Source organism: Eucyclogobius newberryi, unplaced genomic scaffold, assembly GCF_026437365.1.
Source record: "Eucyclogobius newberryi isolate DKJ021-1_F unplaced genomic scaffold, fEucNew1.0.hap1 SCAF_7, whole genome shotgun sequence".
Taxonomy (NCBI): Eukaryota; Metazoa; Chordata; class Actinopteri; order Gobiiformes; family Gobiidae; genus Eucyclogobius; species Eucyclogobius newberryi.
The window spans coordinates 35,330,047-35,597,370 of record NW_027316389.1 but is presented as its reverse complement, the minus strand read 5'-3'; the positions used below and the strand labels follow the sequence as shown (position 1 = coordinate 35,597,370).

The 267,324-nt window shown below is 42.5% G+C and overlaps 7 protein-coding genes and 1 non-coding gene across 10 annotated transcripts; 4 read left to right on the top strand and 4 right to left on the bottom strand.

The window, feature by feature from the left end:
* Window positions 1–5,195: 5,195 nt before the first annotated feature.
* Window positions 5,196–11,467, top strand: dnaja2b (DnaJ heat shock protein family (Hsp40) member A2b). The gene is made up of 9 exons (XM_072434685.1): window positions 5,196–5,422; window positions 6,572–6,631; window positions 7,039–7,262; window positions 7,332–7,412; window positions 8,205–8,338; window positions 8,414–8,610; window positions 9,060–9,204; window positions 9,288–9,415; window positions 9,502–11,467. The coding sequence occupies exons 1-9, from the start codon at window positions 5,345–5,347 to the stop codon at window positions 9,685–9,687; spliced, it is 1,233 nt and encodes a 410-aa protein (XP_072290786.1). The 5' UTR covers window positions 5,196–5,344; the 3' UTR covers window positions 9,688–11,467.
* A 1,251-nt stretch (window positions 11,468–12,718) lies between these two features.
* On the bottom strand, window positions 12,719–19,203 carry LOC140349318 (uncharacterized). The gene is made up of 6 exons (XM_072435602.1): window positions 18,929–19,203; window positions 18,155–18,373; window positions 15,038–15,169; window positions 13,522–13,620; window positions 12,983–13,074; window positions 12,719–12,895 (listed from the first exon to the last, which is right to left on the bottom strand). Exons 1-6 carry the CDS (start codon window positions 19,196–19,198, stop codon window positions 12,820–12,822), a joined length of 888 nt encoding a protein of 295 aa, XP_072291703.1. The 5' UTR covers window positions 19,199–19,203; the 3' UTR covers window positions 12,719–12,819.
* A 10,708-nt stretch (window positions 19,204–29,911) lies between these two features.
* kcp (kielin cysteine rich BMP regulator) lies at window positions 29,912–80,914 on the bottom strand. Its single transcript, XM_072434633.1, has 46 exons — window positions 80,493–80,914; window positions 79,070–79,596; window positions 78,907–78,976; window positions 76,422–76,696; window positions 75,131–75,305; window positions 71,227–71,303; window positions 71,074–71,167; window positions 68,141–68,223; window positions 67,965–68,058; window positions 65,056–65,135; window positions 64,897–64,982; window positions 64,727–64,817; window positions 63,191–63,290; window positions 63,017–63,102; window positions 62,095–62,188; window positions 61,172–61,321; window positions 60,982–61,088; window positions 60,330–60,423; window positions 59,947–60,120; window positions 59,788–59,870; window positions 59,605–59,698; window positions 58,572–58,754; window positions 58,333–58,503; window positions 56,776–56,949; window positions 56,610–56,692; window positions 56,444–56,534; window positions 54,774–54,856; window positions 54,495–54,668; window positions 53,754–53,933; window positions 52,073–52,334; window positions 51,898–51,980; window positions 49,838–49,931; window positions 46,533–46,706; window positions 45,977–46,059; window positions 45,551–45,671; window positions 45,367–45,449; window positions 45,201–45,300; window positions 45,033–45,121; window positions 44,288–44,390; window positions 44,070–44,212; window positions 43,820–43,992; window positions 32,015–32,126; window positions 31,847–31,948; window positions 31,602–31,766; window positions 31,158–31,458; window positions 29,912–30,792 (listed from the first exon to the last, which is right to left on the bottom strand). Exons 1-46 carry the CDS (start codon window positions 80,590–80,592, stop codon window positions 30,572–30,574), a joined length of 6,282 nt encoding a protein of 2,093 aa, XP_072290734.1. The 5' UTR covers window positions 80,593–80,914; the 3' UTR covers window positions 29,912–30,571.
* On the bottom strand, window positions 30,275–30,347 carry trnak-cuu (transfer RNA lysine (anticodon CUU)). The gene has a single exon. It is a non-coding gene; the product is annotated as a tRNA-Lys (tRNA).
* A 3,274-nt stretch (window positions 80,915–84,188) lies between the features above and the next one.
* Window positions 84,189–98,761, top strand: LOC140348632 (cadherin-99C). Of its 2 annotated transcripts, XM_072434626.1 has the most exons (17): window positions 84,189–84,337; window positions 85,590–85,712; window positions 85,790–86,004; window positions 88,049–88,105; window positions 88,190–88,282; window positions 88,402–88,488; window positions 88,556–88,666; window positions 88,743–88,913; window positions 89,268–89,358; window positions 89,442–89,548; window positions 90,236–90,436; window positions 90,516–90,647; window positions 92,617–92,695; window positions 95,614–95,804; window positions 95,894–95,914; window positions 97,837–98,210; window positions 98,244–98,761. In XM_072434626.1, exons 2-17 carry the CDS (start codon window positions 85,592–85,594, stop codon window positions 98,521–98,523), a joined length of 2,331 nt encoding a protein of 776 aa, XP_072290727.1. In that variant the 5' UTR covers window positions 84,189–84,337; window positions 85,590–85,591; the 3' UTR covers window positions 98,524–98,761. The 2 variants fall into 2 exon arrangements, with proteins under 2 accessions (XP_072290727.1, XP_072290726.1); XM_072434625.1 differs by having other exon boundaries at window positions 97,837–98,761.
* A 32,591-nt stretch (window positions 98,762–131,352) lies between these two features.
* Window positions 131,353–147,057, top strand: bbs10 (Bardet-Biedl syndrome 10). The gene is made up of 3 exons (XM_072434629.1): window positions 131,353–131,563; window positions 144,050–144,964; window positions 146,397–147,057. Exons 1-3 carry the CDS (start codon window positions 131,382–131,384, stop codon window positions 147,016–147,018), a joined length of 1,719 nt encoding a protein of 572 aa, XP_072290730.1. The 5' UTR covers window positions 131,353–131,381; the 3' UTR covers window positions 147,019–147,057.
* A 767-nt stretch (window positions 147,058–147,824) lies between these two features.
* On the bottom strand, window positions 147,825–158,584 carry cd9a (CD9 molecule a). 2 transcript variants are annotated; one of them, XM_072434631.1, is made up of 8 exons: window positions 158,470–158,584; window positions 154,434–154,536; window positions 153,990–154,087; window positions 152,778–152,852; window positions 152,578–152,679; window positions 152,382–152,471; window positions 150,995–151,078; window positions 147,825–149,175 (listed from the first exon to the last, which is right to left on the bottom strand). In XM_072434631.1, the coding sequence occupies exons 1-8, from the start codon at window positions 158,536–158,538 to the stop codon at window positions 149,110–149,112; spliced, it is 687 nt and encodes a 228-aa protein (XP_072290732.1). In that variant the 5' UTR covers window positions 158,539–158,584; the 3' UTR covers window positions 147,825–149,109. The 2 variants fall into 2 exon arrangements, with proteins under 2 accessions (XP_072290732.1, XP_072290733.1); XM_072434632.1 differs by lacking the exon at window positions 158,470–158,584 and adding an exon at window positions 156,122–156,257.
* Window positions 158,585–161,456: 2,872 nt separating this feature from the next.
* On the top strand, window positions 161,457–262,047 carry vwf (von Willebrand factor). The gene is made up of 53 exons (XM_072434453.1): window positions 161,457–161,462; window positions 161,520–161,568; window positions 161,651–161,794; window positions 162,694–162,796; window positions 162,868–163,076; window positions 164,385–164,506; window positions 168,437–168,653; window positions 169,310–169,432; window positions 177,904–178,015; window positions 178,847–178,893; window positions 178,985–179,121; window positions 179,714–179,852; window positions 185,387–185,487; window positions 188,049–188,244; window positions 189,868–190,083; window positions 191,339–191,585; window positions 193,238–193,332; window positions 194,045–194,196; window positions 194,633–194,736; window positions 195,581–195,719; window positions 196,890–197,024; window positions 197,219–197,365; window positions 197,434–197,574; window positions 198,467–198,565; window positions 201,450–201,606; window positions 202,854–203,021; window positions 206,324–206,459; window positions 206,853–207,159; window positions 209,250–210,381; window positions 210,471–210,575; window positions 211,104–211,247; window positions 211,714–211,857; window positions 211,934–212,098; window positions 213,673–213,719; window positions 214,046–214,223; window positions 219,872–220,113; window positions 222,694–222,883; window positions 225,363–225,716; window positions 229,935–230,158; window positions 231,702–231,804; window positions 231,902–231,973; window positions 232,062–232,166; window positions 233,648–233,853; window positions 246,858–247,007; window positions 247,448–247,564; window positions 254,193–254,373; window positions 255,223–255,263; window positions 255,339–255,455; window positions 257,373–257,471; window positions 259,454–259,582; window positions 259,890–259,929; window positions 260,004–260,101; window positions 261,565–262,047. The coding sequence occupies exons 1-53, from the start codon at window positions 161,457–161,459 to the stop codon at window positions 261,748–261,750; spliced, it is 8,517 nt and encodes a 2,838-aa protein (XP_072290554.1). The 3' UTR covers window positions 261,751–262,047.
* Window positions 262,048–267,324: the final 5,277 nt, after the last annotated feature.

Sequence of the window (267,324 nt, the reverse complement as noted above, 5' to 3'; positions counted from 1 at the left end):
CCTTCTTTGACGTTCGGTGCTTCCACCGTACAGCTTTATTCTTTAGGCTTCATTCTATAGGCTTTAATATGTCCACTGATGTCGCTGCTTGGTAGCCGTGCGTCTACGAGACTGGACGAGGACAGGAGACCACCCCCACCCCCATCTCGTCACTCTGATCACTCTGACTCCCCACAAGCAGACCCCCATCACTCCGACTCCCATTTAGCGCCTTTAGCCTGTTTTCTATATCTGCCCAATCAAGCTCCTTTGTTCCAAGGAATCTCCCTGCAGCTTTAGCAATGATCCTGATCCTTTCAGTTCTGCTTTGAGTCTGAGCAGCACAGTTTACAACATCCACCATAAAGAGTACAAAATCCTCTCTATCCACAACCAGGGTATTCTCATTAATTCTGGAACCTGCACACTTGGGACCTCCACTCTTGAAACCTTCTCACTTCTTGGGAGCCACGCTGGCCTTTCTCATTTCGCCCTGGCTGGGAGCAGCGCTGGCTCCTCTCTCTGTATTTACTCTAAACTCGTTACTTGAAACTTTCTTGACTGCATCTGCATAGGATATACCTTGAGAGACCTTTATTTTCTGCACCTCAGCAGCTCTTTTGCTAAACCTGCATCCCCCGTAGGCAGAGCTATGTTCTTCCCCACAGTTACAGCACTTCAGTTTTGCTCCCACGTCACACTTCCCATACTCATGATCTCCTGCACATTTACCACATCTTTGCCTCCCTCTACAGACCGCTGCAATATGCCCAAAGCGCTGGCACTTAAAGCAACGCAGGGGCGGCGGAACATATGGCCTGACGCTATAGCACATGTACCCAATGAACACCTTACTAGGCAGGCACCTCCCTTCAAGTGTTACCATTACCGACAAGCTGTCACATCTTACCCCAAACCGGGTCACCTTCAAACGCCTAGCGTCCACCACCGTAACTCCAGTCAAATTCTCCTTAACTTCGGTATCTAAGTTGTTGTTGTTGTTGTTGTTGTTGTTTTATGGCGGTTGGCATCCAAGTGTTGCATTACCGCCAGACTTTATTCCTCAGACTTTGTCGTAGTCCTCAGACTCTGTCGTAGTCCGTAAAAGTACTCCTTCCATTGCTTTGGTGTTACAAAGCCCATGAGGTCATGATATGTCTTTGTGACTAGTTGTTGTTGTTTCAGAGACCAACCGGCTTTATTCCAGGGAGACTCTTCTTCATCTTCCTCTCCTTCTTTGACGTTCGGTGCTTCCACCGTACAGCTTTATTCTTCAGGCTTCATTCTATAGGCTTTAATATTTCCACTGATGTCGCTGCTTGGTAGCCGTGCGTCTACGAGACTGGACGAGGACAGGAGACCACCCCCACCCCCATCTCGTCATTCTGATCACTCTGACTCCCCACAAGCAGACCCCCATCACTCCGACTCCCATTTAGTGCCTTTAGCCTGTTTTCTATATCTGCCCAATCAAGCTCCTTTGTTCCAAGGAATCTCCCTGCAGCTTTAGCAATGATCCTGATCCTTTCAGTTCTGCTTTGAGTCTGAGCAGCACAGTTTACAACATCCACCATAAAGAGTACAAAATCCTCTCTATCCACAACCAGGGTATTCTCATTAATTCTGGAACCTGCACACTTGGGACCTCCACTCTTGAAACCTTCACACTTCTTGGGAGCCACGCTGGCCTTTCTCATTTCGTCCTGGCTGGGAGCAGCGCTGGCTCCCCTCTCTGTATTTACTCTAAACTCGTTACTTGAAACTTTCTTGACTGCATCTGCATAGGATATACCTTGAGAGACCTTTATTTTCTGCACCTCAGCAGCTCTTTTGCTAAACCTGCATCCCCCGAAGGCAGAGCTATGTTCTTCCCCACAGTTACAGCACTTCAGTTTTGCACCCACGTCACACTTCCCATACTCGTGGTCTCCTGCACATTTACCACATCTTTGCTTCCCTCTACAGACCGCTGCAATATGCCCAAAGCGCTGGCACTTAAAGCAACGCAGGGGCGGCGGAACATATGGCCTGACGCTATAGCACATGTACCCAATGAACACCTTACTAGGCAGGCACCTCCCTTCAAGTGTTACCATTACCGACAAGCTGTCACATCTTACCCCAAACCGGGTCACCTTCAAACGCCTAGCGTCCACCACCGTAACTCCAGTCAAATCCTCCTTAACTTCATCCACAGACGTCGCCGTAGGGACACCTACGATAACCCCTCTGACCGTGTTTCTTTCAGCATCAGACACAAGAATGTCCTTTCCACCCAGACGTTTAGTTCCAATCGCCTTCCGTTGCTGAGCCGCGTCCTTGCACACGACCAGCAGCGAGCCATCTCTAAGGACACTCGCACTCTTGATCACTCCCACAGCTACAGTTAGGCTCTTTGACAATGCCACTGAATTCCACTCCTTAAAGGATGCACTATCCTGTGCAAGCTTTATGATCACCTTACAGTCTCTGCTCTCACCCCGGATATCAATAGCTTCAACCTCATCCTGCTGCTCATTCCCAGAACCCTCGGACGAGCTAAGGGACTTTTTACGTTTCCGGGCACGTGCAGGCAGAAAAGGCTGCTCCTCCACGCCGTCCAGAACGTCTTCCATCCCCGATCCACTCTCCTCCGCCATCTCCCGTCTCTCCAGACCGGGTGTTGAGCAAGGTCTCCTCACAGTTTTAGTCCAGAGCTTGCAGCGGTATCTAAGTGTTACAGTCATGTGATGATATATAGCATATGCGAAAAGAATGCATGTGCTTTCAATTCCTTTCTGCTTTGAGTGCATGGCTTTGAAGACAATGAAACAAATGCAGTGTTACAAAAATTGAACTCGTGGGCTTTGAAACACCAAAGTAGTAGAAGAAGAACTGAAGAATGGAGTCTATAGGGTAAAGTCTAAAGAATACAGTCTGGCGTGGAAGAAGGCCAGCTGGAATAAAGTCTAAGGAATAAAGTCTGGCGGTAATGTAACACTTGGAAACCAACCGCCATAAAACAACAACAGAAGACGTACAGAAGACATAAAACTACAGAAGACGTTGCAAAAGAATAGTCTAAAGCAGGGGTCCCCAACCTTTTATGCACCACGGACCGGAACAATGTAGGTTTTATTTTCACGGACCGGCCAGACAAATACGGCAAAAATAAGTTCATAAAAATCACAACTCGCCAAACCGCTGAATCTGAATGGGAGCCCTGTGCTTGTTTCTGTGCAATGAGATGGCCCCATCTAGAGGTGCGTGTTTCTTAAGTCCAGTCTGCTCCGTAATTTTGTCTTGGTTGAAAAACTGCAGAAAAGCCCGCTTCACACAGATAGGATTTTGGAAATGGTATTAAGGTTGTTGCCTCAAACATACGTTTAAGACCACCGTCATTTGCAATCTCCAACAGCTGATCTTCTTGTTGCACAGGAATGCTCGATTCGCAGTTTGCAGATTTTTTATGCATGGGAAGTAGTGCTCAAACTCTTGTAAAAGCAAAAGCACGTCGTCACGTAGCAGTTGGGAGAATGCTGGCTCAAGTGACGTGTCCTCCAAAATCCCAGCTAATGTTTGGAACATGTCATATATCCCTCGAGCCACTCGCCGTCGCAGTTTTGAAGGTTTCATTGCCTCGTTAGCTACCTTTTCCCCACATTATATTATGCAGAGCGGACTTGGTGCGTGAGTGTCACCTGTAGCGACAAACCTGTATTTTAAGTAGGACTCCTGGCATTGTCTACTAAATTTAGCTTTTTTTTTTCTTGGAGGTTATAGGCTCCTCGTCTGGCTCCTCAGTTGGCCCCTCCCTTAGCAAAAAATCTCTCCAAAGATTTTAGTTTTTTACTCATTTTCGCTAGCTTGTGGGTCTACTTTTGGGCAACGTATTTGATCCGACGCATCTGTGATGACGTATCACATATAATGCACGTATCAAAAATGTTATCCCGCAGGACAAGAGCATAGATATAATATACTTGCTATTATATCGAATGGATCAGGCTTTTAAGCTAATAAGTGTGCCATTGAGGTACAGGCTAAAGTTACGTCAGAGAAGATGCTGTCGCTGATAAATTATTTACTGTTTTTGCGCGGCCCTAGAGCAAACGCCTTACGGACTGGTACCGGTCCCCGGCCCGGTGGTTGGGGACCCGTGGTCTAAATAATGAAATCTAAAGTCTAAGCCATACAGTAATGTATGTATGTAACGGCAGTAATGTTTCACTTTGATACCAACTGCCATAAAACACCAAAGAAGAAGACGGTCATCGACCTGCAGTGGTAAAAGAGATCCACAGTGACTTGAAACGTTGTATTTACCACAGTGAAGCGCAAATTCTGCGCTGTCCCAGAGGCTGTGGGGGGGCATGGATACTTTTTTTTTCTCCCTAGGGGGGAGCGCCAGGAAAAGTTTGAGAAGCTCTGTCTTTATCCGTTTTGTGATTTTAGTAAACGTGCCTTGCCTCCTTGTATGGTTCCTCAAGCAGCTCTTTTATGGCTCCTGGGGTGACTCCCATGGTGGCTCTCAGGCGGGATCTTGGGGAGCTCCTGTGGTGGCTCTTGGGGTGAGGGACTCTCAGGGTTGATTTTGTGTTGGCTCTTGGGAGGTTCTTGGGGGACTCTCTGTGTGGTTCTTGTGGTGGCTCTCGGAGTGGCTCTTGAGGAACTCTCAGGGTTACTTTTGTGTTGGCTCTTGGGAGGTTCTTGGGGGACTCTGTGTGGTTCTTGTGGTGGCTCTCGGAGTGGCTCTTGAGGAACTCTCAGGGTTGCTTTTGTGTTGGCTCTTGAGAGGTTCTTGGGGGACTCTCTGGGTGGTTCCTGCGGTGACTCTCGGAGTGGCTCTTGGGGAGCTCCTGTGGTGGCTCTTGGGGTGGTTCTTGGGGGACTCTCAGGATGGCTCCTGAGGTAGCTCTTTGGGAGCTCCTGTGGTGCCTCTTGGCGGACTCTGGGGGCAGCTCCTGTGGTGGCTCTTTCGTGGCTCTTGGGGAGCTCCTGTGGTGCCTCTTGGCGGACTCTGGGGGCAGCTCCTGTGGTGGCTCTTTCGTGGCTCTTGGGGAGCTCCTGTGGTGCCTCTTGGCGGACTCTGGGGGCAGCTCCTGTGGTGGCTCTTGGGGAGCTCCTGTGGTGGCTCTTGGGGAGCTCATGTGGTGGCTCTTGCGTGGATCTTGGTGAGCTCCTTTGGTGGCTCTCGGGGTGGCTCTTGGGGTGGCTCTTGGGGTGGCTCTTGGGGGCCTCTCGGGTGGCTGCTGTATTTCCTTCCTTACTTACGGTCTGTCCATTGGCTGTGCAGCGGCGCTCAGCTGACTCCGGGCTGACTCTCTCTCTCTCTCTCTCTCTCCGCAGAGGCTAGTTCACTGTTAGCCTTTAGCCTGTTAGCATCATGGCGAGTGTCGCGGATACCAGGCTCTACGATATCCTTGGAGTTTCACCCTCGGTTTCAGAAAATGAACTGAAAAAGGTACGTGCTCAAAACTAGGCTAATATATGGAAAGAGAATAAACAGACGAGAACACCGAGACCGGTCTTCAGTGAGCAGTAGCCTGTTATATTCTGGAGTTGACAACATGAGCTAACGTTAGTCCGTTTAGCTTTAGCGGAAAATGCAAAAGCAATTGGCAGAGCGCTAGTCGTGCCAAGCTCGTTGGCCACTGAATGCGCTAGAACTCGAAGTACTGGGTCCCTGACAGCCTGTGGTTATAACACACTTACCATTTTCAACCATTTATATACAAGTCAAGTAGAACATATGATAAAAGCTTAAGGTTTTAGCCCCTGAAACACATATGTCAAGAGTAAGAGCTAGCAAACAGGCTACTTGACGGAAAAAACAAGTAAATAACCTCGTGAGATTAGTGTCCACTTTATATTTGGTTTGACACATTACAAAGCTGCCCATTACAAAGCTGTTTGACAGAAGAACAGCTGCTCGGGTTAAACAGTTATAGTTACTGACCCTTATAGTGACTCTTATGAAAGCGGCCAATTCTACGATATGAGTGTGTCAGTAACAATACAGATGAATTTACTCAGATACTGCCAGCCAATACTAAAGACCCCTTCCTTGGCTACACAGTTTAGAGGAGAATGCACAGGAGTTATTATCATCAAATCTATCTCTCACAGGTGGAAAATGTACTCTTTAGTGCGTCAGGATGAGTTGTCATATATTGGTTTTCTCGATAATGAATTGCCCCCCTTGCAATGTTAGTCCCAATGTCATAAACATTTAAAGGTAACTATATTTAAAATGTAATGAGGCCCTTTGTGAGCAACTGAGACCATAAGTGACATTCATTCTCAATTAATAAAATAATAAAATATGGATCATTGTGCCATAGTGCCATTGTGAAAACGCCATAGTGAAACGCAATTTACATTTGGTTCTGCGTAAAAAAAATAGTTGATATTACTATTTCAGCATTTCTGTAAAGAATTATTTGTTTCCGAAGTCCATGTAACAAACAACTCAGAGTGGCTTCCTAGGAGATGTCAACCACAGTGAGTCCTGAGAGCGGCTGGTGTTTTTGACAGGAACAACAAGAAGAGGGAGAGGTGGAAATACTTTCAACTGTCTCTTAACGTTTAACTCATTCTTTATTTTCTCTAGGCCTACCGCAAATTAGCCAAAGAGTACCATCCGGACAAGAACCCTGATGCTGGAGATAAGGTAAGACTGAAGAAAACAACACTAGCAACATATAGACCCTTTAAAGGTTTGTAAAGAAAAACATCTACATTCTGCAATAAAGGCAAAAGTGAAGTGGAACAGAATGTGATTTCACTGAAGAAACTGGGATTCACCTCAGAATGTCAGAAAAATAGAAAAGACACTTAGCATTTGATGAAGGCAAAATCCAGAACACCTAAATGTTGAGCCCACAATAGTTTTCTTCTTTTTCATTTTTTACAACAACGTATACTATTTGTGAGGCTGGAAGTTGTTTCCTCCATCTTTTGTAATCGATTTTTTTTTTTAGCATTTCCACATGGCTCCTCAGGCTCAGATTCAGGTGGTCTCCCCCTGAGTATCTATACATTGTAAATTATATTAACTGTGTGCATTTGTGTTTTCAGTTTAAAGAGATCAGTTTTGCCTATGAAGTCCTGTCCAACCCAGAGAAGAAGGAGCTGTATGACCGCTATGGAGAGCAGGGGCTCAGAGAGGGCGGGGGTCCTGGGCCTGGCATGGATGACATCTTCTCCCATATTTTTGGAGGAGGGCTGTTTGGGTTCATGGACGGAGGACGGAGGCGTAACGGCGGGCGGAGGAGAGGCGAGGACATGGTGCACCCTCTTAAGTATGTTTGTGTTTTTGAGTCACACGTCTTGATGTTTGCGTTTACATGATGTTGATTTTGATGTTGCAGAGTTTCCCTTGAGGACCTCTACAATGGCAAAACCACAAAGTTACAGCTCAGTAAGAACGTGCTGTGTGGTGTGTGCAATGGGTGAGTTTTCTTGGTCATTTTCTTTCCTTGACTGGAATGGCAGCAATATTATGCAATCAAATCAACTGGAATGGGTTTTTTGCTCCCTCAAGCCAAACTCAAAGAGAACCGTGCAATCAGATTAGTTCATTTCAGTGACACAACAGAGGAAACATGAGAAACATTGGTCAGCTGTCATTTATAACGATTAATAGCGTTTTATACTTGGCTCATTGATTCTGCAGAAATACGTTTCTTTCCTGTTTTAATTCTTCGTAAGCAGCCATGTTTGTTTTCATACGGACGGATCGTGCATATCCCTGATTTGCTAATCAACCTGTCAAGCACGGCCATCTGAATTTGCAGAGATGAGATCAGTGACCAGACTGATATCGATCTGTTAAAAATATAGAGATGTATATCTCTATATTTAGATATATTTATCTCAAGAGCTAAAAAGAAAAATCCTTTTTTCACTTACCACATATCCCTGCCCACATTCCTGTACTTCTGATAAAAAATAAAAAAAAAGATTCTGAGTGAGTACTAGAGTACTAAAATGTCATGTAGCCGCTTTTCAAAAATAAAAACATGTAAATGACTATCTGCTGCTTGTCACAGTGAAATGTCACTTATCTCCAGTTTTGAACAGGAAGTCAATGGACCTGTTTCTAATAGTGAGCAATTTTAGATCAAATAGGGCAGTTTACAACAAATGAAATGTGAAATGTTCAATATTAAGTATCTGTAAAAAGGTTAATGTGTCTGTGAAGATGTTTGAGTTGTATGTCTGCTGTGTCTATCCACTTGTAGTCAGGGGGGCAAGGCCGGGGCCGTTCAGAAGTGCACAGTCTGCAGAGGGCGAGGGATGAGGGTCATGATCAGACAGCTGGCTCCTGGGATGGTCCAACAGATGCAGTCCGTCTGTACAGACTGTAACGGAGAAGGTAAAGTCCGTCCTCAGTGTTCTCGGTCCATGTTTCATAAACTGCTGTGAATAATTCCCTGAGCCCTGTGTGCAGGTGAGGTGATCAATGAGAAGGATCGCTGTAAGAAGTGTGAAGGCCACAAGGTCAGTAAGGAAACCAAACTCCTGGAAGTGCATGTGGACAAAGGCATGAAACATGGACAGAAGATCACGTTCACTGGAGAAGCTGACCAAGCTCCTGGGGTTGAACCAGGAGACATCGTCCTGGTGCTGCAGGAGAAGGATCATGAGGTACCACCTGCTATACTCAATGTGTGATCAAAACTTTTAAAGGACTTCAGTATGTCAAGTATAGTTCCTGACAACCTCAGTTTGACAAGCCATTGGGTTAGGGTCTTTGCTGGCACTACCTGAATATAGTCAATGATCAGGTTAGTCCATCATTATATACTTTAAGATTGCACTTTCTAACGTTCACTGGAGCTGCCTCTACCGTCATCAGAAGTGCAATATGGAGATATTAAAATATTAGCTCCATTAAATATATATATGATGTTTTTATGGGGTAGTAAAAACAAAGCTGCTGTTTGTTGAACAAAAGTTAGAAGGATTCCAAATAAATAGATTAATAACAAATTGTCACTGAAATGGATTTCAAATCCATTTCTGACATAATGTTGAATGTTTGAAATCTGTTTGATAAACCGAACCCAACTGAAAGTAGTTCTGTTCTTGAACAGGACTTTCGTCGTGATGGGAGCGACCTCCACATGGTGCAGCACATTGGTCTGGTGGAGGCTCTGTGTGGTTTCCAGATGACCATCACACATCTAGATGAACGGCAGCTGCTGGTCAAATATCCAAGTGGAAAAGTGATTGAGCCAGGTAAATGTGATACTTAAGCTATGATTTGATCATGTAGAATTTGTAGCTCTTTTCTGAACATTTGATGTCACGTTTGTCTACAGGTTCTATACGAGTTGTGAAAGGAGAGGGAATGCCTCAGTACAGAAACCCATTTGAGAAGGGAGACCTTTACATTAAGTTTGATGTCAAATTTCCTGAGAACAACTGGATTAGCCCGGAAAAACTCAATGTGAGTTTAAATTGGTTATGTTTGAATTGTAAACCTTGGTTTTGACCCTTGACCCTGGTTTGTTGTTGTGCTGCCTGTGTTTGCAGGAGCTGGAGTGCTTGCTGCCTGCTCGCTCTGAGACACCTGTCATCGCTCCAGATGCAGAAGAAGTCGACCTGACAGAATTTGACAAGAGTCAAGCTGGGGGCGGAGCCAGGAGGGAGGCTTATAACGATAGTTCAGATGAGGAAGGGGGCCACCATGGTCCAGGGGTGCAGTGTGCACACCAGTAGAGACTCCTCTAATCAATACACACACACGCACCACACAGATGTTAGCTGACCAATCCCTCTCAATTCTCAAGAGGGAAGTCTCTGAATACATACTCAGCCCCACATCTCCACCTCATGGTGCCCACTACATGTAATCTGCTGGATGAATGATTCTTTTGTTTATGGACAGTACTGCAACATGGTCCATAATCTAAGGTTCACTGGCTCAACTTGACCTGTTTTCCTCAAAGGCTTTAACCTTCAAATGGGGCACAGTAGATCATCATAAACACTTACCAGTGGCTCTAGTTTACCAGCACATGCTGCTTTCCGCACAGATTTTGCACGTACAAGTTGAAGTATTGGCAGTTGTGATAATGTAGAGAAAATTTCAATTGTAGTCATCTGGACACTGTTTTTAGAAAAACAAGTATTGACTCATTCAATAGTCATTCGCAATCTGTGGGTCGAGTCTGGGAACTCAAGATATTTATTCTATTCTGAGTAAGCCCCTCCACCAGGGGGAACCTCATGATGGCTGTCACAATGCAATCACTGAGCGCCTTGCATCTTCGTCTTAAAACCACAAACCACTCATTTGAGAACAGTGAGGTGGAGCTTCTAAGAAGAACATAATATGGTTAAAGAAGCCATTTTTGTTAAAAAAAAAAAAAAAAAAAAAAGAGAACCCCTCTTTAAACAGAAATGGAGGTTTAAGTTTAAATTTTTCCGTCCGTTTTGAAGCCATGGGGCGCGAGAAGCCCTGGTCATCCTGAGGCTTATCAGGTAATAAAGTGATGAGGGAGCAACAGTCAATCTACAATAGGACTTTGATAGCCCATTACAGGGCTGTTAGAATACAAGAGAAGTCTCAAGTGAAACTGGGCCTACTCAGAATAGAATAAATATCTGAGTTCCCAGTCTCGATCTGCAGATTGACAATGACTTTTGGATGAGAGTCGAATCGTCTTGTGGATGAATGAAGGATTACACCGACTGGTTGTGATAATGAAGGTCAGTTCATCATGCTCCTAATTTCAGTGTGCCCTGTCTTTGTGTAAAAGCTGTCCCATACCACCCAGGGCATGTTAGGCTTCTTACCTGTGAAATATTTGGAAAATGGGGTTTGCAAGCTACCTTCCATCTGCTCCACACACATCGTAGAGCACCAGTCAGCTGCACAACGTCTCCTTAGTTTGAAATCCAGCTTTGGTCTTCATAGTTTGATTGTTGTAGGGCTGCACAACTTGAACCTTTCTGTTGTAAACTCATGATCACTGAGGACACTTGTGTACTTTGTGTGTGCTACAGGAGCCACTGAACGTTTGTTTGGCATTAGTATTTCTGCTTTGTGTTGGACTGCAGTGCGCTTGTATATAATATACAGTCATTTAAACGAAAAATGAATTCTCATCCGCTTCACTTAAGCCCCGCCCCCTCCCCATCCTGCAGGAGCGCCTCTGGACTCAATTGCTCTGTATAAAACAATTTATTGTTTGCCAAAATGTCATTGGACATGTTCCTTCAATTCCCGTAAACTTGTAAATACATCCTTCTTAGGTGCAGTGGGCCTCTACAGCAGCGTCCTGTGTGTTATGTAAGCAATGAGCAGAAATCCAAATTAAATCGGACTAATCTTATAAGAAAATGGGCGCTATGTGGATGGTTGACCTGCACCTTCAGGACTCATGGTGTATGTAATTTAGTCCACAGGGTTTGATGTGTGCACACCTGAGGGGCTCAGTCATACATTAATGTTAATGCCTATGTTTGTCAAATTATTAAAATGTATAAGAAACCAGCTGTGTCCAGTGTGCTTCCCTTTGCACAGCCATAGGTTTATGACGAGAGCATCACTTTTGAACTCTGTAATACAGGTAAGGCCTTAGTTATTTTATTACTTGGTTTACGGATCCGCCGCACTTAATTTATTTATATTGTAGAAATCAATAATCTCTTTTCTTTTTTTTATAAAGTACCGCTGACAACGCAAAATAGCATTTAAATTAAATGTAAAAAGCAGCATTAAGTCAGAAGATTAGAGTGCGTGAAGCAATTTCTCGCCAAACTCCAGCGGAAGTCTGACCAAGCTGCTCCGAGCTGTTCTGTCTGCCTGCGGTCCCGGGGAAACTGCGTCCGCCCGTTTGCCTGCTGATACACGCCGTGCCCCTTTATCGCAAATACACATTTTAAACCCGTTTACCACATTTTCTTCAGCGCGTTTTGTCGTGACTTAAGGGTGCACACATAAGCGTCAGTTCTGTCTGTCTAAAACAGGCTAAATCTACTGTTTCTATGGATCTATTATATTATCGACTGTTACACTCACCTGCGCTGCGTCTACAAAGATATTTATTACTGATGAACTTGAATGCGTTTGGTGATTCATATATTGTAATTACACAGGGAATTTGAAATACAATCAGACTACCATTGTTGGAACCTTTTTCAGTTCCTGGTAGTTTTTGTTCCCCATTTGATGCACGGACTGGGGCCACACTTTTTGTTTAGCTTCTGCTCAGGGACAGGTACTTTTCAGTCAGACCAGGTACCTTTTTGGAAAAACAAGTACATTTACAACATCTTTATTGGGAATATGTTTTATTCACACTGTTTTCATGCAAAGGAGAAATAAATGGCATACAAAACACAAAAGTACAATACTTAATTACTACAGTAGTAACTGAAACTCTGAACTTAATTGGATATTTAATTGTTCTAATGTTATCCTCAGGTAGACCCACTCAGCCACTGATACTATATGAATGTGCGCATGAGGGATTGGGTGGTTCTTTTGACTAAATAGGGACTGGGGATAATGGGGGCTTAGTTCTTGGTACTCTTGTATGTGAAAACGCCTTATAACTGAAAAAAACAAAAACAGTTTGAATGTGAGGGTGAGCAGGTGTCTGCGTCATATCTAGCAGGAATGTCTTCCTGTCCGGGATGTGCCTAAGGCCTGGGGCCTCAGGAACTGGGACAGACTAGTCACCCTGAACTGGTGTTGAAAATGAGCCTGGGCTTTAAACACTGTGGCATTGACATTGGATTACTCTGAGAAAATAATACATTTATTGTACCTGTCCCTAACCAATAAATCGAATAAATAAATAGTGAAGTAAATGCAAAGAAACGTACAATAACAGTCATGTCTCAGTCAGCATCTTCCTTAATTTTGGTGTGATGCAGTCCTGCCGGGCCCAGGAGCTCTTTAAACCCTGCTGTGTTTCTGGAGAAGAAGAATAAAAAGAAGAAAAAAAACAAAATAAGGAAAGTTAAAAGCCAGCGTTACATGGAGGACTATGAAGTGACCGACTTGTCTCGCTTGGACTGCAGGATGTAGGAGCGCTCACGTCTCAGCTGCTCCAGTCTCTCCTTCACCACCGCCTTCTGCTGCTGGATGTCCTCCTGCAAATCAACCAAAGTATTAGGAAATACATTTTTCTTCTGTCAACCAATCTCTGCCTGCTAAATTTAATGCTCAACCAATCACCAAGCGATCCCCCCTTCCTGCAATACTTCACAGTGTCTGATGGAGAGGCCACCTGAACCTGTGGGGGAGGCCATCCGAGCCTGAGGGGGAGACTAATAATTCACTGTAAAATTTAGGGGGCGGTAGAGCAACCAAATTTGTTTTGCTCAAATGCAATGTGCTTAAAATTTTTATTTAAGTAGAGTACTTTTATACTTGGTTACTTTCCATCACTGCAATTCAGCTAACACCCCCCTCCGCCTATTCTTCTCCAGGGCAGCAGCACCATCAGCCTCCTCAGCCTCCTGAGTACTTGCCTGCCAAGGTCTCTGTTCCACAGTTTTTCTCCAGTTATAATCAGCATACAGCCCTCTAGTGTTCACCTGTGGGAGGTCGTGTGTGAGCAACTTGAGTCTGTCCTTCAAGCCGAGCTGGTCCTCTTCAGCCTTTCTGCTCTGGATGAGGGAGAGCCGCTCCTGGACCTGACAGAGATGTTGGAATCAGAATCAGAAAAGGTTTATTGCCATTGTCAGTGAACTGAATTCACAGGGAACTTGCTTTGGTGATTCGGTGCAACATACAACAATGAACAATAATAAAAGCAAGATATATCAAATCAAATAAGGCATGCAAGAAAAACAATTTAAATGTACTATATGATAGAGAAAACATCCCTATTTAAACAATGGATACGTTAAAGGGGATATTATAAAAACTACTTTAATGAGCATTTAACCATGTCACAACAGCGTTTTCTCATTAGTTTACACAATGTTGTATTTTGGCTCATTGGTGCATGTTTGAATTAATCCTGTGTTGTCCTATAAATGAATGAATAAATAAAATGATGATGTCTCCTTTAATGACCCCTCTTAAAACTATTAAAGGTGTAATGGAAGATTTTTCGCCGATTTGAGAACTCGGGCGGAAGTGCGTATGCGCACTCCCCCCGTGCGGATTGATACAACACACACGTGCGTTTGTTTATTAGTGCGACGGATCCTAATATAATACATCCATGGACGAATCGCATCGCATCTCTCGTCTCCCTTAGATTTCCGTCTCTTCTGAGTCAGCTCGAACAGTCTTTCTCTGTCTTAATTTTGTCCTGTACACTTAGGGAACTATATTATGATAGATCCATGCGCTTAGACGCGGAAACGTGCTGCTCTCCTGGGCACAAGCCGACGACGCTGCAGGTGAGCAGTAGGTGCGTTCTGTGATTGATACATGGCAGGACTAATTGGCAGTCCACGCCACGAGGAAATGAGACTTAGATTTGGGCCAAAAAATCTTCCATTACGCCTTTAATTGAACTTGGCAATATATCTAATTATATAATAATAATAATATAATATTGTGAACGTTGTTTTGAAGTTATGCAAACATTCATTATTGGGTATTGTTTATAATCTATATATTTATCTATGTATTAAGTATTACATTTATTGCAAAGAGCTGCTCGAATATAACTAACTTTAAAACAATTATATGAAGTGATAATCCTGCTCGTTTGTAAGTCATTTTACAGTCCTCACATTTGCCTGATACTTAAACCTCAAATAATACATTAAAAAACATATTTTAGCACATTTCTGTTAGTTTGCCAAAATTTGAATATTGTTATCGAGATACGTTAAAAAATATCAAGATCAATTTAGATTGTACAATCCAAAGTGAAGTTGTATACAGTGAGCATATTGTCCTATGTTCTTAACTGCACTGAAACTATATTTTTATTTTAAGACAGTGCCCATAAATATAAAAACAAATTGAAATCTGCAGACCACGAAAGCAACCATTTCGGGTGACCTTTGTGTCAGCCATGTTTTGCTTACATTTCACTTATAATATAATATAACATGAACTTTATCACATACACATAAGTCAAGCCTGCACCTTGAGGAGCTGCCTCTCCCTGGCCCTCTCCTTGGCCCTATGCTGCCTCTGCTCCACTCTCCTCTGCAGCTCCACCAGACTGCGCATGGTCTGCTCTCTCTCCACAGCACACACCCTCTGTGGCCTCGTCTTCTGCAAAAGTTACACAGGGCAAAGATGAAGGTCAAATGAGTTACAGGTTTATTAGATGTAGCCAATGATTTAATGCAGAAGATTTTAATATTTGCTAATCATCATTCAGTTTATTTTGAAATATTCAGTTTTGTGGTTAGAATTTTAAGATGTACCTTCTTTATGTCAGACTATTATCTGTTGGTAAGATGAATACCAACCTTACTGAACCTTTAAAAGGTGCTGTACCTGATTTTTACAGTCTTAAAATGTGAACAACTAGTTAATTTTGCAGCACACATAGTCCACATGTATTGCTCACTTACCAGTGAGCAATACATCGCATTCCCAGCATCCTAAATATTCACCATCAGTTTATAGGGTTCAATAGTCCCGCCCACACATTCATCATAAATGCAAATATTAAGACCTAAAATGCATGCTGGACGCTAACCAGCTACAGTGAGAGAAACAAGTATTTGAACACCCTGCAATTTTGCAAGTTTTCTCACTTAGAAATTATGGATGGGTCTGAAATTTTCATTATAAGTGCATTTCCACTGTCAAAAATAAATAAATCCAGAAATCACATTGTATGGTTTTAAAATAATTTATTTGTAGGTTATTGCTGCAAATAAGTATTTTAACACCTGCCAATCAGCAAGAATTGTGGTTCTCAAAGACCTGTTCGTCTGCCCTTAAAAAGTCCACCTTTACTCCACATATTAATCTAAATTAGTAGCAACTGTTTAAGCTCGTTAGCTGCATAAATACACCTGTCCACCCCCAAATCCGTCAGACTCCAACTACTACCATGGGCAAGCTGACAAAAGACACCAGAGACTAAATTGTAGACCTCCACAAGGCTGGAAAGGCTGCAGGCAATTGGCAAGCAGCTTGGTGAGAAAAGATCAACTGTTAGAAAAGGGAAGAGACTAAAGTCCAATCTCCCTCGGACTGGGGTTCCATGCAAGATCTCACATCATGGGGTATCAATGATAAGAAAGGTGAGGAATCAGCCCAGAACTACACGGGAGGAGCTGGTCAATGACCTGAAAGTGCTGGGACCACAGTTTCAAAGGTTACTAATGGTAATACACTACAACCTCATGTTTTAAAATCACGCATCGAACAGAAGGTTCCCCTGCTTAAAGGTTGAATAGAGCATTTTTGGCTACCAATCAGAGTCTCATTTACTCATGGCGTAGACAGCTGAGCAGTTACCCCACATGTCAATAATTTCCTGCATGTTAGTGTGGCTCCACACTTTGTAAAAATGGCTGAGGGACAACAGAGAAAGACTGTGTTCAAGCTGGCTCAGAAGAGAAATCTCCGGTCGCACGAATAGCAGCGGAGCTGTAGCGTGCTCGTGCACAAGGTTTGATGGCAGGTGAGTGTGGGCATGCCATGACAGGACGACTGCACTGTATTAAGGAGATAATGAATGGAGCCATGTGTTGTGAGATTTTGAGCAACAACCTCCTTCCCTCAGTCAGAACTTGAAGATGGGTCGTGGCTGGGTCTTCCAACATGACAATGACCCGAAGCACACAGCCAGGAGAACCAAGGAGTGGCTCTGTAAGAAGCATATCAAGGTTCTGGAGAGGCCTAGCCAGTCTCCAAACCTAAATCCAATAGAAAATCTTTGGAGGGACCTGACAGCTCTAGAGAAGATCTGCATGGAGGAGTGGGCGGAATCCCTGTGCAAACCTGGTCAAGAACTACAGGAAACATTAGACCTCTGTAATTGTAAACCAAGGCTTCTGTACCAAATATTAAAGGAATAATATAGGATTTTTGAGAACAAAGCGACTGTTAGTCCCTTTTTGAAAAGTGTGCTCACGCGTGAGCACGCAACAGCCCAGCTGCTACACGTGCGCTTGTTTTTTAGGGCAACGGATCGCATCTCTCTCTCCGCAGATTTCTCTTCTGAGCCAGCTCGAACTCAGTCTTTCTCTGAACGAGGCTGCAGGTGTGCAGTAGGACGAAAGGGAAGATTGATTTGTGGGAGGACTAATTGGCTGTCCACGCCACGAGGAAAATGAGACTCAGATTTGGCGCCAAAAAATCCTCTATACTGTATTTTCCGGACTTTAAGCCGCACCGGAGTATAAATCGCCAAGTATAAGCCAAAAAGGGCATAATAGAGAAGGAAAAAACATATATAACTTGCACTGGAGTATGAAATAGGGTTGCAAGTGTGAAAAGAACAAATAATATCACATATACCGTAAGTCGCTCCAGAGTATAAGTATAATTATAAGTATAAGTCGCACCCCGGCCAAAATTATGAAAAAAGGTGCGAAAATACAGAAATTCCTTTAACATTGGGTTCCACAGGTGTTCAAATACTTATCTGCAGCAATAACATATAACATATATATATATATATATATATATATATATTTTATATTTATATTTTTAAATCAGACAATGTTATTTCCGGATTTCAAACCCCTCCAATTTTACAGTAAAAAGTACTACTTTTTTGTGTTGTTTGTGTCAAGTCTGAGGGCCAACAAAAATTGGTCTGAGGGCAACATTTGGCCCCTGGGTCACAGTTTGGACACTCCTGGGTTCATATTTTCGCCAGGCTGGATTCAAACGTTGAAAGGGCTGCAGGCCGCATGTTTGACACTTAATTATTGTGTACTGAAATTGGTATCGAGTTTAGATCCTTTTCTTTTAGTACCAAAATGAAGTTTGAAATGTTAGTATCGTAAGAAAAGGAAAGGATAAGGCGTTAGATGTAAAAAGTCATAGATAATCCTTCCGTCCAAACACAAAGGAGGTTGAACGGTCATTTTCAGTCAACAATTGAAGACTTTAAACAGGACATAGTTTTGTCAGAAAGGCAAAAATACAAGAGCAACTCCTGACTGAGTGACACTCAGATATTGTTCTTCCAATTGGAACAACAAGTTATAGCAAAAGGATAGCACAGTACACAATCACATCTTCACTCATCATCACATCTACAATGCTTGTAAAGTGACCGTACTGTACCTGTAACACTGCACTTTCTCTGCTCTCGTCTGCATTCGGTTCCGTCTCTTTAAGTTCCAACTTCACTGCCACATCATTAGATTGTTTATGTTCAGAAACCTGTTCTTCAGAGCTGGAGGAGTTTGTGGATGATGTTAGAAGGTCCTCTGCCACCAAAACTTGTACTCTGTTTTCATCTTCACTTAGAGAAGTGTTGACTGCAACTCCATTTGAGACCATCTACACAACATAATACATGTCTGTTATTTTACAGGGCTTCGTAATTAACTTGACTTATGTGGCTATGGGTCGTTAATTTGAATATTGATAGCTTAAGACAAATATTGAACTTTCCTGAATAGTTTTAGATGGTAAGTATGAGTATCAAGCTGCCCACTTTAAAGACTGCTGTGAGTCCAGAAGTAAATTTCCCAGTCAATTTTTCCCATAGAGTTTGCACATTTTTGCGATGGACGATGGAGGTGGTCCAGCTATGTGGTAATTTATGTTCATAACATGGTTGTTTTCAGTCCAAAAACAAGCAAGCTGTTTCGTAATTAGAGGTCAGATTATTAAAATAAATATATAGGTCTTGTGATCATTAGTTACTATAACGCTGATTAGTCCCAAGTTTCAAACTTTAGATACCGGTATATACATATATGGGGAAAATGAATGGGAAAACGTGGGAACCAAGCAGTGGGCGCTCACTTTCTCTTTTTAAAATAAACTATGTTTGAAGCCAAAGCTCAGTTCGCCCCATACTTGGCTAAGTCCTGGCTGTTACAGAATCACCTGCTTTGTGTTGCCGTACTGTAACTCATCTCCAGCATTGCTTTCACATATTGTCTGCTGTAGATTGGTCCCGTTTGGCTGTACTCTTCCTCCTGCCTCTTCCCTCTCTGTGAGACAGCCAGGATTGGGTGTTTTGCCCCAGGCCAGTGTGATCAGAGAGGCCCGGAGCTGCCCTCGACTCCTCTCTGGTTCTTTCAGGTGTCCATCACTTGGATCATGACTTGCTGTGTCGGACACACCCAGAACCTCCAGGTTGGGCAGATCAGCCATGACTGCCCCACAGCCTGCAGCACAAGTGAAGCTTTTAGGTGGAGTATCCAAAGCCTTCTATTTTCCATGGAGATGTTGTTGTTTAGCCTAGAATGTTCTAAAATCTAACAAAACAATAACATCTTCATGAGAAGCAGGTGGTAGAGCCTCCACCACAAAAAACACACATAGTGCACGTTTAAGCATTAATTGTTGTCGGTGTAATCCCTCATTCCTCCAGGAGTGTTCCATTGTAGAAAAAAAGCTGAGAGTGATAAGAACATTACAACACAGACCACAAGAAGTGCTCACTAACTCAGAGGGCAAGAGGAAAGAGGAAAAACACACCTGAAATGCTGTCTCAGCCTGTGGGTACCTTGCCTGCTTGGGCTCTTAACAAAGTGAAGAGAACCAAAAAGCAGGGCAAAAAAGGGACAAAAGGGAAACAAAACCAAGAAGAAATTGTGTATCTGTGTCTGGAGACTGTTGGAAAACTGCAAAGATTTTTTAGGCAGCACAAAATCCCTTTTTATTTTAAACCACGCAACTCTTTAAGACAAAAACAGGTTCACCTTAAGGATAAGATGCAGACACAAAAACAAAGCAATGCAATGTATTCTATCCAATGCAAGAAAGGTGTAAAGAGCAGTACATAATGAGACTAAACAGCCACTGCACAAGAGGCTTTATCAGCACAGAAGACATGCAAGTTCAGGACCACAGAGCGCCGTGCATCTTCATCTTAAAGCCACAAACCACTCTTTTGAAGACAGCGAGGTGAAGATTCTAAGCGGGAGAAGAGATGGTTAAGGAGACAACTTTGTTTAAAAAAAAAAGAATCCTTTTTTAAATCGATAAATCGAATTGGAGGTTTAAGATTCAACCTTCCAGTTGTATATAATAGTGTTTTGAAACCCTGGAACGGGAGACGCCTGGGGCATTCTGATGCTGAACAGGTACTCAGTGAGGAGGGAATACAAGTCAGGATATAATAGGATGTTGATAACCCATTGCAGGGCTGTTAGAAAACAAAGAAGAGTAATCTCAAGTGAAACCAAAAACTCCCTTTTAGGAGGTTCCGTCCGGTGGGCAAGGCTTACACAGAGTAGGATATAAAACCTGAGTTCCCAGACTCAATTTGCCGATTGAGAATGACTCTTTGATGAGAGTCGAAATGTTTTGTTTTTCCAAAAACAGAATCCAGATGATACAACTGAACTTTTCTACATGAATTGTTGCATGTTTTTTTGTTCACTTATTTAAATAGTAATGTCAGAATAATTTAAAAAATGTGTCATTGTGATCCTTATTCATCCAGGAGTGATGTAACGTAGTAGTCTTGATTTTTAAATATTGTTGTCCAGATTACTTCCACGAGCTTGAGAACAGGGAGCCTAAGATCACGCAGAGTCCCAGGGAAAGGATAGATCTTGTGTTTCTTTGAAGTGTTGCACTGAATTAAACTTTATCAAACTTTATCAGTGCATCTCTGTTTCCTTCACACACCACCTCACTAGAACAAAGAATAAACAGCTGATGGAGAAAATAACTTTAAATCTCATCCAGATTGTATAGTATTTTCTGTCTCATGTGGACCATCTATGATGATATAAAAGTAGATAGATGAGCTGAGGAGAGAAGAGGAGGTGCAGAATGACAGGGGAGGTCACATTTCTGGTCAAAACAGATCCGGCCCAACCAGCGGTCTCCTCATGTGTTACACAGTACTGCATTTCCCATCATGCATTTAGATTTAGTAGTCCATGAAGGCAGGTCAAGGCAGCAGGAGTTTTTCGCCTGCGGATGCTTTACTTTCTCCAGATTACCAGGACATATGTACCAGTGTCTGAACATCCGCCCCCAAACACCAGCAGCCGCCTTCACTGCTCATCTTGAACACACCTACTAGAAACAGGTCCACTGATTTCTTGATCAGGGATGTGGGCAGGGATAGGTGGTAGGTGATAACAGGATTTTTCTGAGCATTCAAGCCTCAGTTGCAGGACAATACAGGATTACTCAAACATACAACACTGACTAAACTAATGATGAGGAAACACTGTTGTAACAAGAGTAAACGCTCATTAAACTGATTTGACAGAATGTCTCCTTTAAATATGATGATTCTGTTATTACGGGGTGGTACTTTCTGACAAACTTCGACAAATTTGTACATCAAATTAAACAATTAAATAGTCCTCACCTGTACATACGTCTGGTTGCACTGGAGAGTCTGGATTCTCTGTGTGTGTCTGCGTGCAGAATTGCTCCTCTGCTGATGTGCTTTGAGGAAGGTCACTGTTGTCTGCAGATGTTGAACAGGACTGAGGCTGATCTGAGGACAGCAGCTGGATCAGGTTGGATAGACACTGAAGCTGTAGAGCAGATCTGAAGTCTTCTTGGAGAGACAGGAGAGTGAGTGGACTCTAAAAATAATAACATGTTTTTAACATTTTATCAGCTTGAATGCAAAGTTGTGTGCTCCTTTTTGCTGGACTCTAATGTTATGGTCACATTTAAAATGTAGATATCACAAGCTGCAAGGCTACTGCAGTGAACATAGACAAGAGAGACAAGCCTGAACACTTTACACCAAAACTGTATTTAATGAGACAACTTTCCATCTTAATGGATCTTCCTCAGGTCATTGTTACGAATTGTGTGCTACTCCCATATATATATAGCTACTGCCCACTGATAGGTTGGACAATCCAAGAGTGCAACACTGGAGTCATACACACAATACAATACAGGAAAAAAATCATGATACAGCCATTACCTAGACCAATCAATACATTTTTGTCCTCATCTTGATTCAAATACATAGTTCATCATCATTATCATAAGTTCATCAACAAAGTCCACAAGAAATGTTTCAGCTTGTATTCTTCATTTAAGCCACTAGAGGCCAGCATTTGTGGTGTAAAGTATACATTTAAAAACATTCTCTCTGTGTAGCAACAGCCTGTTGATGTGTTCTCCTCTTCTTAGGAGTTTAACTTGCTCTATCCTAATATATTTAATGGTTAAGACACTAAAATATTAGGTTCGCTTGGGAATCTCCTCAGCATCAGTGGGTGCCACAGTGCAGCGCCCAGGGACCCATCTCCAGATTTTTGCAGCTGGAGGATTTTTACCTATTGTACATGCTTGCGTTGATGGGGGAAACCCACCTAGACACGGGAAGAAACATGCAAACTCCACACAGGAGTTTTGAAAGCTTTGAACCCATGACCTTCTTGCTGTGAGGTGAGTCCTAGTCACTCTGCCACTGTGCCGCCATCTTGTTTTAGGGTGAAGAAAAAATGCTGTGCTTGTTTGAAATGAGTCTTCTGCATTGCTCCTGCATTGAAGTTGCATGGTGTACATGACCAGCCGCACCTGTAGTTTCCTGGTGGAGGGTCAGTGGAATCAGATCAGGCCTAATTAGCATTTGCCTAGTTAGGAGGACGTTAGTTAAATACATGTTATAATGATGGATTAACAATGTACCAGTTCTTTCTCAAAATATTTTCAATGTCTCTTTCTTGTGCTCAATACTTTAGGTAGCATCTTCGTACATTTTTGTTTCTCTTTTTACTTTTGGAAATGCTCCTCTTACGCGGTACAATCAAAGCTGTTTTTGGCTTCTCCTTATAACTTATCATTCTGAACTGATTCTCTAGGTCATCCGCTTGTTAAATTACTGAATGTCTGACTGTTTTGTACAAATTCAAGAAGGAGCATTTGTCGGATTATTTTGATGCAGCTCTGTCACTGTTTAATTCTTGTCTGATCAAAATATCTAGGAAGCTTATTTCTGTAATAATTCAAATGTTGATGGCTAGAATTTGTAGGAGTGCAATTAGTTTTCTCTGGGACCCTGAGTGTTTTCCTGACCTTGTCCAGCAGAGTGGCCAGCAGTGCAGATGCCTGGACCTCCTGCAGCCTCAGTAAGTCCACGAGCAGCTGAAGCCCACAGTCTTGTATCTTGGGCTCACTCTGTGTTTGGGTGTTCAGACATATGTAGATTTGCTGGAGTTTTCTTACACAGCCAGCCCTAAGCTCTGTAACATGAAACAACCAGAGTTCACCCTGGAGGGACTCAGACCCGAAACAAATAGAAGAATTAGAAGAGTTTTATTCAACGAGCAAATCTTAGCTGCAAGAAAGTGGGTTTGCCGATCTGGATGGTGAGTTTATTATGGAGAAGACTGGGCAGTAATATGATGCAAAGGAGGAAAAGAAAGGAGTAACTGTAAAGTGGTGCTGATGATGATGAAGACTGAGGAGCAGGTGAGCTCTGGAGAAGGGAGGTTGGGTCTTACAGGCTGAATTTAATTTAAACTCCATATGCAATCATTCCAGCTAAAGTTGCACTAAAGTAAAAGTACTCACTTGTCTCTCTGGTGTTTCTTAACTAATAAACACACATAACATCACAGCCTGCTCTGATTGGCCAGAGCTAAGAATATGCAGCTTGTGGTTTAGTTAAAGTTAATTCAGTTAAAACAATTACATTTTCAATGTTATAATCTAGGCTCAAACAGCTTATGACTGTATACATTTTATGAATAAACATACCTTTAGAATTTGAACGTATTAATTAAATTCCAGCTTGAGAGATTCATCTTGATGTAACAACCCACTTCACTTACCTTCTTTTGGAGCATCTTCTGTGCACGCTGGCCCCTGTAATTCCTCTTGGGAGACGTCTTGCAGCAGTTTAATGAGCTGTCTTCGCTCCTGCTCTTGACTCAGCACTAGCAGCTGCAGGAGAGCCTGCGTGGACATACATATTACATCTCTAATTATGGCAAAAATTCTTCCCATCTTTGTACCTGCTGAGGGATTTGTGAGACTGGCTCCACTTTGTGCTCACGGTCCTCAGACTGGAGGAGGAGGGCCGCGTGCTCCGCTCTCTGTGGACTGCACACATCTGGCCTGGGGAAAGAGAGCAGCAAAACTTACTTTTGTATTATTTTAACAAGTGGTGGAGTGGTTAAGGTGGTAGCACACATGTCAGGCTCCATGCGCAGCCGGCCACAGTGTTGTGAGTTTGAGTCTGACAATTTACTGCATGTCCTCCCTTCTCTTTCATCCCCATTTCATACTCAGCTTTCCCGTATAATAAAGCCAACAGGCCAAAAAATCCTAAAAAGGAAAAAAAGACTGGAACTCTTCCATTTATAATAATAACAAGCGAGAAAAAAGATAAATCAAAGAGGTTTACTTTCATAGATGTGTGTGTATAAATTGCTGCAGTTTGTTTAGTTTTAACATGGCAAAACTTTTTTTTTTGCTATCTTGCAAAATTATTCCACCTGATATCCTTACAGATTACATTAGGTGAATCTATGACTAACTCTACTATTCAAGTTTGAGATTAGTTCAAAAAGGTTCTGACATGACCAAAATATAAGGAAAAGAACAAAACAGGGAAGGGGAAGGGAATCTTGGTTAAATCATATTGTACCTTAACCTAGCATTGAACTGAAGCTTCATACACATTTCTCACCAGTTTTCCCAGGACTGCTGAGCTGCTAGAACAGCATTGTACGCCTGCTTTTCCCTCTGAGCTCTGAGAGTGGCCAGTCTGATGTAGAGACACACAAGCCTCAGACTGTCTGGAGTCAACCTGGAGGAGGAAAATAGACTCAAACGTAAAATGACCACATATAGAAACACTGTGTGGTGTAGAGTAGGTTAGCACCTGTGAGCCAGTCCTTCCAGCGCACTCTTTTCCTGTTGACAACGTGTGCTTAACTCACACAGAAAGGAGACAGCCGAGCAGCACTGGCCCTGGAATCTGTATACATTAAGTTAAGTTACACAACTTACGTGCAATTTTGTACTTGTGCTTAAACCTGTACATTTTTGCCAATGTAACAGCACTTTTACGTGAGTACACATTTTTTGTAGTCTTTCCACCACTGTCAAGTAAAATACCTGTACATGTTGAACGCTCCGGGCAGCTGGGCCAGGTGAAGCAGGTCATGTGATGCTAAAGCTTGGTCTGCTCCACCTCCCAGCCCCTCCTCAGCCTCACGTTGTTCCCATGGCGACAGACTATCCCACACGTCAGCAGCTATCAAATAAAAATGAGACGTCACCATCTGTTTTTAATCATAGAGGGTATGCAGATGACAAACACAACATTTAGAATTTTAGCAGTGATGGCAAAAGTTTCAAAGTTGAGTTATGACATTTTCCTTTAAAAGCTTAAACACATCTAAAATGCAAAAGAGCTGCTAGAGTCTAGCTTAGTTTGTCCCTGACATCTAAAAAAGTACATTGACTAAAAGTCTAGAAAACACTGCAGCTACACTCACATTTATCACTGATACAGACTTTGGGATTGAACTGACTTTTCTGTCCTTTAATAAGATGTAAGATGTTTTTGAGTAAGTGTGTGCAGAAAACTCTTGTTGTGGGGTGAGTTGAAGTCTCCTTTATCTAGCAAACAAGCTAGACTCTTCTACGGGAAACTACTTTCAGTTTTCATTATACAGTATAAAGTTAATTTGACCTAAACAAAAGCTCCATGGACCAAAACAAGGCAAATGGGGGACATCTTTGAATAGAAATTATGTCATTGTACAACTATTGTAGATGTGCTTACAATAGTGCTCCCTCAGCATCTCTGTGTAAAGGAGGCTGCACACTTCATCATACTTGACTTCTACCAACAGCAGGATGTCAGATACAGTGACGTAGCCCCATGCCTGACTTGTGGCCTGTAGCGTTGGTCCTGGAAGAGGAGTGGGCTGCAGACTTGGTAAGCCTTCCACCATGAGCCTGCCAAAAAGAAAAACTAAACTATTACATGTGTTGTTAAGTCTAAGCATGGCCTTTGTTGATGAAAAAGATGAGTAGAGGAAGCTTATGGATCTGCCACTGTAGTGGACACGGATGGAGATGGAGCAGGGTGAGTGTATACATTTTTACAGTTACAAATTATTCCCTAAAGCTGCACCCCAACACAATTGTAAAAACTCATACCAATTATTTGCCTGTTATTGATAAAACACAACTGCACGATGGACAAAAATAACTTAACTGTATGTATACATCTAATATGTCAACAAAATGGCAATATTGGCAATTTTATAAAAAATAAAATGCCTTATTCACATATGAAAACATTACATGATGGAAAAATTTGTGCATTTTGGATATTTTCTTATATTTTACGTTTAAAGATTGACAAACAGAAATCTCAAAAATTAAGAGTTTTACTGCAGTGTCTCAATTCTTGGTAAGACACCACTTTTTCATCTCTCCTGTTGAGTTACTGAAATCCCCTTTAGATACAGTGACCAACTCAAATAAGTAAATGTTGAGCAATTTGGTGGTATGTCTACATGGTGGAGTGTAATCATTGTTTACATTTGTCATTAGTGAGTTTTCACATTTGTCTAAAACTCTTTCATGCACACTTGCCGTTTGACTTGCAAAAATTAAAAACACACTTACCTTGTGAAAATATTAGAATGAACAAAAGTGGGAAAGTAATATTAATATTGTTTTGACTGTGTAGATATGAGGTTAACATGTTCAAATCAAATATAGTAACTTTTACTAATAACAATTGCCACGTTGATTTAGTCTTCATTACAAAAACATTGGACATGATGAACAAGTTGTTGATATTCTAATGGTGATATTCTATTCTTGGTATTTTGGTTCTCCAATCAGAAAGCAGAATGAGCCTTATTTGAGTCTCTTATTTGTGTTACAAATGTGAAATCCAATGTGCTTAAACCTCTGCTTTGTCCTTTGTGATCTGAAAAGTCACCACATAAAGCACTGCACTGACACAATCATAAACTGAGAAGAACAAACACTTGTGTGTGTCTCTATCTGCAGGTTAAGGATCTGGCAACACAATGCTTAAAAATTACGGAATGGAGGCAAAATGAAGTAAACGGTAACACATTTAAGTGTACACTGTATTTCACTAGCGTAAAAATGTGTGGTAGTTTGCTTTTCTATTACAAAGGATAGAAATAATACTAATTCCTCGTCTCAATATTGTGTTTAAGCCTCACAAAAAGTATAATTTGTGGGAAAGTTTGTAATAAAATCAAAAACTATATTGGCTTACATTTCTTGTAATTGATCCAGTAAAACCTAAAAACCGGCATCCGCCTATTAAAAAACAAATAACATAACAGACAAAAAAAAAGTTCTACTTTTGATTTTTAATTTGTTGTCATATTATAAGGTCCTAGATGTTCCTCTGAAAAAAATGTTCCACTTCATTTTTGCCTGCATTTAGGAATTTAGACATTTTAAGGCTCTATAATATACACTGGCAACTCATGTTCAGTTCATGCTTCTTACCTGGTCCAGCTCTGTCTATGAGCTTTCCTCAGTCTCCTCATGTTCCAGTCAGTCTTCTTTACGCCCATATTTAGTGATGGTACATGTTTCTGATAACTAATCTGAAAGCAATCTCCCTGCTTGTCCTCATGGTGCAGAGTGTAGAGATCAGATATTACAGGTGCGTTGTGGTAGTTCACTGCATTTAACAGCTGTTGTTCCCAGTACAGCTGCAGACAGGACATCGTGTGATCAGAATCCAGAACCACAATCTTTTTATGTTAGTCTACCTTTTCACTTTTGACTATCTGTTGTTCCACTTCATGGAGAACATACAGAACATTCTGAGAAGCACAAGTCCAACCTCTGTCACCATTTGATATCTGGAGAGCACATTGAGACGAATATTAATGAAATAAAAGTGAATAGATTTTTTTTTTGTTACCTCAAATAATAAGTTAGGAGTCACGAGTTAGGAGTTGCATGGAAAAATGTTTCCTGATCCTTTATGCCAATTTAATGCAGCTACCACAAAGAAAATGCTGTTATTTAACACAATCTATTTTAAAGGGGACATATTCTGCAAAATCTACTATAACGAGTCTTTAACCTTGTTACAATGATTTTTCCTCATCATTAGTTTCCTCAAAGTTGAATTTTGATGGATTTCGGCATGTTCCTGTATCCTGTATTGTTCTGCAACTGAGGCTCAAATTCTCAGATTATTCCTGTTTTCACCTACCCCGTATCCCCGGCCACACCCCAGACCTTAGCTGTGATTCTTTTAAATATTAAGACTCTGAGTGACACATGTAGCGTCTAAAATGTCACATAGCCACTATTCACAAATGAGAACCTCCTCCTTGTTGCAACAAAATGTAAAAGGATGATCTAATTATGTCACAGTTCATTATTAAGTACCTGAAAGAAAGTAGTACAATATGTCCCCTTTAATATTTGGAAATATTACTATAATAAAAAGCAATTCATAATGTCAAGGCTGCAATTATCTTGGAATCCAGAATGCACACTTCTTTCATATTTTCTGAAGAGTGAGTCTGGTTGAGGTTTATTTATTTCAGTGACGTACATGAAACAAAGGAGCTCATTGGTCATCTGTAATTTAGAACAAATCAAACTTCTCTCACCTCAGACAAAGCGTTCAAGCATCAAAAGCGTTTTGTACTTCCTTCTTTGATGGAATAGATAGCAGAAATACCCAAATTCCTTTATTTTTTCCTTGTAAGCAGCCATGTTTGTTTTGATACAACTGACCTTGCTTGTCCCTGATTGGCAAATCTACCTGTCCATCCCACTCATATGAACTCGAGGAGATCAACGCTGCGACCAGACTAAATGCATGGGATACTTCTTTAAGTTTACCAGTTCATGTCAACTCTTGCCGCACCGGTCTGAACGCGCCATCAGACTTTTTCCATTCTGAACTGAATTAAGGATGTTAACACAAATTTGTCAAGGGAAATTTTAAGTAGATTTTTTTTAAGAATATGAATTGAAACTTTTCCTAAAGTAGAAGAAGTAAAAAGCAGTGACTCAAATAATTACTCAAGTGAGAGTAGAAAAACCATTGGAGAAACTACTACTTGAGTACTGACTGACTTTAAAATCAAGTTTTTATTTAAAATCTGATTTGTAATCTGAGTTAAATGTAATCAGACAAACAAAACATTAAATGTTAATCAGATGGTGTAATTTTTAAAGACTAGATCTTAATAATTTCTGATATTTATCATGTTTTCACAATAACCACAGAAAGTGGTGCCATTATTCAACCTCAAAGATGTGATCGTTGTCATTTGAAAGGACATAAGATTAATATGGCAATCCCAAACAAATTACACTGTGGTTCAATGTTTGTGGATTTTTATTTTGTACATTTCTTTCAAAAACAGCGAATCTCTCATGGAGTTGTATAAACCCTTGCCCATCTGAGATTATGAATCAATGAATATCAAATTGTAGAACACAAACACAACCTATTCTTTTTGTCTTATCGCTTTCTTTTCTTTTTCTTTTGTTTTCTGTTTTACCTTAGTGATAGCCGCATGCACCTCCTCAGAATTTGACGGCACATGGAAGACTCTCCCAAAAAGCTGGCTCAGGTCTTGTGTAGAGAGCGGCTCCCCCACGGCTCTGCCCATAGACTGGTACAGGCCAAGCACACAGTCCTGAGGACAGTCGAGCAGATGCAGAGAAATACATCCACAAAACCAAACATATCACAGATAAACTCACCTGCTCCATGTTTTCACCACTGCGTGATGATGAATTATATATGTGGTCACTATAGCAACGGCAAGCATTCAGGACAACTGTTGGATACGATTACCAGACTACAAAAGTGATCAGTGAAATAGACACGCTAAGTTACACCAATGCTGAATGGATTGAGTGAAAGTTATACAAGCATTTTTAGTTTACATTGATTTAGTGTTTATTTAATCACAGAACAATTAAGTGTAAGAGGAATCCTGTTGACAGTCTTTCATTTACCGGTATATAAAATATTGACAGACAAGAACCTGAGATGAATAGCATAATGAACATATAGAAAACAACGTAAAATAGTGCTGTCTTAAAAATAAAACAGATTACCTTGGCTTCATGTAAGACACAGTTTTAGTGCTTAAAATGTATCCATAATAATGCAGGCTTTTCTGTATAATTCCTTAACAGTATGTATGAGGTGAGAGTTGATGATTCAGAATGCCCTTAAGAGTGTGAAATGTTGGCGGTCTATGGCAATCAATCCATAAATCTTATTGTCAACTGCGCCCAACATGGGGCTCGAACCCACGACCCTGAGATTAAGAGTCTCATGCTCTACCGACTGAGCAAGCCGGGCTATGGCAGTCTATCCATAGTGTGTATGTCCTCAGGAGCATTCTGGGATAGGCTACTCCTACCTGTGATCCATCCTAGTGATAATATTGCTTTTTGTTTAATCATCTTCAAGAAAACAACATCAGTGTTTGAATTAAAAAAGCAAAAACATTCTGCCCTAACACCAAAATAGAATACATTATTGATTTGCTAATATATAAATAAGTGCACCAAAATCCTCTGATATCAGTTGTCCTTTTCATGAATGATCTTGGGGCACTTGTCTGGATCTATACAGTAGTTGTTGTGCAGGACCAGCCCAGCAGGACACTGGCACCCGGGGACACAGGGTTTGAAGCAGTGGCTCTCTATCACGCCCAGTGGTACGTCTTTGTTAAAGCAGGTTACTGGACACAGAGGGCCACACTCATCGAACACAAAGCCCCTCTCCACAGGACAGCCCACAGCTGGAGCAGGAAACAAGAGACGACTTTCAATATGAACTGTATTAATCATTCAATCAACAAAAAAATACTGTTTTCAATAGCCACAGTTAGCTCCTCAATGCATGTTTGAAGGAGTAGCCCTATAAGAGACACTCAAGTCAATAAAAAAACAAATGTGTGTAAACTGTAGTTGAAAATAAAAGCAAAGGTTAGTGTTATAGTGACAATATATTACAACATTACCACTACTCTGTAATGATCGGACACTTGATTAGCTAGACAATATAGATTAGCTAAGCTATTAGGTAAGCACTCCATCAATACATTACAATACAATCGCTGGACTGAGGCTGCATTGAAACAGATAAGATTTTCTCAGCACTGACCACAGAGTGAGGGGTTCCTCCACTGAAGCACCACCCCGGCCTCTCTGCACTGACTGGCATAGGCCTCCAGTGTGTCACACAGGCACTCGTCTGCATTGGCTCCACAGGCACACAGATCGTACACACAGGCCCCATACCAGGGCTCCGGAGGGACCACACGGTGACACGCCTTAAATATTGATGACTTCAGGACCTTACAGCGAGCATTAGCAGACTTCTTAGCCTGGAAACCTGCGTCTTTACAAGGATCCACATCCTTGCCCGGTCTGCAGGATGCCAGGGCATGGGCTCCTTTAGTCACCTGAGAAACAACAACACACAGCATGTCACATCAACAATGCCGGAAAATAATACTTTTCAGACAAATTTATGTTTTTAATTTACTTCAGAAACTCCATATTTAATCCAAACAGAAGTACAAAGTAGAAGACATGTAGGACATACTCTCCAGCTGTTTCCAAATTCAGACTCTGAGAGGCTTATTTTCCCACTGGGCATCTTCAGGTCGTCTTGGTAATAGTTATTAAAGTTTCCACAAAGGCCACAAGTCTGACTCTTGTACGTCCCAGGAACGCTCACTTCCAAGTGTGAGCGTCCACTCCATAACACCTGCAGGTCAAAAACATGAAGTTCAATGTATAACACTTAAATGTACCCAGTATTTGTAGTAAAGAATACAAAAAGTGTACCTTTAGACCAATGTTTGTATTAAGTAAGACGGTGTTAGTTTGCCGTTCTACGTAGATATAGGGCTCAAGAAGAAAAGGCAGGCTCACAGGCTCATCGTTCACCTGCAGAGTAAAGATAACAACATTCAAGCTGTGTATAATACAGTTTATATTATAGGTCAGACCAACCTTTACGACCCAGTCCTGTAACAGCTGCACTGACACGTTCCCGATGAACACAGTCACTTCTTTGGTCCAGGACACGCCTTTTCGCCCTCGCTCATCGTTAGTGGCATGAACACTATAACAGCACAAAGTTTCAACAGTGGAAACACATGTTTAATTACTCTGAAAGTACTGTCCTTGCTGAGACTTTAGCAGCCCCAGCTTTACAGTGCACTAAACTCTGAATCTATGATGAAACACTCATCAATAAAAACAATACAATGGTACCATTAGTAATTTCTTCACATTACAGATGTAACCTTTGCAACCTTAGTAGCTGTTAATGTATATCACATATTACAAATAACACATTGCCAGTAAAAGTAAAAATAAGTAAGTAAAAATTGCTTATTTCCACGTGACAACAAGATAGTAATAATTATAGACCAAATTAACAATTTGGCATTGTACATTTGTATGACAGTGTGAAAATGAATAGAGCCAATATTCAGTGACATGTCATGTGATCCTGCTGAGAACAGCTTTAGTCCCAGTTTAAGTGATCAATTTGTCGACTTGACCATGAATTCTCTGGAGTCTGCTCTTGACGTTGTCGCGCCGTTAAAACAGAAGGTCATTAGGCCAAAGCGCGCCTCCCCCTGGTACAACCAAGAACTGCGTTCACTTATACAAAGTTAGAAAGCTAGAAGGATCATTTCGTCGCACCCACATGGAAGAATCCCTAAAAGCATGGAAAAGCTGCCTGCTGTCCTATAAGCAGGCTCTGCGTAAGGCCCAAACCAGATACTATTCAAATCTAATAGAAGTCAACAAAATTTCTTCTCAGCACTGTAGCTAGGCTAACAAACTGTCACAGCGCAGTAGAGCCCTCAATCCCAGCTTCTCTCAGCTCTGATTATTTCCTCCTATTTTTTAACAATAAAATAAAAACAATCAGAGATAAATTAGATGACGGTCTGGACGGTTAGTTTTAACCAATGACAAAAAAAATTCCCGAATTAATTCGGCCAAACCCGAGAACGCGCCATAGCAACCGCCTTGGTAACCGCCTTGGTAACCAAATTCTTTAACCGCTGTCGCAAAATCAGTGACGTAACACCGGTAACATGCTGTAGCCGACCCTCATTTTTCTTGTCTGAAATCTACTAAACAGAGCGGAATTTTACCTTCTACATGACGAATCTTGCAATAATACGGAGATGTGAAGCACTGCACTGCTCTCAAGAGGGAAACGGGCCCAAACGGAAGAGTAGAGGACGTCTTTGGACACGATTTGACCCGGACTAAGAATGTTTTGGAATCCCAGCTCGGTGATATGTGGCAAGTCTGGTCCAGTGCTATGCTACCGACATTTCACAGATGACAGTTTCCAAAATCTTGCAACGTATCGACTTGGATATGCGAAAAAGATATTTTCTAGGGCTGGGCAAGTTAACGCGTTATTATCGCATTAACTCACCGCGGTGAAGTTAGTTTCACGTTGGACGTTGGACGTTGGACATTCGCCTCCGCAAGTAGAGCGGGAGCTTCCTCTGAGTGTGCCCCGCCTGCAGTAGCTCGACGCGGGGAGCTGCGCGCTGAAGTGCCGCTTGGTACGCCAGTTAGGGACCAACTCTAAAGTACCGTTTGTTTAAAAATGTGTTGTCTTAAAAAATATCAAACGTATTTATATTTAAAAAAAACAACAATATTGAGCATGAATCCAAGTTGCTAATATTAGATGCAATAGTCCTTTTGGGCTGAAAAATTAACCCTTTGTAGATTTTTAAAGAATATTTTTCGTCAAAAGTCAAGGATTCTTATCAATAGCTCCTAAGTCAGCTAGCCTAGATAGTAAACGCGAAGTGATTATAATAGTTTGAGTCTCCAGGTATCACGCACACGTTTTACTTTTTCAAATTAACCCTTTATAGATTTTTAAAGATTTTTTTTCCGTCAAAAATCAAGGATTCTTTTCAATAGCTCCTAAGTTAGCAAACCTAGATACTAAACGCTAAGTGATTATAGTAGTTGTGGTCTCCAGGTATCACGCACACCTTTAACTTTTTCAATTTAACCCTTTGTTGATTTTTAAGGAATATTTTTCGTCAAAAAACAAGGATTCTTTTCAATTGCTCCTAAGTCAGCTGACCTAGAAAGTCAAACCCAAGTGATTATAGTAGTTGTGGTCTCCAGGTATCACGCACACCTTTTACTTTTTCAAATTAACCCTTTGTAGATTTTTAAGGAATATTTTTCGTCAAAAAACAAGGATTCTTTTCAATAGCTTCTAAATCAGCTGACCTAGAAAGTCAAACCCAAGTTATTATAATAGTAGGCGAAATAAGAACAAAATAGGGACAAAACAGGAACAAAACGGGACGGCAACATAGGCACAATACAGGATCAGAACAGAGCAGGAACAAAACAAAAAGAAGCCAAGAAGGAACTAAACAGCAGAGGGGGGCGTGCCCAAGCCGCTGCGGACCACCACAGGAGACCTGCAATATTACCAGTGGAATTACTACATTCAATCGAAACTGATCAAAATAAATTCTCGGCACATACCGGGTATGGTTGACAGAGTAGCACACGATACTTCCTTAGCTGCTCAATGGGATCGCTCCACACCACAGGCTGCATCCAAACAGAGTGGACCAGCGCACGCAACATTGGCCAGCTGTTGCCGCACAACAGCGCCTTCGCCGCAATCTGCGGCACGTGGTCATGGACAAGGCGTTAAAAGCCAAACGGGTGTACTTGACCGGTGTATCTGGGGCAAACCGGGATTTAGGAGCGTTGAAACTGAATGACTGAGGAGAATTGGGAGTTCATTACCTGCTAGGTGATTTGCCAGAGCCCCGGACTGGATTATGGGTGCCTGTGGCACTGCAGCGGCACTACCGGAGGAATTTAATTCAATAATTTGTGAAATGAATGAATCGAAGCCGCGGGATTGTCATTACCTGGAATGGAGGACGGAGTGGCCAACAACCAAGACCCGGAAGAGCGTGTGGGTGAAACGAGAGGCGGATGAGGAGGGCGCGCTTAAAGTGTCTGCCAGCTGAGCGCCACTGAGCGGCAGGTAAGTGTACCCTCAGCACAGGCCTCTACAGCCCATATTGCCACATTCCACCCCCCCCGAAATGCATCGTCGCCCCACAACTTAACACCAAGGCCTAAAAACTGCTTGTGTCAGCCTTGAGGATGACACAGGAGCACCTTGGCCGGATGGTTGTTCAACTAGGGACCTTGGAATACGGTGGGGATTTAGGTATTGGCCAGCGGTCGTGCGAGTGGACCGGCGTACAGATGCCTCGCTGAAGCCAGGATTGGCCACAGCGTCAATTGCTGGCGGAGCCTGGTCAGTGACCACGGTGGGGAGAGCAACTAATGGTTCTTGAGCACTCGGCACGTGTAATGGGACGTGGGAGGAGTTTTGGGGCACAACTGTTGGCTGCCGCACCGGCGGCTGTAAAAACAAATCATCCTCAAATGACTGTTCATCTTCTACGATTGGTGCTACAGGTGCATCCGGAGGATTCACACCAGGGACAGTGGCAGGGGAGTCACTGCAAAGCAGGGCCTTCAACGGGGATCGGTGGACCCTTTTTACCTTGGTTTGTTGATCCACAGGAGTCACCGTGTACACCACACCATCTTCCCTTGGGGCTTGCAGGACAACATGGGTTGAGGACCCCACAGGTCTTGGGTCTTCCGACAACCCCTAGCACTGTAATCGCGAAGTAGCACCAGCTGGCCTTCCTTAAATGGCACATCTATGACCCGTTGGTTATGATTTGCCTTTCTGCGTGAGGCCGCCAGACGCAATCTTTCTCTTGCCCCGTTGAAAGCCACCTGAAGACGCGTCTGGTGCTCTTTTCACCCACTGTTACGAACCTAGGGATTCTGAAGGGGTGTCAGCTCCCTGGGCAGTGGGAGTCAGCACCCTCTCCTGGTTGCCAGGTGATTCTCTCCACTGCAGATCCCTCCTAACACACCTTAGGATCGTTTGGCTTGAGTGGAGCCAGCCTGGATATAAGGGAGGCTGGTGAGAGCAGTCTCTCTCTCTCTCGCCACGCCCCAAGACTGGTTGCTGTACTGTGTGGCAGCACAGTTTAATTCTGTTTATTTTTGCACATTTTCATTGCAACGATACATATCACACTACACTTAGTTAGTTACCATCTACACAGATACATTAGTTTCTTTTGCAGGGCCTGATTATTTATAATAAAAATATACTATTAATTATTGTGAGTGCTGTGTGGACTCTTTGTTTGGCTCTTTGTTTGGCTGCCGTTGAGCCGGGTGGTCGTAACACCCACTCATGCACACTTCCCCCCCCCCACGGGGTCTTGCACCCTACCCAACAAGCAATCAATAGGCAGACGTGGTTCTTGCCCAAACATCAGGAAGAATGGAGACTCACCAGTGGACTGGTGGAGAGTGGTGTTATATGCGTAGAGCACCTAGGGTAAGCAACCACTCCTGTCCCTCTTACGGGATGCAGGAAGAGCACGCAACATATTGTGAAGTGTTCGATTGAACCGCTCACACTGCCCATTTCCTGCTGGGTGGTACGGAGTAAGATAAGATAAGATATTCCTTTATTGTCCCACATGGGGAAATGTCATTGATGCAACGCAGGTAGATACAGAGGTAGATACAGAAGAAAAGAACAGATCACTTATAGAAAGTTTGAAAAACACTTTCAGTAGAAGATCTCTTATAAACAAAAACTCCCATTACCCAACAAGGGATGGAGGGGAAAAATAATAAAGATAAAAATAAATACATAAATACCATTGCATGTGATCACGACAGTAATTGCACATGAATATGTGTCACGACGGCACATATTGCACATATGACGGAATTGCACATTGTTAAGTCAGTATTGCGAGTGTTCAGGACTAACAGTGTTTGTTATAAAGTCTGATAGCAGCAGGAAGGAAAGACCTGCGAAACCTCTCCTTCACACAGCGAGGGTGGATCAGTCTCTCACTGAAGCTGCTCTCCAGAGCGGACTGCAGGGGGTGGCACTCATGGTCAAGCATAGATGTGAATCCAGCCACGACCCTTCTGTCCCCCACCTCCTGCACCGAGTCCAGAGCGCAGCCCAGGACGGAGCTGGACTTCTTGATGACTTTGTCCAGCCTCCTCCTCTCCCTCTCTGCGATGCTGCTGCTCCAGCAGGCCACACCGTACAGGAGGGCTGATGCCACCACAGAGTCGTAGAAGGTCTTCAGGAGTGGCCCTGTCACTCCAAAAGACCTGAGTCTCCTCAGGAGGTAGAGCCGACTCTGGCTCTTCCTGTACAGTGCGTCTGTGTTATGAGTCCAGTCCAGTTTGTGGTTCAGATGAACACCCAGATACTTGTATGAGTCCACTCTCTCAATGTCCCTTCCCTGGATGTTCACTGGTAAGGGGGCAGTGGGGTGGCGTCTGCGGAAATCCACCACCATCTCCTTGGTCTTCCCCGCGTTGATGAGGAGGTGGTTCAGCTAACACCAGTCCACAAAGTACTGCGCCAGTCCCCTGTACTCTGCATCATCGTCGTCTGTGATGAGTCCGATGATGGCAGAGTCATCAGAGAACTTCTGCAGTGTCGTGTCTGAAGTCTGCAGTGTAAAGGGTGAAGAGAAAGGGTGCGAGGACAGTGCCCTGGGGCGCCCCCACACTGCAGGTCCGAGTGTCAGACACACAGTCCCGTGCTCTCACAAACTGGGGTTGGTCCGTGAGGTAGTCCAGGATCCACTCTGCCAGGTCATACTCCACACCAGCAGTCTCCAGCTTGTCCCTCAGGAGCTGATGGTGTTGAAGGGGCTGGAAAGATCGAAGAACAGGAACCTCACAGAGCTGCCAGGCTTTTCCAGGTGAGAGAGAGAGCGGTGCAGCAGGGAGATGATGGCGACCTCCACTCCAATGCCAGGCCGGTATGCAAACTGCAGCGGGTCCATGACTGAGCTCACGGTGGAGCGGAGGTGGTCCAGGACCAGCCGCTCCAGTGTCTTCATCAGATGGGACGTGAGAGCCACCGGCCTGAAGCTGTTGAGGTCTTTGGCGCGCGGTGTCTTGGGCACAGGTACCAGACAGGAGGTCTTCCAGACCTGTGTTACCACCCTCAGCTTCAGGCTCATGTTGAAGACATGCTCCATAACTCCACACAGTTCATCTGCGCAGGACTTAAGGAGCCTGGGGCTGATGCGTCAGGTCCTGCTGCCTTCCTCACTTTAATCCTCTTCCGCTCACTCCTCACCTGTGCTGCTGTGCCAGTCAGTGGTTGGCAGGGGGACTGTGTGCTGGGGGGATGGGTGAGTCCAGGCGAAGTGGGGAGCTGATGGTCCGGGGCAGATAAGCGAAGAGGAACAGATGCAGGGCATTGTCCAGCTGTGGAAGAGGGAATATGCAGCTGTGCAGGGGGAGGGGCGGGTGACCAATCAAATCTCAAGAAGTGAGCATTTAAATCATTCACCCACTATAGATCCCCCTCTGTCTGGGCAGGGGAGATTTTGAAGCCCAAGATGGTTTTCAGGCTTCTCCACACTCCCTGAATGTTCTTCTGCTGCAGCTGCTCCTCCATCCTCCTCTTGTAGCCGGCTTCAGCCTGCCTGATCTTCCTCCTCAGCTTTTTCTGCACAGTCCTCAGCTCCTCCTTGTTCCCTGACCTGAAGGCTCTCTTCTTCTCCTTCAGCAGAGCCTTCAGTTCACGGGTAATCCATGGCTTGTTGTTTGGAAAACACCGCACCGTCCGGGAGGGAACAATGTTCTCAAAACAGAAGTTGATGTAGTCCGTGATGCACTCTGTGATGGTGTTGATGTCCTCCCCATGTGGGACATAAAGCTCAGTCCAGACAGTGGTGCTGAAGCAGTCCCTCAGAGCCTCCTCGCTCTCAGCAGACCACATCCTCACCACACGGGACACCACAGGCTGCCTGCGCATGATGGGTTCATACACAGGCCTCAGATGTACAAGGTTGTGGTCCGAGCTGCCCAGGGGAGGGAGGGGGGAAGAAGAATAAGCCTCTTTGGTGTTGGCAAAAAACAAGTCCAATGTTCTATTGTTTCTGGTGGGGCAGGTGACATACTGGGTGTATGTTGGTAGAACAGAAGAGGGAGAAGCGTGGTTAAAGTCACCAGAGATGAGGAAGAGAGCCTGTGGATGCTGTGTTTGCAGCCTACAAGTGCAGGAGAGCAGTGCTTCACAAGCATATTCAGCATTGGCAGACGGGGCCACATAGACTATGATCAAAATCACATGCGAGAACTCCCGGGGCAGATAATATGGCCTCATGCCAATAGCCAATAGTTCAATATCCGAGACTTTGTAATCTCATACAGCTTACACAACTGCTGGATGAGAGTGCTCTCAAAGTTTCGTCCCTGGTCCGAGTGTATGCGTGCCGGCACACCAAACTTTGCAAACCACTCTGTGACCAGGACTTGCGCCACAGTGGAAGCGTGCTTGTTGCGGGTTGGAACTACAAGTGTGTATTTGCCAAAAACGTCAGTCATGACCAGCACGTTTTCCAGACCAGTGGAGGTCTGCTCTAACAGGGTAAAGTCGATAGCAAGGATCTCGTTTGGCTGTGAAGCCAGTAAGTGGCCCATAAAGGCGTGAGGAACCGATTGGTTGTCCTTTGCATGCTGACATCTCTCGCAAGCCTGGCACCATTGGGCTACCTCCCGTGACATACCTGGCCAATAGCACCGGGAACACAGCAAGGCCAGAGTCCTCTCTATTCCTTGGTGTCCATGCTCCTGATGGACCTGGGTGAGGACATTCTGGACCAAGGCTTTAGGCAGAAGGAGTTGATACACAGCCCCACCACCGTCAGGACGAAACACCTGCCGATACAGCAGCCCCTCTAACTCTACCAGGCGGTCCCACTGGGCCAGAACTAAGAGGGCAGTCGAAGAGAGGGCTCGTTGATCTTCACGAGTGGGCTGTCGATTTTGTTGCCAAAAGGTCAGGATCTCCTGTATGGCGGGGTCAGACTGCTGAAGCTCGCGGCGGTCAGCAGGGGCAACTTGCGGTAGAAAAGTCACAAGGGACTGTGTTGCCTGTGTAACCATTTCTTGTAGGGCTTGTTTTAACTGCCCAGGCAGACATGTGCCCCAAGTTTCCGGTGCCACTTCCTGTAAGGAAGTGCCAGGCTGGCGAGACAGTGTCAGCATTTTGGTTACCTGAACGATATTTTAATTTAAAATCAAAAGAGGCCAACTGGGCGGCCCAGCGCTGCTCAACAGCTCCCAGTGTGTCTGAGGAGGGATGACTCAGGGGATTGTTGTCCATATAGATCACGCATTTGTGTCCTAGCAGTTACTCCCTGAATTTCTCAGTCAGGGCCCACTTAAGGGCCAACAACTCTAGCTTCATGGAGCTGTAGTTGGACATGTTGTGCTCAGTCGGGCGCAGGCCTCGACTGGCGTACGCAAGAGGTCACACCTTCCCTTCCTGGTCCTGGGAGAGCACTGCCCCCAATCCAGCATGACTTGCACCAGGCAGACATGTGCCCCAAGTTTCCGGTGCCACTTCCTGTAAGGAAGTGCCAGGCTGGCGAGACAGTGTCAGCATTTTGGTTGCCTGAACGATATTTTAATTCAAAATCAAAAGAGGCCAACTGGGCGGCCCAGCGCTGCTCAACAGCTCCCAGTGTGTCTGAGGAGGGATGACTCAGGGGATTGTTGTCCATATAGATCACGCATTTGTGTCCTAGCAGTTACTCCCTGAATTTCTCAGTCAGGGCCCACTTAAGGGCCAACAACTCTAGCTTCATGGAGCTGTAGTTGGACATGTTGCGCTCAGTCGGGCGCAGGCCTCGACTGGCGTACGCAAGAGGTCGCACCTTCCCTTCCTGGTCCTGGGAGAGCACTGCCCCCAATCCAGCATGACTTGCACCAACCTCCAGAATGAATGGGAGGGAGAAGTCAGCGTAGGCAAAGTACCGGGGCCGTGGTGAGCTTGGCTTTTAAGGCCTCAAAGCTCTGCTGACATTCTGTGGTCCAGGGTCCAGTAGCACAGGCCGTTTCCTTGACCGTTTATCAGTCAGTTCAGCAACTCTACGGTGTTTGCTAACTGCTAAAATAATCCTTGATTTTTGGCGGAAAACATTCCTTAAAATTCAAAAAGGGTTAAATTGAAAAAGTAAAAGGTTGTTACCTGGAGACCACAACTACTATAATCACTTGGGTTTGACTTTCTAGGTCAGCTGACTTAGGAGCTCTTGAAAAGAATCCTTGTTTTTTGACAAAAAATATTCCTTAAAAATCAACAAAGGGTTAATTTGAAAAAGTAAAAGGTGTGCGTGATACCTGGAGACCACAACTACTATAATCACTTAGCATTTACTATTTAGGTTTGCTAACTTAGCAGCTATTGAAAAGAATCCTTGTTTTTTGACGAAAAATATTCCTTAAAAATCTACAAAGGGTTAATTTGAAAAAGTAAAAGGTGTGCGTTGTACCTGGAGACTCAAACTACTATAATCACTTAGCGTTTACTATCTAGGTTCGCTCATTTAGGAGCTATTGAAAATAATCCTTGTTTTTTGACGAAAAATATTCTTTAAAAATCTACAAAGGGTAAATTTTTTAGCCCAAAAGGACTATGACATCTAGGATTAGCAACTTGGACTCATGCTCAATGTTGTTTTTTTTTGTTTTTTTTTATTTTATGTTTTATGTTTTTTTATATTTTATGTTTTTTATTTTATGTTTATATTTTTTTAAGATAACAAACGGTACTTTAGAGACGGTCCCTAACTGGCGTACCAAGTGGCACTCCAGCGCGCAGCTCCCCGCGTCGAGCTACTGCAGGCGGGGCACACTCAGAGGAAGCTCCCGCTCTAGTTGCGGAGGCGAATATCCAACGTCCAACGTGAAACTAACTTCACCGCGGTCATTAACTCATCATTTATTTAACGCGATCAATTATTTAACCGCAGGTCGGATTCCCCTGGTCCGCACCAGTTCTAAAGCCTCGTACAAACCGCTGCGGACGAATCGCGCCCGACGCAGAATTTGAGCGTGTGTACTTTAGAAAGACAAACGCACCGGACGCGCGTTCTCGACGCGCTGGACTCATGCAGCAGACGTGCGTCCGACTCGTCCTGCACATGCGCAGTGGAGGAATTGTGCTGTGCTGCTTTTCTCGTGGTGTAAATGGATTTTAATGTTGGACCATGGCTTTGGTTTATTAACTTTACAAAGTCAGCGGCTACAGGCGCCAGCCGAGGCAACCCGCCGGGGTCCCGCGTGAGCAGGTCCCGCCGGGGGCCCGCGTGAGCAGGTCCCGCCGGGGGCCCGGGTGAGCAGGTCCCGACGGGCGCCGTAGCTGGGGAGATCCGCAAGAAGGGCCCGGCGCGCGTCTTCAGCTGAAAACGTGAATAATCTGGTGCCTTAGCAACTGTCTTAGTGCAGAGGAGTAAAAAAAACATCTTTTCTGGTTCTTTTCAATGCCCTGGCAGTGGCAATAAGCTTTAGTCTTATGTTTGATAACATTGTTTAAGTTAAAATGTACACAATGTATTTATTTTTATTTAACTGGTTAAGTGTTTGTTTGCACAACTAATGTTATGGCGCTTTAGTGTCAAGTTCTAAGAATTTGCAAACTGTACTGAAGTGTTTTCTGGTTTAGGGACATTTGGTACTAGACTGGTTATGCTGCTCCTAAAATGTGTTTTGAGTGTCTAATGTTTAATGAGATTACAATTTTTCTTTAATGAGTGTGGCTCAGGATTTTGTGGCAAGTGAATACTTAATATTTTATTTAACTGCTACTGAATAAAAATGCTGATGCACTTTACACTTCTTTTGAATTCATTTTGAATTTTGCACGTAAAAATGCGATTAATCGTGATTAATCAGGGAAATAATGCGATTCATCGCCATTAAAAATTTTAATCGTTGCCCAGCCCTAGTAATTTTATGTCAAATGTATTTTCTCACAAATGGAATCTGCCTCTAAGTCATTGTATTATCACTAACAAAAGTGGAAATAAAGTGTGTTTACGTAATTAATTCAGTTGTAAATGTGTATTTAAAATATGTATCCATACAGTAAATGTTAAAATTTCAATTTTGGACATTTAAAAAAAAAAGAAATCACAGTCATGTCAAATAGCCCCACCTATAATTTGTACCACCAGCCGCCACTGCACTTCATTGGCTTTACTGGGCCGTAGAACCGCCAAAAAACGCCCTGATTGGCTGATCTTGGTGTCAATCAAAAGTTGACACTTCATGATAGCCTCTGTAGCATTGCGGTGAAAATGTTATTCTCTTTGATATGGGCAAAAAAAAATTATAATTCTGCAACATGGAGGCCTTCATGGATCCAACATATGTATTGCACCTAATTGTTTGACTGGATTTTATTTGTTGGACCATTACAAATGGATTGAGACCAATCTTGTGGGGAAATATGGAATTTGGACAGAGCCTTGAATGTAAGGAAAGTCGAAACTTTTACTTTGTGCTTTTCTGTACAAAGACCGTGTGTGTTTGGGCTGTGATTGTTGTACATGAAAATGGCGAGACATTAAGGTTTAATTTTATGTGTAGATTGTCAGGTTTTGTGACTGAGGAGTAGAAGTAGAAGTCCACCATGGGATGCCAAAAGGATAAGAGCTCACACAGCCTAGCATTGGCTCTCAATTTGTCAGTAATCTGCAAATTAATCTCTAATTTAAAGCCCCACAAGGGTTGATTTTCAAGCTTTTTAAAGAGCTGTGATATTCAGTGTGTGCTTGATTTGTATGTTATGGTGTGTTAATAGGGTGGTCTTGCCAATGAGAGCTAGCTGTCACACATTCAGAAGCCTACCTAAAGTCTCCTCCATTGCAGTCTTGTGCCAGTACGTATGTGCACGCTCCCTGGAAGTGCAACATGCGCCCATCAAAAGTGCGGTAGTGTGGGTCCCCAAAGGCAATACATGTGGCCGGTCTGGGGATGCAGTGAGGGCAGCAGAGGCCAGGCACCACCGCGGGCATCTCATCCTGGGCACAGTCACACATTCAGATCTGACATGCACCTACAGTATATGTGAGTGTGTAATAGGCGGCCTGGTACTGACGGGGTCACAGGTGAGGGGAGGACAACGCTCTGTGTGGCAGTGCACCTCTCCGAACACACAGGTACAGTCTGTGCACTCATCCACAGCCCAGCGCTCGCTCCATTGGTACTCCACCCCCTGGTACACACATGGTACTGCTGCGGCTGAAAGGACTAATCACAACATGAACACTACACATTAAAGTAGATGTGCGTGGGCTGGTTTGTGCTGGTTCTTACCTTGACAGACAAGACAGCATTTTCCTGGAATCTTAACTGTTTTTTGACCTCCCGGGCAAATGACTGATACACACTCTTCAATGCTGCACTCAATAAAACCCAACTGTGGGGGGAAAGAAGGGAAAATGGCTTCATAGATGTATTTTAATTTTACATTATTTATTCAAAAACACAATGGAGAAGTGCAAATGACAAGCTCTCTCTGTTTTTCAAATAATTACTTTGTTTGTTGGGATAGAACGTGTGGTAAAGGTTTATCATTGTTTTACATTGGTCAAGATAGGTAGGTAGTTTGGCAATTTTTTTTTTTACATTATAGCAAGTAGAGCTAAGCTCTCTAAGAACAGAATTTCTCTGTCTATGCCATTAAAAAAGCAGTGACAATTTATATTCAACAGATAATTGCTAGGTAACAGTTGTAGAATTACTTCTACCTATGTCACATATGCTGTCCAACAGGAAATACAACTATGTTTCAATAAAATTGTCAATGTGCACATAAACACTTTTAATGCAAACTTAAACTGGAAATTCCTCATTTGATCAATTAGTTTAATGGAGAAATGAGCAAGATCCTGATCAAATGTACATAAGAATGATAATAAAAGAAGTAACATTTAAAAAAGTAGGTGAGTGATAACTGAGTAATATTAACCAGTTTGGGTTTATTCTCAGGTGCTCCACTACAAAATCAACCCAGGGATATATTAACTGCCCACTTTTCTTTAATATGAATAATTCTCACATTACAGGTGCAAGTGACACAGTGGTCATCACTGTCGGTCCAGCTGCTGCCGTTGGCCACTTGTCTACCCTGGCCCTCAATCACACAGTCTGCATGAAACACAACAGCCTGCTTTAACACAGATACACTCCTATACAAAGCAAATACAAGAATGATATCTCACTGTACCTTTACACACAGGGCAGCAGGAGTCTGGGGGCGTGACCTGCTCAGAGGGAGGGCAAGTGAGGGAGGGGCAGAATTGGTGAAGGCACGTCCATGTCAGGTCCTACAACACAATGTACAAATTTTTTTTAGGTCGAATTTTAAAAGTACTGGAATGACTTTGCGTTACCTGGCACTGGCAGATAAAGCAGGGGTCATCTGTGGCCAAAACTTCATTCCCAATCAGAGCCGAGGTGCAGTTACTAAGAGGTTCTGCAGTGTAAAGATAAAAATACACATATATTCTGTAGTAATTTATCATTTTAGAAACAACTGTAATAGCAGTGAAAAGCAGATAAAACTGTGGTTCTGACGTGCACAGACGGGGCAGCAGGAGTCTGGACCAGAGAAGTGGATGTTGCTCTTGGGACAGTCCACCAGGCTGGGACACTGCTTCTGGTAACACTTCAAATGTTGTTCTCCATCAGGCATCACCTGGAGGACAGCATGTAAAGACTGGCTGTGTTTTGACATGGGTCTTGTGATCTACAGCAGCGGTCCCCAACCGTTTTTCTTGTAAGGACCGGTGCAATCAGAATATTGGGGCAGGGCCAGTAACAACAGCGTAAAATGTGTACAAACCCTTGATCTAAATATTTTGTAATTGTCTTACATTCCTTTGGGACAAAGCAATAGACTAGAAAACAAAAAAAAGTACATTTTAATATTTGTGTGCCACAGTAGCAGATGGCCCACGGCCCGGTGGTTGGGGACCCCTGTTCTACAGTAAATATATCTACCTCACAAGTGCAGATCTGACAGGGGTCATCTGCCGGATGGAAGCTCTCTCCAGGACCATATACTCTGCCCTCAAATATACAATCTGGTTAAAACAATAGGAGTTTATTAACAAAGAGAGCATGTTTCAAGGAGATAAAAGCTGTCTTTTCCACCAATCCATCCGATTGTGTTAATTTAAACAAAGAAGAGACAAAATGAAAACAGAAAATTATGCATGTTAAGTAGAGCACACATCAATATCAGCTGTCACAAGGGTCTACCCTTCATCTCCAGAAGTGCTGTTTTTAGGTTCACTCATCAGCATCTAAATCACCTTCATAGTAGACTGAATATGCTGATCCTTAAAAGCTAAAATTCAGCTATATTAATGACTATTTAGCAAGAAACCATTAAACAGGTGTACAAAAGCACATTGCATAGTATATGACTTATAAGAATAAGTTCTAATATATTTTAACTTGTAAATCAAGCCAAAGGACAAGAGAATTCAATACAGATGCAAAGTGCAATATTAACTATACCTAAGGATTTAAATATAGGTCAGTGAGATGTTACCTGCGCAGACAGGGCAGCACTCCCCAGGCACACTGATGAAGTTATTACAGGGGGAGAGGCAGCGGACCTCAGAGCAGGTGGTGACCCCGTCCACACACATGCAGGTCACACAGGGAGTGGAGTCTGCAAACCAGCTGCTGCCTTCAGGGTGTTCCGAGCCCATATACATACAACCTATCAACGTCATTTAAGTCAGGATCGGAAGTATTGTGATTGTGATTAGATGTTTAAAGTAGGATTCTGTTCACAATGCCCATTGTAAATGACTCCAGGAGCATTGACTTCCTATAAGTGATCTGTTCTTCTGTATCTACCTACCTGCGTTGCACCAATGCAATTTCCCCATGTGGGACAATAAAGGAATATCTTATCTTATATGAGAGACTGAAATATGGAATCATAAATACGGCTGCAACTAACATGATTTTAGCTGACACATCAATTTATATTGTAAATTATGTGAAAATGCATTTCAAACAAATATTACAAATTATAGAGACTATGAGTTAAAGGTGGTATGGACGATTTTTTCCAGCAAATCATATTTCCTCGTGGCGTGGATAAATCATTTGTCCTGCCACGTATCAATCATAAAACGCACCTACCGCTCACCTGCAGCCGCGTGCGGTTCGTGCCCACGTTTCCGCGTGCCTAAGCGCATGGATCTATCATAATATAGTTCCCTCAGTGTACGGGGAAAAATGAAGACGGAGAAAGACAGTTCGAGCTGACGCAGAAGTGGACAGAAATCTACGGGAGACGAGCGATGCGATGCGCTCCGTTGCGCTAATAAACAAACGCACGTATGTGTTTTATAGTAGAAAAAGCTTCAGTTGTAGTCATCTGGACTCAGTTTGAAAAAATAGACGTTTCGACTCTCATCCAAGAGTCATTGTCAATAAAAGAATTTAGCTCGAGAACTCCGATATTTATACTCTTCTGTGGTAAGTCCAGCCCATTGGGCGGAGCCTTCCTGAAGTAGAAAGAGTTGTTTGTTTCAACAGAAACTCCCCCCTTGTATCTACCGAGCAAGCCTATTCAGAATCTTAATGGGCTATTAGAATCCTCTTTGTCTTTGTGAGACCCTGGCTCAACCACCCTGAGTACCTGATTAGCATCTAAATGTCCTTGTCCTGGTCCTCTACCTTTCCAGGGGTTCAGTATTCCATTATAGATACCAGGAAGATTGAATCTGAGCCCTCCATTTCTGTTTAAAGAAGGTCTTTCTTTTTTAACAAAAATAGCTTCCTTGACTCCTCTTTCAAACCATCTTTTCTCCCTGCTTAAAACCTTCACCTCACCGTCTTGAAACGAGTGATTAGAGGCTTCAAGATGGAGATGCACGGCACTCTGAGGTCCTGAACTTGTATTTCTTCTGTGCTGATAGAGCCTCTTGTGTAGAGGCTGTTTCGTCTCACCTATGTAACGTTCTTTACAGCTTTCTTCACTGCATTGGATCGAATAAACTACATTGCTCTGTTTTTGAGTCGGCAACTTGTCCTTAGGGTGAACCAGTTTTTGTCTTAAAGTGTTTCCTGGTTTAAAATAAACAGGCCCACCAGCTCAGAGGGCAAGAAGAAAGAGGAAAAACATGTCCGAAATGCCCTCTCAGCCTGTGGTTACCCGGCTTGGGCTCTCAACAGAGTGAAGAGAACCAAGAAGCAGGACAAAAGGGAAACTGAACAGAGAAGGAAGGGTGTTTCTATCCCTTATGTGTCTGGCCTGTCGGAAAAACTGCAGAGAATTTTTAGACAGCACGAAGTCCCTGTTTATTTTAAACCAGGAAACACTTTAAGACAAAAACTGGTTCATCCTAAGGACAAGTTGCCGACTCAAAAACAGAGCAATGTAGTTTATTCGATCCAATGCAGTGAAGAAAGCTGTAAAGAACGTTACATAGCTGAGACAAAACAGCCTCTACACAAGAGGCTCTATCAGCACAGAAGAAATACAAGTTCAGGACCTCAGAGCGCCGTGCATCTCCATCTTGAAGCCTCTAATCACTCGTTTGAAGACGGTGAGGTGAAGGTTTTAAGCAGGAGAAAAGATGGTTTGAAAGAGGAGTCAAGGAAGCTATTTTTGTTAAAAAAGAAAGACCTTCTTTAAACAGAAATGGAGGGCTCAGATTCAATCTTCCTGGTATCTATAATGGTATACTGAACCCCTGGAAAGGTAGAGGACGAGGACCAGGACATTTAGATGCTAATCAGGTACTCAGGGTGGTTGAGCCAGGGTCTCACAAAGACAAAGAGGTTTCTAATAGCCCATTAAGATTCTGAATAGGCTAGCTCGGTAGATACAAGGGGGGAGTTTCTGTTGAAACAAACAACTCTTTCTACTTCAGGAAGGCTCCTCCCAATGGGCGGGTCTTACCACAGAACAGCATTAATATCGGAGTTCTCGATCTAAATTCTTTTATTGACAATGACTCTTGGATGAGAGTCGAAACGTCTATTTTTTCAAACTGAGTCCAGATGACTACAACTGAAGCTTTTTCTACTATGGAACACGCCTGGACGAATGAGGGATTACACCGACACACGTGTGGTATCAGTCCGCACGGGGGAGTGCGCATGCGCACTTCCGCCTGCGTTCTCAAATCGCCGAAAAATCGTCCATTGTGCCTTTAAATTGATGAAAACATAAGAAAATGTTCAGACATTCTTTTTAGACATTCTGATTAAATAATTCCACTTCCTTTAAAATGAAACATCTTCTTGCATGTGTTTTAGTGTTTCGAGCCCATATAGTCTAGATAACGAATAACAGTGATTAAAACAGTCAATAATGACTTTATTGGTTGATTGATTCGACCAATCATTGCAGCCTTACTGATAAACTAATCCAAGAACCAATGTTTGTAGTGGTAGAAACAGCAAGATTATTTTTAAATAGTAGTAGCCTATGCTGCAATTAGATAACTGCACTAACTCAAATCTTGATCCGATCACAATATATTGTGCAACCTCCCCAACAGCAGACTTTAGCAAAATCTGCTTTCCAAAATGTGATCTGTTTTGAGGTTGACCTGTCCTTAAAACATGTTGTGTCAGTAAAAAGTTGCCAAAATCTCAAAGGCAGTGCAGGGCTGATTTAATTATAGTGCATAGGATCTTACAACTATTATGTCCTTACTTTCAGTATCGCTACTTGTACAAATGAGTGGATAGGAAAAAACTATGATGAAACTGCATTATTGTAACATCTGTTCTCAATCTCAAATATTTTGCTATGACATCACAGGACACAATTTACTGCAATCCTATCACATTTAAGCAGAATAATTCCATTGTTTTACAGCTCACCTTTGCAGCGGGGGCAGCAGGATCCTGGGTCAGTCAGCTGATGCAGACAGAGGAGTTTGGGACACTCAAGAGACACGCAGTTGATTTCACCGGCCTACATATATGAGAAATTTAGGGAAAGGACAAAATGCAAAAAAAGACCCTATAAAAGTACGTTTTTGTAACCAAAATCATTCTAAATTCTGGAATGGAGGCAAAAGTGAAAGGAAACATAATGTGTTTCCAAAGGAGAAATTGGAACTAACCTCAGAATATATAAGAGAATATATATAAGAGAATATATATATCAAAAAAGGTGGGTTTGGCAAACAAAAACCCTCCAGATACACTACTACTACTATTACTACTACTACTACTACTACTACTACTACTACTACTACTATTACTACTACTACTACTACTACTTCTTCTACTACTACTACTACTACTACTACTACTATTACTACTACTACTACTACTACTACTACTACTACTACTACTATTACTACTACTACTACTACTACTTCTTCTACTACTACTACTACTACTACTACTACTACTACTACTACTACTACTTCTTCTACTACTACTACTACTACTATTACTACTACTACTACTACTACTTCTACTACTACTACTACTACTACTACTACTACTACTACTACTTCTTCTACTACTACTACTACTACTACTACTACTACTACTATTACTACTACTACTACTACTACTTCTTCTACTACTACTACTACTATTACTACTACTACTACTACTACTTCTACTACTACTACTACTACTACTACTACTACTACTACTACTACTACTACTACTACTACTACTACTTCTTCTACTACTACTACTACTATTACTACTACTACTATTACTACTACTACTACTACTACTTCTTCTACTACTACTACTACTATTACTACTACTACTACTACTACTTCTACTACTACTACTACTACTTCTACTACTACTACTACTACTACTACTATTACTAATACTACTACTACTACTTCTTCTACTACTACTACTACTATTACTACTACTACTACTACTACTTCTTCTTCTACTACTACTACTACTACTACTACTACTACTACTACTACTACTACTACTACTATTACTACTACTACTACTACTACTACTACTATTACTACTACTACTACTACTACTACTACTACTACTATTACTACTACTACTTCTTCTACTACTACTACTACTACTACTACTACTACTACTACTACTACTACTACTACTACTACTACTACTACTACTACTACTACTACTACTACTACTATTACTACTACTACTACTACTACTACTACTACTACTACTACTACTACTACTACTACTACTACTACTACTTCTTCTACTACTACTACTTCTTCTACTACTACTACTACTACTACTACTACTACTACTACTTCTTCTACTACTACTACTATTACTACTACTACTACTACTACTATTACTACTACTACTACTACTACTACTTCTTCTACTACTACTACTACTACTTCTTCTTCTACTACTACTACTACCACTACTACTACTACTACTACTTCTTCTACTACTACTACTACTACTACTACTACTACTACTACTTCTTCTACTACTACTACTTCTTCTACTACTACTACTACTACTTCTTCTACTACTACTACTACTACTACTTCTTCTACTACTACTATTACTACTACTACTACTACTACTACTTCTTCTACTACTACTACTACTACTTCTTCTTCTACTACTACTACTACCACTACTACTACTACTACTACTACTACTACTACTACTGCTAATAATAATTTAAAAAGATAATAATAATAATCAGAACAATAGGTCCTCATGGTCTATAGATTATATAGATTATAATCCTTGTATTTATAGTGGTCACTGCAGGGTACTTAAACGTTAGTTATGTCATGTCAAGTCTAAGTCTTTAAGAAAGTTTATATATTTTCAAATATGTGTTGTTTTGTTCTATGCATATATTTAATTATCTCAAGGCAGGCTAGACAGCATTTGGCTGATCCACAAGGAGGCACTGGGTCTATACATCATATTATTCAGACCGTGCAGGTGCAGCTGGAGCATGGGTTTGAGCTGGGCGTCCATGTCTGTCCTTCCCTGTATTTCTGCTGCTCTGATATGCAAACTAAAAGGAAAATATTAGACAAATGTATGTGAATTTGTTCTCAGACATTTGCACAAAACAAATAAAATACGTGGAAAGGAACATGTATTTACCTGGGCATTCTGGGCAGCACTGTCCAGGCTTGAAGACTGATTTAGAGCAGGCCAGTTTGGGGCAGAGTACGGGTGAACAGGTGACTGAACCCCGGACACAGGTGCAGCGCTGGCAGGGCTCAGACGAGTTGAAGCTGACCCCCTGAGGATGGATCGCTCCCTTGTACAGACAGGAATCACACACAAGGCAGCAGCTGTCTGAGGGTACTGGGTGGGAGCACTGAACAGGACAGGGCCTCTTCTCACAGCTCACCACCTCATTCTGAAAGTCATGAAGTAATGAGGCTTAACATGTATAAACATGTATAATATACCATGCTGGTATATTTTTCATTCTGGCTATTCATATATTTTGCTCAACAACTCACTTTGGAGTGGTATGCCAAATATATGCTGTAATTAGATCCCTGTACATAAAACCATTTAAAAATAATACAAATGATAGGCACTGGCTTTTTCTAGAAAAAAATAGACAAGTCTATAATCAATCATTACTTAGTAAGAGTTGGTGTAAGCCTTCATTTGTCCAGGAGTGGTCCATGGTTCATGGCAGAAAATATTTCAATGTTTCAATTTCCATTTAGTAATTTTAGATAGATAACTGCCTGAAAATCTAGAGTTTAATCTACTTCAGAGCAGTATAAATTATTGCCTCTCAGACCAGTACCTTCAGATTGAAAATTACTTCCAAATGGCAGTCGAAACATCTTGATGTCAAAAACAGTGTCCAGCTAAGGGATCATCTCAAAATAGGTTGAAGCTTAAAAGACAATTTTTTTTCCGTCTCTCTCTGGAGAGAAACGTTTTTTACGCGTTGCTAAAACTATAGTAGCTTGATAGATAGACCCTGCTCACCTCTAGTCCCTGAACATGCTTTGGTATGTTTATCAGTAGAAGTTATGAACTCTCCAAATAATGTCACCTGTCGCTTATGTTTGTTTACTCAATCCACATGGTCCACGGGCCCTACGACCATCCCATTCAACCGAAATTGTGAGATGACCACATTGAGATAGTCTCAAGATGAGAGTGAGAAACTCATGTTTCTTGTCAAAACCTGTAATTGTCAATTGCCTGAGTTTAGACCTTAGACGTGCTGTCAGAATGACAGAAGCAGTTCACGTGCTTTCGTCTCGGTTTGTGTTGGTCCTTCTTCCGGGCAGTGCGTAGGCACGTTACTAGAGCAAAATCTCTTGATCATTTGCTGCGCTGCGTCTTGCCACAAAAAAGCTTTTCCAACTTTTCTGCACCAGCCGCGTTGGCAACGGCGACACCCGCCCCGCTCCCCCGCGCGGGCCACGGCTTGCCGTGCTTCCCGTACGCACCCGCAGTGCTCCCCGTACGCACCCGCCACGCTCCGCCCGCACCCGCCCCCTAATCTTGGCCTAATGCTCGTTGCTGATAGAGTTTTTTTAGCATTTCAAAACAGTTACTGCCACAACGATGTATTGAAGCTTCAAAGCAACAAAAAGACGAAATGGAGAAATGGAGGTCCCCCCCCGACGAAAAATATTACGTCTTTTCAGCTTCAACCCATTTTGAGATGATCCCTAACAACATTTGAAATCTTTTCTAAAATACTCAAGTAAGAGTGGATACAATAAAATAAAATCATATGTAATGGTGTGTTTCCAACTAAGACATCAATGTTTAAAGTCACAATAATGGGTGTGGTGCTGACCAAACAGGAGCAGGTAGAGCAAGGGTCAGAGGACAAGCTGAACCTGGATCCATGCAGGTGTTCTCTGCCCTCATGCACACAGTCTCCTGAGCAGAGGTGACAGCATTCTCCGGGAGGGGTCACTGGACGCTTGCAGGCCACTGTGGGACAGGATACATGGGCACAGGCCACTGCACCACTCTGGAAAGAAAACAAGCTTATGTTAGTGATGTTAATGAGTAGTAGTAAGTTCTAAGATCAGGCAGACATACAAGACTTACTCTTGTCAAAACTATCTGTCCCCAAGAGGTTTAATATTTCACTGAGTTTCAATTCAAATCTAAAGTATCTTTTGAATACAGAAAAACCTCAGAAAATCCTTAAAATCATATTTGATATTTTTGACGCTTTCCACCCATTTTCTCATAGGTTCTCTTGAGAGCAATAATTTTACTGCAGGGCTGAATGATCGCCAAACGTTTGGTCTTTCCTAAACAGATTATACATGTTTTCCAGATCAGAAGTAAACATCAGCATTTTGATTTTTCGAGAGCGTGAAATGAGGTAAGGAGTGGGGTGAGACATTCTGCTAATTGTGCTGTCCAGCACCATTTAGATATTTGTAAAAAAAAAAAAAAAAAAAAAAAAAAAGTTAATCAACAGTTGGCCAAGACTCAATTTAATTAACTACAGGTTGATGAAGTCAACTTCCTAAGTCCTCCCTTTGAACTAGTAGAAAAACGAAATAAGGCAGTGAGATACCAGACAAGAGCAAAGCTGGCAGCGGTCAGTAGGATGGGGAAACCTCTCTCCACTGTAACAGTCGCGTCCATAGTAGTTACAGCCCTCACATTCCCCACAGCCACAGGAGTCCAAAGCAGGGTGAGGGCAGGACACTGCCGGACACCTCCTCTCAGCACACTCTACCTCTCCTTTCTGTGAAACACAATACTACATCCATCAAGTCGCACACACCACCTCTCCTCTGTGTGAAACTTTCTGAAACTAAGAATAAGAATAGCATGCTTGTGCACTCCTTACCCTGCATGTACACTCTTGGCAGTCTTCATTTCCCCTTGTCACAGTCTGGCCATCAAAATAGGTCAACCCTTGGTACAAGCATCCTTTGAAACAGAACACATTAAATAATTTATTTAGTTACACATTTATTATGATTCAATGCCAGGGAAAAGCAAATGTGATGCTATTCATTTTTAAGCACTAAGGTGCATGTTAAGCTTTGTATTAATCACTGTAATCATCATTTCATTCCTACTGCCCACCAGAAGTGGTTCTTGACGCACCGCCTCTGGCAGTCAGTAGACATGAAATAGAATAGACTTGTGGGTGATCCATTTTGGGTCAGTTTCTCTAGATTTAATTAAATTCACAGTCAAATTATCTCATTCATCAACTCATCTGTCACAGCCATCCCTGCTCAGCTTGGCTAATCATCTCTTAGCAAGCACATCCTGCTTCCTCCAGCCTATGGGCAGCTGGCGCCAAATCTAAAAGGACAGCTCTGAGTCGCCAGTTTGCTTTCAGCTTGTGCAACCCTACTCCACCCCATCACCACCTCTCCAGAGCGCTCACTAGTCCGCAAATTTCCGCATGTTCATTTATTCTTGCCTGCCTAAGTGCTAGTTGTATGAATGAATCATTAATTATTTGGATAATTCACTGGATCTGTCAGTCCAGGTTGAATAAACATCAGAAAGCTCCTTATAACTGCTTGTATTAGTATGATATCAGCACATTATTACATGAATAAGCATAAATCAGTCAAATCAGTTTCTTGTGCTATTAGCCCTTAGCCATACCCAATAAATACTAAATAAAACTGAATTACCTATAAATCTATACCACCAACATGTGTGCAAATTAGCACCTAATTTGATTGTAGCTGTAGTGATTTTGGACATTACAAAAATACATTTAAGTGAACTGAATTAATAAGTGTACCCTATAATAAAGTGTTGCCATAACCTTTCAGGTGGAGGGTTTTCCACCTGCTTATCTCCATGACATGTTATTGTTTTACCAGGTATGTTCCACAGTAAGATATTAAACATCTCGTTGCAGGTTAGATCTGTGAAACTGTAAGAATGCATGTTTTAAGATAAGGTTTTTTTCACAATTAAAAAAACATGCAAGCAATAAGTTAATATGCCATAATGAAGAAAATTCCTGATAAAACATAACATCGCCATGAAGACAAGCAAGTGATGGACCTTCAATATCAGAAAAGTTAAAGGACACATTATAGACAATATCTGTATTGTTAATGGCCTTTAAACATGCTCTTAAAACGTAGTTTGAATTTGCCCTCTCATGTTTTAGATTCGAACTTCAAATAATTGATCTTCAAAAAGCACACATTATTTCAGACATTTCCCACATCAAGAATTGAGTCAGAGCGCCATCTACTGGCTGCAGAGGGAAGTACATTAGGGGCATAAACAAACTAAGCTTGCCCTAGACATGTTTATGTACACACACAGTTGTAATGAATGTTATTTGATGATAGAATGACTCAAGACTTAAAATTGTGTCTCCAGGGTTCTTTGTGGTTAGAGGGGGGAGGATTAATCAAATAAGCATGATAATACAGCTCCAGGTATGTTTTTGATTGGGGAGAAATGTTACAACATGGTTGAAAGCTAAAAAAAAATTCTGCATAATATGTGAGTTCATAATTTGTTGCCTTTTACCATCGCACACAGGGCATCTACATAGGTCAGGAGCAGGATGAGGACAGTACGCAGGAGGACAGGTTTTCCGTTCACATCGCATTGACCCACTCTGTAAGAAGCATGATACAGATTCTTAATTAGACCCTCTTTTCTTCAAATATAGAACAAAAGTAAAAGTCTTTACCTGGCAGGTGCACTGGGAGCAGGGGTTCTCTCGATCTGGAACAGTCTGGCGGTTGCTCAGCACTGCACCATTGTAGGAGCAACCTAAGAAGTGTCAATTCCATTCATTGTAAACGGTATTATGTTAATTAATAGAGATAATGAAAGATGCTTTAGTTTGTGCTTACGATCACATGCTGCACAACACTGTCCTGGGTCTTTGTACGGGTGGCTGCATTCTTCATAACAAGGAATTCTGGTGCAGGCGACCTCGCCTCTATAGCAGTGACACACACTGCAGGGGTCATGGTCATCAACAAGTTCAAAGCTGTCGGGGTATTCTCTTCCTTTGTACAGGCATCCTAGAAGAGAAAAAAAAGTCTCTTTCCTACTTGATTCAATCTTTTTTCATCTTTAATTCAGCTTTGAATGCATTTGAGAGATGAAACTACTTGCAACAGCCAAATAAAAAAAGCTGGAACATGTTTATCGATTAATGGAAACTAATTTATTATTGAGATATGAGCTGCAAGATTAATTGCAATTGAATCAAAATTTCAATGGATGCAATTAGCCAAAAAGGCTGCAATTTTGAGTATCATAAAATCCACCACTAAGAATCCTGTAGAACTTGTAGTTTAGAACAGTACAAGGTTGGAAATACAGTGTGTCAGTTCATGTTTTAGTTTTCTTGTCAATTCTCCTGGATTTGTTTAAATAGTTTTTAAACAAAACATTCTACAACTAAAACATGTAATGCAAATCTAATCGCAATTTTTATATTCAATATTTTTCCCGAATTGTGAAACCGTATGTAAACTGAATGTAGTAATCAAATATTTGCTTTCTGGACTATTCACAAGCTCCCTGCCATGTGCTGATAAAAGAGGGTTTATGACTTGGACAAAGCAAGAATTACATCAAAATGACAAAGGAACATGTACATTGAGTATTTTTGTTTAAAAAAAAAAACATTTTCTGTTAATGTACTCCTGTAATGTACTTCATCAGGGTCAAATTTAGTAAAAATACGATATGTATGTACATTTCGTTTTGTAAACAACGAATCGATTAATTGAAAGAATTATTTCTAGTTTGACTAACTAACAAACTTCAACGCCCTGTACCAGATTTGAACCATGAGTGAGTCCGTTTGAACCACATGACAGGAAAACAACTGTCAGAATAGCCACAGGCCGTGTTTCCAAATATTTCTCATCCAACAACTAACTTGATTGGCTGATCTTGATCTTTGCTTCCATTAGGGTTTTTACAAAATAAATATGGCCCTATATTGTTCAGTCTAATTTTCTTTTACAAATATCTGCCTCTTCAACACCCTTTATAATGTAATAGGCATTTTCTTTAACCAGAAAATATAAGTAGTATTAGTCAGGCACAGGCCCTTTAATACTTACTTGCACTTCATTTGGTGATGAAACCTTGCCACAGCTCAGGTTTAGTTCTGGCTTAATCCATTTATTAAATCTATCCATCTGATGAAAATTGTACTAAACCTGAACTAGATCAGGTGTCAGGACTAAACAGGACAAAAACAGGACCAATTAGGTCCATAATTTATGACCAAATAACAAATAATAGAAGTACGAAGTTTAAGGTTCAGATGATGTGGTGGCAGGACTTATAATATATTTACTTACCAAGATAATTCAGTTAAACTGCACAGTAATAATTTCTTAGTCACAGAATTAGATATGTATCTGAAAGCCTGTGTCAATAATCACCATCACAGGACATGCAGCAGCCTCTCTGCACGGGCTGTTTACAGTTGGATGGGGGACAGCGCTTCTTCTCACAGAGCACAGAGCCGTGACGACACGTGCACTCGGCACAGGGATCTGACGTGTCATCCCACGTCTCACCATTAGCTCGCTCTGCTGCATTAAACCAACAACCTAAAGAGATATATTATTTTCTAGTTTAGAGTGGACAGGTTTTCAAAAAGTTGGCGCAGTGAATGTACCGTCACAGCTTCGGCAGCAGTCTTGTGTGATTGGATGAGAGCAGGAAGCAAAGGGGCAGGGTCTGCGCTGACACTGGATGGTTCCGTTGGTGCAGAGACATGATTGACAACTGTCCGTTGGGTGGTAGAAGCGCTCAGAGTGTCGGTATGGGCGATCTTCATATGTGCAGTGAGAAGGAGGAGCTGGATAAACAAAGTCCTTCATAAATATTACACCAATATTTATATTCACATGGCATTGCATAATTATAAAATATAGTTGATTAGAGGTGCTCTGATCAATCGGCCAATCATGATCTGCTAAATGGTCTGATCCAACGTACTGATCACCCTTTGCACCGAGGCCCTAATATTTACTTGTTTATGTAGATTACTGCGCAAGTACAAACAGCAGTGTTGTTTAAGTTCCTTATGAAATCCTCCTGGTTTAAGCGCTCTCTGATGTCTGCGTTTTATCACAACTGCTCTCACGTGCTCCAGGAGCAGACCATGACATGGAGCAGCCACGTCGTGTTCCTGTTACACCCACGGACCTATGGGCTCACCTGCATAACAAAAGTTAAGAGTCTCATATGTTGGTGTATTAGACATCTAAAGTATAAACGAAGTGACGCATGCTCAGCATCTACAGGAGCACAGGCTTCACTTGTCCACAGGTACGAACACACTGGTGATTTAACTCATCAAAAAGCCCCGATTTAATGTGTGCCTTAAATGTAAATAGAACAAAGGGTTTGTGAAACCTTATCTTTTGGAGAAATATGCTCTTTTATACTAGGGCTGTGTTCTGCAATTGGAAAGTTAAAATAAATATCACATGACTTTGACAAAGTTGCGTTTTAGAGTGGCCCCTCCCGCTGCTCTTCTGCATCTTTAAGCCTAGATCATTTTTTTCTTTTCGCCTTACTTGATCATTTGAACCACTTTGCAACAAAGCTTGGTCACAGTTTTGACACTCCCACTGTAGACTGACTATATGTTTCTTTTCCACGCCTAAAATTGACAAATCGTAACTCACAAAAGTTTCTCTTACCTGGACACACTGGGCAGCACTCTCCAGGTTGAAGACCAGGGTTGGAGCAGTGGAGTGGAGGACATCGCTTCTTCAGACACTGCACATTTCCATTCTGTTACAACAAAATAAAAGGGTCAACAAAACTGTTTATTCTACAAATATGTAGAATGATTGAATATGATTTCTTCCGCCAACGCTCACAGTGCAGAGACAAGTGCGACACTTGTCTGTTGGGTGAGGAAACTCCTGGCCATTACTGTACTCCTTCCCAGCATAGCTACAGCCTAAAACAGGACAGAGCTTTTATTCTGAATGTGCAGTGCGTTTAATGCATGTCAGTATATCTGACCAGTGTCTCACCATTGCAGATGTTGTTGCAGCACTGTCCCGGCACAGGTGCGTTACAGTGAGAAGCTGGACATTCTCTTTTGTAGCAGTCTGTTTGACCGTTCTCGCACTTACACTCCTCGCAAATGTTAACTGGGTTTGAGAAGGTTTCTCCATCCACAAACACATGGTTCTCAAAGGAGCAGTCTGTCGCAATCATAATCAACTCAAATTATTTTTCTCTAGGTTTAATGTAAGCCACCTCTCCCATTAATGGTTTATAGGCCTATGTTGCAACTGATATTTTTTAAACATACTCTCAAAACATACACCAAAAAAATATATAAGAAGTGTTTCATTGTGAGTTAATCTGCTAAGATATCTGGGAGGGCCCAGACATGATTCACATGATTTACCTGGACACTTTGAGCAGCACTCCCCTGGTGGTATGGATGGGTTAATGCAGGTGACTGGAGGACAAGCTCTCCTCTCACACTCCACAGTTCCACGCTGAGAGAAGAACATTTCATAATACTACAGTATATAAGAGAATCCTACCTTGATGCCCAAAAATACATAACCAATAATAAGCCTATCCCAACAACAATCGACAATATCAGGTACTCTTTATACTAGGGTTTTTCAATATTCTTTGGGTGGTGGCACACTTCCTTTTAAAGATGACTTACTCCATCCACTAAAATGTTTTCAATAAATAACGTCAATGCCACTGTGCACAATGTATTTTTCATTGGTGGTTGTTTTGGTGTCTTCTCTGGTTCAGAGGTTGGCTCAGGCCATTCGAAAATGGCAAATAAATAACATAAATAACACAAAAGAATCCTTCATTTGTCCATGAGTGATCCGCAGTGAAATGCGTTTCAAAGAAATCTGTACAAAGTTTTTAAAATCAAGATGGATAGAAGTTTCTTATAAGCTAAGTCTTGGCCGTATAGAAAAGCAGGAGTGGCTCACATGTGTTTGTGATTTTTGCTGAATACATACACTGTTTGACATATTTGTATACGCAGAGAAATATAGAGAAGAGTGTAGTGATGATAGACTCACCAGACAAGTGCAGATTTGGCAGGGTTGTTCCGGGCTTGTAAACCTCTGCTCGTTGTTATAGATACGATGGTTGTAAGTGCAACTGTCGCAAACTGGACAACAGGTGCCTTAAAGCCGAGATGCAGAGGGGTTCTAATCAAAACCTAGCTGTGACTAATAAAAGGTTATTGTGTAGGACCAGTATTGTTACCAGTGAGCTTTGTGGGATGCAAGCAGTCAGTGGGAGGGCAGCGGGTGTGAGTGCAGCGGGTTTCACCGTTCACACAAGTGCAGGAGGAGCAGGGGCCCACGGGATGCCACTCAGATCCCTCCTCAAACTCCACTCCCTCAACAACGCACACTGGTATGAGAAAGTAGAAAATACTGTAGACACATACTTTATGTAACACTCCACTAATGCATGTAACAGAGATAAATGTGTGCCAAGAAGGAGGAAAGACAAATATTTCAAAAGGTGCACTTTGCAAAAGTATTATTGCTTTGCCAAGAATGTTTGATAGTATGTGGTTGAAAAAGATTCTACATTCTACAATAAGCAGTTTTGATCGGTAATTTGGTTGTGTCACCTACTCGCAACCTACTCCATGGTTGGCCAGAAATGTTACATAGTGCAGTTGAATTTACAAAATACTGAGAGACTCAATAAGATCATGAACAAGGCTGGACATGTTGTGGGGGAAAGTGTTGTGTCGCAGAGGAGGATGTTCAAAGGACATCAAGGACTATTCAAGACACAGTGTGCTGGTCAGCTGCCAGAGCTCGTTCAGCATCAGACTGTTACTGCCACGCTGCTCCATTGAGAGAAATCATGCTCAACTCTGTGCTATCAAATCCTATTTGCAAAGTCATTTCACTTATAGAAACATGTAAATGTTGAAAGGTACTATTTTTTTATAGGTTGTATATTTAGTTTTTACTGAGATTTATTGCTGTTATATTCATACTGATATTTAAGTTTGGTTTATTTATTTTTGATTCTGATTAAGTAATTCTGATTCTGATAACTGAGGTCTAGAATGTTTCTAAGGGTGCGTTCACACGTTTCCATTTAATCTGCACTACAGTCCAACGTTACCTACTTAACAATAGGTGCATTTTCAAAATGTGTAATACCTTTGCAGATGGGACAGCAGTGTTGTGGGTCAATTATGGGATTGGAGCAAGACAATGGAGGGCATTTCTCTTGATGACAGTTGACATTTCCGTTCTAATGCAATAGGAAGTAAATCGGTTAATTCCATTTAATCAAGGTAATTACCAATGACACTCACAATATCAAATGTTTGTGTTATGACTATTGTGAGAAAAAACATAACAATTTAACAATTATTCATGACTACTGATACAATGACCAAAGAACAGTGAAATAATTCACCTTATTAATATAGTAGATTACAATTCCTCTAGTCTGTGACCAACTTTATGAGTAAAGTAAAGTTAATCATTCACTTTATTATTATTATTTGTTTAGTTGGTGGGGACAGTGCATGTTGATGAACATACATGACACCCATGCTGTAAACACGCTGGATTTCCATCCGTTGTCCCACATTCACTCTCACAAACACTCTCATTCATACACCAGCATACATGGCACTGAAGGAAATATGGGTGAAGTGTCTTTCCCAAGGACACATGGACAGTATGCACTACCGCCCCCTGGCACCTGGCATTCCAGCAGCCTCCCATCCAACTACTAACCAGGCCATCCCTGCTTAATGTCAGAGATCTGACGAGTTAGTATAACCGCGTAATAATATGTAAATTAACATAAACAACCATATAAAAAAGCTTTACACATTTAAGTTTACTTTTAAGTTTAAGTTGAATTAAAATAACATACTGCCACTTTAGAAATGGTACAGGATTATCGATTAACTGAATAATGTTGACATCCCTACACAAAAGTATTCTCTTTGGAGCATGTTTCACAAATGACGCCCTTTGTACTGCACACACTCGGGTGACTTTGATAGCCTTCTCTGTGGTCTTCGAAATGAAAGAACATTCCTTCCAAACTAAAGTGTGGACTTGCCTTACAGGTGCACTGCAGACAGGGCCCATTGCCGGCTGGGGTGAACACGTTGCCGTTAGCATACACTCTCCTCTCATACTCACACTCTGCACAGCAGGCATGGGAAGAGATACTGTTGGTAATGATTACTGTATATAGGTTTTTCTGTTAGGATTTGACATGAGCAGCACTGACCCTTACACAAGGGACAACACTGTCCGGCAGAACGGGCAGGATTGCTACAGCGCAGAGGGGGACACGATGAGGCCATGTGCTCACACGAAACCTGCCCTGCCTGACACGAGAGCAGAGAGAACAGGTCACTCAGGCATCAAAGCTTATTACAGGGACAGAGACCAACTGTAGATACTGCAATGTAACTGTATTGTATGTATTGCATATGAGTCAGCAAAGAGTCAGTCATCTTCAATCCCTTATAATTATTAAGAGAAAATATAGACCTATAAATGTACATTACAAATCAAGTCAAATTAGTTGACTAGTCAGCGATTATCTTTTTCAATTAGTCAACTAGGTCTGCTATTGGCAGGGAACACGCACGTTATTGTAATTGAATAGATGTTTTTCGGTAATTGTACTTTTTTGAGTAGATTTATAAATGTGTACTTGTATTTGTAAATTAATATAATTTTAGTCATTTAATTGTATTAGTTACAATAAAAATCACTATCTAAGTCCCAATCGACCCAAAGTACAGCTGCCAAAACGCACAAAACATTGCTGCAAAGCCACTAACTACTCTATTGAATACAGTGAGGTGAAATTCTAAGCAGGGAGAAAAGATGATTTGAAAGAGGAGTTAAAGAGGCAATCTTTGTATAAAAAGAAATTCCGTCCTTAAACAGAAACCAGGGTTTAAGATTCAAACTTCCGGTTGTTTATAATGGAGTTTTGAATCCCTGGAGAGGTTAGACACACAGGACATTCGGATGCTAATCAGGTACTCAGTGAGGTGGGAGTGAAAGCCAGTTCACAATAGGAGGCTGATAGCCCATTAAATGGCTGATAAATAAAGAGGGTTAGTTTCAAATGAAACCAAAAACACCCTTTATCAGGTGGGTACTCAGAGTAGGATAAATATCTGAGTTCCCGGTCTTGATTCGCAGATTGAGAATGACTCTCGGACGAGTGTCGAAACATTTTGTTTTTCCTAAAAACAGAGTCCAGGTGACTACAAATGAATCTTTTTCTACAATAGTCTGAGAACTTTTTTCGTTCTGTTCTTTTCACTTTTACTTCCCAGTCCCAGTATAATTGAGTACATTTTTCATGTCATGTAACTGTATTTTTACTTACAAACATTCAGTTCTCTCTCCACCACTGATTGGTGAAAATCTGAAATTGTTTATTCTTTTTTAACTTTTTGACTCAATAATGCCACTGTCTTTATTAGAGTCTGTATAGTCCAGATAACGATTATAATTATCAAAATACAGTAAAAACAAGCCATGCACATATACTGGATAGAATTGCGCTTGCATGTCAGTGTACCATGATTAGGAAAAAACATGGAAAGTTGAGATAAAAATTATATTTCAACATTTCTTGGAGGTAATACTAAACTAAACTAAAGCTTTAGTTCTGGTTAATGTAATGCCGAATTAAACTAAGATAATTTGACTAATTTCATATTTTTTTCCATTAAAATCACTTGAGTCGTTTTCAAATACAGCTCAAACTTCAACTTCTAAACATAGCCCCTGTACGCACAGAGCAGTGGCACTGGAGGCAGGCGTCTCTGGTGGAGCTGAACTTCTGTCCTTCTGTGTACAGTTGAGCCTCATACTCACACTGATCACAACTGTAAACAAGTATAACAAGTATGTTTAACTTAAGTGTGAAATAATGAGCTCCAGACTCCAGACACAGCGCAGACGCACCTCTGGCAGCAGTCTCCCACTCGATGCACTGGGCTGGGACACGACAGCACAGGGCAGGGGAGAGGGGAGCACCGCACGTCTCCATTCTGAAAGCAGTAACACTTTTATAGAGCTTTTGTATTGGGAATAATACGGTGATGGAATTTAATGCAGGCCTACCAGACAAGTACATTCCTGACATCTATCACCAGTAGGAATTGAAGCACCATTGGGGAAGTCGTGGCCATTCACACCACAATCTACGATAAAACAGGGTAGTGGGTTATTGTTATTGTTTCTAGGCCAGTCACAATAATTACTATATCCACTTATCACTCAATAAATTAAAGCTGGAAGTACATTTTTTGGGGCTCAGTATTTATTGTTGGTATATTTTCTTTGTCTCCTCCTTGAACCGACACCTTAACGTGGTGGAGGGGTTTGAGTGCCCGAATGATCCCAGGAGCTATGTTGTCGGGGGCTTTAAGCCCCTGGTAGAGTCTACCAAGGCAAACAGGTCCTAGGTGACGGATCAGACAAATATCGGTTCAGAAGCCCATTATGATGCATACAACAGCAAGGCCAGTTACGTCGCCCGGATTTGCGTTACCGGGGCCCCATCCTGGAGCCAGGCCTGGGACGGGTGCTCGACAGCGAGCGCCTGGTGGCTGGGTCTATCCCCACGGGGCCCGTCCTCCCGTGGGCCCACCACCCGTAGGAGGATCCATAAGGGGCCGGTGCAGAGTGATTTGGGCGGCAGTCGACGGCAGGGGCCTCGACGACCAGATCTCCAGACACATAAGCTAGCTCTGGGGACATGGAATCTCACCTCGCTGGGGGGGAAAGAGCCTGAGCTTGTGCAGGAGGTTGAGCAATATCGACTAGATATAGTCGGCCTCACCTCCACGCACAGTTTGGGCTCTGGAACCCATCTCCTCGAGAGGGGCTGGATGCTCCACTTCTCTGGTGTTGCCCGCAGGGAGAGGCGGCGGGCTGGTGTGGGCTTGCTTATAGCCCCTCAGCTCAGCCGTCACGTGTTGGAAGTCACCCCGGTGGATGAGAGGGTCCCTACGCCTTCGAGTGGGGGTCAGGTCTCCCACTGTTGTGGTGGCCTACGGGCCGAACAGCAGTGCAGAGTACCCGGCCTTCTTGGAGTCCTTGGGAGGGGTACTGGACAGTGCACCAACCGGGGACTCCGTTGTTCTACTGGGGGACTTCAACGCCCACGTAGGCATTGACAGTGACACCTGGAGAGGGGTGGTTGGAACGGCTTCCCCGATCTGAACCCGAGCGGTGTTCAGTTATTGGATTTCTGTGCTAGCCACGGATTGTCCATAACGAACACCATGTTCAAGCACAAGGGTGTCCATCAGTGCACATGGCACCAGGACACCCTAGGCAGGAGGTCAATGATCGACTTTGTTGTCGTGCCATCTGACCTCCGGCCGCATATCTTGGGGCAGAGAGGGGCAGAGCTGTCAACTGATCACCACCTGATGGTGAGTTGGATCGGCGGAGGATGACGCCGGACAGACTCGGCAGACCCAAGCGCATTGTGAGGGTCTGTTGGGAACGTCTGTCAGTGGGGTATTCAACTCACACCTCCGGGAGAGCTTCTCCCAAATCCTGGCGGAGGCTGGGGATATTGAGTCCGAGTGGACCATGTTCTCCACCTCCATTGTCGACGGGACTGCTCAGAGCTGTGGTCGCAAAGTCTCCGGTGCCTGTCGTGGAGGCAACCCCCGAACCCGGTGGTGGACACCGGAAGTAAGGGATGTCATCAGGCTGAAGAAGGAGGCCTATTGGGTCACTCTGGCTTGTAGGTCTCCTGAGGTCATTGACGGGTATTGGCAGGCCAAGCGGGCCGCAGCTTGTGCTATCGCAGAGTCAAAAACTCGGGGCTAGGAGGAATTCGGGGACGCCATGGAGGAGGACTATCGGTCGGCCCCAAAGAAATTCTGGCAAACCGTCCGGCACCTCAGGAGGGGAAGCAGTGCTTCACCAACACCGTTTACGGTGCGGGTGGAGAAATGCTGACCTCAAATGGGAATCTCGTCGGTCGGTGGAAGGAATACTTTGAGGACCTCCTTAATCCCATCGTCTAGGGGTCTTGTTTACGAGTGAGGGAAGGATGGAACGTGAGATTTACAGATAGATCGGTGCAAGGCAAAGCTCTCGATTTACCGGTCAATCTATGTTCCTACCCTCACCTATGGTCATGAGCTTTGGGTAATGACCGAAAGGACAAGATCGCGGATACAAGCGGTCGAAATGAGTTTCCTCCGCCGGGCGGCTAGGCGCTCCCTTAGAGGTAGGGTGAGGAGCTCAGTCACACGAGGGCAGCTCGGAGTAGAGCCTCTGCTCCTCCACGTCGAGAGAAGCCAGCTGAGGTGGCTCGGGCATTCTAGGGAGGTGTTTCGGCATGTCCCACCGGGAAGAGGAAGACCCAGGACACGTTGGTGGGACTATGTCTCTCGGCTGGCCTGTGAACGCCTCGGGATCTCCCCGGAGGAGTTGGATGAAGTGTCTGGGGAGAAGGAAGTCTGGGAGTCCCTGCTTAGACTGCTGCTCCCACGACCCGGCCCCGGATAAGCGGAAGAAGATTGATGGATGGGTATTTTCTTCGTACTAAAACTAAACTTTTTGTAATTTTTTGGTAATTTTTTAAACGTTTCAGATCCATAATAAAAATATACAACTCATAAATCTCATCACTTTAAATAACAAGCTAAAAGTGTATAAACATTGCTGAAGACACATTGCACTAAAACATAGTGAACGGAAACTTGTTTTATTCTCAAGTTTATAACATTACTTACTGGTTGGACATGAGCAGCAGAAGTGACATACATAGAGGTAATTCCATAATTGTAAAGAAGTTTCAAAATCCATATAATTACCCAGTCATTTTGATTGACAAATAATAATTTATTGCAGCTCATGATTTTCATGATATGATTTATTTGAAATAGGTTTTACTGGGAGTTACAAGTTACTGTGTGTGGAAATATTATAATTTATCATGATATTTTCAGCAACAATACTCATCAAAATTGGTTATTGTGACAGGTCTAATTATTTCTACTCACCTTGGCAAACTGGGCAGCAGCTGTTAGGAGCAGGAGCAGCTGGGTTTTTACATGGAGTGTCGCATTGCTCTGTCTCACAGCGAACATTTCCCTCCTGAGAACATGAAACAAAACCCAACAGAACAATAAATGTACTTTATGAATCCAAAAGATTTACAGGGCAATATCACTCTTACCAAACAGTAGCAGAGTTCACAGGCGTTTTCCCCAGACCTCCACTTGGCTTTGTGATCATAGAGGATCCCATCATGGACACAGCCTGGTGGTCAACAATTGGGTATGGATGTAACAATAACCCATACATCCTTATGTTGTATCGTAAAAATAAGTCTTGTTTCCAGCACATTATATTTGCAACTTTTTTGTACAGCACTTTATATTATTGTTAATTGTTCACAGTAAATTACAGGGTTAGGGTTAATATTATTTATTACTTAATTTGCTGAAATTCTAACATTATTCACTTTTTAACATTTAATAGCTATTCTCCTCTAAAACGAAGTATACGGGCCATTAAAAAAAAAACAATAAAGTAGGCTCTATGGGAATAAAGTTGGAACCTTTCGACATTAATGTCGCAATTTTATCAGAATAGCCGAAGGCTAAAAAAGTTGTTATTTTATTACAGTAAAGTTGTAATGTTATTAGAATAAAGTAGCTGTACTAAAATAATTCAGTTGTAATATTACGAGAATCAAGTCATAGTGCTTGTGTACGAATTGTGCTCTACAAATAAACTTGCCTTGCCTGGAAGTAGGAGAAAAAAAATTTAATAATATGAAAACAAATAAATTTGACATTCTCAAGATTTAGGGACTGACATCAATGTTCCCAGTAGAAGAAAACGTAGAAGTTAAGTTTACATAAAAGACTAGGATATAATGTCAGAGTTTATAATGCTGGCCGTTTAAGTGTCACAAACTGTTGAATCATTCCGTCCGTGGAGTGACCCTATGACCTGGAGCTTAGCAGTCCTGGGTAGGACACCGACTGTACTCAGAGCCACACCTGCAGACAGGTGAAGGAGTGTGATTTTAACAAATAACCCGCTCAGTGTGTAGGGCTACTTGTTCACTGACTTGTGGAGCTATGTGCAACCAGAGCAGTGGTAGCTCCTGTTTAACGCATGTGTGGTGGCCACAGGGCCACTTTCTGCAGAAAGAATTTGGGGTCAGTGATTAAGTTTTTTAGCTCTACGTTTTGGACTAAATTAGAACAAACAGGTCAGCACTTTAGGGGTGCACGGTGGCAAAGGCGGTTAGCGCTCTTGCCTCCCAAGAAGGAGATCATGGGTTCGATTCCCGGACCAGACCAAGACCAGACCAACATAACATGATCTCTCTGGGTGGAGTCTGCATGTTCTCCCCGTGTTACCGTGGGTTCTCTCCGGGTTCTCCGGCTTCCTCCCACCATCCAAAGACATGCATGTGTTAGGTAAAAATTGGTAACTCTAAATTGGCCCTAGTGAATGAATGTGAGCGTGAACTGTCTGTCTGTCTGTCTGTCTGTCTGGTCTATGTCTCTGTGTTGGCCCTGCGACAAGTTGGCCACTGTCCAGGGTGTACCCTGCCTAAGGCCCGAAGTCACTGGGATAGGCTCCAGTCACCCGCGACCCCGAAAGGGAACAAGCGGTAGAAGATGGATGAAGGTCAGCTACATTTAGAATAATAGAGCAAGCTCAGGACGTATGGACTCCTCCACCTCTCTGTGGCTGTAGAACGACTGGTAACCCTCTATGGTTACTCAACAGGGAAAGTTTGTCAACAACTTAATAGTCATAATATTACACATTTATTATTGTAAAATGACAACTCTTTCTGGCTTCAACTTTATTCTCATAATATTACGATGGGAAAATCTTGCCGCTAAAACATGCTATAAATGCCATCACAGAGAGGGAGAGGAGGAGGCTGGACAAAGTCATCAAGAAGTCCAGCTCCGTCCTGGGCTGTGCTCTGGACTCGGTGTAGGAGGTGGGGGACAGAAGGGTCCTGGCTAGATTCATATCTACGCTGGACCATGAGTGTCGCCCCCTGCAGGACACTCTGTCCACTCTGGAGAGCAGCTTCAGTGAGAGACTGATCCACCCTCGCTGTGTGAAGGAAAGGTTTCGCAGGTCTTTCCTTGCTGCTGCTGCTGTCAGCAGCACTGTTAGTCCTGAACACTCGCAATACTGACCTAACCATGTGCAATTCCGTCATTATGTGCAATTACTGTCGTGATTCATGTGCAATTACTGTGAAATTCATGTGCAATCCATGTGCCGTCGTGACACATATTCATGTGCAATTACTGTCGTGATCACATGCAATGGTTTTTATGTATTTATTTATTTTTATCTTTATTATTTTCCCCCTCCATCCCTTGTTGGGTAATGGGAGGTTTTGTCTAAGGGAGTTTTTGTTTATAGGAGATCTTCTACTGAAAGTGTTTTTCAGACTTCCTATAAGTGATCTGTTCTTCTGTATCTACCTCTGTATCTACCTGCGTTGCATCAATGAAATTTCCCCATGTGGGACAATAAAGGAATATCTTATCTTATCTTATGGTAGATTGATTTGTGTAAAATATACAAAGTTCATGTGACCAGCAAGTCAACAATGCGCCAATTCCCTGGGCGGCCCGAAGAAGACTTTTTAGTCTGTGAAGAACTTATTTTCTCTGGAAGTTGGCAGGCCGAGGTTTACTAATACAACCAGAAGAAGGATTATGTCATATGGCGGCACCCAGACAAACTTCCGTAATAAGGTGAATACCTGACCTGGCCCGTAAACCCTAGCAAATTCCAATTCTATACAAAGATGTCTGCTTTTATATAATATGTAACCCTTTATAACTTGAAATGTACATGTAAAATGTGAGGCTTTTCCAGCACCCAGGCTTTCCTATATTTCACAGAGAATCTCATTAGGAAGTTGAAATGAAAATAAAATATTACACACTATGTTTTTGAGCTGCAGGAAATATATTTTTTTAGAGATAAGATAATATACCCTACAAAGATAAAGTAATGTTTTGGGAAAGATAATGGAGAAAAAGGTTGATGATGGCTGTGACATGGCTCCTGGTTGACCTCCTTAATACAGTGATTGATGCTGTGAGCTCTGACCTCTACATTTCTGGCAGCATTCTCCAGGGACAGTCTCTGTGTGCACACAGTCCAGAGGAAGACAGGGCAGGGACCTGCACTCTCTTTTACCTCCCTAAGGCAAGTCACTAACAGTGACTCAAAAAAGATAAGTGAAATTAAATGAAAGCTTACGATACATGTACAGGTTTGACAGCCCTCTATTGTGGTGGAGATGGATATGTTCTGAATGGTTCCATCCAGATCACAACCTGCAGATGAAAGAGTTCTACATGACTTTACACAAATCCAGCTCCTATCAGTGGAGCACACTTGACTTTACTCAGGTCAGTGTCCAAACATGTGGCTGTGCTCTGGAGATCTCCATGCACTGACAGCCTGGCGTGGTGTTAACGTTCTGTGCATGTGGTTTCTCTCTTACACAAAGTGCTTTATGGGCCATGACCATAAGCAGGGTCTACAGAAACCAGCATTTATTCTATTACTAACACTATGAGCAGAGATAGGAAACGTATAGGGCTGGAGAGTGATCTAACCTTTGTGCATGGCAAGAATCAGGAAACTTGATTTACCAAAAGATGTTTCCTTGAATCTGTTTGCTCAATCGTCACATGCAGCATGCATGAATGAGATATTTGAGTTTTTGAAAGCATTTAACTATTGTAAAAACTTCACCACAGGTTGAAAAAAGATATTTTTAAAGTAAAGATGTCCACCTGCAGTAACATATTGTACGGAGAACCCCACTTTCTATAACTATCAGAAAAGAAGTACTTCACTCTCAAAATGCTGGACTTCTGGTAGGCCCTTGAGTCTCTTGATTCTGAAAAGACTGCACAGTTGACTGGGCGACAGGCGCGTAGGAGAAAAGGCACTTAGATAAGACTTGCTGTGGCATAGTTTCAGTAAGCGTCTGCAATACTAAAATATTTATTTCCATCTAGTCTAGCATTATTTTACACCAACTGATTGTGTAGTGATGATGGGCGAGAGTGACCATTGCACAAAGCCTTCTCCAGCTCATTCCAAAGATTCTCACTGAGGTTCAAATCTGTAGTAGATTTGTTTCTACATCTTCTTAGATGTTTTCTCAGCTTGATGCCAGTGATTTGACCTTCTCAAACATATTGACATCTTATCCATGACCATCGGATTTGTCTTTCCACATGGTTGTTTCAGAAATGAGAAGCCGCTCACTGCATCAGTTGGGTTGCACCCATTCAGCAGTTATCCAGTAGGAGGGAGTACTGAGCTGTCTGTGGTAATTTTCTCCATAGCAACGGCGTGGAAACAGTCATGGGGGCGGGGTCTTGAGGAGTTTGGCTGCGATGCTTCTGTTGAAGTATGGATGCCACAGCAAAAAACAACTTTGTTCTTGTTCTCGCAGCCCTGAGTAAACAAACAAACTTCTTGCTTCTTATGAAGTATAAATTGGCCTTTAGTCCTGGGGGCCCAGCCTATGAGGCCCCAGTGACAACAAGGACTGCATGAGTCGCGTGCAGCACCGCACCGTTACACACACACAGCTGGACCAGGATTTTGGGTGAATGTGATGTGACGGTGGGGATTTGTCCGGTTTCACAGATAAGACGTTTCTCTCTATGCTGAGCACATGAGTCTGTATGGTCCAGTCTGGCCCAGACCGCGCAGTAACAGGTGTCCAATGCCAGGGGTGGAGGTGTCCAGCAAAAAGCTTTAAGAGCTGAGTGCGTAACAGCACTGTGCTGTTTACGTGAGGGGGGGGGGGGGAAATAACCACATAAAATTTTGTTGTATTAATTATTCTTATAATTTGTGTTATTTATGCCCATGAAGGTTGCCCATACCCTCAAGCTGCTTCACTCCATCTCATTTGGCATAATCATGCCTCTTGTTTAGAATTCCACACCCTGCGCTGTCATCGATTCCGCCGACTGCAAGATGTCAGGAAAAAAGCTCTGCTGCGTCTACGTTAACGCTACCTCCGGGGGCAAAATACAGCCCACGTTTGGTACAACCATATTAATGAAGCTGCACAATGGTACGCACCTTCAAACAAGAAAGTACTATACCCAGACCCTGTCAGGTCAGTGCATGTCAGGGGGGGTGGTTTCCCTTATAAACCTAGGCTACCAGTAATCCTCCAGCTAATTACTCTACTTTCTAATCACGCTTCCAACAAAAAATGCATTAATAGAGAGCCAATCACAATGTTGGTTAGAAATGAGCCCAGGACAACCAAGTTCTTGTGTTTGCTAGTTTTAGTGTGTGGGATGGGAAAAGTGGTGAGAACGGCCTGCTGCTGTGTCAGGGACAGAGGCATTTCCCTCAGGAATCCAAGCCAGCACAGGATCAAAGGCTGCTCCATGACAACATACACAAACTATGGAGATGGATGTATGGACTGAACCGAGTGCCATGTTAGGATAAGTAGCAGGATTATTGTGAAGATGGTCACAGTGACCAACAATAAAGAGAATTTGGTCAAAGTGTAAACTGTTGCTGAATGGAAGAAGACACAGGAAATGCTTAATGAACAGTTCAGGATCATTAGTTTCACATGTTTGCCTCAGGATACACGCACATATTGTAAATGTTTGAATTCTGTCTAATTTATAAAGTTGCACTTCATTCATGCTCGGCAGACAGTCTCACAATAACTCACAATACATTCAGTGGTTTCCCGTTGCTTTGTCCCCAATACAGGAAGTGAAGTTGTGTTTATGGCACTGATCCATTCCTGATACAAGAAGTCAGTCCAGTACAGAGCCAAAAAACAGGCACTGTACTACTGAGTCCCTTCAGTAGTAACATGCAGACGAAGCATTGGGGAGCACTAAATATACTACCCTACACAAATAAATCTATTTGATGGGTACTGCTCGTCTCAAAATGTTATAGATAAAACAAGAAGGTCATAGTTGCACCTACTCACAATTCTAACTTGATAAATAGACTCTGTGTCTGTAACCATAACACGCCTACACAACAACACCAGAAAACAGCTGAGCCTGCAACAGCCAGGACGGATATGTGACATCTATCTTCTCAAAGGCATCATGGTCAGAACCAATGCATTTAGTCAGAGCAATAAACAATATATTAACGAAATAATCAGAAGACAAATGCCACACTGTCAATATCAAAATCCATAGAAAATGTATCACAAAGCACATCCAAAACACCGCTGTTAGATTGTAAATGGAAACATAAAAAATTATATATTACAGACTGCGAGCAACCATTCATTTTAGGCATTATTCAGCAAAGGTCAACAAAGGAAGTAAGATACATCCAAGGACCTCATCATACGTGTGCCAGCCAAGACTAGATGCTTTTTATATACTTTACGAAGATGTATAGTCTGAACCCCAGTCCAAAGTTCAGATTAGCCAAGAAAAACACTTGTGCTGTTTGCAATTCTAAATCATAAATGATGAATAACCAACAAGCTCATCTGTTTCCAATGTGTGTTTGAGATAAACGGACCTGATTGCACAGCTGAGTTTGGCCGGAGAGTTGGCCAAACTCTCTGAAGATGGAGAGATCTTCTATTGAATCTACAGAAAGAACTAGTCTGAAGAGTAAGATAGCGATCAGAGCCTTTCATCAGAGCATGTTGTTTATATGTGTTAGGGTTAGTGCAATTAGGTTTATAGGAACATGTTTTCCTGTGAGGCGTGGGAACCCTAAATCAGATGCTTAGCCTCTCTGTTTGTAATTAAGCTTTATGGAGAGTGCACCAAAGGTGAAGTAACTGGAATTTCTCACAAATGTGATAATTGCATGAATGTTTACAGTGGCTACAGTTATACAGTATGCAGAAAATCTGATTATTATCCAATTTCTGGACAAAAGATTATTTAAATGGCATGCAAACTGCAAAATGTATGGCATACAAACTGCAAAAAATATTTTTGCACAAAAAACTGTTACCATAAACTCTGATTAATATTCTGCTTCTGTCTACTCCTTTTGAGAATTGCTGTGTAACTAACAAGTAATATGTCCCTTTTCATGTAGTTCTTGCGTGGGAAATGACAAAATTAGACACTCTACAAATGGACTACAAGCCAAACTACATCTTGACAGATATTACCTCTGCTGTTAGCCTGACACCTAACCTCGCCAGCTGTACATGTGCACAGAGTGTCGATGTCCGTAAGCCAGCGATGTCCCTCCTCCACCTCCTTGCCCTCCCACTCACAACTCTGCCTCAGCCTCACACACTCGCAGCCCTCCAGGTACTGCACACGTGTCTGCAGCTCCACATTCTGTTCAAGAGATAGAAAACATACGATTAAACACAAGAAATCATACATTCCATTCAAACTGTTTGTGAATGTATGGCCACATCTTAGTTAGAGATTGAAGTTTCGATGACTAATGTAGCTTGCATTTGTCATTAGGAGTGGAAAAAATTAGAAGCTTGATTTATTTTTATTTTTTGGAAGGACAACCAAAAATGCTTATAAATTGAAACAGATTTTTCAAAATGCATTTACAATCGGGAAGTACAATCGAGGTGTTTTGATTTGAAGATCCCAATAACATATGTGGAAAAGTCTGTGTGTAGTCGTCTTGCTGCATGTGCAACTAACAGACGAGACAATCAACAGCACCAGGTAAGAAACAGACAGAACATAAGACATATGTTGGACGTTTACTCACTTGTTTTAGATCAGCAGATATGACAAACTCTCTCTAATCCTGAATAGCACGTGGGTTATTTTTTTTATCTGCTGTGTTAAAATTAACATAAAAACTATCCGAACTATCTCTCTGCAGAGAGAGAATAATTTTTAAGTAACACAGTTACTCGTATCTGTAAATTAGATGTCACTTATCTATTCTTATCCACTCCCTCATTTATCCAGGAGTGAGCCATCGTAAAAAAGGTTTCAGTGGTAGTAATCTGGACAATGTTTTAGGATGCTACGTCTTGATTCAATCAGAGTTTCAGATTGAAAACTACTTTTCTATGCAGAGTCACATATCTATGTGTAGTGGTGTATAATGTTAATAAATGTACTTGTCATGCAAAACTATTTATGCCTCTGTCTCATTCCAGTCCATGAACCTGCGTGGCCTATCAGTGTTGGGAAAGGTTATTAGATTTTGTTTCCTTGATCCAAATTAAATCCAAGGTGGCATTGTTGACACTGTTTAGAACCGAGTAATAAAAGTAGAACTAAATACTGTCGTGGACGCTCCTGACCATCCACGTAATTCCACAGATGTTTGCTGAAATTATGGTTATATGTATGATTTATAAACTTTTTTATTAGCAATTATAGCTACAAAGTTTCCGCGCTAATGCCAAATTATTAGAACCTGAACAGCCACCGCTTGCACCTAATTTCAATCTAGTTCACATATAGTTGGACTACCTGAGCTTTCATCATGTCCACCATTTGAGTGAGCTGACTGAGCTTGACCTCCAGACTCTTGAGTCTGTCTTCTCCCTGGGCTGAATCGGTCTTTGAACCCTGTGGAGGTGATGGAGGCCCCAGCACCACTCCTCTGTGCTGCTGTTCCCGCTGCTCCTCCTGGACATTATTGGATTTGATGTTTTTCTGAAGTTTGCTAGAAGGAGCATTTTGGTGGCTAGTAGTCCCATTGGCCGACTTCAGGCTGAATATTGGCTGATCAGTGTCATCAGAATCTATGAGATAAAAACATTTTTAGTTTAGAGTTAATGCTAAATATATTTAGTGCTATTGTCTTCAATATAATTCAAGTTCATTTGACAAGTTTTCATGTTTTTCTAACAATGACTTTGTATGGTGGGATACTATGCATTGCATTGTATTATTACCATCCAGTGTATGAGCTGGCTCCTCTGAGGTTTGAACAAGCAATCTACTATTCAAGGGGCAGATACACTACCACCAGCCAATCCAAGCTCCTGCCAGAGTTTAAGCAGCCAACATTTCTCCCTGGATTGTGGACGGAGAAACAGCCTGGAGGCACCTTGAACACTCCAAGAGCCCAAGAACAGTCTGACGGACTCATCATGCAGCATCACAGGAAACAGAGAAATCTCACGTTTCTTTGAAGTATGGCACAGAAAAACTAAATAAAACTTTATGAATGCTGTGTCCCTCAGAAACTATGGACTGACACGCAAATCATCAGAGCACACAATAAAGTTTAAGCTTGATCTTTAGCTTGTGAAAATGACTTTAAGCACATCAATATCATATAAAATTTAAGTTGTCTGTATTGTACAACAGCCTGGGCCTTTTCTGTCTCATTTGGACCATCTGCGATGATATAAAAGTAGACAGATGAGATGAGGAGAGAGGAGAAGGAATGGTGCAGAACTGCGGGATGTTAAGTTTCTGATCAAAACAGATCTGGCCCAATCAGGTGTCATTTGGACTCTGTAGTCTATGAAGGCGGTGCAGTTGTTTGACACTGGCTGCACCACTTTGATCTCGTCTTGATCTCATGATATTACAGGGGCTGGTGCACAAGTGTCTTGGCTGGCACACTGGTGTTGAAGAGCCGTCTGCCTTCATCCGTCCTCACCGCCTTGCTCTACCAAAACAAGCCTATTATATGGCTGCGTGGGTATGAGTGAATCCCTCATTATCATTCAAGGGGGACCTGGACACACCATTCAAAGGTAAATAGAACAGTGGCCCCAAATGGTTGCCTGACCCTTCAGCCCCGCCCACATTCTGTTCGAATACGTAAGGGTCTGGATTCGGACCATTGGGGGCGTAAAAAAACTCTCCAGCATTAACCGGTCCAACCACTGCCGCTAATTTGAGTCACGTGTCTCTCAAATGCGGAAGACTTTGTGTCACATGTCTCTCAAATGCGGAAGACATCTCTCAAATATTTTTGGAACATTCAGAACAAAAAATATAACTTAATTCACCTGAGATTTACAGAGTTTAGTGCGTCGCTTGTTGACTCAGCAGAAGTCAACGTTTCTCAGTCTGTGTTCTTTTTATTCTTTCCACGTAATCCACCATGTGTGTTTAGACGCGAACAGACAATGCGTTTGTCTGATTGGCTAATCCGCCTGTCTCAATCACTCCCTTTGGAAATTGGAGCGACTGGGTTGGATCCCAGACAAAGTAGTCGTTGTAAAGTAGTCTGTTAAAACGTCTTGGGAATGGCTGGTCAGGCAACCCAAATGGTGCACAAAAAGGTGGAGTTGTTATTGTTTTGATAAAAACAATTTTTTAATGATGTCTTCCTTACCAAGAAAAATGTTTAAGGACATGGGATGCTCTGGGACAGTTATCCATTGTTTGATTTATTTTTACTTTGGTTAAATCAACAATTAAATGCGGTATGGACGATTTTTCGGCGATTTGAGACCTCAGGTGGAAGTGCGCATGTGCACTCCCCCGTGCGGACTGATACAACACACACATGCGTTTGTTTATTAGCGCAACGGAGCGCATCGCATCTCTCGTCTCCCGTAGATTTCTGTCCACTTCTGCGTCAGCTCAAACTGTCTTTCTCCGTGTTCATTTTGCCCCGTACACTGAGGGAACTATATTATGATAGATCCATGCGCTTAGGCACGCAGAAACGTGGGGACGAGCCTGACGCGGCTGCAGGTGAGCGGTAGGTGCGTTTTATGATTGATACGTGGCAGGACAAATGATATATCCACGCCACGAGGAAATAATGATAAAAAAATTGCTGAAAAAAATCGTCCATTCCACCTTTAAGTTTTAAAATCATTTAACATATTGTATCATGCCAAAATCCCTAATGTTATGGCAAAGCATTATGATTATCAGTAAATACAGTGAAAAGACCCAAAAATATATAATAATAGTCAAACAATCCCCATTTGTGCAAAACTTTTTTGTCAAATTTGAATCAGCAGATTTTCCTGTGACTTACCTGAACTGTTACAGTCCCATTCTCTCTTCTCATAAGCCTCTAAAGAGAGTTCTGCAGCTAATAAATAGCCCTGCATAAACCAGAATATTTGTATTTGTATCATGCCATTTGTATTCTGCAATTAAGAATAATTGTACTTTTACATTGCAAAAAAGGTACATACAGTAAATTTGCTGTGTTTCCTCCCGGGTGTGCTTCCCAAAGTTACAAGCACATCTCCAGGTAATGTCAGGTTGATTCTTTCTTTACTTGCTATCTGTACAACCACTGGTTCCTCACATTCTACAAAGAAGGTGACCATTTCAGGCTTTACACTTATGGCCAGCCGAACCAGATCCTGTGCAGCAAAGGGGTTTCTCCTGGGGAACACCAAAGTGGAGAGCTTCTGCACAGCTCCTGAAGACCGGTACACCACACTTAAGGTTTTAGAGGAAGATGTGATTTGCAGAATGGGTGAGGATGAAGAGGAGAGAGAGAGCAGGGTGGCAGGTGGGTTTGAGGTTTGCAGACCCTTTAGAAGCACACCCAGACTATTGCCATTGTTGGAGCTTATTAGCTGGGAGTATTCTGAAGGAAGGGTGAGGTATGGAGCTCTGCTACGGAGTTTGTACAATATTCCAGTGGTGGTCTGCTCCCAGGACACTCCGCTGATGGGTTGAGAAAGGTTTAGAGCTCCCAACAGGTCAACCACTGCAAACACATCACACACAATCCATGGAACTTCTGCTGTAGGCCAAAGCTCTGGACAAAGTTCATTTATTGCGGAAAGCACATAATCATCTGTCATTCTGGTCTTGTGCATAGACACAAAGGATTTGATTGCATTGGTAATAATTAGCAATAAGTTTATCAATTTCACATCCTTATTATTTTTAATGAAATCCCCCTATTAATATAAAATTATGTATTATTTTAATTCATACCCAAATAAAAATATAATAAAATGAAGGGAGTCTGACTCTTGAAAAGTGAGATTGAATGACTTCTTAATTGGAGCACACTGAACTATTAATACCAATAGTTAATCCACCTCTGCAGGACCTGAACCTTTCCAGGACTCTGGGACGAACAGGTCGGATCACAGCCGACCCTTCTCACCCTGGACACGGACTATTTGAGCCACTCCCCTTTGGCAGGAGGCTACATCCGTTCGGACCAGAACCTCAAGCAACAAGAACAGTTTCTTTCCTTCTGGCGTTCGACAAATGAACACTTCTTAACATCTGTCACTTTAACTACAATTTAACTACTTTAACTACAATTTAATCAATCATAATGTTCACTTTTTGCACAACATCTTTAAATTTAACTGTGCATTTTGTGTACATAGTAAGTCTATTTTTTATCTTATAGTAAATCTAAATATTTTTTCTTTAATGCATGCCTTATTCTATATATATATTTATTATTGTTCATTGTTGTATTGTTCCTAGCCTGGGAATTCTGTTCACTGACAATGTCAATAAACCTTTTCTGATTCTGACTCTGACTATTAAGAAACGCAAACCCTCACTAAACAATACGTGTCATGGACTTTGTTCCAATAGGTCCACAACCCACAATAACAAATAAAAACGATATCTTACCTGTGTCGTAAACGTGTAGTGGCTCTCCAATCACGCCGCACAAAGAAATCAAAAGAAGTATCTTGACCAGAACACGCGTCCTCACTTCTCCTGTATCCATTACTTGCAATGCTTCAAATCCACTTTACAAAGACTGTGGGTCCGAGAGCATGCTTTGCAGTGCTGACCGGTCCATTATGGCTCCTGGCATGGTCGCCCAGCTTCTTCTCCAGATCCCGCTCCCATTCTATCCCTGCTGCTGAAGCGCATGTTGCACCGCACATTGAACATCTGGAGGCGGACAGCAAGGCGTCTCTTCTCTGCGGTCCTTTACATTCTCCCCCAGGCAACTTACCAGATCGTGCAACAAGACCAACCCGCCTGCAAAACGTTCAGGTGTGCAACACTTTGAGAACGCGTCCTCGCCTCCGACGGGGACGATGGAACGATTTCCAAGGACCCTTTCAATTTTGGAAATGAGCTAAAAGTCTGACTGCAGATGAGCCATAGCCTATTGTTTATGCAGCTAAAATGTGTGCGCATATTTGACCTATTTGCGTGTGTGTGCGTGCACGGAAAGGGCGGGAGTAAACATGAAGTGGTCATGTTTCACTGTGTTGGAAAATGTCCAAGCAGTTTACGTCCTCATTAGGGCCGCAACGATGAACCATGTGACTAGTCGAATATTGAAAATAAATAGATAAATGTCGTCGTATTTGGCATACAGACTTAGGGAACGACATTTATATAACAAAGGCAGCGGTGTTATTTAATCAAAACATAAAAACAACAATACATTTTTTTCGGATTGACATAAATACACTTTATTTGTAAATATTCTCCATTTGGATTAGAAGCTTTCAGTCAGCATACTTCAACCTTCTTTTGGTTGATGGATCTAAAATGACTTGTCGATGGATCAAAATCTTTCCCTGACTAGTCGACTACTAAAATAATAGTTACAGCACTAATCTATTCAGTCACTCAGTCCCCGCCACTGTCTCCTGTGTTTGTTTCAGGCAGAGTGGGAGGACAATGGAGCATGCGTTTATAATAGATCCATGGTGTTTACTGCAAATGACGTCACGTGACACATCCCCGCACCTGATTCTAATTAAGACCCCCACCTCTCTCTCTTTCTCCCTCTGTCTTTACTCTCTCTCGCGCGCTCTATTCACCCTCTCTCTCTATTCTCTCCCTCTCGATTTTATCTCTCTCTATTCCCTCTATTCTCTCCCTTCCTTTCTCTCCCTCCTTCTCTCTCTCTCTCCTTTTCTCTCTTTCCTTCTCTCTCCTTCTCCCTCTCCCTCCTTCTCTCTCTCTCCTTTTCTCTCCCTCCTTCTCTCTCTCTCTCCTTTTCTCTCTTTCCTTCTCTCTCCTTCTCCCTCTCCCTCCTTCTCTCTCTCTCCTTTTCTCTCCCTCCTTCTCTCTCTCTCTCCTTTTCTCTCTTTCCTTCTCTCTCCTTCTCCCTCTCCCTCCTTCTCTCTCTCTCCTTTTCTCTCTCTCCTTCTCTCTCTCTCTCTCTCTCTCTCTCCTTTTCTCTCTCCTTCTTTATCCCTCTCCCTCCTTCTCTCTCTCTCCTTTTCTCTCTCCTTCTCTCTCTCTCTCTCCTTTTCTCTCTCCTCTCTCTCTCTCTCTCCCTTTCTCTCTCCTTCTCTCTCTCCCTCCTCTCTCTCTCTCCTTTTCTCTCTCCTCTCTCTCTCTCTCTCCTTTTCTCTCTCCTCTCTCTCTCTCCCTTTCTCTCTCCTTCTCTCTCTCCCTCCTCTCTCTCTCTCCTTTTCTCTCTCCTCTCTCTCTCTCTCTCTCTCTCTCCTTTTCTCTCTCCTTCTCTCTCTCTCTCCCTCCTCTCTCTCTCTCCTTTTCTCTCCTCTCTCTCTCTCTCCTTTTCTCTCTCCTCTCTCTCTCTCTCTCCTTTTCTCTCTCCTTCTCTCTCTCTCTCTCTCTCTCTCTCCCTCCTCTCTCTCTCTCCTTTTCTCTCTCCTTCTCTCTCTCTCTCCCTCCTCTCTCTCTCTCTCTCTCCTCTCCTCTCTCTCTCTCCTCTCTCTCTCTCCCTCCTCTCTCTCTCTCCTTTTCTCTCTCCTTCTCTCTCTCTCTCCCTCTCCCTATCTTTCCACCCAGCAAACAAAAGACTCATCCATGACTCATGCCAAGTAAATTAACGCTTTCTTTGCTTCGGTTTTAACATAAACACCGGCCGGCACGGCACTTAAGACTACTTCTGGACTGCAGGAGTTAATTATAACAAGACTCTTTTGTTCAGTCAGAATAAGAAACATTTAGATGGGCCATGCACGGCCATAGGGGAGCTCCAAAAATAAAATGATGCTGTTACCACATGACAATAGTGAATCTACAAGTCTCCACACCAGTAGGACTATTCCTATCCGCACTGAAAATGTACAACCCTTGTAATCCGTTTACAGGCAAAAGCCAGACATTCAAGTTTAAGTTACATATTTGAGTATAACTTGCTTCTTCTAGAACAGTAATCACTAGATAATATGCAATGACTGAAGCCATTGCGAGTGTCTGCGTTCTTGCGTAAAAGTACAACATGTGTGTAAGAGTACCACATGTGTGTAAGTAGTACTGGTGGTACTACTTAAGATAAAAAGTCAGATTTAATTGACAACAAATTACATTAAAGCCTAAAGAATAAAGTCTAAAGAATAAAGTCTATGTCAATAATAATTCTAATGCCCCATTCATTTCAATGGGGAAAAAGTACTAATACCTTTGAAAATACTGCAAAAAGTACAAGTTGTTCAAATGTCAAAAGCACACATACTGTGAAAGCGATCGTAATGAGGTATGACTTGTTGAAATCGGTTAAAGCGTCATTACGCATACACTCAATTATGAAACACTTTACAGCAGCAATTAACATGCCATCCCTTCCTTAGAATTCAATAGTCTATAGTTCTAGTCCGATTTTAGGAACCCCTGGAGTGGGGACCCCTTGTGAATATTTAGGGTCACAGTTTTTGGTCCCGATCCCTTAGGTTAGGAATCTGGTTTAGTTAATGCCTAATGTTTCTGAGAAGTAAATTGTCCCTGTGGTTTAAACGTTCTAATTCCTGAGCTGAACTCTGCTGACATCTTGTGGCCAACTCCAACAGTCAACTTCGTGGATTTTCTAACATCTAAGATCCATCTACCCATCGGATCTAACCCCAGGTCAAGGCGTCCAAGGGAATTTTGTGGAGAAATGATCATGCATATTCTCCACTGTGTAAGGAGAATACCTCTGAACTGAGGTCATGTAGCCTCTTGAGTAAGCAGAACAAGGCTAATCTTGAGCCGTTGAGCAGCTGTGACTTGATAAATCCTTGTCAAGAAACATTAGTAGGGCGCCAGGGTAATTTAGTTAATTCCTTTAGGCTAGCTGTAGCAACCAAAATTCTGTGACATTCACCAGCACTCCATCAAATAAGAATAAAAAGCACTAAAGGCTACACAATGTCATAATACAACAAATTAAACAGTGGTACCTAATAACATATTCAGGTAAGTATAAGTGACAGCTTATGTTTTTATCTGTGTCCAATGCGCAATGGAGGTCAGGCTTGTTCGAATGAGGTAAATCTTGACGCACGTGAATCCCGCGGCTGACATCACAGTGTGTTTCCCCCCCTCAGCCTCAGATTATCCCCGGAACGAGTGCCCGCCGTAAGCCGCAGTGCCGTGCAGACCTGTGCAGGGCGGACCTGCTTTTAATTGCGAGGGGATTACTGACACACTTTGACGTTTGTTTCCGAGGAGCCTTGGAAGAAAGTTCCAGTTGTCATATGTCTCTGTCTATCAGCTGTCACCGGAGGAGGAGAGGCTATGGAGAGTGTGGGGGCAAACTGCGGAGGATTTGACAGGTCAGTCTGCTAAAGAATAATGCAAACAAATATATTATAGATAACTCTGTAAGTCATTTCTCACTGCAGCCTAGAGGTGGGCGATTGAGCCTTTTGGAAAATGTATTTAACTGATTGTTTTAGAGATGTGCAAAATTTATGTCCGAGAATGAGAATATCAAGTTGGCCCATATCTATAATTAAATTTATTCAAATTGACCGCAAAAAGAGGCAGAAATGTCCAGTGTTAATCTCCTAAACAAATATATAAAATTATATTTCTTCCCTTTTTCTATTAATTCTAAACTCTTCTTATTAGTCTAAATTATTTTTATGATTTTGTGTGCTATCATGATTTTCCCCTTTCCCCAGGTCACCTTTGTAAAGGTTTAATACATAAATACATTGTATGGTCTATTCACATTTTGTGCTTCACTTAACATTTTTGTCATTACTTCTCATCCCTAGAATAGCTTATTGCGTATTAGAAAGAGTGGCCATCGTGACACACCATCACAAAACCTAAATTTGGCATGGGGAAAAAATTAGGATATTGTTTAATTATGTTCCATAAGCAGTGTTTGTATTATTATGACCAAGTGCAACCATATTTGGATTATTGTGGATAGGCAAAATCTGTTTTTTTTCAAATAGGTAGATGGAGTGTTTATTTTATTTACAGACAAATCAATGTGTGTTTGTGTCCTCCTTTGGGTTAGTCATTATTTAGAAAAACCTTACCATGGTTTTGTCTTGTTTTAGACTATGTTTAATCCTAATTTAGGCCTGTTATAGTCCGGGTTTAGATCTGGTACTGGAAATAGTGGTGGGAGATATAGAAAATGTTATATTATCTGCTTTATTATATATTCAAGTATATTTATCATAAGAAATTACAGGAAATGTAGCAAATTAATGATAAAGATAATATGAACAAAAAATGTCTCATATAATCTCCCAAACAAGAGTATAAAGTGATGTTGCATGTATATTTTTTGTGGTTAATTTTATGTAATATATTTATTCCGTTCACGTTTTGTGTGATACTTAAACATTACAGGCACATTTTCGCATATTCTGATGCATTGTTAGAATATCACTGAATATTGTTATTAAGATAATGTCATTACCGCCAACATCTACTGGGAAAGCCACATCGTGGTAATTGACGTGAACAGTTTGAGAATCATTGGGCTGAATGAAATATTATGTGTATAATGGGACACATTCAGCACAGTTTTTGCATTCTACTCTCTTTTTCTTTCGATCACAGATATGGCCCCTGAGGTTGAACGTAGACAAGAAATGGCCCACACTCAAATACTACTGCATGTTTTGAGGGCCAAGAGCCACATCTTTGCCTTTCTTCTCTTACTGCAGAGTCCATGGGCACTTGGTAAAGTTTTTCACATTATGTTTTATGTTTACTGTGATCAGCCGGTTATCTCTACAGTCACAGTATGGTTCTTGCAGGCACGTCAGGCTGGGGGGGCTGTCTGGATGGCCAGGACGTGTTCGCTGCAGTGAGCGAGAACAGCCCCCCACTCATCCTCTCCCCGGAGCTCTTTGGGGACTGGACCGAAGACAGCTTCTCCTGGATTGTGCGTGGAAGGGATGCATACTGGTTCTTTTTAGACGGAACAAACCTCTGGCTCAACACATCTGCAGAAAAAGTTTTGGACCGAGAGGTAAACCATGTAGATAAAAGCAGAGACTAAAATAATGACTTATAATAAAACTGTAAGTGATAGTATAAAGATACATTTAGATAGTACACTATTTTTTTATAGTATTAACCTTACCCTCCAATATCTGTAAATATTTGAATACATGTTGTTGTCGGTCCTAGGAACTCACAATTTAAAGGACACACATTACACAAGATTTTCTTTTTTGGGCTTTGAACCATGTTATAACTTTCTTCCCACATCAGAAACAGTTCTGTTTGATTCATTCACACTTGTTTCATGAATCTTGTTTAGCAAGTCTTCTTCCTTCTTAGCCTTGAAAAACACTATTTTTCAGTCCATAAATCATCACATTTGTATCCAGACTCGTTCTGAGCATGCTGTCATAATGTGTTTATTACATTAGCATGTCGCTCTGTGCCATTTAGGTTTGTTTCTTCTATCTCCACTTTGTAATTCCCTATACTGCCAGTACATGGAGCTCTAACTTCTGGGAAACGCCTGACTGATAAGAAGCTAAGGTCTAAAATATGAGCTGCCAAAGCAAAGCATGTTATTTACAAATAATACATAATATGTGTCCTGTTGTATAAAAGCACATGATGATTTTGAATGACTTATTAGACTTAATTATGATTTTAGTTTTTTTTTAATAAAACTAATTCAAAAATATAAAATAACACTTTTCCCTTGAGTAATCCCATAATATTATCCTGCATTTAAGACACATAGGGTTAAAAATTGTCAGAAACATTTTTCAAGAATCAAAACAAACTACACAAAAATTGAAATGCTCAGAAGATGTCATCTATAGTACAATGTGACTTGTAATAACAACCCAAATCCGAACTCCTACAACTTTGTTATTGTTAAAAAAATATGTAAATGTTACATGACCTATGTATTCCCAACCCTTTTTTTCACGGGAGTGTCTACAGAGCCGCGGTGCGCGGCCGAAACTGCATGGGTTTTTTGTGCCGCGGCTCCTGAAACTGATGGGCTATTTGACCGCGGCGGGTTAAGGTTAGGGTTAAGGTTAGGGTTAAGGTTAGGGTTAAGGTTAGGGTTAAGGTTAGGGTTAAGGTTAGGGTTAAGGTTAGGGTCAGGGTCAGGGTTAGGGTTAGGGTTAGGGTTAAGGTTAGGGTTAGGGTTAAGGTTAAGGTTAGGGTTAAGGTTAGGGTTAGGGTTAAGGTTAGGGTTAGGGTTAGGGTTAGGGTTAAGGTTAGGGTTAAGGTTAAGGTTAGGGTTAAGGTTAGGGTTAGGGTTAGGGTTAGGGTTAAGGTTAGGGTTAAGGTTAAGGTTAGGGTTAGGGTTAGGGTTAAGGTTAGGGTCAGGGTCAGGGTTAGGGTTAGGGTTAGGGTTAGGGTTAGGGTTAAGGTTAGGGTTAGGGTTAGGGTTAAGGTTAAGGTTAGGGTTAAGGTTAAGGTTAGGGTTAGGGTTAGGGTTAGGGTTAAGGTTAAGGTTAGGGTTAAGGTTAAGGTTAGGGTTAAGGTTAAGGTTAAGGTTAGGGTTAGGGTTAAGGTTAGGGTTAAGGTTAAGGTTAGGGTTAAGGTTAGGGTTAAGGTTAGGGTTAGGGTTAAGGTTAGGGTTAGGGTTAGGGTTAAGGTTAGGGTTAGGGTTAGGGTTAAGGTTAGGGTTAAGGTTAGGGTTAAGGTTAGGGTTAGGGTTAGGGTTAGCCATGAGGCTATATGGCCGTGCCGCGGCTCCTGAAACTGCTGGGTTATTTGACTGCGCCGCGGCTCTGCAGCCACGGCCTTTTTTCACAAGCCTTCGTGGCTTTTAAACTCTATATTTTCATCTTTATCTTTTACACACAGATGTTTGAATTCAATGTTCTCACTGGACAAATTTAGCCTAAACCGTCCTTTGCACTTGTCTTTGAAATCTCGCCCAGCCCTTATTTCCAGATTCAAATGGATCAATCTCAAGTTTTGATTCAATTTTGTTTTGTCCTGAAATATTTCTCATTGATATGGAGCATACATTCTGTATGTTGGAGTTTCTAGGACTAACGTCTCATACATTTTTTACTTCTTGTTCTTAGACAGAGGGTGCTGTTTTAATGGCAGAGTTGGTATGTTATGAGCAGGACACACTTCAGGTACATCATGCAATACCTTTTACCCAGAATTCCCCAGTACACTCTCCCAGACCATGACGGACCTGCTCTGTGCTGTGTTTACAGAGCGTTTACAGGATTGTGGTGGAAATCCTCAATGAAAACGACAACAGCCCAGTGTTTGTGGACGGCCCTGTGCAATCTGCTGTCATCAGTGAGGTACAATATCGGTCAAGTGAAGTCCTCCTCCTTGTTCTCTGTACTCTGAGTGTACATTACATAGTTTTCTCAGCACTTCTCAACCTTGAGTGTAAATACATTTTTTTCTGCATTTCTAGTTGACTCCTGTGAACACAGTTGTTTTCAAGGTCAAAGCAACAGACGCGGATAACGACAAGATTATGTACACTATCGAACAGACATCAGTAAGTTGTAATCAATGTGATTAAAATGATGAAGCACTATCATTAATAGTTTTGATTATTTCTGCAGCCTGACGCAGACTACTTCAAATTGGTTCTCCCATATAGCGGAGACGTAGTCCTGGCCAAGCCTTTAGACTACGAGAGCAAGACTTTACTCAGGGTGGTCGTGCATGCCTCTGTAAAATTCTTTATGGAATATTTGGACATGTTTGCATACTGTAATTGAGTTAGAATGACAGAGTTTGTTGTTGCAGGAGGTGACCACAGTTGAGCAGCACAGAACCAGTACTCATGTCTCAATCACAGTCCAAGACGGAGATGATCAGTACCCTCAATTCATGCCCTGTACCGTCCTGTACGAGGAGGCGGGTGCTCGGGTTTGCGTCAACCCCACCTACACGGCTAATGTCACTGAGGGACAGCAGGTATCCAAACTACATACTATACATTCATTATAAATTGACCAGTTACACACTTATAGACACTTATTTGTATGCAAGTACACTTTCCGACTAGTGTAATAAGGAGTTATTCCTAAACCAATTATGTTCTGATGTCAAGATTATGTGTTTAATCAAAAATCTTGATTATTCCGGTCAGAATATAATTGCAAGAACCAAATAAATAATAATCACTGAATAATTTCAATTATTACTATCACCATCTAAAAAGCACATAACCCTGTGTGTGTTAATGTCCACTGTCTTTGAAGCTATATCTGCATATGTTTAGGAATCAAAACTTTAGAACACTTTGTAACAATAACATGTTCCGTCCAGGATGTAGTGTTGAGCTTCTCTCCAGGCCCCATATACGCAGTGGACGGGGACAGCGGCTTGAGCGCCTCTATCAGTTATGGCATCCTCACAGGTGTAGTACATATATATTACATACAGCAGTGGAAACACTCTCTATAACACACTTCCATGTTAATGTGCGTACTTGTGTACTAGGGAACGCTGACGGACATTTCCTGCTCAACAGACACACTGGAGAAATGTCTTTAACTCAGGGCTTCTCTGACAGACTCACCACTCCAACACTCCACCTTCAGGTCATGGTAAGAACTACACACACCTTTGCAGTGGTGGAGAAGTACTCCACCACTACTACTCGAGAGAAACAATACTCGAGTAAAAGTATTACATCAAAAACTCTACTTAAGACACATTTTATGCTAAATTTACTTTTTTGAGCTTTAAAACCTGTTCTAACATTGTTCCATCATAAAAAAAGAGTAGCATTTAGCTTCAATCATGCTATTTTTCTGAATCCTGGATAGAAAGTCCTCTCCCTCCGAGCCTCAATTACTCTGTTCTGAATCTCCTCGATAACTGATGTTTTCTGAGAATCTCGTCGGCTGTTTTTTAAGTCCAATTACATTTTTCCTGTCTTATCATGATCAGTTCAAATCCGTCCGGAGACCTGGAAGTGAGAGGCTAGCTTTAAACCTGCGTTGGCAGTAGATGGCACCAAAAAAGTCCCAGGGGACACGACACAGGTCCAATTTTGTTATAAACCTTTTTTATTTCATTCCAAAACATGAGATGCCAAACTAAACATACTCAAGAGCATGCTTAAAGGCTAATAACCATAATAACCATATACATGTAAATATGAATATAGAATTTGACAGCAGCGTTGCCTTGAAGGCAAAAGTACTGTGCGCACTTTTGCTTTTGTACTTTCTTCCAACCACTGACTCCTTGTTTAACATGTTAACAATATTATTGCAATATTTTTAAAGGCTTTCCAGGACAATGACCCCAGGAAGTACTCTGTTGCTGAGGTAAAGGTGAACGTTTTGGCTCATAACCAGTTTCCACCAGTGTTTGAGAAGTCTGAGTATCCAGGCTTTGTGACGATGGGACATGGTGCTGCCGCTCTGGTTCACACATATGGCAACAGAGAGCTTGTGTTTACCGTCACAGACAAGGACTTCAACCAGGTGTGGAAAAGACTCATTCGTACAATATTTACACTGAATTTAGTGTTTATTTAGTATTTTCTTCATTGTACGTTTGCAGAGCACCAACCCCATGATCGTTTTCAATTTGAGTCCTTCGTCTAACCACAGAGAGCTGTACACAGTCACCAAAGAAGGACTTGTAATTGCCAAGACGAGTCATCTCAACCCCAGAGAGAAACATGTCATCCAGGTTAGCACCTTCAGAATATGTGGACAAGTACAATATGACTCCACATTTTATTTATCAACACAATAGATACACTGGTTAGGATTGGTCAATTCTCTCAGACATACACATTTTTTGTCAATGTCATATTTAAATACAAATCTAATAAATAGTAATCATAGAGATTAAAAATAATAAAATAGTGGACAAGTCAAAAACAATGACCAGTACTCTATAGTTTATGGACAGTAATGATTCAGACAAGTATACAGAACAGGAAAGTGCTCAATTCCGCAATTCCACCAAAATATAGATCCATTCATCCCAGACATTGTTATTACATTTACAAATACCACAATTTCTTTTGAGAGTGATAGTCCACTTTTTTTATTCAATTCACTTTATATTTTGCAACTCTCAAAATCACAACAGCAGTTGCCTTGATTGGCTATAATGAAACGGTCATTAGACCTCAGGCAGTTGAGAAGCATCTGGGTCTACAGGTCAGGGTCGCGAGATTGGACATCTAAGGCGCAGTCGTCACTGCAGTTTCAGTGCTGTGGTGAGCTTTGAACCCTGACTGGAAAGCTTCAAATAAACCATTGTCCTGTAGGTGGTGACACAGCTGTTTAACTACAACCCTTTCAAGGAATTTGGAGGCAAAGGGAAGATTTGAAATTTGTCTATGGTTTACCAACAGGTTAGTATCAAGATTAGGCTTCTTTTTCAATAGTGGTTTAATGACTGCATGTTTAAAGGACTGTCGGACATAACCACTTTCTAATTGAGTTATTTATTGTATTAATAATAACTATAATTAGGTGGAGAATATCTTGGAGGAGTCTTCTTGGAATCAGGTCTAGGATACAAGTTCAGGTTTTAGAGGACATAAAGGCTGAAGTTATCTCTGCTTAATCAACAGCAGTGAACCTTTCTAGTGTTTCTGATGGATTTATATGGGACACTAGCTTTACAATTTGGGCTTGCTCAGTGCTTATAGTGGGAGTATCTTTATTTAATTTATCTCATATTATTGTTGTGATTTTGTTACCATTAGCAGAAGTTAAACTGCAGCGCACAAGCAGGTTCACAGAAAGCAGAGAGATAGCAGTTGTGTTATTCAATTTAGTTTCCCTCTTCTGAGAGAAACTAAATTGAAAATAACAATCAACTGTCGAATGTCAAACATCATCCAAACGCAGGGCGCAGCCATGTTGGATTTGCTAACTCGGATAAACTATAAAACGGAATATGGAAAATCCCACCTCTGAGGATGACTGGAATGCAGCATCTCTTTTTCAATCCCAGAGGCCCAAATCAGACCGTAAACAATTTTTTTGTTGAGTTTTAAAATAAACAATTTCAAAACAATATACATTTTATCAACTAAAACTATAGACTAAAAATAAATAAAAAACTTCAGTCAAAAAGATAAGACCAAAATTAAATTAAAATTTCCCCTGATACAAAATATTTATCTCCTGGGTGCCTCCCTGGGGAGGTTTTTCGGGCATGTCCCACTGGGAAGAGGCCCCGGGGAAGACCCAGGACACGCTGGAGGGACTTTATTTCTTGGCTGGCCTGGGAAAGCCTCTGGATCCCCCCGGAAGAGTTGGAGGAAGTGTCTGGGGAAGGGAAGTCTGGGAGTCCCTGCTTAGACCTCTGCCCCCGCGACCCGTCCCTGGATAAGTGGAAGAAGATGTCATGGAGCAGTGGAAGGTCTCTATAAAACTGCAAAGATTGTCAGAATCAAAGATAGAGGAGATTCATTGAACCTTGGGGCAACAAATGTGTAATATGTTCCCATGGGAAAAGTGTTTATGTGAATGAATAGTCATAGAGGTGGAAGAGGCCATTGGCACAAAAGACAGAATTCCAGCTCCAAGGCAGCTTGGACTAGAAAGCCGAGTGTGACTGAGGAGGGAATGAACATTGCAATGTAAAGTGCTTTGGGTGCGCTACATAAAAGCTGTGTGTCTACTGTTTGGTAAAGGTGAGAGCTGTGGACCAGGAGTCAGGAGAGTCTGCCTTCACCACTGTCACTGTGGAGGTGTTAGCTGAAGGACAAGCAGGTTTGTGGGCTTTTGTTTGTCATTATTCAGCAAAATGGGACTTTTCCAGCTCCAAATCAAGGGCTGAGAATAGGGGGCGCAATAGAGTAAATTTGTTACTGTATTTATTTCCAATCAGACCATAAAAACGCATTAGTGAGTGAAATATGAGCTCTGTAGATCAATTCCAATAGGCGTGACTTGTCCTTGTAAAAACAGAAAATTAAGGCTTTTTTGAGGGCGTGTTACGTGGAGACCGTAAAGAATATCAACATTCTTTTGAATATTTATTAAATTTCAATGTCTTTAGATGCAAAAGGTGTTGTTTTGAGCTCGATCGGACAATAAACCTAGGACAAGTACGATTTTGAAAAAAAAAAGTCAAGCGTGGCGGTACCACTTTGATTCGACATGGCTGACTTCCTGTTTATCATAGAGCGATGCTGCCAGGTGCGTTTTACTCCTCAAAGGTAGCTCTATCACTGTCCCAAGTCTCGTGCCTAGGCCAAAGATTAAGAGTTTCATGTTTTTTCTTTTTTGAACTAGTCAGCACTGTTGCGACGGGCGTTCTCGCAACATCCATTTCGGGCCGAGCCGATCGCGTCTATGCCCCCATGTGTGACATTCATCATGTTAGGGGGTCAAAAATGCCAGAGTTGTGGCAAAATTTTACCATGCAAAACAATAATGATAAGAAACCATGGCAAGAACAAAGACTCGTCGCATTCCATTCCATGGAATGGCTCGAGCCAATAAACTAACAAATGTATTTGTACAAAAAATATATTTGAATATTGATTGATATTTGAGTTTTATTTGAAAGTGGGCAGGGAGTGCTCGCCGGTGGTGCAGTGCAAGCCTCGAAATAACGGGTCGGACACAGTCAATGACCGACGGACAAATCATTTTTGACCAACTCAAAATAAAGTCTCCGGAACGACGCAAATTTTTCGGCGCGTGTGATCCCATTTTGAATTTTCGAATGGCCCATTCACTCCGCGGCATCAAAGCGTCCAGTTTACATTCAAAGTCTATGTGGACGCGTGTTTTTGCGGCGTGAATCCTTCGTTTGGACCGTCGGACACAACATGTCGGGCGCGTTGCGTCGGACACTTTGGAAGCGCCACCAGAGCGGCCAGATTTTTGAATCTGGCTCAGCGAGTCAACAAGACTGAATAAACGCGCTGAACGACCGTTCAGTCAGCGTGAGTAGTTTTTTTTAATGCATTTTTTATCTTAGGCAAAGCAAGGGGCCCCACCGCTGACGGCGCTGCAGCGCAAAGCACTCGCTCAGTGCAGAGCCCAAAGAAGAGCCACGGAACGCACAAGCTCAAAGGAGGAGAGAGGGCGAGGGAGGGGAGGGAAAGAGAGAAGAGCAGACAGGTAGTTCCAGAGCGTAATCTTGCCTGTAAATGCTTTTTTATACTTCACAAATCTGTTTGTTGTTGGCGTGAGCCAAAGGAAAGTTTCAAGCCCCTCCCCCGAGCGTTACCATGGAGATCATCTCATTACTAAATTATATAATGCTTAAAAGAACTACAATGAGGGGCGAATAAAATCCATCCATTTTCTACCGCTTGTTCCCTTTCGGGGTCACGGGTGACTGGAGCCTATCCCAGTGACTTCGGGCCTTAGGCGGGGTACATCCTGGACAGTGGCCAACTCGTCGCAGGGCCAACACAGAGACTTAGACATTACAGACAGCCATTCACTCTTAGTTTAGAGCCAATTTAGAGTCATCAATTTTGCCTAACACATCCATGTCTTTGAACGGTGGGAGGAAGCCGGAGAACCCGGAGAGAACCCACGGTAACACGGGGAGAACATGCAGAAAAAAATATATAAATAAATGTTTCCTTACTTTTTTCTGATAGTTGTGAATAATCGTAAAACGGGGATATTTCTCCTCATGATAATATTGACTAAATGAATATTGTGACAGCCTTAATAACGAAACAAACAAAAGTCACCCAAAAGCTAATAAGACGAGTAAATAATGAGGAAGCGTATGTAGCGCTTGGCTTTACTGTGACTGAGGTGGAGACGAGGAAAGACCACCGTGTCTACTGTGTCTTCAAATGTTGGCAGCGACAGCATGAAGCCAAATAAATTACGTTACAGGACGTCATTTAATGTTTGGTTTCTACCTCCGCTGCATTGCGGGTTCAATTCCCGACCTAGAAGATTTTTGAATGTCTCTTCCATCTTGCTCCCCATTTCACGCTACAGCTGTAGTGTCAAATAAAGTCTCCGGGACAGAAAAGCTAAAAAAATGAAAAAGCTGGGTAATTTTTCAAATTAAAAAGGAAATAAGACCAATATTTGAGGGTATAATGCTTGTTAGGCCAGACACTGTAGGTCAAGGGTGTCCAAACCTTTTTCACCAAGGGTCTCATTTTGAAACTTATACGTAACGGGGGCCGAATTTGCGATGAGCCTCCACACTTTTAATTAGACCTAGAACATTAACAATAGGTTGGTATATCAACAATATGCCTGAATTTTCCCAATTTGACAGTAAAAAGTACTACTTTTTGTTGTTTGGGCCAACAAAGCAGGAAGCTGGAGGGCAAACAAAAATTGGTCTGAGGGCCGCATTTGGCACCCGGGCCCTAGTTTGGACATGCCTGCTGTAGGTGAAAACAATTGAAAAGAGATTTGAGTTTTGCATCATTTACAAATAAGGTAATTTCATGTGTAAAATTTGCCAATATTAAAAATATATATATAAATGAATGTTTGATATATTGAATCTTATTTAGTATAAAAAATTAAGTTTTAACCCAAACTTAACTCAATCTAAGTCAAAATCTTATTTAGTTCAATCTTTTTGTCTCTATGGGGAAAAAATGCCTGTGGTACCAGAGTTTTGTTTGTGATTGTGAGTGTGAGCTAGACACAACACACTTTAGAATGACTTGATGCTTGTGTGTCTGCAGTGCCGCACAGTAAGTGGTCGGAGCAGCGCCTGAGTGGCTGTGTGGTGGGGAAGGTGTTCTTCCTCTGCCTGCTGGGGGCCACTCTGGGGCTGTGTGTGATGTACCTGAGCCTGTGGATCAGGAAGAGGCTCCAGGCCCACAGGGACCCATTGGAGAGGGGCAGCGTGGCTCAGGCCAAACACCCCAATGTGGTGAGACATGCGAGCACTAAAAAACCTCCAATCATTCATGTTTACGCAGAGTAACAGGAATGTGTGACAGTACTGCTTTGTGTCCTCAGAGTTTACGCTGGTTTCAACTGGTGAGTTCTTTTATTTATTTTTTTGTCTTATTATACAAATAACTGTTCATTGTCTTGATAAACAAATATATGGAATTAAAAGGTATACCTTTAAAATAAACATTAGGAATTATGGATTATTATTATTATTATTATTAAAGGTTACACACATTACTTGATGGAGCAGAGCTTATACTTGTAAAACAGCCTGTACATCTCTAGCTGTGGTGCAACTTTCATCCATCCATCCATCTTCTTCCGCTTATCGCGGGGGCAGCAGTTTAAGCAGGGACTCCCAAACTTCCCTCTCCCCAGACACTTCACCTAACTCCTCCGGGGGGATCCCGAGGCGTTCCCAGTCCAGCCGAGAGACATAGTCCTTCCAGCGTGTCCTGGGTCTTCAAGGGCCTTTTCCCGGTGGGACATGCCCGAAACAGCTCCCTTGGGAGGCGCCCAGGAGGCGAGCCACCTCAGCTGGCTCCTCTCAACGTGGAGGACCAGCGGCTCTACTCCGAGCTCCTCTCGTGTGACTGAGCTCCTCACCCTATCTCTAAGGGAGCGCCCAGCCACCCGGCGGAGGAAACTCATTTTGGGCGCTTTTATCCGCAATCTTGTCCCTTCGGTCATTACCTAAAGCTCATGACCATAGGTGAGGGTAGGAACATAGATTGACCGGTAAATCGAGAGCTTTGCCTTGCACCAATCCGCCTGTCAATCTCACGTTCCATCTTTCCCTCACTCGTGAACAAGACCCTGAGATACTTGAACTTCTCCACTTGGGGTCTCCCCACCCACCTGGAGAGGACAAGTAAATAAACCTTGAACCTTTTAGGCTCTATACTTAGATACAGTCTATCATTATAAGCTTGACTTTTTGTTATTATTTTTTTCATCAGAAATGTTTAAAGGTTGAATGGACAATTTTTTTGGCCCAAATCTGAGTCTTATTTCCTTGTGGCGTGGACAGCCGATTAGTCCTGCTACGTGTCAATCATAAAACGCACCTACCGCTCACCTGCAGCCGCGTGCGGCTCGTCCCCATGAGCAGCATGTTTCCATGTGTCTAAGCGCATGGATCTATCATAATATAGTTCCCTCAGTGTACGGGACAAAATGAAGACGGAGAAAGACTGTTCGAACTGACTCAGAAGAAGACGGAAATCTACGGGAGACAAGAGAGGCAATGCGCTCCGTTGCGCTAATAAACAAACGCACGTGTGTGTTGTATCAGTCCACACGGGGGAGTGCGCATGCGCACTTCCGCCTGCGTTCTCAAATCGCAGAAAAGTCGTCCATTGCGCCTTTAAGTATAAGAAACCAATACAATTTCACAGTAAATTATATAATAAAATATATCCCTCTATGGTTGTTGTAGCTATGTAATATTCATCAAAACCTGATACAAACTGATAAACACATATCATTAAACATATTAGTCTACACAAAAAGAAAAATGATCAATAGATAGACCTTTATTGTCCCCAAGTAGATAGTCCTGACCAAGCTGAGCTCAAGTTGTGGAGATGTGCCCGAGCGCTGTACGGCAGGAGCTCTCTGAATTTGACCCATTCTTCAATGCCACAGGGGCAAACTGTCTGGAGCAGAGAATGAATTTCCCTCAAAGGACTAATAAAGCATACCTTAAAAAGTTGTTTTCGCTTACACTGTCAATACATAATATACATAAGAAGACACAACACAAATCTACAACAAGCACCACAGCGAAACAAGCAAAACAAGCTTGGTTTGACTAAATTGCTCTCATAATGAACGTTGTAATTAATAGACAGAAGTCACTGTGGCAATAGAACAAATCAATTTGACTCATTAAATTAAGAAGGTTTTTTCCTAAAAACATGAGAAAATTACATAGGCAATTATGCTATGATGCTGACTATATGAAAAATAAACAAAACATTTCACTTTTCTTAAAATGTGCATAGGTGAGCCATGGAAGTGCCATAACCCAGATGGAGGACCTCCCATTCAGCGCTGATGATTGTGGGACCTCCAACCCGTCTTTCAGCTACTCTGACCAGGACAGCCCCTCCCAACCTGAACAGTCTTCTACCGACAACAACAAAGCTACTGAGTCTGCCCATGAAAACGCCACCGGCAGTAGTCAGGACACAGAAAGCTTAGAAACACTCCTGTGCCATACCCCTCTGCGCCTGTCGGAACACTTAAGCATTCTAGAATCCGCTTCTTCCAGCCCCTCCCCACCCTTATCTCCAGATCAGGTCATGAGCAGATGTTTAGCAGCGGCCGAAATTGATAAACCATTCTACAAAGTCCCCACACCTCCCAAACGCACTTTGTCTCCTCTGGTGTGTGCCAAACAAGCCAACAGTTCTCCTCCAACAAGTCCTGAGCAGAAGCCTGTGAAGGCCAGGCTCGTTCACATCCATTCATCTCCAAGTGATTCGTTGTGTAGAAGGAAAGAGGAGATGCCTGCAGAGGCAGAGCCGTCTACATCGCTGGATAATTTGGACCATTCGTCTCCTGATGGACTGGAGGAGGACGCGTTTTTTGAGGAAGAGAGGATGAGTCCAGATCTCCTGCCAGAGGATCGGGAGCTGCTGGATGTGATGGAGAAATGTTATCCTGTTATTGTGACCTTTAGGAAATAGGCTCTCATGACACAGGGATTGTATGAGTGAGACAGACTTGTTTCAATGGTTTGTGTTAATTTCTGTGTTTGCTCCTGGAATGCTCAAGTGTCTTGTTTTATTATGTGATTTGAATGTTTTCACCAAATGATTAGGTCGCAACACTAGTAACCGAAAACAATTGAATAAATTGATACATTTTTCATTTTAACTGTATACACTTTACTATTTTTATCAAAAGTATGTTGTAATACTGTTCTGACATCTGTTCTTTTTGCAAAATTGTTATCAAATACAAAATATGATCTTATTATTAATAATAATGTATTAGTCTTATTGTACACGTTTCCTCTTAAAAAGTAAAAGCTCAAAGTAAAGTAAGTTTCTGCCCTGGGGCAGACTGATGGAAACACCATGGGCCCCTCCCACCACCACCACCACCACCACCACCACTCAAACACAGCACATTCATACATAGAAATTGTGTCTTGCTGAAAGGCACAACAGTCCTTTTTATTTTGGATGAATACACTTTTCTTTTCTATGCAATTGTATTCCTTGTTTAGAATCTGAGTAGAATTATTTTTATCTGGTTTGATGGTTCTCTTAAGAACATTTGTTTTGAGAAAACAGGTATAACAGATGTGGTTTCAACCAGCAAACTTTATGTTAGACGTTTATGTTGAGTATTGATATAGATATAGAAAAAGGTATAGAAAAAAATACCCTCAAAGTACTTGGTTTCTATCGATGGCAAACCCGTCACCATGTTATAGTCTATGGCCTTGACTCACTTGCACACACTTGTGTGTGGTGTTTAGTACCATCTACTGGCGGTTGACTACCATGCAACGTGTTTAAAATACTTAAAGGTTTAGAATAGACCGAATAATATAGTGGTTCACTTTCAATACTTCTATGGTCACCCTCCCTCACTGAAGCCTGGGCACAAACCCCAAGTGCGGGCTGGTGCTAATCACTGCTCCACTGCTCTTACGATCAGAACAGGCTCATTTGTTCTATTTGACTATAATCATTCTAATGTCCACAACATGCGTAGCTCAGGCATTTAAATCACACGTCAAAAATGTATTTTGATTTAGATTAAAAGAGCAAGATGTTATTGTCCACGTTGTTTGGAGATTTGATTATTTATTATTTATTATATATATAGATTCTGATTATTTTTTGATGTTGCAAGAAAGTACAGATTATGGCGCTGCCTTGTGCAGACAAACAGCTTTCTGTCTTACTCTTGCCTGAAAAGATGGCTCAATTGGGGGCTTAGTGGTCTATAGTGGGCCACACAGGGCTACTACCTCAACAATACATTTGACAAGTTGTTAGGACAATTATTTACCAGTTCACCCTGGAGAGACTTGTTTCGCAAGCTTTATTATGAAGGTTATTTGGCGCTCAGACCCCGGCGGAAGACTTGACGATTATGGGCACTCCATAATCCAATTGAATTAGATGTCTCTCCCCGGGGCCTGAAGACTGGTGGTGGTAGATATGAGGAGAGGGTAGAGAGGATGATTAGGATGAGAGGGATGCAGAGGAGGAGAAGGGGAGGTGGTGTGTCACAGTACAGTCTGAAGCGGCCGAGCAAACTGCATGAAGATTTAAATGGGACCGGCTGTGCGCTGATTGGAAGCAGAGGAGGTGCGCCGTGCCACAGGGAGGAGTGACTTGGGTGCGTTGATTGAAGATGGGGAGCAGGTGCGAGGGGCGATGTCCCGGGAGTTCCCTGTCCTTAGACCCTCCTTCTCGGCCAGGAAAAACTACAAAAACCTCCTTGGGAAAAGCAGACACCCGGAGGAGTTCTGCGCGAAGGAGGGATCCGACTCTCACGGACGAACAGACGGACGAGTGCGTTGGTTGAGCCGGAGGGGCGGGCGGCCCTGGAGTAGCAGTGGACGTAGATGGGAGTTAGGTCTTCCAGGCTGAATTCACGCAGGCTTCAGAGTCTAACCTGAATCAAAACCCTCCAGTCTGGCCTAAAATGGGCCACAAGGACCAAAGTCTAGAGCTCCCAGTGTCTAGCCTGAATCAAAGACAACTGTTCATGGTCTGAAAAGGCTTTTAGAGCAATAAAAACTAAATAGAGCAGTAACTCATAAACGCAATATGGTAAATTCAAACTATGAAAGATATATTGTGAAGATTTCAAGTCCTACTTGCTCAGCAAATCTAGTTTAAATATCTCTTTACATATAAGGCTTTTCAAGCATTAAAAACTAAAAGCAGCTATAATTCTAAAACCCATTATAATAGAAACAAATTATAGACTGTATTATGGGTAGATTTACAATTCCTACATGGTCAGGATACATGCTTCAAATATCTCCTGTACTTTTTATAGAACTCACAAAACAACTGTTCATGGTCTGCAAAGGCTTTTAGTGCAATAAAAAATACAAACAGCTTTACTGCTAAATCCCAATATAAGATAAGATAAGATAATCCTTTATTGTCCACACATGGGGAAATTTCATTGTTGCAACGCAGGTAGATACAGAGATAGATACAGAGGAAAAGAACAGATAACTTATAGGAAGTTTGAAAAACATTCTCAATAGAAGATCTCTTATAAACAAAAACTCCTATAGACAAAACCTCCCATTTCCCAACAAGGGATGGAGGGGAAAAATAATAAAGATAAAATAAATAAATAAATACCATTGCATGTGATCACGACAGTAATTGCACATGAATTGCACAGTAATTGCACATGAATATGACAGTATTGCGAGTATTCAGGACTAACAGTGTTTGTTATAAAGTCTGACAGCAGCAGGAAGGAAAGACCTGCGAAACCTCTCCTATAATATAATAATAGACAACGATGCGATATGAGAGACTCAAACTTTGAAATATATATTGTTTAGATTTACAGGGGGTGTAAATACTGGCTTAGCAAATATGGGTCAAATATCTATTGTACTTTTTATGGAACTCACAAAACAACTGTTCAGGGTCTAAAAAAGGCTTTTAGAGCAATAAATACTAAAAACAGCAGTAACTCAAAAACGCAATATGATAGATTCAAACTTGGAAAGATATATTTTATAGATGTACAAGTCCTACGTGTTCAGTTAATATCATTGAAATATCTCTTGTACTTTTAACATAACTCACAAAACAACTGTTCATGGTCTAAAAAGGCTTTTTGAGCAATACAAATATAAAAACAGTAGGATGCCTTTGATTCAGGCTAGGCTCTGGTGGCTCTGGACTATTCCTTTTGGCTCTTGTGAAGTCAGGCTGGTGCCCTGTCTTAGCCCAGAAAGGAGGGCTTTGATACTCTGGCCCTGTCCCACTGTTCGTTTTGGGGCCAGGCTGGTACCGAAACAGCCCGGAAAGGAGGGCTTTGATAGAGGCTAGACTCTGGGGGCTCTGGCCGGTTCCTTTTTCCACGTCTTAGCCCAGATAGGAGGGCTTTGATTTAGTTTAGACTCTGGGGCCTTTTTCCTGGTGATTTTGAGCCTTTTGGGGCCAGGCTGGTTCCCAGTGTTAGCCCAGAAAGGAGAGCTTTGATACAGGCTAGACCAGGGGTGTCAAACTCATTTTGGGCTGCGGGCCGAATTTCGACGCTCAGGCTGGGTCGGGGGCCGAACATAACGTAAAACATAAAACAATAAAAAATATAAGAAATGAATAGCTTCATACAGCCTACGCTGTTTTTGAAGCAATTACTGGATCGATTAAAATAAATTACAAACACGTTTGTTCTCATAAACTGAAATGTATTAAGAACAACAAATGTAATTTCACCAATACTGTGCTTCAGTTTATGTGCATCACAACTTCAGAGTTGATCTACAGAGATAAACATGTAATCTATTGTTAAATATTGTTAAATAGGTATTTGGAACTGAAAAATATTGTATTTGACTTAACAAAATAAACTTCTCAATATCTAAAAAAACTTTTAAATGTACTAAGTAACATTTCCATGTCTGTGTAGTTATCTGTACTTCTCTGTAGTTATCTGTACACCTGAACTGACTCTGCAGTAAATACAAACACGTTTAAATAAGGAGGTTAAGTTACGCCTTTTGCCTTGAAAATATAGAATAAGTGCATGAGCCACAGTGTTCCATCAAACCAAACTCTTTTGTCAAATCGTGGGCCAAATATTGTGTATAACATAAAACAATACAAAATATAAACATGTAGGGGACCCATATGTCCCAAAAAGACGATAGAAAGACAATACCTTTTCACAGCTCAACACACTGTTGCAGAAATCAAAGCATAGTGTTGGGTGTAAAGGAACGACCCCCCACGGAGAGGACACTGTCCTGACCGGAGCTCTTCCCTCTGAATCTGATAAGAGACATTCCTCAGGATTAAGTTTCTTAATGACTATATTTCACATCTAAACCAACTTAATGCTGACTGTGTGATCTAAACTTGTGACTAAATCATGTTTTAGTTTAGTTTGCCACAAGAACTGGTTTGAAGTGTGTTCATGTCGTACTTAATGTGCTTTCTCATTACCTGCTATTGATGTGTGTTTGTTGACAATGTTGTGTATTTTATTATGGTCACATGTCATTTTTGCTGGTTTGAGTTAAATTTGCCCAAACTGAGAATAAGTTTGACCAAGAGTTAAAGCCACTCCCACTAGGCCACTCCTCCCAGGTCAATAAAAGAGCAGGCTCAGCTCTGCTCCCTCTCTCTTTTTCCATCGTGACCTGCCAGGACGACACACCGGGTCGGGGACCCCTGCAGGGGGGCCTCCCCCACCAGGGAGGCTGCATTGTCTTCCTAACTCGGCTTTCACCAAACAACTCGAACATCTTCATCGAACAATGCACGATTCAACGGACCCTGGAATCAAACTCTTCGAATGCTAAACCTGCTCAAGCATCAGCGCCCCGGACAGCTCCAAGGACGCAAAGAACTCTGAGGACGCAAAGACGTGGGAGGCCTTGCTCCACATCCTCCTTGGACACGTGAGACCTGAGAGTGGCTAATATTTACAGAGTGGCATTTAAAGACAGGCTCCCTTGAATTATTCCCCCAAACCTAATTCTTAATACCAGCATTGAGCCCAGGCACAGCCTGTGTAACCAAATGTGTCATTAATTGATTTTATATCTTTGTTTATTAAACCACACAAAACCATCCTGGTTTATGGAGCCATTGTATTGATTTTGATTGTCGATCAATGAATCGTGTACTCCCCTTCAGAGAATGAGAGTGAGTAGATGTTAATGTTTTGCTGAACAAGCTTCAGATGGTGCCCTTTTAAATATAAATATGAACATTAACTACCAAAAATGCTACACGTGGTGTCCAATGTAATGGCTAGTCCCAGAGAATAGACATTACATCTCGGTACAAATGTGTGAGCAAGAAACGAGTATATTAACCCTACAAACACATGTGAAGTGTTCAGATTCTAGACGGATAGGGACTGTGTGTGTCCCTCGTGTCCCTCGTACAAATAATGCCAAAAAGTCACATCTCAGAAAAACTATTTCAGGCGTCAGACCAAATAACTTAAGGTAAATAACAATCACAAATGACACAAATATACAAATGAATAAACACGTTAAATATGGACTGCTAAACATTAGAGCAATTTCCTCCAAATCGCTCTTAGTTAATTAATTAGTGACTATGACTATTATGAGCCCTAAAATTAACAATGCATTTCACTCATTTGAAAGCCTCATGCTGTCAATCACATGTCCAAATATGAAAAACCAAAAAGGAGTTTTGTTCATAGTTATCTACCGACCTCCTGGTCCCTATTCAGAGTTTTTAACAGAGTTTTCTGACTTTATATCAAACTTAGTGCTAGCCTGGGATAAAATAGTTATAGCTGGAGACTTTAATATCCACGTGAACGTGAGCGATGACGCTCTCAGTAATGCCTTCAGCGCCTTGTTAGACAGCATTGGTTTCACTCAAAATGTAAATAAACCGACTCACACTCATAAGCACACTCTGGATCTTGTCCTAACGTATGGAATAGAGATTAGTGACCTCATTGTCTTCCCTCAAAACCCTATATTGTCAGATCATTTCCTAATTACCTTTCAGTTTATTCTTAAAGATCATCCAGCCCCACAGAATAAAGTTATAATGAAAAGGACAATATCTGAAAAATCTATCTCAAAATTCAAAGAAATAATAGAGCCAGTATTCAGTGACATGTCATGTGATCCTGCTGAGAACAGCTTTAGTCCCAGTTTAAGTGATCAATTTGTCGACTTGACCATGAATTCTCTGAAGTCTGCTCTTGACGTTGTAGCGCCGTTAAAACAGAAGGTCATTAGGCCAAAGCGCGCCTCCCCATGGTACAACCAAGAACTGCGTTCATATAAACAAAGAGTTAGAAAACTAGAACGATTATTTCGTCGCACCCACATGGAAGAATCCCTAAAATCATGGAAAAGTTGCCTACTGTCCTATAAGCAGGCTCTGCGTAAGGCCCAAACCAGATACTATTCAAATCTAATAGAAGTCAACAAAATTTCTTTTCAGCACTGTAGCTAGGCTAACAAACTGTCACAGCGCAGTAGAGCCCTCAATCCCAGCTTCTCTCAGCTCTGATGATTTCCTCCTATTTTTTAACAATAAAATAAAAACAATCAGAGATAAATTAGATGAAATTACCCCCGCTATTAGCCCTGAACAAGCCCAAGCTGTAAAACTAACGTCCCATATAAATCCACCAGTAAATTTAGAAAGGTTCACAGCTGTTGATCAAGCAGAGATAACTTCAGCCATTATGTCCTCTAAAAGCTCAACTTGTGTCCTAGACCCCATTCCAAGCAGACTTTTCAAAGAAATTCTCCCCCTAATTATAGACCCTATTCTTAATATAATAAATACTTCACTCCAAAGTGGCTATGTTCCACAGTCCTTCAAACATGCATTAAACCTCTTCTGAAAAAGCCTAACCTAGATCCCGACCTATTGATAAACTACAGACTAAACTAAAATCCTTGAAAAAGTTGTAGTAAAACAGCTTTGTCGCCACCTGCAGGACAATAACATATTTGAAGTTTTCCAGTCAGGGTTCAGAGCCCACCACAGCACTGAAACTGCACTAGTTAAAGTCACCAACGATTTGTTATTAGCCACTGATGATGGTCTCAATCCTGGTCCTGTTGGACCTCAGCGCAGCGTTTGACACCATCGACCACAACATTCTTCTGCAGAGGTTAGAATGTGATGTAGGTGTCGGAGGAACAGTCCTTAGCTGGTTTAAATCCTATTTATCTGATAGGTACCAATTTGTTAATGTAAACCAGAGCTCCTCACCTTGCTCTAAAGTAACTTACGGTGTGCCTCAGGGGTCAGTACTCAGTCCAATTCTGTTTACTCTTTATATGCTGCCGTTAGGCAACATTATCAGAAAGCATGACATTAACTTCCACTGCTATGCAGATGACACTCGTGGCGCTGTATTTATCAATGAAACCTGATCAGAGCGATCAAGTAGACAGACAGTAGACAGTGCTTGTGTGAAGGATATAAAAACCTGGATGACACTTAACTACCTGCTTCTTAACCCAGAAAAAAACGAGGTCATTGTGCTTGGCCCTAAGCATCTACGAGACGCTTTATCTGAGCAGATAGTCACACTGGACAATCTTATTTGACCAGGAGCTCTCATTTAAAACTCATATAAATCAAGCTTGTAAAACAGCCTATTTCCATTTGCGCAACATAGCCAAAATCAAGGCAAGGCAAGTTTATTTGAGATCCGAGATGGTTCATATGGCACTAACATATCCAAGATGTACTTTGGTGCTAGGCCATGGAGAGACTTGTACACAAGCAGAGCTGCTTTAAAGTCTATTCTCTGAGCCACAGGAGCCAGTGCAGAGACCTGAGAACAGGACTAATGTGATCATACTTCCTGGTTCTAGTCAGGACCCGAGCAGCAGCGTTCTGGATGTACTGCAGCTGTTTTACAACTCGTTTGGAGAGGCCAGTGAGCAGGCCGTTACAGTAATCTAATCTACTGGAGACAAACGCATGGATAAGTCTCTCTAAATCTGGTTTTGACACTATATTTTTGATTTTGGCAATGTTTTTTAGATGGTAAAAAGCTGCTGATGTTATTGATTTGACGTGGCTATTAAAGTTCAAGTCTGAGTCCATTATTACCCCCAGATTTCTAACTTGGTTTGTAGGTTTGAGAGCGAGACTCTGGAGGTGACCGCTAACACTTTCTCTTTGTTTCTGTGGGCCAAAAACGATTATTTCAGTCTTGTCTGAGTTCAGCTGAAGAAAGTTGTTTTGCATCCACAAACTGATCTGTTGGATGCAGTGACAGAGTGAATCTACTGGTCCATAGTCACCTGCCGACAGTGAAACATAGATCTGAGTGTCGTCTGCATAATTGTGATAGGACACATTTTCACTGCGTATCAACTGACCTAACGGCAGCATGTAGAGGTTGAACAGAAGGGGACCCAGGACTGACCCTTGGGGCACTCCACAAGTCAGGGTCATATGGTCTGAGACACAGCTACCAATTTCAACAAAGTACTTCCTGTCTTCCAGATAGGACCTTAACCAGTTTAGGGCAGTGCCAGTGATGCTCTAGTCTATGTAAGAGGATCCCATGATCGACAGTGTCAAAAGCAGCACTCAGATCTAACAGAATTAAGACTGAGGCTTTGCCCGTGTCAGTGTTCAGGCGGATGTCATTTGTCACCTTGACAAGAGCAGTCTCAGTGCTGTGATGAGGTCTAAAACCTGACTGAAAAACATCAAATGAGTTATTTATTAAGAGGAAATCTGTGAGCTGTTGGTAAACAACCTTTTCAAGGACTTTGCCCCAAAATGGCAGATTAGAGATGGGCCGGTAATTACTCAGTACTGCGGCATCAAGACTGCTCTTCTTTAGGAGAGGCTTTATGACCGCAGTTTTCAAAGACATTGGGAATGTTCCAGATTGAAGCGACATGTTAACTATGTGAGTGAGTGGTGCTAACAAACTGTTCAGCACAGACTTTAGAAATCTGGTGGGTAACACATCGAGGCAGCATGTAGATGAACTCAGACTGGTGATGATCTCATGGACAGTTTTGTCAGTTACTGGTGCAAAGTGAGTTAGCTCTAAGTGTCTTGGTGGTTTTAGGGTAATTTTTTGCATTGTGGGATTTATAGCATTTTTAATGCCCTGAACTTTGTCATTAAAGAATAATGCAAACTCATTACACTTGGATGTGGAAATGAGTTCTAACGGCAGCTGAGCTGGAGGGTTTGCTAATCTGTTTACAGTGGCAAACAGGACACGCGAGTTGTTACCGCAGCTTCCAATAATTTCAGAGAAATATCTTTCCCTAGTTCTACATAAGATTAGGTTGTACATGTTCAGCTTTTCTTTGTAAATCTCTTTTTGAACCTGGAGACCTGGATTTACGTTCGGCCCTGCGGCACTCCCTTTTCTGTGCCCTGACCGAATCATCATTTCTCCATGGCGCCTTCTGCTGATTTTTAACCATTTTAGCCTTCATAGTGGCGATGGTGTCCAGAACATTCAAAACACTAGATGTAACAGAGTTCAACAAATCATTTACATTAGAACATGAGACATTTTCAAAGTTTATCATTTCCATAAACAGTGCACCTGTGCCATTACTTATGTGTCTCCTCTGAACAAATGCAGGACCAACCGGTGCTTTGGGAGAAACAGACAGGTCAAAGAAGACACAGAAATGATCAGACAGAGCAACATCGATCACATTAACATTTGAAATATTTACCCCCTTTGTAATTATGAGATCTAGAGTGTGTCCTTTGCTGTGGGTGGGGCCTCTCACATGCTGAGTAAGACTGAAGGTTTCAAGGACAGCATCAAGCTCTTTAGCGTTTCTGTCACAAATATTATCAACATGCACATTGAAATCACCTGTAATGACCAAACCATCCAAGTCTGTGCATACGACTGAAAGCATCTCAGTAAAATCATCAATAAAACTTTGGCAGTGCTGGGGAGGCTTGTATAAAACAATGAAGAGAATGGATGGAGACCGTTTTAGCTCCATTTTAAAGGATACATACTCAAATGATGAAAACACCCCAAAAGACAAACTGCGGGTAATTATTTCATCTCTAAAGACAGCACAGATTCCACCCCCTCGATTTGTTTCAGATTCAAACTTAAAGTTGGGTGGAGCAGATTCTATCAGAACTACATTTTATGTGTTTTTGTCAAGCCATGTTTCAGTTAAAAACATAAAATCAAGATTATAAGAAGAAATAAAATTATTAAATAAGAGAGATTTGTTACATAAGGATCTGACATTTAGCACAGCAAGTTTCAGACTAGTTTCAGTGGGACTGGGATCTTTTCACAGGGAATATGAATCACATTTCTCAGATTGGGCCTGACTCGCCTTTTGTTTTTCCATCTGTGTGATGATGTGACTACAGAAATAGCACTAGGGGGGGCTCTTTTTACATAGGGCCCCGGGTTGGTTTGATTTTTAATATGATCCCGGCAACGCTGAGACCCAGTGCTTCCTAGCTATGGGAGATACCAGGTGAAAGGCGAGGTTGGATGGGTGGTGGGGCTTTTGTAGCTGAGGAGAATTTGGGACCAGGTGAGAGGCGAGGGGGGATGGGTGGTGGGGCTTTTGTTGGTGTAGTCGGCTTGTGCAGGGAAGAATTGATAAGTATTGACATAGCCCTTGATCTTGCTATATTGGGCGTGAGTGGAGCCATCGTAATGCCTGATTTGATCAGACTTTCAAAATGGCTGGGAAGGCCCATGGGTGAGAGTGGAGATGAGAAGGAGAATGATGAATCTTTAGTGGGAGTAGATGTTGCAGGGGGAACCCAGGGATGGTCTGAAGACAGGGGAAATGACAGGGATGTTGTTGTGCCTGTCACAGATGGGTCCAAGGCCTTTGAAGATTGTTCATTTGCTGGAGGCGGTGGAGGTGAATGTGGAGCAGCTGGAGCTGAATCCTTTGCTGGTGGCGGTGGAGCAGCTGCTGATGAATCCTTTGGTGGAGGCTGAGGTTGTGGTGCTGTTGATGTTGAAACATTGGCTCGGTCTCTGGCTGATGGAGCAGGAATTCTTCTCTCATTCCTCTTTTCTCTTACTACCTGCTCAGGACCCTGTCCAGGCCCAGTCCAATGCCTCAGAGCGTGGAGCAGGTTCTCTGTCAGCACCCTCACTCCACCTCTGCATAGGTGGGGGCCATTTCTCTTAAACAGGTCCTCTCGTTTCCAGAATAGACAGAAGTTCTCAATGTAGTGTAGTCCTCTCGGGGATAAAGGGATAGAAGGATACAAGGGATAGAAACACGATCAGAGGAGAGGACGGGAAACTCCAAATAGAAGTATATAGGAAACCTACACACACGGACCAGTATCTGCTCTTTGGTTCCAACCACCCACTACAGCACAAGCTGGGTGTGATCAGAACCTTACAACACAGAGCTCAAGGTGTGCCCACCAGCTCAGAGGGCAAGAAGAAAGAGGAAAAACATGTCCGAAATGCCCTCTCAGCCTGTGGTTACCCCGCTTGGGCTCTCAACAGAGTGAAGAGAACCAAGAAGCAGGACAAAAGGGAAACTGAACAGAGAAGGAAGGGTGTTTCTATCCCTTATGTGTCTGGCCTGTCGGAAAAACTGCAGAGAATTTTTAGACAACACGAAGTCCCTGTTTATTTTAAACCAGGAAACACTTTAAGACAAAAACTGGTTCACCCTAAGGACAAGTTGCCGACTCAAAAACAGAGCAATGTAGTTTATTCGATCCACTGCAGTGAAGAAAGCTGTAAAGAACGGTACATAGGTGAGACAAAACAGCCTCTACACAAGAGGCTTTATCAGCACAGAAGAAATACAAGTTCAGGACCACAGAGTGCCGTGCATCTCCATCTTGAAGCCTCTAATCACTCGTTTGAAGACGGTGAGGTGAAGGTTTTAAGCAGGGAGAAAAGATGGTTTGAAAGAGGAGTCAAGGAAGCTATTTTTGTTAAAAAAGAAAGACCTTCTTTAAACAGAAATGGAGGGCTAAGATTTAATCTTCCTATTATTTATAATGGGATACTGAACCCCTGGAAAGGTAGAGGACGAGGACCAGGACATGTAGATGCTAATCAGGTACTCAGGGTGGTTGAGCCAGGGTCTCACAAAGACAAAGAGGATTCTAATAGCCCATTAAAATTCTGAATAGGTTGGCTCGGTAGATACAAGGGGGGAGTTTCTGTTGAAACAAACAACTCTTTCTACTTCAGGAAGGTTCCTCCCAATGGGCGGGTCTTACCACAGAACAGTATTAATATCGGAGTTCTCGATCTAAATTCTTTTATTGACAATGACTCTTGGATGAGAGTCGAAACGTCTATTTTTTCAAACTGAGTCCAGATGACTACAACTGAAGCTTTTTCTACTTAAATGTAGAAATTTGAGAAATGGGCAAGGCCATTTCTCAAAAAGGAGGGATATGTACGTGTAAACAAATATTCCGAATCAATAATTACTAAAAAAAAAAAATTGTAAACAAGAAAACTGTTTGAAATACACTGAATTGTCGAAAAGACTTTGTTTATCACCGCAGCAGAGAACGTGTTGGAGATGTGGTGTTTACAGAGACGAGCCAAGTGGACGAGCAAAGTGGACGGAGCCACACCGTGTCGTCCTCACACCGACCATTGGAGGGACGAGAACATGGGTGCTCTCATGGGAAAGTGAGAGAAATGTCTGGACAACACAGCACCAGATCCATAACATCGCAGACGCAGGACTTCGTTTGTATGAGTTTTGTCCAGAGTCTACGGTAGAGTACGATACTTTGCTACAATGGATGAGGAGACAGATTCTACAGTACGCAAAGTACTATACTCTGCTACGATGAACGAGAGCCAGAGGCTACGGTGCGCAGAGTACCATACTCTGTGAAAAGAATCAACAGTTATCATCATCACAGCGATGACGGTAATATGGGTGCTGAACACCTGTATTATACAATCGGGACAATCGGGACAATCGATCAACATACACAGACATGGAAAATAAAGGGAAGAAAAGAAGTGATCAACTTGAAAGGTAATGAAATGCATGATGTGTAATAATGTACAATGTATAATTTACATGACAGAGGCTGAAGAAACACAATGGCATATTATACAGCCACTGTTGTTTACACTAACTTAGAGAGTTTTTTTATCTGCTTCAACATAACTACATGCAATGTTAATGAGATTATGAATTGAGATGGGAAATGTACCAGTTCATATGTGTCATAGGTGTGACCGAAGCGAGCAGCGGAAGAAGGTCTCTTAAGAAACCAAGCGAGGATGTATGGTGGTGTGGGGACACAGTGCTGAGAAGGCACTTGGAGGCAAAGGGTGTAGGACGATGTGCCTATGTATCCCTTTTGTGGCCAGCCATGGTCATAACAAAGACCAGCATCACCCAGAACCATACCGCAGGGTCAAGGTCGAGAGGTTAGTGGACAGTCTGGTTCCAGTAGCACCTGATACTACGTATTTGATTCTATTGGGGTGTCCAGAGAGGTCCCTGACGAGTCAAACTGACTGACCAGAGAGCAGCGGGTTTAAGGGCTTTCCGCTTGTACTTCTATATTTACCATCACACCGCACAAATTATAGACAAGATAAATTGTCTGTTTGTCAAATTACAGAGATTGACCAATCTGACTCAAAATTTAGGACAGTAATGCTGTAGAAATGTTGTGGGCCGAGAGAAAAGAAGTGTGTTCAATGTTTGAAGATTGTGCATTAACTTTTTGAGTGTAAAAGTGTCATTTTAACACCTATATGAAAGACATGTTGAAAACTGAGAAGAATAATATGTTTGGCATATGAGACAGTAGACTAATGCTTTGATAAACAGGAGGGAAATGTGATAAAATGTGAATATATGATTATATTTCTGTGATGTATTTTATCTGCATTATAGTGATATTTTATCTGCATCATTAGTCTAAGAGAAGAACGGGTGTGTGACAAACTGCATTTGTGAAGGGGTCGTAAAGATGGGCCAAAGGATGTTTACCCGAGGGGGGGTGACAGCCCAGAGGAGTTTGGGTAATGTTTACCCAAGGCTTGATCTCTAGGAAAAATACCAAGTGCCTTGATGTGAAGCTGACCAATGAGAAATGTGACCCGCCTATTCCAGAATATCTAATAAAACCAACCAGCATGGGAAAAAACGGGGTGAGACGCAGGAGTGTCAGCCAGGCTCCTTACAACGGCCTGGCTGACACAGCCCAGCGTTTTCTCCTAAGCTTGCCATACAAATGTCTGACATTTCTGTGTCGTTTCATATTCTAAGTTGAATTGTGTTCTCTATGTGTTAAGGAATAGCATCTGGTGTATGTCTAATTCCATGACAAAATGAAACCTTCTTTTTGAGTATCACTCAAACAACCTGTTTTATAAGAATAGTTATAGCTCAAAAGTAATGGATTCTTTACTTTAAAAAATATTTGATAGAACTCAATGGGAATCCCATCTATCCCGAGGGTTTTCCCTTGTTGAAAAGACATGACGGCTACAGATAATTCCTCCTCACTTATGAGACCATCACATAAATGTTTTTCTTTTTTATTCAATTTTCCTTCATAATTTCCTGGGGGGAAAAAAAAAATCACCTGACGTAAAAAAATATTCTTAAAGTAATTTTCAATTTATTTTAGTATTGCAGCCTGTGTGGACAATACAATACAGTCCCATTTTTATTTTTTAGGTTTTTTATTTGTAGACTCGAGTTTAGAGCATTTCGCTCCCTTTTTCATCCGTATTGCCCTTTTATAGTCATAACTCTTCATTAGACGCTTTTCTTCCAGATCAACAAACTCCTCCTGTTTAACTGTTAGAACATCAAGTTGCTCATTAGTTGAATCTACATTTTCATCAATTGCTTGTTCCACGTCTTCAATCTCTTTCTTTAATTTTGATTCTTTGGCATTCAGTTGTTTCCTTTTCCATGACGAGTAGGCGATAGCATATCCCCTAAAAGTACATTTGAAAGCTTCCCAGACGATGAGGGGGGTTGCAGATCCTTCACTGTGTTTAAAAAAACACAAATAAAGTATTTTGTTTTTTCTATAAATTCCTCATCCTGTAGTAGCATTTGATCAAATTTCCAATACCCAGGACCACGTGTGTTTTCTTCAATTGTAAATTTTAACCCTATACAATTGTGGTCAGATCAAAATTTGTCTTCAATTGATATTGCTGATATTTTGTTTATTAAGGAGAATTATATAAAAAAATAATCTATACTGCCTGTTTTTGTCTTCTCCATGTATATTTTGTTAATTTAGGGTACTTTAATCTCCAGATATTAATTAAATCAAATGCATCCATCATGGATGATCTTTGCAAAGATTTAGGATGATAATTTATCAAACTATCTCCTCTTCGAGCCAACCTTTTATCTAAAGCAATTTTGAAATCTCCAGCAATAATTCTTGCAGTTTTATCCATAATCTCATCAAAGAAGGAGGTTTCATCTACATTAGGCCCATATAAATTCAACAGACAGGTCCTTTGAGTCTGAATCATTACATTGAGCATGAGCCATCGCCCTTGCAAGTCTTTTTCCAGTGAACATAGTTTAAAATTAAACTGTTTCTTTATCAAAATCATTACACCTTTTGAATTCCTTTGGCCATGTGAAAAGAAAATTGGGCCATTCCACTGTTTTTGCCATTTTTCTTCATCTCGATTTGTTGAGTGGGTTTCTTGAAGAAAGAAAATGTCTTGTGATTTGTCCTTTGCCACATAAATATGAGATTCCTTTTCCTGTTGTCTGCAAGGCCAATGCAGTTGTAACTAATTATCATTGTCATTTGGCTCATTAACCATTAGGCCTGAAATTGTCCATTACACATTTTATTAATACTCTCAATACCGTCAATTTCAAAATCATAAACTTTTCCATAACTGAATGTTGTTTCATAATAATACGACACATAAAAATCACAGACATGACTTACAAACACATAATACAGACAGACTGACACAGAACACACAAACATGTACCCCCCAAAGTAAAGCTGCAAAGCATATGCCAGCATTTCGTTAATAATGTCCCAGTGTAAACTTGGGAGGCTCCAGTCGTCAAGTCCAGGTCCCGTCGTTACCATGGCGATGTCGCGATGACATAATCATTGTGCGACATTGTTATGGTTCGTCACACGTCTTTATCATGCCTATACAGCTCTCCATTCACATAAAGTTTATCTACAACTAGGCGGACTTTTTGCCCTTTTTCCTTAAAGGAGTTCATGATTGGTAATTCAACCACCTCGACGGGGTATTGGTTGGTCATGAAGAATTTAGTCCCTTTTAGCTTTTTTGACAGGGCAAGTACTTCATCTTTACCTTTGGAGCTGGTGAACTTTACGATCATAGGTCTCGGTTTACCTTGCTCCTTTCGTTGACCCAGCCTGTGTGCCCATTCCAGTTGGATCTTCTTAGCAGCTTCCTCCGTGAAACCGAGTTGCTCCTGTAAGAATGTCCTGACGAGGATCTCCGCCGCTCGGTAAGTTTCCCTAATGAGGGATTTAATTATTCCAGCCTAAATCAAAGCCATCTGTTCTGGGCTATGTTGGCAGCAGCCTGAACCTAAAGGCCATGGCTGCAGAGCCGCGGCGCGTGGCACGTGGCACTGACCACTAACCCTAACCTTAACCCTAAATCTAACCCTAACCCTAACCCTGACCCTGACCCTAACCTTAACCCTAACCTTAACCCGGCACGGTCTAAAACGGCGCGGTCAAATAGCGCAGCAGTTTCAGGAGCCGCGGCACAAAATAACATGGCAGTTTCGGCCGCGCCTCTGTAGACACTACGGAACCTAAAAGGGTCAAAAGAACCAAGCCAGAGCCCCAAGAGTCGAGCCAGTTCCAGACTGTATCAAATCCCTCCTTTCTGGGCTAAGTCTTGACACCAGCCTGCCCCCAAAAGGGCCAAAAGGACCAGGCCAGAGCCTTTTTGGTCTAGCCTGTATCAAAGCGCTCCTTTCTGGGCTAAGATTTGGACTCTGTCTTTCCCCAAAAGGACCAGACCAGAGCTCCCTGAGACTAGCTTGAACCAAGCCTTCTTTTCTGGTCTAAGTCTTGGAACCAGCCTTGACCCAAAGGGCAAAAGGACCACGGAACAGGACCCAGAATCTAGTCTGTATCAAAGCCCTCCTTTCTGTGCTAAGTTTTTGCACCAGGCCGGCCCCAAAAGGGCAAAAGGTCCAGGCCAGAGCCCCCACAATATAACCTAAATCAAAGCCCTCCGTTCTGGACTAGGTTGACAAGAGCCTGGCACCAACATTTTCAAAAGGACCCAGCCAGAGCTCCCAGAGTCGAGCCCGTTCTAGCCTGGACTAAAGCCCTCCTTTTTGGGCTAAGACTTGGGACTTGCCTTTCTCCAAAAGTGCCAAAAAGAACAGGCAAGAGCTTTTTGGTCCAGCCTGTATCAAAGCCCTCTTTTCTGGGCTAAGAATTGGAACCAGCCTGGCCCCAAAATGGCTTAAAGGACCGGGCCAGTAACCCCACAGTCCAGCCTAAATCAAATCCCTCCTTTCTGGGCTAAGTCCTGGAACCAGCATTCCGCCAAAAAGGGCCAAAAGGACGAAGGAACAGGTCCCCGAGTCTAGCCTGTATTGAAGCTCCCCTTTCTGGACAATGTCTTGACACCAACCTGGCCCCAAAAGAGCCGAAAGGACCAGGCCAGAGTTTTTTTAGTCTAGCCTGTATCAAAGCCCTCCGCTCTGGGCTAGGTTGGCAATAGCCTGGCCCCAAAAGGGTCAAAAGGAACAAGCCCAAGTCCTAAGAGTTGAGCCAGTTCAAGCCTGTATAAAAGGCCTCCTTTCTGGGCAAAGAATTGGCCCCAGCCTGAACCCAAAAGACCAAAAACGACCGGGCCAGAGTCCACGCAGTCCAGCCTAAATCAAAGGCCTCCGTTATGGGCTAGGTTGGTGATAGCCTGGCCCCAAAAGTGTCAAAAGGACCAAGCCAGAGCCCCCAGAGTCGAGCCAGTTCTAGTCTGTATGAAAATCTTCCATTCTGGGCTAAGACTTGTCACCTGCCTTTCCCCAAAATGGCCAAAAAGACAAGGCCAGAGCTTTAAGAGTCTACCCTGAATCAAATCCCTCTTTTCTGGGCTAAGTCCTGGAACCAGCATTCCACCAAAAAGGACCAAAAGGACCAAGCCCGAGTCCCAAGAGTTGAGCCTGTTCTAGCCTGTATCAAAGGAATCCTTTCTGGGCAAAGAATTGGCCCCAGCCTGGCCCCAAAAGGGCCAAAAGGACAAGGCCAGAGCCTTTTTGGTGTAGCCTATATCAAGGCCCTCCTTTCTGGGCAAAGACTTGGCACCTGCCTTTCCCCAAAAGGGCCAAAAAGACCAGGCCAGAGCTCCCAGAGTCTACCCTGAATCAAATCCCTCCTTTCTGGGCTAAGTCCTGGAAAAAGCATTCCGCCAAAAAGGGTCAAAAGGACCAAGGAACAGGTCCCAGAATCTAGCCTGTATCAAAGGCCTCATTTCTGTGCTAAGAAATGGCACCAGCCTGGCACAAAAATGGCCAAAAGGACAAGGCCAGAGCCCGCGCTGTCCAGCTTAATCAAATCCCTCCTTTCTGGGTTAAGTCCTGGAACAAGCATTCCGCCAAAAGGGCCAAAAGGACAAAGGAACAGGTCTGCGAGTCCAGCCTGTATTAAAGCCCCCCTTTCTGGACTAAGTCTTGACACCAACCTGGCCCCAAAAGAGCCAAAAGAACCAGGCCAGATTCTTTTTGGTCTAGCCTGTATCAAAGCCCTCCGCTCTGGGCTAGGTTGGCAACAGCCAGGCCCCAAAAGGGTCAAAAGGACCAAGCCAGAGCCCCCAGAGTCGAGCCAGTTCTAGTCTGTATCAAAATCTTCCATTCTGGGCTAAGACTTGTCACCTGCCTTTCCCCAAAATGGCCAAAAAGACAAGGCCAGAGCTTCAAGAGTCTCCCCTGAATCAAATCCCTCTTTTCTGGGCTAAGTCCTGGAACCAGCATTCCACCAAAAAGGGCCAAAAGGACCAGGCCCGAGCCCTTGTAGTACAGCCTGAATCAACGCCCTCCGTTCTGGGATAGGTTGGCAACAGCCTGGCCCCAGAGAGGTCAAAAGGACCAGGCCCGAGTCCCAAGAGTTGAGCCTGTTCTAGCCTGTATCAAAGGAATCCTTTCTGGGCAAAGAATTGGCCCCAGCCTTGCCCCAAAAGGACCAGGCCAGAGCCTTTTTGGTGTAGCCTATATCAACGCCCTCCTTTCTGGGCAAAGACTAGGCCCCAGCCTGGCCCCAAAATGGCCTAAAGGACCGGGCCAGATCCCCTGCAGTCCAGCCCAAATCAAAGGCCTCCTTTCTGGGCAAAGACTTGGCACCTGCCTTTCCCCAAAAGGGCCAAAAAGTCCAGGCCAGAACTCCCAGGGTCTAATCCTTCCTTTCTGGGCTAAGTCCTGGAAAAACCATTCCGCCAAAAAGGGCCAAAAGGACAAAGGAACAGGTCCCCGAGTCCAGCCTGTATTAAAGCCCCCCTTTCTGGGCTAAGTCTTGGCACCAGCCTGGTCCCAAAAGGGCAAAAAAGGAATTTGGCCAGAGCTCCCATAATCGAGCCAGTTCTGGGCTAAGACTCCAAAAATGACCAGGCAAGAGCCCCCAGAGTCTAGCTTAAATCAAAGCCCTCCTCTCTGGGTTTGCGTATCTGCACCAGCCTGACCCCAAAAGCGCAACAAAGGACCACAGAACGGATCCCAGAATCTAGCCTGATTTAAAGCCCTTCTTTTAGTCTTACAAAACCTAATATGATAGACTCAAGCTTTAAACTATATATTGTCTAGATTTACAGGTCCTACTTGCCCAGCAAATAGGGTTTGAATAGCTCTTGTACTTTTTTCAGAACTCACAAACAACTGTTCAAGTTCCGAAAAGGCTTTTGGAGCAATAAAAACTGTAAATACAGATATAACTCAAAAATGCTATATGATAGGTTCAAACTTTCAAAGATATGTTGTGTAGATGTACAAACCCTTCTTGCAATGTATGGATTAAATATATTTTGTATTTAATGTTTTGGAGTTATAGCTGTTTTTGTTATTATTGCTTCAAAAGCATTTTCAGACAATTTGTGAGTTCTAAAGAAAATAAAAGAGATTTCTAACCCATATTTTCTGAGTTTTTTGCGCCCCCTACTATGTATCCAAACACTATTTTTGAATTGACAAATAAATCTAAAGAAAATTGTTATATATGTGTTTTTGCTTGGCAGAATTTTTTCTACGAGGCTACGGTCTTGTAATTACGACGGAGTATAAGGGCCAACCAAGAAAAAAAAAAAATGCGCTGCACTACGAGAATAAAGTCATTAATTAATGAGAAAAAAGACGTTAATTAATGATAAAAAAGTCAAAGTCAGAAAAAAGTCGTAAATTAACGACTATAAACTCATTAAATAATGAGAAAAAAGTCATTAAATAACAAGAAAAAAGTCAATAATTAATGAGAAAAAAGTCATTAATTAATGAGAAAAAAACTCCTTAATTGACGAGAAAAAAGTAATTAAATAATGACTTTTTTTCTCGTTAATTAATGAGAATAAAGTCGAAATTTTTCGTATTAAGTCAAAATCAAACCATCGTGGGAGACAAAACGAAAGAAGCGGAGATCAATTCATCTTTACCCGGATTTCTTCCATATTTTCAATGCAGGTAAGGCTATATTGTCTTATATTGTTATAATATGTGATATTTCAAAAATGTGGATTATGTATTTCGATACATTTCAAGTAAAACGGGCGGCAAGTGCGTTTAATACATGCGAGGGGTCGGCCTGGTTCCTTCGCAGGCCGTGTACACGGTCGACTGCGGGGCAGGACTGCTGCTACCTCGTCAGGACGGTCTCATTCATGTTGAAGTTATGGCTGAGATTACAAGGCTATGAAATGCATATGATTTTGGAGGTGTGCGTATGACGCTTCGTAAGACGCAGCTCTTAACCAGTTGGTTAGGTCTTGGTGTTATGCTGGGGGTGGTTTGGTCCGGAATCAATCCTGGTTCTGACAAGCCCATCACGACGTAAGCAAGAGTTCGGTAAAGTTAGTACCAAGAGAGTGCTGATGTTCACCGCACAGTGCAGTGCCGCGGCATGCGCACACCACAGGGACACGCACATGGGAATGGGGAGCGCAGGTGGGGTCGAAGCGTCGAGCAGACCATACACAGCACCTTACAGCCGGTATCCATGGCCAGCACCCATGGCCAGTATTGCTCTATGCCGCGATGGATACAAGGTTTCAATGCGGTGATTGTAAGTCCCGTTACATCCTATTACACAGCAGTAGTAGCCGCGACCCAGGTGAGCGCGGGAGGCAAACACGTAACCCCGCCCTCCACAACCTGCCATATTGGCAGAGATAAACCCGCGCAAGTGCTAGAAGGCAGAGCCACAATAACACTTGTAAGATAATGAGCCTAGTAACTGTGATCATCTTTTTTCACTAACACTCATATGCTTACAGTTGTGGATTTATTCAGATGGTCATTCCCAGTGTTGGAGGAGGACATACTTTTGATGTGCATTGCTTGATTGTCCGTTGGTATGTTTTTTATGCGTTGACTAATGTTTCATTACTAAAAGCTGCTGATTAGTCAGATAATAACAAAGCCATTTCTCCTGTCTGCTCCAGGTCCATGTATCATGACTGACTCATTGTCTGACATTGTGGCATTCTTAAGGGGACGTCATGTTTCAGAGGAAGCCATTACATGGATTCAAGAACATAAGGTTACTTTTCTGCTTGTCCATGTTTATCCATGTCCATGTTTTTGTTTAGTTTTTTGCCTCTAACTCTACTTTTACACTGCTTTCAGATTGACAGAGAAGTAATTTTACTGATGGAAGATGCAGATTTGGAGGACCACCTGCCATCCTATGGAGACAGAATTGCTCTAGTTAAGTTTTGCAAATCTCATCCACACTCAACAAAACGAAAACAGGGACTTTTTGAGAGACTAAGGGAGAAACTGAAAGTTAGAACTCAACCTCATAATGGGGAAGAAGAGCCTGGACCATCTAACATAAAAAAAAAAGAACCAAACAGTCTACGCGAATAATTGAAATAGGCTGGATCCACACTGAAAACAAATCATCTAAGCAGGTCAGAGCTAAACAAGGAGGAGGAACAAGAAAGCTTTCAATCAGCACCACGGCAAGATTTAGTGACATTCTAGAACAAGGAAAAGCTCTGTTTTTTCCACAAGGAAAATCTAACAAAGGCATTGAGAGTGATTTTGATTTTGATGTTTGGGATTTTAAACAAAACTCCTTGCCACACAATTTGTCAGTGGAGGACATATTCAACACTGTGAAGCTGCCAATGTTAAGGTTTTATTTGGCAACCAAAGTCAAAGCAGTGATTGTGGATGATGACATAGATGATCCATCCTTCAAAGAAGAGGAATGGCAACCCAATGAAGGCACAACCTATATCAATAGTCCACAGCAACAATCACCTGAGATGGTTCCAGAGCTTTATATTCCATCGGAGGATACACAAAACAGTGCTGTTTCTACATTTGATGTTGATGATTCTTTCACTCTGAATAGTTCAGATTATGCTGAGAGTCTTTCTCTTTTAAATGCAAACAACTCTGACCTGGAGATTGCAATTGGCCCAGACCAAACTTACAATGAGGATTCTCTCAGCGACACAGTGGTTTACCAGCCTGATCCAATGCCACCACTCAGTCCACAAGGCATCATTCCAGAGATAACTGTGGTCTTAAACCAAGCAAACAGCTTCAGTGACATGATAGGGGCTTTTTCAGACGATAATATGCTTAACAAAACAATAAAAATTAAGCGTATTCTTCCAGACAAGTCGCTGGAGAAGGGCAGTGGTACAGGTTTACTTAAAGATGTCTATACTAGCTTCTGGGGAGAGTTTTATGAACGGTGTACCCTGGGAACCACATACAAAGTGCCTTTTCTTAGACATGACTTTACTGAGGTAACATGGAAGGCTATTGGTAGGATCTTTGTGAAGGGGTTTCAAGATTGTGGATACCTGCCTCTTAAACTTGCCCCTCCTTTTCTTGAAATGCTTTTCGGGGAGATTTACAGTGACCTGAAGACAAGTTTTCTCCGGCTTTTCAGCTCACATGAACAGGAAATAATCAGCAAAGCACTTGTTAAGTTCGATTCTGTGGAAGCTGATGAGATAATAGATCTTCTCGCCAACTACGAATGCCGCAAACATATCAGCCCTGAAACCCTACCGGAAATATTGCTTGAGTTGGCGCACAAAGAAATTATTCAAAAACCAAAGTTTGTCATTGACTGTTGGCGGAACGTTTCACAGCCACATATGTTTGCACTGGACCCTGAGCGGCTGAAAACAATGTACAGTGAGTCGAAGCCTACTTCAAAAAGAGTAACAGAAAAGTTAACTTTTCCGGACAGTATGACACCAAAAGAAACAGAAGTGGCACGATACGTTATTTTTTCACTGTTCAGTTGGCTAATTATTATAGACCGTATTTTCAATTATAGGCTGCTTTAATGTTTATGTATTTTATTTTATTTTTATAACAATTGTTTAATGCATATCTCATTTTACATTTTCACATTTTATTCAAACAGTTACACCAAGTGTTCAAAAAGTGGAGTGTGTTCAAACCAAGTGTCTTTGCATTGCCTCTGGTTGGCTGCCATACTTGTGTCTGTTCAAAGTCACACATTTGCAGCAGTTTGCACTGTTAAAACATTGAGCAATAAATTCAAAGTTGAAAAAAACAAAACAAACAAAAATATTTTGTTTTCTATATTTGTTTCAAAATGCACACTTGATAACACCCTGTGCACTTGCCCCATAATGAATAGAAACAGTAAGCCCAACAGTTCAAATATTGTTAAGTATTTCATTTCTTAAATTGAATTGAGTTCTGCAGCTGCGGACCCATCCACTGGAGCATCCCAACCATTTTCATCCATGAGGACAGTACAGAGTTCAAAGATGGTTGGATCACATGGATACTGCCCTTTAGGCGTGCACTCTTCTTTGCATATCACTACCTCTTCTGGTATGACTGGCTGCAACCTGTCCTCACCCCCATGAAGTTGTGGCATGGTGTACATGAGCACTGGTCTTCCTTCAAGCACCTCAAAGCCAGGTCTTGTCATTATGCGGTGTGAGTTCCAGGTTCTTACCACACCATCCACTTCATCCTAAATGCAAAATTGAGACAGGTTTAAATAACAATGTGTCAATTCAAATTTTACAGTAGACTATGTGAGAAATATCAAATAAAAATAGAACGGCTTTTGTTTCTTCCCCGCCTCCTGCATTTTAATAAAAATATGTGTATGACTTTCTTTGTGTTTCCATTCTAGTCCAAATACCCCTTTATTTGCAGGAGGGGGGGGAGAAACAAAAGCAGTTCTCTTTAGCTTTTTTAATATTTCTCTACATTGTCGGCTGATTTAGGGATTTAGTCCTCTCTTGCGCCACAGATTCTCACTTTTCTGGTTACCGAGGCCACACGGTGAATCCCCTTTTCTTGAGCCTTCTTTGGCCATTTAAAAAGAAACTTAGCTTGGTGCTTGTGTATAAAAGCTGTACGTGATAGTCACTGCGTTGCAAAAAGCGCATATTTGTCTTGTCCATCTAGGGATGAGCCCTGGGCGCAGAGCAGCAGTTTAAGACGCTCCTCTGTCGCTGAACTCTCGCCCGTTCTGTTACATGTGAAGTGTTCAGATTCAAGACAGATAGAGACTGTGTGTGTCCCTCGTGTCCCTCGTACAAATAATGCCAAAAAGTCACATCTCAGAAAAAATATTTCAGGCGTCAGACCAAATAACTTAAGGAAAATAACAATCACAAATGACACAAATATACAAATGAATAAACACGTAAAATGTGGACTGCTAAACATTAGAGCAATTTCCTCCAAATCGCTCTTAGTTAATGAATTAATTAGTGACTATAACATAGATCTTCTAGCTCTAACTGAAACGTGGCTTCAACAAGACGACTACGTCAGACTAAATGAGTCCACCCCACCCACCCATGTTAACTTTCAGACTGCCAGGAGCACAGGCCGAGGTGGTGGTGTGGCAGTGATCTCACACTCAAGCCTACTCATGAGCCCTAAAACTAACAATGCATTTCACTCATTTGAAAGCCTTATGCTGTCGATCACATGTCCAAATATGAAAAACCAAAAAGGAGTTTTGTTCATAGTTATCTACCGACCTCCTGGTCCCTATTCAGAGTTTTTAACAGAGTTTTCTGACTTTATATCAAACTTAGTGTTAGCCTGGGATAAAATAGTTATAGTTGGAGACTTTAATATCCACGTGAACATGAGTGATGACGCTCTCAGTAATGCCTTCAGCGCCTTGTTAGACAGCATTGGTTTCACTCAGAATGTAAATAAACCGACTCACACTCACAAGAACACTCTGGATCTTGTCCTAACGTATGGAACAGAGATTAGTGACCTCATTGTCCTCCCTCAAAACCCTATATTGTCAGATAATTTCCTAATTACCTTTCAGTTTATTCTTAACGATCATCCAGTCCCACAAAATAAAGTTATAATGAAAAGGACAATATCTGAAAAATCTATCTCAAAATTCAAAGAAATAATAGAGCCAATATTCAGTGACATGTCATGTGATCCTGCTGAGAACAGCTTTAGTCCCAGTTTAAGTGATCAATTTGTCGACTTGACCATGAATTCTCTGGAGTCTGCTCTTGACGTTGTCGCGCCGTTAAAACAGAAGGTCATTAGGCCAAAGCGCGCCTCCCCATGGTACAACCAAGAACTGCGTTCACATAAACAAAGAGTTAGAAAGTTAGAGGGATTATTTCGTCGCTCTCACACCGAAGAATCCCTAAAAGTATGGAAAAGTTGCCTGCTGTCCTATAAGCAGGCTCTGCGTAAGGCCCAAACCAGATATTATTCAAATCTAATAGAAGTCAACAAAAGTAACACTGCACTGTGACAAACTGTCACAGTGCAGTAGAGCCCTCAATCCCAGCTACACTTAGCTCTGATGATTTCCTCCTATTTTTTAACAAAAAAATAAAAACAATCAGAGATAAATTAGATGAAATTACCCCCTCTATTAGCCCTGAACAAGCCCAAGCTGTAAAACTAACGTCCCATATAAATGCACCTGTAAACTTAGAAAGGTTCACAGCTGTTGATCAAGCAGAGATAACTTCAGCCATTATGTCCTCTAAAAGCTCAACTTGTGTCCTAGACCCCATTCCAAGCAGACTCCTCAAAGACATTCTCCCCCTAATTATAGACCCTATTCTTAATATAATAAATACTTCACTCCAAAGTGGCTATGTTCCACAGTCCTTCAAACATGCAGTCATTAAACCTCTTCTGAAAAAGCCTAACCTAGATCCCGACCTATTGGTAAACTACAGACTAAACTAAAATCCTTGAAAAAGTTGTAGTAAAACAGCTTTGTCGCCACCTGCAGGACAATAACTTATTTGAAGTTTTCCAGTCAGGGTTCAGAGCCCACCACAGCACTGAAACTGCACTAGTTAAAGTCACAAATGATTTGTTATTAGCCGCTGACGATGGACTGGTCTCAGTCCTGGTTCTGTTGGACCTCAGCGCAGCGTTTGACACCATTGACCACAACATTCTACTGCAGAGGTTAGAATGTGATGTAGGTGTTGGAGGAACAGCCCTCAGCTGGTTTAAATCCTATCTATCTGATAGGTACCAATTTGTTAATGTAAACCAGAGCTCCTCACCTTGCTCTAAAGTAATTTACGGTGTGCCACAGGGTTCGGTACTCGGTCCAATTCTGTTTACTCTTTATATGCTGCCATTAGGCAACATTATCAGAAAGCATGACATTAACTTCCACTGCTATGCAGACGACACTCAGCTGTATTTATCAATGAAACCTGATCAGAGCGATCAAGTAGACAGACTTAGTGCTTGTGTGAAGGAGATAAAAACTTGGATGACACTAAACTACCTGCTTCTTAACCCTGAAAAAACCGAGGTCATTGTGCTTGGCCCTAAGCATCTACGAGACGCTCTATCTGAGCAGATAGTCACACTGGACAATGTCAGTGTAGCCTCCAGTTCTACTGTAAGAAACCTTGGAGTCTTATTTGACCAGGAGCTCTCATTTAAAGCTCATATAAATCAAGCTTGTAAAACAGCCTATTTCCATTTGCGCAACAAGAGCCAAAATCAGAAGAATCCTGCCTAAAAGTGATGCCGAAAAACTTATCCATGCATTTGTAACGACTAGATTAGACTACTGTAACTCCCTGCTTGCAGCGTGTCCTAAAAGCTCCATAAAAAGCTTTCAACTGGTTCAAAATGCAGCAGCAAGATTACTAACAGGAACAAAAAGAAGAGAGCACATTACGCCAGTGCTGAAGTCCCTTCACTGGCTCCCTGTCGAGTTTAGAATCAAATTCAAAATTCTACTCTTGACCTACAAAGCCATAAATGACATGGCCCCATCCTACCTCAAAGATGCTATAGAACCATATCATCCAAACAGAGCTCTTCGCTCTCAGAATGCTGGCCTTCTGGTGGTGCCAAGAGTCTCTAAAAGTACTGTAGGAGGTAGAGCGTTTAGCTACCAAGCCCCTGTGTTATGGAATCAGCTCCCGACCCATGTTAAATATGCTGACACAGTCTCTTCATTTAAGTCCAGGCTTAAAACGTTCCTCTTCGAAATCGCTTATGGTCAGAGTAGTTAGGAACAGAAACATAAACCCACAGCTTTAGCTACGCTGCCCTAGGAGTAACTATGCTGGGGGAAGTATGGCAGCTTGAGCACTATCCTCTTCTTCTTCTGACTACTTATGCTATCAAACAATATTTATTTTTTAATTCCACTTGCAAACTGTTCACCGCCTTCTTTTTCTTTCTTTCACTCCTGTGGACCCAGATGCCCCTCCCCTGGTGAAGTGGTCCCTGCCCTGTGTGGACGGTCCCTCATCTGCCTGAAGAGTGGGTCCAGTTCGCCTCAGTCGGTCCCTCATCTGCCTGAAGAGTGGGTCCAGTTCGCCTCAGTCGGTCCCTCTTCTGCCTGAAGAGTGGGTCCAGCTCCAGTCTCCCTCGTGTCCGTCTGTCCGTCTGTGAGAGTCGGATCTCTCCTTCACTGGAACTCCTCCAGGTTTCTACGCTTTTTTCCCAAAGAGTTTTTTTTGTAGTTTTTCCTGGCCAAGAAGGAGAGTCTAAGGACAGAGGACCCTGGGACATCGTCCCTCGCCACCACAGACATTGTCTGACTCCCTCGCCACCACAGAAATTGTTGATTCATTTCTCCCTGTGGCCCTCAGAGGCAACTGTTGTTGTGATTTTGGGCCTTACAAAAATAAATTGATTTGATTTGATTTGTGCTTGCGTGCTTGGAGAGTTTACGCACTCGCAAACCACCTCCACAAGGTCACCGAACAGCCAACTTGAAACCTTGTGAATGTAAAAGTAATCTCCAAGTGAGCACGCAAAAGTTATAGTGCCTGTCGCGCACCCAGCCAACCTGTGTCAGACCCTCCGCTGCACCTCGGTCCCGTGCGGTGTGTGTGTGTGTGTGTGCGCGCGCTTTTTCATGGGAGTAACACGTTACTTTTAAAAGCTATAGCCAACACTGATAATTGCCTACCTGTATAATGTTGAGGAAAGAAAACTGTGCCAAGTTTTTGTCCACAAAGTCACCAGTGAAATGTCCATCTTCTTTTAGAGTTTGAAAGATGTCCATCCAAAACTGAACGCATTGTTTACTTAGGATTCCCCACCAAGACTCTATTCGTTGATTGGCGGTGCTGCATCCATAGATGAAACTTTGATCTCCAGCATATGCATCGGTGTGGTTTCTCCGCAGGAAACGTTGCATGTCTCGGACATGCGGACACCCCCCAACGCGAGTCACGGTGTTGATTTAATAATCCGCAATTACCTTTTTATTGCTGTTGGTAACGTACGCTTCCATCCACATAATGTGACGGCTGAAGCCATCAATACAGCCATTTATAGCAATGCCGTACGGCTTCAGTTTATCGTATGAATCCAAATGCCACAATGCGTTTGGCCCTTACACTGTACCGTCTACGCCGAAGACGCCGTCTTCTTCGCAAATCCACTCCATTTGGATCCAAAATTCCCAGCAAAATCCGCACAGTTTCTTGTGATACAACAAATCCTCTCTGGATAGCTCTGTGGTGTAACCACCGATAGCCCTGTAGCCGACCACTTCCAGTCAGTTCCTCTTCCACAAAATAAGCGATTTCTTCTAAATTCGTTTGGTTCTTCCGACGAAACAAACCCAAACGGCTGCAATGTCGCTTCAAAGTCCTTAAACAGATGATATGATGGTGATTATGTGCTAGAAGGCACAGTATTTCACCGTGCGTAAACCCTAGGTGAAAGTATACCTGCACAAAATGTTCAATATTCTCCATAACGTAAGAGAGGTACCACTGACCGGCTTCATTTAAAATTTCGACTTTATTCTCGTTAATTAACGAGACAAAAAGTCATTATTTAATGACTTTTTTCTCATTAATAAACGACTTTTTTCTCATTAATTAACGACTTTTTTCTCATTAATTATTGACTTTTTTCTCGTTATTTAATGAGTTTATAGTCGTTAATTTAGGACTTTTTTTCTGACTTCGACTTTTTTCTCATTAATTAACGTCTTTTTTCTCATTAATTAATGACTTTATTCTCGTAGTGCAGCGCATTTTTTTTTCTTGGTTGGCCCTTATACTCCGTCGTATGTAATGGCTACTTTCTTTACTACATATGTATATCTGTACAACTGTAAATTTGTGTACATATTAAGCCTGTTTTCTTTTTCGATATAATGCAATAATAATGAGGGATTACACCGACATAATGCAATAATATATTTGCACACTAGATGGTAGTGTTGTTTTACAACGTCCTGGGATGTAAACAGAAGAAGCCATGTCTCTAGGATACGGATACATGCGGTTGAGGTAAGATCACACTTCTGCTCTTTTCTTCACACTTAAATCCTTAGTTTCAGATTTGAAATTTTGTCTTGAAGCCAAATGAAGCCTCGTGTTTAATTTGCTCTTCTAGTTTATTTTTGTGGTCAAAACAATGTAAAGCATTTTAAGAGATAAAGTGTCATAAACCAAATAAAAGCATATTTTATTGGGAACATTTTTCATTCGGCTTCATTGACACCAAAACGTCTTTGTTGAGATCCGCGCGAGCTTCGAGCTCTGTGTCCTTCCACACTCCAGACGAACTCTGCACGTTAGCCACATAGACAGCCACTTCCAACTAACTATGACTCTATGTAGCCGACATGACTTTATGTAGCCTACATGACTCTATGTATGTAGCCTACATGACTATGTAGACGACATGACTCTATGTAGCCTACATGACTATGTAGACGACATGACTTTATGTAGCCTGCATAACTCTATGTATGTAGGCTACATGGCTCTATGTAGCCGACATGACTTTATGTAGCCTACATGACTCTATGTATGTAGCCTACATGACTATGTAGACGACATGACTCTATGTAGCCTACATGACTATGTAGACGACATGACTTTATGTAGCCTGCATAACTCTATGTATGTAGGCTACATGGCTCTATGTAGCCGACATGACTTTATGTATGTAGGCTACATGACTATGTATGTAGGCTACATGACTCTATGTATGTAGGCTACATGGCTCTATGTATGTAGGCTACATGGCTCTATGTATGTAGGCTACATAGCTCTATGTATGTAGGCTACATAGAGCTATGTAGGCTACATGGCTCTATGTAGGCTACATGGCTCTATGTATGTAGGCTACATGGCTCTATGTAGCCGACATGACTTTATGTATGTAGGCTACATGACTATGTATGTAGGCTACATGACTCTATGTATGTAGGCTACATGGCTCTATGTATGTAGGCTACATGGCTCTATGTATGTAGGCTACATAGCTCTATGTATGTAGGCTACATAGAGCTATGTAGGCTACATGGCTCTATGTAGGCTACATGGCTCTATGTATGTAGGCTACATGGCTCTATGTAGGCTACATGGCTCTATGTATGTAGGCTACATGGCTCTATGTATGTAGGCTACATGGCTCTATGTAGGCTACATGGCTCTATGTATGTAGGCTACATGGCTCTATGTTGGCTACATGTAGGCTACATGGCTCTATGTATGTAGGCTACATGGCTCTATGTAGGCTACATGGCTCTATGTAGGCTACATGGCTCTATGTATGTAGGCTACATGGCTCTATGTATGTAGGCTACATGGCTCTATGTATGTAGGCTACATGGCTCTATGTATGTAGTCTACATGGCTCTATGTATGTAGGCTACATGGCTCTATGTAGGCTACATGGCTCTATGTATGTAGGCTACATGGCTCTATGTTGGCTACATGTAGGCTACATGGCTCTATGTATGTAGGCTACATGGCTCTATGTAGGCTACATGGCTCTATGTATGTAGGCTACATGGCTCTATGTATGTAGGCTACATGGCTCTATGTAGGCTACATGGCTCTATGTATGTAGGCTACATGGCTCTATGTATGTAGGCTACATGGCTCTATGTAGGCTACATGGCTCTATGTATGTAGGCTACATGGCTCTATGTTGGCTACATGTAGGCTACATGGCTCTATGTATGTAGGCTACATGGCTCTATGTAGGCTACATGGCTCTATGTAGGCTAAATCCCAATGCTATTAACAACTCGAGTTCAATCTCTTTCTGAACTTCATCCAAACGGCACTTGACAAAACACTGATGACGTCACTTGCAGGAAGCAACACGTGCCTCCTACCTGGATGTCAAAGCTATTTGAGCACTAGTGTAAAGGTCTAACGTGCACCCCAAATAGAACATTCATTCTGTAACTTAAAATCATCACGACACTAAATAATAAATCATATTTTCTTGGATCTAATCTCGAGATGTAGAAGGACAAGTTTTTATTAAAGTGAGAAAATTGCTTTGGGTCACATCAGTGTCAGTTGTCTAACACTGCATTTCTGGTCTTCTGTGAGGTCACTGCAAATATAATGCCCAAGGTACTTCACCTCATCAGTGACAGTAAAAGCACTGCCACTCATGTAAGTGAACTCATGAAAGGCTGATTTCATATCACTTTTAGTTCTCACAATCATTACATTATTTTAGAAGCATTATAAACTTAATGTTGTTTTGAAAGCCATATTGAGAGCAGACATTGAAGAGCTGCTGAAGCCCTGCACTGAATAGGTAAAATCAACCATGAGATGGTTAATGACTGACCCTCCAATAACACAGCCAGTGTTACAGTTACTGAGCTGTACAGAGAGATCATCAATGTAAACACTGAACAGCAACACCCCATTTCACCTGAATGCTTTGCTGTGAGTAGGTAACCAGGGACACCTCTGTTCATGGTTCATTCCATCAAATGCCTTAGATGAATCTTAGAAGCATGTGGACATCTAGAGCCATGACTGTGAGACTTGATACTTGACATTTCATAAATACATGTATCAGCACTATGCTCTATGCTTAAATCCAAACTGGTTGGCAGCTGTATATAGGAAAGGTTCAAGTCTGTTCAGGATGACCTGTTTAAGGACCTTGGAAATTGAAAAGCAAGGCCTCGGTTTCCACTGGGCACATGGTTTTTATCTGACGCCCCCCTTTCACTCGGTAAAGCCTTGATGCCTCTGTTACAGATGACCCATCACTGCATGTGCTTGCTACAGCTTGGTGTCATCATATACTTGAGTAGATAACATTGGTCAAAGCTAACAAAGTTGTTTTTGTCATTTACTATAACACAAGTTTATAGTGAGCTAAGTTAGCTTGACATGTTGCATTGGTTTTGCAGGGAATGCCATGGCGAGCGCGCACTTGATGCGTGTGGTGCAGACTGTGGAGGTTCTGGAGGCGGTGGTCCGGCGAGCTTTTGGTCCACACGGAGGACAGGTGCTGTTCACCCGGGACACAGGACAGGCCATGGTCAGCCGCAGTGGAACACGGATTCTCACAGCACTGCGATTGGACAACCCCCTGGCGAGGTGCCTTTTTCATTTGCTCTACTCGGTCATGCTTTAGCGCATTTCCCTTTTGGTGATACCTCCTCAGGCCAAGTACTTTTTAGTACCCTCTTCCCCTTCGGGCCAAGTGGAGCCAAGCAGGGACTAAACGTGACGTCCACAGGCTGTCAGACACTGGTAAAAGTGTAATGCAACTAAATGCGCTTTTCTTTTAGTATCTCTGGGCTCGTCGCATTTCCATTACAGGGATGCTGTGTAACCTTGGGCGTGGAAACAGTGCAAAGGCCTGACTCAAGGGGGGGGAGGATACTAAAAAGTACCTGGGGTGAGGAGGTAAAGCTGGGCTGAGTAGTGCCGAGTACAGTAGAATAAAGCCAGGTGGATAAGGCTCATAATAAAAATAGAAAAGCAGCATAAGTGTTCTTATTATGATTTAGTTTGGCGGGATAGCCCATGTGGTTAATATGTGTCATAGTTTTACATCAGTCAAGAAACAGTTTAAGAAATGTTGAAAAATAAAAGTTACAAGAAGTATTAGTTAGTGTTGAGTTTTAAAACGGAAACCCTCTCAACATTCCATCATTCCCTGACAGTTCAAACCAAGACACGGTTAGGAGAGAGGAGCGAGACAGGAGGAGACACTGAGAGGAGACACAACAAGGAGGTTGGAGCTGAGGAGAGCAATGGTAGAGGGATAGGAGGAGACACAAAGAGGAGAGAGATGGGAGGAGACACAGAGAGGAGCGAGGCAGGAGGAGACACAGAGAGGAGCGAGGCAGGAGGAGACACAGAGAGGAGCGAGGCAGGAGGAGACACAGAGAGGAGCGAGGCAGGAGGAGACACAGAGAGGAGTGAGATGGGAGGAGACACAGAGAGGAGCGAGGCAGGAGGAGACACAGAGAGGAGCGAGGCAGGAGGAGACACAAGAGAGGAGCGAGGCAGGAGGAGACACAGAGAGGAGCGAGGCAGGAGGAGACACAGAGAGGAGCGAGGCAGGAGGAGACACAGAGAGGAACGAGGCAGGAGGAGACACAAAGAGGAGAGAGAGATAGGAGGAGACACAGAGGAGAGAGATGGGAGGAGACACAGAGAGGCAGGAGGAGACACAGAGAGGAGCGAGGCAGGAGGAGACACAAAGAGGAGAGAGAGATGGGAGGAGACACAGAGAGGAGCGAGACACAAAGAGGAGAGAGATGGGACGTGACACAGAGAGGAGAGAGGTGGGAGGAGACACAGAGGAGAGAAAGATAGGAGGAGACACAGAGGGGAGCGAGGCAGGAGGAGACACAGAGAGGAGCGAGGCAGGAGGAGACACAGTGAGGAGCGAGGCAGGAGGAGACACAGAGAGGAGCGAGGCAGGAGGAGACACAGAGAGGAGCGAGGCAGGAGGAGACACAGAGAGGAGCGAGGCAGGAGGAGACAGAGAGGAGCGAGGCAGGAGGAGACACAGAGAGGAGCGAGGCAGGAGGAGACACAGAGAGGAGCGAGGCAGGAGGAGACACAGAGGAGCGAGGCAGGAGGAGACACAGAGAGGAGAGAGATGGAAGGAGACACAGAGAGGAGTGAGATGGGAGGAGACACAGAGAGGAGCGAGGCAGGAGGAGACACAGAGAGGAGCGAGGCAGGAGGAGACACAGAGAGGAACGAGGCAGGAGGAGACACAGAGAGGAGAGAGATGGAAGGAGACACAGAGAGGAGTGAGATGGGAGGAGACACAGAGAGGAGCGAGGCAGGAGGAGACACAGAGAGGAGCGAGGCAGGAGGAGACACAGAGAGGAACGAGGCAGGAGGAGACACAGAAAGGAACGAGGCAGGAGGAGACACAGAGAGGAGAGAGATGGAAGGAGACACAGAGAGGAGTGAGATGGGAGGAGACACAGAGAGGAGCGAGGCAGGAGGAGACACAGAGAGGAGCGAGGCAGGAGGAGACACAGAGAGGAGCGAGGCAGGAGGAGACACAGAGAGGAGCGAGGCAGGAGGAGACACAGAGAGGAACGAGGCAGGAGGAGACACAAAGAGGAGAGAGAGATAGGAGGAGACACAGAGGAGAGAGATGGGAGGAGACACAGAGAGGCAGGAGGAGACACAGAGAGGAGCGAGGCAGGAGGAGACACAAAGAGGAGAGAGAGATGGGAGGAGACACAGAGAGGAGCGAGACACAAAGAGGAGAGAGATGGGACGTGACACAGAGAGGAGCGAGGCAGGAGACACAGAGGAGAGAAAGATAGGAGGAGACACAGAGAGGAGCGAGGCAGGAGGAGACACAGAGAGGAGCGAGTCAGGAGGAGACACAGAGAGGAGCGAGGCAGGAGGAGACACAGAGAGGAGCGAGGCAGGAGGAGACACAAGAGAGGAGCGAGGCAGGAGGAAACACAAGAGAGGAGAGAGATGGAAGGAGACACAGAGAGGGGCGAGGCAGGAGGAGACACAGAGAGGAGCGAGGCAGGAGGAGACACAGAGAGGAGCGAGGCAGGAGGAGACACAGAGAGGAGCGAGGCAGGAGGAGACACAGAGAGGAGCGAGGCAGGAGGAGACACAGAGAGGAGCGAGGCAGGAGGAGACACAGAGAGGAGCGAGGCAGGAGGAGACACAGAGGAGCGAGGCAGGAGGAGACACAGAGAGGAGCGAGGCAGGAGGAGACACAAGAGAGGAGCGAGGCAGGAGGAAACACAAGAGAGGAGAGAGATGGAAGGAGACAAAGAGAGGGGCGAGGCAGGAGGAGACACAGAGAGGAGCGAGGCAGGAGGAGACACAGAGAGGGGCGAGGCAGGAGGAGACACAGAGAGGAGCGAGATGGAAGGAGACACAGAGAGGAGTGAGATGGGAGGAGACACAGAGAGGAACGAGGCAGGAGGAGACACAGAGAGGAGCGAGGCAGGAGGAGACACAGAGAGGAGCGAGGCAGGAGGAGACACAGAGAGGGGCGAGGCAGGAGGAGACACAGAGAGGAGCGAGATGGAAGGAGACACAGAGAGGAGTGAGATGGGAGGAGACACAGAGAGGAACGAGGCAGGAGGAGACACAGAGAGGAACGAGGCAGGAGGAGACACAGAGAGGAACGAGGCAGGAGGAGACACAGAGAGGGGCGAGGCAGGAGGAGACACAGAGAGGAGCGAGATGGGAGGAGACACAGAGAGGAGTGAGATGGGAGGAGACACAGAGAGGAACGAGGCAGGAGGAGACACAGAGAGGAACGAGGCAGGAGGAGACACAGAGAGGAACGAGGCAGGAGGAGACACAGAGAGGAGAGAGATGGAAGGAGACACAGAGAGGAGTGAGATGGGAGGAGACACAGAGAGGAGCGAGGCAGGAGGAGACACAGAGAGGAGCGAGGCAGGAGGAGACACAGAGAGGAGCGAGGCAGGAGGAGACACAGAGAGGAGCGAGGCAGGAGGAGACACAGAGAGGAACGAGGCAGGAGGAGACACAAAGAGGAGAGAGAGATAGGAGACACAGAGGAGAGAGATGGGAGGAGACACAGAGAGGAGCGAGGCAGGAGGAGACACAGAGAGGAGCGAGATAGGAGGAGACACAGAGAGGAGCGAGGCAGGAGGAGACACAGAGAGGAGCGAGGCAGGAGGAGACACAGAGAGGAACGAGGCAGGAGGAGACACAAAGAGGAGAGAGAGATAGGAGGAGACACAGAGGAGAGAGATGGGAGGAGACACAGAGAGGCAGGAGGAGACACAGAGAGGAGCGAGGCAGGAGGAGACACAAAGAGGAGAGAGAGATGGGAGGAGACACAGAGAGGAGCGAGACACAAAGAGGAGAGAGATGGGACGTGACACAGAGAGGAGAGAGGTGGGAGGAGACACAGAGGAGAGAAAGATAGGAGGAGACACAGAGGGGAGCGAGGCAGGAGGAGACACAGAGAGGAGCGAGGCAGGAGGAGACACAGAGAGGAGCGAGGCAGGAGGAGACACAGAGAGGAGCGAGGCAGGAGGAGACACAGAGAGGAGCGAGGCAGGAGGAGTCACAGAGAGGAGCGAGGCAGGAGGAGACACAGAGAGGAGCGAGGCAGGAGGAGACACAGAGAGGAGCGAGGCAGGAGGAGACACAGAGAGGAGCGAGGCAGGAGGAGACACAGAGAGGAACGAGGCAGGAGGAGACACAGAGAGGAGAGAGATGGAAGGAGACACAGAGAGGAGTGAGATGGGAGCAGACACAGAGAGGAGCGAGGCAGGAGGAGACACAGAGAGGAGCAAGGCAGGAGGAGACACAGAGAGGAACGAGGCAGGAGGAGACACAGAGAGGAACGAGGCAGGAGGAGACACAGAGAGGAGATAGATGGAAGGAGACACAGAGAGGAGTGAGATGGGAGGAGACACAGAGAGGAGCGAGGCAGGAGGAGACACAGAGAAGAGCGAGGCAGGAGGAGACACAGAGAGGAGCGAGGCAGGAGGAGACACAGAGAGGAGCGAGGCAGGAGGAGACACAGAGAGGAACGAGGCAGGAGGAGACACAAAGAGGAGAGAGAGATAGGAGGAGACACAGAGGAGAGAGATGGGAGGAGACACAGAGAGGCAGGAGGAGACACAGAGAGGAGCGAGGCAGGAGGAGACACAAAGAGGAGAGAGAGATGGGAGGAGACACAGAGAGGAGCGAGACACAAAGAGGAGAGAGATGGGACGTGACACAGAGAGGAGCGAGGCAGGAGGAGACACAGAGGAGAGAAAGATAGGAGGAGACACAGAGAGGAGCGAGGCAGGAGGAGACACAGAGAGGAGCGAGTCAGGAGGAGACACAGAGAGGAGCGAGGCAGGAGGAGACACAAGAGAGGAGCGAGGCAGGAGGAATCACAAGAGAGGAGAGAGATGGAAGGAGACACAGAGAGGGGCGAGGCAGGAGGAGACACAGAGAGGAGCGAGGCAGGAGGAGACACAGAGAGGAGCGAGGCAGGAGGAGACACAGAGAGGAGCGAGGCAGGAGGAGACACAGAGGAGCGACGCAGGAGGAGACACAGAGAGGAGCGAGGCAGGAGGAGACACAGAGAGGAGCGAGATAGGAGGAGACACAGAGAGGAGCGAGGCAGGAGGAGACACAGAGAGGAGCGAGGCAGGAGGAGACACAGAGAGGAACGAGGCAGGAGGAGACACAAAGAGGAGAGAGAGATAGGAGGAGACACAGAGGAGAGAGATGGGAGGAGACACAGAGAGGCAGGAGGAGACACAGAGAGGAGCGAGGCAGGAGGAGACACAAAGAGGAGAGAGAGATGGGAGGAGACACAGAGAGGAGCGAGACACAAAGAGGAGAGAGATGGGACGTGACACAGAGAGGAGAGAGGTGGGAGGAGACACAGAGGAGAGAAAGATAGGAGGAGACACAGAGGGGAGCGAGGCAGGAGGAGACACAGAGAGGAGCGAGGCAGGAGGAGACACAGAGAGGAGCGAGGCAGGAGGAGACACAGAGAGGAGCGAGGCAGGAGGAGACACAGAGAGGAGCGAGGCAGGAGGAGTCACAGAGAGGAGCGAGGTAGGAGGAGACACAGAGAGGAGCGAGGCAGGAGGAGACACAGAGAGGAGCGAGGCAGGAGGAGACACAGAGAGGAGCGAGGCAGGAGGAGACACAGAGAGGAACGAGGCAGGAGGAGACACAGAGAGGAGAGAGATGGAAGGAGACACAGAGAGGAGTCAGATGGGAGCAGACACAGAGAGGAGCGAGGCAGGAGGAGACACAGAGAGGAGCGAGGCAGGAGGAGACACAGAGAGGAACGAGGCAGGAGGAGACACAGAGAGGAACGAGGCAGGAGGAGACACAGAGAGGAGATAGATGGAAGGAGACACAGAGAGGAGTGAGATGGGAGGAGACACAGAGAGGAGCGAGGCAGGAGGAGACACAGAGAAGAGCGAGGCAGGAGGAGACACAGAGAGGAGCGAGGCAGGAGGAGACACAGAGAGGAGCGAGGCAGGAGGAGACACAGAGAGGAACGAGGCAGGAGGAGACACAAAGAGGAGAGAGAGATAGGAGGAGACACAGAGGAGAGAGATGGGAGGAGACACAGAGAGGCAGGAGGAGACACAGAGAGGAGCGAGGCAGGAGGAGACACAAAGAGGAGAGAGAGATGGGAGGAGACACAGAGAGGAGCGAGACACAAAGAGGAGAGAGATGGGACGTGACACAGAGAGGAGCGAGGCAGGAGGAGACACAGAGGAGAGAAAGATAGGAGGAGACACAGAGAGGAGCGAGGCAGGAGGAGACACAGAGAGGAGCGAGTCAGGAGGAGACACAGAGAGGAGCGAGGCAGGAGGAGACACAAGAGAGGAGCGAGGCAGGAGGAAACACAAGAGAGGAGAGAGATGGAAGGAGACACAGAGAGGGGCGAGGCAGGAGGAGACACAGAGAGGAGCGAGGCAGGAGGAGACACAGAGAGGAGCGAGGCAGGAGGAGACACAGAGAGGAGCGAGGCAGGAGGAGACACAGAGGAGCGACGCAGGAGGAGACACAGAGAGGAGCGAGTCAGGAGAAGACACAGAGAGGAGCGAGGCAGGAGGAGACACAGAGAGGAGCGAGGCAGGAGGAGACACAGAGAGGAGCGAGGCAGGAGGAGACACAGAGAGGAGCGAGGCAGGAGGAGACACAAGAGAGGAGCGAGGCAGGAGGAAACACAAGAGAGGAGAGAGATGGAAGGAGACAAAGAGAGGGGCGAGGCAGGAGGAGACACAGAGAGGAGCGAGGCAGGAGGAGACACAGAGAGGGGCGAGGCAGGAGGAGACACAGAGAGGAGCGAGGCAGGAGGAGACACAGAGAGGAGCGAGGCAGGAGGAGACACAGAGAGGCGCGAGGCAGGAGGAGACACAGAGAGGAGCGAGATGGAAGGAGACACAGAGAGGAGTGAGATGGGAGGAGACACAGAGAGGAACGAGGCAGGAGGAGACACAGAGAGAAACGAGGCAGGAGGAGACACAGAGAGGAACGAGGCAGGAGGAGACACAGAGTGGAGAGAGATGGAAGGAGACACAGAGAGGAGTGAGATGGGAGGAGACACAGAGAGGAGCGAGGCAGGAGGAGACACAGAGAGGAGCGAGGCAGGAGGAGACACAGAGAGGAGCGAGGCAGGAGGAGACACAGAGAGGAGCGAGGCAGGAGGAGACACAAAGAGGAGAGAGAGATGGGAGGAGACACAGAGAGGAGCGAGACACAAAGAGGAGAGAGATGGGACGTGACACAGAGAGGAGCGAGGCAGGAGGAGACACAGAGGAGAGAAAGATAGGAGGAGACACAGAGAGGAGCGAGGCAGGAGGAGACAGAGAGGAGCGAGTCAGGAGGAGACACAGAGAGGAGCGAGGCAGGAGGAAACACAAGAGAGGAGAGAGATGGAAGGAGACACAGAGAGGGGCGAGGCAGGAGGAGACACAGAGAGGAGCGAGGCAGGAGGAGACACAGAGAGGAGCGAGGCAGGAGGAGACACAGAGAGGAGCGAGGCAGGAGGAGACACAGAGAGGAGCGAGGCAGGAGGAGACACAGAGGAGCAAGGCAGGAGGAGACACAGAGAGGAGCGAGTCAGGAGAAGACACAGAGAGGAGCGAGGCAGGAGGAGACACAGAGAGGAGCGAGGCAGGAGGAGACACAGAGAGGAGCGAGGCAGGAGGAGACACAGAGAGGAGCGAGGCAGGAGGAGACACAAGAGAGGAGCGAGGCAGGAGGAAACACAAGAGAGGAGAGAGATGGAAGGAGACACAGAGAGGGGTGAGGCAGGAGGAGACACAGAGAGGAGCGAGGCAGGAGGAGACACAGAGAGGGGCGAGGCAGTAGGAGACACAGAGAGGAGCGAGGCAGGAGGAGACACAGAGAGGAGCGAGGCAGGAGGAGACACAGAGAGGCGCGAGGCAGGAGGAGACACAGAGAGGAGCGAGATGGAAGGAGACACAGAGAGGAGTGAGATGGGAGGAGACACAGAGAGGAACGAGGCAGGAGGAGACACAGAGAGGAACGAGGCAGGAGGAGACACAGAGAGGAGCGAGGCAGGAGGAGACACAGAGGAGCGAGGCAGGAGGAGACACAGAGAGGAGCGAGTCAGGAGAAGACACAGAGAGGAGCGAGGCAGGAGGAGACACAGAGAGGAGCGAGGCAGGAGGAGACACAGAGAGGAGCGAGGCAGGAGGAGACACAGAGAGGAGCGAGGCAGGAGGAGACACAGAGAGGAGCGAGGCAGGAGGAGACACAGAGAGGAGCGAGGCAGGAGGAGACACAAGAGAGGAGCGAGGCAGGAGGAAACACAAGAGAGGAGAGAGATGGAAGGAGACACAGAGAGGGGCGAGGCAGGAGGAGACACAGAGAGGAGCGAGGCAGGAGGAGACACAGAGAGGGGCGAGGCAGTAGGAGACACAGAGAGGAGCGAGGCAGGAGGAGACACAGAGAGGAGCGAGGCAGGAGGAGACACAGAGAGGAGCGAGATGGGAGGAGACACAGAGAGGAGTGAGATGGGAGGAGACACAGAGAGGAACGAGGCAGGAGGAGACACAGAGAGGAACGAGGCAGGAGGAGACACAGAGAGGAACGAGGCAGGAGGAGACACAGAGAGGAGAGAGATGGAAGGAGACACAGAGAGGAGTGAGATGGGAGGAGACACAGAGAGGAGCGAGGCAGGAGGAGACACAGAGAGGAGCGAGGCAGGAGGAGACACAGAGGAGCGAGGCAGGAGGAGACACAGAGAGGAACGAGGCAGGAGGAGACACAAAGAGGAGAGAGAGATAGGAGGAGACACAGAGGAGAGAGATGGGAGGAGACACAGAGAGGCAGGAGGAGACACAGAGAGGAGCAAGGCAGGAGGAGACAAAGAGGAGAGAGAGATGGGTGTAGACACAGAGAGGAGCGAGACACAAAGAGGAGAGAGATGGGACGTGACACAGAGAGGAGCGAGGCAGGAGGAGACACAGAGGAGAGAAAGATAGGAGGAGACAGAGAGGAGCGAGGCAGGAGGAGACACAGAGAGGAGCGAGTCAGGAGGAGACACAGAGAGGAGCGAGGCAGGAGGAGACACAAGAGAGGAGCGAGGCAGGAGGAAACACAAGAGAGGAGAGAGATGGAAGGAGACACAGAGAGGGGCGAGGCAGGAGGAGACACAGAGAGGAGCGAGGCAGGAGGAGACACAGAGAGGAGCGAGGCAGGAGGAGACACAGAGAGGAGCGAGGCAGGAGGAGACACAAGAGAGGAGCGAGGCAGGAGGAAACACAAGAGAGGAGAGAGATGGAAGGAGACACAGAGAGGGGCGAGGCAGGAGGAGACACAGAGAGGAGCGAGGCAGGAGGAGGCACAGAGGGGCGAGGCAGGAGGAGACACAGAAGAGCGAGGCAGGAGGAGACACAGAGAGAAGCGAGGCAGGAGGAGACACAGAGAGGAGAGAGATGGAAGGAGACACAGAGAGGAGTGAGATGGGAGGAGACACAGAGAGGAGCGAGGCAGGAGGAGACACAGAGAGGAACGAGGCAGGAGGAGACACAGAGAGGAATGAGGCAGGAGGAGACACAGAGAGGAGAGAGATGGAAGGAGACACAGAGAGGAGTGAGATGGGAGGAGACACAGAGAGGAGCGAGGCAGGAGGAGACACAGAGAGGAGCGAGGCAGGAGGAGACACAGAGAGGAGCGAGGCAGGAGGAGACACAGAGAGGAGAGAGGCAGGAGGAGACACAGAGAGGAGCGAGGCAGGAGGAGACACAGAGAGGAGCGAGGCAGGAGGAGACACAGAGAGTAGCGAGGCAGGAGGAGACAGAGAGGAGCGAGGCAGGAGGAGACACAGAGAGGAGAGAGATGGAAGGAGACACAGAGAGGAGTGAGATGGGAGGAGACACAGAGAGGAGCGAGGCAGGAGGAGACACAGAGAGGAGCGAGGCAGGAGGAGACACAGAGAGGAGCGAGGCAGGAGGAGACACAGAGAGGAGCGAGGCAGGAGGAGACACAGAGAGGAGCGAGGCAGGAGGAGACACAGAGGGGAGTGAGATGGGAGGAGACACAGAGAGGGGCGAGGCAGGAGGAGACACAGAGAGGAGCGAGGCAGGAGGAGACACAGAGAGGAGCGAGGCAGGAGGAGACACAGAGAGGCGCGAGGCAGGAGGAGACACAGAGAGGCGCGAGATGGAAGGAGACACAAGAGAGGAGTGAGATGGGAGGAGACACAGAGAGGAACGAGGCAGGAGGAGACACAGAGAGGAACGAGGCAGGAGGAGACACAGAGAGGAACGAGGCAGGAGGAGACACAGAGAGGAGAGAGATGGAAGGAGACACAGAGAGGAGTGAGATGGGAGGAGACACAGAGAGGAGCGAGGCAGGAGGAGACACAGAGAGGAGCGAGGCAGGAGGAGACACAGAGAGGAGCGAGGCAGGAGGAGACACAGAGAGGAACGAGGCAGGAGGAGACACAAAGAGGAGAGAGAGATAGGAGGAGACACAGAGGAGAGAGATGGGAGGAGACACAGAGAGGCAGGAGGAGACACAGAGAGGAGCGAGGCAGGAGGAGACACAAAGAGGAGAGAGAGATGGGAGGAGACACAGAGAGGAGCGAGACACAAAGAGGAGAGAGATGGGACGTGACACAGAGAGGAGCGAGGCAGGAGGAGACACAGAGGAGAGAAAGATAGGAGGAGACACAGAGAGGAGCGAGGCAGGAGGAGACACAGAGAGGAGCGAGTCAGGAGGAGACACAGAGAGGAGCGAGGCAGGAGGAGACACAAGAGAGGAGCGAGGCAGGAGGAAACACAAGAGAGGAGAGAGATGGAAGGAGACACAGAGAGGGGCGAGGCAGGAGGAGACACAGAGAGGAGCGAGGCAGGAGGAGACACAGAGAGGAGCGAGGCAGGAGGAGACACAGAGAGGAGCGAGGCAGGAGGAGACACAAGAGAGGAGCGAGGCAGGAGGAAACACAAGAGAGGAGAGAGATGGAAGGAGACACAGAGAGGGGCGAGGCAGGACGAGACACAGAGAGGAGCGAGGCAGGAGGAGACACAGAGGGGCGAGGCAGGAGGAGACACAGAGGAGCGAGGCAGGAGGAGACACAGAGAGAAGCGAGGCAGGAGGAGACACAGAGAGGAGAGAGATGGAAGGAGACACAGAGAGGAGTGAGATGGGAGGAGACACAGAGAGGAGCGAGGCAGGAGGAGACACAGAGAGGAACGAGGCAGGAGGAGACACAGAGAGGAATGAGGCAGGAGGAGACACAGAGAGGAGAGAGATGGAAGGAGACACAGAGAGGAGTGAGATGGGAGGAGACACAGAGAGGAGCGAGGCAGGAGGAGACACAGAGAGGAGCGAGGCAGGAGGAGACACAGAGAGGAGAGAGGCAGGAGGAGACACAGAGAGGAGCGAGGCAGGAGGAGACACAGAGAGGAGCGAGGCAGGAGGAGACACAGAGAGTAGCGAGGCAGGAGGAGACAGAGAGGAACGAGGCAGGAGGAGACACAGAGAGGAGAGAGATGGAAGGAGACACAGAGAGGAGTGAGATGGGAGGAGACACAGAGAGGAGCGAGGCAGGAGGAGACACAGAGAGGAGCGAGGCAGGAGGAGACACAGAGAGGAGCGAGGCAGGAGGAGACACAGAGGGGAGTGAGATGGGAGGAGACACAGAGAGGAGCGAGGCAGGAGGAGACACAGAGAGAGGAGAAAGGATGTCATATGTTCGACCAGGAAATCACATTATACTGGACTTTAACTACTGTACTGAAGTAGAGTTTTTGAGGAACTTTATTTGACTTGCATTTTAGTTGAGAACTTATTACTTTTACTCCATGTTATTTCTAAAAAGGCTTAAAAAGTACTTTTGTGGCTGTGTTTTCTGCATCTTTTGTGGCATTTAAAGCTGTATACTGCTCGGCCTGTACAGGTGTGTGATGTCTTTATTAGACAGTAGTTTAGTTAACAATATCTGCAAATCTAGCAGTGAGTTTGCTTATTCTTGAGGGTTTGGATATAGTAAATATACAACATATAGGCTAACAAAATTCCTGTTTCCCATACCTATTCTACCAAGAAGTTATTTGTCTCACTAATATTTTTTTTAGCAACAAAGTGTTACAGGCTTGACTGAACAGGATCAGAGCAAAATACAATTTGCATCTTGTTTATAGAAGTATTTTATTACATTATTTCTGACGCATCAAATCATTCACAGCATTTGTAATTTGTAAAAGAGTACTCAATACTTAAGTAATATCAAGGTGCAATTATTTAATGTGTTGACTTAAGTCATTACTCCAATAGTTGCTCAAGCAATAAATAATTGACTCGGGTTTATCTGTACTTTTACTCAATTAATGGAATGCAGTACTTTTAATACTTTAGTACTTAAAGTTTGAAGTGAGTTCCTTGTGCATAAATCCTCCCTGAATTATGGATGGAATTCAGTCATTAACATGTTTTGCTTCCAGTAATTGTCAACTATTATATAAAAGCTTTTCTTCACAAACGTCCTCTTGACTGGTGTAAAACTATGATTATTAATATTTACTCTTAAAGAATGAAAACCTGTCACTTCAAATGTTTTGGAAGCGTGTGAACACGATGTGTGTTTTTTAACAGAATGATTGTGGAATGGGTCTCAGGACACAGCTCCAGAACAGGTGATGGTTCCAAGTCGTTCATTCTTCTCCTCGCATCGCTCGTGCGGACGATTGACCGTGCTGCCTGTTGGGACCTGTCGCTTTCCCACAGTTCTGGATCTGACCTGCACTGCTCGTCTGCCCGCCGCCTGGCCTACGAGCTGCTGTCCTTCTCCCTGCAGCTGGACCACCTCATCACTGTCCGAGTTGTGCCTTACGGACAGCGTCTGGCGTGGAAGGACATGTTCACAGTGCTTCCATCTCCAGTTCAGAAGCTCCTGCTGGCGTTTTTTCACACCCGTCTGAGCCACAACAACTGCATTTTCATCAGCGGCCTCCTCTGTGAACTTCTCTCCAACTGGACCGCCGAAGACCCCCAGCCTTATTCCGCTCTGCAGTTTTTAAACGACACTTGGCCGGCACTATACACTCCCGTCGTTGGCTTTCCCGTTGGTAACTCTCGGTTACTCGAGGGCCAGATCATCCACAGGGACTTTGCCGTGCCGTCCACTCCGACAGCACAAGGACCTGTCAAGGCTGTCGTTTTGACCGAGCCCCTTGGCAGATTCATGGAAGCAGGAGATGTGTTACAAATAGGAAACAAGGGGAGTATTTCACCCCTCGGCTCCTTCACAGAACGCTCTCTAGAATGTGTCCTCTCACACCTGCAGAGTCTGGGCGTCTCCGTGCTCCTGTCCTCAGTCAAACAGTCGGCCGCAGTTTTGGCCTTAGCAGCACAGGCTCAGATGGGTGTCGTGGAGTGCATCGGCCAGGAGGACCTGGTTCTGTTCAGCCGTCTAAGTGAAGCCACGCCCGTCTCCACCTTTTGGAATATTCGGCCGGAGAACGTCGTCTCACTCGCCTTTTGTAAACCAATACTTCTCGGTGCTCACAGGTTGGAAACATTTTCTGTAACTTATCACAAAATATCTTACGCAGTCTGTAACTCAAATCTATACTTGTTGATAGGAGTGTTCTTTATTTGGTCTGTTTGACATATGGTTGTGCAATTAATCGAGATTAGTGGAACTCATTTATTTGTTATTATTAGGTTTATTTACCACTTATTTCAACTCCGTGAATTATTTGTTTGAATGAATTTATTCACTTGATCAGGGAAAAGTAAATGTCATCTGCCAGGTTTGAGCAAAATGCTAATTCCCACCTGTTCCTCCGGTTGGGAGCCACTACAGGCAAAGCTAGTAGTGTCTGTTTCTATGCAAAAGCTTATGTGTCGAGAGAAAAGAAAATTATTATTTGAAATGTACTTGCTCGTTTCATTAATAGGCATTGATGGCTGTACATGGGACATTCAAACGTCAAAGGCAGTTTTCTCCAAACGCATTGCACTGACATAATCGCACCTACTCAAACTATACAATCATGGACTTCACAGAAGAGTATGTAGCATTCGCTCTCACTGTTTTAAAATCACAATCAATCACAATTGAACCTGTGTTGCTAGAGCCTTCAAACACATTCTGCAGAGGCCAGGCTTAGGTTTAAACACTGGATTTAAGCTTTGAAACTGGCAACCCAAATGAGAGACTTGAGAGAAGGTACCCTCTGATGGAAGAATCGTCTTGAGAACAACTTGAACAATGTAGACATAATGACATAAATACTGGACATTAAGAATAAATCTGCATTGAAATTGTTTTCCTTGTGTCTGGGGACACAAATTGGTCAAGTATATTGACTTTGAAATCATAGTCTTACATGTACATACCTTTTCCTTTAACAAGACTGTTTGTATGTAATTTTATCCAAGTTTTAACTCGAAATTGGGTTTTTATGCCAATGTTCAGGTAGATCTAGTTCATTCAAATACTAAATAAGATTTAATTTTTTCTTTCTGTAAATGTTTTGTATCTAATATGTAAACAGAATGAAGCAAGCAATTTAAATCTGGCACTGCCAATTTTTTCACATTTATATGTGCGGTTTATGCCATGTTTAGACATGTATTACATGAAAAGATTACATGTGTAATACATTATTTTCTTATATTTGAACTAACTACAGGAAAGTAGTCATCAGTTCTACCATGAAAAATATTCAAAAGATCAGAGTTTTTATTTGTGTATGTTACATTAATCAAATCAAGCAAGCATTCTGAATCCAAGTCCAACATGTATATATTCTATTGTTTCTATAGCAACATTCTCTAATAAATCGGTGTAATCCCTTTCTTCTGTAATCCCTCCTTCATCTTCAAATTGAAAATAACTTTCGGATGGAAGTCACAATGTTGAAAAATATTGTCCTGTATTGAAACCTTTTCTATGATTCTCTTTAATATCAATCTTCTTTTTTCGTCCCCAAAGGTATGTCCACGTGGGCTTCCCTGCTAAAGACCACCTCAGACCCTGTAGCCTGGTCGTATGTGGCGCTGGAGCAGGACAAAGCGAGCAGCACGCTTTGGCTATGCAAGACGCTATCAAGATGCTACTGACAACCTGGCAACCCCCTGCTTCTGAACAACTGGAAAACCCAACCCATGTAACCGCTAAAAACACTTCTCATCACCAGAGCGGTCTACAAGGCTGCGTTCTGACTGCTGGTGGAACCTTTGAATTTCTTTTAAGCCGCGCCCTTCGACAGAATTCTGTTAATGGACAGTCAAATGTTGTTTCCTGGATCCTGGCTGATTCTCTTCTCTGCATTCCTCGTTATATTTACTCCAACAAACCAGGGAGTTTTGCTCAAATCCAGGCTACAATTGGAAAATTCCCAGAACACCCTGTAGACGGCACAATACATTTGAAATGTGAACGTTCTACACAGGATCCAGGGCTGGAGTCAGCCTTCTGTAAATACCAGTTGCTTTTGGCTGTGTTGCAGTGTGTGTCGCAGCTCTTCCGGACAGACGCTGTTATTCACACAAGCAGCAGATTAAAAACAATCAGCAACATTTCCTGTGAGGAGGGGGGCGAGGCTGAGGGCTGACACTATTGTGCCCTGCTAATGGGGGAAGGGGGGGTTCTCAACATAAGGACTTGTTTACTGGTTCAAATCTTCATAAGCACTAGTTTAGACCTGGTTTGGTCTTGGTTTAGTCCTTATTTAAGTCTGCTTTAGACCGGTTTTGATTCTGGGTTAGTCCTGATTCAGTCCTAGTTTAATTCTGGGTCAGAGCAATTTTGGTCAAGCATTTTGTATGTTATTTCTCACAAAAATCTTTATTGTATTAAATAAATTTACTGAAACAGTGTTGTGGATATTGTGTGTGTAAAATGTTGTTTCAGCAGTGGTGTGTTGTGCACCTCCGGCACAGAGGCCTTGGCCCTCCGGATAGTCTGAAAGTTCAGGTTTAGTTCTATCACTGAAATTGTGGATTGGTTCAGTGTAAATCACCACGGTAACGAGCTCCACTGGTTTAGGGCAGAGCTTCTTTTTATAATCACTGTTAGCTGTGAAAGGATGTGTGGGTCAGAAAGTCTAGCCAACTGTCAGCACGCAAATCAGACGGCTTCCTCCTGCTGTAATCACATATTCCAAGGCCAAATTTTGGGAAATTAAAGATCCCAAAATGTATATTGTTTTGAATGGTTCTGGTATGAGTCAGCTGGTGTTTTCGGTAAATACTTGTCAAAAGTCTTTGATTTGATTGAAGTATGAGTCAGTTGGAACATCTTAATGAAACAGTTGCACATGGGAAATGAGATAAAGCGAGGACTTGCATAACCAAACTTACTAGAGAGAACATGCAAAAAAAACTACAAAATATTATGCAATTTTCATATGATTAATTGTATTTATTCAACACAGTGAACCAGTGCATATCATTCAACAAAATCTCAAACATTACTGTATAAAATGAACCTTCAACGGCCTCTGCTGTACAACAATCTTTCTCAAAAATCTTACACGTATAAAAACAAGACATATTTAAAATTACATTAAAAGTCAATGAGAGCTGTAAATTCAAAAAAAAAGAAATGTTAAAATAAACTGCCACTTCCACCAAAGCTTTGTGAATTGAATTTTGAATAAAACAAATTAAATAAAAAGTTCTACATATCTTTGTATTTCAGGTAAATTGAATTCATTGGCAACAGCTGTAAAGTGAGGAGACTGTTTCAGTGTGTGCACCATGAGTCATGTGACCATCACAGTCATGTAGCGTCATCTTCTCTTTAGCATATTATAGTCGGCTGCCAAACGCCATTAAAAGTAACACCACCACCACAACAACAATGATATTACCAGTTTACAAAAAGTTGTTCCAATTGACCCTTTAAAACGCTGTCATCAGAATGTTCAAAATTCCAGATTGGAAGCGAGTGGAGGTGAAGTTAAAGTGGACCATAACACAAGGATTCAATTTACATCAGCTCCAAATGTTTATAATAAGAATAATTAAAAGTTTCTCTTACAAAAAGTGTAATTTGCAAGTATGTTCATGTAGATGAAATTAAAATCTTGGGAGTGTTGATCGTAATCTCCTTAAATTAACAAATCCTGTAAAATACAAGAGTAAATGTCTTTAAACCAGGCTCTGGTCTCACTCCCATGTACCTGAGGAATCCATTCATATATTCATCATGTCTTTGATTTTTCATATTTTGGAATATTCTGTGGTTAATTCCAGTTTCCCTCATGATGGCTTTCAGAATGTTGAGAAAGTGGGACAGTTGCTTTAACAATTGATGGTTTAAAACAAAATATTCAGTTTTTTGAATGGATAAAAATACCTCAAAATGTTGCATATGATGGGAAGCTGAACCCCTTGAACTGAATTGCATTATGTCCCACCTCACTCTTGCCTCCAGGTGCCCCCGTTTCTGAATTTAGAATGTATCTGTTTACACACTTCTTCTTTCAACCTATTGATGGCCACAATATTACACATATCTGGAAATATTGATTCAAGCACAGAAGACACCATTGTATAGCTGGGTCTGCTCGCCACACATATCAGCAGTACATTTAGAACATATTCATCTCTTCTGTGTCTTCTTCAGCAGGCAGTGCTCCATTGGCAGTGATTTGACTCTGGGAATGACATCATGCAACATGGATACACATTTGGGACTGTCACACCACCTCCCGAGACTTCCTGATGGCACAGCACAGGAGCATGCTGAAGATCATCCCGAATACCTGCAGAAGACATGAATACCACCACACTTTATAAGGTTTATAGAGCTCCTTCATATTCCTACGGCCAGTACAACGGACAAAATGCACTTCTTTGTTCTTTTTGGTGGAGTTTTTGCTTTGCTCAATGTAACTTTATATTACAAACTGAATATAGTTTCTGTGCAGGGCTTAGCTAGCTTGTTTGCTAGTGGCAGGAGTTAACACGAGGGTTCAAGGAAAAAAAGGGAATATTTTAGATTTTCTACAAATACAAGGACATTTAGAAGACTATATTTAGAGGAAATGGGCTTGATGAGGGTACAGGGGTGGGCAAACTACGGCCCGCGGGCCACATCCGGCCTGCAGGGCCTTTCAATCCGGCCCGCCAAGCTTGTCCGAGTAATATATAAAAAAATATATATATATATAATTTCTTTTCCTTTTTTGCCCTCAGGCATCTGTCTGCACTTGTATCCTTAATAAATATGACGTGAAATGAATTAAATAATAGATTCAATAGCCTATATGTTACTGAAAAGTGATATTTTATTTGATATTTCATTTTTGGGATTTTTTTTTTCTTTCACACCAATGATCGCGGGCCGGCCCTCTGCTACTTGCCTGGATTCGAATATGGCCCTCGGAGGAAAATAATTGCTCACCCCTGGCCTATGTAATAAGAAGGTACTTCCTGAATTTAAAAAAATAAATAATAGAGAGAAGGCCAAATGTTCTGCATGTTGGTGTATTTCATCAGTTATAGAGGGGACTTTGTGTAGAGAAACATCTACCACTGTAGTGTAGTCAGAGAGCTGTGTTTTTGTGGGAATAGGCTTAATCTATAAAACACAAATCATGGAATATACCGGTAGCCTGAGAGTTTAGAAGATTTAGCCTGAGTAGAAAGGTTCTCCTGACAGGGGATCTGTTAAATGTCCTAATGGCCTGTATTTATCTGTTATAGAAGGGACTTTTGGGTGAAGAGAATTTTTAACATTTAGGTAAAAACTAACAAATGCAATACAAAAGGAAGAGGTCTCCTACTCCATTATTATACCACAGTAGTATATTTCAAAATGTCTACAATACGAGTACATTCAGAGAGCTGTGTTTTTGAGGTAATAGGCTAAATCTAAATGACACTTACAGACAACAGCTCATACTATAATGAGCACAGAGCCATGAGTAGGACACAATATAAAATCATAAAATCATGATTATCATGATTTTACCAACACCAACTGTTTTAAGAACGGCCCAGTGTGAAACTATTCACACTGGGCCGTTCTCAACGCTCCAGGAGGAGGAAGAAAAGCTCTTTTATGTCACCCTAAGTACTGCAGTTTGCATTATTATCTTCTGCTTATATGTTTAGTTGTACAAGTTTAACCCTATGAGAGGATTCCAGAAGGACTGAGGACATTTGTTGTCATACATTTTGTTCTTCAAATATTCTGTTTTTCTGTAAATAAGGTGAGGCATTGTATTTTTGCTATTGTGAGTTATATGAGAGTAAATCATTTGGTTTGACAGGATACCTGGAACATTGAGGTATTTCCAAGGAGAGCTATTTTAGACAAACTGAGATGTTATGGTCAATCATTTCTGACATTCTATTCATAAACCAGAGCAAAAGTATTGCATATATGTACAAAGCCATACTGCATGGTAGTCATCTCTAATGTGAGGGCAGTAGTAGTAAGAGTGTGCTCTTCGCTGTAGTATTTTGAGCTCTTACAGGGGAAATATTCATTACCCACCATTTGCATTTTTGCCACTCACTGCTAAGATTCATTATTAATGTCAGGCGCCCAGGCCCTGATATAACAATGACACTTACCATAATAACTCCGATGGTAACGCCAACGCCTCCAATGATGTGCAGTTTGGAGTCAAACACCTCATCAATCGCATCGGGGCAGCTCTGCAAAACAATGGGTTTGTTTTAGTAAGCTCACTGTCTACAGGAAGGGTTGCCATAGTAACAAATCTAACCATTTCTGTAGGATAAATAAGCAAGTGATAGAAACCCTCAATAGAACCATTAAAAGTTTGTTAATGAAAACATTCTAAATGCCAAAAGTGAAGTGGAACAAAAAATGACTTCAATAGAAAAACTGGTAGATGTGCTCCGATCGATGTGCCACCGTTCATGACAGGGCAGAAATCACGTGATCTGCAAAACTGGCCAATAAGACTTTAGATCGTCATCACCATCATTGTCATCGTCATTGTTTTGAGGTAGATGATCTGTACGTTATTGCAGTCGCACGGACTTCACTCTCTTCACTTCACTTTACAGCTCACGCTGGTGATTGACGCATTCAAAAGTGATCATTTCATGCCTTAAATGTAACAAGAGCCATGGGCCGGTGCAAACTTCTGACACTTCTATCAGGAGAATGAAAAACAGTCCCTTCTTTTTTGGTATAAAGACTCATAATCATTATCATTTAGATCTGGCGTCAGTTAAACATTGAAACTGTGTTATGATTTACTTGACTTTTGCTTCCAGTCGCCTCCATTCCAGTATTTTGAACATTCGGATATCATGGCGTTTAAAGGGTCTTTGTAATTATATTATGTTATTATATGTAACGATTCAGGAATCTCACTGTTCAGTTTTATTCTCGATTCAGGACCTATGATTCCATTCATCACGATCCTGTCATGATTCTGTCATTATTGTTGACAAAAAAGCTAAATATTGAATTACAGTACTCTTTTAATTATTGTTAATGTAAATAATCATTTGTAAATTGTAACCTACTGAACCTAATTGAATGTATGGCATTTGTTATTATGTCATATATGGCTTAATATATATATATAGAATATAAGCTGGCTGTATTTTAGTAACATTTAGGCCACATCTTCTTCATATGAGGTGAGCTGCTTGATGCATTTAGCCTGTGCTCGTCATATCCCACGTTCTTTACTGTATAAACAGATGTTTCTGTGTCTCTACAGCAGTTTGGTAATTTTTTTTGTCAGATTTACTTCAACTTCGTCAAAGCTGCGTCGTGCACGGACACAAACGCGTTGAGACAAAATTGTAACATTTGTTTGGGTGACTAGTGTGCACATGCGGGCTGTCAGGACGTGGTTGTGGTGTTTAAAGTTGTGCATCAATTTCACATTGAGACGGTTTGAGACACGCGTACGAAGCGTGTCGTGACATTTAAGAACCGCGACCCTCAAATCCACTGCCTGGACTGGAGTTGTACCTTAGTAATAAGCTCCTGCAGTGGATCTCCTCTGGGACACGTTTCTTTGGCGATGTCGTCCTGAGCACCAGTGGGACCACAGCAGTTGAGCTGTCAGGACCAGAGAACAGTTATTCTTTTTCAGGGTAGCAGACATTTCCTTCAGTGAATATTGATCAGTAGGCCTACATGAGACACACTTTATGTAAATACTCACCCCATTTTGAATGACTTTTAATGTCTCTTTAAGGCGCTGATCCTTATTTTCTTTGTAGTCATTGTAGGTTTGAATGTAGAAGGTGGTGATGTCATCCACCACCTATGAAACATGATTTATTTCAGAGTTTAGTTTTCCATCTTTGAACATGAGTCTATGTCATGATTTATAGCTGTTATGTATTAAACATTTTGAATTACCTTAGTTTGGTTTGAAAATCCCCAGATTCCTGCAGCCACCTCAACAGCAAAGATGATGAGCAGGAAGAAGAAAAACTGTACAAAGGACACAGTTCAGTTCTAATGTGGCCATGACAGGACATGTCTATACAAATAAAGTCAGGCGGTTCAAGCCACTTTACATAGGCCCCGCCTCCTCAGAGATTAACTCAAAGCAGATTATGATGCAGCTGTCAGTGGCTTTGGCACTGAAGCCGAGTTAAACATTACATGTAAGAGCGTGCCCTCTTTGGGCCAGAGGCACTAAGACTGTGCTAAATTGAGAGTATTACTTAGAATCGACATGTACAATGGGTGTGTTCCACCTCATTTACCATTAGAAACTGTGCTTATCATTAGTGGCACACACATGTCTGTGCCTCTGCTGTTGCTCCATTAGAAGTTATGAAAAGTGACAATGAGAATTTTCATCATCATGGTCAGGCCAACAACTTCAATTAAAAATAAAATATTAATCATATTACTAATTTGAATTATATAGCACGTTATTTTTTATTTTTTTTATGAGATCCAAATTTTAAGCCAACAGGAAAGACTGTGATTGTGTCTGTCTCCTTCAAATAAAAATCCCACTGTTTTTTATGTTGTTTTTCCTCACAGAAGGAGGGTCTGAGGACAGGAAACGCTCTGGGACATTTGCCCTGTGAACAGTGTTTATCTGCTTCTCTACTCTAAGTTTCTGCTGGTAAAATCAACTATTTTGTAAAACCCTGCGAGGCAACTGTTGTATTAATTTTGAAAATGTTAAACTTACACCATGCTGATTGTGAACATCTAGGCAGAAGAATATGCCTTCTGCGCTTTCTCAGCTGATGCACACAGACAGTGTGACAAACCTGCAGGCGTTTGCCTGTAACCAGCACTGCCAAAGAGACAAATCTGGGGCAGAGGATCGCGAGGATTTGATTATAGCCTCCTCAAAAGCAGAGTTTGAAACGGGACGGATTATTGCCGTTTATTATCCAGCCTCCATCAATACAACACATTATTATTTTATATTTGTTTATAAGCCTACTCTCTGCTCTAAATCATTTTAAACTTTTTTTTCTCCTTCAAACGATTGCTCCAGGTTTAAAACAGTTTATATTTACAGGTTTGATCCCACCAAATAATGTCAAATTGGAGAATAATATAAACAGGTCATATGCAGTTTAAGATAAATATTCCAGTCACCAGTCCAAGCATACAAGGAGATTCCTTGATGGCCCCACAGCATCCGAGAAACCCCACCACCATCATGAGTGCTCCGGCGGCGATCAGGGTGTACACACCTGCGCAAATGGGAAATGCACATTTTCAACATTTCATTAGTATCAAATGCTCGTCTCTGCTTCATATGACACAATATTGCATTTGCGGGTCAGTCCTGGACCATCCGCAGCCCGTCCATTAGTGTGATTCTACCTAAGGTTTCCACTTTTTCCCCACAGTTTTTTTTGTATTTTTTCCTCACCAAGAAGGGTCTAAGAGGGTCTAAGGTCAGGGACATTTAAACATTTGCTAAATTCCTGTGAACATTGATTAATCTTCTTTTTATTGTCCCCCAACGAGGCCGCTGCTGTTGGGATTTTGGGCATTATAAAAATGAATGTAATTAAATATTATCTGAGGTCTTACCAGTATAAAAGACATACGGAGAGTCGTCCCCTTCAAACAGGCCTTTGGTCTTTGGGTCCAGCCTGAGCCACAGGCCGATGGCAAACACCACTGTCCCTGCAAGCTGAGGACACACATGTGGTGATAAGGACCACAGCTCAAACTCTTCATTCAGGCTTTCAAGAACTACCATTTTTCACTTGCTATAAAAGGTGTGGTCGATTGACAAAAATGAACGTCTCAATATTTGTTGTTGTTAATGACAGTCAGTAACATTAAGTCTCTTCAGACTCCTGGATTAAAACCACACTTTGCAACATTCTCCATGACGATCGATACCGTAGAATATTATAGTCAAAGGAACACATTTTCTATAGAAACAAGCAGGAAACTCAGTACTCAGGTTTGTGGAGGTGCAAGCCTAGTCGCAGTAAGGACACAAGTTTTGGGTCTGTAAAAGCAACCAAAATGATCTATATTTTCAGAATCAGAATCATTGACAATGACCAAATTCACAAACACAGGAACTTGTCTTGGTGATTCTGTGCAACGTAAAACAATGAACAATGAATTTTGGCTAAAACATTACATACCCAACGGGGCTTAAATTATTTGTATTTCGTATTTATTATATTTTACTATTATTATATATGATTTATTATATTTGGTTCAATTAGCAGACAAATGCACACATCAAAAAAGTTCACCTTATAACCTTATTTATAGTAACATAACTTAATCAGCTTTTTGTTGCATTTTACTCTAACCATATACATATATACATAATAATATAAATGTTGCTATAGTGCCCACCTCTAAAAGTACCCAGTTCTTTCATTGCAGTTGTAGTAGTAGGACTGTCATAAGTAGTAGGACTGTCATGATAAATACTACAATATTTTTTAATAAGTTATAGATGGAACCATCATTATCGTGGGTCAATATTTATCATGGGTCTTTTTCTGCAGTGCAACAAATGAGCTGTAGATGGTTAATTAATCCTTGATTTTCAACAGTGTACTGGGGAAAAAATTATCATATTCATGGATTTTATTGAATAGTTTTACATTTTGCAAGGCCTTGACTGAGCCATTTCTTCACCAAGAAAGTAAGCAAAACAGTTCGAGGTACCAAAGCCAAATGTAAAGAACCATACACAGTGACATGTTCAAAATTTGCTACATTAAAAAACACTTTTCCCCGTGAATGTGTAATTCAGTAGGAAAGTAGCTAGTGCCGCAGACTATTTTCAATCAAAAGAGAGTGCTGTGGCCCAAAAAAAGGAGTAAAGGAATAAACAACATTATAATTACACACTAACTACTAAAGTGTTTCATTAATTATATTTATTTCCCCAGATAATCCTGCCTTAGTGCCATAAATGAATTTCAATATAATCTTTTATTGTCTACATTGTATTCATACATCACACTTTGAATATTGTTATTGCGACAGGCCTACATAGTACAAAACATTCTCCTTTACCCTAAAATATGAATACACAAATCCAAGGCTTTCACGGGCACATTGTGAGTTTGCTCAAAAACAAGAACTGCAGAATAAAGCGCTCGTCAAGTCGGCGTTTGGTAGACTTTGTATCCAGAATATACAGTTTTGTCACCGCTCTGCTCTTTTTGCCACTCACCTCTCAGTCTCTCGTTCACACACAACACAACCACACAAAGTGATAGAAAAAACAGTCCGCCTACCCAAAAGATGCCGTTGAAGACAAACATAAGCCATTTGACGCACTTGATTCCCCCAGAGACTGCCATCCTGACTAACTTTCACTAACTTTGCTCTTTGTTTGTATGTAATTTTACACAGGAAGAAGAAGCTAAGATGGTGTCTGGTCCAAACGTGGGTGAAAGGGAAAGCCTACGTGATGTCACCTGATCGTTCTGTTTGGGTGTGGCTAAACAACTAAACCAAAGCGTAGAATACCAAGACCGAGTAACCTCTGCTCTCTATTCCAGGGACCAGAGCAGTCTTCCTTGTTTGGCGTGTGAACTGATATTATTTTCACCTCAGGATTCTGTTCTGCATCACTAAGCGCACACATCGACAGAAAAGTGTGTGTTGAGACATGTTGCAATAGAATGTTCTCTTGATGTGGGCAGTCTGAACTACCTCGCCTACTACTACAGGTTACATCACATCAGGGCCTTTAAAAGGAGCTAAATTGCTAATGTTAAACTTGGTTGAAGTGAGTTTTTAAACACATCCAAGTCTAGTGAGGGTGAATGAACTTTTAAGGAGGTATATTACTGTGTGCTTCTTTTCAGGCAGTTAGTATTGAACTATAGCGTAAGAAGATCATCATTTTACCTTTTGTTCATTGTAAACTGCAGCATTGATCTAACACGGCTTAATAGAAATTGGTCCATTGACTTCCTCTTTACTGCAACAAGCAGCAGAGATTGTCATTTCATCTTTTTCTTTTGTGATATTTTAGAAAACCACACGAGTCTTGATATTTCACACTAAGTACAGGAGTGAGGATGAAGTGAAAACAGGAAAAGCACTCGAGCCGCTGTTGCAGGCTCAAACATGCAGAAATCAATCAAAAATATAGCTTTGAGTAAACTAATGACGAGAAAACACTGTTGTAAGACTGAAACTGTAACAGATTAGACTTGTTGTATTGTAAATAACTTAAAAGTAGACCGTAATGAAGTTACGTACACCTTCATACACTGAAGGGAATCCATATCCAACTTATAATGCTGTATTTTATGCAAGTCTTTTGTATTTTTTTTTAATCTTGGTTTATATTATTCATTGCTTAATGTTGTGCCATATTGCAAATTCCTAGTTTGTGAATCTTGTAAAACTTTCTGATTCTCATTCTGACCCGATAAAAAAACTAAAGTATTTTACACCATGAAGTCTACACCATCACATCAAGCTGTGACCGGAACATTTTACTCAAGAACTGATGCAAATAACTGGGTTTTGGTTTCCTGGTATATGCCTCTAGGTAGAAAAATATGATACAAAGTTCTACAACAATCTCTATCTCTAGAACTGTTAAAAAAGTATTGTCATGTAAAATACACAAATAGTTTAATTAATCACTGGATTTGTACAGCACCTTTCATGACACCCAAAGCGTTTGGTTTCTGGTACATTATTCATTCACTCCACACTTGGTGGTGATAAGCTTCTGTAGCCAAAGCTGCCCTGGGACAGACTGACTTTATGCAGCCAGGCATTCTAAAACTGTGTGTAGCCTCCTTTATATAATACATTTACTGCACTTTTGCACTTACATTTGGTAGGAAAAAAACCTTTAGAAAGTAATTGGAATTGATAATACAAACAAGGTGAAAAGGTGCCATGACAATATAAATGTAGGCTAAATATTTCATTTTTGTGTTTAGTTATGCATTTTCTCTGTAAACGTTATTTATCATAACACATCTCTCTCTGTTTTTGTGTGTGTGTTTTATTAACTATAGACAAGAGAGTTAAGAGTGAACAGCACAACACGTTCTGGTGTTTGCACAAGCACACAGAGTCACAGACACGATTAAGAATGATTAACTCGCCTCTTCCTGAGCACGTTTCTTCCCTGTTACATAAACACGGACTCAGTGTTCTTATAAGGGCAAAACACTGCAACAGCCCTGCACCCTACAGAGAGCACAGAAATAACCCGTGACACTCCAAATCCACTCACACAAATATACTAACAAGGACATGCGCAATTCAGGGCATCACGTGACCCACTATTCTTTGATTATGACAAAAGACCATTTCAATAAACACATCCATAATTATCAATATAAAACAGCCATGATAATGATAGTTGGCATGTCCCACGTCCCCGATGTGTCCGCGCCAGGAACTGGGTCACTCGGACACTGCCTCTAAGCGCTCTGTCTGTCCACACTTTAGATCCACTGACCAAGGACAAAACACTCATTTTCTGTCGCGTCTGCAGCAGTGAGAACCCGGGACTACACTCGCGTCTGTGTCGGCCAGTCGCACTCTTACTACTTAAAGAAATGCGCGCTCCTTCTGCAGGTATCAGCGCCTCCAGAGCCGCACTTACCCAGAACACCAAGTTAAAGGCAAACATCAGGTATTTAATGCACGCCTCTTCTCCCGAAAGTGCCGCCATGGTGGTACAAAGCACCGATCGATTGAAGCGTTTGTCACTGCAGAATGTGGTCGGACGCGTCGCGCTGCGCGGTGCGTGCCCTCGAGAAGGCCCCGCCCCCTCACACCGGAGCAGCGCAATCCAGAGGCCCCCGGAGCCCCCCCGGAGCCCCCCCGAGCCCCCCGGAGCTCCCCGGAGCCCCCCCGAGCCCCCCGGAGCCCCCCCGGAGCCCCCCCGAGCCCCCCGGAGCTCCCCGGAGCCCCCCCGAGCCCCCCGGAGCCCCCCCGAGCCCCCCGGAGCTCCCCGGAGCCCCCCCGAGCCCCCTGGAGCCCCCCCGAGCCCCCCGGAGCCCCCCCGAGCCCCCTGCCCCATAGACATGATCCAGGAGAAACCTTCAACGACAAGTCCGGAAGACACAAACACATTTCAATGCAACTGCGTGATTATATACAGTATATATGTGGGTTTGTTGCCGTTCAAACCAAATCGGGACCAACAAAGACACCTGGACAATAATGAGCCCAGGGCAAACATCAACAGAAAGGCGCACATGGACAACTTTATATGCAATTATTTATACATAAATTAGTTTCTTCATCGTATAAATGGTTTGCCTGACCAGCCATTCCCAACACGTTTTGACAGACTATACTTAACAAAACCTGAGGCATTTGAACAGAATGTGGGAGGGGCTGGCGCGGGTCAGGCAAATGGTAGGTTCCATAATAATACTAGAAAAGTTCTCAGTGGATTTTCACATTCATCATTGTACATTGTAAGTACAATTACATTTATGTCGAGCATTGTCCATCAATTAATCCTTAAAATTACCACAAGAGTCAACAAGACTGCTCGTGCCAGCCCCTGTAACCTGAAAGTTCCATTTCAAGTTACACTGTGTAAGATTCCTGGTCTGGCGCCTCTAGAGGCCACAAGTGCCACTGCGCGTGTTTCAAACATTGTTTCAATACTTTAGTCGACCTGTGGCTTCTGGTGGAAGTTCACGAGAAAAAGATTTAAAAGATTTACAGAAAAGATTGTCTAGATTACAATCATTTTTATTTAGCATTCTACTATTTTGTTTGTCTTGTCACAGTAGCTCGCAGAGGTTTGTGTCGTAGTTTGTATTTGCAGTTTCTTGTACATTTTGCCAGGGCTTGATGTAAAAGTAATCAAACTAAAAATGCCTGATAAGCATAAAATTACATGAGCATGAATGATAGTGGTCAGTAGCATTCATAGCCAAAATCAGTCTTTGTTTTGCACAAAATGACCATCACAAGTTAGCATCTAAATGGTTTTAAAGTTAAATGTTTTCTAGGGAGTAGGCCTATTCATTGTTCAGTAAATTGTGTGTTAGTTTTCATTTGTGTTTTTGTTATGTTATTTCTATTTTCAGCCATCATTCTTATCTTCATCGTCTGAAGAGTCACCTCCAGATAGAGGGAGCGTTATGGGATGAGGAGAGGTGTGAACTCATGAGACTGTCCTAGGAGTTTTGTTGCATGGATTGGAACAACATCTTTATTTTGTGTTGTGCAGCATGGCTGATTAGGGGTGGGTAACAGGCTAGCCATTCTAAATTGCTGTATTTGGAGAATATTTGACCAAACCAGCAATTTACATGCCAAATGTGATGCATTTCCTTCATGATATTGGTTCAATGTCTGGATACAAACTGAATGTATCCAGACATTGTCCTTTAGAAAGACCATTTAAATGGCAAACAGAATCTCTTCAATATTTAGGTGTGGTCCTCCAAAACTGTCAACAATCTTAGAGAAAAACTATACTCCTCATTTCTCCACTCTAAATCTCAAGAATAGACTCTGATTCCATACTAATTCCGTCCGATTGAAAAATGAATGTTTTGTCCAGATTACTATATCTCCAAATTTACATCTCCAACCGGCTGTTTGATGAGTAAAATAAATCAATCTTTACATTTGTGTGACAGGGCAAATAAAAAGTAATATCTGATTTAAAATTTTAGGATTATCAAAAGAAAAGGAGGATGCTTTACCTTGTTTGAAAAATTACTTTATTTCAGCTGAAATGAGAGCGTTGCTGTACTGGTGTGTCCAGAATATGAAGCTCCCTGCCTGAGGTGAGGCTGAGGTGACATGTGAGGCAGGGCCTACAAAGCCCCACAACACACACAAGTAGTGGAGGAATCACAAGTGCTTTTAGATACTCTATTTGAGCAGGTCATTTCCCATTCACTTGGTTATATGATGTGGTTTTGTTCTATTTTTAGATGGATCCATAGATAGACTATGATTTAGGCCAGCTCGCTGTCTGTGTCAAAAGAGAGGACAACATAGAGGACTAGGAGGGGGATAGCTTTAAGGAGCGCTCTGTAAAGTGACCGTGGGGAAAGAAGGATTATATAAAGTTTGAGCAGGTTTCAGCAGTCAGGGTAATGACTCCTATGTATCAATTTGTAGTGGGTATAAGAAAAACCAGCCGCACTTCTTGTGGCGTAAACCTGCAGAGAATACACCACTGCATCGTTTGAAGTTGAAGTAGTTTGTCAGCGCAGTCTTATCATCTGCAGCTTCTCTGATTGTTGTGCTATGAGTCAGTAACAAACATGTGTTCATGCTGCTCTGCCCAAGTCCCATTATGGCGTGACCGGTGGGCAGATCTGAGCAGTGAGAGGGCTTTCGAGGCTCTGTTTGGGTTGGCACTCTGTGGAAGTGTGGACCTATCACTCAGCTGGCCGATTAGTGGGCACATCCTGCCTTTGTCCTAATGCGTGTCAGTCCACAACTGCCCATTCCAAAGAACCTGATGAGGGGAGGAAACTAACGTAGAGCTGAACATTTCTCCAATAAAAAAACACATTCCTTGGTTCAAGTCCTTTGTTTTGCACCATGCCCTGATTTGGTTGCAAAGTTTTTACTTTTAGACCTTGATTTTTATAAACGGCCTGAAAAATGGAGGTAAGCATAGCCATCATTTTGAGGATGCAATCAAATGATAACTAAATATTTTCCCAGGTTCATTGGAGATTTTTGCTACATTTATGCACCATTCTCCACCTGACAGGTAACATGCACGCTCATAGCTGTGCAATGCTCAAATTGTGACTTTTTTTCTTGCAATAATTCATTCATACTTATTGATGTAGCTCGGGTGACAGGAGCAAAGGGCAGGTGCAGCTTGTTCGGTCGGCAGCACATCCACACTTTTGATGGAGTTTTGTATGCCTTTTCTGGAGACTGCAGTTACCTTTTGGCTGGAGACTGCACAAGGCACTCCTTCACACTGCTTGGTGAGTCTGACCAAGAGGCAACTCATTATATGAGCATCTTTTACAACCTCATCTCCTATTTATCCTTTTCATTCCCTTCTACTTTAATTATTTGGGTATTTGACATTTGAGGCCTTTTTTGACTTGTGGTGTGGCTCGCTTTTATAGCAAAATACATGCATAATATGTAAATACGTACAGTAGATTTTACATATTTTATCATGTGCACGTTCACCGCAAATTTCCCATGTTTATGAATATAACAAAAAACTAATTATGTCTACAGAGTTAGTTAAATCATTTTGTAATTGTACCGTCCGAAAGCATATTTGGTTGGAGGTCGCAGCTGCTTCCGTCAGCCTCAGGGCAGCTGTGGCTACAACAGTAGCTTATCACCAAGTGTGGAGTGAATGTATAATGCATTATGAAGCGTTTTTGGGTGTCCCAATACTATATTAATGGTATAGTATGTATATTTTTTAAACCCTAAGCAGAAACTCTGTGTGTCATTTTTATGACTGGATAATCGTCTCGAGAACATTTGCACGCATTTGACTAGAAAAAATACTACTGCAATTTGGGCTAATTCAGCACAGAGCCTCAAGGCCAACAAAAATCAGTCTGTGGGCCAAATTTTGCCCCCGGGCCATGGTTTGGACACCCCTGGACTAGTCCATCATATGCAATGTTTTTGTAATCAGGAATAAATCAGCATACTCATTTTTTTCAGCAAAAGATATATTGGATTTGAACATATTAACCTTGTATCTGGGTATACTTTTATAGCTAAGGTTTGATAAGTAGGCTACTTATTTATATTATTTATATTTTTTCAGTTCTGTATTTGTACTGGGACTTTGCTATAATTTGCTATAATCTAAATGTCAATTGATTCCCATTCTCTTCTTGTTGTATTTCAGGTGATTTCATGGACAGCAAACGTATTGGTGTCACTCTGTTTCTTGGTGATGCCTTTGAGTTACACCTGTCTGTGGATGGAATCCTTTCCCAAGGAGAAAAAATGTAAGTCAACCTTTGCTCAATATCTTACTACCAAGTTCATTCTCATTTAAAATTGGATCCTTTGATGGTAGCCTGCCGGTGCCATATGCATCCCATTCTCTATTTGTGGGCACCGAGCTGGGCTTCTACAAACTTTGGAGTGAAGAGTTTGGCTTTTCTGTGACTATCGACAATGCAGCTAATGTTGCCTTGACCCTGAGCGAGCAGCATGCTAACGGCACGTGTGGTCTGTGTGGGAACTACAACGGCCTTACAGCGGACGAATACACAGCTCAAGAAGGTACGCATTTTCAAGTGTACTGTAGATAGTACTGCATTGAATTTACTACATACAATGATTTTTTATGTGAATGTTTCATCTTTTTCATGTTGTGATTGACACAATTCAGGATTAGCATGTAATGTTTTCTCCTTCCAGTCAGTAGTTAAGTGCAAATTAACTCAGTAAATGTAATTCTGTAAACTTGATAATGTTTTCTTTATCCATCTCAAAGTATCTGAGCCCTCCTTTGAGCACAGTGAAGTTTAGATCCTGGCAAAGGAAAAGAGGTGGTTTGAGAAAACAGAAATGGAGCTCTAAGGCACAACCTGGACCCATTTACAACTCCAACATCAGTCAGGCCTAAACCAAAACGAAGGAAACAATAATTCTAATCAGAGTATGCTACTAGGAGTAAGATGACTCGTTAGGGGTAACGACAATTATGCAAAATATGACTCAGATGACAGTTCATACCTTAGAGTAGTTCTATAAAGTCTTTGTTCATGCTTTGTTAGAAGAAGAAGACATTTATTTCTAAAGCACATTTCATACACAATAATAATATGCAATATTATAAAGTGTCAGTGAAAAACATTTATCTGCAAAATTGCCAAACTAGTTCTGAACCAGCATTAAACTAGGACTAGATTAGCACCAACCGGGTCAGAACCAGGCCAATTCCAGAATGAAACCAGGTCTAAACCAGGACGAAACTATTATTAAACTAGGAACATGAAAATATATTTTGTAAATATTACAAAATATATTTTCATGTTACTGGTTTAGTAATAAGAAGATGGGCTGCAGTCAGATCTGATCATTTGGAGGGCTTGAGCTGATATCTGGCAATCTAGGGTTAGTTAGTTAGTTAGTTAGTTAGTTAGTTAGTTAGTTAGTTACAGTGTAGTTAGCTCGTCCCAGATATAATGCAGTGACTTTCCAGATCTCCGTCAAATTAACTAAAGAAGCTACTTTTATGAGAGGCAAAACATATTCACTCTGAAAAAAAACCTCAAACAAACAGTTGTTCAGTTGACAGAATTAAGTTTTCTTTTGCTTTGTGTCGATTTGTGTTTCATTTGACAATTCATCATTAAAAGAAGGCATTTAAATTTTTTGGAACCAACTCAATTATTGAATTCTCATCAGTACGCCATGTTCATTTGGAACTTCTGTCTCAATTTCTTATGAAAGCAACCTGTGGAATCTAGGAAAAATTCTGAGTCACCAACAATGAGAAACAGGAAGAGGAAAAGATAAGCTACTAAAAGAAGCAGTAATGATCAGATAAGATTCAAAGTCTAATTAGTGTGTGCATGATTGTAGGGTTCGTCACAGAGGACAGTTATGACTTTGCAAACTCATGGGCAGTGAAGGCGGCGGGTCAGTCCTGCCAGAGGGTCACCCCACCCAGTATGAGCTGTAACAGCACCAAAAGGACCACAGAGGTGAGCGCACGCAACGTGCACACAATACATGCACATACATGAAACTGTATTAGTCAGTCTACGGCCTGAAGTAGAATTGTGTATCCTTTTCTTGAACTACTTTAGCAATGATAATGAATATGTTCAAGAGTCAAAGCCAGTCGAGGTCAGGGCTGAGAGGGCGTCCAGAAAGGCTTAAAAGAAAAAGAAAAGAATGTCTTAATACAATGTAGGATTTGACAAAAAGGAGGCGTGTATGGTTTTAATAAAAGGTCATGACCCCCTCCTCTTAGGGGCGGAGCTACGTGTTCAATGCCACAAGCCGAGCGTACAAACATGTTGACGGTCACTGATGTGAACCACCATGGGATATTCCCTGTCGTTGTGCCTGATGGAACTTTTGTGTTTGCGGATCCTCTGTTCCCTTTTAGTTTTGCCGACATTGGCCAAGGAGCACGGACATTGTATAAGACACACAACGTGTGGATGTGCATGTAATAATGCTCTTAATATAGAACTTTTTCCAGTTCGAGGTTATTGGAAGCAGCTCGTTTTATGGTGTTGTTGCATTTTGTTTCTACATGTTTAGTTTCCATTTTGGAGGGGAGACAGGAGCGTTTGATTGGATGTTGCAGCAGGAGTGACATTGGCATGAACGAGGTGATCTCTTGCTCCTTCTGTTGACAAACGTGTGGATGTCGGAACGTAGAGGATCAGATTTGAGGATGTGCCAATGTTTTTTTAACATAGAAGAGGGGGATCATTGCCTTTTATTAAAACAACATGAACTATATTGGATATATACCCTTCAGATACTGGCTCCTAAGGAGTTGAATGATGTGTTCAATCTCAAAATGTTCTTGTCAAAGACTGCTTCTTTTTAACCAGATAATCTATAGTACACGGGTAGTTTTGAATACAAACTTGTATGCACACTTTTACTCAGCTAGTAATGTTGTATTGGCCACTATTATTGACTGAGGTGGATTATTCCAATGTGTGATCATTGAATGTCACTGTAAATATATATATATATATATATATATATATATATATATATATATATATATATATATATATATATATATATGTAATCATTATAAGGTATCACAAATTTGTAATATTTTTGGGTACTGACATGATTTTTATGATGTATTCTGATCATCGGCTTTGGCGTCTTTATGTGGCCACTCCTATTCTCGAGGCCACTCCTATTTAAACAGTCCCAACCTAAGTCACCCATTTGCCTGACGAAGGCCTAGTTGCCAAAAGTTTGCCTCTTCACTTGTAAATAAAATGTTACCTTGCATGTAAGACAGTGGGCTGGATTTTCTCAGTTGATTCAGCATCATGCACGCTTAAAGGAAAAAGGAAAAGGAGGCTGTGGTTTGCCTTATCTGTTGTCTGTTGTCTGGAAAATTACTTTATTTCAGCTCAAATCAGAGCATTCCTGTTCTGGTATGACCTTGCCTGACAAGCCAGTCCCAACACGTTTTGACTACTTTACAAAACCTGAATTTGAACAGAATGTAGGAATGTAACCCGACTGGTCAGGCAAGGTGTGACCCAAAATATGAAGCGCTATGGAAAAATATTGAGAGTAATGTTTGCCGGGGGCAACATTTTCATTAAGGTAACAACAAAATTACATTGCAAACAGATATCCAGTCTTTTCTCACAAAAGAAAATACGTTTGCCCCCGGCACAACATTACTCTCAATATTTAAGATAAGATAAGATAATCCTTTAATGTCCACGCAAGGGGAAATTTTGTTGTTACAACGCAGTAGATACAGGAGGAAAGGAAAGATTATAGGAAGTTTCAAAAAAACACTCTTAATAGAAGATTTTTTCCATAGAGCTTCATATTCTGGGTGACACGTGATATGTTTCATATCTTTCTTATATGCAGTTATTTATTCTTTGCACTCCTTTCACAGAAATGCTTCGTTCCATTACTTTGGTTCTGTTTAATTGTTTGTATTGTTTTGTATTGTATTGTATTGACCTTTATTTAACCAGGAAAGTCCCACTGACGTAAAAAATATCTTTTGCAGGGGAATCCTGGCCCCAGAGGGGAAGAGACATGTACATGTTTTTAGTATGAGGGGAAACCTATGTAGACACAGAGAGAACATGCAAAATCCACACAGAAAGGCCCCATGCGGGATTGGTAATTGAGAGCGCTAACCGCTTCTGTTTTATTAGGCCCGAGCGCCACAAGCTGGCGAGAGGCCTATTAATCTCGTAAGGCCGTGCGAAGCACGGCTGCGAAAGTGCGCACATAGTGCGCACGAAATCGAGCGCGAAGCGCTCGCCCACTTCCAAACACTCACTAACGCACTCCTTCACTCATGCACGCCCCGTGCATACTAATTAGTAGTAGGAAAATGGAACATTACCGTTGTAAACGGGCGAAGCCCGTGCAAAAGTGCGCACTAAACAAGCACTTTACATTGAGATGATTCTTCTTCTTCTCGGGACCAACCCCCCTATTTTTCACCCAGTGAACATTGACGAAAAGTCACAAAAATTTGCACACCTCTAAAAATCGTGCCTCTCTACATTCTGGCTATTTCCCTTTTCTAAAATAAAAAAAAATTGCCGCGTCAGCGCCCCCAAATGTACCAAAAATGCATTGAGAGATGGGAAATGACCCAAAAAAAATCTGATCGTAGAATCATGAAATTTGGCGCAGAGGTAGATGGTGACAAGAGAAGTAAAAAATATTATTACGGCAACGCCGTCCGCCCAACCAAATGTCGGCCATATTGCTTCAAAAATGGCTAAACATGACTTCGGAGTTTTTCCAAACGTCGTACTTTCACGAACTCCTCCCAGGGCGTTGGCCCTAAAAAGCGGAAATTTGGTGAAAATGCTACTGAGGAGTGGGACATCAAAAGTTATTCAAATTACATTGATACCTGTCACGGTCTCTGTGCGGCGAAGCCGCAAACTGTAGCAAGAATTTCAGAAATCTCCCAAATTTTACATTTCTGCCGTTTGCGCAGATAAAGTCCGAATTGCGTCAAATTAGAATCAGTTGTTAAACTCTTTGCCCTAAACCTACTTGAAGTGAAATAAATTAATTTGGAGCCACAGCGCCCCCTACAGATTTTATATGGAGGTTAAATGTTTAGTTTTGCGAAATTATATGAAATTTGACACACAACTCAATTTTAGAATCCCCATCAAAAAAGTCAAAGAGACCCATGTCATAATTGTTATGGCGTTGCCGTAACGATGACCGAAACCTTCCATGTTATTCCAATGGGGAAATTGCCAGAACATGTTTACATTTTATACTTTCACGAACTCCTCCTAGGGCGTTAGCCCTAATAACCTGAAATTTGGTGAGACTCATCTTCAGGGGTGGACCATCAAAAGTTATCCACATTTTTATTCAAAGAGTCACGGTGTCTGTGCGGCAAAGCCGCACATTTTGCCAAGAATTCAAAATAAAATTGCTTTTTGATGGTAAAACAAAGGGGAGAAGATGTGACAGCGTCACAGATTCAGCAGTAGGCGTAATAAAAGGACAATTGGGGCGCGTTAGCGCCCCCTCCTCTTGCGGCGTAGCTGCGGTGGCGTGGCGAGGGCCGATCATTGCCGCTTGCGGCTTTAATTTTTTAAAATTTTTGTTCCTTTTCGATTATAGTAACTCTCTTTTTTTGTAAGAATCCTTGAACGTTTACGGGTATTTTTTGCATTTTGCTTCATACATTATTTTTGAGAATACTTAGGTCAGCAAAACCATGAATCTTTAATACTTTATGTTGGACCTATAATGGGTTTGATGGATCTCTATAACAAAAAAGGCAATTTTTCTGTAAAATAAATAGTGATTGTATATGTTGTGCAAGCAGACCCCTAAATTTCTACACAGTAGGTCAAATATAAAATGTTGTGATGTCCTGTGAACACAACCTGATGTTTGTGGTCTATGTTCAGATTTTGTCCAGCTGCAGTGCACTGGGGCAGTTGTCAGTGTTCCGCCACTGTGCTCATGTGGTTCCTCCCGAGGGCTTTATGGCTCTGTGTGAGCAGGACGCCTGTCACTGTGAGGGATCCCAAGAGGAATGCTATTGCCCCGTCCTGCTGGAGTACGCACGCACCTGCCATGCTCATGGCATAGTCCTGAGCGGGTGGACCGCCCAGAGCCAGTGCTGTGAGTCCATTTCTATCGATCTATCGATCTATCGATCTATCGATCTATCAATCTATAGATCTATCTATATCTATATCTCTTACTCTCTATATATATATACACATACCGTATTTTCCGGACTATAAGTCTTTTTTCATAGTTTTGGCCGGGGTGCGACTTATACTTATATACTTATACTCCGGAGCCACTTATATGTGACATTATGTGTTAGTTTTACACTTGCAACCTTATTTCATACTCCAGTGCAACTTATATATCTTTTTTTTCTTCTCTATTATGCATTTTTTGGCTGGTGCGACTTATACTTCGGCGCGATTTATAATCCCGAAAATACGGGATATAAAATATGGCATATATATATATAGATATATAGATATATAGATATATAGATATATACAGCACAGACCAAAAAGTTTGGACACACCGCAGAGTGAAGGCAAAAGGGCCAACAAGTGTTAAGCATCTCTGGGAACTCCTGAAAAAGATACTTTGCAGAACCCTCAAGCCCCCCAACAATGACATTGTGTGTTTTTAAGAGTGAGCCTTTTCTATAGAGAGATACAATAGTGCATGTTTGGGGACTGAATAATTATTCTTGAAAATCTAAGCTCTATGCGGCAAACTGATAATCGTTTTACTGTTTGTTTTGTACATAGTGCCCAAGTGTCCCATGGGGATGCAGTACAGTGAATGCACCAGGTCCTGCTCCACCACCTGTCACAATCTGAACATCCATGAGGTGTGCACAGAAGACTGCTCGGACGGTTGCACCTGTCCAGGTAACTCCTCTTGTGTTTTATGTTTGGGATTGGGTCTAAATCTGTGTTAGTGAGCACTTCTCCTTTGCTGAGATAATCCATCCCACCTCACAGATGTGACATATCAAGATGTTGGTTAGACAGGATGAATATTACACATTGCCTTACGACGTATTCACAACACAAATTGAAGTGGACTCAGTTTGCTTGGGAACATTGTAGCAAAATTGTCTCTTTCTCTGAGCTGGTCTGGTTTGCGTTCACAATACACTTTTGTCAATCAAACTAAATGTCTAGAAAGACGCATGTCCCCTTCGCTTCTGAAAGCACTGTGTACAATATCAGCCAAAGGAATTACAAAGAAAACATGTGGAAGAACCTGGAGCTCTGCCTGATCCGTGTCACATAAACAAACTTGAAGCAGAACTTGAAGCAGTGTTTGGATTAATTCTTTGGCTTTTACGGATTTACCCCACAACCTTGGAGCCCGGACATGGGTTTCCACATAGAGGGAAAGGTGAGTACAAGGCGGGCTGAATGCCCTAGCTCGCTCAATGCCCAAGGTAAAGAAAATGTGATAAAAATCTCAGCTGTTTTATAAACACAAGCTTTACCCGTACAGCTTTATACTGGCTGAATATGGGCCACATGTTATTTTTCATGTTTAGTTAATTTGTTATTTTTGTATAGTCTCTGGACACGGTGATATTTTCGCGTGATCATCAATAATTATAAATAAACCAGAATTTGACCCCTTTTACTTTCACTTGACATTTTCCCCGTTAGCAATCTCACACAATAGTTTGTTTTGATCCTAAGCCTCACGTACATCTCAGCTTGGCTCACTCTGTGGTCACTTCCTGGATTTGTTCCGGTCTCTGGTTTGCTTTTGTTCACAATTCAGACAATTCAGAGTTTGATTCAATCGTACCAAGACCGACCTTTCCAACCAACCAGAGTTTGCTTCTTTAGTCCGGATAAGATTTTGAGTGCGCGTTCACAATTACCCAAACGAATGGAACCAGCCGGGCTAATGGATCCTGATTCAAATCAAAAGTGTATTGTAAATGCGCTGTTAGGTTGAACCAACTTGAGTGGGTAATATGCTCACATCTGGCTTTGTTGGAGAAGTTGGAGAAAGCCAGACGAATAAATCAGCTGTTCGCAACTAAATCTGCAAAAGTGTAGGCTCAATGGCAAGGTAATAACAGCAGAAGCTTCCAAGCCTCAACCATAGATACAGTCAGTAATATGTGACTGACCGTGGCCAATCCAGTTACATGTCTACCCGGAGACATTTTGAGTTATTCACAGATTCTGAAAGTGTGAATTCAAAGCTTTCCAATGATGTCTCACTCATGTAGATCTGATAATATTTGAGTAAGTTGTGGTCATTTGAATGTATACAACTCTCAAACCCATTCACTGAGAAAACGGCTTCCAAAGTTTCTCACCGGAGTGAGCCCAGAGTCACAGGGGGCGGGGCTCATTTGCATCTCATTGAGATAAGCCCTCCCCCCTGTCACACTGACACCACCTTCCCCCTACAGCTGTCACTCAAGACTCAAGAGGAGTGTTGTTATTGATGGTAACTGGACTTGAATCAGAATTAGAAGTTACTATATTAAAATGGAAATACTTGGATTACAAAAGGCCCTGAATAGAATCAAAGAATCAGAATGAGAATAGGGTTCATTGCATTTGTCGATAAACATAATTCACAGGTGATTCAGTGATTGATTCAACACAACAACAAAAGATAAGATAAGATAAGATAAGATAGCCTTTAATGTTACAACGCAGTAGATACAGGGGGAAAGGACAGTAACTTATAGGAAGTTTAAAAAACACTCTTAATAGAAGAACTCTTATAAACAGATGCCAGGGCCAGGTATACGAACTGCAACGGGTCCATGGCTTTGAATATATGAGATATGAGATAATAGATATGATATGTACACCACCAGAGTCCAATTATATCAGAGATCACATCCTCATCCTCTTCTTCGTCTGTGCACTCTTCTGTGCTGTGACTCTCGGCTCTTGGCATCAAAGCTGTAAACAAATAACAGGACATTTAAGAAATGGCTAACTATTTCACATAAAACACTCATTAACTATTTTTTTTTTTTAACACAATGTGAGAGTTTCAATATAAATACCTGAAGTGCTGATAACTCTTGATCTTTGGAAGCCGTCTGAAGAAGGGACTCAGATGCTTCTGCCAGTCCAAGTTCTTGACAAACACTTTGCTATCCGCCGTTCCAACAAGCTGTGGGATATTGAGGTGAGACTCAGGAGAGCTGTTTTCCACTACCTGATGACAAGAGCGACAATGTAAAAAAAATGAGAACAGAAGAAACATATCTTAAGCAGAGAGCAGCACTGAAGTTTTGCCAGGCTAATGTTTACACATTACAGTAGTCAAATAATATAAACTAACCTCAGCGATGTCTTCCAAAGTGTCAACCCTGGTCTTCATGTATGCTCGCTTGTGACGTTAACGGTGTATTTAAGATGCAAAACGCGGAGATATTGGGACATCTGCCATCGGCTAGCGATGCTAGCTAGCTCACTTGAGATAACACGGCTCGTAAAAGCAAAACACTTGCAGAACAGCACACCAAAACATAAACATACACTCGAGTTTAAAACCGGCGCACATTAAAGTGATTAAAAGCGGGTGTTTTAGTCGCAAAGCTTACCTGGTTCAGCCGTGCTGTTGTCTCTTCCAACACCGTGCACAGAGAGACACACAGGAAGCTGATAATGGCCAGGCAAGCGCGTGATTGGTTCGAGTGACGCAGTGCGTAAGCCACGTGACCAGAAGTGGTATCGGGATTTGTAGTTTTTTTCTCTTCCCTCGCCGAAAAATAACCCGATAACATAGCAAAGTTTAGCTTACAACTTAGCTCCGAATAGCTGCGTTTAGCTCCAGGCTGTGGCGCTAACAGCCGGTTTAGCACCATAAAACACACACAAAGCACGACCCACACAACCCACGGGCCAACCCACGCTGAAAAATAACCCGATAACATAGCAAAGTTTAGCTTACAACTTAGCTCCGAATAGCTGCGTTTAGCTCCGGGCCTAACAGCCGGTTTAGCACCATAAAACAGACACAAAGCACGACCCACGGGTCAAGAAATACTACATAAGTATATAATTTGTACAGACAAAACGCCGAAAAATAACCCGATAACATAGCAAAGTTTAGCTTACAACTTAGCTCCGAATAGCTGCGTTTAGCTCCGGGCTGTGGGGCCGGTTTAGCACCATAAAACAGCCACAAAGCACGACCCACACAACCCAAGGGCCAACCCACGCCGAAAAATAACCCGATAACATGGTGATAACAGCAAGTAGTCACATTAAGCCCGTATTGCAGAGTGCACTGAAGCAACATGTTAGCTTAGCATTAGCTCCACCGGAGCAGACAAGTAAGATTCTAAAGTGATCACGAGACCGCCTTAAAACACAGCGTTAAAGCAATCATTTAATAGTAAAGTAAAAGTGTACCTGAGTAAACAGTTCCGTTGCAATGTAGTCCAGGAAATGTAAGCTCTGAAGACTGTGCTCTGCAGACGGTCTGGAGTAATGAGAGAAAAACACAGAGCACGCAGAGCACGCAGCTGTAGCCATGCGGATCACAGCTGATTGGTGGAAAATGTAAACAACACGTTGGCTAGAAAAAGGTGACGCCCCCCTGGAGAGCAGGAAAAAGACCCGAAAACTCCACATTTTTAACAGCTTAATGTATACGTTTAAGACAACCAATAGTGTTATCTGAAGCACACAGGGGCTTATTCATAACTTCAACTAGCACATTCTGCAAAAAAATGAAAATCACAAATTTGGGGAAAAAAAAGTAAAATGCTGTTTTTCTCAGTTTCACCGAGGCCGACATGGTCCGACAATTGCCGTGGCGAGTCACATATGTCATACTGGGGGGATCTGGTAAGGGAAAAAATGTTTTCCTATTTTAAGATGAAGAGGTGGAAGGTAAATTTTGTGTATTTTATAGCAACAATATGTAACTATCTGGAGGTGGCACGTCACCTGCATGATTGGAAAGTTAAAACCATACTACCAATACATACTTCTACATACAATAAAGATACAAAGATAATACATTGTAGTGTCTGTACGTCCCAAAAGACCTTTAAAACCCATTACCATTTCATATTTCAAAACAACGGAGAAATTCACATCACAGCAACAAAACAAAGCAAAAGGTGTTTACACACATTGGGACCACAGCCCTCTGTTTTATGACCCCCCTTCCCCCCCTTGGACCAACACATCTATGATAAAGCACACAGAGGGCACCAAATGGTTCCAAGGACCTTACTCCTGTGGATAGGTTGATTTATCCACTGTAACAAAATTCTTTGTTCTGCTGGATTGAAAGTTCATTGACCAGTCCTTAAATTACTTTTCCCCATTTAAACAGACATAATGCATGCCTGTGTGAATCTGTATCTAAATTATGTTTGTCAAACAGATGCTTTAAGAAATTTGTTTCCCAATGACCTGCTAATGATGTGTGTTCATTAACAATGTTACAATGGTTACATGTCATAAAACTGGTTTAAGTTAGATTTGTCCAAATTGAATTAAGATTGACTGAGAGTTAAAAAACATTTTCAACGTCACTCCAACTTTAAACCACACATCCGAGGTCAGATAAAAAGACCACCGAGCCTCTCTCATTCTCTTTTGCTCTTGGACTTTGAACACAACACAACAAAGATGGCACACTCGGACCCGGCATGGGGTGTGACCCGCCTCTCGTCCCTTGCTTCAGCCGCCATGCTCCTGAGACAAAGGACAGCAGATCTCAAAATTGCTCCTGAAACATCTCAGGGCCGGGCCACAGGCGACCAAACTCTTTAACATCCACATCTGAGCAAGCCTGTGCTGTCGCAGAGGCAAACACCAAGGGCTGGGAGTTTGGGGAGGCCATGGAAGAGGACTATCGGTCGGCCCCAAAGAACTGTTCGGTGCCTCAGGAAGGGGAAGCACCGAACAGTCTATGTTCACCAACACCGTCTTCACCAACACCGTCTATGGTGTGGATGGAGACCTGCTGACCTCGACTGGGGATGTCGTCGGACGGTGAAAGGAAAACTTTGAGGACCTCTTCAATCCCACTGTCACATCTTCCAAAGAGGAAGCAGAGACTTGGGACTCGGAACCCAAGATGAAGTTACTGAGGTCTAAGGTCTATTCCAGGGTACTGGAGAGGAGAATCCGACCGATAGTCGAACCTCGGATTCAGGAGGAGCAAAGTGGTTTTCGTCCCGGTCGTGGAACACTGGACCAGCTCTATACTCTCCATCGGGTGCTCGAGGGTTCATGGCAGTTTGCCCAACCAGTCCACATGTGCTTTGTGGATCTAGATAATGCTTTCAACTGTGTCCCTCAGGGTGTCCTTTGGGGGGACCTGTTGATCCAGAAAATCCTGGATCAACAGGTCTATTCTCATGTATTGCAGTAACAGCTACAGATGGAGCAGCATCAAAGATATTTCCAGCGTCAGCAAAGTGCTGATTAAAAGCATCACAAATATATTTTTTTGTCGTCAAGCTGATTGAATCCTTAATAATTTAATTTGGTAAAGATGGAGTAGAATCTTTCCGAGGATTTAACCGTTTACCAAAATTTTGCAGGATTGCTCTGTGATTCTGTGAAAATGTTGATGTAGTAAGATGTTTTGGCATTATGAACAGAAGTGACATATTTATTGACCTTATGACAAAACTACTGCCAATCTGCTGCTGATTTGGTTGTCTTGGCTTCTGCCCAGACTGTGTCACGCTCTCGAGATAATACTGTAATGTCTGTCTGGATTATTCTTGTGGGACATGTTTATCTGCAATATCATTAAATGTTTTAATTAAAAAGTCCAGTGCTGTGTTGTGCTCTGGAATACTTGTGGTAAAACCAATTTTACTATAGTACAAATCAGACAGAAATGCTTCGTCATTAAAACGCTAATAGAACCTTTTAACAGTTATACTTTATTTGGATTTAATACATTTTGTGTTCCCCACACACCCAATAGTACAGTGGTCACTAAATTCAAGAGGAAAGACACCACTACATTGATAATTCTGAGGCTTGTTGCTTAAAATAATTTCCAGTAATGTTGGTCTAAGTGGGTCTTTAGGGTCAGGTCGGGTGGGAGCAGTAATACATTGAGGTTGTCATGAGGTTTGATTCATTACAATCGTTTTTTAGACCGTCAGAAGATTTGGACAACCAATCGATGTTTATGACACCTAAAACAAGCAACTCAGACTCATCAAAAGTGGAGAGGAAGGTAAAGAATCCTGTAGTTCATCTACATGCTGCCTCGATGTGTTACCCACCAGATTTCTAAAGTCTGTGCTGAACAGTTTACTTGCACCACTCACTCACATAGTTAACATGTCGCTTCAATCTGGAACATTCCTAATGTCTTTGAAAACTGCGGTCATAAAGCCTCTCCTAAAGAAGAGCAGTCTTGATGCCGCAGTACTAAGTCCTTGAAAAGTTTGTCTACTAACAGCTCACAGATTTCCTCTTAATAAACAACTCATTTGATGTTTTTCAGTCAGGTTTTAGACCTCATCACAGCACTGAGACTGCTCTTGTCAAGGTGACAAATGACATCCGCCTGAACACTGACACGGGCAAAGCCTCAGTCTTAATTCTGTTAGATCTGAGTGCTGCTTTTTACACTGTCGATCATGGGATCCTCTTACACAGACTAGAGGACTGGGTGGGCATCACTGGCACTGCCCTAAACTGGTTAAAGTCCTATCTGGAAGACAGGAAGTACCTGGGTCCAGTTCTGTTCAACCTCTACATGCTGCCGTTAGGTCAGTTGATACGCAGTGAAAATGTGTCCTATCACAATTATGCAGACGACACTCAGATCTATGTTTCACTGTCGGCAGGTGAATCTGGACCAGTAGATTCACTCTGTCACTGCATCCAACAGATCAGTTTGTGGATGCAAAACAACTTTCTCAAGCTGAACTCAGAAAAGACTGAAATAATCATTGTTGGCCACAGAAACAAAGAGAAAGCGGTCACCTCCAGAGTCTCGCTCTAAAACCTACAAATCAAGTTAGAAATCTGGGGGTAATAATGGACTCAGACTTGAATTTTAACAGCCACATCAAATCAATAACATCAGCAGCTTTTTACCATCTATCGTCTCTCCATGGCCTAGCACCAAAGTACATCTTGGACATGTTAGTGCCATATGAACCATCTCGGACTCTGAGGACCTCAGGGACCGGCCTCCTACTGGTGCCCAGAGTCAGGACTAAACATGGACCGGCCTCCTACTGGTGCCCAGAGTCAGGACAAAACATGGGGAATCTGCGTTTCAGTTTTTTGCAGCTAAAATCTGGAACATTCTTCCTGAAGATGTGAGACAGGCCTCTACTCTGACAATGTTCAAATCTAAGCTAAAAAACAGTTTGTTTAGCTGTGCATATGACTGAAAGGATTTTTCTTTGCACTCTTCTCTTTTATGACTTCAATTGTTTTTAATTAGTTCATTTTATTGTATTTCTGTTTCTGTAATTTCTTTGTGATTTGAATGCATTTTTCCTGCTGTGTGAAGCACTTTGAATTGCCTTGTGTATGAAATGTGCTCTACAAATAAACTTGCCTTGCCTTGCCTAGCTCACTGACAGGTGCAGATGCAGGACAATAAAACCCTACAACTGCCATTTTACCAGTATTATTTTTACCCAAACCCACCTCTAGAGCTATAAATTCAGAACTTTTTGACTTGGAGACTTTGGAATTTACAGTTGCAGTAAAACAAAATTGTATAAATATTGCTACTCCACCTCCTTTACTGGGTCTATCACAACAGAATACATTATAATTGTCTGAGTTCCTGGAGGCTAAACATGTTTTGCTTGTTTTGCCCACACTCTAATAAAGTCTATTTTTTGCCCAACCAGTCCACATGTGCTTTGTGGATCTAGAGAATGCTTTCACCTGTGTCCCTCAAGGTGTCCTTTGGTGGGTGCTCCGTGAGTACGGGGTCCGGGACCCTTTGCTCAGGGCTGTCCGGTCTCTGTCTGATCGGAGCAGGAGCTGGGTTCATTGCTGGGAGTAAGTCAGACCTGTTCCTAGTGCATACTTTGTCACCGGTTCTGTTCAATGCTTTTATGGACAAAATTTCAAGGAGCAGTCCGTCAAGTTTTTTTTTTTGCGTTTATTTTGTAAAATTGTAAACACTGCTTTCTATTTTCACATCTGACCCAGAATGTTGGCTGAGTTTAAATTGAAATGTATGTGGGGAGGGGGGGGTTATTCATTGTAAAGTGAAATTATGTTTTCTCACTGGATCGACAGCTAGCTGCATTCAACCATTAAAAAATAAAATAAAAATACATTTGACAAAGAAGCTTCTCTGAAAACAAACCCCCAAAAAACATATTCAAAACTGACTGAATGTACTGTTTGTCTTTTGGTTGTAGTGGGGAAGGTGTTGGATGGAAAGCGCTGTGTGGAGGTATCCCTGTGCTCCTGTGTCCACATGGGCCGACACTTCCCTCCCGGCTCCACCATCTCTCAAGACTGCAACACCTGGTGAGAAGTCACCAAATTATTTTTTATTTCAGACTACAGGTTCGTATGAAATAGATATGGGCAAACTATGGCTCGATTACTGTTTCCTTCGTGTTAAGTATTAAGCCCTCTGCAACTCCAACTGTGGCTGCAACTAAATTAAACTACACTAAAGCTGAAAAATTAGCAATCACTTGTGTGTGTTATGGTATCAGATCACGATCAATCGGTCTGCACCAACCTTGTGGTCCATGCTCCCTCACAGGCGTGTCTCTACATATGCGCCTTCTCTCCAATTCTGTGAGAGCGCACCTCATCCCTCCATAAAACTTAAAGCATGTGTTGTAATATGACACTGCAGCTGGTGCATTTTATTATTAGGCCCGACTAGAATCGTCCCGGTGATGGACTTTTTCCAATTGTATCCGGGGGCCGTCAAATTGCAAAAATCGCATAGTGAACAAGGACAAATATGCCTGTGAGTGGTATCAATAAGTGAAGAGTGAAGACCCCGTGAAAAAAAATGGAAAGACAGCTCAGTAGTTCCACCTCAAAAATCAATTACCTGGGGCTAATGGGAACATGACATCAAATAAAGTTGCTGTCAAAATGTGATGCTCACTCCAAAAAATAGTTAATGTGAAGACATAAAACATTATGTAATGACCCCGCCCTAAATCATACAGGAAGTTGGCCATATTGGATGATGAAACCTATGGGGGGGATATTAGATATTAGAGATATTCTAAGAATGTGGTGTACACCTTTCTTCTGAATACTGTTCAGTATTCCTGCTTTATGTTAGAAATAGTATTTCATTGTTAAGAATATTGAAATATTTCTTCTCTGCAGTGTGTGTCGTCATGGTTCCTGGGAGTGCACAAATGAAGGCTGCCCAGGTGAGGAAACATGCTTCGTAATAGGGATTTCTTATTATTTTCCTGATGGAATATTTTTGTAACATATTTGTACCTTTTTATATTTTTGCAGGGGAATGTTTGGTCTTTGGCCAGTCTCACTTCAAAACGTTTGATGACAAGTTTTTCACCTTTATCGGGCAGTGTCAGTATCTCCTGGCAAAGGACTGTGCTGAGAATGACTTTTCAGTTATTATTGAGAATGTCCAGGTATTTTTTTAAGTATATGTTTGATATAATTTTATTTCATTTTGTTCAGTGGTGGTAGAATAACTAATACTTTAGTAAAAGCATAAATACCCAAAAATACTAGTAAAAGTAAAGTAAAATAAAAAGTATCTATTTAAAAATGTGCTTTTATAGTAAAAAAGTAAATGTTTTTTCTACACATTTTGTATTTGAAATGCCAATTTGCTTTTATTATTATTTTTTCCAAATAATTTATTTTTGATTAAGGCAGGGATAGATAGGATGAGATTTAAAAAAATGTGACTCTACATTGTTTATATAGCTGTTTTTTTTTATGAGTGGACCTTTATAATTTTGTCATTTATAGGGAAGCCTGGGGGTTAATTTATCTTGTTATCATTCTTATTCATACATTTTTTTTTTTGTGCAAATATGTAACTCAACTTTTAGGCAAAATGTGTTAAAAAAAATGGCCTTGTGGTAAAAAGTATCCATAAAAGTACTGTACTTTTAATTAAGAACAATACTCTCACTCTTTTTTAATGCTTGACATAAGCTGATTTAGTTATTGTTGATATTACACATGTGTATTACTATTAATATCATATTTCAGTGCGCTGATGACCAGGATGCCGTGTGCACGCGCTCAGTGACGCTCAGCCTGCCTTCTCTGGAGAACATGACCATTAAGTTCAAACATGGGGGAATGGTCTCTATCAACAGCATGGACATTCAGACCCCAATGCATCACGGTACTCACTTATACTTCATATCAGAAATCCTCATTTACCTGTACATTAGAATGTAATAAACTTTATTGGCAAAAAATCAATGTACAAAAATTGTATAATAGCAAGAAGATTTATGTTTATTCTTAAGAAATGTTTATTCTTAAGAAAGAAAAAAAGTAGTAGTTGAATTGATGTTGGGGTAAAAGAAGTAAGAGAGTTGGGAATGTGGAACAGTCTTCCTGAACCTAGACTCTGAGGACAGTGAATGTTGAGGGTTTGTCATGAACTTGGTGCTTTGTTTCACCACAATCCTCTCATATAGTCAGCAGTGGTTCATAGTCCTTGCAACCAATTATCTTCATTTTGCATTTGTGAATCTGGGTCAATTTGTTTCTTTGCTGGACAGTCATGTAATTTCTGCTGCTTTATTGACCCAACCTTCAATGCTGCTGGGGCATCAGAGGGCGCCACAGCACCCATCTCCAGATCTTTGTGCTACCGTAGCTGGAGGATTTTGCCTGTTGTGCATGTTTTCGGTTGATGGGGGGAAATCAGAGTGCAAGAAGAGAGCTTCTCTGAACCAGCTGCCACTTAGGTCGTTTTCACATGTGCGCACCAGATTTTGTTCTGTCTATACTTCACTTTTGGTTAGGTCGTGTTCACATGTGCCGCTCCTAATTCTCCCCAAACGGTGCTCCATGAGCCACATTAGATGTGGTTAGCTGACCACCCCTTCAGGCAAACTGAGCCGTGACAATGCCACATGCATGCTCACTTTTTGCTGTACATGGTGGACTTTTGGTAAATGCACTGTGACAGTGATGCACACTGTAAATAGGAAGCACCCATTCATGCAAATCATTTTTTGGTCCGATTATTTCACCCTTAACGCGGACTGAGTGGAGACATTTAGGTCGGCTTGAGGTCGACCGCTTTCACACCACAGTCGCCCTGCACCAGAATGTGATAGAAGCCGCTCCGAGACCACCTATTTTAGCGTTCTCTAAAGGGGTTGTTTACTGCGTTCCAGAACGCAGTAAACAACCGTTTCCGCACACAATTTTTGTTTCAAGCGTAAACCCATGCCAGGGCTTACAGCAGCTTGATTTTGTGGCCTCCTTAAACCAGGCTTTGTTGCTGAATTAGGTCAATCTGTGCGGTTATCTATTATCTGTGTGGGTGGGGAGTCTTTGCCCCAAGTTGAAGAGTTCAAGTATTTCGGGGTCTTGTTCACGAGTGAGGATGGCACATGAGATTGACAGGCGGATCGGTGCAGCATCTGCAGTGAAGCGGTGGCTGTATTGACTGTTGGTAAAGAAGTTGAAAGACAAAGCTCTCAATCTAATGGTCAATCTATGTTCCTACCCACACCCATGGTCATGAGCTTAGGAAGTTAAGAATCTCTGGGTAGACTAATGAAATATGTTAAAATATTAAACTTGTTGGCTTATAAAGTTTTGTACCAAATAGAACTGACCTGAGATTCAGGGACTGGATTACAAAAGGTATAAAAGCTTTTATAGGTAGTCAGCTGAAAAGCTTTGATATGTTGAAAGAATCCTTTGGCTTGGAGAAGCAGGACTTTTTTAGGTATTGACAGTTATTATTGAAGTTATTATAACCAGGAATTTAAACAAAGTAATTTTTTATCAAGGCTTATAAATCACAACTTTCAAGGGTAATATAAAATATAGCCGCAAGCGGCAATGATCGGCCCTCACCACGCCGCCGCCACGCCGCAAGAGGAGGGGGCGCTAACGCGCCCCAATTGTCCTTTTATTACGCCTACTGCTGAATCTGTGACGCTGTCACATCTTCTCCCCTTTGTTTTACCATCAAAATGCAATTTTATTTTGAATTCTTGGCAAAATGTGCGGCTTTGCCGCACAGACACCGTGACTCTTTGAATAAAAATGTGGATAACTTTTGATGGTCCACCCCTGAAGATGAGTCTCACCAAATTTCAGGTTAATAGGGCTGACGCCCTAAGAGGAGTTTGTGAAAGTCTAAAGTGTAAACATGTTCTGGCAATTTCCCCATTGGAATAACATGGAAGGTTTCGGTCATCGTTACGGCAAAGCCATAACAATTATGACATGGGTCTCATTGACTTTTTTGATGGGGATGCCAAAATTGAGTTGTGTGTCAAATTTCATATAATTTCGCAAAACTAAATATTTAACCTCCATATAAAATCTATAGGGGGCGCTGTAGCTCCAAATTAATTTATTTCACTTCAAGTAGGTTTAGGGCAAAGAGTTTAACAACTGATTCTAATTTGACGCAATTCGGACTTTATCTGCGCAAACGGCAGAAATGTAAAATTTGGGAGATTTCTGAAATTCTTGCTACAGTTTGCGGCTTCGCCGCCCAGAGACCGTGAGAGGTATCAATGTAATTTGGATAACTTTTGATGTCCCACTCCTCAGTAGCATTTTCACCAAATTTCAGCTTTTTAAGGCCAACGCCCTGGGAGGAGTTCGTAAAAGTACGACGTTTGGAAAAACTCCGAAGTCATGTTTAGCCATTTTTGAAGCAATATGGCCGACATTTGGTTGGGCGGACGGCGTTGCCGTAATAATATTTTTTACTTCTCTTGTCACCATCTACCTCTGCGCCAAATTTCATGATTCTACGATCAGATTTTTTTTGGGTCATTTCCCATCTCTCAATGCATTTTTGGTACATTTGGGGGCGCTAACGCGCCAATTTTTTTTATTTTGGAAAAGGGAAATAGCCAGAATGTAGAGAGGCACGATTTTTAGAGGTGTGCAAATTTTTGTGACTTTTCGTCAATGTTCACTGGGTGAAAAATAGGGGGGTTGGTCCCGAGAAGAAAGAAGAAGAAGAAAGAATAATATTCCGATGCGAAAACAATGTTTCCCATTTTCCCAATATCATAAACTATACATTTTCGGAAAGCGCTCGCGCTTTCAAATCAAATCAAATCAATTAATTTTTGTAAGGCCCAAAATCACAACAACAGTTGCCTCTGAGGGCCACAGGGAGAAATGGTGTGGGTCCCTGGTCACTGAAGGATACTTTCGTTAATTTTGAGTGGGCTCCGCCCACTTTGTGTTTTTGGCCCTCTATACAGTTATAATGTTGAATTTTGCATTACATGCTTGTATGCACGGAACATGCAAGAGATGGGGAACGTATTCGTGAGCTACTTAGCGCAAATGAGTGCTTTATATGGGGATGACGACCGCAAAGCGGTCGTCATCCCAATGTAAAGCGGTCGTTTAGTGCGCACTTTTGCACGGGCTTCGCCCGTTTACAATGGTAATGTTCCATTTTCCTACTAATAATTAGTATGCACGGGGCGTGCATGAGTGGAGGAGTGCGTTAGTGAGCGTTTGGAAGTGGGCGAGCGCTTCGCGCTCGATTTCGTGCGCACTGTGTGCGCACTTTCGCAGCGGCCTCACGGGACTAATAGGCCTCTCGCCAGCTTGTGGCGCTCGGGCCTAATTATATTGCTAATCTCCTACTCTACTAAATATGTATATATGTATATGTATGTGGAAGACCACATATTCACATATCTGGAAGGAATTTTACTGGAAAACACCATGTCATTATTCACGGGGAAATGCTAAATGTTGGAGAAATTGTGGCTGCCAGCAGGCAAACCACTATCATGTGTTTTGGGACGGTCCTGTTGCTCAAAAATATTATACTATTAATATTATAAAACTAAGTTTCACACACTGCATACTATTTTTGACTTTGCAATCCCTCTGAACTTTAGAACTATGCATTTGGGCCTCAAAACTCCTGCCATGGACACAGTGAATAGATGCTTTTGATATCTCCTTTTGGCAACACAAATATCTCCTACGATCAAGGACTCTACGGACATAGTAACAGACATAAAACAAATGGAAAAAATAACATTCTGCTTTAATTTGGAAATACAAATTTGACGGACTGGTTGGGACCGTTATTTTGATGTTTGGTTTATATTTATTTAATTATTTTTTTTAACTCTGGTTGTTTTTTGCTGTGTTCTATCTTTTTTGTTGTTGTTGTTCTTATACGTTTGAAAACTGAAAAAAATAAAGTCAACCGAAATTATATCATTTCGGTGCCCCCAGCTGACCTTAATAAAGACCTATCCATTTGAATTGGCAAATGGAAACCTTTACATATTCAGGTATAGTCCTCCAAAAAGATATACCGGTATGAACAATTTTAGAGAGAAAATATACCCCTCTCTTTGCTACTAGTCAAAGGATTGACACTATAAAACTCTAACAAAATAAGACTCAATTTCTATCCCCATTATGACTGAAATGAAACAATTTCAAGATTGGTATGACAAAAAACCTTGACCTCAAAACGCTACAATTATAGTCAAAGGAAAAAGAAGGATGGGGTTTACTTTGTCTGAAAAAGTACTTATTTCAGCTCAAAGCCAGACCCAGACCCAGAACATGAAGGTCAGTGCTGTGGCGTGGGCTCCTGTGCAGGCCTTACTGGTAGATGATAAATGGTTGAGTCATTTACCCCTGAGCAAAATCTGTGCTTACAAACTGGAAAGAACGATTCAATACTTATTACCTAAACAAGATGTTAAAATGCTTACCTGAGCTGCAGATCTCTACAGCTCATTCAGAGTTATCATGGGCCTCAGTGCTCTCCTTTTTTGGCCAGGGTTTGGTTGGTTTGTAGTTCTATATTCTTTCCATTTCCTGATGAAAGATTGAACAGTACTTTGTGAGATGTACAAAGCTTTGGAAATCTTTTTATTACCAAAACCTGCTTTAATATTCTCATCAACTTTATCCCTGACCTGCCTGGTGTGTCCCTTGTAAACAAACTTCTGTGGCCTTATTTATACTGAGATTAGATAACACACAAGTACTCTATTGAATCATTAGGTCTACTTGCAGTGTTTCACCAATTATCAGGCAACTTCGGACAGCACTCAGAGAAAAGGGGCTGAATACTTTTGCATTCAGCACTTTTCAGTTTTCTATATACTGGTATATATTTTTAATCTGTATATCATGTTAAATTTTCCATCCATTTCATAACTGTGTGCCACTTAGTGTCATTCATAAAAAATGCCAATACAAATGATTGGGGCCCAAACACGACGTGCGAGAGCCTTATTGTTAATGCAAATTGATAATGCAAAAATCAAGTAGTAAACAATGACGAATATGCAAGTAAATATCGAAAGCGTTCAGTGAGGTCTGCATTACGCCTTATCTCGATCACTTCTGTTAAGAGCCAGGTCAGATTGATACATTTGCAGAGTGCTACACATATCAATCTGGCGTGAGCCAAGTTATAAAATAATGTTGAAAATATGTTTTAGATCTTTACAGAGTTATTTAAAATGCATTGTATTTTGTCTTCCAAATCTATCAGTTACTCTAAAAATCCCCTGATAAACTGAAACATGTGACCTGTGTATTTCAACACATGGTTATATTGGTGTACGCTCATACATTTGTGTAAATAGTGGAGATACCATGCAGCCCTGTGGAACAGTTTAACAGAGTCAAAGATTAAATGGTTGATGTTTTGATGTTTGTTATTTACAGGTCCTCTTCACATTCAGAGGTCGGTCCAGTCGACAGTGCATGTCAGGTTTAGAGAGGATTTTCAGATTGAGTGGGATGGGCGTGGTCATCTTCGCTTAAAGGTAAAGTAACATTTATGGACATAAAAGGGCATTAGAGCAAAATAATAAAAGACGTTTTTTTGGCAATTTGAGAACGCAGGCGGAAGTGCGCATGTGCACTCCCCCGTGTGGACTGATACGACACACACGTACACACGTGCGTTTGTTTATTAGCGCAACGGATCGCATCGCATCTCTTGTCTCCCATAGATTTCCGTCTTCTTCTGAGCTAGAACAGTCTTTCTCCGTCTTCATTTTGTCCCGTACACTGAGGAAACTATATTATGATAGATCAATGCGCTTAGGCACGCGGAAACGTGGGGACGAGTCGCACACGGCTGCAGGTGAGCGGTAGGTGCGTTTTATGATTGATACGTGGCAGGACTAATCGACAGTCCACGCCACGAGGAAATAAGACTTTTTCATTCAACCTTTAACTAGTTCAAACTAAAGAAAGCGAGAAATCAAGGATGATGACAGGATGAATACTAGCATAGAAAAATATTCTGTTGTCATCTGGACACTGTTTTTGGAAAAACAAGACGTTTTGACTCATCCAAGAGTCTCAATCTGCAGATCAAAACTCCGATTTTTATTCTACTCTGATGATGGCTTTCACTTGAGACTACTACAGTTCTCTGTGTTTGTATTTTTCTGAGGGGGCTCTGCTGGTGTTTTGAGTGAGTGAGTGTTTTTTTTTACCTTAAAATGTCACCAGAAGGACAGCTGGAACCCATGCCTCAGTTGTCACTTCTTAAATTCATCACAGACATGGCAAAACTTCACTCCTTCCTTTGTACTGGAGGTCTCTTTAACTTTTGCAACCTTGGGGATAGCTCAAGTCACAGTCTTAAGATATCCCCCTCGTCACATTCTGGGACTCCTATGAGTGATATTTTTTTCTGCGGCATCTGGACTTCAAATCCAGAATCTTGCGCTTCATAGCCTTGTTCTCTACCACTGTTTCTTAACCTCGTCTTTCAGCTTTTACCTTGTTCGGCCATGCTTGGAAGTCTCTGGTACAAAAAGAAGAACGGTGCTCTCTGTAACAAAATCCTCTTCATGCATGAAAATGCACCATCTCATGCTGTAAGGAACACCTCTGCATCATTGGCTGCTATGGGCATAAAAGAAGATAATCTCATGGTGTGGTGAGAGCGAGAGGCAGCTCTCGGAGGCTGTTCTGACATCCTGCAAAGAAATGCAAGCAGAAACTCTCCACAAAAAGGTCAATGGATGCAAGAATTGTGAAGCTCCTTTCAAATAAGGGCTCCTATGTTATAATGTCACTTGTCCTGTTAAGATGTTTTGATTGAAATAGCTTTTGATTTTAGTAAATATGACCTGCTAATGCTTCTCATTTAACAAATGATAATTTTCAGTTATTTACAACAATAACATGGTTTGAAACCGTGTTGTGCATAATAATTTGGAACAGTCCATTTAAAGTTTTTATCATTAGGAGGTTTGTTCAATAACATTAGAATTGTACTCTAAATGTTGATGACTTGAAAATCAGAATGACAGTCATTCAAATTCACTATTTGGCAAAGTCAGTGAAAAATATTATTTGTATGATGATTTGGAACCATCAGTGCCATGAGCCGATCTCCTCCTTGTAAACTTGGGATCCAAAACCGGTGATTGGAGAAAGCAAAATGATTAGGAAGATAACAGCACAGCCATATATTATATGCCCTTGCCCAGGCCTCTGGAGAAGTGATGTAAGAGACAAGATCCTTGGAGAAGAGGCACGAGCATGTCACGTCCATTTATTCTGTGAGATTCGCACCAAAAGACAGGAGGCTGTCAAATATATATAGTTACATGAGGTCAAGGGTCATTGTACATGCACAACGGTGCCCCAGCAAAATAGTGGCTCACATGCTTCCCCCCTCATAAAGACATGTCCCCATGTCTTCACAACTTGAACATGCAAGAAATCACATGCAAATCACACATCAAAACAATAACATGAACCACAGTCTCATCAAGTCCCAGACAGGAAAACAGAGGCCAGAGATCCAGCAGCAGTCCAGCATGGAGAAACACTGAAGCAGCAGGAGTACAGCTGGACACACACCAGAGAACAGACAGCCCAACCTCAGGCAGGGACATCAGGAACACAGGGCCAGGACCCATCGGGAACATCAGGTCACCAAACCAACAACATGCCACAAGGAGGTCAAGACCACCATGTCCACGACCACGCCGTCGTCCAACTGGGTGTGAAAAATGTCTGTCCAAGAGCGCTGTCACTGATGTAGCGGGCCAAGCTGGTGTAATGAAAAACTTGGTTAAATGGTGGGAAGTACATAGTCATTTGAGGCCATGAATTAGAAACTTTCTGCACCTCCCACACTTGTAAAAACTGGTATTTTAAAGGCATAGACACAGAAAAAGTAAAATGCACAGGAGCAATGCAAGAAACTGATCAAATCATTTGATGTAACACATACAACATATAAAGCAGGACAATGGTATTTATACACCACACTAACACGCCTAATGTACCTTTAAGATACAATTCACCCCCACTTCATAAATCATCTTAATATCATATTTTTGTCTCCTTGTGACAGCTGGGGCCACAGTGGCAGGGGCGCACCTGTGGCCTGTGTGGGAACTACAACGGTAACCATGGTGATGACTTCTTGTCCGGGTCGGGCCTGGTAGAGGGAGGAGCTCAGGCATTCGCTCAATCATGGAGGATCAATGGAGACTGTGAGGCCATCCACAGACAGGAAGGCGACCCGTGTGCGGCCAACCCCAAGAGAGGTGAACAGACACTTTCAAGTCGTGTTTTTTCCTGGACCTATGCTGATTTTTTTTTTTATTTGGTCAACTGATGGCCGATAGCTATAGCACATTTTCAAGGCCAGTTTTCAAGGCCAATTTTTTTTTTTATTTATTAAAAACATATCAGGGATCAGCGAGAACAACCAATGTGAAATACATTGCACCACAGCTTAGTTCTTCTACACGCTAAAATGTAACGTTAAAGTATTGATCCAGTATGAAAAATTTACTAAGCTAGTCACAAAAGGCCTTTAACACATGAATTCAGACTAAAAATCATAAAAAATTAAGTTAGGCTTTAAACACACGCACGCCACAGTCCCTACTGTCCCCTTTGTCCTTGATTTACCTGTGTCTGCCTTCCTCCATGTCTGGCTCTGGCCCTGCTCTTACACTTAGCAAGTCTTGTGAAAATAAATACCTGATTAAACTTGTATTTAGCATCTGTTAGGATACAAGTTGAGGTTTGAGAGGACATAAAGGCTGAAGTTATCTCTGCTAGAACAGCAGTGAACCTTGTGTTACTGATGGATTTATATGGGACACTAGCTTTACAGCTTGGGCTTGTTCAAGGCTAATAGTGGGAATAATTTAATCTAATTGATCGCTGATTAAAATATGTTAGCATGGCTACAGTGCAGAAAAATAATCTAGTGTTTTTCTTTTTTTAGTTAACTTCTATACAATTTGAATAGTATCTGGATTGGGCATTACGCAGAGCCTGCTTATAGGACTATAGGCAGATTTTACATGCTTTTAGGGATTCTTCCATGTGTGAGTGACAAAATGGTCTTTCTAATTTTCTAACTCTGCTTTCTTCCCTGGTAAAATCCATGTTTCTATAGTCACACAACCAGTACAGGGATGTTTTTAATTTGGAAATGAATGGACTTTTTTTTTTGTTATGAAAATCAATGGAAATTAGGCATGGGACAATATTAAAATTGCAATTAACCCTATCACAATCAAATTATTTACATTTCTGACAGTTTTAGAGACTTAGAATTTCTTATGAATTATTTGGTATTCATTTTTTGCATAATGGTGCTTTGTTGGCAATTATCACAATTATACAAAATATATCAGGACTAACAAAATTATTGCTGACGCTGGGCATACACAGTGCAATTTTGTAAATGTTTAAGCTTTTCAAATTACTCTCAAACCGACTATGCAAGTGATTCTCATACAAGCTCATAGCGGGAGTGTGCCCACTGTATGACGTGACGTTTACCTGCTCACACTGTGCGCTCCTCAGACACAAGAGCCTGAGTGAGGAGTGTGCAGCTCTGTGGACACGTTTGTGGTCCCACCATCTTCTCATACAGCACATTTAAATGTCCAAAACATAACTGAAACCTGTTAGCAAATTGTTAGCACTGTTAACTTTAGGTGCCAGGTGCCAGGTTCCACCTTTGTGTCTCCGGCTCCGCTCTGGGCCCTCAGATCGGTGCTTACTGCCACCTGCAGCTGTATTTTAGTGTCTAAGCTGTTCTTAGCTGCTCTCCCAGACCCTGAGCTTATCGTGAAAGAGAGATTTTGACATATACCATCTTTAAGTAAAGTGAATAAAAAGGTGATATTTACCCTGTGTGTGCTCAGTGCGTTTTGCAGAGGAGGCATGCTCTGTGATGCTGTCGGAGGTCTTCTATCCATGCCACTTCCTGGTAAATCCGGCTCCGTACCAGCGCTTCTGTCGGTACGACGTGTGTGCCTGCTCTGATGGAGAGGAGTGTCTCTGCTCTGCCCTCGCGGCCTACGCCTCTGCCTGCTCCATCCGGGGAGTGCTGCTCAGCTGGAGGTCGCCCTCACTCTGTGGTATACTGTCACTCAGCACATGCTCTCACTTTCATAATAAGAATAATTAGGGCTGTAACAATAACCAAAATATTGTGATATCATATCATCAAAAATCTCAATGATAGCGTGGGCTGTCACTATATGTTGAATGTTAAGCTTCTTTCCCTAAAAGCATTGTTTTGTTTTAGCAGCTAAAACAACTGGGAACCACTTGACCCATGACCCTTTGCTCCATTTCATTGCAGACAAAATTAAGAAATTCTTCTGGACTTGGATATCATTACATTCCTAACAATAATACTGTAATTTGTATTATAGAGCACTTTTAAACTTACGGTTTACAAAGTGCCATGCAGTCATTATCAAAGACCAATATTCAAAGCAGCAACCTTTTTTGGTGCGAGTCTACTTTTTGGCTCAGCAAGACTTAGAGATCTAGTGTAAAGACTGGTGTTTACTAGGGTCGGAATTTGTTTATCATAGCATTTAATAAGCTCTAAAGGAATATTAAAATAAACATAAATCTACAACATCAAATTGGTAAAGAAATATATGTCAAATGGTTTGTTTGAATTTGATGTAATTGGGCATATTTGATATTTCATTAGTTTGAATGGGCTTTTATAAGACACAGGAGCTAATTATATTAGGCCTATATTGTCTGTTCCATTAATTTATCATATAGTCCCAAAAATATTGCACCAGCCTATCTGTGCCACAGTTTGTCATAGATCGGCTGTGTGCTCTGGGCTGCCGTAGCGAGCATGTTTGGGTGGACATGCATACCAGTTGTCCCGGAGCAGCTTGAGGAAAGGAGCCGTGGTGAGGCCCGGCAGACAGGAAAGGCAGATTGCCACTGTTAGTGAACAGAATTCACAAACTAGGAACTTACTTTGGCATTAAGGTGCAACATAGAACAATGAGTAATAATAGTAGGAAAACTACTATATATGATATACTAAAAAGTATATTTTCCTTTACGGATAAAATAAAATATACTTAATCTGAATATACACTTTCGCAAACACGGAGGCCAGTGCACCGGTTTTCATAGAATTACCCTTTTACAGTTTTTGTCATAGTCATTGATATCATTTGACGAGTGAAAGGGATATTTACCACTAAATTGAGAAAAATAGGTGTGAGACACTGCCATAAATAATTGCAATTTTTCCCCTTAAAAGACGTTATTTTATAACTGAAACTGAAAGAAGAAGATTAAATATCCTGTCTTTAACTTACTGTATCTGGTTTCTCTCTCCTCTCCGGTCAGCCATGCAGTGCTCTGGCGGACAGGTGTACAAGGTGTGTGGCAGGACATGTGAGCGAACGTGCCGGGCTCTGTCAGGGTCTGAACCTCGCTGTGGGGCGGGGCCAGCGTGTGAGGAGGGCTGCTTCTGTCCCACGGGGAAATACCTGACTGACTCTGGACAGTGTGTGACCGCTGATCTCTGCCCCTGTCTGCATGATGGACAGCTCTACCAGCCCAAGGACGTCTATGCTGACCACCACACCATCTGGTCAGTTAACTCGAAATTTCTATTCTTTATATATATATATATATGCGTGTGTGTGTGTGTGTGAGTATATATGTATATATATACCATGTGGGACAATAAAGGATTATCTTATCTTATCTTATATATATATATATATATATATATATATATATATATATATATATATATAATAGGACAAAAGATAGTGATGATGAGATTTAGTGATTATGTTTTTCCTTACTAAACTCAACTGCGAGAATAAACTGAACATTAGGGCTATGCCAGGGAGAAAGTAGAGGGTTGATCCAAGAGTTTGTGAATGATGCATAACAGGAAAGGTGCTGCTAAACAGTTGTGGTGATCTGTATGGTTTCTTAAAGGTGTTGTTTGAGGTGGTTGGTAGCAGGAGAAGAACTCGCTTGACACAAGCTTCTGGATTTTGAAAGATGTTTATTCACAGAAACAGCATCAATTCACAGACAAGCCGACATTGCCTGGGAGCTCCTCTATGGTCAGATCTGGAGTCACCCCGATCCTAATTTTACACCAGTTTATATAGTTAGTACCAGCCTCCTCACAAAAGGCAGATTCCCCCCCCCCCCCCCCCCCCCTCATTTGCCTCTTAGTGCTTCCCAGCGCCTCAAGTCCTCGTAAAACCGTAAAACATTAAAGGCGGTATGGACGATTTTTCAGCGATTTGAGAACTCAGGCGGAAGTGCACATGACACTCCCCCGTGCGGACTGATACAACACACACGTGCGTTTGTTTATTAGCGCAACGGAGCGCATCGCATCTCTCGTCTCCTGTAGATTTCTGTCCACTTCTGCGTCAGCTCGAACTGTCTTTCTCCGTGTTCAGTTTGCCCCGTACACTGAGGGAACTATATTATGATAGATCCATTCGCTTAGGCACGCGGAAACGTGGGGACGAGCCTGACGCGGCTGCAGGTGAGCGATAGGTGCGTTTTATGATTGATACGTGGTAGGACAAATGATTTATCCACGCCACGAGGAAATATGATAAAAAATTTGCTGAAAAAAATCGTTCATACCACCTTTAAACCAGCAAACAGGGTACCTCCTGTTTCCTTGACCCCTTGCTGTTTTAAGTTAAGAAACAAAAGTTCTGTCCCCTTCAGACACCTCATCTGTTGTAATCAGCACACATCGTCTTGAAGGCCAGAGAGCATTTTACAACTATTGTAGGCTTTTATGTTGGCCTAGGCTTCTTGCGTCCTGGCTGTGGGGGCCAACCTTGACGTCACCCCCTAAACGTTCAAATGTCTGCTATATTAGTTGGAAAATGACATCTTTATTTTGACTACAACTTTAGTGTCATAAATATAACTTTTTCTTGTAGTTCTACAAGTTTATTACAAGTTTATTCTTGTGAAATCACAAGTTTACGACTTTAATCTCATAAAATTACAACTTTTATATCGAAATGTTACACCTTTATTCTCGTTGTACTGTATTTTTTTTAAACAAATGTCCCTTACGTAATCATCACTACGTAATAATAGCCCGTTTCTTCACTATCACGTTATTCTAAACTAATACGGAATTCAACAAGGAACTTGTACATGTTTGAGGGCACAGCGGTGAAATAGCGTATTATTGCGTGTTTTTCTCTTAACCAACATTGTATTCCATTGTTTGACTGTTTTGTGCAGTTATTGTGAGAATGGAGCCATGCACTGCAGTTCCCCTGAAGAAGGCGCCATGCTGTCAGACATGTTTTATGATGATGATTTGGCCCCATCCAGAGGTATGATTTATCTAATTTGAACTTGAACGTGTTAACTATACTCATGCCTGATAGCTAGGGAGCGCTACCACTCCAATTACACATGTTATGTGTCTGGGTGTTAACAGAGGTGTTGAGTGTACGTGAACATTGCAGGTGCTGAATAAATCTATCTAAACTAATGTGGAGTTATTATTTTGACTAACATTGGTAGCAGAAGATGGTATGTAACTACAGAGTTCTGCCACTGTTTGAAGAGGGAAAACTCTACAGAAGCTGAAGTCGGCAGGAAGACCAGTAACCAATTTGAAGGAAAATAAATGCCCTCGCCGTGGTGTTCACAGCACTGCATGTCCTGTCATACTTTTAGACATTGTAGTCCATAAAGGTGAAAGCTGCTGCAGTTGATATTTTTTGTCTGCACCCATGCATATTAAAGACACCTAAGGGATCTTCTCAAAATGAATGACGAAAAATATTGTCTTTTCAGCTTCAACCCATTTTGAGATGATCCCTAATCAATGAAGCTTTAAAGTTGATCATAGATCACATTTAAAGTTAAGGTACACTTTATTGTCCTCGTAAAGAGATGTGTCCTCTGCATTTCACCCATTCTTCAATGCTGCTGGGGCATCTCCTCAGGAGCAGTCATGGGTCAGCGTTCGGGGGCCCATCTCCAGATCTTTGTGCTAGGCTTGGTCAGCACTAATTGTTGGATATGTGTGTGTTGCAGAGCGGCGGTCAGTGCAGTGTGCTCCTCCACTGGTGCGACCAGACTGTGAGGCTGGAGGCTCAGGTCTAGAGTGTGCCAGAACCTGTCAGAACCTGGACCTCCCATGTGTGAGCACGCTCTGTATCCCTGGATGTCTCTGCCCGCCCGGCACTGTGAGTGTGATGTCCAGCTGGTCTAATTCTCCTCTCTAGGCTTGAGACCATATTGAAATGTTGTATCATAGCTTAAATCATTGTGATTAACAGTACTAACACAATGGTGATGCTGAAGAATATAGATATGAATTGTTATAGTTTTGATTTTATAAATAAATTGCATGCTTAATAAATATTGTATAATTGTACTTTGTCATAAGTAAAAACAACAATGATTTCAGAGAGCTTATTATGCAGAAGAGGCCTTTTTCATGATTTGAGGATAAAATGGTAATTATCTCTGTTAGTGATTCTCATGTTTATGCAAAATGTAACCCAAACTATTGTATCTTACCCTTTTTATCACAATAATCTGTATTGTTGTTTTTGTCCCATCCCATGTCCATTCTTCTATGTGCCAGGGAAGGATTATTAACTTGATCATTCTGAACAGGTGCATCATCGAAGAGACTGCATTGCACCAGAGGAATGTCCCTGTTACCATAACAACAGACCTCATGCATCAGGACAGACCATAACTGTTGATTGCAATACCTGGTAAAGAGTTGATGTACTCATCTGAATGACACACAACAGAAATGAGAGTTCAGTGCTCCCATTTTAAACAATAATATAGTCTATTTATTATTTTAGAAGAAGTCATAAATCCATATCTGCAGTTCCCACAGTTATTAATAATGCCGACTTAAAATAGGTGGAGTCATGAATATGTAGATGCCATGATTGACTCACAATTATCATTGAAGCAAAGAACGGACAAAGACTATATTTCCCCCGTCCCCTCGGGTCATTCAGGGTCACACAACAGGTGCTCCTGCTGTTCTTCAGCTTCATCATCCTCAGTGTGCTGCAGTACTGTGGTGCTGTGTGGTACAGCTGCCCCTCAGTCACTGCAAACAACAACACCATGTGATTAGCCAAGAACATAAAATCTGACCGCAGCCATGTTCTACAACGACAACGACAATGTCCATGTCATTATCCTGTCTCCCGTTTACCGGTGCCACCATCTGTTGCAAAGCCTGAGTCTCATTGTCCAATCATGCTCCATGACAGTTTGAACAAACAGCGCTTAGCAGTCAGCACCACAACGCCGTCCATCGTGCATCAGTAAACTGTAAACCAACAGTAAACTCTTACTGTTAGCATCCCAGCTGAATGAATGAGCATACAGGTGAATATGTAATCATTTCACTAACTACACTGATCACCGTAAGAGCAAAAGTATAATATAGTGAATTAGTTTGTTTCCCCATCATCCAGGTGCTAAATTAGGAGTGGCCTTGGAACCTTTTCTTACCGCCATGCCCCTCCCAAACAAATAGAAACAGCATACACATCTGTTCTGTAATAAACTCAAATGAAACTCTTGCGTTCTCAGTGTGTGTCAGAGGAGGAAGTGGCAGTGCACAGATAACGTTTGTGATGGAGTGTGTCGGTCGGTCGGGGCGGGGCACTACATCACCTTTGATGGGCTCAAGTTCTCCTTCCCTGGATTGTGTCAGTACGTGCTTGTCCAGGTAAACTTTACACACCACAACATATGCCTGTATACTTTAAATACTTGAAAGTAATTCTTGTTTGGAGTAAAATTAAAGTTATTTTTCTCCAGGAGTTGGATTATTATTTTTGTACTTTTAGTTTCATACATTGGGAAAAAAAAACATGTACAATAAGGAAAAGGAAAAAGTTCTAAACCACCTTCAATCCTATTTAAAGCAAGATACATGCTGAACTGTAATGGTTTATACTTTATATATTGCTCACACATACTGTTTAATTTACTGTGTAGAATTATGGGGATCAGCTATTAAAAGAATGATAGAAAGAATTGATTTACAGCAGAAACAACGTCATACGAATCATTAACAGTGCAGGTTATTATGATCATATCAAGTTATTTTTTAATCATATCTCCAGAAATTTTGAGATGTGCCTCATTATTATACAAAAATAATTCTACAATAAAGCAAAAACCATGACATATCCTGGCTGTATTTACCAAAGCAAATGTACTAACAGCAAGATATTTGGAGTAGATGCATCTCATTTGCTCTGGTTCAATTGATGTGCTTAACTTAGAAGTTATTTTGAGTATAGCTTTATTTTCTTTATTTTTTATTCCTCTTTTCTATTCATAATACTTTTTTACTGATACATTGGGGGGATATCTTATGGACACGTTTAAGTACTGTTTATGTTATATAATATTAACGTTCAATTTCAATGAAACTGAACTTAACTGCCAAGGCGTAAAATCTACATATGACATGATGTCCATTATCTTTTTCCATTGTCGCCTCTATTAATTATGAACTTGTTAATTTAAAATGACCTATACATAACTTCTTATTTATTCGTCAATGTCTCAAGTTTACAAATAATGATCTTCTTTAAAAGGTTCTATGGTATGATGTATGAAATGTGGATTAACCTATGAGTAGCTGAATGACTTTTCTGACAAGCATTGAAAAAAAAAATCCATGTAAACTTAATTCAGATTCAAACGTGTCTGGGAGCATGTTGGTAGAAGTCTAAACTACAAGGTTAACAGGTTTTATAATATCAGTGAGACATTTGTTGCAATATATCTTGTAGCTCTACCTAAATTACAGTTTCAGATATTGCTACTGATCTATAAACTATCTATAATATAATGTATTTCGATCGTGTATGTCTTTTGTGTACAGGACATGTGCAGTGGTGACGAGGGGTCCTTCAGAGTGCTAGTGGAGAATGAAGCATGTGGGATAGTTGGACATCGTTGTGCAAAAGCCATCACTATCTTTTTCCAAGGAGGAGTGATAGTCATGCAGCACGGAGAGGTAGGAAAATAAAAAAAAGGTGTATTTAAAAGTGCAAAACCCCTGCTATGTATGCAGAGACATCATACATCTCCCCAAAGGTAGGGCAATGGTACCATGAAAACGTACCACATTCCTGTCACCATGGCAACGTTCGGAGTTCAGCAGGTCGCTACAAATAATTATAATTTTTTTCTTATAAACGTTTTTTCCAGGTGAAAATGACGAGACCAGTATTGCTAGACTCACAGATACAGATCGTTCGGTCAGGTCACTTCTACACTGTGTTACTGGGAAAGCACATCTCTCTGAGCTGGGACAAAGGAACTCACCTGCGGGTCCACATCTCTGCTGTGTACAGGGTAATCTTTCTTATCTTATATTTGGTTATTACATACTCTATATGATCCTGATACGTGTTTGTGAGTAGGGCAAAGTGTGTGGCCTCTGTGGAAACTATGATGGAAACATTAACAACGACTTGATGAGCAGCAACAAGCAACTGGAGGTGGATGCAATGCACTATGGGAACTCCTGGAAAGTGGTGCCCAGCTGTGCTGATGTAACACAGGTCTGAATAAAAACATGTATGTTTGTCTGTGTTTGATCATTAGAGGAATAATTAAAATTAACTTCATAAGCGAGGATCACACCACCACAAAGATGTGCAAATATTATTTATTGATGTGAGATGTACGCTGATGATCCATGGCAGCTCGAACTATGCAGACCAATGGCTGTGAAACTCAGTGTGGAAGTACCATCTCTCAGATCTGCCCAGCCAGTTCGGGACCCCAAAAGGAATGAGTTAAGAAAGATGAGTGAGCTCGAGTAGTCCAGGAGGACTAGCATCCTGGTGCCTGGCGCCTCTGGAGGAGGCATCTTGGTGCCCGGCGGCAGAATGGAGAGGACATCTCAGCAGAATGGAGAAAGCGACTAGGGGGAATCATGGATTAGGACCCAGGTCACTAATAGGTGGTCTCCAGTCCGGAACCATCCGGACCCGAAATTCTTTTGACTTAACCGCGAAAGGCCCTCATTCATGGGAAACGAGCAGTGCAGCCTCTCCGTGTTAGAAATGAGCGGGTTTTAATAAAAAGTAAAAATATATATATATGCGTTGGCCTTGTGATCAGCCTGAGAGCTGTAGAGGGTAGTATACTGCCACCTACTGATGGGCAAGCTGAAGTCTACATCGATGTTTAGCCCATACTAGTCTCTGGTCATTCATGTCCTTTCTTAAATTATTTTGAGGATGCTAAATGTGTTTTGGTGAAAGTGCGTTTGCCAACCCAGTTTTACTCCTTTACAAGGGGTAAAACTGGCTTTAACACTTTTGAGCCCACATGCATTAGTAAGATTATAAGGAGCTGTTCTCTGATTGCTTTGCATATTACCGTGTGTAACTGAGCAGTGTGTTTAACATGCATTTATTCCAAAGGCTTTTGCATGTGTGCATTCAGACACCTCCCCCTTGCAACGATGACATCATCAAGCTGGTAACAGTCGAACAGTCCTGCCGTGTCCTCACTGGCCCCATCTTCAAGGAATGCAATGCTCAGGTGATTATTATTATACTTATTTATAGAAAAACATACGCGCAACATAGCAAATCCAATTTGTGATACCAACTGTAGGTTTGCCTTTTTGTCATATCCGGTTGCATTCATCTACTAGAATTTGACAGTGTCTTCATCTCAGATGGAGGGCAGGGGCCTATGTAACTCTATGGGAGATTTGCTGTTTTTGAAAAAAATATAAAAAACTAGAAAACCACAAATGTTTAACCGTAGCATTCTTTGTATGGGAATGATCCACAAATATGGCATATGAAATTTAAAGTCAACTATCAAACACCTTTAAAGATGAAGAATGGCACCACTTTCTGAGGCAATTGTGAAAAAAGACAAAGACAGAGAAAACATTGCTCATTATGCTAGTTTTGTTTTTACTGTATGTGGATAGGCTAAGTAATTATAGAAATATGAACCATAAACCACGTCAACAAATCTGAAATCTGACATTTGAACAGAATGTTCAAATGTCAGATTTGGCACGGAATCGGGAAGAGGCCCCGGAGAAGACCCAGGACACGCTGGAGAGACCATGTCTCTCGGCTGGCCTGGGAACGCCTCGGGATCCCCCCGGAGGAGTTGGAGGAAGTGTCTGGGGAGTGGAAGTCTGGGAGTCCCTGCTCAGACTGCTGCCCCCGCGACCCGGACCCTGATAAAGCGGCAGAAAATGGATGGATGGGTATTTAGTTATACAAAGAACCTCGTTGAGATTAAAAATCTTGTTGTCAAGAAAGTCGTCACCAGGACAGCCAAAAATCAACATTGAACAAACAGCACTACAGACAACACATCAACCAGTATGAATCAAAAAGACAAAGATAAAGTGCAAATCCCATTTAACATCACAACATAAAGATTACTCTTCTGATATATGTATGTCTCTTGTACATATTTCAGTTTACAGTTCATTCCAAGAAAAAGGTGCAGCAAAACGGAAAATTCCACCATAGAATTCTTACTTCTTCTTTAGTGTTGTATAAGATAAGATAAGATAATCCTTTAATATCCACACAAGGGGAAATTTCGTTGTTACAACGCAGTAGAACAGGAGGAAAGAAAAGATTATAGGAAGTTTCAAAACACACTCTTAAAGGCGGTATGGACGATTTTTCGGCATTTGAGAACGCATGCGGAAGTGCGCATGTGCACTCCCCCTTGTGGACTGATACAACACACACGTGTGTTTGTTTATTAGCGCAACGGAGCGCATCGCATCTCTCGTCTCCCGTAGATTTCTGTCCACTTCTGCGTCAGCTCGAACTGTCTTTCTCCGTGTTCATTTTTCCCCGTACACTGAGGGAACTATATTATGATAGATCCATGCGCTTAGGCACGCGGAAACGTGGGGACGAGCCTGACGCGGCTGCAGGTGAACGGTAGGTGCGTTTTATGATTGATACTAATGATTTATCCACGCCACGAGGAAATATGATAAAAAATTTGCTGAAAAAAATCGGCCATACCACCTTTAATAGAACTCTCATGAACAAAAACAAAAAACTCTTATTAACAAAAACTCCTCTCTTATCTTAATAGGGAATGGAGGGGGGAAATAAAATGAAATCGATAAAAATAAAAAGATAAAGATAAAAATAAGATACTAAAATAATGATAATAGAACGAAATAAAATAAAATAAAGTAAAAATAGCTAGCACAACTATTAGCAGGTAAGTAAACCGTATAAAAAACGAAATAGAACACTCTTATTTACAGGTATTGCACATGGTTGATTCAGTATTGCACATGAATATGATGTTATTGCACATGGTTACATGAGTATTGCACATGTTCAGGGCTAGCAGAGTCTGACAGCAGCAGGAAGGAAAGATCTGCGAAACCTTTCCTTTACACAGCGAGGGTGGATCAGTCTCTCACTGAAGCTGCTCTCCAGAGTGGACAGAGTGTCCTGCAGGGTGCGACACTCATGGTCAAGCATAGATGTGAATCTAGCCAGGACCCTCCTGTCCCCCACCTCCTGCACCGAGTCCAGAGCACAGCCCAGGACGGAGCTGGACTTCTTGATGACTCTGTCCAGCTTCCTCCTCTCCCTCTCTGTGATGCTGCTGCTCCAGCAGGCCACACCTACAGGAGGGCTGATGCCACCACAGAGTCTGTATGGAGGTTGGAATCCATAGTGTTACATTACCACCACCTACTGTAGTTGTACATCTTCAAAGTATGTGTTTTACGCAATACCGTAAAATGAAAGAGAGAGTGAAAGAGAGAGAAAGCAATACTGTCTCCAGCTCGATTTTAAACTTTAGGTGTGTTGGTGGTGTGATTGCAGCTGCCTTTGTGAATACTGCCCTTATATCCTTAGGCAAGACACTTAACCTGCCCCACCCCCAGTGTCTGCGTACACTGTGTATCTGTGTGTGTGAATGGATGACTGGTTCCTCAAGTGCTTTGAGTGTGTCGAAGGAAGAAAAGTGCTACTATAAATGTGACCATTTACTTTGTTTGCGTGTTGTGTTGTTTGCGGCGGAGTGACAGTCTGATCCTAAAATACAACCCAAAATGTCATGTTCGTCACCTTTGGGACCCTCAAGGGTCCCCACTTTGAAATGACCTTAAACTCCACATAGATTTATATTTTTTCTACTTTTAAAACTCAGATCACTCCATCTACTTCTACTCTACACATAAATGTGCAAACTTTATTCATATATTTTTTTACTTTACCATGTCAGATTAAAAAAATATTATGGGATTTAAAAATGTGACTTGATTCATGGGACTGACCTCAACACTGGCAGAAATATTGAGGGTCCCGAGGGATATATAAACTTGCATTAGCCATCTGCTAACTACCTGAAACAAACAGCTCACCGCTAACGCTGGAGTGATTTGACGTTCTTCTCCTGTCGTCAGGTTGATGCAGAGCCCTTTGTGGAGATGTGTGTGGAAGCAGCATGCTCCTGTCCTTCGGTGGGAGACTGTGCATGTTTCTGTGATGTTGTGGCAGCCTACGCTCTGGCCTGTTCTGAACGAGGCCTGTCCATCCGCTGGAGGTCCAATCAGCTCTGCCGTGAGTAATAACACAGATTCAAAAACTGGGAAAAGGCAGTAAATGATTTTATTGGTATCGGCTGACATTTTAATTTGTTCCCATTCTTGTTTGTAGTGGAATATGCATAAGAGGTTTTTAACAGTAGTTTACAGTGACTTTTATGAGTAGACAAGCAGACTTTGGGATGAAAAACATGTTTATACTAGTTATATTGCAATTCATTATTTTTACTGACAATAAACAAATATATTCAATACATATAATTGCTAAATAGACTTTTTTGGAGTGAAAAAGCCTAGACCTCAGTGGGCTATGTTTTGTGAGTGACGTACTGTATGACAGCTCTACTACAGATGTGTTTGTACTACACAAAATACACTCACAAAAGTAGTCACAATAACAGCGCACTGGTCAGACAGATGCACTTATAAAATAATAAAGAAGCTTCATATGCCACAAACCTGTCATTAGCAGAAGAATCGTCCTGTATTTCCCGGAAATGGAGTTGGTGAAAACAACAGATTCCCTAATTTCTCTGTAAAAGCACTCTTATTCCTTTATCGTTGTTCTAGCTTCATGAAACCTCCTGGGCCAGACAGACGCTCCTCTACTAATCGTACTTTGTCTGGCTCCTCCTCCATTAGACAAAGTAACTCCCTTGAATGGCAGCCTGTATTTCTGACTAACTTCTAATCATTAGAAACGTGAACATAACAACAATTAATAACAAACAAACAAACAATAATTTGTTGCTAAAAGCTAGTTATTTTAGCCACTTGTTGAAAGTTTTGAGCTGTTGCTGTCGTTCTGCTGCCCATGTGCAGTTAGCACATTGGAGCAAAAGTCTCTGGTTCCATGTGGTTTTCCCATGGTTGTATTAGGCACTGTATTAGCCTGGCAAACAATAATTTAGACCTTAGACCTTAGGACATGCTTATTGTTAAAAAGAAAGAAAGAAAGAAATTAAACACAACTCATTCTATAACTATATATCATTCATAGAAGACGTTTTGTGAGCTGTTAAGTTGATTTTTTTGGAGAAAGAAAAGCATGATTTAATAATGAAAGTAAGAAATAAGTAAGTAATTTAAAGTGAAAACACAAAAAATGGATGTCACGTCAAGTATCCAAATAATCAGATTGTAGTCAACCCATGGCCAGTGCTGCTTTGTTCTTGAAAACATTTTATATTTGTATTTGAAGTCCTAAGAATAAAGTATACTTTTCCCAGCAATAACAAAGAACTGTGTTTAATTTCCCTGAAGCTGTGAGCTGTGAAGACCTGAACCACAAGAGCGCCGACACGGGGGAGGAGTTATGTCTGTGGAAGTATAACGCCTGTGGTCCTGCCTGTCCAATAAGCTGCCAGCATCCAGAGCCTCTGCACTGCTCGCTCACCTGTGTAGAAGGATGCCACGCCCATTGCCCTCCAGGTGCCATACCAAATCTGTTACTGTGTGCAAAGCAACCAGGAGGACTCACACAGGCATACACGAGTCGCACACAATCAGTGGTTGAATAGAAAGAGATGAAGAGGTTGAGGAGGCTGATGGTTCTGCTGCTGTGATGGAGAAGGGGGTATTTCAGGAAGAAAGAGGGAATAATGGCTGGTGTGTCTAAACTCATTTTTATCACAAGTTACAGTTTCAGTGGTGGAAATTAACTAAAGTACGTATTTAGGTACAATACCCTTGGACCCTTGGAACTTTTCTACGTTTTGTCACGTCAAACTTAAATACATTTTGTTAGCATTTTATGTGAAAGAGCAACACAAAGCAACACACAATTGTGAAGTAGACGGAACATTACCATCAAATTTGAACTATAAGCAGCTACTTTTTTCATACGCTCTTAACTCTGAGGATTATCGTATGACGCGGCTAATTTATAGAACGGCCTCTAGGGTAATTCTAGCAGGAAGTGTGGAAGCTGGAAGAGATAGGAAAACCCTAGTTTACCGTTTAATGCTATTGTTTTGTCAGGTTGCGTCTAATGCATACCACCTTATCATGGAAAATACACAAAGAAATGAAACAAATGATGCAGCGTTTATGTTTAAGACAATCGATCTGGCCGTCAAAGAAGGAAACTGAGCAAGCAGTAAGCTTGGCCTCAGTGAATCAATGGTGAGACATTTGAATCAAATCAAATCAAATCAATTTATTTTTGTAAGGCCCAAAATCACAACAACAGTTGCCTCTGAGGGCCACAGGGAGAAATGAATCAACAATGTCTGTGGTGGCGAGGGACGATGTCCCAGGGTCCTCTGTCCTTAGACTCTCCTTCTCGGCCAGGAAAAACTACAAAAAAAAACCTCTTTGGGAAAAAAACGTAGAAACCTGGAGGAGTTCCAGTGAAGGAGAGATCCGACTCTCACAGACGGACAGACGGACACAAGGAGACTGGAGCTGGACCCACTCTTCAGGCAGATGAGGGACCGACTGAGGCGAACTGGACCCACTCTTCAGGCAGATGAGGGACCGACTGAGGCGAACTGGACCCACTCTTCAGGCAGAAGAGGGACCGTCGGAGGCGAGCTGGAGCCACTCTTCAGGCAGATGAGGGACCGACTGAGGCGAACTGGAGCCACTCTTCAGGCAGATGAGGGACCGTCCACACAGGGCAGGGACCACTTCACCAGGGGAGGGGCATCTGGGTCCACAGGTCCTCAGGAGTGAGAGAAAGAAAAGAAGGCGGTGAACAGTTTGCAAGTGGAATCAAAAAATAAATATTGTTTGATAGCATAAGTAGTCAGAAGAAGAAGAGGATAGTGCTCAAGCTGCCATACTTCCCCCAGCATAGTTACTCCTAGGGCAGCGTAGCTGAAGCTGTGGGTTTATCTTTCTGTTCCTAACTACTCTGACCATAAGCGATTTCGAAGAGGAACGTTTTAAGCCTGGACTTAAATGAAGAGACTGTGTCAGCATATTTAACATGGGTCGGGAGCTGATTCCATAACACAGGAGCTTGGTAGCTAAACGCTCTACCTCCTACAGTACTTTTAGAGACTCTTGGCACCACCAGAAGGCCAGCATTCTGAGAGCGAAGAGCTCTGTTTGGATGATATGGTTCTATAGCATCTTTGAGGTAGGATGGGGCCATGTCATTTATGGCTTTGTAGGTCAAGAGTAGAATTTTGAATTTGATTCTAGACTCGACGGGGAGCCAGTGAAGAGACTTCAGCACTGGCGTAATGTGCTCTCTTCTTTTTGTTCCTGTTAGTAATCTTGCTGCTGCATTTTGAACCAGTTGAAAGCTTTTTATGGAGCTTTTAGGACACGCTGCAAGCAGGGAGTTACAGTAGTCTAATCTAGTCGTTACAAATGCATGGATAAGTTTTTCAGCATCACTTTTAGGCAGGATTCTTCTGATTTTGGCGATGTTGCGCAAATGGAAATAGGCTGTTTTACAAGCTTGATTTATATGAGCTTTAAATGAGAGCTCCTGGTCAAATAAGACTCCAAGGTTTCTTACAGTAGAACTGGAGGCTACACTGACATTGTCCAGTGTGACTATCTGCTCAGATAGAGCGTCTCGTAGATGCTTAGGGCCAAGCACAATGACCTCGGTTTTTTCAGGGTTAAGAAGCAGGTAGTTTAGTGTCATCCAGGTTTTTATCTCCTTCACACAAGCACTAAGTCTGTCTACTTGATCGCTCTGATCAGGTTTCATTGATAAATACAGCTGAGTGTCATCTGCATAGCAGTGGAAGTTAATGCCATGCTTTCTAATAATGTTGCCTAATGGTAGCATATAAAGAGTAAACAGAATTGGACCGAGTACCGAACCCTGTGGCACACCGTAAATTACTTTAGAGCTTGGTGAGGAGCTCTGGTTTACATTAACAAATTGGAACCTATCAGATAGATAGGATTTAAACCAGCTGAGGGCTGTTCCTCCAACACCTACATCACATTCTAACCTCTGCAGTAGAATGTTGTGGTCAATGGTGTCAAACGCTGCGCTGAGGTCCAACAGAACCAGGATTGAGACCAGTCCATCGTCAGCGGCTAATAACAAATCATTTGTGACTTTAACTAGTGCAGTTTCAGTGCTGTGGTGGGCTCTGAACCCTGACTGGAAAACTTCAAATAAGTTATTGTCCTGCAGGTGGCGACAAAGCTGTTTTACTACAACTTTTTCAAGGATTTTAGAGACGAAGGGAAGATTTGAAATAGGTCTGTAGTTTACCAATAGGTCGGGATCTAGATTAGGCTTTTTCAGAAGAGGTTTAATGACTGCATGTTTGAAGGACTGTGGAACATAGCCACTTTCGAGTGAAGTATTTATTATATTAAGAATAGGGTCTATAATTAGGGGAAGAATGTCTTTGAGGAGTCTGCTTGGAATGGGGTCTAGGACACAAGTTGAGCTTTTAGAGGACATAATGGCTGAAGTTATCTCTGCTTGATCAGCAGCTGTGAACCTTTCTAGGTTTACAGGTGGATTTATATGGGACGTTAGATTTACAGCTTGGGCTAGTTTTGAATAGTTTGATAATTGATGAATACATCTTTTAAATTAAGAATGTTCTCAAAGTTGCAGTTTAATTTATTTCATATGGCTATTTGCTGTCATAAATTATATTAAAATCTCATCTCGTTCTCTTGGGCCCGATCCCATGTCTGGTCTGGTCTTGTCTCGTTCCATCCCAACCCTACTGATTGCTCAATATAAACGAAATTTCTGAAATGCTAATACTGCAGGGTGATTCAAAGGCTGTTATTTCTTGCAGGCCAGTTATTGGATGAGGTGCTTCTGCGCTGTGTTGAACCCTCTCAGTGTCAAGTGTGTGTCCATGACGGTCAAACAATCTCCCATGGCAACAAAATACTCCTCAACCCAGATGTACCAGAGAAGTGCAAAATGTGGTAAAACTACACATTGCAATTATTATAATCAAGAAAGCATATGCATTGCATTTAATATCATACGTAAATAATATGTATACATTTTGTTCATTATAAACTGTAAAATGTATCATGAAAATGACAAATTGATAAGCCCTGTGTTTTCATGTAGCTGCATTCCACTGTAGATAAGAGTGGATTGTATGCCCTTGGTTTAGTTGATGAAGAAATTCTTAGTATAGGGTAGGTGAAAACAGACATTTTCTGAGCACTCGCCTAGACAATACAGGATTACTCAAAAGTGCATAAATCAATCTAAACATAACTTTGAGTACATGAACAATTAGGAGACACTGTTGTAACAAGGTTGAAAGGTCATTATTGTTAATTTTGCAAAATATGTCCCCTTTAAAGTCACTGTGACACCAACACCCTGCACTGTGTGGACTGCACCTCCTCATCGCTCACCACTCCTGCCCCCACACTGCCCTGGGTGACACACAGTACCTTGCCCTACACCACACTGATGCCCGAGCAGAACTGTGACAGGGCCATGGACCTGGCTTTCCTCCTGGACGGCTCTGAAGCTCTGAGCGAGGGGGATTTCCAGGTGACCAAAGACTTCATCCTGGGCGTGGTGGAGCGCTTCCGGATGGGCTCGGCACACACTCGAGCCACCGTGTTGCTTTATCACTCTGGAGTCAAAACATATGACCTGCAGGTAAGAAGATTAGACAGCAAATGTTGCATGTAATGTACTGTACCAGGAATCAGGATATTGCAAGCAATTTTTACTATTACCAATTTGCACAAAATAAAACTTAATAAACAATGTTAATAAACAAGATAGGCAAGGCAAGGCAAGTTTATTTGTAGAGCACATTTCATACACAAGGCAATTCAAAGTGCTTCACACAGCAGGAAAAATGCATTAAAATTACAAAGAAATTACAGAAACAGAAATACAATAAACTTAACTAATTAAAAACTATTTAAGTCAAAAAAGAGAAGAATGCAAAGAAACATCCTTTCAGTCATATGCACAGCTAAACAAAACTGTTTTTAGCTTAGATTTGAACATTGTCAGAGTAGAAGCCTGTCTCACATCTTCAGGAAGAATGTTCCAGATTTTAGCTGCATAAAACTGAAACGCAGATTCCCCATGTTTAGTCCTGACTCTGGCACCCGCAGGAGGCCGGTCCCTGAGGTCCTCAGAGTCCGAGATGGTTCATATGGCACTAACATATCCAAGATGTACTTTGGTCCTAGGCCATGGAGAGACTTGTACACAAGCAGAGCTGCTTTAAAGTCTATTCTCTGAGCCACAGGAGCCAGTGCAGAGACCTGAGAACAGGACTAATGTGATGGTACTTCCTGGTTCTAGTCAGGACCCGAGCAGCAGCGTTCTGGATGTACTGCAGCTGTTTTACAGCTCGTTTGGAGAGACCAGTGAGCGGCCGTTACAGTCTAATCTACTGGAGACAAACGCATGGATAAGTCTTTCCAAATCTGGTTTAGACACTATATTTTTGATTTTGGCAATGTTTTTTAATGGTCAAAATCTACTGATGTTATTGATTTGATGTGGCTGTTAAAATTCAAGTCTGAGTCCATTATTACCCCCAGATTTCTAACTTGATTTGTAGGTTTTAGAGCGAGACTCTGGAGGTGACACTAACACTTTCTCTTTGTTTCTGTGGGCCAAAAACGATTATTTCAGTCTTGTCAAGATACATTGATATACTAATTTTATGAACTTTAGGACCTTTAAAAACTTCATATGATCATATTTTATGCATACAATTTAATGACATTTTCAACACCGACAAACACTAGTTTCAATGTGATCATGGTAATTTTCCTTCTAAAAAAGTTGATGTTAATTTCATAGTACGGTTTACTTTAAGGTTTCCTTACTAGTTCTGGGTTTCTGACATAACGGCAAATATAGATTATCTAACCATGTAACTGTCAGACCATTTTTGTTTTTTATGGTTCAAAAGCTATTAACCCATAAACACGTTTATGTATGAAATGTATTATGCTTTAACCGATGTAATAACGGATGCTTTTTCACACATCGTTGAAGAACACTGGCACAGTGTTTTTGCAGTGTTGGGCAATAAGGAATTGTAGTGATTCTACTAGTACAAGTACTGTTGTGTTATTCATGTTCTCCCACTTATGAAAGCATACACATGTGCATGTCAGAGCACAACCAAGCCATGAAGTCCAAGGAAATGTCTGTAGACCTCCGAGAAAGGATTTCTAGAGTTCCTAGAGCTGCCGCCATTTCAAACTGAGCAATTAGCAGAGATGGGCCTTAGCAAGGGAGGAGACCAAGAACACAATGGTCACTCTGACAGATCTCCAGCATGTGTCTGTGGAGAGAGAACCTTCCAGAAGAACAACCATCTCTGCAGCTCTCCAAACTCTTCAAAGGAGAATAGGGGAAATGTTCTATAAATAGGTGCCAAGCTTGTAGCATTAGACTCAAAGACTGTAATTAATAAGTGCTTTTTTTTTTTTTAATTTTTTATACATTTGCAAAGATTTGAATGAGAAGTTGTTATTTTAGGTTGTTGTTTGTATAATGTTCTGGAAAATAATGACTTTAATCCTTTTTGGAACAAGGCTGTAACATAATAAAATGTGGAAAACGTGAATACTTTCCGAATCCAACGTATTTAAGTTTGATATTGTGTTATACCTATATTTCATGTCCCTACCTAAACTGCTCACCACATTTATTTTTCTGCTACAACAAATTGATCGATTTTTTTTAATCCTGCTTTCTTTTTCTGCCCGTAGGTTCAGAAATGGCTGTTTAAGAAGACTGTCCGTGAAATGCACTACACCGGTGGGGATGCAGCCTTCTTAGATGAGGCCATCAAGTATCTGGCCATCAACATCTACGACAAAAACAAGCGCGAGCATGCAGGCCGTGTCGCCATCCTCCTAACAGCCAGTGAAAACCCTCGCCCCATGCGCCCCACACTCAAGCTGCTCCGGAGGAAGTCCATCACAACTTTGACTGTTGCGCTGGGCCCTGAAGTAGACATGGCACAAATCAACGAAATCACTAAAGTCAATCCAGATAACAGAGCATATATTCTCAGCAGCACAAATGAATTGAATGACCGATTGCTAGAAGTAACCGATTACCTTTGCACTCTAGGACTTGAGCCTGAAGTACACAAACCAAAAACTACCCCTACTACTTCTACTATTACTACTACTACTACTACTACTTCCACTACTACTACTCCAAATCTCGCTAAAAGTTCCACCAAACCAACTTTCACCTCTCCAACAACTACTCTCTCTCCTCTTTCACCAACCAAAGACCTCACATTTGTTATAGAAGGCTCAGATGCGGTCGGTGAGGTAAACTTCAACAAATCATTGATATTTCTGGAAGAAGTGATCTCTCAGCTTGCAAAGGAGAGGGGAGAAATCATACGCATTACAATAATCCAATATTCGGTGACGGTAACGTTCGAGATTAGGAATTGGGAGATCAGACGGCATAGACAAAGACTTGTAGAAAGGTTGAGGGAGATTCAATGGAGAGGCGGGAATAAGACAAACACAGGGACTGCAATTACAACCATTTTCCACCAGATGGCAACAGCTCCTCCAACTGGACCCATGTCTCCTCCGCAACTGGTGTTTCTTGTGACGGAAAACCCGCCAACAGACACTATAACTCGTCCATCTAACATGCAAACACAAATTTACCCAATAGGAGTCGGACCAAATGTAAATGAGATGGACCTGTTCCCGCTCAGCTCTCCACAGCGCCCCCTAATGGTAGAAAACTATTTCAACCTCAAAAACATAGTCCATCGAGTGATCAATATTACAAGAACTACAGTGATGCCACGCTCCCCGACCCTCCCGCCGCTGATCGTGCTCACGCTGGCCACTCTGCCCCCTTCAGGTACAAAGATACAAAACAGTATTTACTGGAAGTGTCTCGCTGGCTGTTAATTGTTTATTCATCTGTGGTTGTATTTTGTCATTATTCAGTTCCATGTGACAAGCCCATGGATGTTCTGTTCTTGTTAAAGGCGGGGGAACAGTTTACAGATGCCAAAACGTTTGTCAAAAGCTTCATCTCACATGCAAAAATAGGTATATTTTTATACCTTTATGTGTTTTTCATTCATTATTATTCCACAAATTATATGTAGTAATTGAATAACTTATGCAAACAATCAGATCTGAACCCTACTCATTCAGAAGCATTGGTAGTATGCTAAAAGTTAAAGATAAACGCTCAAGACCACTTTGGAGCGTTTATTTTGTGGCGGAATGCATCTCTATAAGTCGGGGTTCAAAGGCAGAGGTCTGAGGTCTGACGACACCCAAACATAACTAATGTTTTCTTGATAGATAAAACCTAAATCGTACCTGAGTTATATTTGAATTATGTGGCAAATCTCTGCACGATTGTACCAATCCGCTTCAAATCGAACCAGTGGAAAGTGTCTCCGTTGAAATGATTGCCTTGAATGTTCCACGTTCAGTTACAGATGTTTTATTGAAAAAATAACAAACAAAAAATACACCTGGAAAAATATGCCTTTTTATTTATCTTGCCTCCATTAAGATAAGTATGTTTAATAAATTAATATATTTGATGCTCCTTTGTTTTCTCAGGACCTAAGGACACTCACATCAGTTTAGTACAGTACGGTGAAAGAAACACAGCAGAAATAACCTGGAAACAAGAGCAGAGCAAAAGCCAGCTTCTAAACCTGGTGGACCGAGTTCCCAGCAGGACCACCGCGGCTCTTCAACTCGGTAATGACACAATCAACTGGAAGATTATTGAAACGGATTTAGCTGCAGTGACTGGTTAAGACAGAAGTATTTGTCCACTTGAGACATGTTTAATCTGTGTTTATGCTAATGCCTCAAAAAGTACTTTCTAAAGACAAACTTGATCATGAGGCCATTGTCTTCAAATTTGACAATTACATATCACATCTGTAGAAGAAAATACATATATTCATCAGGTCATTAAAAGGATCATAAAGTTAAAATTATTTATTAATTACAAAATATGAATATGATATGTCCAACTTGATTGAACCAAACAATTATTTGATTTATTAACGCAAAATAAAAAATCAAATTTTTATTCCTGGATCTGTAATATATTTAACATCTATATGTCTCTATCAAATACATTTGTATGACAGTAAACAAAATAATTCATAAATACATTTTTACATCCATTGCTCACAGTTTATTCTCTTGTCTTCAGGTGCTGCTCTGCGGTTTGCCATACAAACCGCACTATCTCCGGCGAGCGGCGGCAGGTCTGGGGTGGCTAAGATCATTGTCATGTTGGTCCAGGACAAATCCACTGATGACATTAAAGAGGCAGCAAACGAAGCTCTGGCAGCCGGTAACTTCTGCTTGGACACGTCTCCTCTTGTGTATCTAATCTCGTTTTACTTGCTTCTGCTCTCTGTCCTGGTTAGGTGTGTCTGTGTTTCCCATTGGCGTGGGCTCAGGATATGACAGGGCGGAGCTGAATGTCCTGGGTCACCACGGTAACCAAGACAACAGCCTCCATCTGAGCAGCATGGATCAGCTGCTGTTGCTTTTGACGCTGGATCAGGACTACACTGAGAGGATGTGTAGAGGTACATACTGCTGAGTTCTTGAGATTGTGATTTACTTTAAATATTTGTGTCCACTGCACAATTTAAGGAAGTCCAGTGTTGGGCAAGAGCCTTCAAAAAGTACTTGGTGTTATTTAATGATGAAAGTAACTAATTACAGTGAGGAAAGTGAGGAACATTCTGCGATGTTGCAAGTTCTCCCACTTTAAAATTATGGAGGGGTCTGAAATATTCATTGTAGGTGCATTTACACTGTGAGAAAAACCCAACATTTAAAAAAAATAATGTATTTATGTTATGGCCGCAGTATTTGAACACCTGACACCTGAGCAAGAATTCTTGCTCTCAAAAACCTGTTAGTCTGCCTTTAAACAGTCCACCTCTTCTCCACATTGTTCTAAATAGTAGTAGTATCTAATAATAGTAATTGCACCTGTTTGAGCTTGTTAGCTGCATAAAGACACCTGTCAATCCCCCAAATCAGTCAGACTCCGATTACTGCCATGAGCAAGACCAAAGAGCTGTCAAAAGACAGCAGAGACTAAATTATAAACCTCCAAAAGGCTGGAAAGGACTATGAGCTATTGGCAAGCAGCTTGGTGAAAAAAGATCAACTGTTGGAACAATTGTTAGAAAATGGAAGAAGCATGCAAAATCTCATCTTGTGGGGTAACTATGATAAGAAAGATGAGGAATCAGCCCAGAACTATGGGAGGAGCTGGTCAATGACCTGAACGGGGCTGGGACCACAGTTTCAAAGGTAATACACTACGCCGTCATGGTTTAAAATCATGCATCGCACAGAAGGTTCCCCTGCTTAAGGAAGCACATGTCCAGGCCCAAGAAGAAGAAGGGTGAGTACCATCCCAAGAACACCATCTCCATCACCATCTCTACTGTGAACATGGGGGTGGAAACATCATGCAATGTAATTTCCGTATTTTTCCTCTCACGGTGGAAATGCAACTACAATGAACATTTCAGACCCCTCCATAATTTGTAAGTTGGAGAACTTGCAAAATTGCAGGGTGTTCAAATACTTACTTTCTTCAATGTACCAGAAGAAATTATTTAGCCTGAACATTATAGACATAATAATATGTCTATATGATATTATCACAACATAACACACACATGACCGCTACATAAAAGCACTTGTACACTTGTAAAACCCAAGGAAAAATAGCTGCACTTAGAAGAAGTAGCTGAAGGGACTTTTTCCACAAATATTCTTAGCAATCTGTGAACGCACTCACTTTTGTCCTCTGGTTTTGATTTCCTCCATCACAAAAAGTTGCAAAATACCTATATATATTTCTATTTGTATTTGCTTCAACATAATTCCCTCAGGATGAGCCTCACTGCTTCTTGTCAAATTTCCAGCGTCTGTTCAATCACTTTTCTAATTTTACTTTATTTGGTGTATTCATATCTGTTGTAATTATACATTATTATTTTTTTACACCAATCAAGCAGCCGTTTGTGGAGAAAGTACAAAAAAAAAAGAACTGTAGGAAATGACAGGAAGTGACATCACACTAGAGATGCTGTAGACACCTGGCTTTAGGCTCTTCTAATGCTGTCTGTGTTTTTAGCTGGTCCACCTGGGCTGTGCGTTGATGACAATGGGATTGAGAGAAAGGTTTGTGTCAAAATGGTTCTCCTTAATTTTAGAATTTAGCTTTATTGATAGCCCAATCTTTTTTCTCAACAGTGGTATTGGCCTCAGATTTCCATATAGGTGCATTGCTAAATCAAAGTCCTGCTGACATATTCGTTTTATTAACAAGAAAATGTATCTCATAGGTTGGGCTCAGTACATTCTTCCTATTTCAAATTTAGCTGGTGTAAAAAATTCTATGGTCAAATGTGCTGTTTAAAATTGAGGATTGCAGATTTGTTGACCCATTAATTCTTGAAACGACACCTATTATTAAAAAAATGAGTCTTGTTGTGCTTGTGTTGCAGCCTGGAGAGTCCTGGCTGCTGCAGGACGGCTGTCACACACTCCTGTGTCACCCCAGTGGAGCTGTTACCGTGCAGAGCCACAAAGTTAGCTGTGACAGGATGGAGCCCCCGGCCTGCAGGAACAATATGCCAGCGGTCAGGGTTCAGGAGACATGCAACTGCCACTGGGAATGTCCATGTAATGTATTTCACAGGGCTTATCATAGGCTTTCCACTCACAATCCACTGCATAACTTCTAATAATGAACACAGAAGGATTTTTTGTTTTAACATTATTTTTTAATTATTTATTTTATTTGCTTGTGGGCGTATAGGGGGAAATTAATGTTACATTTATTGTTGTCATATATTGATGTGGCATTTTAGGGTAATTTGGGTATGAAGTTGGCCTCGTACTGTGCAATTGCCCCCAAAATGGTGTCAAACATTTGTGCATAATTCCGTCTTTATTTTTCTAAATATTTTCTGGCCCGTAGGCTTTATTAGACAGGAAAGTACCATTTGAAACGGGGGAGGAGAGAGAGGGGAAGACATGCAGTGTCAGGAATTTAATTCACGGGACTGCAGCCGTCTGTATTTCGAGTCTGGCATACTACTTGTGCTGGGCCTTAACCACTCCACCATCGGGCAGCACTGGTGCATCATTTCTACACACAATATCAGCGTTTGTGCATACTACATTTTTGAGATAGTGATAATTGATTAGGGCCGATCAATATGGGCACTCGGAGAACTATCGGCTTCAGCTTTAGTGTGAAGAGAAAAGATTCTCCTCAGATACCACACACACTGCCACTGTTGTTGTCAACAACATACTGAATTACCGGTATATTGACTTCGGGCAATTGTTTGAAGTCAGGATTTAAATTGATCTTTTTTGTAAAGAGTTGGGATCTGAGGTGGCCTATCGGAGCAGAGAGTGTTGTAAATGTGGCCACTTTGTTTCTTTCATTCATTTTAGTTAGCGCTTTGCACATGAGCACATGTGTTACCATATCATTGTAAACATTGCCTCTGTTCTCCCATTGGCTACTGTAAAGTGATTATGGCTCGATCCCTGTTTATTGGACTGACATTGATATGTAAATGAGTCATGAAAGAGTCATTAGTGGTCGCAATTTATTCATATTAATTACCGCGGTGCTCATGCATGAATTAGGCTAATCACACCTTTAGACTCATGAAGTCACTTAATTAGTTTAAGTCCATCAAAAAGAATAGTATGCAAACAAACTTTCAGCCTTCAAAATTCACCACCAAGTGGCAGACTAACAATATGTTGCCTTAACTATTTATTTTACATGACTAAATTTACCGACACCTTAACCGACACCTTAACGTGGTGGAGGGGTTTGAGTGCCCGAATGATCCCGGGAGCTATGTTGTCGGGGGCTTCAAGCCCCTGGTAGGGTCTCCCAAGGCAAACAGGTCCTAGGTGACGGGTCGGACAAAGATCGGTTCAGAAGCCCTTTATGATGAGTTCACAAACAAGGCCGATTACGTCGCCCGGATCGGCGTCACCGGGGCCCCATCCTGGAGCCAGGCCTGGGATGGGTGCTCGATGGCGAGCGCCTGGTGGCCGGGTCTTACCCCACGGGGCCCGGCACAGCCCGAAGGAGCGACGTGGGGCCGCCCTCCTGTGGGCCCACCACCCGCAGGAGGATCCATAAGGGGCCGGTGCAGAGAGATCTGGGCGGCAGTCGACGGCAGGGGCCTCGGCGACCAGATCTCCAGACACAGAGACTAACTCTGGGGACATGGAATGTCACCTCGCTTGGGGGGAAAGAGCCTGAGCTTGTGCGGGAGGTTGAGCGATACCGACTAGATATAGTCGGCCTCACCTCCACGCACAGTTTGGGCTCTGGAACCCATCTCCTCGAGAGGGGCTGGACGCTCCACTTCTCTGGTGTTGCTCGCGGGGAGAGGCGGCTGGTGTGGGCTTGCTTATAGCCCCTCAGCTCAGCCGCCACGTGTTGGAGTTTACCCCGGTGAACGAGAGGGTCGCGTCCCTCCGCCTTCGGGTGGGGGACAGGTCTCTCACTGTTGTGGCGGCCTACGGGCCGAACAGCAGTGCAGAGTACCCGGCCTTCTTGGAGTCCTTTGGAGGAGTACTGGACAGTGCACAGACCGGGGACTCAGTTGTTCTACTGGGGGACTTCAACGCCCACGTGGGCAATGACAGTGACACCTGGGGAGGGGTGATCGGGAAGAACGGCTTCCCCGATCTGAACCCGAGCGGTGTTCAGTTATTGGACTTCTGTGCTAGCCACGAACACCATTTTCAAGCACAAGGGTGTCCATCAGTGCACATGGCACCAGGACACCCTAGGCCGGAGGTCAATGATCGACTTTGTTGTTGTGTCATCTGACCTCCGGCCGCGAGTCTTGGACACTCGGGTGAAGAGAGGGGCAGAGTTGTCAACCAATCACCACCTGGTGACAGACTTGGCAGGCCCAAGTGCATTGTGAGGGTCTGTTGGGAACGTCTTGTGGAGCCCTCTGTCAGTAGGGTATTCAACTCGCACCTCCGGGAGAGCTTCTCCCATGTCCCGGGGGAGGTTGGGGACATTGAGTCCGAGTGGACCATGTTCTCCGCCTCCATTGTTGATGCGGCTGCTCGGAGCTGTGGTCGCAAGGTCTCCGGTACCTGTCGTGGCGGCAACCCCCGAACCCGGTGGTGGACACCGGAAGTAAGGGATGTCTTCAGACTGAAGAAGGAGGCCTATCAGGCCACTCTGGCTTGTGGGTCTCCGGAGGTCATCGACGGGTATCGGCAGGCCAAGCGAGCCGCGGCTCGTGCTGTCGCAGAGGCAAAAACCCGGGCCTGGGAGGAGTTCGTGGAGGCCATGGAGGAAGACTATCGGTCGGCCCCAAAGAAATTCTGGCAAACCGTCCGGCGCCTCAGGAGTGGGAAGCAGTGCCTCACCAACACCGTTTACGGTGCGGGTGAAGGCCTGCTGACCTCGACTGGGGATGTCGTCGGACGGTGGAAGGAATACTTTGAGGATCTCCTTAATCCCTCAGTCACGTCTTCCGAAGAGGAAGTAGAGATCGGTCTACGTTCCTACCCTCACCTATGGTCATGAGGTTTGGGTAGTGACCGAAAGAACAAGATCGCGGATACAAGCGGTCGAAATGAGTTTCCTCCGCCATGTGGCTGGGCGCTCCCTTAGAGATAGGGTGAGGTGCTCGGCCACACGGGGGGAGCTCGGAGTAGAGCCACTGCTCCTCCACGTCGAGAGGAGCCAGCTGAGGTGGCTCAGGCATCTGTTCCGGATGCCTCCTGGGCGCCTCCCTCGGGAGGTGTTTCAGGCATGTCCCACCGGGAAGAGGCCCCGGGGAAGACCCAGGATACGCTGGAGAGACTATGTCTCTCGGCTGGCCTGGGAACGCCTCGGGATCCCCCCGGAGGAGTTAGAGGAAGTGTCTGGGGAGAGGGAAGTCAGGGAGTCCCTGCTCAGACTGCTGCCCCCGCGTCCCGGCCCCGGATAAAGCAGCAGAAAATGGATGGATGGATGGACAAAATTTATTGGCAGTTACAGTATATTGGCTATTGGCACTTCCAACCTCCTTTTATATCTGTATCGTATCAGGCCAACGATGATGATCATTTGTGTGTGTTTTCCTCTGAAAGTAGCAGCGTTTTACTCTACATAACAAGTGGGAGTCATGGGGCGACTGTTATTCCTCCCATAACGAGCATCACACTTACGCCAATCAATATTGCAACAACGACACCATTTCTGGGTCACTCTGACATTTCAAACTTTGGCCTATCCATAACCAATAAATTATCTTCTAATCATCCATCTTAAAAACAAAGCGTGCACAAACACTGATAATGTGTGCGTAAACTTTTGACATGATTTTGGGGTCATTGATATTTTGGGGTCCATTGCCCTTGGTTGAGCATAGAGATTGACAATTTTCCTGTGGGATGGGAGTGATTTTTTTCTATTAATCGGGATCGGGACGGGACAGGAAAAGTTTTCATCGGGAGCAGGCAGGAGCGGGAGCAACACATTATTCATGCAGAGTAGTGTCAGATAAAGCCATTACTAAAGCAGTTGAGCTGTGTTAAGAGGAGAGAAACGGAAAATAAAACGTTGCGCCTATTGCTTATTGTTCCCTGCTGTGTGTATGCGCCGCCTCCTTCGGTGTCAGATTTACGACATTGTGAAAGGAAAGACACGAGTGACGAGAAAAGGCAATGTGGAGGCAATACCAGTGGGTTTTAGTTCAGGAGTAAATAACAGCCCCTCATGCCCAGGGTTTAGTGCAGAATCAGATGTGATTAAGCCTGAACTCTGCTCAGGTGCTGGGTCTGTGTGAAGTGAAATACACTGTTTGAATTATTTTAAGTTTGGAGCTCATTGTCTGTAAAATAATGGTCATATACAGTAGGTCTCCTTGTGTGCATTGTTTTCATCTCAAAAATGCAATCATTACCACACAGGAGTGGGATGGACTCTGTTGAGAGCAGGATGGGACATGATTTTTTTTCTGTCTCTGAACCGCTATTGGGAGCGGGACGGGACAGGAGTAAATATTCCCTCCCATGTCAGTCTCTAGTTGAGCGGTCAGATTCACTGGCCCATAGGTTTGTGGTGCGCAGCTGCCTAAGGGGAATAGGGCAAGACACTTCTCCACCTCGCCACCAGTGTTCGTGTCCAATGGTGTGTGAATGGATGAGTTGTTCCTTGTTGGGGAAAAAAACATTTGTCATTGTGGTGGAATGAATCTCTATCACTCAGGGTCCAAAGGCAGAGGTCTTTTGCGTACGCAGCTGACCACACCCAAAACAAAGGTTTTCTTAATGAATAAAACCTAAATGTACCTGAATTATACTTTTGAATTACGATGCAAATCTCAGCCAACTGTTGTCGCGGTTGATGCTGTCAGTGCCTCCTGCCATGTCCCCAATGTCGGTGACAATTCTGAAGATGCAGTTTAGCAGCCAAAATATGGGCTTGGAGACCACAGGATCTTGTCTCTGCTGTTTACAGACGTCCCAGTCCTGCAACATGTAGGTTTGCAGCCGAGAGTGAAGAAGCTTTTGACAGGAAAAAGGTGGCTTGCCCTCTCTAGGTGGGCTGCAGTCCTTGCCCCAAGTGGAGGAGTTCAAGTATCTTGTTCACGAGTGTGGGAAGGATGGCAGGTGAGATTGACAGGCGGATCAGTGCAGTATCTGCAGTCGCTGAGTCGAAAGACAAAGCTCTCGATTTATTGGTCAATCTACGTTCCTACCCTCACCTATGGTCATCATGAGCTTTGGGTAATGACCAAAAGGACAAGATCTTGGTCAAATGAGTTTCCTCCGCAGGGTGGCTGGGCGCTCCCTTAGAGATAAGTAGAGCTGCTGCTCCTCCACATCGAGAGGAGCCAGCTGAGGTGGCTATTCTGCAAGCCTCCCGGACGCCTTCCTGTGGAGATGTTCCAGGCATGTCCCACTGGGTAAAGGCCCTGGGGCCAACCCAGGAAACGCTGGAGGGACTATGTTTCTTGGCTTGCCATGCCTGAAAATCCTCGAGATCCTCGAGCTAGAGGAAGTGTCTGGGGTGACGAAAGTCTGGGAGTCCCTGCTTAGACTGCTGCCCCTCTCGAACCGGCCCTAGAGAAGCAGAAGAAGATGGATGGATGGATGGATGGATAGTCCTGGACTTGTCCAGGTTTAGTTCAGGTTTGGTCATGTGCTTAAGAGCATGAATCTTTGCAGGAGAACTATACGTTAATCGGGTCTTGTGTCAGAAAGTCTTACAAACTAAACCACAGACCATATCTGGGTAAAGAACACCAGTTTAAATGTATTTGTCCTTGTGTATATAGGCATGTGCATGGGCAGTTCTACCAACCACGTGGTGAGGTTTGACGGCCTGGCTCTCCGGTTGGATGGGGAGGGCGTCTGCTCTTACACCCTCCTCACTATGAACAAAAGTTTGACTGAATCCTCTGAGGTAAAACTGCACAACGGAGCTTGCCGCCACCCCTCTGAGTACAACCAAGTCTGCATGAAGGCCATCGAAGTCATCCATGGACCTTATACAATCATACTGAAAGATGACATGACGGTAATGTTACTTTTTAAAACTTTTTTTGTTGAAAATATACAAAACGACACAAATGAACATGGGACAAGAAACAGAGTGTTGACACTAGAGATTTCAAGATTAACCATTTTACCACAATGATTTATGGCTATGGTAGGTTATGTGGGGTTTTGGGACCCTACGCTATACCGCACACGTGTAGCTCAGGGCCTAAACACCTCACACCACAGCGTTTATAACTGCATAAGCTCGTGAAACCACAGCCGCACGTCAGCGCAAGGATGGCCACTCCGGCGGCTCCATTAGACGTTCTTCAGGAGAAGGACATTGACGCGCAGCACTGGCTCTGTGTTTTTCTTTGGGAAAGCCATTCAAACTTGTCTGTGTGCATTTAGACACAGGTCCACAGTCAAAATAACTACCTGAGTAGCCTTGTATTTAGCAGCTGTACAGGCTGAGCGTGTCAAATGCAAGGATTTCAAAAGTAAATGTGAAAAGCACTCATTTACAGTGTTTTTGAATCTGGGCTCTTTCAAATGATCCATAACCATTGATAAATGTGTTGTGTTGATGAACACATGCTTTCTATGTTTATTGACTGGGATACTTCTTCAAAATGTATTTAAACTACCATGCAATCAGAATACTTACACAAGAACAATGAGACATAGAACACCTGAAGCAATTGAGACTATAACATGAGCTATAACATGGTAGCCATAACTGAGATGAGATGTATAGGTATGACAATCCTAATGAAGCATATGAACTCTTTTAAGCAAAATTATTTGATATTTACAATAATTGTTGTCCAAGACAGTCATTTATAAAAGCACCTACCGGTATATAAATCTTGCTTTACCAAAGGAATAATTAAGACTCAAAACAATTTAGAAAATTCTTCTTAAAATAATAAAAAAAATAAATACAAGAATTAATAGTTAAAGGCGGTATGGATGATTTTTCGGCGATTTGAGAACTCAGGCGGAAGTGCGCATGCGCACTCCCCCGTGCGGACTGATACAACACATACGTGTGTTTGTTTATTAGCGCAACGGAGCGCATCGCATCTCTCGTCTCCCGTAGATTTCTGTCCACTTCTGCGTCAGCTCAAACTGTCTTTCTCCGTCTTCATTTTTCCCCGTACACTGAGGGAACTATATTATGATAGATCCATGCGCTTAGGCACGCGGAAACGTGGGGATGAACGGCACGCGGCTGCAGGTGAGCGATAGGTGAGTTTTATGATTGATACGTGGCAGGACAAATGATTTATCCACGCCACGAGGAAATATGATAAAAAAAATTGCTGAAAAAAATCGTCCATACCACCTTTAATATAATCAGAAATTTAGGAAAGAAAACAACACAACATTTTTAATCAACATAGACAGAATATCCAGGGAACATGAAAAATACTAACTTGTTTAATACATAAGAGACATAGTAGTAATTAGAGACATAGTAGTAATTAATATCCTGATTATTTGACCAAAGACAATGATATAAGAAGTCATATTAAGAAAATAGTTATTAATGATTTTTTTGTAAATATAGCCAATAAATTGAAAACAAAAGTTGTGCCCCCTCAAAATAATGAAATGAAGATTGAGGTCACTTATGTAGGTTTGCATTCATTTTCTTTAAACACAACAAATGAAAATTAAGTATTGAAAATGTTGAAGGGTAAAAACAAAAAAATGACCAGATAATAATGTATATAGTCAAAATATGATTGAATATATTGTCCATCCATTTACCTTTAACAGGAATTGCCCCAAACCAAATTAAAATAGCTGAAGTTATTCCACTGCACAAAAGCAGTGATTAACATCTGACTTGTAATTATCAACCCGTGTTTCTTTACTTTTCCAATTTTAAAACATATTAGAGAAATTGTTTGTTGTAAGATTAGATAATTATGTTGAAGTCAACAGCATAATTTAAGTAAATTAGATCTGGTTGAAAATATATTCAACTAGATCAAAAACTCCATACAATAGGATAATTTTTGGTACCAGGTGAAGGTGAAGGAGAGAGAACTGCATAAACTAAACAATTAGTTTGCTTTGAACAAACAAACATACAAAAGGTATGGTATTCAGTAACAAACATATAAAGAATGATATCAAGAGTCGATTATTATATTATCTATATTAATATAGATTATTATTTGTTTCTTGGAGGGATCATAGATTGCAAAATTACATGGAAAGCACATATACAATGTACATAAGAAAGTATAAAAACTATTGCAATTCTATACAAATTGCAGTATATAACTAGACTATGTAACTAGACACCAAGTGTCTCAATAATACAAAGCATGTATGATATATACATATGCAAATATACTATCTTCACATATGCAAATATACCGTCATCAAATTGATGACATTATCTTCAATTTGACAGTCAATTTAATTATTAAACTAAGCTAGACAATTGTTCAAAGTACGAGAGTTTTTCTGTTCTGCATCCTCATAATTACAATAATGCACCAAGATTTCATACTGCTTTGTCTTACATTAAGACTTTAAAAAGAACTAAAGTACCTTTATTCCATGCATTTGCTCACCTTTCTGCTTGTGTGTTGAGCAGGCTGTGATGGGGCGTGAGAACCTGGCACTGCCCTGGACACATGCAGGGCTGGAGCTGGTGCGCTATGGAGGCATCATGCTGCAGCTCAGGTCAGACCATGGCTACACGCTGACCTTCACTCCTCAGAGCAACGAGTTCACCATCTCTGTGCACGGCTCCAATACAGCCGGGCCCACAGCTGGACTCTGTGGTAAGACATCTTCATCTGTCATTGCAACACAAATTGATCCTGATTCATCCCAGAATGGCTGATTTGACTGAAAATAAGTGTGTTAGAGCATTCTCTTTATATTTTACCTGCCCAAGAGCTTGATAGTTTTCCTCACTCAGATGAAGGACAAAGGAGGATTCATGAAAAAAATTACAAAATATGTTTACCCCATGGATTCTTATGTGTAACCTGTGAACCTTGTAGTGTATCTAAACATGCTCAAAAAAACATGTTCTGAAATGCATGAGATTCAACCACCACAACAACACATTCACTTTTATGTTGAGGTTCCTGGTGAGGGTCATGGATTACAAAGGGCTGAAGCCTTGTATACCAGGGGAAAACAAAGGCCATTTAAGCTGTAGTAGTCAAATAAAGTATTGTGCTTCTTCCAGTGGTTTTGCAAAGCCTTATCGCGTGCATGCATGTACAGTGGTGTGATAAAGTGTTTGCCCCTTCCTGATTTCTTTTTTTTTTTTTGCTTGTTTGTTACACTGAAATGTTTCAGATCATCAAACTAATTTTAATGTTAGACAACAACAACACAAAATATAGTTTTTGTGTAGGTTTTTGTTAAGACGGGTATAAGAAAGGTGTGAATTAGCTTGAAAACCAAGGCCAGTTACGATGCCCGGATTGGCATTACCGAAGGAGCAACCTGAGGCTGTCCTCCCATGCACCCACCACCTGCAGGAGGATCCGTAAGGGGCCAATGCAGAGAGCTCTGTGCAGCAATCAAAGGCAGGGGTCTCGATGACCAGAGGGCCTCAGCTATACTAACTGGATATAGTCTACCTCAACTCCACACACAGTTTGGGTTCTGCAGTTTAACTGTAGTTTATATTGCTTTTATTTGCATCAAATGTGACATCACCCTTAGTATTATTTGTACCAGTTTACAGATGAGAACGTATACAGTAACTGGTTATTGTGTCTTATATGATAATTATGCCACATGATATAAACACGATAGTTGCCTGAGACACAAACAAGATTGTTACGAGAATATCTTGGCCAAAGTTCACAATCGCTTCTTTTGCGCTTCATTGCGCTAAACTAAACTAAAGTATGGCAAGCCATAGAGGAGAATACTCGACTCTGTAACAATGCATTTGCATGTGAAAAATGTGAGTTTAATCTAAGAATTCACGCATAATTCATGCATGCAAAGAATGTGCGCTGTCGTCTCCCAGTGTTACGTGATTGCACGTCAAAAGCACCTTTCCCGTTCCCTTTTACAAAGTGCTGTCATATAAAAAACATGCGTCTTTATATTATGGTAATAAATATAAATAGAGCTCACATTGCCCACCCTCAGCAAGCAGACTTGTCTGAATGATTGCTGATCCACAAACGCATCTGTTGTTTGATCAGCTAAATCCAAATCCTCGGACTAGATCTGAAATAACTATCCTTTATTCTATGTATTTTTATACATGAAGTCCCCTTTTAAAAAAAAATAGTAACTTAACTAAACCATTTATAAAACTAGATGTTATATTTTAAATTATCATAATAACTAAACAAACTTATATCACATTGTAAGACATTTATCTTGTTTCACACAGGGTCATCAATAGAATGTAGCAGTGGTGTGCGGTCAAGGCAATCAGTGACTAGCCAATAAAATCTAAAATCTTGTGTGTATCACAACTATATCCAAATTGTTCTAAAATAAACTGTGGCTTGTACAGTGGAGCTGGCCGTGCACATCTCAAACTTGCTCTGGAGAGAGAGAACACAAGTTACTTGAGTCCTAGAGTTAGTTGTGAAATGATAAAGGCTCCATGTTTAATTGTGATTGTAATGTGCAGCTGCTACACAATAAGCCATTGTCATTCAATCCAAACTGCCTAGTTAAGGAGATGGGGCCCTTCGGAGCTCTTGATGGGGTACAATCTATGCTTTATGTGCATAATGGGAGCGGTGGCACCTGTAGTAGCCACTAAAAGACACAGTGCTTCCAGCCATGCTTCAGTAGGTAGAAGTGAGGGTAAAACTGGCTTATTTAGATATATTTCAGAAGAATTTAAATCATCCATCAGCCTTGTTTGCCCTGACTGCTAGCCACTGGGTTAGCCTTTGATGTGCTGACCGCACTTGGCAATGCAGCATTACTTGAGCAAAGGTTTTACTTCCTTTTACTTGTAAATCTAAAACTTACAAAGGTTTTATGATGATATTCAATCATTTGTGTTTGAAAATACCAGATTGTGTGCTCTATTTAATGTTGCGTCCTTTTATTTACATTAACGTGAAATTATAAAACAGATGTTACACTTACTCTTTCCTGAGTAATGGTTTTCCCAATTACTTTTTTACTCAAACTTGAGGATGTCATTGGATCATTTTGTAGTTATTTTGAAGTAATATTTGGCTGCTCTACCCACCTCTGTCGCTTCATATCACAAGGAAAGCTATGATGCTCGGCTTTGTCTAACACTAACTTCTTTCTCAGGGGCCTGTGGAGAGGATGAAGTCAATCTCCTGCAACTCCGTAATGGCAGCCTGACCACAGACCATTCAGCCTTCATGTTTGACTGGAGCAGCTCTGGAGGTGTAGGGGGCGGTGAGGGTGTGTGTGTGCCGAAGAGAAAGCCCCTGTGTGCCCTGGAGGCCTCAATGGGCTGCCAGGCTCTCAGGTCTCAGGTCTTTGCTCCGTGTCACCCTGTGATCCCGGTGCAGCTGTTCCTGTCGCGTTGTGAGGAGCAGGCCTGTGAGCAGTCTGACGTATGCGAGCTCCTGTCGACCTACGCACACCTCTGCAGGCAGAACGGGGCCTGTGTGCACTGGAGGGGCCCACATCTCTGCCGTGAGTCACACCATACAGTCAAATCATGGGTTAATGAGGGCGATATGTCAGAAAAATCTTGGAGCCAGATTATGATTTTGATTTGATCACAATTTATCTACATAATATCTTTACATTGCCCTTAAGAGCTCATGCGATTGGTTAAATCTACCTGTCACTCACTCAGAACCTTACAGAGGCTGATCGAGAGGAGGACTGGGTGAGGGTAAAGTCAGTATGTCAGAATGCAAATATGATGATTTCTCCAAAAGACAGTGATGAGATCAAAATTAGATATTTATATGCCTTGTTGAATTCTGTTTAGTAAGTCCTCTCATGCTGAGCCTCAGAAAACACCCAGTTTGGTGATATAGAGCTCAGAGACCTTTTGTGCTGTTTTTAAGGCCATAGATCAGTGGCTGGGGCACCCTTATATGTACTTTTCGTAAGCTGAGGCACACCTATGGTCCTATGTTAAATTTAATCTCAATATACTAGAATTTACTTTTTTTTTCCAATAAAGATCGGTCAAATTTTGCAGAGGTAGACAGACATAGGTATAATAGATTTATGTGATCATGCCCCTATCTACATCACTGTAGATTTGGAAAAGAAATGGTAAAACACACTCTGGAGATTTAATGTTAATGTCTACTCAATGACCCTCGGATTGGAAAAAAAAAATGTCAAAAGACATATGTAGAGGATAATGATAATGGTGAAGCTTCCTCACCCATTATTTGGGATGCAGCCAAGGCAGTTCTGAAGTTCTGAGGGGGTAATTGCTTTTGCCTAAAGGCAGAAAAACTAGTAAGTAAATTTATTTCTATAGCTGGAAATGAAAAAGATATGAGTCGAAATGACTTGGCCTCACAAGAAATCATTTAAAAAAGCTTTTCACCAACTTAAAAAAATAACCAGCAGAGAGCTTTTTTTTTTAATGTGAGACAGCCAGAAAAAAATCAGTTTTTACTAAATAAGACCAAGTATTAAAATTGTTTGAATCCTTTTACAAAAAACTCTTCACTAAAATACCACAAAACAATGAAGAAGAAATACAATATTTTCTTGACACTCAATTTACCCGCAATGACCGAAGAGCATAACAAAAAGGCCGTGGCTGCAGAGCCGCGGCGCGGTCAAATGGCCCAGCAGTTAACCTAACCCTAACCGCGGCACTGCCATACAGCCTCATGGCTAACCCTAACCTAAACCCTAACCCTAACCTTAACCTTAACCCTAACCTTAACCCGGCGCGGTCTAAAATGGTGCGGTCAAATAGCGCAGTAGTTTCAGGAGCCGCGGCACAAAATAACATGGCAGTTTCGGCCCCGCGCCGCGGCTCTGTAGACACTCCCTAACAAAAAATTAAGTGCTGAAATAAATTCAAAGTGCAATCAAAAGACTGAAAAATAGTAGATGTCCAGGGAGAGGACCTCAGAGTGGTAAAAAGCTCTAAAAGACACACTTACTTTTTATTTTACATTTGATCATATTGGTGACCCCCTTTGACTTTTAGAGTGACCTTTCCCTTGAAATTGCAAACAGAAACCCTGAAATATTTAGGTGGGGTTCTCCATAAGAATGTGTCTATGATTTTAGGGAAAAACTATTGACCCGTTTATTCCTCAGACAAGAAAGACCTTGAACAATGTAATCTAATTCCATACTTCAGTCTAAGACAAAGGATTGAAACTATTGAAATTAATGTTTTGCCCAGATTTCTCTATCTGTTCCAACCGGCTGCTTGATGAGTGGAATAAAATAATCATTTGATTTATATGCCATAGTAAAAAACCTTGAATCCGATTCAGGACCCTTCAACTACCAAAAGAACAGTTGGTTGGGGCCTTCCTTGCTTGAAGAGTTTGGGGAAAGTGGAGAATCCCCTGGATAAAATATGTGTTCACGACATGGAACAAGCAAACGAAAACATAATTAAGTAAAGATGTTATAATCTTAAACTGGTTGACTTATGACCAAAGACAAACAGCATCGACACGAGATTCAAGATATGGAGATAAAAGTTTTTTTTAGCAGACTGTAAGAAAATCAAATGAAAAGCTTTGATATGTTGAAGGAATACTTTGGCTTGGAGAAACAGGATTTTTATAAATATTTACAAATAAGGAATTGTTATAATCAAGAAATAAAACAACATAACAACAATTACAGCCGTCTGAAATATTTATCAGACATTTCAAGAGGAATAATATTTAAAGTATATAAATGCATTAATGACTTGGACAGCCAATCTACTAAGTATATTCAAATCAAATGGGAGGAAGAAGGTAATTTAGTTTTGATGGACGAGGAGTGGAAATAGGTATGCATATCACAAGGGAGGACCACGGGGTCCCATATTTGGAGGAAGTTCTGTTTGAAGAATATGACCCGTTTTTCCATAACCTCATGTCAAAGCGCTCGTTATTCACAGGCTGAATGTTGGAGAAACTGTGGTTACGAGGAGGCAAACCATTACCATGTGTTTTGGGACTGTTATTTTGCACAAAAATACTGGCCTTGAATTAACAAGGCAATGCAAATTGTATTTGACACCACCAGCCCACTCAATTTTGGAATAAGCCAAAACATGCATAATAGAGAAGAAAAAAACATATATAAGTCGCACTGGAGTATAAGTTGCATTTTTGGGGGGAATTTATTTGATCAAATCCAAGACCCAAGAACAGACATTTAATCTTTAAATACAAGTTCAAATAATTGGTGAACATATGCTAACGTAACACCTTCAGCTACATGACGCACAGACAGAACTGTGGTAAGTGTCTGGTATGTTAACATAACATATGAACAGTTATTCAGATAACTATAGCATAAAGAACATGCTAACAAGTTTACCAAAGCATCAGTTTTACCCCAAATCACTAAATCCATTGAATTCGTCTTCCTCGGTGTCACTTCGTATCAATTTCGCAAACTCTGGAGTTGGCCACTGTCCAGGGTGTACCCCGCCTAAGGCCCAAAGTCACTGGAATAGGATCCAGTCACCCGCGACCCCGAACGGGAAAAAGCGGTACAAATTGAATGAATGAATGTATCACGTATAAGTCGCTCTGGAGTATAAGTCACCCCGGCCAAAACTAAGAAAAATACGGTACTTGGGCCTCGAACCCCCACGATGGACACGGTGGAGTGCTATCTTTGGAACAAACTCCTGGCAGCTGGGAGGAAGGCCCTCACAATAGAATGGATGACTCAAACCGCTCTGTTGTTTAAGGACTGGACTAATATCATAACAGACATACGCACAAAGGAAAAAAAAGGACTCAAAAGTTTTTATTTTTTTATTTGTTTTTTTCGTTCTTTGATGCCAATATAAAATTATAAAATTACAGGAAGTAGTGCTGCAAACAGAATCCGTCTATCTATGTCACTGCGAATACTGCTTTACTTACCTTATGTTTTCTTTTGTCCAGCTCCTTCTTTGTGTTTTTTGTGTGTTTTTTGTAAAAAAAATAAGAAAAAAAAATAAGAAGACATCACTCTATAGGCTACAACTTTTGAGTGCACCCGAGTGTATAAGTGATAAGTGTGATAAATACATGCTCTGCCCCTCTTTTCATCAGAGTGTCGAAGACACGCAGCCGAAGGTCAAGTGTCCGAGGGTGTCCTTTTGCCATGTGCACTGATGGACACCCTTGTGCTTGAACATAGTGTTCGTTTAAAAAAATGAGGGAGAGAGGGAGAGAGGGGGAGAGAGGTAGACTTTATTCTTTAGGCTTTATTCTTTAGAATTTTGGGCCGGAGCCAGTCGAGCGAGAGAGAGAGAGGGGGGGGGAGAAGGAGAGAGAGGGAGAGAGGGAGGGAGAGGGGGAGGGACTGAGAGAGAGGGGGAGAGGGAGGGAGGGAGAGGGAGAGACGCAGACACTCCAGCAATGGCTTCAGCCATTGCAGATTTTCTAGTTAAGTTATGTTCCACTTGTAGGAACTGCTGTATAACTGGGTCACTTTTTTCCCTCATGTTGAACACTATTTTTATGTTGTCTTATTAAAAATGTCAATATGTATTTGCTCAACTTAAACAATATAGACTTTTAATCACTTAAATTTAACCCCAAAAGCACTTTTATTTTATCTTGGAGCAGATCCAAGCTTGTCCTCGCAATTAAAAAGAACCAAGCTGATTATTGACTATTAGATATGAATTTAGTTAGTAATTCTTGTTGATGGATTATATTGGGTGACATTTTAATGCTTCTTTCATTACTTTTACAGCCTTCCAGTGCCCGGGTGCCATGGAGTACCACGCATGTAAGAGCGGTTGTGTGGAGGACTGTAGCAACATCCAGACTCTGGCACAGGAGACAAATTCATCCTCCTGCGTGGACACTCCGACTGAAGGCTGCTACTGTCCCGAGGGCATGCTTCTTCACCAGGGGGCGTGTGTTCTGCCTGAAAGCTGTAATCAGTGTGTCGACCAGCAGGGGGACACACATGCAGTGAGTCACCCTACTGTTTAATTTATCTGCATTTACAGACCTGCCAAGCAATTATAGGTTGTTATAAAATGGATGTCAGACCATTTTCAACAGGTTGAAATGGGGTGTTTATTTCTATTCATCAGAGGTATATATTTGTTTGTTTTCATTTAAATAAACTGTTTCGAAATCCACTTATCACCACTTATAATCCACTTAGCAAATATAAATATAAGGCCCCTAAATATCACAGGTGTCACAGACTTGTATCAGTACATCTAAACTTATGTTTCATGTAACTTTTTAAGAATAGTAGCCTTTAGTTTGCCTGCACAGGGGCTGGAACTCCTGTCAGCTTTGCCACGGCCCGGCCCAGGTGACAATGAGAAGGACTGGGCTGGGTCAGGGATCACATTTCCGTGGGGTCGTATTGAACTTCAGAGAGCGTATAGAGACAATTTAAGCATGACATCAGGACTCTGCAGTGTGTTGCGTTGTCCAAAAAGGCCCACCTGGTCCAGATGGCCAGTCCAGGCCTGCCTTTACCGGATAAACCAGGGGTGTCCAGCTTTTTTCATAGAGGGCCACATTTTGAAACTTATATAGAGCAGAGGGCCACAAACAACTCGGCAATGTCAAATTTGTCGAATAACAAAGTAAATCATTCGAAATTTTGCATTTGACAGTTTTGATGAGCCTCCACACCTTTATTAAGACTTGGAACATTAATATTAAGTTGGTATAACATAAAAATGCTTGAATGTTTCAAATTTTACCGTAAAAAGTACTACTTAAGTTGTTTGGACAAACTTAGCAGGAAGCCGGTGGGCCAACACAAATTGGTCTGAGGGCCACATTTGGCCCTCGGGCCGTAGTTTGGACATTCCTGGTATAAACACACTAGTGTTCACACGTTTTGTAAAGACATTAATATGTTGTCAGAGACATCCACCACAACACACTGTTCACTACCTGATTTTAGACTGATTTAGAGAAAACCCTTTAGAAATGAAATAAACAGGAAGTACTCACCCCAACAGGAACTAAAATAAAAGAGCACATTACGCTGGTGCCCGAGACCCTTCAATGGTTCACTGTTGAGTTAAGAATCAAAATTTTAAATTCTCCTCCTGACTTACAAAGTCATAAATGACATGGCCCCATCCGACCAAAACTACGGTAAAATACCATATCATCCAGACAGAACACTTTGCTCTCAAAATGCTGGACTTCTGGTCCCAAGAGTCTCTAAAAGCACAGTAAGAGGTAGAGTATTTAGCTACTAAGCTCCTGTGTTATGAAATCAGCTCCCTGTCCATGCTAAAGAAAGATAGTCATTTTGAAGCATACATTTGGCCATATGTTGGCTCAGATGCTTAACGAACACGGCTGCTGTGCTATTTTAGTATTGTTTCTCAAAGGAAAATGAATCTATAAATTTCACATTATGCACATCAGGTATCGTCACGTTTAATAATCACAGGCATCGTTACACCTGTAGCAGGCCTACACACAGAAAACCAACAGGCTCCATTTTACATTTTTAAATCTCTTTCTTCCTCAGTACATGCAGTCTTGGGTCCCAGATGAGAATCCCTGCCTGATTTGTATGTGTTTGGACCATCAGCGCATCAACTGCACAGCCCAGCCCTGCAATAACGCCAAAGGCACACATTTACACTTCTTTACTACTCTATTCTTTTGGAAAATCAAATATTATTATTTTGTATGCATAGTTTTCTTTATAATTATGTATGTTTGTAGCTCCTGTATGTGGTCCCTGTGAGGTTTTGAGAGAAAAGCGAGAGTCAATGTGCTGTCCTGAATTTGAGTGCGGTGAGGCTAAACTTACTTACTGTAAACTATTCCTTCCTTTCAGATTTCTTTCACTGCTGAATCTAATGAAAGTCATGTTTTTTTGTAGTTTGTGATCTTATAAATTGCTCCATGCCTGAAGTGCCTCACTGTGAAGACGGTCAAACCTTAGTTTTGAAAAACCCCGGGGAATGTCAGCCTGTGCATGAATGTGGTAAGCAATTTGTTTTACTCATATATATTTCACCCTCTGTGGGTGGACTCGTCCCTTTTTCTAAGCTTGTGTCCTCTACCAGAGGCCAGGGAGCTTTGGGGTTATGCGCAGTATCTTTTGCTGTTCCTAGCACTGCGCTTGGCTTCCTGCTACCGAAGAGTGCAGACACTTTCCTTGCTTCCTCCAGCTCCTTCCTTTGTTATTTTACTTTTTAATCCGTTTTTGTCTTCCATAAATGTTGAATGATGACTTTAAGTAAACCAAGGATTTTAAGAACATTTTTACAGTTTTAACAACATAGCCAGCGACATGTCCGGTAGAAGAAGGGAAACAAACTCTTGTGAATCTTGTTGGAAATATCAAGAAATTCATGAGCTACAAACACAGATATTCGCTTCAGAATCTGAAAAAAATCCACAATACAATTCCAGTGTCACCCAGTAGTAAGAAGTCCACCGTTTTTACAGTGAAGCACACTTCTCAGCCCCAATTACATCCCGATGTCAGTGCTGTAGATTGTGGTAGTGGGGATCAGTGAGTGGATGTCTCGCTCGTTCTTAGCATACAGCTTGATGTCATCTATGTAGAGGAGGTGAATGATCGTGGCTTCTGGTTCCGGAGTCAATGTCCACAGCCAGTCTTGTTGATTATTTGGCTAAGAGGGTTTAGACCTATGCAGAACAGCAATGGGGACAGGGTGTCTTCTTGGTACATGCACATTTGATGGACACAAAGCTAATTAAAAAAAAGGGTGGGGAAAGTTATGATGTAAGATTTAAAAATTAGGGAATACTGTATAGGGATATGACTGCACTTTTGTGATTCATTTTACTGTTATGATCCCGGAGGCAAAAACCCAAAAGCAGCCCGTATAAGGCAAATAAGAATTTATTTAACAAAAAGTTCAAAATCCAAAGGTAGGCACAAAAGCTCCAAAAACACAAAATATCCAAACAGCCAGAACTGAAAGGTACAAACTTGCTCAGGTAGACAGATAAACAAGGCAGGCGCAGGGCAGGGCAGGAGTACAAGTGACGAACAGACACAGAACAAAGGGAAGACAGAACTTAAAAACACACAGAGAAGCAGGTGATTGGTGGGAAACAAACAAGTGGCAGGAGAAACTAACTAAGGTAATGAGAAGACTGACAGCAGGTGTGGTGGGAGGTGACTGGGAAATCCAGGAAGTAACAGACAGCAGGTGAGGGGCGGAGACACAGAAACAACCATGGGAGCACATGACAAACACAAGGGGCACATGGGAAATAGAGTCTGCAGCGCGGATACTAACATTTTACAAAGATTTCACATTTGTCTGATGATCGAGCCTATACTTATAGGTTTAAAGACACGTGTTAACACATTTCTGTTGGATTGACATAATATTGTCTGAATATTGTTATCAGGACATGACAAACACACACAAAGCACAACACACACAACAGTTTGTAACATATTGCCTGTATGTTTCCCATTCTAAGTGTGTAAAAAGGAGCAGTGCGACCTCCAGCCCCTTCCCACTTGTCCATCACACCGACAGCCATCAATCAAAAAGACCAAATGCTGTGATGCATTTGAGTGCGTGTGTAACTGTCAGAACTCCACAAGCTCGTGTCCTCTCGGCTTCATCACGTCTACCTCCACAAACGACTGCGGTTGCGCCATCACCAGCTGCAAGCCAGACAAGGTGAGTCCACATAAAACGCTGTTTAAAATCTGCAAGAAGGAAGTGTACAGTTTGTAAGAGAATCAAAACTCATCTCTGGGTAAAACGTACCCAGAGATGAGTTGAGGTTGAGAGGCAAAACTAGCAGGCAACTTCCAAGAGAGGCAAAATATAGTCATCCCTTTTCCTTGCCTTAGCTGTCATCATTCTCTCTTCTGTGGGTTGGTTGTGGATCATGGATGTCTCAACCAGCTTACCCCACAGACTCCATTTGCCTTGCTAAAGGAGTGGATTGGTATGGTCTCTGTACCCGGCATTATTGGTGATTCGTGTTGCCCTTTTTTGGAGATTGTCAAGTTGCTTTCTTGCACTGCTATAGTTATTACCCCATACCACGATACAGTACAATAGATGTGGTAAAACTAAAGCATAGTATAAAATGAGAAGTGGTTTGCAATCAAGTCTATACTTGGCTCTATTTATTATTGAATTTGGCTTCCTGCTTAGTTTATCAATTAATACACCAAGACATTTAATCTTGTCAACCTTTTCTATAATTGTCCCATTGATTAAAATGTTTGGTTTTGTGATAATTATACAGTTATTGGCTTGCATATATTTGGTTTAATTTAGATTGAGTGATAATTTGTTGTGATCAAACCAACATTTTAGTGTGTGCATTTCGGCTCTTACTATTTGCACTTTTGCACACAGAAAATATTTATGTCATCAGCCAACAACATTAATTTTAACAATGTGGAGACTTTAGTCAAGTCATTGGCCCCAATACTGACCCCTGGGGAACTCCAAGTAATATTTAGGTTGTCAGAAACAGATCACCTATATTTATGTGGTTTACGGTTACTCAAATAGCTTTCAACCCAATCTAGCCACCACCCCCGATCCCATACCACTCCAATGTATCTATTAGTATTTTGTGATTGATGGTGTTGAACGTTTTTTAAGAGCTATGAATATGACGAAAGAATATTTTTTATTGCCAATGGATTTTCTGATTTCTACAATTGCTTCAGTTATGGCTAAGGTTGTTGATCTATTTGTTTTAAACCCACATTGATCATCAGTAAGTAAGTAAGTAAGTAAATTTTATTTATATAGCACCTTTCACAGACAGAGGTCACAAAGTGCTTCACAAAACACAGAATAAAACAATAAAAACACAAAAAACTTACAGTGAACAATACATATACAACAATATACAGTAAAATCAGTCCGTAAAACAAGTGCATTTAAAAGGCTTGACTAAATAAAAAGGTTTTAAGCTGACCCTTAAAAGCAGTAACTGAGTCCAGTGACCGTAGGGAGAACGGAAGATCGTTCCAGAGTCTGGGGGCAACAGCCTGGAAGGATCTGTCTCCTCTGGTCCGAAAACGGGTGCGAGGAACCAACAACAGTTTCTGATCCAAGGACCTTAGTGAGCGAGAGGGAGTGTACGGTTTAATCAGATCGCTGATGTACGATGGGACCTGACCATTTAAAGCTCTAAAAGTTAAAACAAGAATTTTAAACTGTATCCGGTAGGAGACCGGCAGCCAGTGAAGGGCTTTGAGAATGAGTGAAATGTGGGCCCTTCTATTTGTGCGGGTTAAGATCCTCGCTGCAGAGTTCTGGACCAGCTGCAGACGAGAGAGTTCCTTCTTGTTAAGACAGGAAAACAAGCTATTACAATAGTCTAAACGTGAAGACACAAATGCATGAATTATAACTTCCAGGTCATTTTGAGACACCATTTTCCTGAGCTTAGAGATTTTCCTCAACTGAAAGAAACAGTTCCTCGTCAATAGCTTGGAGTGGTGCTCTAAAGACATGTCTTTGTCAAAGACAACACCCAAGTTTCTAAGACTTGGTTTAGCAGTCTGGCCTAAAACACCCAAGTACTTGTTTATCCCTGGAATGGCATCATCAGGGGCAATAATCAGAGTTTCTGTTTTGTCAGCATTTAGCTGCAAGGAGTTTTGACTCAGCCATTGTTTTATTTGCACTAAACAACTGACCAAGGAGTTCAGCTTCTGGATCTCAGAAGGTTTAAAAGAGCAATATAGCTGAATATCGTCAGCGAACAGGTGGTAGGACACATCACTAAACTCTTTAATGATCATTCCCAGGGGGATTATATAAAGCAGAAATAGGACGGGACCCAAGACGGAGCCCTGAGGAACTCCACACAGCAGATCAGCTGAGTCGGACATTATTTGGTTTGCAGCAACACTAAAGCTCCGACCGGATAAATATGAGGAAAACCAATGAAGAACTGACCCCGATAGTCCAATCAGGTCCCTCAATCTGTTTAACAGGATATGATGGTCGACAGTGTCAAAGGCTGCAGACAGATCCAACAGAACTAAAACAGTGCATTTTCCAGAATCAGCAGACATCATAATGTCACTGGACACTTTCAACAATGCGGTTTCCGTAGAATGATGTTTGCGGAAACCAGATTGAAAAGAGTCGTGAATGTTTGACTGATCAAGGAAATCTGACAATTGTTCAGAGACCACCTTCTCTAGGATCTTGGACATAAACGGGAGCTTTGATATGGGTCTGAAACTTTTCGGGTCTGTCGGGTCCACGTTTTTTTCAGCAAAGGCTCTACTATGGCATGTTTAAATGGACCAGGAAACACACCGGTAGAAAGAGAGAGATTTACCATTTTGCTAACCCAGGGGCCAATAACATCAAACACTTTGAGGAAGAGCCTGCAGGGAAGGGCATCTGATGTACAAGAGGAGGGTTTCATCTTGGTCACCAGAGCTGAGATGTCTTCTAGAGTGACAGGCTTAAAAGAAGACCAGTTTTGGGAAACAGGCTCCACAGAAACAGGTTTATCAGACAATGGGAGTGGGATTTGGTCTTTGATCATCTTGATCTTATCGATAAAGAACCTGAGGAATTCATTGCTGTCAGCTTTGCAGGTAACAGGAGTCACTGCAGCTGAAGGACAAACAATAGAATTTATAGTGTCAAACAACACTTTGGGGTTTTTCTTGTTGGATGTTATTAGCTGGCGGAAGTAATCAGATCTGGAACTTTCCATCATTTCATTGTAAGATTACACAATATCTCTGAGGTGTAACCTATGGACCTCAAGACTAGAGGTTTTCCACAGACGCTCAGTTTTCCGACATAGTCTCTTTAGGTTTAGGATATCTTCATTTATCCAAGGACAAGCTTTTTTCTGTGATGACAGTGGATTTTACAGGTGCCACCTGATCTAAAATGGATAAACATTGGCTGTTAGAGGAATTAAACTGTCCACATCAAGACAATTCATAAACAAATGAGGATCAAATACAGCAGAAAATTGGACGGCTGTATTTGCAGTGATAATGCGCCTCTGAGACCTGATGTTTGAGGCACAGGCTCAGGAGAAAAGTTCAATTCAAATAAAACATAGCTATGATCGCTCATATGAACATCCTCCACACAGAGGTTACAACACTCAGGCCAAGTGAAAACACCAGGTCTAAAGTGTGTCCCTTTTGGTGAGTGGGACCTGAGACATGCTGCTCAAAGTTAAATGTTTCGGTCAAGGTTAAAAGATCCTTTGCAGGGCATGATGAGCCATCGACCCAAATGTTAAAATCCCCAAGAATTAAAACATTTTCCAGCTTTATAATAGAAGATAAATAGTCACTAAAGTCCTTTAAAAAGACAGCAGCAGGACCAGGGGGCCGGTAGACTAAAACACAGTAAAAAGGACTTGAAGAACCAACCTTAATCATCTGTGATTCAAAGGAAGTGAAAGTGTGTGAGTCGATGTGTGCTGTTTAGCCGGTTTAACTCCTCTCTCACATCAAAGACTCTGCAGACACGTTGTCTTTTAGCAGGTTTAATGATATTTGAAAAGGTGAAACTGAAAATAGACATATTTAAAATCAAAACATGTCCATTACAATACATATAAATAATAAACAAATCCACATATATGTATACAAAGTAGACTAGATGACGCAATATTGATGGCTACGTGGTTAGCGTGTAATTAACATATTGCAGAGATGGAACAGTCAAATTCAATACTGGACACTGGCTTATAGAAAATAACATAAATGCAGCTGTTGTGCACGCGTACAACATTACATACCGGCAATGCAACCTCAAAATAAAGAAATCTGCGATCTCCAAAAGCAGCCAAAACTGCGTGCGGCCGTGCCTGGTGCCTTCATGGCTCGCTGTTACTTCCGGTTAAATAAAGTTTTGTTTTAAACATGTGCTCTACCTGCGACATTTAAAGTGTCCACTAGATGGCGGCATCAGAAAACAAATGCAATGAAATTAAAGCATAGATCAAATATGCACTTTTAAACTAAAAACACAACATTAATGCAAAACAGAACACGATGACTTTACACATGTAACGGTCCTGGGACACAACTGCCAGACCTCCTCCACGTCGACCAGGGCGAGGCATCGCAGAAACGGAGCAGCCAGGTGGGCAGAGTTCATTTAGATGAATAAACTCACCCTCTCTCTGCCATGTCTCCGTAAGACACATGAAATCAATGTTTTGTCTTGTAAAAAGTTCATTCAAAGAAAACGTTTTGTTGGCAATTGAACGTGCATTCAACAAGCCGAGCCGGACCGTGGATGACGTCACGTCCATCGGTTCAGCTGAGCGCAGCGGGACCTGTCGAAGGCACGCGTTACGGTCACGTGATTCGCCATCTGTTTCGCCGGTAAGCCGACGAAAACAAGGAAGCGGACGGTGGACCCCAGCGCTCATAATTCCAGCGGCGCGCGGGCTCCAGGAAAACAGCCGCCACATCCCGCGCAGGCTCCAGGACCGGTGCGGCCCCGATGGCCCGTGCAGGCAGCGGGAAAACAGCCGCGATGACACAGACAGGCTCCGGGAAAACAGCCGCAATGACCCGTGCAGGCTCCGGGAAAGCAGCCGCGATGGCCCGTGCAGGCAGCGGGAAAGCAGCCGCGATGACACGGGCAGGCTCCGGGAAAGCAGCCGCGATGACACAGACAGGCTCCGGGAAAGCAGCCGCAATGACCCGTGCAGGCTCCGGGAAAGCAGCCGCAATGACCCGTGCAGGCTCCGGGAAAGCAGCCGCGATGGCCCGTGCAGGCAGCGGGAAAGCAGCCGCGATGGCCCGTGCAGGCAGCGGGAAAGCAGCCGCGATGACACGGGCAGGCAGCGGGAAAGCAGCCGCGATGGCCCGTGCAGGCAGCGGGAAAGCAGCCGCGATGACACGGGCAGGCTCCGGGAAAGCAGCCGCGATGGCCCGTGCAGGCGGCGGGAAAGCAGCCGCGATGACACGGGCAGGCTCCGGGAAAGCAGCCGCGATGGCCCGTGCAGGCAGCGGGAAAGCAGCCGCGATGACACGGGCAGGCGGCGAAGACGGCGACGGCGAACAGCCGCAAACATGGAGGAGCGGGACCAGGCGCAAACACCGAGCACGTCTCCCAAAGCCCAGGCTCGTGTGCTCCGAACACAAGGCTCGTCTGCGCTTGACTTGCACACCAGACCTTGTGCCTCGTCTCCTCTGCTTCCTCCTTTTCCCTGGGCCTCGGGACAGCAGCAAAACGTCAGGTGAGTTGGGTGGACAAACAAGCGGTGGCGGAAAGGCTTGTTTGTACCTGTCCCATGTGTCGAAAAGCGACTCCATCGTCGCTTTGATGCGGAAAAGTGCGCCACGGTCATAAACCCGCACAGCAGACACACAACAGACTAATGTCTGGGCTGATAAAACTGCATACAATGTAACGATCGTCACAAATAAGCGGCATAACAGGAGTCGAGCAGTGGCGTGGCCGAACACAGGCGCCATCATCCAAGATGGCGCTTGTGTTCGGTGATAAGGTTGTGTTTTTTTATGAATCTCTCCAATCTTATGAGAAAAAGTAGTTTCTAGTGTCATTGAAAATTGCTGTTTGGCGTTTGTTCCCACTCTTGTGCGGTGGGATAGCTTTAGCAATGTTCATTGAGTCTGGAACTGTGCCGGTTTGAAATGAAAGATTGTAGAAAAACACGAGAGGCTTTGATATGCTTGTAATAACTTCTTTAACTATTGCCATATCAATTTCATTAAAATCACGATATGTTCTCTCAAAATCGCAGGGTGTTCAAATATTTACTTTCCTCACTGTATATCATAGTTGGCATTACACTCCACTCATGCCTTAAGTTTATTACACACACCTTTATAACTTTCTTTTCATTGATTCAATAAACTACTGGTAAGCTGCACACACATACTCCGGGTCATGTTTGTGTTAGTTTTATTAGTTCTTACAGTTCATTAATTAAATTAATGTATTCAATTCATTAAAGACCACTCAATCATTATTAGTGTAATTTTTATTTTTGGTTAATTTGTTAAAAGCAGTTTTCTGTCGATTTGCTTTCATACTTATATAGTCCATGTGGTGCCTGGAAAGGAAAGGAGAGGTCCGCCCAGCCATTTCCTGTTTTTAAACCCTGTCCTGGTGATGTCAATAATGACAAGAACGAGAAGGGGTATTTAAGATACAACCCAGTTTTGTGTGTGAAATGGGATTGTATTGTTACTGTCTGTGCAGTATTTCAAATGATATGATATTGTATGTTTGTTACTGTTTTACATGTATTGGGCCAATCCACTTGGCCTCATTATAAAAAGCAGGTGTGTGTGTGCCTCAGTGGGGAGATTTTCTTTTCTCTTTTGTGGTCGCTTGGAGCTCTGCAGCAAACACGTCCAAATTTTTGGGGACGTGACATTTTTCTTCTTCAGCTGAACACATGGCTGTCCAAATAGTGTGCCCCGAGAGGACTACACTACATTGAGAACTTCTATCTATTCTGGAAACGAGAGGACCTGTTTAAGAGAAATGGCCCCCACCTATGCAGAGGTGAAGTGAGGGTGCTGACAGAGAACCTGCTCCACGCTCTGAGGCATTGGACTGGGCCTGGACAGGGTCCCGAGCAGATAGTTAGAGAAAAGAGGAATGAGAGAAGAATTCCTGCTCCATCAGCCAGAGACCGAGCCAATGTTTCAACATCAAAAGCACCACAACCTCAGCCTCCACCAAAGGATTCATCAGCAGCTGCTCCACCACCACCAGCAAAGGATTCAGCTCCAGCTGCTCCACATACACCTCCACCGCCTCCAGCAAAGGAACAATCTTCAAAGACCTTGGACCCATCTGTGTCAAGCCCAACAACATCCCTGTCATCGCCCCTGCCTTCACACCAGCCCTGGGTTCCCCCTGCAACATCTACTCCCACTAAAGATTCATCATTCTCCTTCTCATCTCCACTCTCACCCATGGGCCTTCCCAGCCATTTTGAAAGTCTGATCAAATCAGGCATTAAGATGGCTCCACTCACGCCCAAAATAGCAAGGGCTATGTCAATACTTATCAACTCTTCCCTGCACAAGCCAACTACACCAACAAAAGCCCCACCACCCATCCCCCCTCGCCTCTCACCTGGTCCCACACTCTCCTCGGCTACAAAACCCCCACCACCCATCCAACCTCGCCTTTCACCTGGTATCTCCCATAGTTAGGATGCACTGGGTCTCAGCGTTGCCGGGACTTATTGTCATATTAAAAATCAAACCAACCCGGGGCCCTATGTAAAAAGAGCCCCCCCTTGTGCTATTTCTGTAGTCACATCATCACACAGATGGAAAAACAAAATGCGAGTCAGGCCCAATCTGAGAAATGTGATTCATATTCCCTGTGAAAAGATAAAGCCCAGTCTCACTGAAACTAGTCTGAAACTTGCTGTGCTAAATGTCAGATCCTTATGTAACAAATCTCTCTTAATTAATAATTTTATTTCTTCTTATAATCTTGATTTTATGTTTTTAACTGAAACATGGCTTGACAAAAACACAGGAAATGTAGTTCTGATAGAATCTGCTCCACCCAACTTTAAGTTTGAATCTGAAACACGAGAAAACAAAAAAGGGGGTGCAGTCTGTGCTGTCTTTAGAGATGAAATAATTACCCGCAGGTTGTCTTTTGGGGTGTTTTCATCATTTGAGTATGTATCCTTTAAAATGGAGCTAAAACGGTCTCCATCCATTCTCTTCATTGTTTTATACAAGCCTACCCAGCACTGCCAAAGTTTTATTGATGATTTTACTGAGATGCTTTCAGTCGTATGTACAGACTTTGATGGTTTGGTGATTACAGGTGATTTCAATGTGCATGTTGATAATTTTTGTGACAGAAACGCTAAAGAGCTTGATGCTGTCCTTGAAACCTTCAGTCTTACTCAGCATGTGAGAGGCCCCACCCACAGCAAAGGACACACTCTAGATCTCATAATTACAAAGGGTTAAATATTTCAAACGTTAATGTGATCGATGTTGCTCTGTCTGATAATTTCTGTGTCTTCTTTGATCTGTCTGTTTCTCCCAAACCACCGGTTGGTCCTGCATTTGTTCAGAGGAGACGCATAAGTGATGGCACAGGTGCACTGTTTATGGAAATGATAAACTTTGAAAATGTCTCATGTTCTACTACATGTTGACTACAACTGAAGCTTTTTCTATCATGTTCTAATGTGAATGATTTGTTGAACTCTGTTACATCTAGTGTTTTGAATGTTCTGGACACCATCGCCCCTATGAAGGCTAAAATGGTTAAAAATAAGCAGAAGGCGCCGTGGAGAAATGATGATTCGGTCAGGGCACAGAAAAGGGAGTGCTGCAGGGCCGAACGGAAATGGCGCAAGTCAAAGCTCCAGGTTCAAAAAGAGATTTACAAAGAGAAGCTGAACATGTACAACCTAATCTTATGTAGAACTAGGGAAATATATTTTTCTGAAATAATTGGAAGCTGCAGTAACAACTCGCGTGTCCTGTTTGCCACAGTAAACAGATTAACAAACCCTCCAGCTCAGCTGCCGTTAGAACTCATTTCCACTTTCAAATGTAATGAGTTTGCATTATTCTTTAATGACAAAGTTCAGGGCATTAAAAATGCTATAAATCCCACAATGCAAAAAATTACCCTAAAACCACCAAGACACTTAGAGCTAACTCACTTTGCACCAGTAACTGACAAAACTGTCCATCATCAACAGATCATCACCAGTCTGAGTTCATCTGCATGGTGCCTCGATGTGTTACCCACCAGATTTCTAAAGTCTGTGCTGAACAGTTTGTGAGCACCATTCACTCACATAGTCAACATGTCGCTTCAATCTGGAACGTTCCCAATGTCTTTGAAAACTGCGGTCATAAAGCCTCTCCTAAAGAAGAGCAGTCTTGATGCCGCAGTACTGAGTAATTACCGGCCCATCTCTAATCTGCCATTTTGGGGCAAAGTCCTTGAAAAGGTTGTTTACCAACAGCTCACAGATTTCCTCTTAATAAACAACTCATTTGATGTTTTTCAGTCAGGTTTTAGACCTCATCACAGCACTGAGACTGCTCTTGTCAAGGTGACAAATGACATCCGCCTGAACACTGACACGGGCAAAGCCTCAGTCTTAATTTTGTTAGATCTGAGTGCTGCTTTTGACACTGTCGATCATGGGATCCTCTTACAGAGACTAGAGGACTGGGTGGGCATCACTGGCACTGCCCTAAACTGGTTAAGGTCCTATCTGGAAGACAGGAAGTACTTTGTTGAAATTGGTAGCTGTGTCTCAGACCACATGATCCTGACCTGTGGAGTGCCCCAAGGGTCAGTCCTGGGTCCCCTTCTGTTCAACCTCTACATGCTGCCGTTAGGTCAGTTGATACGCAGTGAAAATGTGTCCTATCACAATTATGCAGACGACACTCAGATCTATGTTTCACTGTCGGCAGGTGACTATGGACCAGTAGATTCACTCTGTCACTGCATCCAACAGATCAGTGTGTGGATGCAAAACAGCTTTCTCCAGCTGAACTCAGACAAGACTGAAATCATCATCTTTGTCCCACAGAAACAAAGAGAAAGTGTTAGCGGTCACCTCCAGAGTCTCGCTCTAAAACCTACACACCAAATTAGAAATCTGGGGGTAATAATGGACTCAGACTTGAACTTTAATAGCCACGTCAAATCAATAACATCAGCAGCTTTTTACCATCTAAAAAACATTGCCAAAATCAAAAATATAGTGTCAAAACCAGATTTAGAGAGACTTATCCATGCGTTTGTCTCCAGTAGATTAGACTACTGTAACGGCCGCTCACTGGCCTCTCCAAACGAGCTGTAAAACAGCTGCAGTACATCCAGAACGCTGCTGCTCGGGTCCTGACTAGAACCAGGAAGTACCATCACATTAGTCCTGTTCTCAGGTCTCTGCACTGGCTCCCTGTGGCTCAGAGAATAGACTTTAAAGCAGCTCTGCTTGTGTACAAGTCTCTCCATGGCCTAGAACCAAAGTACATCTTGGATATGTTAGTGCCATATGAACCATCTCGGACTCTGAAGACCTCAGGGACCGGCCTCCTGCTGGTGCCCAGAGTCAGGACAAAACATGGGGAATCTGCGTTTCAGTTTTTTGCAGCTAAAATCTGGAACAGTCTTCCTGAAGATGTGAGACAGGCTTCTACTCTGACAATGTTCAAATCTAAGCTAAAAACAGTTTGTTTAGCTGTGCATATGACTGAAAGGATTTTTTCTTTGCACTCTTCTCTTTTGTTTGTGATTTTATTAGTTTAGACAATCAGTTGGATTGATAATTTTTAATTTAGTTAATTTTATTGTATTTCGGTTTCTGTAATTTCTTTGTGATTTGAATGCATTTTTCCTGCTGTGTGAAGCACTTTGAATTGCCTTGTGTATGAAATGTGCTCTACAAATAAACTTGCCTTGCCTTGCCTTACCTTCCTCACTCAGGTCTTTTGGAGTGACAGGGCCACTCCTGAAGACCTTCTACGACTCTGTGGTGGCATCAGCTCCTGTAAGTGTGGTCTGTTGGCGCAGCAGCATCACAGAGAGGAAGAGGAAGAAGCTGGACAAAGTCATTAGGAAGTCCAGCTCCGTCCTGGGCTGTGCTCTGGACTCGGTGCAGGAGGTGGGGGACAGAAGGGTCCTGGCTAGATTCACATCTATGCTTGACCATGAGTGCCACCCCCTGCAGGACACTATGTCCACTCTGGAGAGTAGCTTCAGTGAGACACTGATCCACCCTCGCTGTGTGAAGGAAAGGTTTCGCAGGTCTTTCCTTCCTGCTGCTGTCAGACTTTATAACAAACACTGCTAGCCCTGAACATGTGCAATACTTGACTGACTTAATCATGTGCAATACCATCATATTCATGTGCAATACTGACTTAACCATGTGCAATACAGTGAACCCTTGTTTATCGCGTCTCACGACGAGATAAACGAGCGCGCTCACACGCGCGCTCTCTCACCGGCCTCTCCCGGAGCTCATACGCGCACTCTCACCGGCCTCGCAAACTTCAATTTGGCAAGCGGTTTTACGTACGTGTACATATTAATCCATAACGTTATTGACACACAGGTAGAGAAGACGCGGAGAGACTGTTTAGCCAATCAGAATGCAGAACACAATGCATGATGCAAATCCGCGAAGCAGCGAGTCCGCGAATATTCATGTGCAATTACTGTCGTACTCACAAGCAATTAAGGCCATATTCATGTGCATACAACTGATGTAAATACTGATGTTTACTTACTATTAGTATTATTTAGTCTTATGCTAGCTATTTTTACTTTACTTTATTTTATCATTATTATTTTATTTTTTTATCTTTTTATTTTATTTATTTGTTTTCCTCCATTCCCTATTAAGATATGAGAGGAGTTTTGTTAATAAGAGTTTTTTTGTTTATAAGAGTTCTTCTATTAAGAGTGTTTTTTCCTCTGTCCTTTCCCCCTGTATCTACTGCGTTGTAACAACGAAATTTCCCCATGTGTTGACAATTAAGGATTATCTTATCTTATCTTATCTAATCATCATTCATATCCCACAATGTGAGATCTTGCAGGCCGAGCGAGATTGACAGTCATCTTTAGCCTCTTCCCTTTTTTAACCATTGCTCCAATCGTTGGTTAATCTCTTTTCACCAAGCTGCTTGCCAATTGCCCTTTCCAGCCTTGTGAAGGTCTACAATGTTGGGTCTTTTGCCTTGCCCGTGGCAGTAGCTAGAGCCTGACTGATTGTGGGGTGGACAGGTGTCTTTATACATCTGACGAGTTCTAACAGGTGCTACATATTTAGATTAATAAGTGAAGGAGAGGCAGACTAACATGACTTTGAGAGCCAGAATTCTTGCTGATTGGCAGATGTTCAAAAATGTATTTACGCTTTAACAATTATTTAGAAATCATAAAATGTGATTTCCTGCTCAGTGGCGTTAGGCACTGAGCTCTTTGCTGGACACTTCCACCTCCGGGGTTGGACACTTGTACTGGGCCCAAAGATGTAGGCTGTGCAAAGAGGCCCCTGAGACAATCCAGTACATTACTCCGGGTTGTAAGATGCTGGCAGGGAAAGCATACATGGAGTGCCATAACTGGAGTGTGGACTGGAAACCCAAGGTCAATGTGGGAAACACCCCCAAAGGTGGTAGAGAATGGCCGAGCCAAGATCCTGTAGGACTTCCAGATACAGACTGGCAGAACGGTAACGGCAAACCAACTAGACATTGGTGGTGGATAAATAGATGAGGAAAGCCATTGTGGTTGACGTGGCAATACCAAGTGATGGCAACATCAGGAAAAAGGAACAGAGAAGAGCTGGAGAAGGCGTGGAAGGAGAAGGCAAAAGTGGTGACCGTGGTCATCGGAGCACTCGGTTCAGTGACCCTCAAGCTGGAGGAGTGGCTACAGAGCCACTGGAACAGATACCTGGAAAAACATTTGACATCTCAATCCAGAATAGTGCAGTGCTAAGAACATCAAAGATACTTCGCAGAACCTTCAAGCTCCCAGGACCAAGGCTTAGAAATGAGGGGCAAGACCACCCTCGGAGGGTGAGAAGGGATTTTTTTAAATGTTTTTTTTATATACATATAATTTGTCATTTGTAAAGTAAGTTTAGTATGCAATGGATAAAGTTCCATTGCTATTGACAACTCTTGCTGTGATGTGTCCGCCAGGTCTGTGTCGCGGGGACCCAGGTTTACCCAGTGGGCAGTGAATGGGAGGATGGGTGTAACAAGTGTGTGTGCATCCAGGAACTGGACCCACAGAGTTCTCTGTATGTGGCCCAGTGTGCCCCAGCCGTGTGCGACACCTCCTGCCCTCTGGTGAGAGATCACTCCAGACAATGTGCTAAACACATACCAGCAGTTAAATGATTCTGCACATTACACTTTCACAACATTTGATTAGTGTCAATAGTACTGCAGGACTGGAAAGAAACAAAACAAAACAAATAAAATTAACACAGAAGATTCATTGTTGTGGACTGAGGGAAAGTGTGTTTTACAGAATTTTTCTCTGACATTAGATAATAAATAATAATAATTTTTTAGCAAACTAAAGTTCCACGGACAAACATGATGCAAGAACACATAGAGACACATTTTATCAGCTATCTATAATTCTGCCACTCTGCCAATCTGAACCAAGAAACACCACTAAGGAAAAAATGTCCCTGTATATCATGACATCTATTTAACAATAGTATTCAAAGTTTGTGTTGCATTAATAATGCTATCAATAAATGTGTTTAATTTTTTTTCAGGGCTCTACCTTTGCTCCATCTGACAGTGCGTGTTGTGGGAAGTGTGTTCCCTCCAGCTGCGTGCTTTCACATGGAGAGATGAGAGGAGACACGCTGATAAGAGCACAGATACGCCACGTATGTACAATATATCTTATATTTTCTTATTAAAGGGGAAGGATTGAGTGTATTTATATGCGCACAGGTTATGATCAGATTTTTTAGGCACCGTGGATTCACTTTGTCCATGTAAACACAGTATCCTGATTTCAGTATACCGGTTATCCCAGTGTATTCTCACTGGGATATTCTAATAGTATCCAGAATATTGTGGCATGTAAACACAGAATCCAACCTTCTTAACAGTGCTATACTGAGCACTTCCCAAATTATATATTTTATTTGTATTAGTTTATTGTTTATTTGTATACAGTTTGCAAAGTTGCCAACATGTTTAGCTCCTTGCCATATCTGTACCAAAGTTACGAATCTAAATATCCAGGATATTCTCAATCCGCATACGAATATCTGGTTTCTCTGAGCACATAAACACTATATTCAGAATACTGTCAAAACCGGATTATTCAGGTGCATGTATTGTAGACACACATGGTGAAATCAGAACATATACATTGGGATTTATTGACGTTGACGCCAGCGAGTAAGTATTTACATAAAACTCATATTTATGTATACATGATTTATGTAAAATCATAAACAATTTAAAAGTAAACATCAGTATGAATAAATGCTTTTGAAGTTTTTTTTACCCAAGTCAACACAAAATTAATATGATAAATAAACCAGACAAATCTCATTACAGTGCTAGGACTAAACAGTAAGTGGGGTCTGGGACTCTCAACCAAGAAATGATCACATGATTTAAATAATACTTTTGATATATTTAATTTAATGTTATATTATTAGTTATATTATTATATATAGGAATAGACACACACTCGCCCAGCTGCTTATCTTGAAAATCCCAATTTTACACACAAAATTCCAAGAAACGAGGAGCAAGAGATGAGCAAACTATAAACACAAGACTGTCAAAGCTACAGGAACTAAACAAAGCTGACGGCCCACGGCTCTGGTGGAAAACAGCCCGCCTCACAAGTTAACAAGGCTAACATGGCTAACAAGCCTGACACAGTTGTTGTCCTCCCGCTCCCCACTAGTAAACAAAGCTACATCCCCGAAGGTGGGGTCTCCAAGCTTGCACTTGTCCAAAGGTGGAGGTAAGATCACCTTACACCAACTGGCCATTATGATGCATGGAATTAAAAGTGAAATGCAGTGTGACATGGCGTCATTGAGGGCGAAAATGAGAGCAGCACTTAGTGCAGCCCAATTTGACAACATTGAATCTGGCATAAAGGAGATAAAAGCGGCAGGAGCGATGGAGCACGCATGGATGAAGCTGAACAACATATTTCAGACAATATGGACGGGCCAAGGTGATGATGCGGCAGATGGAGAACAATAATATGAAAATAAGATCCTGGATTGAGAGTCCAGATCAAATAGGCCAAATCTCAGACTTGTAGGGATCGTGGAGGGAGAGATAAGATAAGATAATCCTTTATTGTCCCAAATGGGGAAATTTCATTGGTGCAACGCAGGAAGATAGGAGGGAGATAATACTGAAAGAGCATCCCAGAGCTCCTTGTAGGCTCTGGAGTTGAAGTCCCCCATCTCAATAGAAAGAGCACATCGCCTGGGCAAACCAAGACCAGCATCTGATAAACCATGTGGTCTGATAATGAGGTTTTGTAACGATTATGTGAAGGATTGTGTTATGGAGGCTGCAAAAGTTAAAGGAGACCTCCAGTACAAAGGCAAGCTCGTCTTCTTTGCTCCAGATATCCCATATCAGATTCGTCAGCAACAAGGAAAGTTCCACCACATCTATGAGGAGCTCAGGAAGAGAAAACGGAGACATGGGTTCTCTTTGCCGGCGACTCTTCTGGTGACTTTCAATGGTAAAAAATACATGCTCAGAACACCAGGAGAGGCAGAGGTGCTTCTCAGGAAAATGCAAAACATAGAGAACTGAACAGCAAGAGATGAAGCCACCAGCATGGGGTATGTGAGTTCAGGTTGTGATCACTTGGTGATACATTTCTCTTGATTTGAAGAGACTGATGATAGTGATTTATTTGTTTTTGACATCACACTTTATCTATGTGTCCAGTTGCATCCTCTCATCGGAGTGCCAAATATGAGGGATTGGATTTGTGGGAAAATACATGTAGGGGGCAGCGGGATGGCATGGTGGACTGGAAAGGTGGTGAAGATTGGAGCCAGGAGTGGCCAGGGAGCTTTCGGGGGCCCTTCATTATGAATGGACTTCCCTCCACGTTCAAGTTTTGGGTTTGGTGCATGTTTTCAGCATGAACCCTTTTGTTTTCCATGTTATCATTTAATCTGTTTTCTGTTTCTATAGTTCTTGTGTTTATTTGTTGTGTTCGACCAGAGTAGCATCCTTTAACAAGGAGATGATACTCAATAAAACGATCAAAAATATTAACAAAAATGAGAAAATAAATAATAGACATATGTATACAAGAGACCCATTTGAACGATATTGATATTGATAAAAAACAAATAACATTTTGTTTGAAAATGTTTTACTATTCATCATACAGAGGCAAACATAAGTTGCAGTACTGATTTCAAACCAAATAGCTTTTGAACAGTTTTTAATATAAAGACAAAGAGGGCAGCTATGTACTGGTTAAAGGAACTATTAATGGAAAGGTAAATTAATTAATTAAGAATGAATTGTTTGCTGTTTATGATGGACGAAACGGCTTTAATTCTGTACATCCTTGTACTCAGTCTGTCCGTAAGGAATCATTGAAAAACAATATCCACTTGTATTTTTCCTGAAGTTATCCGATTTTGAGATATTGTCAAGTAAACAAACTTTTCTTCGTTTCTCGCCGGACGAGAATGCGCTAGTCCGGCGCATTTCTCCGTCCATAACAAATGACCTGTTTGACCTATAAAATAATGTTGGATATCCTTCTTTTCTTCAGACTGTTACCTACAGAATGAGACCATCCACGTTTTTTTCTGTCCACGGGGTTGTTTGCTACAGCCTCCGCAAAAAAAAATGCGCCGCTTGCGACGCACATGGATTAGTCTGTTTACATCTAAATAGCGCTGCGTGCGAATGACGTAGCTGAGATTGATTGACATATTATTCTAGCCAATGAGAATAGCTTTAGAAAGAAAGGCCTTATTGACACAGAATCTTCTGTATTCTCGTGCGTAAGGCTCCGGGAAGGCTGTAAAGAGACAGATTTCTCGGCAGGATTTTGCGCATAACGTTTTCTGATTTTAGTAGCCTTTTGGACGTGCATATTGTTAGATATATTTATGATTATACCAATACAAAATAAAATAAAAATATTATTATTATTTATTTTTTTTAACCTCTGTATGGGAAATTCATGGGTAAACTCATATTTACACATTTTCACATATTTTTTTTTTAGCAGTTATAATTGCTATTAGTGGCCTACAAAACATGAAAATGTATGTCTTATGATCATAGAGGAGCTAAAATTGTAATAAAGCAGTTTGGCACAGTTGGCACATATTTGGATCACTTGTTCCAAATATACTTTTTGATACAAAAAGGTCAACAGCATCAAAATGCCTGTTCCTAGAGATCTGAAACTTTACACAGTTGTTGTCAACAAGATAAACATCATGTGCAGTGAACAGCATATGCACACAATGAAGTATGTCATGCTCAGGACCATTACAAATTAACAATATTCAGGCGAGATTAAAAAAGGATGTTTTGTTTATGTTTGGCCTCTGTAGTGTAAGTTCTGAAGCCCTGACAGTGTTCATGTACATCTGCAGAAACTAGAAGGCCTAAGCTTTCTAATGATGCATCACACTTACATGTAAGATCCTCTTTTAATAAGCAATGCCATTTGGGTATGTCCAACCATTGTGCACAGGGTGAAAATAGGTGGATGGTAACAGGTTAAGAAAAAAATATCAAACAACATGAAGATTTATCTTGTGGAAAATATACTGGGGAAACTTCCCTGCCCATCCTTTGGGATGCTTCTAAAGCAGATTCGAGAGGAAAATTTTAGCCTCAGCAAAAAAGAAACAAAGGGAGAAAAAGCTAAAGGAGCTGCAAGAAATACTAAAATTGCTGGAGGTAGATCATGCCAAGAAGAGGAGTCCTCAAATGCTACAGGAAATTATTGATCTGACCTCACAGGAAATAGTTGAGAAAATGTTCTTTGCCAAACAAAGATATTATGAGAGTAAATACAAATTTTCTAAATTATTATCCTGAAAAACAACAGGAGAAAAAATGAAAAATTAAATACGGGACAAGAAAACAATCTTAACCAAACAAAACCAAATTCAATTTTTTCAAGCTTTTGAATCCTTCTATAGAAACTTTTCGCTACAATTTCAGGAGATAAAGAAGAGGATGTAAATACCAACACCCTCAGTGTCGGAAATACAATGTGCAATCAAAAGATTAAAATGCATTAAACCTCCAGAGAGTGACGGGTTCACCCTGCTCTAAAAAGAAATACTTGTCCCTTTGCTTTTAAACACTTTTAACAACTTTTAACTGGGCACTAAAAAAGCTCAGATCATATCTCCAATACAAATTTCAACTAGAAATAAAACTAATGGCCTCCTGACGGATCCGTTGACCCTGTAGAGAGGGGTGAAACAGGCCTGTGCCTGGTCCGCCCTCCTGTTTGCTTTGTATCTGGAACCACAGGCACAATATATTAGACATTAAATAACAAAATGGTGTTACAATCGATGGGATAAAATTGCCTGCTACGTAGACGATGTTTTATGATATTTGACTAAATTACTCCAAAATTATATATATATATATATATATATATATATATATATATATATATATATATATATATATAAATATAATATATATATATATATATATATATATATATATATAAAATATAAAATATAAAAATACAAAAATGAAATTCTATCTTTTTATGGACCCCCTTTGCCCTTCAGAAAGACCTACATTTAAATGGCAACCGGATTAAAAAAAGATTTATTATTATTAATTGAAATATTTGGGTGTGGGCCTACATAAACATCATCAATAATTTTGGAGACAAATGTTACCCCACTTTTTACTACAATAAAAACGTTCTTGAGAGAGGGGTGACAGAGAGTTCTACAAAGATGTGAAGTACGGATTTAGTGGCCACCTCTGCCCTGGCTTCTTGGGGCACTCCACTTCATCTTGCAGCATCTGGACGGGAACCTATGCCACGGGAACCTATGCCAGGATCCTGTTTGTGGACTTTAGCTCTGCATTCAACACCATCCTCCCTGCTCTGCTCCAGGACAAGCTCTCCCAGCTCAACATACCCGACTCCACCTGCAGGTGGATCACCGACTTCCTGACGGATCGGACGCAGTGCATGCAGGGGGAAGAATGTCTCAGACACTCGGACTATCAGCACAGGAGCTCCACAGGGCTGTGTACTTTCTCCCCTGCGGATGACACCACCCTCATCGGGCTCCTCTCAGAGGGGGATTAGTCTGCCTACAGGAGGGAGGTGGACCAGCCGGTGTCCTGGTGCAGCGGTAACAACCTGGAGTTCAACGCCCAGAAGACAGTGGAGATGATTGTGGACTTTAGGAAAGTCACAGCCCCCCCTCACCATCACAGACTCTCCCAACACCACCGTGGACTCCCGCCGCTTTCTCAGCACCACCATCACCCATGACCTCAAGTGGGAGCCCACCATCAGCTCCCTCATCAAGAAGGCCCAGCAGAGGATGTATTTCCTGTGGCAGCTGAGGAAATTCAAGCTGCCAGGGGAGATGATGGTGCAGTTCTACACGACCATCATTGAGTCCATCTTCACCTCCTCTATCACTGTGTGACAATAAATGTTTGTTTGTTTATGTATTTATTTATTTATTTATATGTTAGTTTGAACCTGCTAAAACTAAAATTGACCAAACAGGTTTAATTTAAAAAAAGATTAATGGATGTTTAAGTAATCCTGTATTGTTAAGGCTGGTTTGTATTTGTATTTACATCATTAGAAAAAATCTGACACTAGGTTTTATATCTATGGTTAAAAACAACAAAACAATTAAAAAAAACAAGTAGGTTTAAATGTGGCTCTAATTTATGGTGAAAAGCTATGCTTATCAGCATCATGCTGACAGCATGACTTATCAAGTCAAAGGAGTCGTTTTAGATCAACATTGAGTTTTACTATGAACAAAATGTAAAATAATGATATACTTATGATATGCTTAGATACTAAGTATCTGGTAAAAAGCACATATCTCTCTTTTAATGCAGGGGGGACATTCATCAATTGTGAGTCACTAGTCAATCCTGGAGTCTTGCCACAGTCGCAATATAAGCTGCGTTGTGTCTTTTAGCGGTCATTTTGTCACAGCACAGCAGACAGCACCGCTGCGGTTGCATACACTGAGCCTAATATGATTACATAAAATTAAATCAAAAGAGTTAAAGATTCTATTACCAATTGAATATTATAGCTTTATACATTTTATCTTATTTTAAATAGACCTATGCCATCTTGGATAAACATTTATGATACTGATTAATAAACACCAGTTCTAGCTCCTGTAATAAATACAATTCCACTGGTAGTTCTCCGGGTCTTGCCCGCCCCTGGGTTAATGCTTTCATTGTCTTGAACATGATCTGACATGGTGGTTTCCTCTGTGGGAGCAGGTGGGCGAGGTCTGGTCTTCTCCTGTGGATGAGTGTGTCCTTCTGGAGTGTGTGAAGGTCCAGGAGCAGGTGTTTGTCACTGAGAAGAACAGGAGCTGCTCTGTGGTGGACATTGCCTCCTGCCCCCTGGGGGAAAAGCTCCACTGTGCTATTGAACGATGCTGCCCCTCCTGCCACTGTGGTAACTCTACACGATTAACACTTACAACAACGTAGGAAAAACTCATTGATCACCGTAATACCGTGTAACTCCATGAAAGTAGAAAGGTCAAACCACGTTTCAGGACATTCACCATAGCAACAGATACACAAGCAGAAGGAGGTTCCTACAAGCCAAGTATGAGTCAGGTGTTTTGAGATACCTCCCCACTCACAGTAAGAACGCATGCTCTAGTAAGTTTTTAGTGCAATAAAAACATCCAAAATGAAAATAGATGTTTTATATGAGTCTATTTTTGTTTGTTAATAGGTTATTTGGTGGATCTTTAGTTGTTCTACTAGACACTGTAATACCATTCAATTCCTTGTTTTTTTATATTTTAGTTTTATTTAAGATCTATTTATTTTGTATTTATTTATTAGTGGACCAAAGTCAAAAGCCTATCTTCCAAATAGCAAAAAATTAAAAAAAGTTATCTTGTTTACTGTTTTATAACAGGTTTAGTCCTCAGTCTTGGTTTGCAGTTCTGCTTTAGAGCTGGTTTGGTCCTGGTTTAATACAGGGATAATTTAGGTTTAGTTCTAGTTTAATTCTGGTTCACTACTGCATCAGTAATGTTGGTAAAGTCTTTTGTATTTTATTTTTCACAAACATCTAATATAGCAGTTGTTACATCATCATTATTGAAATAGGACCAGTGTTGAGGTTATTTTATGTCATCACAAACTGTTAAAAGTTGTTGAATTATGTTATATGGTTTCATTTCAACTGTGCAGCTGTTGCTTTCGTCCAATAGAGGTCTCATGCTCTCCTTAGATTCATGGCTCAGTCTGTTTTTATGCTGTAAATAACAGCCATTTTTGTTTTCAGTTCCTGTTGACGCCTGTCTCTTCAATAACACTTTGATTGGAGTAAGTCATACATTAGCTTACTTTGTGTTCATAAATCATAATTGGTCATAATTGTGTTGTGCTTGTGCCTTGCAGCCTGGAGAGCGACTGATGGTGGATCTGTGCACACACTGTGAATGTCAAATGGATGAAGGGGCAGTGAAAATGTTTAAACTGTCCTGCAAGAGAACCAGCTGCTCTGAATGCCCCATGGTAACGAGTATACATGTTTAACTATACTAGATATTATTTACATCATAGATTTATTCACAACTTGTGGGTAATATTTACAGACATCAGTTGGAACTATTAATGACTTACAGTCACCAGAATCTTCAACATTCAGGAATGGAGGCAAAATGAAGTAGCCTAGACTATTACATTTTCATTAACACACATCAGACCTAAAAACATCAAATAAGCAACACATTTGATTGTCTTGGGTATAAATATCAGTTAGATTTCTTCTCTATTACCAAAACCATCATTTCTAGCGAAAAAAAATAAAGTTATTATGAGAACACAGTAGTGGTCCATATGTATATTTTTTTTAACCACTGCTTCAGGTCACGTGACCTCTACATGTATTTCAGTCACTTTTGACAGACGGCTAACGGATAGTGCTATTTCCTATGGTAGTCGCTTGAAAACAGTTTCAGTCTGAGGCAGTCCAACAGTGGTTCATGGATTGATAAGGGTTGAAACTCTCAATTTCTACACACATCTATTTGAGGGCTTTTATTTGATGATACAACCTTGATCATTCATATTTTGTGATGGAAACTTACCGGTTGGATCTGCTGTCTTTAAAGGTCCCATATCGTGCAAAATCAACTTTTCAGAGCTTTTAACCTTCTTACAGTGCTATTTTTGCCTCGTATGTGTGCCCAAAGTGTTTTTTTGATTGATTTTCGCAGTTTTTAGCTACAGAACAGACTATATCCTTTCATTGAATCTGCACGATGACGGGGGGTAGCCAAAACCGCGCTTCATCACCACAGCCACGCCTCACCATTCCCCCTTCTCCCTCCCTCCTCTCCCTCCCTCCTCTACCTGGCTGCGCAGAGGGGGAAAGAGGGAGAGAGGGTGAGTGGTGTCGCGAGTCTGTTGCTCCGTGTGTGAATGAGGAAGAGAGCAACCGTGGTTAGTTTCACGTAGCACAGGAGAGGACTTGTGTTGTGGAACTTACAACAGAGTTACATTTGAGTGTTGGCACAGACGATGGAGCGCGAGAGCTGTACAGCTGTGTCTCCACGCTGAGACTACACACGCTCTCACTGAGACTACGTCACAGGGTGGGCGGGGAAGCCAGATCGCTCTTCGCAAGGGTGGGGGCGGATCTCAAACGAAGCTGTTTGCATTTCCGGTTTGTGAGCGGGGTCCAAGGTATGGGTGATATTGCACAGCCCTTATTATTATCAAATTTACCCTTAGGATAGACTACGAAATGGGGAAAAAAGGATGATATGGCACCTTTAAGTTTTAATTATCCACAGCTAACTTAAAGGCGGTATGGACGATTTTTCGGCGATTTGAGAACGCAGGCGGAAGTGCGCATGCGCACTCCCCCGTGCGGAACGATACAGCACACACATGCATTTGTTTATTAGCGCAACGGAGCGCATCGCTCGTCTCCCGTAGATTTCTGTCCACTTCTGCGTCAGCTCGAACTGTCTTTCTCCGTCTACATTTTGCCCCGTACACTGAGGGAACTATATTATGATAGATCCATGCGCTTAGGCACGCGGAAACGTGGGGACGAGCCTGACGCGGCTGCAGGTGAGCGGTAGGTGCGTTTTATGATTGATACGTGGCAGGACAAATGATTTATCCACGCCACGAGGAAATATGATACAAAATTTGCTGAAAAAAATCGTCCATACCACCTTTAAGGAAGAGTACTATATTTTTGTAGGATATTTTTTTGGAATAAGGTTGTTGTTTTTTTTACCTATTTTTGCAACTACGTAAATAAATGCACATGGGTCTTCTCATGGAACTCGTCTTATCTCTTCTCTGTCCTCACTCTGTCGCCATTCCAGAATGTAGAATGTTTTTGCTTATCTTTCTAATGGTCTGAATAATTTTAACAATTATTATTCATATGTCCTGGTACTTTCCTCTGTGCAGGGCTACAGTCTGCAGAGGGAGGAGGGCTCCTGCTGTGGTCACTGTGAGGCCACCACCTGTTTTATACAGAGACCTGATGGAACACTCAGCAGTCTGCCGGTAAATATCCACCAGATTCAGTGTGATACAATATTACTGTTGCCACAGCAATTAACAATTCCAAATTAAAGCCACGCATGGCAATAAAGGCCCTTGCGACTGCAGTTTTTGTCTACGTCTAACCCCTTAAAATATAGCTAACATATATTTGTGCCTAAAAAAGATGCTTCGCCCACACTTTTTCAAGCCTTTTGACTGAAAATCCAAGGTGGTAAAAAATAAAGAATGAGGTGTATAATTTTGAAAACATTCAATTCCGCCCACAATGGCATTTTTTTTTTGGATGGGTCATAATATAAAAACTTGTCTGAGCCGTCTTTTAATATTATTCCATCATTTCATGCTCCCATTAGCCCCATGTTACATTTCTGGCAAATACGCTACATGAGACACCATGAATTGTTTCTGATTATTTAATATATTGGGCCAATGGTTCCAAGTACAGGGGTGCACGGTGGCAAAGGCGGTTAGCGCTCTTGCCTCCCAAGAAGGAGATCGCGGGTTCGATTCCCGGATCAGACCAACATCACATGATCTCTCTGGGTGGAGTTTGCATGTTCTCCCCGTGTTACCGTGGGTTCTCTCCGGGTTCTCCGGCTCCTCCCACAGTCCAAAGACATGCATGTGTTAGGCAAAATTGGTGACTCTAAATTGGCCCTAGTGAATGAATGTGAGAGTGAACTGTCTGTAATGTCTATGTCTCTGTGTTGGCCCTGCGACAAGTTGGCCACTGTCCAGGGTGTACCCCGCCTAAGGCCCGAAGTCACTGGGATAGGCTCCAGTCACCCGCGACCCCGAAAGGGAACAAGCGGTAGAAAATGGATGGATGGATGGATGGATGGATGGTTCCAAGTACAAAGCAAACAGTAGAGGGGACCAAGCACAGCCCTGCCCACCCCTCTTTTTTAAGTCAGTGTCCCATCAAGTGACCATTAATTTGATGTTGGGTGGCACACTGCAAGGTGGACATTCGATGGAGTGTATATACAGATTAAGTTAAACATTCTAAATCTTCCAAAGGTGCGCTTGCCTTTGTACTAGAAGTCTTCACAGAAGAGACACGCTGTGTTGTAGTGTGTGTGTGAAGGGCAGAGTGAAATGTGTTTGTGATGCAAAGCGAGTAAAGTTTTAAATGGCTAGACACTTGTTTTAGATAAACTTTATGTTCAGCTTATCCTTAAATAAAATAAAAAATTACAAAACAATCTTATTTCCCAACACAACCAGTTTTGATTACCAGTAAATGAATAATAGGCTTTTATTGTATGTATTTTTTGCAAGTATACATTAACGGGATATACACAATGTGCCTTAAACACTATCTCAAACTGACTTCTCTTGAGCGCTGTTCACCTTCTGTCTCGTCTCTCAAAACTCTGCACGAGTTTGCAGGGTTTGTGTACACAACCACATGCATTTTTCTTTTTATAGAACCAAAACTTAAAGGTGGTATGGACGATTTTTTTCAGCACATTTTTTATCATATTTCCTCGTGGCGTGGATAAATCATTTGTCCTGCCACGTATCAATCATAAAACGCACCTACCGCTCACCTGCAGCCGCGTGCGGTTCGTCCCCACGTTTCCGCGTGCCTAAGCGCATGGATCTATCATAATATAGTTCCCTCAGTGTAAGGGGCAAAATGAAGACGGAGAAAGACAGTTCGAGCTGACGCAGAAGTGGACAGAAATCTGCGGGAGACGAGCGATGCGCTCCGTTGCGCTAATAAACAAACATACATGTGTGTTGTATCAGTCCACACGGGGGAGGGCGCATGCGCACTTCCGCCTGCGTTCTCAAATCACCGAACAATCGTCCATACCGCCTTTAACGTAGATTACTTTGGACCTCATTTTGTACGTATGCACGCTTTATAGATGAGACCCCAGGTTATTAATGTAAAAATTCTATGCTGTTAGGTTGGAGTATTGATTATTGTTACTTTATTTGTGAAAATTCATTGAGAGATTATTGTGTACCAGGTGAACTCCACCAGTGAGGAGGGCTGTAACCTGTACTCTTGCAGCCTGAGCCCTAAAGGAGATCTGGTGGCTCAAGTCAAAGTGACCACGTGCCCTGCTTTTGACCCACAGGCCTGTCAGGATCACGGGGTACAACTTTTCTTTACTATTTGCTCCTTTAACACTGTGGACAGCTTCTAGCTCTATAGTGTTTAAATGTTTCTGAAATGTAAAATGTTGTTTCTAAGTAGTAATAAATCAAAACCCTATAGCAAACTACACCATGAATTGCTTTATATTTTGTTTCTCATGTGCCTTTTTTGAATTTTTTAAAGGCGCTGTAATTAAAATGCATTATTCTTTAGCTTGCTCAAATAATTAATTCATATTCTGAATTCACTGAACCCATTTAGATACTTTGGTTACTTTGGTTGTGTAAGTATGATTTATTCCTCAGGGTAAAGTCGGTCCTCTTGGACAAAGCTGTTGTGAGACATGTGAGTATTTCTCATGTTATAGTCAGACATGTGATAAAACCCGTTCTAACACATGTACAAACATGTGTTTGAAGGTATAGAGCCAGAGTGCCGAAGGACGAAAGGAACTTTGAACTACATCAAAGTGGAAGATTGTCAGTCTGAGCAGCAGGTGGAACTGCACTACTGTGAAGTGAGTCTGTCTATTTTCAATTATGCCTCATAATAGTGTGTGTGTGTGTGTGTGTGTGTGTGTGTGTGTGTGTGTGTGTGTGTGTGTGTGTGTGTGTGTGTGTGTGTGTGTGTGTGTGTGTGTGTGTGTGTGTGTGTGTGTGTGTGTGTGTGTGTGTGTGTGTGTGTGTGTGTGTGTGTGTGTGTGTGTGTGTGTGTGTGTGTGTGTGTGTGTGTGTGTGTGTGTGTGTGTGTGTGTGTGTGTGTGTGTGTGTGTGTGTGTGTGTGTGAGAGCTTTTCCATTAAATATCACATGCCTCTGTACAAGAATACTACTACTAAGAGAAAAAATAGGTGACGTATGAGAACTCGTTTGTCACACGATTTGTTTCCAGATCAGAGCATGGCAACTTCGGGTGTTTTTTTATTATTATTTTTTTCGTTTTTCGTAAGGCCACTTGCAAATTGCAGGTTTAAAATTATTTTTCTATTGTTTTAATACATTTATTTTCTTATTGGCCATCATGAAGGTAGTTGATATTTTAAGATGTGTCAAAGTGTAAATACAAAAAATACCTGCCATTTGGGATGAGAAAATGAGTCGAGGAGTTTCAACTCGAGTTAGTTCATCTTGGCTTGGACGAGTTTGGATGGTATCTCATGTTTGTTCCACCTTTTGTCTACACAAAGGTCAGCTTCTTTCTGATGAGGTCTAATACATTTAGCTCAAGTTGTCCACTTCAAACTTTTTGTTTGGAAACATGTTTTTTTATTTCATTATAGGTTTTTCAATGCTTTTGTGACAGAAAGACCTTATAAAGTAAAAAATAATATGTTTGTACATGCTATTTTTTTAAAAATATGAGATTAACCTTCCATGAATGTTTCAAGTTATTCAGAAAGTTTACATTTTTTGTCAAAGACCTCCAGTTATTGATTTCCACCGTATGGTTGAGAGAAATTACATAATGCATAAACAATAAATGATATGTAATACAATTAACTGAATGTAAAAAATCAAAACAGAAAATGACCAGAATACAAGTCTTTTGACATTTATTTTTTCAAAAGAGCCTCGCCCTTGACTAAATATAATACTTTTGTATTCCAGTTCAGTCCAATCATTCAACCCTCTCAACTTCACAAAAAGGACCCACAGCTAAATGTTTGATGTGTTTTTGAACTCACCAACCCCCAAAAAAATTCTGATCAAAATGAAATAGTACAAAATTATTTATGAAATACAAAATGCTCTTGGTAACTTACAATTTAGAATAACGATATATCGATATTTTAGCACAACCCTACTTAATGCAATCTATTATAATATAGAATATTACCAACAGCCAATCATACTACAAATTTTATAATTTATTAATCATTCAGTCAGTATGTTACCTGTTCAACTTTTCCCACTACTTTATCCTATTAACTTTCCTTACACATTTCCACACAGTACCTGACACATGCCCTGTATCTCTCCAGGGTAAATGCCGGAGCCGATCCCTCTACTCTCTGGAGCGCGGTGCAGTGGAGCGGGAGTGTGTGTGCTGCTCTGCCATTGAAACACAAGCTCTGAGTGTCCCGATTGTGTGCACTAACGGAACCCGGAGCCTCCACACTCTCCTGTCTGTGACCCAATGTGACTGTGTGTCCAAGGACTGTCACTGAGGCATCATCACAACATACAGTTTAAAATATTCTGTAACAAATGGACTGTTTCTAGCTTTGTGGGAGCCCAATGCTATATTCAGATGGGGTTGTCCTAATTATGCCTTACATGCCGAGATCAACTTAAACGAGGCTATAGTAATGATATTCTAAACAAAATGGATGAAAGGAGAAAAAATATAAGAGGGCAACAACTCGCCCAGAGCAATAATGCTATTCAGATAAATAAACTAATTTGGCCTATAGCAAAAGAAGTGTTAAACTCTGTCAACTGGACAAAAGTTTTCAAGAGTGAAGACGTTCCGCCGCTCATCCAAGTAGCTTCTTCAGTTCTTCTTGTCCAATTGACAGAATTACATTTTCTTTTTGCTATGGAACCTTCCTGGATGGCTGAGGAATTACACAGAGATCTATTTAATTTGGCATATAAAATGATTTTAAAAAGAGACATTTTCAAACCATGGATAATTATTTTAGATTAAATGTTTCTGAGAATTTGAAAAAGAGGACTGGCTTGTTGTACCCTGTGCATAGTAAGCTATAGCTAGAAACAATGTTTTTTTTTTGTTTGTTATGTTGCTACTACACTGAATCTACCAGATTAATGAAAATAATACATATTTCTGAAAATAAAAATGTCTTTGTCTTTTCATTCTAGAACATGCTAGCCTATTTTATATTTAAAGGTACACAAGATTGACTTGGGGATGAAGATTAGTTGGAGAACTCACTGGTGTGCTGAGTCAGATGAGGAACCCGGTTACAGCCGGAGGGGATCACTATATTGAGTGGAGCTCCACTCAATGGGGGTTTTTTGAGGTGGGCAAGGTTGACAGCCACCCAGGGCAGCATTGCCCCTATTTTGAACCTGTTACTGCTCCTGCCCTACAGTTGACCTTCTCCTGTCCTGTCTTGTTTCCTGCCCCTGATCTGCTCCTGTCCCTGTCCTGCTCCTGTCTCACCACTACTTCTACTTTCCCTGCCTTGGTCTTGCCCTGCTCCTGCTTCTGTCCCTGCAACTGTCACTGCCCTTCTCATTTTCTACTCCTGTAACTGTGCCCCTGTGTCCCTGCTTTTATCTTGTCCCTGTCCTGATCATTCCACTACTCCTCTCTGTGCCACTGCCCTGACCATGTCCTTCTACTGTCCTACCACTCCTGCCCCTGCTCCTACCCCTGCTCCTGCCCTGCTCCTGCCCTGCTCCAGTCCTGACCCTGCTCTGCTCCTGTCCAGCTCATTTACCTGCCCCTGTCCTGCTCCTGTCTTTCCTCTACACCTGTCCTGATCCAGTACTTTCCCTGTCCGAGTCTTGCACTAATCCTGTTCTGCTCATATTCTTCCTGTGTCCCTGCTTCTGGCCTGCTCCTGTCATTGCTGCTGTTCCTGCTCCTATCTTGCCCCTCTCCTGATCCTGATCCACTGCTCCTCTCTTTTGCCACAGCCCTGACTATGTCCTGCCGCTGTCCTGCTCCAGTCCCAGCTCCTGGCACTGCTCCTGTCCAGCTCATTTGCCTACCCTGTGACAGCTCCTCTCTGCCACCGCCCTGACCGTGGCCTGCTAGTGTCTCTGCTCCTGCCCTGCTCCAGTCTTGGCCCTGTTCCTGCACCTGTTCTTTTTCTGTCCTGCTTCAGTAACTGCTACTGTCCTGCTCCAGTACTTTCCCAGTCATGTTACTGCACTGCATGTGTCCCTTCTAATCTCCTGAACCTGTCCTACTCCTCTTCTGTCCTGTCTCTGTCCTGCCCTTGTTCCTGTTCTGCTCATGACCTGTTCCTGACTTGCTCCTGACCGGCCTCTGTCCTGTTCTTGTCCCTGCCCTGCTCCAGTCCTGCTCCAGTCCTGCTCCTGTCCCTTCCCCTGTCCCTGTTCCAGTACTTTCCCTGTGCTGCTCCTTTGACTGCTCCTGTCTGGCTCATGTCCATGCTCCTGTCCTTATTTCCAGGCCGGTGGCAGGGACAGGGTCAGGGACAGGAGCAGGGACAGGTGGAATCAAGGGAGCAGGACGTTGGCAGGACTCAAGCAAGACAGAAGCAGGAAAGGAGAAGTGACAGGAGCAGGGCCAGGAGGAGGACATGAACAGGACTGAATAAGGACAGTAGCATGGGGAGGGGCAGGACAGGAGCAGTGGCAAAAGCAGGACAGGAGCAGGGCAGGGACAGAAGAAGGACAGAAGAAGCGACAGGAGCAGATACACTAGCAGGACATGGTCACCACCATGGCAAGTTTTTGCATAACATTTTGTGGTTCAGATGAAAACCCAGGTACTTGTGTGAGTCCACTCTCTCAATGTCCCTTCCCTGGATGTTCACAGGTGGTTCCGCTGACACCAGTCCACAAAGTCCTGCGCCAGTCCCCTGTACTCCGCATCATCGTCTGTGATGAATCCGATGATGGCACAGTCTGCTGCAGGACACAGGTGTCCGTGTCATGTCTGAGGTCTGCAGTGTAGAGGGTGAAGAAAAAGGGCGCGAGGACAGTGCCCTGGGGCGCCCCCACACTGCAGGTCCGAGTGTCAGACACACAGTTCCGGGCTCTCACAAACTGGGGTCGGTCTGTGAGGTAGTCCAGGATCCACTCTGCCAGGTCATACTCCACACCAGCCGTCTCCAGCTTGTCCCTCAGGAGCAGCGGCTGGATGGTGTTGAAGGCGCTGGAGAGATCGAAGAACAGGATCCTCACAGAGCTGCCAGGCTTTTCCAGGTGAGAGAGAGAGCGGTGCAGCAGGGAGATGACGGCGTCCTCCACTTTGATGCCAGACCAGCAGGTCCATGGCTGAGCTCACTGGAACGGAGGTGGTCCAGGACCAGCCGCTCCAGTGTCTTCATCAGATGGGACGTGAGAGCCACCGGCCTGAAGCTGTTGAGGTCTTTGGTGCGCGGTGTCTTGGGCACAGGTACCAGACAGGAGGTCTTCCAGACCTGTGGTACCACCCTCAGCTTCAGGCTCATGTTGAAGACATGCTCCACAACATATAATTATTCTTCAAGATTATCCAGCCCCACAGAATATATTTTATACCACAGAAAGATAATTTGACTCATTACAATAAAAACACCTGGTATGGATTAGTAAGATAATGTCACCAGAAGTGATTTTGTTTAAAAAAAAAAGTGAAATGAAAGTACGTCCACATGGGATGGACGACAGAGTGGTGGATACCCTACTGGTCCACTGTGCTTTTATTATATCTTCTAAGCTAAACTGTGGATCTAATGGCTGTAAACGCTCACCTTGCCACATAGGCAAGGTGAGCGTTCACTCTTCAGGCAGATGAGGTCCCTCATCTGCCTGAAGAGTGGGTCCAGCTCGACTCAGACGGTCCCTCATCTGCCTGAAGAGTGGGTCCAGCTCGCCTCAGTCGGTCCCTCTTCTGCCTGAAGAGTGGGTCCAGTTCGCCTCAGACGGTCCCTCATCTGCCTGAAGAGTGGGTCCAGCTCGCCTCAGTCGGTCCCTCATCTGCCTGAAGAGTGGGTCCAGCTCCAGTCTCCTCGTGTCCGTCTGTCCGTCTGTGAGAGTCGGATCTCTCCTTCACTGGAACTCCTCCAGGTTTCTACGCTTTTTTCCCAAAGAGTTTTTTTTTGTAGTTTTTCCTGGCCGAGAAGGAGAGTCTAAGGACAGAGGGCCCTGGGACATCGTCCCTCGCCACCACAGACATTGTCTGACTCCCTCGCCACCACAGACATTGTCTGACTCCATCGCCACCACAGACATTGTTGATTCATTTCTCCCTGTGGCCCTCAGAGGCAACTGTTGTTGTGATTTTGGGCCTTACAAATTGATTTGATTTGATTTGATTTAGGCAAGAGCTCAACTTACTTCTTAGACTCAAAAATTTGTCTCAGACTTTTCACACAAAGTACACCCTGCAGTACCACCTGGTCTGAACAACAAGACTCATAAAGAAAAATAGGCCTCACACATTCAATTAGGACTGAACTTTGTCTTAATAATTCCACCATGCCAATCCCCCATGCGTTCATTGCTGAAAAGTGGGCTCTTTCACTTCATCCATGGGGCCAAACAACTGCAGCGGCTGCTTCAGCCGGTTGATCCCGTTTGGATCTCACGAGCTTTCCACTCACATCCGAGCAAGTCGGAGTAAAGTCGGACACAGATCTAACTGGATATGTTGTGTAACAGTCTGATAAAGACTGGGAGCAGACGAGTAGAGACATTCAACCACCCAAATATTAGACATGTGCTTGGATGTGTACTCACACCTTTTAGATGATCAGAGATGTCAAACTACTGTCCCCCGCTGCAGACTAGCACATGTGGTTGTGCTTTGAGCCGCTGCGCTAAAATGAAACTACTTCCTCCTGGTCCTGGTCATTGTGCGCTTATAGGACACTACATTTGACGGCACAGACAGGGTTCTTCTTGTGGAGTTTTATGGCGGGTGGCAAACATTTCACATGCGCATTACCGCCACCATCTAGAACATGTATTGCCTCTTTGTGCAGCGATCTTAAAGTGTGAAGTGCACCCATCAGACCCTACTCTACCCTAATTTCCTCTTCATCATCTGCCCTGAACAAATCTCTCCCGTACAATCCTCTCCAATTCAAGTGGTTTTGCATAACCAACAAGTGGTTGCATACAAAATTAATTAGCTGACCTTTTGGATGAGGCATTAGGAGAGAAACTTGACCAGTTGGAGCATCAACATGGACTAACATTAAATGTGTTGCATAAAGGACAAGCTAAGGGAGGCCATTTCTATTGGTATCCCAAAGAGAGACATCTGTAGACATTTTGGCGTGTCCTTAACTACTCCTAAGCGTTGTATCACCAAGTGGAGAATGAGGTAAATGTTAAATGTTACAAAGGTAAAATGTAACTAACTTGTTAGCCTAATGCTGCGTTTCAGTTGTCCTTGGAGTTCAGATTTTCAGAGTTTCAACACGTAAATTTCCTCTGGAACACTCACACATCTCAGAATTCCTAATTGGAACCTTGAGCAACTTTTCAGAATGTCGAGTTTATCCAAGTTAGCCAATCCAACATATCTGCTCCTGTGGTTTAGAGTTTTACATCATTTACAGTTAAAAGTTGATGGTACTGGTGATATTTTCCCTTTAGTTGCTCTCTACTGCCCCCTGCTGCCATATAAACCTCTGCAGATAGGAATGCATAGTTGTGTTGCTAATGTCGACACAGCTAATGACAACAAAAGCAAACATTCACAGTCAAATGTTGATTTAACGTATAACTTACAGATTAAGCTAATAACACTGTCAGAGTTATTAAATTAACTTAATTGGATCCATATTTTAGTTTAATTTGAGCGCCCTCTTCAGTTTTATTGTTTGATTTGAGTCGCTATAGTCCATACACTGTTATGTATTGCTCATAGTTTTTCAGACTTGAATGCAGAAACCTCCGAGGACATCTGGAATGCTGCATTTTGGCTTTTATTCATCCATCCTGTTATGGGGTCTGTCCAATCTGTCCTTTCCTCCATCAATGGTTTCCAATCCCAACTTTTTGCCAAGTGTTCTCTCACATTCTGAGTGCGTAGGATAGTGTGCCAGTATTTTATTAGTATAACTCTATTTTCTAGTAACGTTATT

Excerpts from the sequence above, each read along its gene's own strand:
- dnaja2b (XM_072434685.1), top strand. The coding sequence starts at position 5,345 with ATGGCGAGTGTCGCGGATACCAGGCTCTACGATATCCTTGGAGTTTCA. Across the intron at positions 8,611-9,059 it reads TGCAGGAGAAGGATCATGAG|GACTTTCGTCGTGATGGGAG; the intron begins GTACCACCTGCT and ends GTTCTTGAACAG. Across the intron at positions 9,416-9,501 it reads TTAGCCCGGAAAAACTCAAT|GAGCTGGAGTGCTTGCTGCC; the intron begins GTGAGTTTAAAT and ends CTGTGTTTGCAG.
- cd9a (XM_072434631.1), bottom strand. The coding sequence starts at position 158,538 with ATGGCGGCACTTTCGGGAGAAGAGGCGTGCATTAAATACCTGATGTTT. Across the intron at positions 154,088-154,433 it reads TCCGTATGTCTTTTATACTG|GTGTGTACACCCTGATCGCC; the intron begins GTAAGACCTCAG and ends CCATTTGCGCAG. Across the intron at positions 152,853-153,989 it reads CTCCTTGTATGCTTGGACTG|TTTTTCTTCTTCCTGCTCAT; the intron begins GTGACTGGAATA and ends TCCTTTGTACAG.
- bbs10 (XM_072434629.1), top strand. The coding sequence starts at position 131,382 with ATGGCGAGCGCGCACTTGATGCGTGTGGTGCAGACTGTGGAGGTTCTG. Across the intron at positions 131,564-144,049 it reads TTGGACAACCCCCTGGCGAG|AATGATTGTGGAATGGGTCT; the intron begins GTGCCTTTTTCA and ends GTTTTTTAACAG. Across the intron at positions 144,965-146,396 it reads ATACTTCTCGGTGCTCACAG|GTATGTCCACGTGGGCTTCC; the intron begins GTTGGAAACATT and ends TCGTCCCCAAAG.
- LOC140349318 (XM_072435602.1), bottom strand. The coding sequence starts at position 19,198 with ATGGCTGATCTGCCCAACCTGGAGGTTCTGGGTGTGTCCGACACAGCA. Across the intron at positions 18,374-18,928 it reads AGTACGGCAACACAAAGCAG|ATGGTCTCAAATGGAGTTGC; the intron begins GTGATTCTGTAA and ends TATGTTGTGTAG. Across the intron at positions 13,621-15,037 it reads GGGAGAGGCAGCTCCTCAAG|GTCCAGGAGCGGCTCTCCCT; the intron begins GTGCAGGCTTGA and ends CATCTCTGTCAG.
- LOC140348632 (XM_072434625.1), top strand. The coding sequence starts at position 85,592 with ATGGCCCCTGAGGTTGAACGTAGACAAGAAATGGCCCACACTCAAATA. Across the intron at positions 85,713-85,789 it reads GCAGAGTCCATGGGCACTTG|GCACGTCAGGCTGGGGGGGC; the intron begins GTAAAGTTTTTC and ends TGGTTCTTGCAG. Across the intron at positions 95,805-95,893 it reads AGGCCAAACACCCCAATGTG|AGTTTACGCTGGTTTCAACT; the intron begins GTGAGACATGCG and ends TTGTGTCCTCAG.
- vwf (XM_072434453.1), top strand. Across the intron at positions 211,858-211,933 it reads AAACGAAGCTCTGGCAGCCG|GTGTGTCTGTGTTTCCCATT; the intron begins GTAACTTCTGCT and ends TGTCCTGGTTAG. Across the intron at positions 254,374-255,222 it reads CTGCCCCTCCTGCCACTGTG|TTCCTGTTGACGCCTGTCTC; the intron begins GTAACTCTACAC and ends TTTTGTTTTCAG.
- kcp (XM_072434633.1), bottom strand. The coding sequence starts at position 80,592 with ATGGATACAGGAGAAGTGAGGACGCGTGTTCTGGTCAAGATACTTCTT. Across the intron at positions 46,707-49,837 it reads CTGCTGCCCCCGCTGCAAAG|GTTGTATGTATATGGGCTCG; the intron begins GTGAGCTGTAAA and ends TGACGTTGATAG. Across the intron at positions 45,122-45,200 it reads CTGCTGCCCTGTGTGTAAAG|ACTGTGTGATTGAGGGCCAG; the intron begins GTACAGTGAGAT and ends TGTTTCATGCAG.